The sequence below is a fragment of the Tiliqua scincoides genome, chromosome 1 (assembly GCF_035046505.1).
Source record: "Tiliqua scincoides isolate rTilSci1 chromosome 1, rTilSci1.hap2, whole genome shotgun sequence".
Lineage (NCBI taxonomy): Eukaryota > Metazoa > Chordata > Lepidosauria > Squamata > Scincidae > Tiliqua > Tiliqua scincoides.
In genome coordinates, this window is record NC_089821.1 from 140,039,305 (window position 1) to 140,318,205 (window position 278,901).

The following is a 278,901-nucleotide window of genomic DNA, read 5'->3' on the forward strand; positions in this document are numbered from 1 at the left end:
TCTTCCTATATTAAGCATGAAAATAAGACAGAAAAGAAATATGAAAGTAATAGGCACTGGTGGGGGGATTGTACAGTGTTTTATATAGGGATCCCCCATATCCATGGTTTTCGTATATGTAGGGTGGTGGTGGAACAGGACCCCCATGGATACTAAGGGAACCCCTGTGTATACAAGGGGCCCCCTGTATCTGCAGATCTCATATGTGTGGATTCACTTATTTGTGGATTGGGTCCACAGCCCCTCCCCCCCCAGACTCAGAGCGAGCTTGACAGTTAAAGAAATGCAACTTCTGGTTTCAAGGAGAAACTGGAAGTTGTAGTTTTTAAGCTGTCAGGCTCAGTCCCAGCAGAGGTCACAGATGGACATCTGCATGGCTCTGCTCCCCTTGGCTCCAGAGAGTGGGGGGGGGGCAAGCATTCACCCATATCTGCAGTTTCACATAACTACAGGGGGTTCCAGAATGGAACCCTCCTCAGATATGGGGGTACGCCTGTATAAGAATTAAAAATAGAAAAAATGTCTGTAGTGGTTATTTCTCAGAGACACCTGTGCTGACATGGAAGAAATGCTGGATTGCAATTTGAGTAATGTATTTCTCTGTTCTATGAATGATGAGTTCTGTTGACTGTGTTACCAGTCATTGTTAGCTCGACTGAAAAAAGTAGCAATACATATATAATACACAAGACCTTGGAATCTCCTTTTTGAGCCTGTGAATCAAATAGCCCAGTGTAACTTCCTGAAAATGACCTGCAGTGTGAGACTCCTTTTTTTAATGTCTTATAACCAGCACATGCACACAAACAAACAAACAAAAAATGTGGAGGATGAATATAGTTTCAGGGCTGCAATATAAAGAAAAACATATGCCCATTTCTAGCTAAATCCCTATTCAAAATTTTGAAAGGAAAGACCTCCAAGAAATCCATAAAGGGATTTTATTAAAAACTGAGATTTTAGGAAACTGCATTCCTGATCTTCTGTACGTTTCTAACATCACTTCCTGTATATTTTAAAAGCAAAATCCTCTTAGCATGCAAAGTAAATAGATTATGATATACTGAAGGATTAGGGATCACTGTCTGGTGTCAGATTAATCCCTCATATAGACCATCACTTGTACTGACAGAAATATGGCTGCAATTCAGCAAAATAGCTCCATGGCTAAGTAATGCATTTTGGCATCCTTAGGTTGAACAAGCAAAAGGTTCCCTTGATCTATTGTTGGACTGCATCTACCTCAGATGCTGCATTTATATATTCTATTTTAGGAGCCATATGCTACCATCAAATACTTATGAAAGAGTCCGTAGTAGCTATTTTGTTCTTATACACAGCTGTGTATGATGGAATAGTAGGTAGTTACTGATAGCTCTGTCTCTTAGCTCTTGCAATACAAATACGTATTTCCCTCCCCCGCACCGCGTGTTGAGAATCTTATGCATTTTACTACTTTTTGTCTGCTGAAGACATAAGCTGTTCAGAATGGATTTAATACGTTCATCTGACTATTACTGATAAGTCTTTATGCTTTATTTTCCTCCTTCTTGCACTAAACTCATCATACATAAAGCATGTGTTGTACATTTTTTTAGGGTTTAAAAAAATGGAAAGAAAAATCACCTGGCAATGTAGTAAAACAAACATCTTGAATGCAAATTAACAGACGACTCTTTAATAAAGACAAAATGTTGAAGATCATTTTCCATCTCTTTATTTGGCAAGAAAATTATTTGAAGTTTAGTTATATCCTGTGCAGCGCAATCCTAACTTGTGCTAGAACAGGTAGGCCAGGAGGCCCTGCTCTGTATCCAGAGCAAGATAGGTGCCCAAAGTGACTCAGCCAGAGGTAAGGGGAAACTCTTCCCCTGACCCCCGGGTAAGCCACTGCAGCCTCAATGGGTCTCCTTGAACTTGAACTCCAGAGGGGGCATAAGTCTGAGGAGAGCAGGGCGGCTTGTAGACGCTTCATGCCACTCGGGAACAGGGGTTGGGATCCGGCATAATTGCTTGTTCCCAGCCCCGCCTTCTGCACCCCGCCTGTCTGCTTAGGCACTGCTCTCTGCCTCCCTCCCCTGCCCCAGAACCCACTTTTTGATTCCCTTTCCACCTTTTTATTGCTTTGTTCCCTTAATAACCTCTTTTTTATTGATTATTTTATTGATTTATTTGTCTAGTCTTGATTTATTTATCTAGTGTTGAAGTTCAATAGGGTAAAACTTGGGTTCTCATGCTTATAAGATTGCTCATGTTTTGCTGCTGTTGGGCTTCAGTGAGGACCCCTTGAATTTGAGGAGCCCTTTCCTAATTTAGGAGATGGGCTTTCTGAAGGCATCTTCTTTCTGTTTGGGCTCCCTGCTGTGAGGACAGCAGGAAGATGACCTATTTCATCAGGAACTCCAAATTGCCCATTACAGAGAATGAAGTAAAGAGCAAGGAAGAAAGGGATGGGTATTGCTAACTGTTAGGTGCTGTGCAATTGCGTGCCTGCCATTGAGCGCCCTGGGGCAAATGCCCCAGGCACTGGCTGCTGGGACCCCGCAGAAGCCTCTCTGAGGCTCCTGATGGGGGTGGAAACTGTGCTTCTAGTTTGCCGGAAGCACAGTTTATAGCGACAGGGAACCTCACAGAGGTTGCCCCAGCGCAGGAGGAGGTCTTGCAAGGCTCCATGAGCCTCTGGTGAGTGTGTGGGGGGGTGGATTTCTGTGCAGGGGTGTGGCGATAGCCCACAGGGGTGCCATCACAGAGCTTTGCCCCAGGCGCGGGGCTGCGGACATCCGCGGCTGGCACTGTACCCAGTCTTTCCTCCACCATCTTTTCTGTCATAACATCATAAGGTTTCATTTTCAGGCCGTTTTCTGTTAGTGCCTGAAAAAGCACAATCATAATTCTAAAAGAGTTAAGACTTTTTGAGAAACTCTGTTCATTTTAAAGACAAAATGATAGTTATTCAAGTAAACTGATATGATAGATTAGAAAATTGAGAGCATTTTCTTAAAAAAACAAACTGAACTGACTGTTAAAGTCGGATCTTTTTTGAAGAATCCTGAGCGAAGACGCCATCTACTTGAATGTTAGTAGACGATCTGTTGCAGAGCCTTAAACAGAAATTCAGACCTGAAGTCATATGATGTAGGAGGCTGTAGAAAACTCTATGATGTATAGGTTTCTTTTACCTGATGCTCCTGCTGTTACAAACATATCTGTGGCTGTGTTAGGTGAGGAAAGCCAAAGGGGGATTCAGTATTCCCTTCTGACCTATTGCTTCAGGACTTGCCTATGCTGCAGGTAGTCACTCTGCTGACTCACAGCCCAATCCTGAGCTGAAAATGGTTGCTGCTGCATCCTGCTGCATCCTGCATCCTGTGCTCCAGACAGCCACCAGCAGCTTCTCGGGAGAAGGGGACTTTTGTGCCCTTCCCCCAGGTAAAGCGAGTAGTCCCGCAATGGGGCTACTTGATTCTACGGCGACCCAAAGATCACCGTAGAATCAAGAGCCTCCATGTCAGGTGGCCTGCCTGACAGGGAGGTTCTGGATCCAGTGGAGCAAAGCGCTGTTAGTCCTGCCCTGCTCTCTCCCCCCAGCAAGCATCCTCCCCACCCTCTTCCAGCCCTCCCTCCGCCTCCCCTTTTCCCAGAATGCCTCCCCCCGTGCTTCCACCTACCTCTCTGCTGCTTGGCAGTCTGTGTGACTGCTGAGTGGCAGAGCTCTGGTGTTCGTCTGGCACTAGCCCAGTGCCGGCCAGCGCTGGGCTAGCACCAGAGGAGCACTGGTGATAGGTTCCGCAAATGTGCCTTTCGGCATGTTTGCGGCAGTGCACGCCGACGGGGAGCCGGCACACAAAGCTTGGGATTGGACCCTCAGTCACTATGGCTGGCCTCACACCATGGTCTGGTCTAGGAGTTGGGACAAATTAGGTGATTTATAGAGAAGATCCTGAAGCTTGCAGTCCAATACTTTCCACACCACTAACTTCATAACTGTTTCATACACACTGATAGAACTGGGAAGAAAATGTCCTTGGTCATTAAAATAACATAGGTTTCTTTTGCCTTCCCTGTAGTAATACTGGGGATGATCTCTGTAGAGTGCTCTTTGTTTTACTTTATGTAGAGTTGTTTTTGATGATTTTTTTTTTGGGGGGGGGGGTAACTTATTGGGACTTAGGAAGGGATGGCCAACTTGCCATCTCAAGGGAGGCAACCTCCTTCACAGGCATTGGAGACTGGAACTGATTTCTCTAGTTCCACTGAACCTGTTCCTAGCCCTTCTGGTAGTGGAGAAGCAAAAACAATTGGAACATGTATACTTTCAGATAGTATAAAAATCACCCCCTCAGGAAATAATTGGAGGCAGCATTCTTAGGTTCATTCAGTGCTGTCTCATGCAATTCTCCACCCATCTTAGCCAGCATTTGGATTGGGTGGTTATCTGTAATATTTCTTAGGATTTCCTGCAATACAGTTGGGGCCACAATTTTATGTGGGCATGTCTCTTTCTCCTCACTGTTGCCATTGTGATCACAGAATCTCTAGCATCTTGTAAAATAATAGTAGTTTAATGGTTTGCTTTCATCTTACACCATTGCAAAGGCAATAAAAATAAAATACAAAATTATAAAATTGTGCTGAATAATGTAATTAAAACATAGCCAAGAGTCAGGCTTATTCATCAGCCTAAAAAGCACACAATTAACAGTATTTTATGGACTATTTAAAGTATGATTCAACCAGTGCTGTTGAGTAATTTCAGTTAATTTAAAACGGACTTGTGAGAGATGCTCCAGCCACATCCCAGTGTCATACATGGAGGATGCACAGAAAATTTGATGTTGTCTCTGTACAATTGCCTGTATGGAACAGATTTTTTGGTTAGCATGTCCTACTGTAGTGTATTCCTTTTGAATAAGTTGAGTGGGAGCTAGTGACCCTGGAGCACGGTCCCCACCTGATTTTTTGGAGGAGGGGCAGTGACATCAGCAGGTCCAGTGCTCCAATAGCCACCCATTACTGCTGCTCCTCTGTCCTGGCCAGTTCCTGCCTCTTCTTTCACACACTTCTGCCTTTGAAAAGGCAGGGGTTCGAACAGAAGAAATAAGTGCAGGAGGAACAGTGAAATCTCTCCTCTAGGTCACTCCAGTCTCTACTGCTACTTATTCACTTTCTTCTTCTGTTCCAGCCTGTCTTTTCAAAAAGCTGTAATGTGAAAGAGGAAGCAGGACCAAGATAAGCAGTAGCACCTGGTCCCCTGCTCTGCAAAAGCAAGGAAGAGAGAGCAGGTGCCCAATGGGAGCGAGAGACCATAGTGAAGAGAAATGGGTTAGGTTAGGGGAGCATCACAAAGTCTCACATTTCAAAATTTACCATTATACCACTGATACTAAATGGCTCTCTACATCGGGATGAATCTCTGGGCGTAGAGCAAATGGCTCATAGGACAGAGCTGACTGCATATGCAAATAGGATTCAGCCAAAATTGAGCATGGTTCACAGAATATGCACATAGAAAGAAATTAGGCTAGGACTGCAATTGTGTGCATGCTGACCTGTGGATACATCCCAGTGAACATGGTGGGACCAACTTCTAAATTAACATGCATAGGGTGTGTTGCTCACAGCTGAACTTTTTCTGCTGAATGATTTGATTATGATTTTAGAATAGATGGTCTCTTGCCCAAACTACATGTTACATTAAGCCCATGATTGGGATTAATATTCTTGATTTTTTTAAAACTTAAATGGCAGCTGGGGTGGGGTTTGGACTATGGGGGAGGAGACTTTAATCATTTGCCTTCACCACAGTCCTAATCTGGACTGGGACTCCCTTGCAGCTGTTTCCCCTGGTAAGGAAAGTTCCATGGGAAAAACTTCCATTTATCTCAACTCATATTTTGGGTAGAGCCTTAACTTTCTTTCAAATCTTACTCAGGTTCCCAGCTTAAACCAGACCAAAGTGCACCACTTTGATGGAGCCACTTCTGTGTATTTCCTGCAAAGAAAGAATGATATGGTTACAATACAGAAACCAAATATGTATTTAAAAAGATGTATTACTACAAAAAGATGTAGTATTACTACAAAAGATGTATTACAATATGTATTACTTTCTAAACAAATGTAACTAAACATGAATTTTTATAAGCTCTCATTCAAAGAGTTCACATTCTGCTTTTAATTAATGGCCACCTTTTGAATTCTTGAACTGATCAAAAATAAAATTATTGCAGGTTAAGTATCCCTTATGCTTGGGACCTGAAGTTTTTTGGATTTTTTATATTTTTGGATTTTGGAATATTTGCATACAAGTCTGGTCTGCCTCCATTTGCCTGAAGATTAACATCCACAAGGTCGCCAGTTCGAGGCCACCGGCACCGTGCGACCTTGAAGCAGCTGGCAAGCTGCAGCTGAGCTGTTCCATCTGCTCGGAGTGTGGGAGGATGGAGGCCAGAATGTTAAACCAGATCGGAGTGTAACACCTTGAATGTAGTGGTTCTTGAAAGAAAGAACCTTCTTTCAATTTGTAAAAATCCCTGCGTGGATTTAATAAGCCTGCCTATGTAAACCGCCTTGAATAAAGTCTTGAATAAAGACCAAGAAAGGCGGTATATAAATACTGTATATTATTATTATATTACACTGCTGTCCATTTTCTCCAACAGCTTGGCTTTCTGTGCTGTAGATAAACATAAACGCTACCTTTTTCTTATCAGTGTTACCCATAGGGGTATGTATCTGCAGGCCTTTTAAACATTTTCAGCAATATCTTTACACCCCTGCTAATTGGGTAAGAGGCACTTTTTCAAGTGGGTGCTCCTTTTTTTAGTAGGGGGAGGGTAACTGGCCCACCTCACCCCAGCAGTGTCTGTTCTAGTGGCTGTCTGCTGGTATTCATTTGCATCTTTTTAGATTGTGAGCCCTTTTGGGATAGGGAGCCATTTAGTTATTTGATTTTTCTCTGTAAACCGCTTTGTGAACTTTTAGTTGAAAAGCGGTATATAAATACTGTTAATAATAATTAATAATAATGCTTGTAGGTCCTGGCCCCATGTGGCGCATTCAGCCTGCACACATGCCATTTTATCATCATTTGTGGGAGTGCTTGTGCGGGAGAATCTGGGCATGTGTAGAACAGCTGAAAGGGGCTGGAAGGGTCTTTTTTTCCTCTTCGGGATGCTGAATAAGCTGTCTGGTATGCATCTGTGTATTGATTGGGACCTGTCACATGATTGTCAGGTATAAATTTTTCCACATATCAGCACTCAAAAAGTTTTGGATTAGATATGCTCAGCAAGTACAAGACAAACTTATAATGCCACAGTTTAGGTCCAGTGGGTATACATCTGCACTCTTAGCTGAAGTTTGAATAGATGTATAAATTGATAAGAATTCCAGCAAGTTAAGCCTTAAAAAAACAAATCCATTTCTGCATACATACAACTACATGTGGGGCTATTTCATAATACCTGTTAGCATGTCTACAAAATGTATGCTTTTGTTTTTTTTGCTGCAATGAGATACTACTTCCTTTTGGAACAACACATGAATGCTTCACTTTTTGTGATGTAAAGAAAACTAGGTGTGGAACTTGAAACAAAAGAAAACTTGCCTCACTGCAATATCCATTATATGTTCTAGTCATTTAAGTAAAAAAGGTATTAAAAAGTTGGCAGCAGAAGTGTGCAAGTTAAGGCTGCTTCAGGCTGATTTGTATGCTGCCAAGTTCAAGTGGGATTCATGAAGATTTTTTCCCCAAGTTTTCTCATGTCAGAGTAGATCAATCTTGAAAGAAGATGGGTTCATGAGAGCAGCAGCTCCATCTCATGGTATATTTATTCTAATAGAGAGAAACAATCCTGCATAAAACCTGCATTTCAACAACTAATATATTTGTAGAAAGGACATGGGTGTCCTTGCTCCACAAGAAAAAGTGTAGGGAAGTGTCAGTGTGGACTTCTTAAAGGAGTTAGCGGGCATTTGCCAGGCAACACACAGAGTTATTTTTGTTTGCACAACACTGAAAGTGTTTCCCCATGCTCCTCCATACAACAAAGCTCCTTTCTATTCTACACCCCCACATAATTATAAAACACAGAAACTAATTAACATGTTTTTGTGCATTTCAGAAATGGTACATACTAGAAAGCTCTTGGGTTGTCCTGAAAACAAAATGTTAGCCAGTATGATCTATATTTTGTGAACAACTGACGCTCCAAAATTCCTAATCCAAAGCTACCGCAACTGTCATTAGGCTCTCAATTGCTGGCTGGAGATTAAAAACTCATACAAATAAATTCTAACACTGTCTTTAGAGTGGAGACAGTATAGGCCATGTCTATTTTTTCTTTCCTCCCCGTTGCCGTCATTTTAAAAGTGATTGTCATTTCTTCTCAGAAGGGTTACACTGAATCTTCTCTCTTTATTGCTGGGTGTTGGTTTTATTTATTAACTGAGAGTGGTATTCAAAGGGGTAAAAGCAGAAGCAAGCTCATGCAAACGAACTTCCCATCCCCTTAATATAGTAGCTCATGGCACCCCCTGGAGAATCTACTCCTTGGGTTCCTACTCCTTGGAAGACCTGTGGGAACAGAATTTGTATGGATTGTGCAAGGGTAGGGAGATACTGGTAAAAATTCCCATCTGCATGAAGGGAAATACCTTCCATTTACTCAAGAGGCACTCTGAATACAATCCATAATGAATCATGTATAAACTTGGAAAGCAGGATTCGTTAGGAATCCTCCAAGCTCCAAGTACATAAAGGTTAGCATTCTTATTTCTGTGCCTTTGGGATGTGAACTACTGAGAGGACAAGAGGCTTTTAAAGATATTAAAAATAAAAGTCCCTATGTGCACGTACACAGGCATTTAAAGATGCATCTCTGTTGCTTGCACTTACTACATCTGCTGTAGGCAATGCCTGTATAATGCCAACAGCAAACATAAAGTGCACCGAATTGTTTTGCAGAAGTGGCCAGAAATGAGGGTGTTAAAGCACTGGGTCCCTAGGTACTGTTTTCTGATTGAGCTGAAAGGATTTCTTCTTCCAGTGTCCTTATTGGCTCATTACTATAAAAAAAGGTGTCACTGAAACCACTGAAGCAATTAGAATGTTAACTTGTGTGACACGCAAGTTCATATTAGTCAAGTAGGCTGGTTACAAATTCTTCGGTACAGAATCTGGCTGCACCCTAAGATAGCTATAGTTACTGTGGGAGCAAATGAAAAGATTCAGGGATGAGTGCAAGAAGGATTAAACTACTATTAAGAATATATTTATAACTATGTTAAAGCTCTTTACCTGTCCACCAAGAACTTCTTCAGAAGTTTCTAAAAATAAGATTACAAACATTTTTTTGAATTAACAATATGAGACAAAAATTCAATTAATTCTTCAGTGTCTTTATAAGTTGCACAAGTTAAATGTTCTTCATATATCACAACTAATTATTGCAGATATAAAGATATATACACATTGATCAATTTAGGATTTATTGTTGGGCAACTTTGCCATGGAAAGAGTGCCCTCTTCATGTAACATATCAGGTCAGTTTAGCTTCTTTATCTCACACCCCTGACAGTACCTGTGTAAGCCACCAAGAAATCATCCTCTTTATACTATGAAAAGGTAAAATGTAGATGGTAGCATCAGCAGACTTGAAACATGTTTCTTTGGACAATGCATTGCTAAATATCTTCTCTTGGGTATTGGCACAAGCACAATATGCTTTCTGCAGTTTCCCACTCAACTGATATTTCTGTGATAGTGGAAAAAGAAGCAGTAAAGGTACAGAATCTCCCCTTTTCTCCTGAAGCAAAGTCAGCCACTCTGTTTATCTTTTTCATACTTCATTCTTTCTGGGAAGTAACCATGTGCTGAGTGTACCCCATTGTTTACTACACAGTGTGTATGTTTGCTGTAGTTGAAGGCCTTGAAATAGTGATACTTAAACTTAAGGGCAAAAGTACAGATTGCATTAAATCTGTTAGGGAGAGATGTGCTTAAAACATCTAGATTGTGAGCCCTTTTGGGACAGGGAACCATTTGTTTGATTTTCTCTGTAAACCACTTTGTGAACTTTTTGTTGAAAAGCAGTATATAAATACTGTTAATAATAATAATAAATAAAATGACATCTCTCCACAGAAATTAGCTGTGAGACAGGACAATGCAATGATAGGATATTGACTTGGGGAGAGTGTTGGTTGATGGGTTAAATGCTTTCCTTGTGCCATTTTCTTGTCTAAAAACCCCCATGTAGTGCAGCTTTTCACAGGCACAATCACCACAGGCACTCGCCTATAAGTCGACCCTACAGATAAGCTAAGGGCAGGTTTTGAGCCAACAATCATGGAATTTTCTATCACCCTCGCATAAGTCGGGGTTAAACTTAGGGGGGTGTCTGAGTATAGTTTTGTCTGATTCTACTCAAGGCCAGATCCTGAAAAATAACCTACCACTAATTGTTACCTAAGAACTGTAGTCTCTAATTTATGCAACTGAGTGTGCAATTCAATTCACAGCAGACAGATGGAGTTGCATATATTTGCAACCCTTTTTACTGAGAAGTAGCCCCACTGCTTTCCATGGTTATTATTCTTAAGTAAGGGTGCATTGAATTGTAGCCTGCTTCAAATGGAAAGGAGGATTCCCATCCTGGTGTTTCAAAAAACAGACCTGCTTTGCAAGCATTTGCAAAGCAGAACCAGGCTGCAGCAGAAGGAAGGAGAATAAAAGCTTAACAAATTGCTTCTAAGGAGCTGCCTGCTGCTTGAGAAACTTGGTGCCTGCCTGCCGCTTGAGAAATGAAACTTTTCAGAGTTGAAAGGCTTTGCCTTCTGATTGACCCAGAGATAAGGAAAGTGATAATTTGAGCTTGATTACTTGGCAAGAATTTCATGTACTATAGGCGAGTATCTATGGTAGTTTGCCATTGGCACTGGTGCTTTCTATGAGGGCAGACAGTGCAGGGGTAGGATCCTGATCCTTAATGATGCTTAATGTACCATGTAGTTTGGCCCTAAAACTCTCTTAGCTATTTTGAAAAAAGCTATGATCTTCAGCATAGGAGGTGCTCCTTTTACACCTTGCTTTGGTGTATTGCCTTTCCTATAGCTAATTAAGAATGACAGTTGACTGCAGAGAAGATATTTAGCAGAACTTTGAAATGCAACACTAAAATCATTCCATATTGCATCAACAATGTTTTTGGATTCTTCTACAACCTGCATCAGCTCTGAACATTGCATTCTGGGAGCTTTGCCTGCTCTCCATTCTCACGTGTGGTATTTTTGTCCACTGTCCTAATCTCTGGTGTCTTCCTCATGGTATCTTGAATGGCACTACTTTCGCTAGTTCAGCTGCATCCCAATCTCCTGCTTCTTACAGCCTATTTTACTATTTTTCCCCTATACCTATTTCTCTTTAAACCCCATTTTACTGAAAATGTCATCTTTCTCAATTCTCCTCCTTCAGTTTTCTTTTCTGAAGTGCTGTCTGCAGGAGTCCCCTTTTGTAAAATAACATGTGCATATGTAATTTGTGGCATATTTTGTTACTCTCTTCCCCCTCCCAACATTTCCCTATACTACCCTCTTTTGTCTCCTTGTCTTTTGGATTGGTAAGTTTTAGGGTTGAATCTCTGTCTAGCAGAGCCTGTCTAGCCTTTCACTGCAGAATCAAGTGATAATTTATGAATTATGAAGAAGCCACCACAAATGAAACATCAGAGTAATCATGTAATCTCAAACACAATTTTCAGTTAAATTAGTTCATAAACTTGTTTTGCCAGATTCCAAGGCCAAGCTCTGCCCAGAGAATTATGCATACTTTGAGCTAATTAGCTCCCCTTCTTTCCCCAAAAATGACCCTAGTACTGCCTTGCAGTACTGCTGGACCCCACCACCAGGGTAGCTCGACAGTTTCACCTGCAGAGGTCCTCCTTCCTCCCTCTCCTGCCAGTAGCTCCTCCCACCACTATAGCAGCACTTTGGTCCTCAGCAGGCCTTGGGCATGGTAGCCAAACAAAAATCTCAGTGTCTCCAGCAGTTTCTGCTCCAGCAGTCTCCAAAGTCCATTCGTACATCAGCCCATTAATCCAGTCTCACACTTGTAAACATTTTGTAAATGTATTGTAAGATGACCTCCATCTATGTCAACCTATCCTTTGACGTAACATCTTTACTATCTTAATATCCAGTGTCTTGTGTAAATACGTTACTAGTCTTTTCAACCTTTTTCATCTCATGGCATAATGATAAAGTTCTAAAATTGTTAAGGCACTGCATTAGTTTTTTTTGACAAGGAACACTGTGCTGGGCAATTGACTGCGACACTGTGACAATTGACAAGGAACACCAGTGGGAGGCTCACATCCCAATGGCCCTACTAATAAATGACTCTTCTCCATACTCCCATGACACAGCTGCAGACCATTTGTCACACACAAATGTGCCACAGTAATGTGGTTGAAAATCACTATTCTGTAGGATTAAGTGGGCATGACTTTACAGAGTCAAGGGAATTGCATGAACATATAGTAAACTTAGATCTGGCCTGTACATACAGTAGAAGCATATTGAATTCATGGTTCTTCAATACCTTCATGGGAATGAGGAATGAAGGTACAAAGGAAAAGACATCACCTGTGGTAGTTCAATAGTAGAATTTAGGGTTTCTTTTGCTTCTTACAGTTTCCTCTAATTGCATGGGCCACGCTTTCTCACTGTTACAGACAGCTCTACATCCACAGATTTGGTACCTGTGGATTTGAATATCTGCAGGTTCCGAAACCCGCAAGGTAGACTAATTCTGATTTTCAGCTGAAGACCCCAGAAGGGCCTCCGGACCTGACTGGAGAACAGCTGGGTTGAGAGACTTCGGGAGGCCCAAATCCACGGATTCCAACATCCATGAATTTTGGTATCCATGGGGATTCCAGGAATGGATAACAAGGGCCACCCTGTACTCTGAATTCTACGAATTCTTAACTGATAAATTCTTTGTGAGCTCTTTCTGAGCTCAGACATCTCAGAGCTTCGGATATGGCAGCACACCAATTTTATTTATTTGAAGAATTTATATCCTGACTTTCCCATGCCAAAGCAAATGCCCAAGGCATTTCAAAATCTCCTTGTTGGACAGTAACCCTTACCTGTTTGATATGAAGGTGCGAGTTTGTCCATTTGTGGTATAGTGTAAAAGTCTTTTAAACATTCACTCTTTTCGTTGCTTGTCTCCCTGGAAAAAACAGATCTTAATGAATATAATATATAAAGGAAAGTTGCAGAATATACTGTAAATACAATGTTTGTATTACTCCTTGTTTTGCATTCCCTATAGTTCAAAAATCTTCATTATAACATCAGCATGTACACATAGAAGAATCTATGTACTAATAATGATTGCAAGAAGAATAACAAAAAAGTATGAACATTTCAGGGCTGTTTGGAGCCCTTTCAGTTCCTTCATCCTGTCTTGGTATGGAAATTTCTACTGATTTGCAGATTTACAGTGACACCATGTTCTATTTTCTAGAACTTTTACTGGATTATTAAATGTCTCTTTCATTTTGAGCAAGTAAATTATAAGCCAGTGTATTAATACACTGATTTAATTTCACACTAATTTGCTAGCTTGTATAGTGTTGTATAGTGCTAGCTTGTATAGTCAACCTTTGATACTGCAAACATCCCCTACGTACACAAGCTTCTTTCATTATTAATAAGTATGCCAATAAAGGTGGAACGAATATAAATGAATAAGTATACCAACCATTTTTTTAAGCTTGGACTTTCCTTTGGCCCTTTGAAGGCCATTATACTACTTGATTTTTATTTTTAAGTGCCAACAGAATAACAACCAGTGCTGTTTATTGTTATTAATGATGTCTGAAATAAACTGAGTGAAGATTATGCATGCAGTTGAAAATTATGGTAAACTTGCAGCTTTTTGGCTTTTCCCAAGCTATGCTAAAACTACAATAATGCAACTACCTCATCCCACTAAGCTTTAGTGGCTTAGGAAAAGAAACTAAGGAACTTCATTGGAGACCAGATTAGGCGAGTTTCAAAACTGAGATATCCTTTTGCTCTCCAGTTCCATTATCTTTTTCATAGTCTCTCGATCAGCTTTCCTACACATAGCTCTAGATTCCATGGTGACCTGTAAATTGCTTTTTTGGCTGCCAAATTGCTGTAACACTTCCATTTTTATGTTTAAGAGAGCTTAAAACGTCTGTTCTCTATGGACATTTCTTCAAAATTGGCCACTGCTTGAGAGGATTTAATATATATCCAAAAGGCTTAGAAGAAGATGTTGCTTCTAGTTTTTATTAAATTCAACAAAATAAGTAGCCCAGAAGGGGATAAAAGCAACTTAGCACTTTTATCTAATACATATAAATCTCCCTAAGAGCTCTGGGCACTAGAAGTACTCAAACTATTACATTTATTTCTATCTAAGATGAAGAAATAGGGGGGATACACATATGCCACAAGCTTCCTCTCAAGGCCAAGTTTAATGTCAATTAAAAGGCTACGAGATGAATAAATAAGGTCAGTCTGGGATAGGCCTGGTATGGATTCAAGTCAAAATAATTGTTCTGGTGTGTGTGTATGATTTTTTTAAAATCAGTGACAGTTTACAATATTTTCATCCTAGATATCACAAAATGTTCTATTGGAGCACTTTCAAGATGCTTTGTTTTAACCTCCCTTCAAAAAATGCTAAGAATTTCCCTCCATTACACACACAGTTTGATAAAAGCTGCTCATTCGGGGGCGGGGGGAGGTTATTAACTTTGTAGATAATATGGTGAGTAGTGCAAAGATCATGTCCCACAGATTAAATAAAAGGATTGCACCCAAAGAGGCACTTTTTCAAGTGGGTGCTCCTCTTTTTTTAGCAAGGGGAGAGTAACTGGCCCTCCTCACCCCAGCAGTGTCTTTTCTAGTGGCTGTCTACTGGTGTTCTTTTGCATCTTTTTAGACTGTGAGCCCTTTTGGGACAGAGACCCATTAGTTATTTGATTTTTTTCTGTAAACCGTTTTGTGAACTTTTTGTTGAAAAGTGGTATATAAATACTGCTGTTGTTAATAATAATAATAATAATAATAATAATAATAATAATAATAATAATAATAATAATAATAATAATAATAATAATAGATGAAACAGAACATGAAAAAATCAGTAAATATCAGGATTGAAAAATTGAAATCCGAAGAGTATGGTGCAAACCAGCAGTGGTTATCCAAGTGGTGATTGGCACATTAAATGCAGTCCCAAAAATGGTTGAATTACATTTAGAACATCTGAATATTGACAAAATTACTATCGGTCAAGTTCAAAAAGCTACCTTGCTTGGTTCAGCACATAATATTTGCAAATATATTACGATGTCCTAGGCCCCTGGGTGGGGCCCGACTAGTAATTAACACCAGGTCCAGCTAAAGAATTGGCAGCTGTGACATGAGAAATAATAATAATAAATATCTTGCCAAAGTTTCTCCTCTTCCTTTTTCCTTGGAATTATTGGCTGCAGGCAAGTCATATAGAGTAGCAACATGCAAATTTGCAGGTCAGTTATCATGTGATCCCAGGATAATTCTTGGCTTTTTGATGCTGTAGCTTTTAGATGCAATCCTGCTCTCATCTTTCAGAAAATGCTGCTATCTTTCAGTTACAACTCTATAGCTACAACTGAGATAAGTAAAGGTAGGATTTTTTAAAAATATTTTTTTAAAAAGGAAATTGATCCACTCCATTAACAACTAGAAGTGAACAAATGCTACCAGGCAAACCAGTTTGTTCAATCTTCTGTGAGTCAGAAACAGGTTGAGCAGAATGTTTTGACATGTATTATTTTTATAGCACACCTTCTCTGACACACCTTTAATATTATTTGCATGGTGGCATTGCTTCCTGGCTAAAGAGAAAAGAGGTAACTAGCAGTTCAAGAAAAAATGAATATGACAAACAATGTATTGTTCACTCTGTAACTATCAGAACTGTCATTCTAGTAATACAGTGAAGAAAAAGGATGCCTAAGTACTTCTCAAGTGCACTACAAACATGTAGAGCCTTGCTCTTGCAAGTAGAACACATCCACGGGAATAAAACTAATGAACTGTTTATGTAACTGTATATTATTACAAAAAATGGTCCAAAATGGGATTAACGATGCTGAGGGAAAAGTGTTTGGCAGAGTAGATATACCGTAAACATTGTAGGATTTGTTGTAAGGAAGGCTTGAAAAATGGTTTGAAGTCAAACACTTAAAATGGTGTCTGTCCAGTTTTGACAAAGGAAGGAGTCCTCACTCTAGTTGGACCCGCATATCAGTAAAGTGGAATATTGTCATGTCAGCAGGGAGAGGGATTGCTTTAAAAGTTTTGGTATGCTAATGTTTAAGAAGGCTGAAGCAAAGTCAAACTGAAAACTGATAATGGGAGCAGGGAGATTAAAATTGTGATTCAAATGACATTGAAAAGGTGAGAAATGAATCAGCTATCTACAGTAATGTTAATGGGATGGTTCTGGAGGAATAGCAAAGCAAGAGTACCAAATTTGAAACTGAAAAATGTGGCAAATTCATGACAAAACTGCAGAGCTTTTCTTTGAAGAAAGGAAACTGCTCTTGAATTGGACTGCTCTTGAATTGGAATGTAGCAAAGGGCCTTGGTATAGCGTTTCAGCATGTCACATGGAATGCAAAGTGCAACTTTTAATACTAATAAAAGATGATTAAGAAATTCTAGGCAATTTAATATTGTAGTTGACAGAGAGATGCTCATTAATGAGAGATAATCAGATAAAAATTCTTGATCAGTATGGATATAGAATAATAATAGACATTGTCCCTTAAGGGGAACCTCCTACTTAATGATTGTAATGTTCTTCACAAGAATTAAAAGCATTTCACAACACCACAGTAAAAGAGACAGGTATTTATCTTTACAGGTGTAGAAATGTAGATAAAGATTTTTATAGAGAGATTAGAGATTTGAGGAATCTCATGGATTACTAGTGGTTTATAAAACGTTTGGCTAAATATATTTAAGACCATGGTCACAGCTATTGGGCCAGATGTTGGCTCACCTGACTTTATCTTAAGGTAGGCTTTCTTTTTAGAAATCTCCATAGGACGAGCAAGGAAGGTGTATTAATGAAGTTTTTTCAATGTAGAGAGAAGCAGCAAGTAAACCTTGGCAAAGTGCATTGCAAATTGTTCCAGAGGAATTAGTACAATATGTTCAACTGCAATTTTTTTCCCCAGCGATTAGGTAGTTTCTCAGCATTATGGCTTAGCACAGGGCTCTCCAAACTTTTCAGTACAAGGCCCACATCATATATTTTACACATTTTGCAGGTCGAAAAAATCAGTTTTATAAATTTTTACCCCTGCTAATTGGGTAAGAGGCAGTTTTTAAAGTGGGTGTCCTCTTTTTAGCAGGGGGAGAGTAACTGGTCCTCCTCACCCCAGCAGTGTCTTTTCTAGTGGCTGTCTGCTGGTGTTCTTTTGCATCTTTTTAGACTGTGAGCCCTTTTGGGACAGGGAGCCATTTAGTTATTTGATTTTTCTCTGTAAACCGCTTTGTGAACTTTTGTTGTAAAGTTGTATATAAATACTGTTGTTAATAATAATAATAATAATAATAATAATAATAATAATAATAATAATAATAATAATAATAATAATGAATAAGTTTAACTTGGATCTTTTTTGTAATCAGCATGATATGATTCAGAACAAAAGAGAAATGTCACGATTACAAAGAAATAAATGCTGGGCTTAAACTGAGAAATGATATAGAATGAGTAAAAATGTCAAACATTAGCAAATGTTCTGACAGAAAAAACAAGTTGCTGTGTGCTGGACAAAATCTTGTGGCAGTCCAGATGTGGCCCATAGTTTGCAGACATAAGAACATAAGAACAGCCCTGCTGGATCAGGCCATAGGCCCATCTAGTCCAGCTTCCTGTATCTCACAGCGGCCCACCAAACAGTGGGCCAAACGGAACCACCCAACAGTGGTTCACAAACTTTTTAGAGCCACTAGAGCAGCGGTTTTCAATTGCTGTGACATGGCACATTGGTGTGCCGTGAGGCTGCCTCAGGTGTTCCACGGGGCCAAGGAGTCAGGCAGCAGCTGCGCATGCGGGAGAAGCGGCCACTTGGAGCATCGCGCGGCAGCAGGAGAAAAAGGAGCAGCCCATGAAGGGGCTTCGAAACTCCTGCTGTTGCTGGTGCCTACCCCGCACACTGAGTGGGCAGCCATCCAGCCAGCCAACCGGGCAGTCAGAGAAGCCTGGAAGAGCTCCCGGCAGGCGGGAGTGTGGAGGGAAGGGGAGCGAGGGAATGAGTAGCTCAAAAAGGATCCTTGAGAGCAGTGGCGTAGCTAGCGAGGGGCGGGAGGGTTCCGCCCCAGGTACCAGCCTTGGGGGGGTGACACCACAAATGAGCCAACATTGCTAACATCATGGAGGTTACGAATAACCCAATTGTGCTATATACTGTTGGATGTGGAATTTCCAGCAGAATGCAATGCAAAAATCCAGACTGAAATATCTCCTTTCCATCAAAGGATATGGCTGAAAAAAACCAGAAACAAAAAAATGCATGGAGCCCTATGGAAAATGAAACCAAGTCATATGCGCGTTTACTCATGAGCACACAAACGTGCCTTAGTGCATCGTAAAGGGCAGGCTGAGAGGAATCCAACGACACTAGAATGGTTCCAATCCAATGAAAGCAGCCCCAAAAAAACACCCGAGAAGAGGTCCCTCCCTCCAAGCAGACAAATGTATTGAGCCCTATGGAAAGCGAAAGTAAGCCACATTTCACACTTACTCACAAGTAAGCAAACATGCCTTGGCTGCTGGTCAACTCACCTACTTCAAAACATTGCTCCTCCTTTCCAGAAACCACATATACTTCCCTCTCCAAGCTTCTTGTGAATTTCTTTAATTGTCATGTAATGATCTAAATGTATTAGTTATATTAATTCAATTAATTGTAACATAATAATGTAATTAAAAACTGGTAGTGTGCCTTGACGACTTTAGTGCCTTGTCAGTGTGCTGTGAGCTGAAAAAAGTTGAAAATGGCTGCCTAATTTGCCCTGTCAGTTTCACAAGCTACCAAAAACTGGGACACAACCCACTAGTGGGTCCCAGACCCACAGCTTGAAAACTGCAGGCCTAGAAGAAGGAGAAAATTACTCTTTGTTCAAATTGAAATTTTTTTGCATGGAGTTTGTTTTTTAAAGTCACACTTGAGTTGCTAGGATTCGTGTTACTTCCACAATTCCAAATAATCACTAATAACAGTTTAAGACTGTCTTATTTGGCAGCTCAGAGAAAATCCAAAGACAACTTATCTTCATACCACTAAAACACAGATGAATACTACTGATGCTAAAAGTCTGTAGTATTCATGTGTGTTTCAGTGGTATGAAGAAGTTGTTTATGAGGGTTGGAAGCTCTCTGTATTCTCCAATTCAGCACAATTCAGTCTTGAGAAGGAGAAAGCATTTTATGCAGCTTCAGTGACTGCAAAGAGAGTCAGTTAAGATCAACAGCTTGTAGTGATACACTTGGGCGGGCTGGCCTGCTGCTGCAATCAATATGGCAAAGCAAGAAGCAAAGCTAAAACCAGGAGCAGGAAAGTCAACAAATAACTCTAAGGAATAATATGCCATACTCTAGTCTAGAGGTAGGAGTAAAACACCCTTAAACATATCTATTGGAGTCTAGGTTATTTTGTAAACTAGTTGGAGAAAACTTTTCAGTTTGGGCACCAGGACGCAGGTTGTGCCCATTGTCTTGTGTGCTCCCTAGGGCATGTGGGCCACTGAGATACAGGAAGCTGGACTAGATGGGCCTTTGGCCTGATCCAGCAGGGCTCTTCTTATGTCCTTATGTTAGTTCTTCTTCTCAAGGCCCTGGACAAATAGGGCGCAATCCTAACCCACTTTCCAGCACTGGCATAGCTATGCCATTGGGGCATGTGCTGCAGTTGGTGGGGATTGACATGGAGGCCTCCTCAAGGTAAGGCGATGTTTGTTCCCCTACCTTATCTTTGAGATGCATTGCCCTTATGTCAGTGCTGGAAAGTGGGTTAGGATTGCGCCCACAGAATATCAAACCTTGGAATGAAAAAAAACACCTCTTGAGTACCAATTTCAAGGACACTTATTTGGAGCTACATTTCACTGAAATCAATAGGGTTTGCTTCTAAGTACAGTAATGTGCTTAAGAAAGGAGCATCATGTTGCTTTGGAATTTGAAGCCAAACTTTTTGAGTTTAATTACAGATATCAATATTGATCTACATTTCTGATACTATACATTTCTGATATAGCATATATTCTGAGGCCATGGGGAGGGATGCAGAGGGCACACAGAGAAGCAAACAATCCCCTCTTTCTCTCAGCATGATAGCCCTTTGTGCACAGGATTTGAGTACACATGTGCCCCAGTATCTGCAGGGGCTTCAGTTCTGGACCACCCACAGATATGGGGGATTTGCTGATACCAGGGACACCTTATTAAAAGATAGGGTAAGTGAAGGGGAACGTTAAAAATAGCTCTGTTTACCTTAGTGAAGCACAACTGCTGCATTTTCAGGGCTGCAGGCAGCCTTCTGAACTGCCAGCAGTCTTTTCCTGGTCACTCCAAGGCTCCTCTTTCCCCCAGTGTCACCCCAGAATGAATCGCAACCAGGATATAATGCACCGTGATGCATTCTGGAGTGACATTGGGGGAAAGAGGAGCCTTGGAGTGATCAGGAAAAGACTGCTGGCAGTTCAGAAGGCTGCCTGCAGCCCTGAAAATGCAGCAGCTTTGCTGCGCTAAATAAATCTATTTTAAATGTTTCCCTTCACTTACCCTATCTTTTAAAAGGGCGTCCCCAGTATCTGCAGAACTGTGGACACCAAATCTGCAGTTATTGGGGCATGCCTATATTAGAGAGGATTTGGAGGTTATGGGATATCTGTAATTATAGCTTTCTCCCCCTTGTGTGAGAAGTGTCTTCTCTTTGCAGAAAGGAAGATAGGATACAGCTTGTGTTGTTTTTAATATTACCATTTGATATTAATTAGTTTTAATAACTAATATGGTAAACATATTACCATATTGAAACCATATTTAATATTACTATATTAAAACTCCACTAGATATGAAGTATGTTAGACAGGAGTAACAATTAAAATTGCTCATTTTTTACTTAGATGCTTCTATCTTGCAGCATTTTTCATCTTACCTGGTTGAGCTGTTGTATGGCATATGTGCAAAGCTGTGAGCACTTGTATGGAAGGGTGGGAGGCTGCTTTGATGCTTTTGTTCCTCTTGAGGTAGTATAGTCAGATCTGCAAAAGTTTCACTTAAAGCATCCCCTCTGTCTATATGTTCTTGAATCTCTATGAAAAAAAGAAAAAAAAATGAAAATGAAGAATAAAATCTTACTCCCATGAAGATTTATGTTTCATATTTATGATGAATATTTCTATACCACTATTCAACAAAAAAGTAGTTCATAATGAGGTTTACACAGCAAAATAAATCAATAAATGGTTCCCTGTCCCCAAAGGGCTCACAATCTTTTAAAAAAATGCAGGAGAAAAAGCAGCAACAACCACTGAAAATGATGCCATGATGGTTAGAAGAGGGACAGTTGCTCTCCCCTTGCTACATATAAGAGGACACCAATGTCGTCTTTCCCAAGTTAGAAGTATTTATTTATTACACTGGATTTGAGCCTCTCAGTGTGGCTTTCTATTACAGTTTTCCATTCACCCATAAGGATGCCTCAGCAGTCTTTATTACATATCAGTCTGAACAAGAACTAGTGTCTAGTGATACACTTGGAATCACTGTGTTTTTCTGGTTTTTTGGTTATAACTTTTGATAGAATACAGATTTTTCAACGCATTCTGCGTAAAATTACATATTGAATGACATATAACATGATAGTATCATTCAAAATTACCAAGAATTTAAAAATTGGGAGGCGGCCCCCCAGACCCCCATATGTATGCCACTGTTATAAGAAGACCCACAAAGCAGGAGAATGCTTAGTTCACTTTATTTATTAAACTCTCAGGGAGTTTGAAAACTGCTATAAGTCCTTGCGAGGGCGGGGAGAGAGGCAGCGGCTGGAGTGCGATCACTCTGCTTTCCCTTTCAAAGCTGCGGGGAGCCCTGCAGATGTTCGCACAGGGCTCCCCGCGCACCTGGGAGGCTGCAGGAGGCTTGGGTAAGTGTACCCAAACCCCTGCAGCCCCCTCCCTCTTCCTCCCTGCCTCCAGGCTGCCCCCGCCCCTTAAGGGGGCCGAGGCCAGGGCCCACAGGCTGGGGTGTCACGATGCCCCAGGCTAAAAAGCCCTACTTTATTGGATGACACCCAAGTGGAAGCATGAGTTTTTCTTTTTCACTCATTTGGACAATCATAATTTATACTTATATGAACATTTATATCCTTTTCTGCTTATGAACCAACATGACTGAAGCTGAAGTTAATCCTATTTATTTGATCCTATTTATTTTAATATGAAAATAGCATGTCTTAAAACTGAAACCAAGAGGAGTAAAACTCCATAAAGCCCAGTGCATATTTGCTGTTGCATGCCAAACTTTAAAACTACAGTAACATTAATGTATTTTCTTCTTTTCTCCTGTATAATTGTGTGTCAGGAGAATGACTATGAAGATGAAGGTAGTAATAGAAAAAATATCTTTATAGTATGTAATATTCAGAATTCCAAAAAGTGTAATTTACAATGTTTAATGCTGATCTTGTTTTTATTAAACTCTTAATCTATATGAACTATAAAGGAAAAATGCATACTGCTATGTGTAATATACTCTTAGAAATAATCAAATCCTGGACTTGCAGAGTATGGATTAGGGGAAAAATCCTGTTACAGATAAAGACTTTAAAAGGTTTTCCTCCAAATCATAAGACTGGTTACCTATTTTTCTTTAAATCCTGTTTTCTCCCTTCCTTGTTCTCTGGGCTCCATCTCCTCTATTCAGCCTAATCTGCACATAAACCAGGTTAACACCATGGGCAGTGAAAAGAAGGTAAAGCTACAATTGCTATGCTATATTGGCCTGTAATTCATTTGAACACAAGCCCCAGAAATGTCTTCTAGTAGTGTAGGAGGGCAAACACGCTTGTAAGTATATCTGATTGCTTGTTACCTAAAGGCTCACTTTCCAAGACTCTGAGCAGTCATTCCGATTTTCTAGTCATGTTTACCATTATGCATTTCCCTCTAAAAAGGGAACTAGTACTAGTTTTCCAACAAGTGGACCCCTTGATCTTTGTGTCTGTTGCTTTTAGAGATCCACATACAGTATTTAAAAACAAAGAAGCACGGAACATTTCAAAGTTGTCAGCACAAGGACTCTGTGCCTCAATCCACGTGCATGATAACTACACTTCTAGCCATGCAGTGGCCAGCCACTTCCTAATTTCACTGCTGCCTCACATTTCCCACTGGTAAGGGCAGTGGGGCTGCTGTTCAGTGATAATGGTCTCTTCTTATCCGTTACATTGCTTCTCCAGCCACCACTGGACAACTTTCTATTTTTCTCAACAGCTGAAGCTTTACAAATGAAAATTTCAAATTCAGATAGGTCTCTTACATTTCCATCTAAAAAGAATGCTCTCGCATCCTAAGCTTTTAACACCATTTCAGGAAATTTTAATTTCTTCTTTTTATCTAGAAATTTCTAATGCACCTCTTAAAAAAATCTTAGATTAAATTAATATCACTTTCTGAAGTCAGTTACTGATCCTATCAGTAGCACAAACTACAATTGTGAAGATACTGGAAGAGAAGTGAGAGTGAGAACAGGTATGTGGCTAGTTCATCATGAGTTTTAAATACTGTGTAAACTTTTCAAGAAAGCTTAGCAAGAATCTGACCCTGCTGTTAAACTTTATTGTGCCCTCAGCATGCATTTTTAATTATATAATGAATCCACTACATATTTTTTTAGTTAGTAGACCTTTAATGGCATAAATACATCTATAGCAAATTCTACAAACAATAACACCAAAAAGCATACAACACAAGCGATACGCATCAGGAAAAATCTATCCACAAAAAGTAAACTGCTCAACCAACCAGTACTATGACTCAAGAATCATGGAAATCCACTACATATTGTAAAACCCATATGTCTGCCCACATTTCCTCTAGGCCAGGAGTTCTGTTTGGAATGGACTGGAACTATTCACTACACATTCCCATATACTTGATTTTCAGTCTCAAAAAGGCACTGGTACAGATGGTTGTAAGAGATGACATCCTTTACAATTAGAACATGGGTGCCCAAACCCCGGCCTGGGGGCCACTTGCGGCCCTCAGGGACTCCCAAACTGACCCACAGGGAGTCCCCAGCCTCTGGCCTTCCGGAGACTTGCTGGAGCCTGCGCTGGACCAATGCAACTGTTCTCAGAATGAGGATGACTGTTCAGCCTCTCACATGAGCTGTGGGACGAGAGCTCATTGCTATTTGACATCTGTGATGCTGCAGCAGCAGCGAAGGAAACACCAGGCTTACTTTGTGCAAGACTTTCATAGGCCTTGAGCTATTGCAAGACCTTCATTCATTCATATAAGTTCCATCTCTAATATATTCATTGATGTAAATTTATTCAAATTTTATTTCTGGTCCCTGACACAGTGTCAGAGAGATGATGTGGCCCTCCTGCCAAAAAGTTTGGACACCCCTGAATTAGAAGGACAGACTAAGGATAATCCTAGCTGTACATGATAAATGTGATTGCTATGTGTGCAGTAGTATATCACTGGTGTTTTCTGCAATCTGAATCTAAAGTGTAAATAACATTCTTCTCTGCACATGCTTGTAGGGATGCAGAATTTGTAGATGTATGTACATAGTAAATATGTTGTCCATGCTTGCTATGTTTGCTGGATATCCACCTAGGATACACCTAGGAGACATTATACCAGGATGTCTTGCAGCAAACATTTTAACCACATAAACTGTAGAACTGCCTTAAGATAACGATGGAATTAAAGGTCTGACAACAAAATACCTCCAAATTGTTATCATACATTTTTATATGATGGCACACTGGAATAATGTCAACTTTTAATTACATACACCATAGAATAGGTCCATTCTTGCATCTGAGAATTGGCTCTGATCTGTGAAATCTAATCAGAATGTCCTAATTCTTAAAACTGTTCCGGAAATTAAAGTGGCTTGTAATTTTTCTTACCAGAGAGCTAAAAAAATTAATTGCAATCCAAAATTGCAGAAGTTATTTTAAGACAAGGAAAACTAGTATGCCATTTTATGATTAGAAATAAGCAATAACTATTGAGGACTGATGCACAGTACATGACATTTTCCCTATAATTTGCTGATCATCACTAGCCTGGCTGGAAGAACCAGCCACCTATTTCCATAAGAAGCTCGTCATGAATACTCACACAATTTGGCCTTTGGGGCATTTGGAGAAGACTTAAAGTGGAACTCCTTCCCTGTTTGGTTTAGCACTTAATGATGCCAATGTACCTACTTTGTGCTGGCACTGTGCCCACAAATCAGGAGAATTTCTATTCTCAAATCTCCATAGCAGTTTCTAGGATGAAACACATTTCAAAGGAATGCATTTACATGGAAGAATGAAAGTAGGCACTTAATGTTGTTTGCTGCATTGACAGCTCTACTTAACAGGAGCCATTAAAATATTTCGAAAGTAGCAGCTGCTCTTGTATTAACACTGTTCCTTTGGCATGAAAAATAAACTAGTTGATAAGTGGAAGATAAGCCAGTTTACTACTTTTTATGTGTGTTTGCACTCTGCGTGGTATGCACAGCCAATTCTGTACAATCTGATGTTTACACAGTAATCGTAATGTATGACCTCCTTAGGCAAAAGGGACAGAAAAAGCATTCAAAATGCTGAAGCAAGCATTTAATCAGAACTCTTCATGCTGATCTTTGAAAAATTCAATACCTTCAACAAATGTAACTCTTCCTCAAGATAAAATACAGTGTTAAGGTTTTTTTTGTGTGCACTTCAGAAGTTGCAGTTGTCACCCACTGAACTAGTAGGCCAAAAAGATTCCATTCACTGCTTAAAAACAATTAAAAACTGATTAAAAACAAGACACTGAGAAAAATGACGTAGGTAGAGAGATACGGCAAGATTAAAACTGGCAGAAAATAGGGCAATGGATTCACTGTCTCAAATCAGGAAGCTGTTATACAGTAGCCCTCTCCCCACCCACCCCCGTATCTGCAGGTCCTGTAGCTGTGGTTTCACTTATCTGCGGCTCTCCAATTCCCCTGTCTTGCTGATGACTCATCTCTCTTTGCAAATGCTTTGCAAAAGGAAGCTTTTTGCAAAAGGAGAGCAAGAATGCTAGGCTCGTAGTTGAACACTAGAAGAGGCAACAGTGGGAATACTAACAGGAAGAGGACTGCAGAAGAAGCAGACAGACAGTGAGAATGCTAGATTTCGGTTCCTGTTAGCATTCTCCCTGTTGCCTCCTCTACCATTCCTCTAGCAGAGTATTTCTCAAACTGTGGGTCAGGATCCACTAGGTGGGACGCGAGCCAATTTCAGGTGAATCCCCATTCAATATTTTATCTTTAAATATATTAGACTTGATGCTACCATGGTATGTGACTGCTTTTGGGGAAATGTTACAGATTGTACTTACAGATATGCTTTGAACAATGATAGTCAATGGAACGTACTCCTGGGTAAGTGTGGGTAGGATTGCAGCCTAGGATTGTTAAAAATGTTCCTGCTTGATGATGTCACTTCTGGTCAGGACATCACTTCCAGTGGGTCCTGACAGATTCTCATTCTAAAAAGTGAGTCACAGTGCTAAAAGTTTGAGAACCACTGCTCTAGCAGCTACACATCTAGCATTTTCACTATCTGCTTCCTTTTTCAAAAAACTTCCTTTTGCAAAGTGTTTGCAAACAAACTGCTGTTTGCTTCTGGTTAGCATTACGTTGAGAATGGCTATATAGTAGGTATTGTATCCTCCCAGACCCCGTGGATGCCGAAACCAGCAGCTAAACAAATCCACAGGTCTGGTCCATAGAACCTTTGCGCACGACCAGAGATGTTCTAGTTGCTGTCCAGAGGTGTTCTGAGGCCCACAGAAATGCTCAGGCCTCAGAAAGGCTTCTGGAGGTGCCAGATAGGCACTTCTCATTTTCAGTAAAACTTGGAAGTGCCTTCTGGCTCTTCCGGAGGCCTTTCTGAGGTCCGCAGAGTCCTCTTCCAGTTTCAGAAAAACTGGAAGTGCCTTTCTAGCATCTCTGGAAGCCTTTATGAGGCCTGCAGAGGCCACCTAGATGCAATTGGAGAACACCGCTGGTCGCATCTGGGAGCTCAGGTCCAGCCTTCATCATGGGTTCGGAACCTGTAGTTGGTTAAAACTGCAAGTCCTGAATCTGCATATATGGAGGCAGGACCTGTATTGGGTTTGCTATTTGTGGTGTTGGTTATGTGTAGTAGCAGCAAGAATGTATCTCCTGCAGATATGGGGGGCGCCTGTATTTTAAATGACGACTCCAACCTGGGATAGTGTAACATGCAATGCTAGCTATGTTGGGGAATAAGGAAGTTGGACCAGTGAGGAAAAATGTCAAAATGTAAATCCTTTTGTTGGGTTATAACAGGGGTGTACAAACTTTTTGGCAGGAGGGCCACATTCTCCCTCTGACACTGTGTCGGGGGCCGGGAAAAAAAGAATTTAATTTCAAATTTGAATAAATTTACATAAATGAATGTATTAGAGTTGGAACTTAAATGAATGAAGGTCTTGCAATAGCTCAAAGCCTATAAAAGGCCTTGCACAAAGCAAGCCCAGCCTTTTCTTTGCTGCCGCTGCTGCATCACAGATGAGAAACAGCAAGTAGTGGAGGGAGCCCTTGTCCCACAGCTCACACAAAAGATTGAACAGTTGGCTGTCATGCTGAGAACAGTTACATCAGACCAGCGCGGATTCTAGCAAGTCTCCAGATGGCCAGAGGCTCATTGGAGACTGGGGGCTCCCTGAGGGCCAGCTTGGGAGTCTTCAAGGGCTGCAAGTGGCCCCAGGGCTGGGGTTTGGGCACCCCTGGGTTATGAGAAAGATTTATTCGGGCAAGTAAGACTATCAACATGATCAATTTCGTGTTTTCAATTTTCACGATTGAAGGAGCATCATATTCTAGGGTTGGCAATATTATATTTATTTGCTTGGAAGAAAGTCTCATTGAACAAAGCAGAAACTTCATTCTACACTGTAAGTACTGATCCAGTCTAGGACAAAGCCCAGTGCTAGGAGTAATGCTGACCTCTTTATAAGATGAACTTCTAAGTTGAACAGTTAAAATTTAAGAAAAGTATCTCCTGTGGCTTTTGCTACTTTACTCAAGTTTGAAATAGATATATTTTTGGTTCCACCAATTTTGAGTAAACAGTGTAGGTGTCTTAACCATGACCCAATGGAATGGAAAGCAAAATCAATTGGGAATCAAGTCCAGGGAGGTGACTTGTAGCCTGATCCTAAGCATGTGGGCTTGGGTTGCATCCTTAAATTAATGAGATAGAATTTGTGATATGGGATGATGGGAAATGACTTCAGGATAAGCTGTCCTTTGGGGTTGTGTTCAGTATGTTGATTCAGGACTTTTAAGGATAAAGCAATATGTTCGTGATGTAACTTTCAATATTAATATATATAAGTGGTGTTTTTGATTTTTATTATTTTATTATTATTATTTTTGGAGTGGATGGATGGGAAATTACTGTTTTCACCTTTAGAGAAGAGTTTCTACTGAAGTGAACTGTTGGTTCACATTGTTGGCGACAAAAGGAGGCCAATGGGGAAACTGCAGTCCTGGAGATATAAGTTTGCATTACAAAACTGCATGTACTATTGGGTGCATAAACATAATGAGACATGCAGTTACACATCTTACAGGTTTTTAGATATGACGAAATTGCCACAGGCATTGGCTACAGTTTTTAACTTAACTCCATCCTAAGTTTCTGCAGGCTTAAATAAACTTGGTTAACCTGTAGAGGTCCTCAACAGACCATTACTTTGACATCAAGTATAGGATCCCCCAACATCACAATTACTTTGCCAAGTTTTTTTCTGGTACATCTGTGAGAAAGCAGAGGTAGTGTTGCTGAAATGAAGATATTTTGCATTGTAGCTCTTTTACTGTGAGACACAGCGGTAGATAAACTGCTGAGGGTGGGGAAGAGTTTTAGCTCTTTCCTGAAGCTGCTTTTTTCTGAACTAGCTGTGGGGTGTAATTGCATGTGTGTGCATGTAATATATAGCTTTCAGTCAAAAATATCATTTCCCTTCTTCCAGAGTTTTCTATATGATGGGCAACCCAATAGTAACTCAAACTGGAACAGGCAGGCTGGCTGGACTGTGCTGTATCCCTGCAACTCAGGACAAGGGGAATTAATTCCACTTACCCCAAGTAACACTGCAAGGGGCCCATTGGGGGTATTCGGAGCGAAGATGGGAGAACTCGAATGTTTGGTGATTAGGGAAAACTTTGATGTAGTGGGCATAACTGAAACCTGGTGGAATGCAGAAAATCAGTGGGATACTGCAAACCCGGGTTATAAACTCTATAGGAGGCACAGGGAGGGGCGTATTGGAGGTGGGGTGGCCATTTATGTTAAAGAAGGGGTAGAATCCAGCAAAGTAGAGATTGAAGGCGAGTTCGACCATCATAGAATTTCTGTGGGTTAAATTACCAGGCCTGAGGAGTGATGTAATACTGGGGGCGTACTATCGTCCTCCAGACCAGAAACTGGAAGGGGACTTTGAAATGACATTTGCGCCTTCATGGGAGGAAGCAGGCCGGTGCTCTCAGGAATGTCAGCTTGCGGAGGCCGGCAGAAGCCTCCGCACTGGCTTCCTCCCAGCTCCTTGCGTCGGCTCAGATGAGCTGAAGCGAGGGTGACAGGTAGGCATGGGGGAGGCAGGGAGGGAGGCGTTCCTGGGTGGAGGAAGGGAGGGTGATGGGCAGCCCCAAGGGCAGGCACGCGGGGAGCCGGAGGCGGGGCTGGGAACCGGCAGTTATGCCGGATCCCAACCCCTGTCTCCAGGGAGAACAGAGCGGCCTTAAGCCGCTCCACTCTCCTCTGACTTTTGCCACCTCAGGAGGTGGCGCAAGTTCAAGGAGACCCATTGGGGCCAGCAGCCCTTACCCAGGGGTAAGGGGAAGAGTTTCCCCTTGCCTCTGGCTAAGTCCCTGCTGGCCACAATCCTGCGCTGGACACAGCGCAAGCCTCATGGCTTGCCTGTTCCAGCGCAAGTTAGGATTGCACTCTAAAATTATTACTGGACTGGGGCACCATCCTTATAAGGAAAGGCTACAGCCTTTGGGCCTCTTCAGCCTAGAAAAGAGGCACCTGAGGGGGGACATGATTGAAACATATGAAATTATGCACAGGAAGGATAGATTTGGGTAGAGAGATGCTGTCTCACACAACACCAGAACCAGGGGTCATCCACTAAAATTGATTGTTAGGAGAGTTAGGACAGACAAAAGAAAATGTTTCTTTACTCAGCATATAGTTAAGCACAACTAATGTCTTATTGCTGGTTCCCAATTCCAAACCTTCTATGGCCCAGCAAACACCGCTACATGGTTCTGAAATGGCTAGCATTTGTTTTAATGTTCTTATGTGGCACCTGCATTAGCACTGGGGATGCTTGGCAAGTGGGTCAAAAATCAAATGACTGCATCATATTTGGCAAGCACTGAAGCTGAGTGTGGGCTGTTCTAAATTTGAGCAGGTCAATAGGACAGAGCAATACAGCTACTGTTTATGTATCTTGTACAGAACAATACAAATGCATATTTATTTATTCATGTTTTGCCATTATCTAGATGTCCCTATGGTAACCATTAATGACATACTATAAAGAAACTGTTAAGTAAAAATAGCAGATAAAACAATTGAGCTAGCAATGAAATGCTTAAGGGCCCAATCCTATCCAGTTTTCCGGTGCTGGTGCTGCTGTGCCAATGGGGCATGCACTGCATCCTGTGGCGGGGAGGCAGTCTTGGAGGCCTCCTCAAGGTATGGGAACATTTGTTCCCTTATCTCAGGGCTGCATTGAGGCTGCACCGGTGCTGGAAAGTTGGATAGGATTGGGCCCTAAGGCAGATATTATATGGATCTCTGATACCATTAAAAACCATTAAAGACATGAAAGAAGGTCAGAGTTTGCCTGGTGCCTAAAAGATAACAAGTTGTCAAGTTGAATGTGTTTGGGACAGGAATTCCATAATTTGGGTACCATCACCAAGAAAGTAACTCTCTGGTGGTGGTTACTCTCTGATGTAACCACCCACCTAAGCTCCAAGAATGGCAGCACCTGAAGAAGGGCCTCTGAAAAGTTCTTAACTGATGGGCAAATTCATGTGAGAGCCTAATTCTCAAAATTAACATCCAGTACCGAGGAATCATGGGATCATCCATAGCTCTCACTAACCCTAAGGTTCTATCTAAGTAAATAACATTTACTTATCTCATTTATCCGGCTCCAAATCTTGAGAGTTTCATTGTTTCCATTTCATGTAGAATTAACTGGGTAGGCTGAGAGTTGTTCTAGGCAAATTAGTAAGTCTAAGTCACAGTTCAACCTCTATTATAGCTAGCATTTTCCAAAGAGAGCTCACTACTGTTCCACTGTCAAATTAACATTTTAAGGTTTTGTATTGCAAGAATCGATAACCTGCTCCAAACATCAAATAACTTTTTATTCCATGGTGCTCTTTTTCTTAGAAAATAAAAGGGGGAAAACCCAAAGGGAATCTTAATGATAGTTGTGGTAAGTGCATGTAGCCTCTTGATGAGCACTATCACAACTAATTACATACGTCTAATTTAAGCCAGATGAAACAAAGACATTTAAGACTGACATATAGTTCTTTTAATTTGCAATCCACAGTCATGAGGGCTCTTCCCTTGTCTTAAAGTTCAATACTTTCGCATTTGAATTTTGAGTGAAAGTTTTAGCAGACAATACATGTCACTGACAGTTTAAGAAAAATCTTGATTTGTCTTGACCTCTTAAAATATATAAACTTGACAATTTTTTTCTCCAACAGAGTGACTTTTAACCCTAATGTTTTCAGGTTATAGTTCTTTCTGAAAACAAAATGAAAGGCTGAACTGTCAAGATATGCCTGGCCAAATTTTTAATGGCCCAGTGCACGCATTTAGCTGACAGGTGACTGAAATCTGACCCAGTTGCTCACTCTTCTTGTTACTTCAGAACTGATGTTAGCTTAAACATCTAACACCTACAGATGTTCACATTCTCCAACTTGTCAACAGCCCAGGCCTCATCAGATATGGTCTCAGGATGCGGTCAGATTAAAAGATACCTGAAGACCCCACAAGTGAATTCACTGGAACCATCTTGCCCACCTGTGCCCCTCAAGGCTTTTTTGTTCGATCTGTCTTTCACAAACTCATATTTGGAAGAGGAGCAAGGAAAATACCAAATTGGTGAAGCAATTATATTGAATGCACTGCAGCTAGGAAGTTAAGCAATGCACTGAATTTAATTTGATAATTCATGGTCCTGAGACTGAAACTTAACATTTAACCTTGCAGCAAATTAAACTGGCTTTCTGATCCAGTGAAAAATTCAGGCTATTGAAACTGGAGTGTGCAAAGCACATTTGCATGGAAATGTGCTGTTATCTCTTTAAAAAAAAGTAAAAATAATTACAACAATTTTTCTCTTTCCTTCAGTCCTCAGCAAAAAGATGAGAACCCTGTATTTATATTTAAATATAACTAATGCATGGAAATCATAAAGCATCAGGATTTCTGTCGGTAATATATAATAATTTGATTACATAGCATACAGTGCTGTGTAAAAAATGAGTTTCCCATATGTAGCTCTGGAGTAAGAAGCCCTCATTTAAATTTGAATCTATACAATACATTTTATATATCAAATTAAAAATAAGGGCTCATTATCCAAAATAATGCAACACAATACAACAATAACACCCCCTCCTATTCTTTTCATTGGTTTTCTGATGTATTATAGAATCTACCCAACCTTTCTCTTAGAATCTCATCTTTTAGTTTTAGTTTAGTCTTCAGGAAAAAAGAAGCTAAGACAAAGTAGGTTTATGAAATTATGCACATGTGAAAAAAATTGATAAGAGAAGATTTTTTTCCATCTCCCATAATGTTACAATCCAGAGTCATCTAATGAAGCAGACTGGCAGATTTTAAGCAGCGAAAGGAAGTAAATAGTGTCGGGCGAATTCGGGACCTGCAGATTTGACTCTCTGCGGGGTGGCCTGGGTCCTCCAGTGGCAGCTGGAGCTGACTAGAGGTGAATGGAGGGTGTTCTGAGACTCTCAGGAGAACTTAGAAGGTCACTTCCAGTTTTCCCTCAGAAGGCCTTATAAAGTCCTAAAATGTCACTTCTGGTTCCCCCCCTCCAACATGTAAGTGACCTAAGGCCTCCTGAAGGCCTCGGAAGACCTTCCGGAGGTGACTGGAGCACAGGTCTGGTCATCTCTGGAGGGTTAAAGGTGTCAAGACCCAAGAATTTGATTATCCGCAGGTTTCAGTATCCATGGGGGTTCTGTTCCTGGAACTCTTGCAGATGCTGAGGCACAACTGTATTCACACAGCACATAATTTATGGCATTTACTGTCACAAAATGTGGTCATGACCACTAGCCTAGATGGTTAGGAGGCCTACATAAATTCATGGAGGACAAATTTGTTGATGCCTACTAGTCATGATGGCTATTTGCGCCTTCCAGGTTCAGAAATCCTATGCCTCTTCATCAAGGAGTCAAATCAAACCAGATGCCAAAAAAAAGGTTTTTGTCCCCCCCTCCATTGAACTGGCACAGACCTGGAACTTAAAATCTCTTGGTTGCCTTGAATTTGAAAACAGAACTGAACACTTGAATGCAAAAGATGGTGTTCAATAACCAGTTCCTCAAGAGAGGGCTGCAAGAGTTCCTCTCTGCTCTAGCTATATTTAGAAAAACAATATTTCCCAGTGAACAATCTTCAACGAAGAGAAAGATGAGTAGAAGAGATTGGTAGCCAAAGACAAGGACTAGTAATCCTCCTAACACTGAAGTAGAGAATTGCAAGTTATTCACTCAATTAGAACCCTGGATTGTTGCTAAAATGCTCTTGCAATGGTGATCAACAAGTCTAATTTTTATCTTTAGACCTCACTAGATGGGACACTGAGGTTGCAATCCTATACACACCTGGGAGTACATTTCATTGAATTCAGTGCAATTTACTTCTGACTAGGCATGCATGAGTTTGGGCTATAAACATGTCATCGTTTTCTTAGGAACAATTTATTATAAAATAATTTACATCTTGTTGTGCCGTGTTCAATGTGTTGTCCCTGGTTGAGGCTAGGTTTTGATTTGAAATGAAAGATGGCTTTGCAGCCCAAGGTTATGAAGGAACCTGACTAAGACTAACAATGGTAATGTCAATATACATGTCAATAAACCATGCTTATTTGCCAACAAGGACAGGAAGTATGTTCCCCCATGACTGGCTCCTGATTCGCAAACCATGCTTTTACAGGAAATCAGGATTACACACTCATAAATTGGTGTAGTTTAAGAATTTGAAATGAACCATACACAATTTAGTGATCTTAAACAAAGGCGTATCCAATTCATGCACTACACTGATTGTATCTTCTATGCTTTTCTGGCTCTGTGTGTTGTTTTTTTTTAAAAACTAGGGCTTGCTATTCAATATTAGCTGGAAAATGCTACATTAGGGGAGACAACACAGATGCACTTTCTAAATGTATCTTAAGGCATTAGACATAAAAGAGTTTTGGGAATCACAACATGACTTATTTTAAACACCACTCTATAACCATGACTGACACTTTACCATTTACAAAGAGGGTGTGGCTATTAAAGTCACTGGAGCAGGTATAAGCAATGGCTTTCCTGATATGCACTTACAGCTCATCTCTTGTCTGTCCTTTGTTGCACAGACATGCCAAAAAAATAACATCACTTTTTATGGACAGTGAGCCCAAAGGCTATTAAATGCAGTATAGGACTACCTGTAAACCCTGAACCCCTAAGCTTCATTGGTCCCTAATGAAAATTGTATGCAAATCGAATAAAAAACTTTTTTTTGGCATAAACAATAAACCAGAGTGTTAATAAGAAGATAATTGTATGCAATTGATCTGGAAAAGAATTTTTGATAGCATGATTCCTTTTGTATATGTTTTCAGCAAGTGAGAAGTTCCATTCTTGAAAAAGGAGAATCAGTTCAAGACCTCAAATGTGAAATTCAATAACAGTTTGTACTATTTGTTGCTATTACCTAATGTTAAAATAGTTTTAGGCTCTGTGCTGAAAATTCCTGAATTCTCCCTATTTGTTCACCTATTTTGGATTGTTTGAAACTTCCTCCTTTAGAGGTTTGTCAGTATCCTGAGAAGGAGTTATCCAGGTGCAAAGTCATCACTAAATCCAGCGGCGTAGCTAAAGGGGTGCAGGGGGTAGCAGTTGCACCAGGCATCAAGCTTTAGGGGGGCAACAAGCTGAGCTTGACACTAGTGGCCAAAATTGTGAAAAATTGGTATGCATGAATAATACCATCATGTTATATATTATTGGAAAGGTAATTTAATGCAGAGTGCAATGAAACAAACTGCATTGGAATATCTGTATTCTAACAAAAGTTATGAGCAATTAAACAGAAAATGAAAACACAACTGCCTTATGGAACAGAAAGTGGATTTTCTTAACATAAAACAGACCTAAGAGACTGATTTTAAATGAGATGTTATATGATACAGCATGGAACCATTAAGATGTTCATATGAGTCAGCTCTTATTTCCATTACCTGCTAACAGTAACCCTGCTAACTGGATAAAGAGGCACTTTTTCCAGTGATGCTCCTCTTATATTTAGCAGAGTGAGAATAACTATCCCTCTTCAGCCCAGCCCAGCATCTCAAACCAATAAGGGGCACACTTTTAATTTACTTAGGCCACAATCCTAACCAATTTTCTAGCGCTGAGGTAAGGGCAATGCAACTCCGAGGTAAGGGAACAAACATTGCCTTATCTTGAGGAGGCCTCCATTACTGCCCCCTCAACTGCAGGATGCAGCACATGCCCCACTGCCAAAGCTATGCCAGTGCGGGAAAGTTGGTTAGGACTGCGCCCTTAATTAAATTTTATTTTGTGGGGGGGCTACAAAATCTTCTACCAGGTAGCAGGTAGATGCCTTAACTATGCCACTGACTAGGGGGGGGGGTGGCAGAGCAAGTGGGAGGTGAGCTTCTGGAGGGAGGAGGCAGGTTTTTCCCCAATTTTCACTTTTCTAAAAGCCCAGTTGTGATGTCACCTCCAGTTGTGACATCACTTCCAGGGCATCATTTTGAGCTTAGCACCGGGTTACATGATCATTAACTACACCACTGACTAAATGTAATCTTCCCATTGTTTGGTACCCAAAGAAACCTAATGCTGAATGAGTTCATTGGACCTTGGGGCCCATCTGATGTTCAGGAGCAAGAAATTCAAATTCTGTAGGTCAGTGGTTCTCACACATTTAGCACCGGGACCCGCTGGGACAGAATGAGAATCTCTCGGGACCCGCCAGAAGTGATGTCATGACCAGAAGTGACATCATCAAGCAGGAACATTTTTAACTATCCTAGGCTGCAATCTTACCCACACTTACCCAGGAGTTAGTTTCCTTTACTATCATTGTTAAAAGAATATACATAGTAGTTTGTTAAAAGTACAGGTCTATTACATTTCCCAAAATGCAGTCACATACCATGGTAGCATCAAGTCTAATATATTCAAAATAAAAAATTGAAATGGGGACCCACCTGAAATTGGCTCGCGACCCACCTAGTGGGTCACAGTTTGAGAAACACTGCTGTAGGTGACCCCAAATGACCAATCCCTCAGATAAAACTATGCCCACTGGCTATAAAACCAAGGAATGAACATCACCCCCTGTGTGCATCTGGAGCACTGGATGCTTAGCATAGGTTGTGCCCATTCTCATGGTTGCCTTGCTGGACTGAAAGCCTGGATCGCATGAGTATACTGAGATAGTAACTGTGTCTAGTTTATGGCGGAATCCTAACCCCTTATGTCAGTGCTTTCCAGCACTAACTTAAGGGCAATGCAGCTCTGAGGGAAGGGAAAAAACATTCCCTTACTTTGAGGAGGCCTCTGTGAGTGACACCCAACTGCAGGATAAAGCACATGTACCATTGGCACCGCTATGTCAGTGCTGGAAAGCACTGACATAAGGGGTTAGGATTGCGCCCTTAAGTTAGATCAGGATTGTTATCTTCAGCTTGCTTTGTAATCTTGCCACTAAACCTTCTTTCCCACCCCCACCTTTTGCATTGTCAAGAGATCTGTGGTTTGTGGTGGTGTGTGTTTATATCAACTGCACTTATCTCCCCTTTTGGCTTCAAAGCCTAGTAAATGCGTTTAATAAATGTTGATGTTTTTACTGTTCTACCTGCCTAGTATTTGCGCACAAGGAAGAAGAGGGTTGCCATGTCTCTTCAATTACTTAAGCTTCACTACATACAGATGACCTTCAGATTTTTAGGGGTTCTGTATCATTCTCAGAGAAAGGCTTTCTCAGGCAGTCTCTTCTCTGACTGGGCTCCCTAGCTTTGGATAGTGGCAGCAAGTAAAACTGGTAGTCCAGTTTTCCCACAGTTAACTGTGGGAAAGACACAGAGAGTAGCTGTGGACTAGGTGCTAACCACTAAGTCCTGTGCCCGTTCAATCTCCTGGTCTTCCCTTATGCATACTGCACAAATATAATAATTGCCATGACAGTGTTAAGGATTATCATAGATAAGAAATCGATTGTGAGTCAACAGTGTGTTGGTGTGTCACCAAAAATACACTGTCCCCATATCTTCTCCATAATCAGAGCTGGTATAAAACATAAACTAAAAATTTGTTTTTGGGCATGGAAATTCTAGAAGGATATGTCAGAGAGCTTCAGAAGAGAACTACAAACATGATACAGATATACCAGTGTTTCTCAAACTGTGGGTTGCAACCCACTAGGTGGGTTGTGAGCCAACTTCAGGTGGGTCCCCATTCATTTCAATATTTTATTTTGAATATATTAGACTTGATGCTACCATGGTATGTGACTGCATTTGGGGAAATGTTACAGACCTGTAACAAGCTACTATGTAGATTCTTTTAACAATGATAGTAAATGGGACTTACTCCTGGGTAAGTTTGGGTAGGATCGCAGCCTGGGATTATTAAAAATGTTCCTGCTTTATGATGTCACTTCTGGTCATGACATTACTTCCGGTGGATCCTGACACATTCTCATTCTAAAAAGTGGGTCCCAGTGCTAAATGTGTGAGAACCACTGAGATATAGGAAACAAATTATATGAGGAAAGAGAACTGGTTATGGTAAATAATAGAAAAAAGATGAAATGGGTAAATGCATTCAAATATTTGAAAGAATTACCAAAAAGGAAATGACTATTTTTAAAAATCTGATTCAGTGATACTAGGACAAAACCCAATGGAAACTTTACAAAGTGCAAAAATGCAAAACTGCACAGGATATAATTATCTTGATCTTCACATTCAGGTTCCCAAAATTGCCACTAAGTCCTCTAATTAAGTAATTTCACTGAATGTAAAGCCAAGGGTATCATAACCTCCCAAATAAAATACCTGAAGCTGGACTAGATGGACCGTTTGAGCCAGCAGGGTTCTTCTTTCGTTCTTATAATATCTAAAAATAATCAGCCTTTTGGAATGAAAACTTTATTAGCATGTTGCAAATGCTATAGATGTTGAAAGATGTGTAATTAATATGTGATTTTTGAAAGAAATGTTATGGGTATATAAGTTGTGTTGTATTCCTGAGATGGAAGGAATGGGTTTGTTATTTCACTGTAACTATTTTTATAGATGGATTCTGTATATTTAGTTTTTAAACAATGTAGTGGGATTTTTTTAAGAGATAAGATGCATGCACCGAGAACTTTCATTGCAGCAGTTTCAGATGGATTTTAAGAACACAAGTACTGTCTAAAAACCATTTTAGTGGTCTAGCACTAGGAGGTTTTTTTTGTTTTTGTTTTTTTAAAGCTGAGGTGCATGCATGTTTCTGATGGATTAGTACATGTCAACTTTATTGGAAAATATGTCAAAACTTGAGGGACTTCAGGTTGCAGTTCTGAGCCATGGAAATGTAAGGCTTCCTGTATGAGACAATATATTAACACTGCATTGTGTATAATTGCTTTAATATACTTTATCTTTGAAATCATTGTATGAAATAAGAAAAAAATCCCATGAAACCCTGGTAGTCTGATATATTCTGTAGATTAATAAATCTGAGACTTTAGGTAAAGCAAGCAAACAGTAAGGAATCAATATGAAATTGTAAAAGGCCTATTTTCATATTTTTCAACAAGTTGTCTCTCTTGCTGAACACCTGTTTTAGATAAGTGATGAAAGATTTACTAGAATTGTGCTGAGTGACATTTGTATCATTCTGATACAGAGTTTGCAAAACCACCAGCAAAACAGACTGGGAAGAAATTTCTACCCTTTATTCTTCCTGGAGCATTCCAATGTAAGACAGGACAAGCACAGCACATATTACTGTATTAAATACAGAATACTCTACCTTGATATTGTGTGACACGTGTGTTTTTATATGTTATTTTCATCCAAAGAGAAGTGTGTGGGCTCACAGCCTGCCTGGAAGTCAAGGCCTTTTATTCAGATACTTTGGCCTTTCACCCTAGATGTGTGGTTACTCAATGGTGAGAAAAATGCAAGCTTATACATGCTTGGGGGCATTTTACTCTTATTAATAGGGGGCACTTTGGTTTGAGTTGCAGCAGTTAATTGATTGACTCCAGTAAGATTAATAACATTTTGATTAACTGAAAAACTGTCCCTATCTATCAAGCATCAGACTTGTTAAAAATGTAAATTATAAGTACAAATGTAGATTAGAAATGTAAATTAATATAAATTATAAGTACAAATACTTATAAAAACAGTGGGTGCAGGCACTTCACAGAAAAGGCATTCCCCCTTTGTTAAACAGCAGAACATGACACTTCTAAAATAATGATAGAGGAGTTCTTATGAGATAAGTTATTGAGAACCATGTAATTAAAATAAACACACAAGTTGGGATGGGAAGGGCATCAATGACCTGTCTCTCACAGTTGGAGGAAAGATCCACCCTTCAACTGCATTACTTAGAAATGTAATATTAGCAATTAGTAATATCTCAGACTTAACTTCTGGGAATCTACATATACCCTGTTGTCAGTTTTGGTAGTCTTGACCTGCAACAGTTGTCACCGACTGCCATCTCCAAGGCTAAGGGAAAACCTCTTGTCCTTACATCTGTTCCACTTCATCATAGCTAAAAAGTCTACTTGGGGACCTTTAGGTCTGAGATGTCTTTGGGATAGGATTCTTGTTCAGCAGTTGATCAGCCATATGTTAAGAAGACCTACTTTGGTTTTTTCTTTCTTAAACTCATTAGAAGCTCTTGAACTTCAGAGGACAAAGTGAAAAAACAAAGGAAACTGTACTTTTGAGAGCCCGTGTGCTTCTCTAATTTCTTGTGCTAATAGAATGCTAGCCTGAAGTAGGCTTCTTACGCTGTGTTTTATATTGTTTGTTTTTATTTTGTTTTTGCTCAAATAGAGAATTTGAGGCACCCTTACTTCTGCCTGGATTTTGCAAGTCTAAAATTCTTCAAATATGCCTATCCTCTAAGGGTCAGCTCTTGATCTTCGTCTGGAATCAGTGAGGTGAATTTTTCTACTGAACTCACAGAACAAGTAGAAAATGCAAACTACCGGAGGTGCTCAGGGTGTATTTCTCTCTGTCCAAGCCCAAGCTCACATACCCTCTATTAGAGGGGATCTTGTCCAACTTACTGTCCATACCAAAAATCTTCTGGTACTAGGAACAAAGGCTTGGATGGAAAGATTCCTGTGTGCTAGTGGATCATTAGTTTTCAGTATTTTCAGTAGAGGACATTTTTACAAACACTTTAAAAGACTTCCAATTAAGCTGAATCTGTTTGATGAGCTGACGATTTTTTTTTTGTTTTAAAGAAATCCTAAGTACATCTAAATATAACTCTATAGATTAGACTCATCTTCCTCAGGCTTGTAAAAATTTACAGGTTTTATCAATGGCTTATGAATATTCTGTTTGAAACATTTGTTGTGGACAAAGAAGCCTCCCTTAACCATTAATATTCTGGAAGCATTATCTATTTAAAACTTCACCTATTTTCAAGCTAGAAAATAGCTCCTCTTGAAATTCCCCAGCTGACACATCACCTGTGTGATGTGTTACACCCTGTCACATCACATTACATCTCACAGAGTAAACAGCAGAAAGGTTATAAACTTAGTATGCATACCAACTGCTAACAAGCACACGTTTTTGCCAACTTCTATCTAAATGAATGCATTCAGGAATGACAATACAGAGGATCAGATAACATATGGCTGAAATCCTTCACTCGCTTATGAGCAAGTCCTTTCTTTGTAACTGAAACATGAAAATAACCCATATTTACCATACTACGTAGCTTTAATTCACAAGGTTATTTGCTGACTATAAAATATATTAGAGTTACTACAAACATTACTTCCACCAGGGGAATATTAGCTGCAGATGTTTGCCATGTTGTGGTTTCTTTGTTTTTTGTCTTTCTGACATTGGCATTGCCACAAATACCCAGGAAAATCACTCTGCAGGTAACCTCCTTAAAAGAAGACATGAAGAGGCTAAAGATTGCTTGAAGGGATGCACTTTCTTTGCTTATGAACTTGAGGCTACAATGGTAATGACATATCTATCTACAGAGATGATTCATGTTCCTAGCAGGGTTACTCTGTTGCTAGAGTCTGTTTCTAATCAGAATATTGCTTTTTTTGTATTTGTGCCTTGTTAGGACTTGTGCTGTTCAGCATCTGAATTTTTATTTAGGCAGGCACAAGGACAAGGTAACATGAATAAAGACACTGTGCACTGAATGCCAGTGGCTGCCACCATGGTATGGTCAGTCAAATTGTCTATCTTGCTGAATATTGCTAGCATAGTCACTGTGACTTAGTGTGACATGCTTCAGAGCTCTTGTGAAGCTCTGGTGCACAGGAAAGATAGGCACACAGAGGTGGAAAAAGACTGACAAGACAGCCTTGTCATATGAAACTAATACACAGTGCAAGACTCTGAACATCTCTGCATAGTAAAATCACATTCTGTTGTAGGAGATGTTATGATACAAGGGGAAAAGGAGGAAAAAGTATATAATGTTATAATTCCAAAAGAAAATTTCAAATTATAGGTACAGCCTCATAAGTGAAGCAAACCAGCTAGTCTTTGATGTACATATAATTATTAGGGGCTTAAGCGGCCTAGCAGTGGAATGTATAGATCAAAACTGATGACATGACATTGTGGAGGCAAGTAAAGTTGGTGGAATTTAGTATAGCCAGGTTCTGTAGTTAGAACCAATATATATCACAAAATGTTACCAAGTTTACTATAAGTGAAACAACTGCAGTTCACTAATTCAAGAACTATGAACCATGAAAATCATATTTTTTTATGATGGATTAAGAAAAAAACTTTTAACATTGAGTTTTTACTCAGTGGGAAATGGAATTCAATGAAAACATTGAGGTAAAAACTCAATGTTACTACACGTGTAAAAAGTGAAACATTAAGGGTGCAATCCTAACCCTTTCCAGCACCGACATGAGGGTAGTGAATCTCTGAGGTAAGGGAACAAACATTCCCTTACTTTGAGGAGGCCTCCATGAGTGACACCCAACTGCAAGATGCAGCACATGTCCCACTGGCACCGCTATGCCAGTGCTGGAAAGCACTGACATAAGGGGTTAGGATTGCACCCTAAATTACTTTATTTCAAGCTTTAATCATTATAGCTGGCGATTCTATAAATTAAATGGTTAACTGGAGTTTATAAGTGTTTTTTTTTCTCTCAAACTAGAAAAAAGGTGAAAATACTTTTTGTAAACAAATAGACCACTGAGTAAATCTGCCCTGTAGGGTATTTCACAACAGTGGAACTGCCACATCACCATTTTTAAAAATTAGGGTACCTTTGTTTTAGATGTAGCCAAAAAACCACCATCATTTAAAACTAAATTTCTTTATAAAAGGATGAGTCTCCACAGTTTGCCTTTGAACTATGCAGCATTTATTGGGCTGTCTTGTCACAACATGAATTCCTTTGGGGTGAAAGCAATTGATTTGAAGGTTAAAATTAATTCATCTTGCTGTGACCTGATGCAATTTGTTGGAAGCTGGCCTTGGGAAACTTTCTGACATTTATTACATAGGCTTTTCATCGGGTTTTCATTGTGCAGTAGTGTCTTCAGATCTGAGTTGTTCATTTCCATGAATTATGACACTTCTTATGGCCAGTTTCCATTTCCTGTGGTACCTATATTACCAATATCAATATGTTTAATCACGTGGTATCGTATGTATAAGCATAAAATATATAAAATTCTTCTCTTCAGGATGTCTCCTCCTTGGCAGATGACCTACTCTTGGTAGATGTCCTCCTCCTACTCTTCAGGATATCTCCTACTTGGCAGTCCTTTGAGAGCCTGATCCAATGCAACGTGCAGTAAGGCATGCCTGCGACTGTCTGCACCAGTCCGGTGCTAGAGCTGGCTCAGCATGAGCCTGGCGGAGGACGGGGGACCGCAGTCCGGAGTTCCAGGTGAGCACTATGTAGCGGAGTGGTAAGTCTTGGCGGGAAGGCATTCTGGGGTGGGGTGAAGGCGCAGTGGGGGAGGGAGTGGGGTGGGAGGGAGTGGGGATAGTGGCAGGCCCTGCCGCCATATCCCAGCTCCCCATCTGATCTAGGGTACTCGGCACGGGTCTCCTCAAATCTGCGCCCACTCATTAGCAAGGAGACTGATTGAGGCTGCCTGGGGATTACATGGGTAAGGGAGAATAAGCTCCCTTACCCTGAATAGCCCTGGTGCTGCTTCCCAGCCCCATGGGATACAGCGATAGCCATTTCAGTGCCACTACAGCCCTGGGCACTAGGAAGCATTGAATTGGGCTGTTAATCCCCTGCCCCCACATACAGTCAATACATGAGGGGATAAATGGGTGCATGAAGGCCTTCCCCACTGGCATGCTCATGGGCCATTTCCCTAGGCCTCCATGCATTTGACACTAGTCTCAGAAGGCAGCACTGAACATGGGGCAGATTTGTTCATGAGATGTGGAACTGGTTGCCAGTGCCCCATTTCCTACTTAGGGCACAATCCTAACCAATGTTCCAGAACTGAGGTAAGGGCAATGCAACTCCAAGGTAAGGGAACAAACATTGCCTTAACGTGAGGAGGCCTCTGTAACTGCCTCAACTGCAGGATGGAGCACATGTCCCATTGGCACAGCTATGCCAGACCTTGAAAGTTGGTTAAGATTGCGCCCTTAGTCTTTTTACTTCTTTTAATTTTTGATGCATGCAGGGAACATGTGTGCAACAAGTGTGCATGGGGCTAGGTGCCTCCTAGAAGGGAAAACACAGTCTAGTAATGCGATTCTAGTACTAGGACTGATGGCAAGGGCCTCAGATTCACAGGTCAAGAGGAAGGCCATACCTTTGATTATCAGGGCAATCACCCCTCCCCTACTGTATCAGAATGGCTTGGATGGAGCCTTGACTGCCCCAAAATTCTATGGCTGATTACACCTTGCTTGCACAGCAAATTTTACCTTATGAGAGAGGCCATCTCCTAGGAGCTTCCTGACTTGGAAAAAACATATTGTTTGCAAAACAAAAGAAGGATCCCCAACCTTAGCTTTCCTCACAATATATGTGGCTAAACAAAATAAAGGAGGCAGGCTAATGAATCAATGGACCTCCAGATTCACAAATTCCCTGCTATATTTCATTGTCTATCTTGTGTGCAGTCAAACTGACAACATGTTTAATGCTTGTAATCTTCATTTGTGGGAGTGCTGCACATGTTCATTGGCATCCTTCAGTCTTGGGAGACTATGGTATTGCGCTCTGAAAAGTGGTTCTGGAACAGCGTCTAGTGCGGCTGAAGAGGCCAATTCGGGAGTGACAATCCCTTCCACACTGGGAACAAATGTAGTCTGTCCCTGGTGTGTCTCCCTGGCTGTGGGCCTTCCTTCTTTGCCTCAGTCTGTTGGGCAAGTGCCCCTTCAAACCGTGAGAGGCCATGCTGCACAGCCTACCTCCAAGCGGGATGCTCAGAGGCCAAGGTTTCCCATCTGTTGAGGTGCATTCCTAAGGCCTTCAGATCCCTCTTGCAGATGTTCTTGTATTGCAGCTGTGGTCTACCTGTAGGACGCTTTCCCTGCACGAGTTCTCCATAGAGGAGATCCTTTGGGATCTGGCCATCATCCATTCTCACAACATGACCAAGCCAATGCAGGCATTTCTGTTTCAGCAGTGCATACATGCTAGGGATTCCAGCTCATTCCAGGACTGTGTTTTTTGGAACTTTGTCCTGCCAGGTGATGCCGAGGATGCATCGGAGGCAGCGCATGTGGAAAGCGTTCAATTTCCTCTCCTGTTGTGAGTGAAGAGTCCATGACTCGCTGCAGTACAGAAGTGTACTCAAGACGCAAGCTCTGTAGACTTGGATCTTGGTATGTTCCATCAGCTTCTTGTTGGACCATACTCTCTTTGTGAGTCTGGAAAACGTGGTAGCTGCTTTACCGATGTGTTTGCTTAGCTCGGTATCAAGATACACATGTGTGAATCTAATTTTATAACTGTTTCAGGAGAGGCCTGATAGCCTCAATCTCCACATCAGGTGGAGATCAGATTACAGACCTGTAACTGTAATCACCACAAGTGTCCAAACTCAGTTCTCCAACACTGGTTGAGGTAATCGTGGTACCTGTTATCTGGTAGGAGAGACTAGCTCCCCAACCACAAGGGGGTGAAGTGATTTCATGGCCCACTGAGAGGTTTGCCCCATCTGTAGCCTTTAGTTCTGCCTACAGAGAACCACTCTCCAGCCATGGCCTGTTGCTGTGATCCAAACCACAGGAAACTTTCTTCCTCCTGATCCCCCAACTTCTCTCCTTTCTCCTTCCTTCCCTACACCTGAAACCCCCAATTTCCTACTCCAGGTATCACTGAGAAACCCACATAATTTCCTATGTCTCTTCTCCCCCTCTGTGGCTGTGCTATTATGTGCCCCTTTCCCTTTTAAAGACTTCCTTTTTCCTGTCTACTTTCTCTGCTTTTCAGCCACACTAGACGCTTTTCAGCCACACTAGACGCTGTGCCAGAACCACCTTTCAGAGCGCGATACCATAGTCTTTCGAGACTGAAGGTTGCCAATACATGATCTCTGCTTTATAACAAAAGCTTACAATTATGACATAGCAGTGGGTGAATTGCTAAGAAACATTCAGTTGCTTTATATTGATTCCCCTTCCTATTAGTTATTCCCATAATAAAAGTTGGTTGCACTTTTCTCCTTTGTCTCTACTTCATTTCCCACTAACTACTGAGGTGTGCCACTGGCCTCTACACAGGATCCCAGAGCATGACATAATTTTCCCATGTGAGTATGCTATAGGTGTTTAAAAGTACACCCAGTAACATCCTTCACATGCTAGCTGTCTATGGGGGCACAGTGCTGCTGCTATTACCACCATTTTATTTCTGCAAATTGTTTGGTTGTCCTGATGTTTACTGCTGCTATGCTTTAATGTGTCTGCTTTTGCTTCTATTATGATTTTATTACTACTTTTTATTGCTGCCTTTTATTGCCCTCTCATATAAGGTCTTATATGTGCTGGTCGCTTTGCTTTTTATGTTACTGGTTTTTATATATTGTTTTAATGTAGTTTTTATTATATCTTTGTTAGCTGCCTTGGACACCCATAAGGGGGGAAAGATTGGATACAAATTTTTAAAAAAATGCTTAACAAGGGCTTTGGTCTTCTTAAATATATATTAATTGCTGGATCACACCAAGGCTTTTACTTGTATAATACACAGGCCTATTTCTAGGTGATCACAATAGGACATGAAAGCGTTGACCATCTGTTTGCTATCCTTGGTACCTGGAGAGCCAATGTAGTGTGGTGATCAGAATGCTGGACTAAGATAGACTTCACCCTCTACCCAGGGAGCATTTATACCACCAGAAGTTGGATAAGCTGTAACTGGAGAAATTCTGTCTTTGGAGGTTTTTATGTAGTCATCATACCTAATAGCCATGGATCAATTACTCTCCCAAAACTGTCACATGTATGTGTGCTTAAGGAATGTGTGCAAGTGGCCCGCGTTTTATGATAATTCCATAAGTTAGAACAAGTCTAATTCCATAATTCTGTGAGTAGTTTTCTCTACTGCCATTCATCTTAACTGAATGATCTTGCACTATAGTATTGTATGTGAGAGAAACTTTTCTTTCTGTCTCTAACTGATCTATTTATCCACCAGAATATTCCATCCTAGTTTCTAAATGTTAGGTTAAAGAAGGTTAAAGAAGCAGAACTGAGGGTGGGGTTAAAGACAGAAGGTTAAAGAAGTAAGACTGAGGGTGCGGCTACACAAATACAGACTGGCTCACAGCCCAATCCTGAGCTGCCCTGTGTACGAGGCTGCTGTGGCCCAAAATGGCTACTGTGGCATCCAACACATGCTGAACAGCTTGCAGTGGCTCCTCAGGGGAAGGGAAGTAGCCCTGCCATGGGGCTACTTGATTCTGCAGTGGTTCTTGAGCCGATGCAGAATCAAGGAGTCCTGTGTCGGGCCGCGCAGCCTGACATGGGGCTCAGGATCTGGTGGAGCTGTGCTCCACTGGTCCTGCCAATCTCCTGCTCCACTTCCTCCCCTGCCATGCCTCCTCCCTGCCCTTTCCCTGTCCTTCCCCTACTTCCCACCGCCTTGGAATGCGTCCTCCCTGCCTCCCCCTGTCCCCACTCACCTCTCCACTGCCCGTCAGTTCAGGCGAGCTGCCAGGCGGCAGAATGTGGGCCCAGCATGGGCTTGTGCTGGGCTAGCGCCAGCTGTGGGTTTGCAGTAAGGCTTGCAAATGTGCCTTATAGCATGTTTGCAATAGTGTGCGCTAGCAGTAAGCCAATGTGCATAGTGCTGGATCAGGCCCTCAGTTCTCAATACCTCTTGTTAACTTCTGAAGAACAAAGTAAATAGGATGAAGTGTGAGATGCAGATGAAAAGGGGCAAAATCTGCTTCTTATTCCAGATATTGGGACGGAGAGGGGCATGTTCAACTTCTATCCAGTAATGTCTCTGAGTGCTTTTCCTCTCTCTCATATAAGTGAGCAGATGCTATTATTTCTGAGAGAAAACAAGATGAAGCATTTGAGAACAAAGATTAGATGAGGGCAAAACTTGTCAATATCCAGACAATGTGTGGCAGCGTCTCTCATTCCCTTCCACTAGACAACTCCACTAGAAAACACCACTATTGGTATAAGGAGAGGAGATACAGTCAGCTCACGGTATCCACGAGGGATCTGTTCCCAGACCCTTGGGGAAACAGTTATCTGTAGACAATGGAATCTGCCAGAAGGGCCTTAAGGACCTCCTGGATGTGACTGGAAGCACCTTCCGGTCGCACCCAGCAGGTGATCTGAGGCCTGGGAAGGCCACAGGAAAGTGTCAGAAGGCCTTCTGGTGGCCTCCAAAAGGCAGTTCTGATTTTTGGTGAAAAACTCAAGCATATCACTTTTTTACTCAAGGATGTCACTAAAATCTTGATCTTGTAAATTAAGAATGTGACAACAAGTGATGGAGGAGGAAAGGGTGAGCGGAGGTGGGATGAGGAGAGGTAAATGTGGGAGAAGAGACAGCAGGGCAGGGAAATGGAATGTGCTTGTGAGTAAAAGGAGTCTGAACTGATCTGTGACCCAAAGTCCAATGAACCTGGTGCCAACCCTGGATAGAGGGTTTAAAATACCTCTCACACACAGTGCTACATAAAACTTTTTACTTATGGTAATAATCCATGACCATCTGCCTTGAATTTGAATGAGAATTGGGATGAATGAAGAACAGAGCATTATATTTTCCCAGAATTTGTTTTAAAGTGTTATTTTGATCACATAATACCACAGTATGTACTCACATGGGATTTCAAACATAAAAAGCCCTTTGAGACTCTTGGCTCTTAAAAAGCTTTTATCAAATTAATCTTAACAATGTTTGCTTGTGACTAGACAATAGGCAGGAGATAGCAGGAAAATCAGCAGAATCTTTTTCCACTTACAAATCTCAAATGAAACCACCAGTGCTTGATTTCCTGAAAGTAAGAGAAACTACAAGAGTTGCCTGAGCTCTTCACTTAATTTTCACTGGATAGAGAAACTTCAGTTTCTCATTTATTTAGATTCAATATATGTTACAAACTACATTCCCATATGTAGCTCATACTAAACATTTTGAAACAATTTTATTGATGTTTGTCCAATCATATGTCTCCAACTAAGGATGTACTAGGGCCCTTTCATGCTAGTTCTTTTTTTTGTGCAATTTGCTGGAATCAGAATTATGTAATATAGCACTTCATAACTATATAATTATACCACTTAGGGCGCAATCCAAAGTGCGCTGTATGCCAGCCCAAGTCCCTTGGGCCGGCATAGGAGGGTCGCAAACATGCCGTAAAGCATGTTTGTGCCTCTGACTGGGAGCCGCGTCGGCGCATTTATATCAGGTGGGTACAACGTTTCTTTTGGGCCCCTTTATAAAAGGGGAAGAATGAAACAGAGCAGGGGAGGGTACAACATGTTGGTCTCATCTGCATGGACTGGTAGTAGCTCTTCAGGGATTCAGACAGGGGTCTTTTCCAGCCCCATCTGGAGATGCTAAAGATTGAACATGGAACTTTCTACCTGCAAAGCAGAAGCTCTACTACTGAACTAAAGCTTCTTCTTTGTCGCTCTCTTTGTGGATCAGGACTGTCTTTGAGTTTTTCCATTGGTCAGGGATATTCTCAATCTGAAGGTAGGAGTTAAAGTGGAAGGCCAGCAGTTTATAGATGTTTTAGTCTCCTGTTCTTAGGAGGTCCACAGAGATTCTGTCAGGTCCCAGTGCTGTTCCCTTGTTCAGCGACTGAATAGCTTCCTCAACTTCACAGGTAAGGATGGACGGTGGCTTCTTGTCTGTTGGAGAGAGACACTTTGGGAAGGCATAGTGAATCATCCTGAACCGACTGGAGTCAACATTGGACAAATATCAGCCAGTGGAATAAGCCAGCTTCTGAAAGGGCTTCTGCTATATGGATCATATCCATACTATTACCCAGCTGATCGAGCGATGCCAAGAGTACAAGATGCCACTTGTACTGATGTTCATGAAGTACAAAAAGGCCTTCGACTTGGTAGAAGTTAACACTGTCCTCAACTCTCTCCTGCATATAGGAGTGGACCCATCAACGTTAACATCCTAGAACATGCAACACCAGGATGTCAACAACCATCCAACTTTTTGACATCAAGCTGTGCATTCCCATTGAAAAAGGAGTCCAACAAGGCAACACCATCTCCCCGAAACTCTTCACCTCAGCCCTTCAGCATGCCAGGAGCCAGCTTGATTGGGACCATAATGGCCTGCTGATTGATGGAAAGAAGCTCTCAAACCTACAGTTTGCAAAAGACATCGTGCGTATCAGCAGCAATACAACTGAGATGAAGAGATGACCAACCAGTAGTGCGACAACAGCAACATGTTTCTCTTTGGTACCACCCTGGATAAAGTTTACAGCTACATCTACTTGGGATGTAAACATGGCCAACGTCCTAACAATAGAGACTGGAAGACAAAGGAAAGCTGTGTGGGCCGCCATGGAAACAATCTGAGAAGTCACCAGCCAGATCCAGGACTCACAGCTGAGAGCCCACCTATTCGACTCCATAGTACTTCCAGCTTTTTGTTAAGCCACAGAAACATGGGCTGACAAGACCATAGCTATTGCCATGCAAACCACCCACCAGGCACTTGAAAGATGTCACCTCGGGACAAACCAGCGAAAGCAATGGCAACACAGTCTCAGAAGTCAAGACCTCTAGCAAGAATCCCCGCTCAAGTACATGACTTCCACAAAGCACAGATGGGCAGGACTTGTCATCCGCCGAACAGACGACCAATGGAGTACCAGAATCATACACTGGATCCAATACCATGTCAAAAGAACCCCCGGCGAACTGGCTACTCACTGGTCAGATACCTTTTCCAGGTCATTTAAACAACAGGGACTGCCGCACTGGACAACAGTCGCACTAGACCAAAAAACATGGAGCGAGTGTGGGCCACATTGGAAAGATTGCCAATGAAGATGGACTATCAAAGCAACAATGTCTTCCATAAAGGCTGAAGTCCCTATAGACTTCATCAAAAAATAGGATTGGGTAATAGAAGTTATATGCAAAGTAGCCCTTGGTAAATCCCATTGGTTCAATGAAACATACTTCCTGTCTCTCTTTGAAAACCTGGGCTCTTTTTAAGTAAAACAAAACATTCCGTGGTATGGAAGCCAGGATTTAGTTTCTTAAAAGTCTCACTGAAAAACGCAAACAATTCACACCTCTTCTTGTTTTGTAAAGTTTTTCACTTACTTTGGTGCTTCTATAATGGCATCATTCTTACTTTTGTGAAAGGCTGTTTCTGTGTGCTTACCTTCCCCTGTCATATAAAGGGCACCATCATTGTTCCCCCACCTTCAAAACAATTCTAATTAACCAATAACCTTGCGACAAGAATAACATGACAGTGATACAAAAACAGGTATTGATTAAAACAAACAAACAAGAAAACCCTACCATTTTTGAAAACAGCGTTAATTCTTACCAAATCCAGTGGTTATTGATTCTGTGTCAATGTCGTTAGCTTTTTTCTTTGCCACTTCAGCTAGTGCCAATTCACCCTTATCTAGTGCAAAGTAATGGATGTCCTTTAGAAATAAAGCAAAATAAAAGATTAATCTAAAATGAATCTCGGGCAAGTAACAAAGGAGAATTTGAAAGAAAAAAGGCTCTACTATTGGTTAGATCAGAAGCACAAATGGAATTGATGAGGCCATATTTATAATTTTCTCAGGGCTACTCTTCTTTGAGTTCATTATTCGATTTGTAATTTTATGTTGGTAATACTGAAAAGGGTTTGACCTATTAACTGAAATATAGTTTTCTCAAAATGGCAGTGAAACTAGCCCTATAACAAGACATTTTAGGTCTTGTTTTTTTGTGGAAGAGCAAACTCAAGCTTAGCAGAACTCTAATCAACAGGCAGCGGGATAATTGGGTTAGGCCAAATATGCCAGTGTTGTCCCCCAGCGTACCACTTCTCATGGCCTATCTTCCATACCAGTATTGGTGATGTAAACTCATAGCTCCGCCCCTCCCAGTCCCACTGTGCAGAAGCTCCCAGGAAAGGGGGATGGTAGGAAACTTTCATCTGCTTACTGGCCGGCAGCTCACCTGCTGATTGTCAGCAGCACTGTCAATGAGCAGGAGCCTGCCTTGAGACACAAGCTGATCCTCCAGCCAAAACTAGCTCAAGTGGTGGAGGAGGAGCTTCACAAGGAGAATCAGCTTCATGTACCACCTGACAGCAGCTCAGATACCATCATAGGTATGCATACCACTGGGTGAGAAATGCCGAAATATGCTGTTGAGCCCAGATGCCAGTGGTCAAACGCAGGATAGCATAGTATTGCCTACAACAATTCCTAGGATGCACCCCTCCTGATCCTCGCCACACTGCCTTCCTGCAATTTATTTTCTGATGCCACCTTTTTTCTAAGCTGCATCCTGATACTGAAAGTGAATTTGTTTAGGAGAAAAGCATTGGAGGAGTGGCTGTTGGGAGGGCTCCACACTTCTTGTGCTTCTTTTTCTCTTAAACTAAAACAATCTAAAGTTTAATAATGCATACACAATTGGTGCATATCTCTGTTTAAAATGATAGGCCTGCTATGTCTAGTTTGACGATAAGAACATCTCAATTTCCTTCAATCAGTGCAAAACATGAACAGGTTGAAATGACTTCAAGCCTCCTAGAGGAAGAGTATCCTTGTCGAAAGCAGCTTTATTTACCCTTTCTTATTGTACTGTAAAGGAATATGGGGCAGCTGCTCCTACTATTCATAAAGTAGAGAATAAAGTGGAGAAGATCAGCAGCAGTTCACTCCCCACTGAAGTGGTGGTGTGAATGGTACAGATTTTATTGCTCAAGTGAGCATGGTGTTTGAAAGGTAGCTACAAACATAACCCAAGAGTGGATGTTGCTAGGAGGCACATTGTGAGAATGTTTTTTGCTGGTGGGCTTGGTCCTTAATGAAGAGTCCATATGCCAGTAAACATCGAGGTGCTTTCCTCTCTGCCTTTATTTTCCATGATATTGTGTGTGATCTAAAAATGAATGAAACTGGAGAACAGAGAGAACTTCAACATTAGAAGATTTTACTAAATCAAATTATCTGAATTTTATTTTATTCCATGACTGTGTGCTTCAGTCTCTTAATAACAATAAGAACAGGAAATATTCCTTTGCTTCCAGTGGGTTATCTATGAAGCCTCAATCAGTGGATTTGTTCCAAGTGGCAGGTAGTCTGGTTAATCCACACTGTCTTCACTTGGCTGTTAATGCAAGTCCCTCCTGCTGTGAGAACATTTCTGATTTCTTTGCAGATAAAATCAATGGAAGCTTTGATTAAAATGTTGTGTCTAGGCAAGGAAAACAATGTCTAAAGGAAGAAATATTAGAGTCTCCTCTCCTTGAATGACAGTCAGTATCATTATGTTTGGTTGCAGTGTATGCTTCTGGACTGTCATCCTGCCTGGCTTGGAATTATTTTGGGTGTGAGACAGGATTTTAGCTTATGGTGCACAGAACAATTTTACTGCTTAGCATCTAACTGACCATTGGGGGGATTCTAATTATGTAAGTTGCATTGAGAATATGCTATTTCATTTTGTGCCTTTGCATCATTTCAAGATTTCATTTGTTCAAGTGGACATCTGTTCATGCACAGAGCTCATTTCAGTGTTAGCATAAAGAGGAATTTAAGAGAAACTCCAATGGAGCCAGACTTGTGGAGGGGCAGATGGGAGGGTCATGGGTCCACATGATAACCACTTGAAGGAACAGTGTTAGAGATAAGCAGTATGTCCTACTCCTTTGTGATTGCTGTGAAATTACATGAAGAACTGGAGGTGGGTGCAGACTGGTTATCAGGAGATGTTATGCCCAAATGAGGCATAAGAATTCTTCTCTGGTAGAATCTGTTTAGGTAGCTCTGATATGGTAAACTTATGCCCTTGCATCCGCTTCCTGCTTCCCACATGAACTTGGATGCCTGCATCCCTCTTGATATTCAGCTTGTTTAGGTAGCTCCAGTTCTGAAGACTTATGTTTATATCTCAGTGTCCTGGGCAAAAACTAATTTGTTTCTTTCCTTATGTTTCTGGAGTCTTGGTAATTTATTCTGATGTCAGTGGAGAAAAGTCTGAAAACACTGGACAGGAAAGTCTTAAAAGATATGGAGGGAAGGACATAAGCTCCTTAGTGCATGATTTAGACAAAGTGAATAGCTCCGTCTGAACCATGATAAGAATAACTTACAATAGGGGCAAAAAACATGACATGGGTGTTGGCAAAAGAGTAGGCAAGAGTCATGCCCATCAATACAAGGTGGTCAGGGTTTAGCCCCCAAGAAGAGATGCTCACTTATGTATACTAAAAGACAAAATAAGGCTAAAAACTGAGGCAAACATTTATTTGATTAAACGATGGAGAAAAGTCAAAGCAGAAGCATTCCTCATGAAGTGGCTTCAGTGATGGTTGAAAAGCAATGGAGAATTTGTGTGTGCTTAAGGCACACTACTGTGCAGGGGATCTCTGCACACGAGTGCAGGAGCAGAACACTCAACAAATCTCTGGGAGCTTCCAAGCTTAGTTGTGCACATGCACAGAATCCCACTATATGTGACTACAGACAGGCTATGTCGAAGAAATAAACATTTCCAAATCAAAGCTTCTGATTGCCTTGGACCAAGGTTAATACCCTGATTTGATATACTTTTATGCTTGTACCTGCATAATACCAATTAAAATAATAATTTAAAAGAAACTGAATCTTAGCCTAGTGTTCACTCTCTACAGGGAAACTATGTCTCAATTTTAAAACATCACCTTTGAAGGTATATTCTTTGCTCTAAATCAATTTAAGCTAAATGTTAGATGGTCCTTGATTTCCCATATTAATGTTTTTTTTTTCTGGGGAAAATTTCATTGCAGTGTCTGGTTTTTGGTGCAGATTCAAACAAAGTGGAAGGGAGAAATGAATAGGACTTATTTTATTCCAACAATTAACTCCTTGTGATTAACCACTAAGGGCGCAATCCTAACCCCTTATGTCAGTGCTTTCCAGCACTGACATAAGGGCGATGCAGCTCTGAGGGAAGGGAACAAACATTCCCTTACTTTGAGGAGGCCTCCGTGAGTAACACCCAACTGCAGGATGTAGCACATGTTCCATTGACACCGCTATGCAAGTGCTGGAAAACACTGACATAAGGGGTTGGGATTGCGCCCTAAGCCTGCTAGCCCAGACTGTTCTCTGTTGTACTATATCCCTCCCAGATTGTGGTAGGAGCAGCAGTCAACCATGCAGGGCATAGTACACAGATTCTATAACCCAATTCCATCCCTATCCTTTTTGTACAGTCTTGGCCTTGTGGTTTCCAAACTTCCTCTTCTTACAGGGCCCCTAGGCCAACTGTAATTTTTTCATGGCACCCCTAGCTGTATTTCTCCTTAAATACCCCTTTGAGTTTGCTGCAGCATCCCAGGGTACCATGACATACAGTTTGGGAAGTGCAGGCGCAGCCTACAAAATACTGTGTGGTAATTGCATACTTAGTAACACGGGGTTAAAGAAGAATGGTACTTTCATTGTCTAATAGGCTAGTGCAGAAATGTGAAAATGAAGGGATTGTTGTTATGCACTTAGGGAAGTCCAATGAATTACTACAGTTGGAGACAATTTTGCAAAGAGGAGTATTCTATCAAAACTGAGAACATAATATTTCTCTGAAGGACAATTTTTTTTTCTTTTTGGAAAATGCACTCATATGTCACTCTAAAATGGGTTTCTCTAAGTTTTCTCATTGTAGCTGCTAGAAATCTATAATAGCAACAGCCTGAACAATGTTTGGTAGTTTCAAAAGTTCCACTTTACTGCACAAACAAAATAAGTGTTCAAAGATGTATGGGTATTTCTGTGGTGCTTTTACTGCTAATTATATCAAATAATCCCAACCTAAGCATATGCAGTCATAATTGGAGTAAACTTGTAAAACTTGTTTTTATTCTTTTAGGAACCTACAATTCAGTAACTTTAGGATAAAAATAAAAGAAAGGCAGAGTAAACCCCTGCCCTCCCTGAGGAATTACAACATAAATGTCTTTAAACAGGAAAACACGGACACATATGTAGGATTGGTGGCATATAACAAACATTAGGGTGGCTAAATAAGGTACTGTACAGTGCCTCAGAATTACTGTAGCCTGAATAAGTCTAGTGCTTTTTTGAAATTAAAAACAGGTGTGGTTTTAGAAGAATGTATGTCTTGGGGGAAAGTAATAAGAATTTGCTATGAATATTGTACTTCCTCTGTCCACCGGCCTAATGTGATTGTCAGAAAGAAGCCCTGAGCAAGTTCTTAAAAGGGTAAAAGGTTTATACTGTCAGTTTAGTTAAGATAATAGCTGTGAACTAGCTAATCTTGGTTTGCTTATTTTTCACTGTACAGTAAGCAACTTAGTACATTTTCATGTTAGACTGTTGTTCTGTGTTTAACAGCTTAAACTGAAAACACTGATTTTTTTATAACAGATAGCGCAAACCTAATCTTGTCTTCAGCTGGCTCAGTGGCCAGCCAAGGCTGTTGCAAATGTGCTGCAAAGCACATTTGTGACACCTGGAGAGCAAGCAGTGCTGGTGAGGAGGCCTGCACTGCCCTGATGACGTTGCATCCAGAAGAAAATATCTCCTTACCCTGAAGAGGCCTTCACCATGTTCCCAATGAGCACTAGAAACAGCAGAAGCTGTGTGGTCCTGCTGTGACAGCACTAAGTAGGATTGGGTTGCCCTTGTATAACAATTTCAAAAGGTGAGATTTCCCCCCACCAAAGGGCTGTTCAATAAAATATTAAGAAAAGTGTACACTGCCAAATAAAACTTGCATTATGTTCATCATCTTTTTCTTCTCTGTTACATACATCAGCACTGTATAGGGTGGGTGACAATAACCAATGTTTTCACTCTGTGAGAATTAGCCTACCATAAGAGATTTGGAGCTGCTTACTGACAACTAGGTTCTTTCCATCTTCTGGCAATATTCAAAAGTCTGGCTTACTGACCATCTCTAGAAGATCCGAACAATGACTGTAGCGCGGGGGGGGGGGGAGGCATTTCTGCCTGTGAATACTGGAATATCAGCAAATATATTTCCATTTTGCAGGAATCGGTGACATGGAAATTAGTGAAATTTGTTAGCAATTTGACTCTCCCCCTCCCCTCCCAAGAAGTCTGTTGGGTGCAATCCATTACAGTTTTACCTAGAAGTAAGTCCTTTTGAACGCAAGGAACAATCCTATGCATATCTTCTCTGATGCAAGTCCCATTTATTTCAATGAAACTTACATCCAGATAAGTGTGCGTATTGGGTTGAACCTTAGAGACAGTCACAGACTTCATTGAATTCAAGGCATCTGATGCACTCCTATTTGTATATGATATTTCTGGGCAAAATTCCAAATACTGTTCAGAATTTTCTTGTTCTTTCCTGATCAGGCCATCACTAAAGATCTGACACTTTAATAAAAGTGTCTGTTTCTTGAGTCTCTCCTACCTTGTAACTGTACAGTGGATGCCCTTTTGAATTGTCAGCAGCTGAAAGCTTGAACACACTACAAAAGGATTTAAAGCTAACAACTCTAATATTGCTTGATCCTGGCTGTCATATGTAGGATTAGCCATTACCCAATAAATGTAGGTGGTATTCATCATGTTATGTCCTTTTCTAATGTATGTGAACTTTATAGGAACTGGTACAATTGTTTCATTTATATGTGATGAGGTGCCTTTCAGAAAAATATCACACAATTTTTATTATATTGGAGAACACTAGTTTTGGTCTTAAGAGATACTTTTAAGAAGATTGTTGTACAGTGCTGATTGCAACAGCTGTGGTGGTATAGTTGGTATATAAAGTTGGTATAAAGTGATATAGCTGGTATATATAAAGTTGGTATATAAAGTTTGCTTCTTATATGAAGTTGGTAGGGGAGAGAAGCATCATTTGGGGGTACTCTGTTCAAATGAGCCATAATCTTACTTTTGCACTTGTGCAAGAAGATGGATACCACTGTCTACTTTTTAAATTTTTACAGTGCTGATTGCAACAGCTGTGGTGGTATAGTTGGTATATAAAGTTGGTATAAAGTGATATAGCTGGTATATATAAAGTTGGTATATAAAGTTTGCTTCTTATATGAAGTTGGTAGGGGAGAGAAGCATCATTTGGGGGTACCCTGTTCAAATGAGCCATAATCTTACTTTTGCACTTGTGCAAGAAGATGGATACCACTGTCTACTTTTTAAATTTTTCTCATGATCTAGATTCAGTGGTTCTTAAACTTTGAAGCTTTACTCTTTCAGTAAGTTCCTGTGGGGGAGGGGCTAGGGCAGGTGTTTTGGGGGGCAAGGGGGGTGTTTTGCACTTACTTCAAGAAGGCAGGGCTGCAGCAGGCTTCCTGCAAAATGGAAGCGCTTTGCACCCGCTTTTAGTGAAAGTTCCAAGCCTTAGGGAGCGCTATGCAGGGCTTCCCGCACCTTCTGCAGCCTGCTGCAGCCCTGCTTTCCAAAAGTAAGTGCAAAGCACTCCCCTCACCTTCCCCCGCCCCTTAAAGGGACGGGAGAAGCGTTACACAAACTGGTGGGTCGCAACCCACCAGTTTGCGAACCACTGATCTAGATATTACTCCAGGAGCAGACAGAATAATAGGAACTATCTTCAAGCTGTCAACTTTTCATATTTTTTTATGTATTAGTGTGAGATTTGGCATTTGGATTTTTTTTCCAAAGTATTCTGATGAAGAGGTAAATAATATGCACCAATATCTACATTGCTACCAAGTTTCTTATTTTGTGTCTATAAATACAGTTGATTTGAGATAGTTGTTTTGTCAGCACAAATGAATGACAAAATTAGCTATACAGTACTATGGAGTTAGTATTCTGTAAACCGGTTAGGGCCCAATCCTATCCAATTTTTCAGCATCGGTACAGCTGCAATGCCGCTCCAAGGTAAGGCAACTAATGTTCCATTGTGAATGAAGTGTATGGGATTTTAAGGGGTTTTTGGAGTTATATGTAAATATCTGAAATATAGCAACGTGATGGGATACGGTATGACAATATAACTGAGGGAGAAGTATTCAGATGCCTATGGGTTGTAAAAGAACATGGGAAGGGAAGTAATGTCTTTTGAAGTTAGACTAGCTAGCTAGGCAGAATGGAATGGAGAAGGTGTTAAGAGTTAACTTTGAAGTAAAGCGTCTGAAGAACTCTAGAAGGCCAGAAGGCCTTGGGAACTAGCAGGATAGCAACACAGCAAGGAAGATAACACACAGGTGATGAGATCACACCCCAAGCAAAGAGTACATGCAAAGGTTCTGATTGGCCTAATGGTCAAAGCGGGCCTGGGAAGGTGATTGGTTCAACAGTACAAGCGGGCTGGGCATATCTAAGCAGATTTGGGGAATTATGATTGTTCCATAAATCTGTGCTGGGCTTTTGCTTTGGGTCCCCTAGGGGTTGGCCTATGCCAAGGGGAAACTCTGATGCTCTGGACAACAAGATGTAACCCGGCATGTGAGTAAGTAGTGTAGATCCAGCTAGCTTTCTTATTTTTGTAGCTATGAATGTACTGACATATGTATAGCTGCCCTTGAGGAGCCCACTGATATGGGTGGCAGCTACCTACTTACTAACCTCAGTTATAAATAAAACATATTTACTCAGATTTTGGAGTGTTGTGTGTTCAGGGGAGGTTTGGATGACTCAAAAGAACCCAAAAGGCTTGCATAGGCAAGCGTCCAAGGGGCTGGGGTGTCTCAGACCCTTCACACCCATACCTTAAGGAGGCCTCTGTGACTGCCTCCCCACCACAGGATGCAGTGCATGCCCCATTGGTATGGCTGCACCGGCACTGGAAAATTGGATAGGATCGGCCCAATGCATTTCAGGAGACTAGAACGGATGACTAGATTAAGGGAAGGCGAAAGTAGAAGATTCTATATGGCTGTATCACCTTTACAGCTGCTGGGCTGTGAAAGAGAGGTCTCCAGCTTGTAACCTGGCCGTTTTTCTTTAATTATTGTGAGGTTGAAAGCTCTTCCCCTCTTTAATTTTGTATTGACCTTCTTTTTCTCTTTCTACATAGTTATCATCTAATTACATTTCACAACAGCATATTCAAAAGAAAACATCTGTATTCACAGAAGCAGTACTAGCTAGTAAATAATTCCTTTTTTACCACTCCAGTTCTTTGGCCTCCCATGTATCCCCTCCAGCATTCAGCATCCCCTCCAGCATCCAAATGGCAAAACTCTTATTGATCTCATTTGGGCGGCATAACACCCAAGCTGTTTGAATTAGTCTCAAAGTAAACAGAATTCACTACAAATGTAATCAGATTTAACTATAAGTGCTCCTCCCCAGGGACTAGAAAAGAGAAACTGCTGTACTTTTGAAAAGCTAGTTGTCAGGCTTTCTTAGGGGAACAACTTAAACTGCTTTATATGTTTAGATATGCACCAGAGAAGCACGTAGGTGAATGAATGAACAAATGAACCAGTATACACCTTGGCCTTGTCAAAGTAAAAGAAATATTTCAACTCTAACCCTTACCTCTTATTGACCTATGATTAAGTAATTATCTGTTTGAGCCACCCAAGAAGTGCTGTCAACTAGAACATGATGTTTGACTTTGTGCAATTTCATATATCTAAGATCAATGAGAAATGTAACCATAATATAACAAATTATCTCTCTTTGTAATGCTCTCATCTGCCAGTTTGTTCTCCCTCCCCTTTTCTACTTTTTAAATGTAAGCTGGGGACAAGGGGAAAGAAGGAAAACAATAGTCAAGGTTCAAGCCACCACAGCAGACACAATAGAAGCTTGGGTGTTTTTTCTATTCCCCCCCTTTTTGACTCCCCTGACTTCCATTTCAACTTTCTTTCTACTAGTCCTCTCATTTTTGAGAAGTTCCCTCTTTCAAAGTCAAATGAGTCTGTGTTGGACTTCCTTGAAAACTTTCCAACTGGAACCAGCCAGCCCTATGGTCACTGTTCACTATTAGATCAACAACGCTTGCATGCCAAGCTAGGTCATGGGCACCCATAGACTTGAGTCTAGGGTTGCCTCTCCTCTGATCATTTCCAAAGCCAACTGCTACAGGGCACAGTAATTTGGTGTATCTAGAATTTTTTTTCTCTTTGTTGCAGCCAGAATGTGGATTTGCCTAGTCTGTGTGAGAATAAATGAAGTCACCCTTTGCTACAACATGTTCTCCTTTGGATGCCTTCCTGATTTGTTTCTCCAAGTCAAGACTGCTCTCAGCATTTTGATCAGTAATAATCAGTATCAAGTTACTATTTGGGTCTGATATTTCCACCTACAATGATTCTGTGGAAAAATCAGATCCCCCTAAGTTATCCAGTTTACTGGATTTTATACCCTCTCTGACATAGGGAGTTGTATTGGCAACCTTCAGTCTTGAAAGACTCTGGTATCGCGCTCTGAATGGTGGTTCTGGCACAGCATCTAGTGTGGCTGAAAAGGCCAATCCGGGAGTGACAATCCCTTCCACACCTGGAGCAAGTGCAGTCTGTCCCTGGTCTGTCTCCCTGGCTATGGGCCTTCCTTCTTTGCCTCTTTGCCTCAGACTGTTGGCAAAGTGTCTCTTCAAACTGGGAAAGGCCATGCTGCACAGCCTGCCTCCAAGTGGGCCGCTCAGAGGCTAGGGGTTCCCACTTGTTGAGGTCCATTCCTAAGGCCTTCAGATCCCTCTTGCAGATGTCCTTGTATCGCAGCTGTGGTCTACCTGTAGGGCGCTTTCCTTGCACGAGTTCTCCATAGAGGAGATCCTTTGGGATCTGGCCATCATCCATTCTCACGACATGACCGAGCCAACGCAGGCGTCTCTGTTTCAGAAGTGCATACATGCTAGGGATTCCAGCACGTTCCAGGACTGTGTTGTTAGGAACTTTGTCCTGCCAGGTGATGCCGAGAATGTGCCGGAGGCAGCGCATGTGGAAAGCGTTCAATTTCCTCTCCTGTTGTGAGCGGAGAGTCCATGACTCGCTGCAGTACAGAAGTGTACTCAGGACGCAAGCTCTGTAGACCTGGATCTTGGTATGTTCTGTCAGCTTCTTGTTGGACCAGACTCTCTTTGTGAGTCTGGAAAACGTGGTAGCTGCTTTACCGATGCGTTTGTTTAGCTCGGTATCGAGAGAAAGAGTGTCGGAGATCGTTGAGCCAAGGTACACAAAGTCATGGACAACCTCCAATGCGCAGAGATTGTAATGCAGGGAGGTGAGTCCACATCCTGAACCATGACCTGTGTTTTCTTTAGGCTGATCGTCAGTCCAAAGTCTTGGCAGGCCTTGCTAAAACGATTCATGAGCTGCTGGAGATCTTTGGCAGAGTGGGTAGTGACAGCTGCATCGTCGGCAAAGAGGAAGTCACGAAGACATTTCAGCTGGACTTTGGACTTTGCTCTCAGTCCGGAGAGGTTGAAGAGCTTTCCATCTGATCTGGTCCGGAGATAGATGCCTTCTGTTGCAGTTCCAAAGGCCTGCTTCAGCAGGACAGCGAAGAAAATCCCAAACAAGGTTGGTGCAAGAACACAGCCCTGCTTCACGCCGCTTCGGATGTCAAAGGGGTCTGATGTGGAGCCATCGACGACAACAGTGCCCTTCATGTCCTTGTGGAAGGATCTGATGATGCTGAGGAGCTTGGGTGGACATCCGATTTTGGGGAGAATCTTGAAGAGGCTGTCCCTGCTGACCAGGTCGAAAGCCTTCATGAGATCTATGAAGGCTATAAAGAGTGGCTGTCGTTGTTCCCTGCATTTCTCCTGCAGTTGTCTAAGGGAGAATACCATATCAGTGGTGGACCTGCTGGTTCAGAATCCGCACTGTGATTATGGATAAACGCTCTCTGCAAGTACCTGGAGCCTCTTTAGTGCAACTCGGGCAAACAACTTTCCTACAACGCTAAGATGCCATGGTAGTTGTTGCAGTCACCCCTGTCACCTTTGTTCTTGTACAGCGTGAACGATGTTTGCATCCCTCATGTCTTGAGGTACTTCACCTTCTCTCCAGCAGAGACAGAGGATTTCATGCAGCTCAGTAGCAATGATCTCTTTGCAGCACTTTAGGACTTTAGGACCACTTTAGGATGGTATAGGGAGTTATACCATCCTCAATATGTCCCTCTCTGTCCTTTAGATACGACGTGTTCCCTCTGTTACACCAGATTTCCTTTTGCCCACCAAGTCTATATCTATGTTCTGTTTTACAACCAAGCACTCCAGCTCCCCCATCTTGACTTGAAGATTTCTGGCATTAGGATATAAACACCTACACACTGTGTCCAGATTTTGTTGGTGTGTGTAAATGAAAGGGAAGGCCAGAAACAGAGCATAACTGGAAGCAACAAAATAGATAGTAAGAACAATTTATCAAGATGTCCAGCAACAGAGAAGAAAGTATTCCAATTTTGAAAAGGATGTTCTATACTGGTAAGTAGTAACTTACCAGTAAGTACTAGTAAGTAGCAACTAGTCAGTTCTTTTAAACAATAGCACTGGCCATATGATTTGAAGAATCAGTCCTAAATATCTTAAATTCCTAGTGCGATGAATGAGTTTATATGGCAATAGGGATGGTGAAAGATTAAATAAAAAAGTATAAAGGAAAGGGCAAGAAGGGTTAAATATAAATACAGTATATGTAGTGTTCTCATATGTATGACATTTACAATATATTCTTTTGAAACATGCTTAGTTAGTTAACTTTATCAGGAGTACACATATCTTTCTAATTAGATGGAATAAGCTAAGTGATTAGAGCTGTACATTAAAAAGCATTAAAAGGTTCAAGCAATTTCTTTTTGTATAATTAGAAAGGAATTTTCATAACCCATAAAAGAATGTAATTGTTCAATTTAACATATTTAAATATTAAGATCAAACTATCAGGGCAAGTGGCTTAATAGGATAAATGATATTTGCAGCTTGTGTCAAAGCTTAATTTAAACAGAATGTCTTCATTATGCAAAACAGTTGAGTAAATGTGACTTTCAAAGGTTTTCCCCTTATTGTTTTTTCTTCAAAAACAATGAAGTCTGCAGCAACATGCTGGGAGACTAGGCAAGCAGTACTGCCTTTGTCCACTGGCCTCACTGTCACGTTGTGCTGCAAGATCTTATAAGACAAGAGCTTCCCACAGAGCTTGCACATAGGGCTTCTTAAGAACTGGTTCATTTTATTCCTGCAACAGATTATATTTGAGGAAGGCGAAAGTGCTGAAATGTAAACCCTTCATTTTCATGTTTGATTTCTCAAGGTTCTGGAAAAGGATTCATCATTTGTCACCCACCACAGAAACCTAAAATGTAAAATGGGATGCAGAGTGGACACTGGCCTTATAAACTTATTAGAATGAAAGATAATTCCCATCTATGTCAAAACATAAAGAAAAAAAAACATTTCTCAAAAACAGACTACCTTGTGCCTCCTGCTGGTCTTCACATCACTAGAACATGGGGCCTTTTAACCCAGGGAAGCAGTGGAATTTTCTATGGTCTGTTTTAAATTCGCACAGATCCAGCCTCTCTGTATTTGAATGTAAAGGCCTCAAGAAACTATCATGATTGGAAGAGTTTTTTCACTTTTTCTGCCCTCTGATTTCTCCCAGTTTATCTGCAATCCAACTGCAACCTATCAGACACAAGGTGTGAGCTAGCAGCAAAGGAAGACGTTCTGTGGCACCTTAAACAGTAACAAATGTGTGTCAGCATAAGCTTTCATGGTCTACAGTCCATTCCACCACATGCAACAGTTCTTCAGATTGAAGAGGCAGATTTGTGTGCATATAGTATCATATACACACACAGAGGTATAGAGAAGAAACAAAACTGAAACCAGCAGCCCAATCCTATCTAAACTCTTGTGCAGTGACACCAGTGCAGCTTCCACTGCATCCCACAGGGGAGTTTTGGCTGCTGGAAGGGTCTCCTTGGGTTACGGGGACATTTGTCCACTAGCCCTGGGATAAGCCCCAGCAGCCACTATGGGGCAACTTTGACCTGTGCTAGTGATATAGCTCCATGCAGGCACAGGAAGGGGCTTGGGGTTCAGTGCTTGCTCATGCAGCTCCTGCCCCTTCCCAGGCTTGATCAGCACACCCCCGCCCCATCTCCTCTGTTCCACCCCCTCTCCTGTCTCATTCCACCCTCTGCACTGGGCTTACTTGCTCACCTGCTTTAGCAGGCCTCCCAAAGACTGTCGCAGTGTGCGGGAATGCTCTGACCTTCGCACTAGTGTGCTGGTTGCTTGAGTTGCTGCAAATCACTTTACTGTTGCTTTACAGCAGCCTGTGCCATGGGAACGCGTGTTCCACTGGTGCACTTTTTCAACAGGTTTGGGCCTCAGGAATGTGCGATTGTAGGACATGAATTTGGCTTAGTCTAGTGACAAGCTTAAGTATACAGAATAAGCACGGTGACAATTCATATTTGAAAAGATTGAGAAACCATTCTGAGACTGGCAAAAAATTACTTTAGAAAGCAGAATTGGTCTCATCAAGAGTGCAATAACTAGTTGAGCATGAAAAAATGTGTTTCACAGAAACACATTTCACTGCTCTATTTTCAACTGCAGTAACAAGCACAATCCTATCCAAAAAGAGGTCATATATCTAACCCTAGATCAGTTCATCCTGGAACAAACACTATCTCTTATCTCCCAAAGTTTTGATTTGTTTGCTATGACCAGCTCATCACTGATTCCATATACCCCACAACTTCTCTAGGATTTGATAGAAAACAGAGATAGAACTATGAACCATCAGCAGAATGATGACACAACCTGTCATGTTAACCAGCAGCCTCACATAGATGTTATACAGTATAGGAGACAAGCGATCCCTTGTGGTACCCCACAGGCTAAATATCTTGGAGTGTAGCAGCAGTCTTCCAGCAGCACCTTCAGGGACCTACGATCCAGGAATGCCTGGAATTACTGTAAAATGATCAATCCCCACATTCCCTATCCCAGCAAAGTGATCCAGAAGAACATAATGTTCAAGACCAGCAGTCTCCAAAGTGGAGAGCAGTGTGCCAACAAAGACTTCCCCAGTGTGGATAGCACTTACCATTCCACTGAGGAATGGTACCCAAAGTACCTCTGCATCTCTGTACTCTGCAAAGTACCTCTGTACACCCCCAGTCTTCACACTGGCCTGCTATGAACGCCTGGAAATCCAGATGCAAAACCTGCTGGGGTGTTGGAAGCCAGAAGCGGCTGGTCAGTATGTAGACTGGGGGTGCCTGGAGGTGCTTTACAGAGGCTCACCCGTGGAATGGTAATCCCTGTTCATGCCGGGGACGGCTTACGTAGACGCTGGATCCAACCCGCAGAGTCTGGCAAGCCCTGTTCAAGACAATCGACAGGATGATCCCTCCCTGCCAATCTTCCAGTGATGGTCCTTTACAAGGCAACTGTAAGCAGTCCCAAAACAGGCTGCAAACCACACTGAAAGGGATTCAAAGAAACAGCTTTGATCAAATATATACTGGCAGGATGTAAGCAAAGAATACCTTCTCCCTAAACACAGGTAATTCAGGGCACATACTGACATATGAACAGCCCCACTGGATCAAGCCATAGGCCCATTTAGTCCAGCTTCCTGTATCTCACAGCAGCCCACCAATAGACCCTACAGACTGAGGGCCCAATCCTATTCAACTTTCCAGTGCTGATGCAGCCTTAATGCCTGTAGTAAGGGAACGTTCCCTAACCTTGAGGGGGCCTCTGTGACTGCCCCCTACCACAAAATGCAGGCACACGCCTTATTGGCATGGCTGCATAAGTGCTGGAAAATTGGATACATTTGGCCCTCAGGGAACATTGGGCCCTCAGTCTGGCTTATCCAAGACCTTAGGGAACAATGGAAAGTGTAGTTCTGTGAAGAAGCCTTGGGCTCTTCTACAGATTTCTCAGCAGCCTCACTAAATTGTACTCTCCAGTCATGACAGTTATTTTGGTATGAAACTAAGATAAGGGCACAGTTCTATCCAACTTTCCAGCACCGATGCATCCCTGAATGAAGCCCTAAGAGAAAGGAACAAATGTTCCCTTACCTTACAGAGGTCTCTGTGAATGCTACCCCACCACTGGATGCAATGCACGCCCTGTGGCACAGTTCCATCAGTGCCGGGAAACTGGGCCCGAAGCTTGTTATGTAAGTCAAGTCCCAAATAAGATATGCACTGATATCAGCCCATCTGTTGGAGCAGAAGCAGTTTTTGAGAACTGGCAAGTGTCTGTGATGGAACAGATACAGTCAATCCTTGGTATCTGCATACTCCACTCTCACAGATTTGCTCATCTGTGGGAATAAGAGTGTGACTTACCTGGTGCCATTCGCTGCCTGTTCTTGGCTGTCCATGGCATCTGTGGCCATTCTGAAGCTATCTGTGGTGGCTGAGTGGTACAGGTGGCTGGGGTTACCTACTGTTTAGGGTGGGAGACTTGGCAGGTATAAGATCAGATTTCAAGTACTGCATTGATGCAGCTAAAGCATAGAACTAAAGTATAAGAGCTAGTTCACATCAACATGTTTATTACTTGCTGCTATCATGTGAAATTGTGAAAGGTATAATAAACAGTGCTCTTTCATTAACATGTTCTAGGCTCAAGCAATGAGAGAGAACTACCTTTCACAATGGCAGTCATAAGAGATAAGCTATTACCACCTCAGCTGATGCTATTAATTGTCCTTTAGATAAGCATTGCTCTGATCCCTTTTAAAAAATGTGACACACAATGCAATCTATGGTGGTTTCATCATCATCCTTTTAATAGTACTCACCATAAATAAGTCATGAGCACCTATATCAACAGCAAGCAGAAAGGCCTTTTCAAATCTTTGATGCCTGTCAGATATGAAGAAACAAAAAGGATCATTTGATGTCTGCAGCCTAAATTATATGTGACATGTAAACACATGCAACAATACCAGTTTGAGGAAGAGATGCTTGTTGTGGGAATAATGAAGAGCGGAGAAGTGGTAGTGGAAATAATTCCTGCTCACCATTTTCTCCCTCCAAATTGCCTCTCCCATGGTTTTGCTCCCAGCTGGATTTTAAAGGCAGGTTTTCCTGCATTTTAAATTCTATGGTGGGAAAAACTACTTGAGAAAGGGCCTGGGCAGGGAACAGGTTAATCCACCCACACACACACACACACCCCTCTTGGCTCTTCATCTGTCCCACTGGAAGTTACTTTTCATCATCAAAATTGGCAAAGTGCATTTGCATGTTATTTGTATACATACTGTAATCAAGTTGTCTGCAAAATACAAAGAATGTAGTTCTTCCATTTGTGACTCATTGTGCAATATTCTTTTAACTTTTATATATAATGAGTATTTCCTTAATCATAATGTGAGAGAAAATAGAGATAGGCAGTCCGATCCTATCCATGGCGGGTCTGCCAGGTGCAGTGGCATCAAACAGGCTGCTGCTGTATCCTGCAGCCCCACGGGGGCCACCAGAAGTCTTCTTGGGGGAAGGGGGCATTTGTCCTCTTAAGTAAGGGTGCAGGCCCACAATGGGGCTACTCGAGTCTGCGCTGGCTGTTTTGCTAGCTCAGACTGGAGGATAGGATGTGGTGGAGCAGGGCTCTGCCGATCCCACCCCCCCATCCCAGAACGCCTCCCCCCCCCCGAAACCCGCACTGCTGCCCAGTGGTGCAACTTATCCCCAGGAGTGTCTCCTCTTGGTGCTGAGGCTCAGCATCAGCAGCCCCTCCTCCCCAGGTGCCGCAGACATGACTTATAGCATGTTTGAGACACCCAGTGGCCATGATGAGCTCCACCATCGGAGCTATGGCACCTTAGAAGCAGTGTAACTTGGGCCCTAAGAAACAGTGCAACTTGGGCTGTTTTCCTTGACAGAAAAAGAAATGTTATCTCCATCCATCACACCATAACAATCTTCAGAATAGAGAAAATGAAAATAGAATAATGTAACAATAAAATATATAGGGGTCCTTGTTATCCAAGAGTAATGAGGACCCAAAAACTGATTTGGATAGCAATCTGCAGGTAGCAGGGACTTTTCCCATAAAAAGTAATGGGATAGAATCTGATTGGGACCAGAAGATTTGAAACAACCCATAAAGATATGTTTTGAACACTGTAGTCCCCTACTTAAGTAAAGGTTAAGTTCAGGAGGCCTGTACTTAAGTTGAAACATTATTTATTCATTTATGCTTAAACAAGATTGTGAACAACTTTTTGCACTGGTCAAAAAAAAGCATATAAATATTTTTATAAATAATCTATAAGATAATAATTCACTCCCTGGTGCATGTACACTGTGGTAACCCTGCTTTTTTCTGTTGTGTAATGTACTAGAGCAGCTTAGATGGAAGGGACTGCATTTGTATTATTTGGAGAGACACACAAGTCTACTGAAGAAGTATACAGATCTAGAAAGTAGTGCACTGGCTCTCCTTTGCCCACCATGTCTGAGTCTCCAAAACACAGTGTCTCTGTCCTTCTCATTAACCAGTGTCTCTCTCCATCTCCAAAACCAATGCTATTGCTCCTGTGCGCTGGAGCAGATTGAGTGCACCTGTGTGACATGACACAAATTGCGATGCCAGATGTCCTTATGCTGGGGACTATCTGTAAATGACTTTTCTGAAGGACTTCCAGGGGGCACTCTTACAAGTGATTCACATCAGGGATTACCTAGGTCTAGGTCAGGGCAGGGGAGGGCAAGAAGGAGGGAGCAGAGTTGTTTAACTTGATTACTATGCCCTACCACTCAGAGTTTGGCAAGGGAGAGGAAGGGGTTAATTCACCCAAGCCCTCCCATAGATGAAGTTTCCCTGGGCTAAGCAGCTTCTCTTCTTTCCAGCAAGTGCTGGTTGGAGCCTTCAGTCTCTTGCCTGCCAATACAGTCCAGGCTCTCATCCAAGGATCCTCATAAGCACAGGGAATTTTTAAACGATTTGTTCCGCAATAAATGAGATTTGTAACTACGGGGAATCGATTAACAGAGACATGGATGGCAAGAAACCCCTGAATGTCTGTTTTAAAATGGGAAATAGCTAACAAAGCCTTTTGAGTGGGATCTATGCCACTTGTGACAAAATGTTCAAAAAATAATACATGTTTTGATGAGCAGAACAACCTTACATGGCTCTGAAATCAGTAGTTTATTTCAGTTTCACAATGATTTCAGTTTTCCCATTAATTAAAATTCTTACTTTTGTAGTCTATTACAACATTTCAAATTAATCTTAATTTGTCCAACACCACTGTGTGACCAACTCAGGATCAGTAATAAACATCTTTACTGTAGATTAAAAAAGAGGCAATTCAATAAGTAGCTACTGAGGTAAAATTTTGAGGTTACTATCACACAGTGTCAAAACCAGATTGTGATGGAGTGGATCTCCCATTGTATTCACGGGTCACCCCAATGCCACTTTAGTCACTACCACTTACTCTGGTTCTGAAGCTTCCAGGATTGGCCTGGCCATGAGGGCCCCCTGAGAGTGAGGCTGACACCTGATACCACTCCAGAACTACAGACCTTATTTGCTTCAGTATGTTTTAATTATTCAGGAACTCTGAAAACAAACCCTTAATGTGATGTGCAAAAGAAAATCTTCTAAATTCGTGGTGATAAGTTTTGAAATAAAATTTTGTAGAGGGAAGAGATATGGATCAAGATTCAAAGAACTATGAAACTAGTTTAGTGAGCCCAAACACACACATCACAGCAAACTGCTTTTGAAACTGAGGGGAGTTTCAAAAGTTGATTTTGGCATGAAGTGAGAGGTTCAATGGTAAAAAGAATTCCACTGGGTTAGCCAGGTCTCCTATGTTAAACTAAGCAGCTCCTTACGGCCACACAATTATTTTTAGCACACTCTATTAATTGTCAATATCTTTACCTATATTTTTTTTAGTTGATGTTGTAATGCCTAACATTTGTTTTCTTTCAGATGGTTGTTATGCTGGAACAAGTCTGACTGCCCTATATGGTACAATTTACTACTTGTTTCAGAATACTTCATGTAATCTAGATCTATGTGTCTCTTGAAATAAGAAAATTTGACTGTAAAATATGAAGTTCAGCTACTTCTTTTAGTAGACAAAATATGACCTTCAAGATTAGAACTATCAAGCCTTGATTAGGTAGGTGTTGAGGGCAAACAGTAAAGGAAAATCTAAAATCACATTGGCATCATATTACCATGCAAGGCAATGGCAAACATTTGGCATGTCAGGTTTTTGGCATCCCAGGTTTGAGATTGTTATTAGCCAGGATATGGCAGGAGGTCCTGATATCTGGGCCTGGTGTGAAGCAATCAGCACAGCAGCACTGCTGATGCAATCAGCTGCACCTGTTGCAGGTGGGAATCACATGACTCTGGGAAGATGTGTGCAGAGTCATGTAGGCTATGGTGGAGTGGTGCAATGCACCACTGGACAACCAATCAGAGTGGGTCACAAGACTGTCTTGTGACTATGAGGTCGCCCTACTCTGATTGGCTGGCCCTGGTATATATGGGGCAAGCACAGACACCAAGGTGTGGGTTGTTGTGGTGGAGTTTCTGCATACCATGCTGCTGGTTTGTGTACTGATTTTGGACTGCCTTCTTGTGACTGTGACCTGCTGTATTCCTGAATTCTGGAACGTTTGACTGACTACTCTTCTGCCTGCTCCTTTTACCAATACATGCTTCTGCGACAAACAAGCCTGTGTCTGCTTCTTTGGCTCTGTTTGGGATTGCCTGCTTCTTGTGCTATCTCCCTACGCTCCCGTGCCATTCTGCTATTGGGAAAGCAAGGGCTATCCTCCCCTGCTGACCTGACATAGCACATCTATAAATTTAACAGCATTTCATTATCAACATGATGACTATTTAAAGGTAGGGAGTATGTCACATTTCCGTAGGAACTTGTTCTGCAAATGGGACAGAAACTGAGCACAACCTTGGGAAGCTTTCGCTTATGATCCCAGCCACTTCACCAATACTGACTAGAGTGGGATTAGTTATCAGGCATAGGGCCAAGGTAGATGAACAAAAATGTCGACTCCAGATTTTGAAAAACTTTTCAATAAACAAATTTTTATAAGGGAACAATAGTTTTCAAGCAGTAACCAAGAAACCACAGAACGTCAGCATGTATGGGGCAGGAAATAAACAGAAATAAATGCATCCAGGTAACTCTATCTTTAGTTTCCACTGTAGCCAGGTTTCAAACTAAAACAATGTCCACACATAATTCAGCTTCTTGCAAACGTACAGCAGCCTTCTACAACAACTCTTTGTTCTGAATCTCCTTTTCCAAGCAGCTATTGTGCTCTAGCTCAGTTCAATGTACAAAAGAAAATGGTAACCCATTCTCTCCAGATTTTTATCCAATCAGATGACCAAAATGTCATTTTTCCAAACTAGTGCTTTGGGGCTGCATCTGAACCCACACTTTCCAGGGACTATGTACCCCTGAACACAAGCTCCCCCACATTGGAAAATTGCAAATAGCAATGAGATTTGAAACAACAGAGAGAGCAACGCTACATAAACCATGTTTTCTGAGTCAACAAAACATTATTGTGAATAATGCTCACCTGTTTGGCACAATCAAAAGCCCCTCTTGTATAGGGGTCTCATGTTCTCTCCTACAAAAAAAATTGCTTTGGGCATACCAGTAGGGTCAGTTCCCAAGCATAAACAAAAACCTACCCCTCTTTAATTATATGTAGCTCAAAAACGTCCAGGGGAGAAACCACTTGTGGCTTTTTTTTTTACTTTAAGTAGATCTTGTGAAATCCATTCAGTATCAGGAGGCCATTTTTCCTCACTAATAAATATTGTGTCTGTAATTTAAAAGAGGCTCATTCATGGGTATGAAGTGCTTCAGAAGGTTCTACAACTTTTGGGAAGAGGCAGTAAAGCTAAGGGAGGAAAGGGGAACTGAAAAACCTCATGAGCATATGGAATACCACATATGGTCCTGTACCACAATGATGTACATAACAGACCACCTAACTTTTGGGACATGCTGGTAAAACAGGATAAATGACCAAATAAAAACAGAGAAAGAGAGAGTGGAAGTTCGTGCATGTGAGAAAGTGAGCATCTGTAGAGGTTGGTAGGATCCTAATTATATGAACCTGATGGAAAAATCATACTGATACTAGAAAATGTTTTCAGTAACTAGCTACAACCAACAAACCATCTTAGACATGCTCATTGCCCATGTAAGCATATTCCTGGTGCTAGGCTGATAAAAAGAGGACTGCTACATGTTTTTTCTCATCTTCAGTAAGATGGTACAATGTTTAGAAAATCATCTGTAACAGAAGGGCTGTGCCACAATTTAATTTATAAACCTTTCCTTATAAATGAAGAAGTCTTAGAACGTGCCTCATCAAGAAGTCCAGTGAAGGATGATGTGTGATATGCAAATGAGAATTTAAGAGACAATGGAAGTAATGAATATTGGAAACAATTTGCATGTAATCAAATGCAGCTGAAATGAAGTTTTAATTTGTTCAGTATTCTGAAATGCATATGTAAATTTCTTTAAGTATTTGGAATATCGTTCGAGCATTTACTTAACATCAAGCAATTGTATTTAAGCATATGAACGGATGATGAAAATACGTTAAATCAGCTACAGCGACCAAACATTTACTTCAGGGTTTATGTGATCACTTTTAATTCAGTTATTTCATTTAATATTTCAATTTAATAGTTTACTCTTTCATTCATTTTCTAGGCATTTTGCCCATTTCTTAAGCACAATATTATTAATTATTCATACGAAACAATTTCCTCATAAATTCTCCTATCAGCAGTTTTTGGAACAGAAACAATAGACACGGTTTTACAAAATGAATAACAATGCTCCCTTATCTACACAGTGTAATATTTTACTTTTTAAACCAAAGAAAACTAAAATGAGAAGAATGGTTTAAAACTAAAAGGACTTATTGATTACAATGGAGGATCAATTCCATGTAGAAGAAATGTAAGAGGGCAAGAAGTTGATGAAAATGGGCTGCTTGAATTATCTTTAGGTATAGAAAAAGAGGCCTATAGCAGATTTAAAAAGGAGGATCAGCAGTAACCAATGCTTCCATTTACTTGGTACATGGAAAATCTTCATTTTTTAAAGTCATTTCTGCCCAATATTGTATATACTCAAAAGGGACCAAATGTGTACAGCTGTGGGCCAGGCAAAAATGGGTTAAAGTGGTAAATTATGCAATAATTTATTGCACAGTCAGTACTTTTTAGCCGCTAGGGTTAAGTTCCTGGAGAACTTAGTGGATACCAAATTAATGATATCCTGAATCATTTAATGGGATACTGAATCACTGAGCCTATGAGGAAACTGGGGTTAGGTACCTGGGGACCCTCTTCACCATACACTCTATGAACCTGAATCTTAACTTGAAATCTACGGGGTGAGTGATAGCGAGGGCTCATCAACTTCTCCAATGTCTGATGCTACCTCCTCAGTGTCATCTGCCATCTGGCTATCCCTTGACTCACCCAACAACGAGACTTCAGAGTTCAGCAGTGGGGTGTGGGTTACTTCACCTGTCCTCCTCCTCCACCTGTCTCTTGGCTCCTTCCCTGGGCTTGCCACAGCCCCAAAAGCCTTTAGATAGCCTTCCAGGGACTCTACCATCTCTGCCCTGCCTCATCGGCAGGATACTGAAGGTTCATCTGGAGTCCCCTGAGATGGTGCCCAAAATGGTGGGGCAAGTCTGGAAGCAGACACAAATGTGTCTGACAATTCTTCACAGGCCAGTACCAATGCCTATTTGATGCAGAAAATTGACTTAAACCAGACAACTTTCTAAAAAAAACAAGGAGTATAATTGGCCAGACACAACTACTGCAACCCCCTCTCCTGTTGGCCATACACTATATAGGGGTCTCTCTTCCTCTCCACCCTGTAAGGCATTGACGCTGCCTTTTGCGCATGAGAAGGTCACTGCCTCTTCTCCTCCTTCTTCCACAACCCCTCTCACCCTTGCCTGCCTACTCATAGCTCTGCTGAGCTCCCCGTCCCAAGTGCACCTACACAGTATTAATGGATAATGAAAACGGATTCGCAGATAATGGGAGGTAGGTGGTAATTCTGCTCCTCGTGGATAAGCAAATTTGCAGATAGCAAGAACTGACCGTATATATCAATACAAATAGAAAAAACATGGGCAGCCCAATCCAGTGCCGCTCAGTGCCGGTGCTGCAGCACCACCACTGATGCTGGATGCTATAAAAGTGCTGTAAGACATTCCAAAACTGAAGGTGACCCCAATGCACTTGCGAAGAGACTACTACCAGTAGGTGCGGGACCTCAGCACTGGAAGGACATATTGCTGGAGTGCCGGGCAGTAAATTTCCCTGCCATTTGGTGGGAAGGCTTTCAGGTCAGGGGAAGGGTGGGGAGGGCGTGGAATGGGGAAAAAGGAGGGCGGGCTGGTGGGTGGATCAGGCCCAGGAGGGGGTGAGGACGGCGGCAGAGGCTGCTTCCTGAGCTGTGGAACCTGTCACGGGCCTCCTTGGTTCTGCGCCAGCTCAAGGGCAGATCTGAGTAAATTCACTGGGGCCAGCCGTGCTTGACACAGGGGAAGGGAAGCAGTGCTAAGTTCCCTTGCACCAAGTTTCCTTGTTCCAAAGAGACCTTCAGCATCTTCCCTGGCCCAGAACATACAGCGGCTGCCATTTCAGTGCTGCTGTACTGATGGGTGCCGGGGAGGGATCCAACAAACTAATGTAACCAAGATGTGATTGTGGTATGAATGACCAAGGCTAAGTCTAGGAATAGTGAAGCTGACACACTTGTCTAAGGGACAATGCCAAAACCACAAGCACCCTCAAGCTGTGAATTGGATCCTTCAAGAGGAGTGCTATCTCATCCAGAGGTGGTTGAATCTCTACCTCAAACACCAGTAGATCTATTAACCAAATACTGCTGGAGGGAGAAGGGGGAAGAAAAAAGCTGCTGCAGCTTCAAATCTTTTTCCCTACTCACTCACAGTGCCTACAAAGCAGCAAGGGGGCAGGGAGAAGCAATTTGAAGCCTGCCTGCCACCCCTGGGTGCCTAAATTCCTCGCGACTGGGGCATTTGCACCCTCTGCCTCACTGGGTACACCACTATACCCAGGGTTCATTATCTGCAGTTCTCAAAAAAAAAACAAGAACTGCCCAGGATTCAACATGGGAGAAAGAACATACAGGAGCAATTGTATGAACAACTTGGACCATGTCTCTGTTCCAGACATCAACAGGGCCACTAGACATGAAAATAGGAATATCTGCAAAGCCATCAGGCATGCGAGAAGTTGCTTTATACCGAGTCAGACCATTGGGACATCTAGCTCAGCACCATCTACACTGACTAGCAGTAGCTCTTCAGAGTTTCCTAGAGTTGCCTGGCATTCAACATGGGACCTTCTGTATGCAAAGCATGTGCTTTGCCACTGAGTTACACTTCCCCCAATCCCTGGCCCATCAGTTATCCTCCCTAATTAATAATCCTCCAAAGGCAGGCCATTCTTATAGCTCCCTTTCCCACAATCCTGCAAAGGTTAAGAGCAGCAATAAGCCTAAACTTTACCAGGTAGTTAGCTATCTGTCTCTGTAGGAATGACTCAAGACCTTCAATGTGACATGCAAATACTGCCCCCTTGCATTATGAGGTGTCCTCTGCCCCTCCCATTCTCTAATGTTCAGTTCAGCCATCACCTACCTTCCACAGTTTCTCTTCATTTTTGTCCTTCTATGCATTTTCCAATTCAGAGAATGCAAGGAGGAGAAGGAGCAGTGGAGGCAAGTAGACAGAGATAAGTGTCCTCCAACAAAATGTGGCCAGAGGTGGCAGTTTCAGCTGGCTCATGAATGGGCCCAGCCCTGTGACCATGACAAAGGGATGCTCTCATATTCCATTCCCAGATCACATTTTTCTTTTGTCTTTTCCTTACATCTCTATAAATAAGAGGGCTAGAAATGTCTTCTTTTTCTTTAATGAAAGATGAACATTTAGAGAAGGGACTTGGAATATCCCTGTGGAGGAAGGTCCTTAGCAGGACCCCCTTTGCAGGCTATAGCCCTGGATACACATAGGGCTTTAGGCATTAAAACTGGTTTCTTGTACACATTCTAATTCTATTTCCATTTCTTACCTGGTCAGATCATATGAAACGTTGACTTACCATATAAATTAAGGGGTGTTTTTTTCTGGATAACATCTTTTGTATTTATCTTCTCTATTGCTACATATGAACAGCTTGCTGAATGCCAGAGCAGCATAATATGACCTTCTGTAGCGTCCATTTGGTGTATGCTAGCCCTAAGGGTTCTGACAATCCAGCACTGACATAAGGGCAATGCAGCTCTGAGGTAAGGGAACAAACATTCCCTTACTCTGAGGAGGCCTCTGTGAGTGACACCCAACTGCAGGATGCAACACACGTCCATTGGCACCGCTATGCCAGTGCTGGAAAGCACTGGCACAAGGGGTTAGGATTGCGCCCTAAGTCACATAAAACTGAAATGTGACTTTCCTTTCCTCACTTTCCTTTTATATTGCTGGAAAGGATGAGAGGTACTTTTCATTTTCACAGGAATGTCATGTAACTTGGCTCTTTTAATGTGTGCAAGGCTCTCTGAGACTTTTAATGAAAGAAACTGAAGAGGTACATAGCATTACAATTTTAATTGAATAATTCGAATAGCAAAGCTGTAACTGCTTTTCAAGTGTTCCCCGTACATTCTTTTTATTAGAATCTTCTTTCCCTTTGAATTTCCCACACTCTGAATTTCCTTATCATTTTCATTTCCTTCTAAGAGAAAATATTTTGTTGCCATAGCAATATCGTCCTACCTTGCAATTTTGCTATAATGGCTTTCCTTCAGGTTTGTACCAACACCCCCCCCCCACTACACACAACCCCTCCCTACCTTAGTTTCCCCAACCTCTTACTGTTTAGGAACTTCTCAACAGCCTACCTTTATCTCCTTATACAGGCACACTCCAGCATACTCTTCCAAACTACTCCGGGCTGAAAACAGATGTTAATTAAAAATGCTGATAAGAGTTGATGACACCTGTTGTTTCACACTTATTCTGCTCAACCCTGTCTGCTAAATCCCAGCTTTTATTACATTAATTCTCTTCAGCTTTTCTTCTGTTCCAGCTTTAGCCCTCTCACTCTGGTGATCATGTAAACTTAACAGTATGTCTTGAAAGCTACATTTTATTGAGCAAACATATCAGCATGTCTACACACCAAAAGAAAGCACTATAGCAGAGGCAACTATGGTTAAGGATGAGTTGTTGCTTCTGCTATAAATCCCTATTGTGTAGATACGATATCGCAGCAATTTAAAAACTGCAGTAGATGCACATTTAATAGCTGAAGTTAGGAGATTAATGTACATTCCTTCTGAATGTGGGCCTAGTTTTTTCCTTAGACCTGGGGAGAATATTCATTTCTAGTGCTTGTGCTCCTAAAGTCTTTTGTACAACCAAGGGTCAAGTGGGAGCAGAACTCTGGAGCAGAGGAGAGCAGACTCCTACACCAGGAATGATATTATCAGCAGAAGTGCTCACATACTACCTTTGAAACATTTTTCAAAGGACCTTACCTGAGGAGCAGCAGGCTCAGCATGAAGTAAATGGAGAAATTTGTCTAGGGGCACACATTAATGTCGAGGCCATCATCTGTCCCAAATGTTGTTTAGGATACAGTATGTAGCTCATATCACATTAAGCTTACAATTCTAGGCAAATTACTTGGGAGTAAATGAACATACTGGAATGTATTTACAGGTAAACATGTATAGGCTAGCACTCTAATATACTTTTTATATTTATTTGGGTCATGCTTTATTTCAGTTTTAATATACATTTGTTTTAAAACAACTGCAACCATCTCTAAAGCTGGGGGTGACATGAGCTAAATCCTTAAATGATAAATAATTTTAAAATAGAACTGAACGGAAGAAGACGACACCAATGAAGGTATCTAAAGCTGAAAGTTTTTTTTAATTATAGTCATGATTGGGTGTGCTATGGGGGCATTGCATGATGAGCTCCTGCATTTTAAAGTTTACGCTGCACCACTGGGTATAACTTTGTTGGGTCAAAGGTTTCACTTGCCTGCAATGAATATATGCATACAGGTAACAGTCTAGGTAAAATAAGAGTCTTGTGGCACCTTAAAGACTGTTACAGCGCAATCCTATCTTGCGCGAGAACAGGCAGGCCAGGAGACCTGTGCTGTATCCAGTGCAAGATTGGGACCAGAAGTGACTCAGCCGGAGGCAAGGGGAAACTCTTCCCCTTACCCTCGAGTTAAGCCACCATGGCCCCAATAGGTCTCCTCGGACTTGCACCACCTCAGGAGATGGCACAAGTCTGGAGCGACTTGTGGCTCCGTGCTGCTCAGGGAACAGGGTTGGGATCCAGCATAACAGCCAGGTCCTAGCCCCGCCTCTTGCTCCCCACCTGCCCGCCCACCCCCGGGATCGCCCTCCTCCCACCCTGGAAAACCTCCCTCCTCCCTGTGAGCTCGGCCGACACAACCCTCCACAGTCGGTGTGGAGGCTGAATGCAGCCTCTGTGGGCCGGCGCATGTCCCTGCACTGGCCCAGGCAACTCCTGAGGAGGCACAAACTTGCATTACAGCCCCTTTTCTGACCCTCCTGGGCCAACACAGACCTAGGGCACAGTTAGGATTGTGCCCTTAGTCTTACTGCAGCATAAGCTTTCATCAGGTCTAGTTAATTATTCTCATCTCACATTTCCAATCCTGCAATCTCTCAACTGGTTTTTCATACATAAATTGGAATCGGGCAATACACAGGTTACAGGCGATACATAGGTTACAATTTTGAGGTTTTTTCCTGTTTTGCTCCACAAAACCAAGAATTAAGCAATGTGTAATTTGGTCCAAGGCTCAGCTTTGGAATCTAATTTCTATGCCAGAGCACAGTCCTGGACCACAAATAACAGAATGTATCTCTGAACATGTGCAAATTGCCTTTCCCTTAACACTTAGCAGTCACATCCCGCTGTCATACTTCTGGCTCAGCCTGGAAGGAAAGAGCAAACAAGCCAGCAAGTAAAGAGAGCAACCAAGATATGTTGCTTTTTCCCTTCTTCACCAGGCAGACTATACATGCACTGTTCATACAGAGCAGCAAAGGCTCTTTTATATAAGCTGGGAACTGGATGCAGAAATGATAGGTGACTACTCCTTCGTCTTCAAATCCTATGCAACACAACTACTTTTCCTTTGAGGACACAAACATTTCTATCAGTGATGTGCCTCAATATTTTCTTATTTGGGAATTACATGGTTTTGTTTGTTTTTCATTTCTTGATATTTTGCCTAATTGTGCTTACATGTGATCTGCATGAGAGAATTAAACCTCACAGCTACTGGTGGGACATCAAAGAACTTGTGTGAAATTAAAATCTGCAGTGGAACTAGATTAAATACAAAAAGTCATTAGCACTATTGCCAAAAGAAAAACGATCTAACATTTCACTGGGTGCAACATTTAACCTTTTTGACTGAAAAATTAAAATCTGGTTAAGTCATGGCAACCCCATTGCTTATTTTGAAAAGCAGGTCAATAATCATAGTCTGGGCAGGCTTTTCATGAGGTGCTTGGATCATAGTGACTGAAATTCATCTTTGTGGGTACAGCATGAATATCTTTTGATCAGCTTCAAGGCCAGGAACCAAACTAACCTGATATATATTTAGCAGAGGATGCTTGTTAACAGCTTTCAAAATGGTGCTGCTAAATCTTTTTCCTGAAAGTTAAATTCTGTGCTAACACCTGAGACAACTCATGTAACAGGTTTAAGGCATAATTTAGGTAAGTATTGCTATGTGCACAGTAACACAATCAGAAACAAATGATATCATTATTTTATATTTATGTATTTAAAATATTTTACCCTGTCTCCCATGCCGCCACTCCCTCCCCAAACAATGTTCAGGACACTTTCCTAAAACTTAATTCATACAATCATATTTTTTCACATAGTGGTAACAAATACCATTCTACAGGGTGATTGCTTGAATGAAGATGCTGAAGAAAGCACAGAAGTCTTGTCTAAGATGGAGCCGTCCCTCACTATTGGTAGAAGTCCTAGAAAATCCAGGATAACAGGTAGTGTACAGCTGACACTTCTTTTTATTCACTGAAGTTTTAGTTCATTTCTTAAATATTCTGGAAATGGCCAGGCTGGCCAGCTTTAAGTTGAATACCTATTATGCTTACGTCTGACTGGGTCTACAACATGTTCCTTTTTGGAGGGATATGCACAGAATAGTACAGTACAAGGCACATAATTAGAAAACCATTTCGTCTGTTTTAATAGAACCACTTGCTTTTAAGATCTAAGTTGTCATTAACTAGTTATACTGCATTGCATAAAGCACCGCAGACACTCGACCATAAGTCGATCCCACAGATAAGTTGAGAGCAGGTTTTGAGCCAATAATCATGGAATTTTCTATGACCCTCAGATAAGTCAGGGGTTAAACTTGGGGGGGGGGGTCTGACTATAGTTTTGTCTGATTTTACTCGAGGCCAGATCCTGAAAAATAACCCACCACTAATTGTTACCTAAGAACTGTAGTCTCTAATTTATTAAAAACATAGTAAAAGATCATAAGATACATTTTTATTCTTTTTAAATTCTGGTCTTCATGACTTTTTTGTAAGCACTATCAGAGCAAGTACACTGTAAACAACATACCAGTAAAACAGTGGTTCCCAACCTGGTATTCATGTACTCCCAGGGACACTCAACAGGACCTTTAGGGGTACCTGAAAAAGAATGGAATAATGGCACAAAAAGGCAAGCCGTGCTCCAGAATGCCTTGCAAGACAGGAATGCCTTGCAAGGACCAGCAAGGCAGGAAGGGAGGTAGCTAGTTGGCTGTGAAAGCTAGTTCTTGGTCATCAATTCATCTGTGAACCAGTGATTGAAAACAGCACAGTAAAAAAGATGAAACATAATATGGAAAGTGATCAATCACCCAGAATTTCTCAGCACACTTCTGGTGCAAAACAGTGCAAAGGCAGAGTCTTCTGTTCTTCAAACAGATGAAGAGAAAAAACACTGTGATAAATACATGAAGTCTGGGCTTTCATACAGAGGAGATGAAGCCTTGTATTATTAATTACAAACATTTTGCTAATATGAGGGGTACAATTTATGGAAATGGGCTGCCAAGGGATATGCAAGTGAAAAAGGTTGGGAACCACTGTAGGAGAACCATGAATCAAATCCACCTTTAAGGTGTCTGGTGTGTTAAGGCAGAAGCTCTACGTACAACATACAATGCATAACACATAACTGGGAGTGTGCAATTCAATTCACAGCAGAGAGATGGAGCTGCATATATTTGCAACCCTTTTTACTGAGAAGTAGCCCCACTGCTTTCCATGGTTATTATTCTTAAGTAAGGGTGCATTGAATTGTAGCCTGCTTCAAATGGATAGGAGGATTCCCATCCTAGTGTTTCAAAAAACAGGCCTGCTTTGCAAGCATTTGCAAAGCAGAACCAGGCTGCAGCAGAAGGAAGGAGAATAAAAGGTTAACAAATTGCTTCAAAGGAGCTGCCTGCTGCTTGAGAAACTTGGTGCCTGCCTGCTTGCCCAGGACTGTCTGTCTTAAGAAACCAAACTTTTCAGAGTTGAAAGGCTTTGCCTTCTGATTGACCCAGAGATAAGGAAAGTGATAATTTGAGCTTGATTACTTGGCAAGAATTTCACGTACTATAGGCGAGTATCTATGGTAGTTTGCCATTGGGACTGGTGCTCAACTGGTTTTACTCAGAAGTAGAAGTACATTGAACTGTAGCCTGCTTCAAATGGAAAGGAGGATTCCCATCCTGGTGTTTCAAAAAACAGAACCAGGCTGCAACAGAAGGAAGGAGAATAAAAGGTTAACAAATTGCTTCTAAGGAGCTGCCTGCTGCTTGAGAAACTTGGCACCTGCCTGTCTTGAGAAACCAAACTTTTCAGAGTTGAAAGGCTTTGCCCTCTGATTGACCCAGAGATAAGGCGAAGTGATAATTTGAGCTTGATTACTTGGCAAGAATTTCACGTACTATAGGCGAGTATCTACGGTAAATATAATAGAAATAATTATGCTTTTAAGAAACATACATTGACAAAAATCAGAGCTCCTATTATAAGGCTTCCATAGTTGGAACTCTGAAACTCCTGGTTCAATTTTGAAACCATGGTCTTTCTTGCTTGTGGAATACTAGTCCATGATGGGGGGGAAAGTGTGCAGGCAGGCACTTTTTGAATAAATTGTAAAATATGGATATATATATTTTTGGTGGTAGGAAATATGAAAAGTACAATTTACAGTTCAGTCATATGCATGTCTACTCAGGAGTAAGCAGGTCTCATTGAGTTTAATGTAACATTCATGAGTAAGTGTGTATAGCAGTGGTATTCAAACTGGGGCGCTGCCTGAGGACTCTGGCCTCTGTCCCCATAAAGGGCAAGGACAAAGGCAGCAAAGTGATCCCCAGGATCGAGTCACTCAGGGGGCTGCAGGGACTGGGGTGTACTCACCAGTCCCTGCAGCAGCCTTCCTGGGGTGCGGGGAACCCTGTGCAAGCGTCTGCAGGGCTCCCCAACCTTCTAAACGTGAAAGTGGAAGGATCACGCTCTACCTCTGCAAAACCGGAAGTGGAGTGCAATCGCTCCACTTTTACTTTTGGAAGCCTGGGGAGCCCTGCAGACACTCATGCAGGGCTCCCCATACCCCAGGGACACTGCTACAGGGACTAGGAGTGCATCTCAGTTCCTGCAGCCCTCCTTAGCCTTCCCCCCACCCCCGCTGCCTCCCCTGCAAGGACTTACTGCAGTTTTCAAACTGCCTGAGAGCTTGAAAACCGCAGGTGTATAGGATTTAGGAATACTTCCGTAAAGATAAATCATTAATCAGTTGGTAATTTTTAATGAGTGAAAAATTGTTCCCTTCAGATTTCTGTATTCAAATATAGAAAATATTTGACCCAAGGACTCTCAAGTGTTTCTTGGCATCACAAAAGCACTATAAACCTTGAGCATTTGCTTCAGCATAGGAAAGATGAGATATAAATCTTTTAAATAAATAAATAACTATATTAATATTACAGCTTAGATTACCCATAAACCTACCTAAGGGGGTAAGGGAAAGAATAAAATATGTCCTTTTTTCCTCCCAGAAGGTATATAATGGCATATATTGCTAATTTGTATTTTTAGCATTTATTAAATTCAGGCTCCCCACTCTGTAGTTTTGATTGTTAATCCAAATAATGTACCCATGACAATCATTTTTTTTATCAAACTGAAAAAGAAAGAGACTCACTTTAAATGCGTTGGCAACAGAACATCTAAAATCAGCAATTTATATATAATGCATGTTTTGAAAAGCAAGGACTAGCTAAACAATTACAATAAGAACATATTTTTCCAGGGTGGTCATTTAGGAAAATGTATTAACCCCATTAAAACATAAAGTGATTAAAATATGCAATTAATGTTAAATCAATGAAAGTTGAAGCAGTTATTCACCTGAGCAGATGATGGAAGAATCTTCTTGCATATCTGCTGATTGGGTCCCTATATTCCAAAACAGTTGTCTCAGAGAGAGGCCTGGTTGGTGCATAGAAGGTTCCGAGGCTTGCCTGAAGCTGTGCTGTGAAGTCCAAACACAGCAAATGTGAGACAAGTGCAGTTGCGTCGTTTACAAGAAATTGCTCTTGTTTGCAGTCAGTCAGGTTGTTCAAACACAGATGTAATGTGAACTTATTGTTGGGAAGATGAACTAAGAAAGAGACAGATGGTACAAAAAACAAACCTACTAAGCAGTAGTTTGCGGCAGGGCTGATTCCAAGTACCAAAACAGTACACAGGGCTTTTCCCTGTGGGAAAAAGGTGTGAAAAATTCCATAGTGGGGACAAAGCCAGAGATCCTTATTACACACACAGGGCTGTCTTTCTAATCACAGCCTATCACTAGAGATAAAGTGCTCCAAAGATATAGACCAGCATTTCTCACAGTGTGTTCCTAGGAACCCTGGAGCTCCCTGAGACCACTTCAGGGGCTCCATGAGAACACCATTAGCGGCTACCATCTCCTTCGCACTGTACCACTCTGAGCACCATTTTGGGACTCCCCAGCACTCTATACATGCACCAGCAGAGCTGCTCAAGACTCCCTTTAGGAGTATAAAGGGCTCCGGAGACCAAAACATTTGAGAACTGCTGATATGTGTTTAGGTTAAATAAAGTCACTCTGTAAATCTGAAAACTTACAGACTGTAAATCTGTACTCTGAAACATCTGCATGTGCAATGGCATCTTAGTGTACTTCTGTACTAGTCATTCTCTTCCATATTGATACTACTTATTCATTCATTTATTCTTGAACATCCAGACATTTCACCCTGCTTGCTTTTTTCCTATGATGTCTCCCTTCCTGCTAACCCATTGCTGTTTCATTTTTAAGGTAGGTGCATAGTAACTTTCAGAATTTTTATCCCAATGTTAGCACAGAACTTTCATTTGTTAATGATTGTCCTGGTGTAGGGAAGTGGTGGGTGACAGTATACAATTCTGTCTTACTGTTTTAATCATTCCGTAGTCCCTTTTTTCTGCAATGAAAGGAACAGTGAATGACAGTGCAATCCTATACATGTCTATACATGTCTATTGAGAATTTTACTGAGTTCAGTGGGACAGTGTGCTTATTAGCAACATTCCTGCTAATTTTCTCTTTGCTGTGTGGGGCCCTACAGCGGTTGTGTGGCTATTGGCACCTAGAATGCTGCTGCTATACCAAGTACCGGTGGAGACTTAGAGGAGAAGAGGGCTTCATTAGACAAATACAGAGCAAACAGACAAATGAGAGAAAGTGGGGTGGAACAGCTCTGGGATGCACAGACTTGCTTTAGAAGTAAATACACCAGAAAGTCCTCTTCCACTCTTTGAAACAAGAGCAATGGTGGTGGCAGGCAATACGAGAACCAGGACGGTGTAGTGATTTGGAAGCTGAATTTAGACCTGGAAGATCCAGGCTCAAATCCCCACTCAGCCATAATGTTTCCAGGGTCACCTTCTGCTAGTCACTATCTCTGAGTTTCACCTTTCTCACAGGGTTGCTGTGATGACAAAAAGAGGGGAGGAACCATGTATCTGAGCTCCTCAGAGGAAGGGTGGTACAAAAACGTGAAGAATGAATGAATGAATGAGGTGGATGGGTGAAATATCATCAGCTGTCACTGCTACTACTTCAGATTGCCCCCTGCCCATAGGATATAGTGCATGCTCCATTGGCCTGGCTGCTCTGGTGGAGGGGATTTGGTTATGATTGGGCTGTAAGACTGATCATCGTTAAGATCAGAAACCCCTTTGGGAAAAAAAGGAAAAGGGGTAGTGACTAATGAAAAGTCTACCAAGGTTCTAGAAGTTAACAGGTGTTCTCTAGTTACAGGATTTAAACAATAAGTCTCCCTTAAGCCCCGTTTTCTGTAGTTGACAACACCATGCCAACTGTAGCCTGGCTAATCCATTTCTCCTAGAAAACCACCCTTTTACCTATACACTTTTTATTACATAGTACTAATATACTTTTCCCTTTTCAGAAGAATGTCTTCTCTTCCTTTAACTGCAGATACAATTTGATTTGAGATACAGACTCTGCTTTCAAGGCAGATGGGCAAACTAAATTTTAGTTCATCAAAGTTTCCTGAATGCTTGAAAGGAGGGAACATGTGTGACCTGTAGACAAAAATCTCTCCAATCTGCTGCTATTAGCATCTGTTTGAACTAGCCATTTCAGTACTTAGCGATAATTATACTTTAGTTCTAAGTAGAGCTAAATTTTATAAGATTTGATAGCACTGAAGGCTCTAATAGTCCAGTGCTATAAGCACAGGCAACCTGCTAATAAATTAGGTTTGCAATATCTTAAATCTAGATGGTATGATAAGCTGAACTTTCAAGGTGTTTTCTTTCAAAAGCATCAATCAATTTTGATTAAAATTTTATACAGTAGGTTATAGCAAAAACACGTTGTACTTTCTTGCTGTTTTCCTTATAGCATGTTTTGAACTTCAGAAATGCTTCGGCCTACATGGAATAAGAGTAAGTACTACTAGAGTTACAGATTCATTAGATAGCCCAGCTTGATGTTGACGGCAGAAATAAAGATCTCAAAGATAACCGTCACATCCTTACAAATGAAAGGGCTCTCTGGGCTCTTCTGATAAAAAGAAAACAAATTACCATGACAGATTTGTTAGGCTTTTATAGGATAAATCCTGGATGGCATGAAACATTTGTCTGTTGTAAAGCAGCATTAGCCAGGTTGCATGTAGAGAGAAATACACAAGACATCAACTGTATTTATAATATACATATTTCCACTTTCCTACTGGGTATTTTCATAACTTTTCGAGTAAGAGATTTTGACCTTGTCTATCAGTGTTCTTGAGGTTATGGTAATCAGCCATGCCTCTTCACACTGTAGTGTGTGGATTGCCTGCCTCAGCCTAATGGCCTGAGGGCAGGTTTGGGCAGCAAGCAATTTTTCTAAGATCTGCTGTTCACCATATCCTCTACCAGACTTCCTTCTTCCTGCAAAAGAGGAACTTGGTGCCCAGCTGTACTTCCATGCTGAGACATGGCATGAAGCTTTCCTGCTTAATTTTTTTCCTATCTAAATCCTGGGAATAGCTCAGTTCTAACACACACGACTATTCATTGGAGAGCCATCCCACTAGGATCCAGCAGAGATGAGCCTGAGCCTTGAATTGATCTATTAATGTAAGGAGGTTTCAGAAGTCACTGTAAGCAACAGTGGAGATACAAGTAAGAATGGTGAAATGGTCTTGAGGGCATACAGCAGGGGACATATAAAGTTTGAGAAAGTTGTATTTCTTTTACTTTTTAGAACAGGGGCGTCAAGGCCTGTGGGGTGGATATGGCTCCTGGAAGCAATTTATCTGGCCCCCCATTATAATTGGGCTCTCCCAGTGGTGATAATTGGGATCTCTCATATCTTGAAATTATGAACAACATTTGCACATTTTTTCTTCTGTCATTTGCAGCTAGTGAGTGAGAACAAAGTGCTTATTTCTGGCCATCAGCTGCTTAATGATGTAACTTTCTGCATAATGATGTCATTTTGGCCTTCAGCAGGCACTATGAATGCTATTTAGCCTGCTATATGAAATGAGTTTGACACCCCTACTTTAAAAGTTCTCTCATCAAAAAGCGTCACTCTAAATGAATTGCTTAATTCACTAACAAGAAAATAAATGCTGCATACGTGCACATCAAAATCACCACTACTAAATAGAACAAACACTTATTGTCAGTTAGTGTTCAACTGAAGCAACAAGAGTGCATAGATTTATTTTTTAAAAACCCTGTTTGTATACACTGTGAGGGACAAGACAAGAAGAAGACCCTCACAAGCCAAGTAATTAGCAGGGATATAAACCCATCAACCACTCTAATTGCCTGACTGGCTTCTGTTTACTGCCAACGGCTCTCTCAACCCAAGGAGCTTGCAGACCATACAACAGGTCAATTTGCAATTGCCCTCAATAGCCTTGACATCCCAGCCAGAGTCCTCACTCGGCTTGAAACAGGGAGCTAGGCACTCTTAATGAGTGTCAGGATAGCGCAAGACCAAGTCACTGAAACCAGTCTACCACCAACTCCTCCCTTACGTGATTCCAGTAATCCACACAGCTGTAAATGGAAATAACTTATTACAGGATAGTAATAACATTAGACAGGCACTTTACTTAGGCATAGATTTAGGAATTTAAGGAGAGCATACAATACAAAATTAAAATAATAAAAACTAACACTATCACTCGCCAAAAGTCTCACATCAATAATTCTTAGTCCATCAGCCAGCCCTGCAGCAGTCAGGGTCGTCCATCTTGGAACAGAGTGGTCAAAGCTCCGGCCCCACAGGCCAGAGAAGAACTAAGACAAAGAATGTTCCTAACAGGTGACTCTTATAACAGACTTGAGCTCAACAGCCAAATAGAAATCAGAACCAGTTGAATTTTCTAGAGGTGGGTGTGCAGTCAAGCCACTCACTCATGGAGGGTCACCCCTCCCAACCTGAAACCTACAGCTGGAACAGATTTGTAATCAGGGTGTCCTTGGCCAATCAGCCACTCTGGGAACTGCTATCTCCAGAGATGAGGGCCAGCCACTCCCACATCTCTCCAAGAAGCTAGCTCCTTTGGAATGCTCTAATGAGTAACTTTCTCACAGCTGCACCTGGCTAACATGGCTTCAGGCAGTTAACATGGCTTCAGGCAAAAGCTTGTACTTTGCTTTTACCCACTTAGCCTTTTCTGTGACAACCACCACTTGAGTGTAGCACAAATATAAGCAGAGTAGGTCTCCACTTTATGATGGGCTCACACTGCAATCAAATCACTTTATCATGGACTTTATCACTTTATCATGGACTTTATCAAATCACTTTATCTCTGTGGTAAAAAAAAAGTTTCACTATAAAACAACCTATTCACTTTACCACAGGTTCACAATTGCCACCAACAGGACCTTGGATGGTAAATAAGCCAATCAGGTATATGAATGCAAGCATTTGGTAGTTGCTCAGAGCACAATCCTAAGTGCTCACTCGGCCAGTGCAGAGGCTGGTACATCAAGCAAGAGTGTCACCAACGTGCCATAAAGCATGTTTGCTGCATCCGGAGAGTAGGTTGCGCAGCCCCGCCTATGCTGCATTCAAAGCCCCTGTCTACTGGCATAGACAGGTAATGTGCCAAGTGGCGCAGGGATGTGAGGGTGGCAGGGAGGGGGAGTTTCTGGGCAGGGGAAGGCAGAATGGGACTGAATGGGACCAGGAAGGGACGGGACTGGTGGAGACCTCTTCTGCCATATCCTAATCCCCTTCCCAGGCCAGGCAGCCCTACATGGGATTGCTCAGATGTCCGCCAGCTAAATAGCTGGCAGATATCTGAGTAGCCCAATGTGGCTGGCTGGGGCATTAATAAGGGTAAGGGGAAAAATATCCCCTTACTCCGAGGAGACCTCTAGCTGGCTCCCAGTTAGTGCTGGATACAGCGCAGGCCATGTGTTCTGTCTGTGCCAGTTAGGATTGGACTGTCAGCCAATGAGAATGTTTGTAACTTTGAGGCCATATAACTGCAGCACTCACAGCCCCTCTTCTACAAGCAGCAAATATGAACCCTAGTTCTCTCGCTCTCTTTTTTTTACACAAGCAGGTTTTTAAAGTCAAGCTGTAGAGCTCCCAGACCAACATGTAAATGAAGAAGAGTGTGGTGAAGTAACAAATCCCTCCCAACCAACTAAACTGAACAAAAACAGCTCTGTGCTGAATCACATCGTATCCCGGACGCCATCTTCGGAGACAGCTGAGGACCCCCCCCCCACGGCCTAGATAAAACATGAAAGCGAACAAAGCCTTTAACTGTGAGTAACCAGTTCATTAAAAGGCTATAAAAAGAATTGCAATCAAGAGGTTGGAAGGAGGGAAAGACAACCTTAAGATTGTTTACATTGGCTTGCAGCCACCCAGAAGGGAAAAAGAGCGAATGTGGATTTAAAAAGCCCCTGCTAGAGCAGTTTTTTTTTCTTCTTATTTGTAACAAGGATGATTGGAAGAAAAGAGATAAAGGATCACCCTGTTGGAATGGTATGCATGGAAAAGAAATTAACAATTAATCTTTAAAGTATGGAACAATTTTCACTTTCGTTTTTGCAGCAAAAGGCTTGACTCAGGCCTGAACAATTAAAGGTATACTAACTTAATTTGACAGTGTTATTAACTTGAATTGGATTACTGACCCATCCCTTTTGGATATAAAAACGTAAAGACTATCTTTGGCAAGAAGGGATGCAAGATAATAAGAATTGGATGACTCTTTAACTGTGGGAATTGGCTTGATTTGATACTGATAAGAATATCAAAAAATTTAAAGGATGTTAGCGAAAGCCAGACCTCATTAATGGAGATGTTGCGAGATTTCAGAAATGAACTGAAGCAAGAGGTTAGAAATCTATCTGAACAAATAAGCCAAATAATCTCCCCTGACAAACAGACAAACAAAGAAAAGTATGGAGGGGATGGAAAAAAGAATGGATCAAATTTCAGATGAAACTAAAGAATTGGAGATTTTTGTAATGAGACAGGAGATGGAAAAAGCAGCATTTATAATTAGAACTCAGAATTTTCAGGAAGACAAAAGAAGGAACTCTCAGAGAAAGAGAGCACGTCCTTTCAAGAAGAATAAGAATTTTTGGATTAAATTCAAAAAGAATAAAATGGAGAAAATGGAAGAAGAGGGATCAAGAAATATAAGGGAGTTAAGAGGAAGAAGGAGTGGAAGGAGCAGTGGGAGGAGCAAGAAGGAATATATCAACAAGACAGAGAACAAAGAAAATACTAAGACAGGAAGGGAAAATGGCTGAATAACAAGTGGAAATTTTTTTGTAGATATTAATGGATTGAATTCTCCTCAGAAGTGAGGAGTATTCCATTAATTATGTCAAATCAAGTAGATGTAAATGAAAACAAAGTTGGAACACAAATATTAAGATAATTAAAGTGGTATTAAGATAATTAAAGTGGTATCTTCTAAAGAGAATTTATATAAATTGTTTTATAGATGATATTTAATGCCAGAGGAAGTAGCAAAAATGTACCACGGATCATCAAATAATTGTTAGATATGCAAAGAGAATGAGGGAATTCTTTATTATATGTGATGGTTATGTGGAAAGTAAAGAAATATTGGAAAATGATATATATTGTTGCAAGAGATATTGAATTGCATAGTACCATTCAAACCGGAAATATTCCTTTTAAATGTGATAACAGACATTGAAGACCAATATAAGAAACATTTTATTGTACTTATCAGTATAGCAGCAAGAATATTCTATGTGCAAAATTCCAAGCCTTTTTATGATTGGATAAATAATTTTAGTTAAACAATAGTGATTGCTTAGTTAAATCATTAATTAGTATAATGACAAATAGGATAATTTTTGTATCAATGACTTTTTTCAGTCATTGTTTATTTCTTTTTTTGATTAAGACATGTTGTAATTTATGGCCAATATCCTCATGTATAACCTATGTAGTCGCAGCCCTAAGTTTAACCCATTTTCCTTACCTGTATCTGTAATAAATAAATAAACTTTGCACACAAAAAAGGAAAGTGAAACTGAGCCACATGTGCATGTTTACCCATGAGTAGGCAAATGTGCCTCAGTCCACTTTGAAGGGCAGGTCAAGAGGAATGCAACACAACCAGAATGGTCCTAATCCAATAAACGCTGGCCCCAAAAAACACTGAGAAGGAAGTCCCCACTCCAAGGTAACAAGGAAAATGTATTGAGTCCTATGGAAAGTGAAACTGAGCACACATGTGCATTTACTCATGAGTAGGCAAGTGTGCCTTAGCTCCAATGAAGGCCAAGTGAAGAGGAACACAAGGCAACCAGAACTGTCCCAATCCAATGAACATGGCACTCCAGAATACTGCCCCCCCCCCAAACCACAAGGTGAAACTTTTTTTTTAAAGTCTCATAAAGTTGGCTGGGTCCTGACTGGGTCATTTTAAGCAATGAATCCTGGTGCTAAAAAGTTTGGGAACTGCTGTGCTACTGCGTTCACATTATTATATTTTCACTATTCTCCAGAATGGTTCACCGTTTCATGGTTCTCTGGAATGGATTACCATCGTAAATTGGGGGTCCACTGTACTTTCTTGCACACAAAATCTTTTCAGTTTAAAGGAAGCTGTTCAAATGTCAATTACTGCCTTCCTGATTCAACTATTAATTTAAAAACTGTACTTTTTAATGTAATATAGTCAAACTAACCTTCTCTTGCAGGTGTCAGTTTTTGTCTGAGAAGGTGGTTTACTATAGCACTTAGGCTTCCATAGCACTCATGACCCATTGTGTTCCAGTTCATACCACTCAGGATATTAATTGCCTCATACATCTCATCCTGATGAATGTACTCCTGGATGATTTCCACAAGCCCCAGTTGACCTCTTGGGATGACACCTGTTTCAGGAAACACCATCACAACATTATAAAATATACAACCATTACAGAATCTATTGGAACTAAGTAAAACATTAATACTTCTTTGTCATATGAAGGAATTTCTAAAAACAACTAGCAATCCTAGAATTAATCTGTAAGGCACTTCTCACTAGGCACATTTATGCCCCAAACCTATTGGCTGCTGTAGGTCCTGGTCTGGCAGTGCAAAAGCCATGCTGCTGTTGCACGCTTCAGGGCTACCAGCACAAACAGCAGGAGGCCTTGTGGCTCCCGGATGCCTCGCCAAAGCAAGTAAAGTGGCAACTGGGGCAGTTTAGGGGAGGACTGTTGGCAGAACAGGGCAAAATTATTTGCCAATTTGCTAAAATGATTACTGGACTGGGGCCCCTCCCTTATGAGGAAAGGCTACAGTGTTTGGGGTTCTTCAGTCTAAAAAAAAGGTGCCTGGGGGGACAGGACATGATTGAGAAAATTATGCAGCGGATGGATAGAGTGGATAGAGGGATGTTCTTTTTCCTCTCATACAACATTAGAACCAGGGGATATCCATTAAATTAAATGTCAGGAGAGTTAGGACAAAAGAAAATATTTCTGTACCCATCATGTAATTAGTTAATGGAATTCCTTGCCACAGGATATGGTGATGATGTCTAACCTAGATGCCTTTTGGATGCCCAAAAGGGGATTGGACAAATTTCTGGAAGAAAAGTTCATGATGGATATGTGCAACCTCCTGGTTTTAGAAATAGGCTACCTTGGATTGCCAGGTACAAGGGAGTGCACCAGGATGTAGACATCTTGTTGTCTTGTGTGCTCTCTGAGGCACCTGGTGGGCCACTGTGAAATGCAGGAAGTTGAACTAGGTGAGCCTTTAGCCGGATGCAGAAGGGCTCTTCTTACGTTCTTATGTAGGGAACAGGCCAAGCAGGGGTGGTTCAAGGGAGAGAGGGGGTGGATCTCACAAGCAGCCCCCTTTTCATTGCCTTACACTCCCTAAGGCTCCTTGGACTTACACCAGCTAAACAGCTGGTGTAGGTCTGAGGAGACCAAATGGCAACCAACTGGCCTATAGGGAGTTAAGTAAAAACTATTTTTACTTACCTCTCCAGGTTCACCTTACTACCACCACAGCATATAGCATGAGCTCCATCAGTTGCACTACATGCTGTGGGCTGGCGGGAAACAGAATTGGGATGTCTGCCTGAACAAAATTTACAGACCATGGAGAATCCTTGGGAACACTGTGGGATGCAAATTCAGAGGGGAGAATCCCTGAAAACTGTGCAAAGCCACTTCTGCAAGCTCTGCTCCTCTCACAGGAGCTGCCTCTGCATAGTTTTCAAGGATTTTGCCCTTCCACAGCAGCCCCCTGTACCACATCCCCCACCATTCCCAAGGGTTCCCTACTGCAATGGGAGACGGATGGACAAGGATCTGCCCAATCCCAAGAGGCACTCCAGAATGATTTCACAGTCAATTGCACAGCCAAAGTTAATTGATGTAAACTGGAAACCATTTGTCAAATATGGCAGCAATCAATGATTACACTATCTCACACTATCCATTCTTATACAAGTAATTTCAGTATTTATGATATAAAGAGAAATATGCTGCACAGTTATATACACAGTTATAATAGTCTTCAATTTAGTACAAGGTGTGCATGTAGATGAAGCTACAACCTTAACCTTAATCATAACATTCTTATGTGTGCAAATATTTCTGATGGGGGACTATGCATCAACTGATGCATCTGATGGGGACAACTGCATCAAAGCTTAGGACACAAAACATACCACTTATGAACAACATCATGTATATGAAGGTGGCACTGAAAGGCAGACTTAAATAAGGTAGTAGTTCAGTTCAGTTCAGAACTGAACTGAACTGAACTGAGGTAGTAATTTTGACCAGAATAAATCCTTGTCAAATTCATATTGGTTTTAGCTACAGATACTATTAAACCATGTGTAAAAGGCCAAGAGAAAGAAAAATCAACAGATATCCAAGATATATTATATTCCGACTTTTCTAACGAACATAGAATGGCTAGGGCAACAACCTCTCAAACACAGAACAAATCTGATGAAAAAATACACAACCAATCTCAAAACATGATAACTTTCAACAGAGGTCAACATCTTCCCATTTGGGTCCTTGACTTCTCTTGGGTGGTGCGTTTCCAAGTGACCTAGTTCGGTAAGAGAGGTGACAGCCAACTCATTGCCTAATTGATTTAGGAACAGTGCCCAGGGAGACAGTCCAATTAAGTTTACAAGCTGGCAATTAGCAAAAAGGCCTCTAAATCCCTGTACTGAGAGCCTGCTTGTTTCAGTAAGAACATAAATGTGCTAGAGATAGGAAAGAAAAAGCAGTGCATTCTGGAAAGCTGTTGTGAATAGAAGCCACATGGGAGAACTGAAGAAAAGCAAGGTAGACGCAACAGAGTCCCTTCTGTTTGACAGGTGACTGGGTAATTTAGAAGCATTAAAACAGACATCATGCAAAAATACAGCAAAGAACTGCTTTCCATGTAGATGACTACAACAGTTAATACACACTACTGGACAAGAGGAATTCATTTATATCACAGTAATGACTATCTCCTTGCTTTTTCTCATTTTAGAGAAAGAAGTTCTTTCCCAAAGAATATGAATGTGCAAACTATAATTGGCAAGCTATAGTTTTTTGGTAAACTATGCTGCTGATTTGCAAATGACATATGTCTAATTCGTAGTTACAATACAAACTAATTTTGGGATAGCCTTCTGAAAAATCCAAATTGCAGAAAGGATTTCATTTGTTCAATCTATAGAAGGATTCCTAACTCAGATAATAGAGTAAGCAGATTTAGTTCAACACAATGAATATTGTTTTTAGCTTTTTATGTCTGTTTCTTTTACTTTTTCAATTCATTGGGTTTGCTAAATAAGTCTGCTTCATAAAAAGCAGATATCCTTTTTCTGTTGATTCAATACTAGACAGCATTAGTTATAGAAAAGAACTGTCTCTGCCATGACAAATGCATCAACGTACCAACTTTAAGATGAAGCACTCCAATAGGTCCTTTGTCAAACCTAAATAACAGAAGATCATGAATATTCACATCATCCATGCTTTGAGAGAGAATTTGAGGAGCAGCCCACTGGATCTGAATGAGGCTGTTGGATACATCAAAATGTTCACTAAATTGCAGAGTTGGTTTAGGTGAGAAGTCTTCAGCTAAAAGCTGCATTTTAATTGGAGATAGTGCCATGTCAAACAGCTGCAGCTCCCCTTGTGAACTACCAAGCACGACAATAGCTTCATTGGGATGGCAACACATTAAGGCAGGCAATAGTTCTGCCTGTGCTAACAGAGTTACTTGACGGTAGGTTTCATATAGAACAACTGAAGAATCTTCACATCCCAGAACAAGTTTATCTTCTGAAATGTTTCTGCAGCAGCTAATGGCCTTTGATTTTAGAGGTATTTTGGTGACTGCCACACACTGAAGTTTATTCCTAACACATTCATAGATGCAAATATCAGCCATGGGCTTCTGGTCTGCACTGAAGGAATGTTCTACAGTATGAACCTGATAAGGGTGACTAGTGCTAAAGCAGGCATCAAGCGGATCGCCGTTTGTACGGACATAGTTCAGAACCTGAAAAACAATCCAAAGGACATGTAAATCACATAGTTCATTCTGAAAGGATTGAAATAACTACAGCTAATACATTCTGCAAATAAAATTCTGCTTATTCACATTATAATCCACCCTTTTCATAAGGGAGATAACATTCCTGAAAGTAATCGAATCCACTTGCCCACCTTTCCAGCATTAGGTTTTTATTAACCTGCATAATAAACTTAACTGTGGAAGGTACTTGCGCACAAGCCTTAAGCTAATGAAAATACTGACAACTCAGAACGTAATAACTACCCATTCAAGAACCATTTCAGTTCAATAATTTCTGTACAGTTCACATTTTATCTGTTTTCTTTTTGGAGATATTCAACTAAGTACACCAAATAACTACTATGTAAACAATATTATTATGTATTCATCTAGAGCAGTGGTTCCCAACATTTTTTCACTTTTGTACCCCTTGGCAGCCCATTTCCATAAATTGTACCCCTTATATTTGCCCCACAAGGCATTCTAATGCTGTCCTGCAAGGCATTCTAATACAGACCTGCCTTTTTCTGCCATTATTCAATTCTTTTTCAAGTACCCCTGAAGGTCCTGGCAAGTACCCCTGAGGGTACACGTACCCCAGGTTGGGAACCACTGATCTAGAGGACTAAAAATTTGGATATCCTGAGAAAACAGGTCTTCATTTGCTGTGTTAGGTGAGACACAGGTTTCAGTTTGTGTCGGGGGCTACTGCGTCAAAGAAATAAAAATGGGGCAAGTGTCATTTGCAATTACAGAGATTTGCTTTCAGTTCTGATCTGATGTGAGACTTCATATTATTTTTCAAGAAAAAAAATGGTTGCCTCCATTTTTGTTTCATTGTCTCAGCAGAACTATGGAAATTAAACTCCGCCTCATATCTTACAGGAGCTAATCTTATTAATGGTTGCTCATTCCATCTTAAGACTGTTATAGATTGCAGGTCTTGAGGCTTTTCTATCATATCCAACTGTTGTGCCCCCCCTTTTTTCTCCTGTTTTGGTTAATGTTTGGCCTGAAAAAGAGTTCTAGACAACTGCAAAGCTTGATCTCTACTCTGATATTTTAGTTGGTCCGAATTAAACTATTACTTTGTCTTAGCTTTTGGATTTTTCCCTCTGATGGATCAACATAGGTCTTAATGGGCCAACAATTTTGTTAGAAAACATAACTATGTAAATAATTGCATCATCTTGGTTAATACAGAGATAAATCATGTTCAAATCAAAATTATAATGATCCGAAGACAGCCCAAAAGAGAAAGAACTAACACACACTGGGATTCCCTACCCATGTAAGTAGAGTTCGTTGATTCAGAACAAATTACTACAGGAGAATATAAGAGAACCTATGAAACATAGGTTCAGTGACCCATAAGGTTAAGTACAGGAACAAGATTAGACTGAAACAGTTATGGGAAAGTTATTACAACTTGAAATGTACAAGGGGCATCAAGTAGTATAGCAAAACTTGGGTAGGGAAAGATAATCATGTTACTGAAGACAGTCATGGTCTCTGACTATTTGTCAAAGAACACTACCACAAATTGGTCCCAAGAAAGAAAAGCTATTGGAGACATACTGGCAGTAGATAAATAAGTAATAGATCAGTCAGAGCATTCCTCTAGGAGAGAACTAAAAATAAAATAAAATCAATCATAAAAAGGAGATGCAGCTGTTTGTATCTGTTTGGTGAATTATAGAAGAGAAAAACTGTGAGCAAAATATTGCTTCTCAGTTATATCTGATAAGTTCAAGATAGTGTAATAAGGGAACAAGAATGCAGAATGGTGGCATTCACTCTTTAAAAACAGGAGTAAAAGACAAAATACTTTTTCCTACATCATATTGAGATGAGATGGTAATGAGTAAAAGGGATTAAGCCTCTAGTCTACTTTGGTAGACAGCAGGTTTATCCATTTCAGAATAGGATTGCCAGATAAAAATTTCAGAAATGAAGAACACCACAGAACTATGAAGTTCTGAGCACATATGAGCCTATGGAACTGCTGTATTTTAAAACCAAAGTCAAAAACCATAATGCAGAGATCTTTAAATGGGGTAGAACCCTATAAATACTTTTTTAATACAATCATTTTAATACACGCTTTCCTACTAAAAAAAAAAGGCACCCAAAATAGCAAACAAATTTCAAAAGCAAAACTAGCTAACATCAGTTGCTCTATGAAACTAGATGTTATGAATTACGAATACTACTGGTACTTTACAGATGAAAGCAGAGTTTTCTTTTCTTAATTTATTGTTCCCATTTTACACTGAGATGTCTGTTTTGGATTCATTGAAAAATTATTGCTTAAATGAGTCAACATTAGGAGGGAGAGAGTTTCTGAATGCCAGTTTTACCAAGACATCAAGGGATAAAACAAAGTGAGAAGTGTTGTTTATTAATATCCTCCCTATTGATTTCCACTCAGTACAAGAGCAATATACGAGAGTCTAACACATGCTGAATTGTCTGAACTGGAAACTGTATATGGCCTGCACTCCAATTCTATGTTATTGTTTAGTTGGCACAAAGCAGTAAGGGGATGGCAGAGGAAGTTGCATTGCAGATGGGGACCTAGATTTTAAGTCGGGACTGCATCAATTATTGCTAAATACATGCAATGCAAAACCAGTATTAACAGTGGTGAGTAAACCTAAAATAGCAAGTAATGTAACTGGAATATATTCTAATTAAATAACAGTGTTACACATTTCCATTTTAGTAGTCTGGACTAGCCAATCAAGCAGAAAAAAGAACATCATCGAATAACCTAAATCCAGTCAAAGTGGAGGTGAAAAAGGAACCATTTGAGGTTTAACTAATCTAAGTAATTAGAGCATTTACTAGTTTGTACACTTCTTGTATCCTTATGCTTGGAAAGCACAATAATAAGCTTCACTCTTATTTGAATGGGAGAATTGCTCTTCACTGCACACTTTAAAGCAGATAAATAATTGCAGCATTTTGCATAACAGTACAAAGGATAAAGCCCACATACTGAAGAAAATAAGAGTTTTAAACAGTAGATTTTAAGCAGAAAATTGGCTTACCACGAAGATAAAAGGGGAAATAAAGGGAACATAAAAATAAGCCCTCTGTGACAGAATTGCCTTTCTTTAAGATGCAAAAAACTGTTTGATTTACTTTATGGATGTTAGAAAACTGCTAGTTTAATTTCACACCATGAAACTCCAGACACAAACAAACAAACTAATTAGAAATGCCGAGTGGGAATTTCAGTGCATGGTGGGGAGGCTATCCCACTATATTAACACTTGAAAGACAAAATGTATAATTGTTTTTTTCTTCATTTGTTAAACATTAAAGACTTTACCTGCAAGTTTCTTGCTTGTGCACTGTATTCTCATTTCTATGGAAATTCTTATTCATTGACATTGTCAATATAGGAGGACCCCCATATCTGCAGATCCAGTATCCGTGGATTCACTTATCTGCAGATCGAGTCTGCAGCCCTCCTGTGCATGCATCTCCCGGAAGCAAGGGGAGTTCTGCTCTTCTCACCACCGGAGGGTCCTCTGAGCCTAGCAGAGGACATGGACGTCCATCCACAACCCCTGCTGGGCTCAGACTGAGCCAGACAGTGAAAAAAAAAATGCTATTTCCTGTTTCTCTGTGAAACTGGAAGTGGCTTCCCTGGGCCTTCCAATAAGGCATTAAAAACATCACTTTTGGTTTCATGAAGAAACTGGAAGTAGCTTTTTTTTCCACTGTCAGGCTCAGAGGACCCTCCTGAGATGAGGGGAGCAGAGCTACCCTCACCTCTGGATGGTGGGAGGTGTTCCCTGGTATCTGCAGTTACAGTTAACCAAGGGAGATTCTGGAATGGAACCCCAGCTGATACTGGGGCACACCTGTACAGTACACTTTATTTGAAATGTATTATTGTAATTTTGTTCTCTGTTTAGTCAATGCAAACACCACCACCCACACCCTCTGGAGTCAAGGGGAGCTCTGCTCCTCTCGCCTCCAGAGGGTCTTGAGCCTAGCAGAGGCTGCAGACATCCATCTGCGGTCCCTGCCTGGCTCAGACTAAGCCTTCCAGGCAAAAAAAAAAAAAAAACAACTTCAGGTTTACTCAGGAAACCAGAAGTGTTGTTTTTAATGCCTTATAAGGTGTTAGGAGGCCTGGAGAAGCCACTGAGGTCCACTCGCCTCCAAAGGTTCCTCTGAGCCCATGAGAGGCCGTGGTTTTCTTTGGAAACCAGAAGTATATGTTCTAAATGCCTTATAAGGCATTACATGGTCTGTGGAAGCCACTGAGACATTCGCCAGGCCTCCTAATGCCTAATAAGGTATTAAAAACTTTTTTTTTTGCTTGTAAGGCTCAGTCTTAGCCCTGCAGAGGTCACAGATGTCCATCCGTCCGCAGTCTCTGCTGAGCTCAGAGGACCCTCTTCAGCCTAGGGGAACAGATCTTCGGCAGGAGGAGGGGCGCATGGAAGTTCTGAGGACCCAATCTGTGGATAAGTGAATTCATGGATACAGGATCCACAGATACGAGGGCCCCTGTAAAAGAATAAGAACAATAAGTTCAAGACAACAACACTAGAACTAGTAGCGCACCAACATTTTTCCAGTAATAAAATAGCTAAAAAATTTAAGATGTCTCAAAAGTCTGGCAAATAAAAAGATCTTCACTTGGTTGTGGAGTTTACTCAGCAGACTTTGGTGAGGGACTGTGACATTCAGACATATAATATCCATTTGTTCGCCTGCATCCACATTCCTCTCAGAAAATTATATTTTTCTGAGAAACAAATAGGTACGGACACAGGCAAAATCAAACCATGCACACTTCACTAGTCATTTTCACCTGTAACTTTAAATGTGTGGAGAGTGATGGAGAGGAATCACATACCCTGTCCCCATGTCTGTATTTAGCCGAAGATCTGGAGAGTATATGTTTGGGGTTTTCTTGAACAACTGGGAGCCCTGACTCAGTATAAGGTAGGTTCATATGTTCAACATGCACAGTAAAAATGAAATATAATATTTTAAGACTGCTGCCCCACAAACTACACAGTTAACAAACAGGTTGTTAAATATTAACAGGATCCAGTTTAGACCATTACCTCCAAGTTGCCATGTTCACATCCCAAGAGCAGTAAGTTGGCTCTCTCTCTTTCACTAGAAACAGGAGACCAAGGCCACACTTCATCGTTTGCTATCGACCACCAGCAAATAATCATATCCTGTACATTATTTATTGCCAAATGATGCTTCATCATTCTGTTCCCCAGTCCTGGCAAGTCAACATAAGTTATCTGAGAGAGAAAAGAAGGAAAGACACATTTGAAAATAGCAAAGCTTTAAAATCAATTGTAAACAGCTGCCATCTTGACATACAAAAAGAATGTGCAGGAGGCCTACACACATATCACTGCAATTATTTCATTGGTGGCATTGTTCATATTCTGGTACATTCAATGTTGCCTCATTTTCCAGATTAGAGCATCAGTAGAAAATGTCTCTAGTGCCAGTACAGTGCTGTAAGCAGTGTGGTCTAACACCACACAACAATTACTAACAAATATTTTTGTGGATATTTGGAATCCTTTCCTAGACTTATACATACAGGGCGCAATCCAAAGTGTGCCTTATGCCGACCCAAGTCCCTTGGGCCGGCATAGGAGGATCGCAAGCGTGCCATAAAGCATGTTTGCGCCTCCATCGCTGGGAGCCGCATCGGCAGGCAGAAGCCTCCATGGTGGCTCCTGTGCTGCCGCTTGTGTTGGTGCTCAAGCAGCAAAGGTAGGTGTGGGGCGCGTGGGGTGTTTCTGGGCGGGGGAAGGGCAGCCCCGGGGGGGCAGGCGCACGGAGCTGGGACCTGGCGGTTATGCCAGATCCCAACCCCCGTCCCTGGGGAGAGCGGAACGGCTTTGTGCCGCTCCGCTCTCCTCGGACTTGCGCCACCTCCAGAGGTGGCTCAGGTCTGAGGAAACCCATTGGGACGCGCAGCCCTTACCCACAGGTAAGGGAAAGAGCTTCCCCTTGCCTGTGGCTGAGCCGCTGCACCCAACGAACCTGCGTTGGATGCAGCACGAGCCTCCCAGCTTGCCTGCTCAAGCGCAGGTTTGGATTGTGCCCACAGTGTGTGATGTATGTAATAGTATAGATTGCTTAAATATCTTTATAATTTATTTCCTTTCTGTCTTTCTGAAATTATATATATATATAATATATATTTATTTTCATTATATATTATAATATATAATTTATTTTATTATATATATAATATATATATATATTTTCTCTTTGCAGCTGTTTTGTATCTGTGCTTTGTATTGTGTCTTCAATGTATTTTTTCTCCACTGATATAAAGCAAAAGGTCTAAGTCAGAACAGTTCTGACAGAACTTGACCCAGACAATTCAGGTGAATATATTGAGACAGAGCTGCATCATAGCCTTAGTTCCACATCTATGAAACAGAATAGTGATGGTTCATTTCTCAGTATAATTGTAAGGATGGATAAAGGGGAGAAGTACTGTTGCCCAGCGCAAGCCTGAGAATTAGACATGATTTAACACAAAAAAACAAAGAAAACCTACTCTATTGGCTTTAGGAGAATGAAATAGTGTACAGGAAAAGCAGGTTATGCCAATTGCCTTCTTAAAAAGTGGAATGACTAAAACAAGTGCAACAGCACTAAGTACAGACAAGCCTTGACTTTCATCCACTTGACTTTCATCACTTTGCTCTTTCAACCACTCTGAATTATAAACACATTTCAAAATTTGTATACATGCTTTCCTCTTTTATCCAATTTCATCCAACCTTCCATGATGCTTGTTAATGTTCTTACGTCTTTTTTTTGTAACTTCCGTTCGTTTAGGTTTTGCAAGCATTTGTATGTGTTATTTACATTTTTCACTGGCCAAAATAAATTTGCAAGCTAAATAAGGCTATGCTTTGACATTCATCCATTTCTGACTTTCATCCATGCTCTGGTACCTAAGCAGATGAAAGTGCAAAGTATCCCTGTATCCCACATAACACTTTGCTGCCATAATTTACACTCATTCAGAACAAACAGTATTTCATGTATATCCATTTGAAAACACCATGTTCAAATTATGGCAGTTTGGACTATTAGTTTGATCTTGGAGTTGCATTGTGGTTGAAAACAAGATAATTAACAAAACATCACTCACCCTAGGTGGAGATGGGAACTTTTTGTATAATAATATTAGAATGCTTGGTATCACGATCTTATGAAACTTTTTCTCAATGAAATTGCTGAAAGCCTGTAGATATAAAAAGCGTACAGGCCACCTTCTCTATTTAGTAGCATAAAGTACCTCAGAATCTCCACTAATGTTGACTAAGGTATACTGGCTCAATGGCACCATTCCAGAGAACAACTCAATTTCATCTAGTAAAGCTTGGCATGACTGAACGATGTGGAATACACTTTGACAAAGGAACATGTACAGACTCTATGGCATAAACCTGCAATTCTCAAATGCTCAGGGAATTTTGAGGACTGCAGTAAGTGCCTGCAGGGGAGTGGGGAAGGCAACAGGTTAGGGTCACCAGTTCCTGCAGCAGCCTCTTGGGGTTGCAGGGAGCCCTGCACGAGCCTCCGCAGGGCTCCCCAACCTTCAAAAAGTGAGTGACTGTGCCCCGCCTCCGCAAAACTGGAAGTGGAGCGTGATAACTCCGCTTTCACTTTTTGAAGGCTGGGGAGCCCTGCGGAAGGTCGTGCAGGGCTGCCTGCACCCCTAGGAGGCTGCAGCAGGGACTGGTAAGTAAATGCCAGTCCCTGCAGCCCCCTTAGCGACATGATCCTGGGGATCACGTCGCTGCCTCCCCCCGTCCTTGCCCCTTAATGGGAAAGAATCCAGGGCCCTTAGGTGGGGGCGTCACAACGCCCTAGTTTGAGAAGCCTTGGCACAAACAATCCTGGCTACGGTGACAACTCAGTTATCTGAAGTGACAGAATCCCAACCCTCTATAGAAGATGCTTGCTGAGTCTAACAGAATCAGTGCTGGTGTTATTAACAGCTGCAAGTGAAGTATGTATATTGATATTGATGTTGTGGACACCGGTAAAGGATAGTGGTGGAAGCCCAAACCTGTACAGCCGTCCCCCCCTACTGCAGCTGCACCAAAATGGCATTCCATCCAGCGGGGATGGGGGGTGGTTGGATCAGGAAGCCTTGGAAGGGAAAGAGGAATTTAAATTCCCTTACCTCTCCATAAGCCTCCCACTCAACAATGGGTCTCCTTGGACCTGCACAAGTGAAATTGCTGGCACAAATCCAAGAACAGAAAGGGGGCAGGGAGGCTGCTGCCAGAGGGTTAGGATCCAGGGTGCACCATTGTCACTGGATCAGTTCCCTCTCACAGCATCCCTTCCCCCTGTTCTACGCAATCCCCACTCCAGATTGGGCTGTGTCCTTTACTTCTCCATCTACTCTAGTTCTTTACCTTTTGTTTTCTGCTTCACACTTCCCTTTGTACCCCATATTTCCTTCCAATTTCTCTCCCAATCCTTTATGTTCCCCATCTGCTCAGTGTCTCTACTTCTGCCTTCCATAAATATAAATGTATTTCATCCCAGCTAGCCTAGTCCTCTGGTTCATCCCTCCCCCATCCTGTTTGTTTTATTTCTCCCCTCTCCTTCCAGGTTTCCTTCCTTCCTTATTCCCATGTCTTCTAAATGAATTGGAAGTCTTATGTCTGAAAGTGAAGTTAAATGGTGGAAGGCACTTGAGTGAGCAGGCAGAACTGGGAAAGGAATTTTAGCAGTTCAGCTGCCACTGACAGTACCATTTATGATTTCCATTTCTATCACTATCATTATTATTTCAAAAGACACTAGGGCTGTTCACACTTTATCATGTACTCAGGTATGGAATGATGACACCCATTGTGTCATCCATGTGTACCCATAGTACACATTGCGATATAAATGTACCTGCACTGAATGGTATGGGCACCCCATTATGGGTATGTACAGGTAGGCGTCGCTTAACAACAGGAATATGTTATCTGAACCTCTTCTTTAAGCAATTTTCATTGTTATGTGAAATCCTTACCTTTGTGCTAGTGGTGTTGGTATTGTCATTAGGGGCCCCAGAGGCCTCTTCCATGCCTCCATGGACATCAAAAAGGCCTTGCAGAAGCACCTAGAAGCTACTTCTGGTTTTCGGAAGCAAACTGGAATTCGCTTCTGGAGGCTCCCCATGGAGGCCTGGCACGACCCAGAAGAGGCATCTGAGGCCTCTTAATGATATTAAGATATGATATCTACTGTACGGTAAACTAAGGAGTTTACCATTTACCGTAAAGTTTACCGTTTACCATACAGTAAACTAAGGAGACACCATCATATATGGGCAGGAGGTCTGGTCTAGAGGGTTGAGTCTCCATTTGCCTGAAGATAACATCTGAAGGTCGCCAGTTCAAGGCCACCGGCACCTTGCGACATTGAAGCAGCTGACAAGCTGAGCCGAGTTATTCCATCTGCTCTGAGCATGGGAGGATGGAGGCCAGATCAGAACAAAACATCTGAATTGTTGTAGCTCTTGAAAGATAGAGCCTTCTTCCAATTGTAAAAATCCCCACGGGGATTTAAATTAGCCTGCCAATGTAAACTGCCTTGAATAAAGTCTGAGGAGAAATCTGAGGACCTAGAAAGGCGGTATATAAATACCTGTATTATTATTATTATTATTATTATATATGTGGTCCATCATTGGTTGAAATGTCACTAAGTGACACACACCTATATAAATAAATGTGTGAATACAGGTGTGCCCCAGCATCCACCAGGAGTTCTGCTCCAGAACCCCCGCGGATACCTGAATCTGTGGATACCAGGGATACTGTGGATCCTGGACACGCAGACCCTGTGAGTCTCAGAATGACCGTTTAAGCCAAAAAAGTCACTTCCTGTTTTTTTCGTAAAATTGGAAGTGATGTTTTTCGGCCTAAATGGCCATCATGAGCTTCGCAGAGGCCACAGGTGGACATGCGTGTCCTCTGCAGGGCTCAGAAGACCCTATGGAGGCAAGGGGATCACAGTTTCAGAGGGTATGGGGGTCCCCACATCCACAGTTAAGTGAAACTGCAGATACAAGTTCCACAGATACCGGATAAGGCCCTGTAATTGTATCCAGGTACAGGCTAACAGTTATTATAAGTGGATACCCAGATCTGCCTGGGTACAGTTTAATGTGTGACTCGACAAAGAATGTTTTTCAAAATCAACTTTTGGGGGTTTGAAAAAAAATAGAAACTATTTATCATAACTGTATGCTGCATGAATACTGATATAAAGGACAAGTTAAACTGATTTAATATTATATACTTGAACTGCTGTGGATACAAGTGCTCCTAATTACTACGGAATCCAGTTAAATGTTGATTTCAAAGGGAAAGATTTAAACATGTGCTTAATTTTTCCACTGAAATCAATGGAATTAAGTGTGTGCAATTTTGAATGGGCTGATCCCAATATTTCTACTGAAATAATTTGGAGCATGTCTGGGAATTAGCCTTATGTTTATGATATGTTTTTCATATGGGTTTTCCTCCTCCCATTTAAACACAGGCATCTTTACTTTCAGTTTTATATGGGGACAGCAAAGCTACGAGTTAAGGAGGAAATTGCTGCTGTGACTCCAATCAATACCAAAATGTATAGTCATGCTTGCTTGACAGCATCGACCTACATGCAAGGATCTAAGACGATTCGTATTAAGTTCTGCAGTACTGACCAAAGGGCTAAGGCTACTCTTTTCAGACACAGCATCAAACATTAAAAGGTCATTTACAACATTTGAATGGAATGTATATATTTTTTTCCTGGATTAAGTATGCCAACAGCTGTAAGGGAGGATATACATTTCTTGGAATAACATGGATGAGCTACAGCATCATGCGTAAAGTTGATGTGGCTCTTGAGAATTGTGTGCCTCTATTCCTCCAGAAGGATTTGTAGAATTTATTATTCAAACTATGTTATTTTGGAACATGGTTATTTGAAAACATGAGCAGTACACCATCTGGGTGACACATGCCAAGGAAATATAGATTGCACCACATTTCTGCTTAAGGAATTAATGGAAGGTTGATAGCTAGGGGGGTGGAAAAAACCTATCTTGCTATTGCTGGTCAGCAATAATCGAACCACTTTCTGGGGATTAAGCGCATGGCTAAGCCTACTGGACCAGACACTAGCAAAGGGCAGGGGGTCTTCTTATCAGAGAAATGCTTCTGGAGCCAGTCTCACTACATGACAGATTGCTTTCATATTCCTGTCTGCAAGGCAACAAAGGATGGCAGTAATGCGATAATGCCAGAGTGCAATGGGTGTTAAGAACCCGTTGCATTTATGTATTGTATTTAGTAAATAATCAGGCTCATCCAAATTGTGATCTCACCACTCAACCAAGGCCATTCAAATCAAGGTTAATGCTTTAATAATCCTTTGCTGTTTTTTATGGCCAAAAAGAACCCCTTTCTATTTGCATGGTCATAATATTATTGACCTCTTCATCCCCTGAATACACATCAAAAGGAACTGAAATCAAAGTAATTACCACTGTTGTTCTCTCATAGTAAACATTAACTCCTTGTACTCTCTCTTCTCACTGTTCAGTAAATTGAAATGGATTAAAAAGCTATAGAAATGAAAAACTTGTAAAAGATCGATGGTTTCAGAAGATCTATACAGGAGTTTTAAATGTCCGAGATACTAAGAATTAAGAATAATAAAAAAGTATGATATAAATATCAAGTCTTGTAAAATAACTATAATACCTTGTTAAAAATATGAAAAATCACATGATAACATATCCAAAAGTGTATTATGAAGTACACAGACAAATGCACTTCTAGATAGTTAGCCGCTTATAATGTGCATTTAACTGTGCATCAGTTTTCATAATTTTCAAAATTTCAGTTACCTCTCTAATCCTAACTTTGGCCAGAATCCAGCTCCTTTGTGCTGACGGCAAGTCTTATTCACTCTGTGATCTTGAATCAGGCAAAGTAAGGTGTGGCTACTGAATGAGGTAAAAGGACAGAGAGGGAAATAGGCAAGCTCATCTTATTCCCACCCCTCACCCCATTTCCTCTCTCTTGCTGGTGGTGCCTAATAGGGCACCTCTTCCCTGAATAAATCCAGTCACTCAGACCCACAGATGCCACAACTGCTGCTTTTGGTGCAAGTAGTTTACAAAGAAGAAATTAAGTCAGATGTGATCAGCTAAGAGCAAGGAGGAGGAGGAATAAGTCTCACTAGCATATACCCTCTTTTCCCCCTGCTTACTGATTTTCTGCCCTTCACGTGTAGAGGTGCTGAACAGCTGAAGAAAATTTCAGAATAATTAAGAACAAAACCCCACTAGGTCTCTTTAAACCCTTTTTCCAGCTGTTTAATCCATAAGCCACCTTAAATAAAGACTGGTACAATAGTTTATTATAATTCAGTGTCACTGTAGTGATGAAAAACTTGTAGGCAATTGCTCAGTGCATATCAATTCCGCTTTACGGGGTGTGATTTTAAAAATGTTCATTTAATACTCCCTCTGAAAGTTTTCAATATGTGTGTCTCAATCTTAGGAATGCAAATGTCAATATAACTTATATTACATCCTTCCCCTTTAAATGAAGCTAAGAATCAATCATTAAAACACTATACATTATAAATATCAAAGTAAAAAAAAAATAACAGAAAAATCATTACCCAAACCAAGTTCAACAGAAGGAGAAATCAGACTGGAGGAAACAGAGTGGAATAGGAAGGTCTTCAGACACTACTGGAGCTTCTGTAGAGAAGAGGCTAATCACAAGTTAGGGGAAGAGGATTCCACATCTGTGGTACCACCACAGAGAAGGCTGTCCACCACATGATGGCCAATCAAACTTTAAAGGATGGTAGTACTCAGATGTCCTCTCCAGTTGATCTTAAGGAATGGGACAGCTCATATAAGGGAAGGTAATCTCTCAGATATTGTATCCCTAACAGTACAATCCTATCATGCTGGAACAGGCAAGCCAGGAGGTTTGCACTATATCCAGTGCAGGATAGGTTCCCAAAGTAGCACAGCCAGAGGTAAGCCACCCTGGCCCCAATGGGTCTCCTCAGACTTGAGCCACCTCCTGAGGCAGCACAAGTCTGAGAATAGCACTTGAAGCTACTTGTAGGGTCCCTGCTCTGGAAGGGCCTGGAGTAGGCTTGTTCTACCCCCAGGGAGGCCTCAGATAGGCTAAAGGGGGAGGGGGTTCCAGCCCCCTAGTCCTCTTCCCTAGCAGAGCTACTAAACCTAGCCTAGGAGCAGGCACTGTTTACCTCACAGCTCCCTGCTTCATACTGACTGCCTCTCATCCCTGGCCTCCCTGTTTTATGGAGCAAGCCCACCCCCTTTGGCCCCTCCCCTTCCTCCAGGTGGGGCAGAAAAGGCCTTTCCTGGTTCTGGCTTGTTTCCTGCAATGTTCCTTGTTTGCCCTGCCAGCCTCCTCTGGCTGGTTGGGGTGAGCCAACCTGCTTTGCCTCCTTCAAGGGCAGGGAAGCCTCCTCACCCTGGGCATGGGGTGCCTGCTCCAGGGTAAGTTGGGGGGGGTCAGGGTATCTGGGAGGGGCCCCGACACCACTCCACGCTCTTTGGGAATGGGGGTTGGGATCTGGCATAACTGCTGGCTCCCAACCCCGCCTCCCACTCCCCACTCACCCACCTCCAGGACCGCCCATTGCCTATCCTCCCCCTGCCCCAGAACACCTCCCTCCCACCTCCTCCCCACCCACCAGAGTCTTAGCCGATGCAAGGCTCACAGCCTCCGTAGGCATGGAGGCTTAAGTCAGCCTCTGCAGGCCGGCGCACCTCTGTACACCAGCCTAGCCAACTCACAAGGGACTTCTGCCAGCCCAAAGACCAGTCAGGATTGCGCTGCATGTAGTGTAGGGTTTTAAGCTGGTTAAAACTCTATCATACCTTGAATTGTACTCAGCAATGGAGCAGCAGCTGGTGCTGTTACACACACTCTCTTTCCCAAATGCGTGTTTGACTTGTGGTTTCAGAGTTGGGCAGGCCTCCCTGATCTGTGAAAAGGGTGAGTTCTGCTGGATCCCAAGGGAAAAGGGCAAAAGACCCCTGGAAGGTTGACTAAATCTGGCTGCTTGAAACCTGACAATAGAATAATCAGCAAGCACTGTAGTCCTGCTTGAATATTAAATTAAATTACAATTGCCCAACTGGGTAATTCTTTTCAGACTCTGGGCCAAGAAGTCTCCCAACCTAGACCTGAGGTAACACACCCTGCCACAGGTATTGTTCAGCAGGATGGGCCATCAAGGTTGTGTGTGTGTGTGTGTGTCCACCTGGAAAAAATAATCAGGAAGCTCAAAATGCATAGCTAAAGAAGCTCCCCAAACTCTTTTGCCCTGCCAAAAATTCCTCTGTGAAACATTCTATAACTTCCCTACTCTGGAAGCAGATTGTGAGGCTGTCACTTCAGAAACTAGCTGTGGTGTCTATACTGCGCTTGGAAGCTTCTTTTGTCAGAAATAAGCCTCCTCCATCCTTGGTCTTTTTTCTCCTCTGGAACTTGGAAACTTTGCAGCCTTGTCTTGCTACTCAGGAAGGACCGCACCCAAACCATAACCAGCAGACTGGGATAGGTGATTTTCCCTTCCCTCTTGAACTTCATAGCAGTTTCTCTCTCTTCCCCCCATCCCCCAAAAGATTCAATCACCTTTCCAACTAATCCCTGCTGTCCAAATACAGCTATTTGCAAGTATCTTTCTCCTCTGAAATTAAAAGTGCCCTTTACTTGTTATATTTCTTTCATAAACTATCTTTTTTGAAAAGCTCTGTCTTGTGGTTACTATTAGCCTAATTTTGAGGCACTTTGAGATTGTTTGCACCACTATTCACTGTCATCCATCTCAAAACTTTGTCACACTGCTAGATTTGACTTCTTACTTGCTAATTCTCCCAATTTCAGTTATTTGTGTGTATGCGCATGACACATCTAAGGTACATGTGTAAATTGAAGGAGCCGTGTTGGCAGCAGTGCTGTTGGAAAAACAGCAGCCTGACAGAGTCAAATCACCTGGTCCATCACCAATATGTGCCGTGCTGTTGTATTTCATACTACTCTAAGTGTGGTTACTGGATGGTCTTCAAGGGCAGCACCACACAGAGCACTGCATTAATTCAATCTTGATGTCACCAACATGGCACACCATGTGGATCACAGTGGTCAAATCTGACTGGCTCAAGCATGCATGCTGTTGACACACTAGCCTAAGCTAAACAAGGCCCTCTTGGCCACTGCTGGTGATCCAGGAACAGCACAAGATCAAAAAGGACTCCCAAACTGTGAGACTGCTCTTTCAGAGCAGGTACTACTCCACCCAGAACCAGTTGACAATAAAAAAATTCAATTACAGGTCTCCTGATCAACAGTACCTCTGTTGATTTAACTACAGAATTGACTTAAACACCATCCACAAAATAAAAAAAATTGCTATACAGTACAAGTAAAGCAGATAAAGCTCAGCATGTAAGGGAGCAATCAGGGAGACAGAGGGAGAGAAAGGCTGGAAAGATAAGGAAAAACGGAATGTTACTGATCCTAGGTTCTGGCTGGCCTGCTGGTCCTTGGATGGCAACTAGAATGGATGTGACTCAATGCAGCATCAGTAGGTAACACTCCACAAGCTAACAGCAAGACAGGATAACAAAGAAGCTGGGGAATGAAGGACATGAGGCTCTAATGCTCAAAGTTCTTATAGAGTTCTCTCCCATAATATGTTATGGGGTCCTTTGTGGGGTGAATTAATCAAAGGATCATTCTTTGCCAGTTAAGGACCCTTGCTGAGTGCTTCCTTTGTCTTTCACAACAAATTGAGGATGTGGTGACTGGTTTAGAAGTCCATTGGCTCATAAATAAGGCTTTTGATTTAGTCATGAGGTTGGTCAAGGCAACAGGAATCAAGGATCCTTTTAAGTTATTTCTGCCCAGTGCTACATATACACAACAGGAATCAAATGTGTACACCTGTGGGCTGGGTAGAAATGGATTTTAAACATGTTTTTTTTTCCCAAAATCAGGAAACTCCTAGTTGATAACTGGTCACAAAGTACAATTTTCCAGTTCTAACAGGATTTGGAACTGGTAAATTCCACTTAAATGTTGGAGCTATCAGGACTATGTTTGAATTTGGACCAGCTGTGTCCATTTACATTTGAAGAAGGTGGAACATAGTTAGATCATTTGTGGAAGGAGTGATTACCCAGTTCATTAATAGTACGGCCTTCCTGGCCTGTAGATCTGAAGCCCCTTGCCATCCTTCCATGCAACAGTCACATTACTGATCTGGCCTATGCTTTCCTGGTAGGCACCCAGCACCAAGTGCACATTTTGCCAAACCAGCTCATGTCCAAATGCATGTGATTCTGTTATTTGAAATGATGGATCCTTGAATGCTCAAGGATCTTGATCCCAAATGGTCTCTCTTGTTTCGAATCTGTTGACGAAGAAGATCAGTTTGGATACCTTGGGTAGAGACACACAAAAAAAAAATCTTGTGCACATCTGAGTATACAATTTCTCTCAAAGGTTGTATGAATTGGATTGAGTTGAATCCAATTGAACTGGACCTTTTCAGTTGATCCAGGAAACAAGGTTAAGTATATTGCTTTTGCTCATGAAAAATGTGATCAACAGTTTTCAAAACACGTTGAACAAATTAAATGCATTAATCAATCTAGGAATTATTTTTGATTTCATAATACAATGCAAGGTTCCTGTGGATTCAGGTCAGAGATACAGTTGAATAATTGTTTATATTTTCAAAGGGAGAGGGTCCACTGCTGCTTTGGCCTGTATCCCTTGGCACAATCTGTGGTTTTTTGCACTAAACACAATCTAATCTGATCAATCAACAAAGTTTCCTAGACTACAGTTTAAAAACAGAAATATATTGTAAACTGGGATTCCATCAGGCCCTCTACTAGCAGCAACATTTTATCTTCTCCTTTTTTAATGTCAGTATTCCTAAACTAAAAAAATCTATCACTCTGCTTTGTGATTTTTAGTTGGTACTAATAAAAACATTGTACTACTGACCAGGGATGTAAAGGAGTCACAGCACCAAGTCGCGAGTCGAGTCCCAAGTCTCTGCCCCCTCTTGTCTCAACTTGCTCATGAGTCATATCGGGCTGCCGTTGCAACTTGTCCAGAGCCTTTTTAAGAGTTATTTTGACTTAAATCTAAGTCTTTTTGAAAAGCAAGTCAAGCTGTGAGTCAGGCATGACTCCGCAGAAAAAAACGGAGGTGTTGGTGGTTGGGTGGTTTTGTCAGAGTCCTCATTTAACACTGATGTTCCTATCCCATCTGCCATCAGCAATTTGTTGAAGTCCTTTACTTCAAATGGGCCAGGAGTTTGGAAACGCCCCCCTTCTTTGCCTGCCTCCTTAGCCCCCTCCTGGGCCCATCCAGGTATTTTCTTATCGCAAGAACCATGTTCCCCATCCATTGGGCTTCTCCTTCTCACCTCCCTCATCCAGAGAAAAAAAAAATCATTCAGCCAATCAAATATCCATTTCTTCTGACATGGACAAGAGTGTCTGCTCCCCCCATGTCCTGGCTGCTCCGCCTTCTTCTGGTTCCTCCACCTAGCCTTGTAATTTCTCCCTCCTCCCCTCCACCCCCAGCCCCCATCTCTTGGAGCCAACCTACCCTCCTACCACCAAGTCTGGTAGCTTGTGCTGGAGTCCAGCTTCCAAACTGCCAATGTGGTCTTTTGGGGTGATGCAGAAGCGGCAAAAAAAGTAACTAGCAAGCACGCACACACACAAAGCCAAGTCGTGGGCCCAAGATGATGAGTCTTCGTGACTTGTGATTACATAAGTCATGACTCTTTTCTGGTCAGAGCCCTGAGTCGTGTGTCAGTGCCCATGTCAGAGACGCATATGACAAGTTCCCACGAGCCTCTGAAAAAGCATGTTTTTGAGATTCAGGGTGGGTCAAGTGAATCATGAGTGCCCACTCTGCTACTAACCTTTCTTCTGATTTTTTTGCTCTCTAATGACCAGCAAAGTCACCTGTTGTTTTCCATAAAAGATCATACTAACCATGTTACTGGAGTCATATGTAACGTACACAGGGGTTCAGAAATATGGTTAGTGAAAACCACACATGAATCACAAGCTTTGAAAATAAATTATTACAGGAAGTGTCATCCCAATGCAGCTTTGCAGTTAGGTTAGATGTGTACAGATCATGATCACACTATCAAAATCCCAAGCTTAACAAATACTCAGCAAGGCACAAGTGTGCATCATTTTGAAGTAAACAACGTAACAGCTCAGTTCCTTGTGAACAGTGAACTGTCTCAAATCCATGTTACAGAGGTTGGATCAATCTTGCAAACACAAGTCATTGCTGAAAAGAGGCCTTGAACTGAAACAGCCTGGAAAATATATTAGATGTCCATCCTAGCAGAGACTATTCTCACCAAACAAGTTATATAACATAATATGGCAAAAAAAAGAGTACAGAACAGCCCAAGAAAAGCCAGTCTTATGGAGAAAAAGTCCATTAAACAAACAAAAATTTAAAAGTGCCATGAGGGGAAAAAAACCCACTAAACCACTCATATACTATTTGGCAACATATTTTCCTATTGTTCTACATCTTAGTACACTAGGAGAAAAACAGAAAACTGTGCATCTCATAGTTCACACAAGCTTATACTGAAATAAACTGATTAGACTTTGATTCTGTAAGACTCTCTGCTGTTTTTGCTGAAACTGATGAACATAGCTATCAAACTCATTTTTGTGGTGGACTCTGTCTTTATTGATCTTCAGTGTCTTTAGTGATCAGTACCTTTATTGATTGTCAGTTTGTTTTTTGAACAGAAATGAATGAAATGAAAATGCTTACTTATTTGTTATGAAGACCCTCTCAGTGTCATATTTTGTACATACTCATACTTTGTACATTCTTGTACTTTCCAGAAAGAAAATTCTCTAACTGAGCATAAAAGATAACTACAAAACGAATTACCATATCCTAAATGTAGTGAAGCAATTGTAGAAAAATTGTATCTTAAATGTTTGTTTCTTCTCACACTTGGCCAACAGTCTGAGGCTAAGAGGCAAAGAACGAAGGCCCATAGCCAGGGAGATAGACCAGGGACAGACTGCACTTGCTCCCAGTGTGGAAGGGATTATCACTCCCGAATCGGCCTTTTCAGCCACACTAGACGCTGTGCCAGAACCACCTTTCAGAGTGCGATACCATAGTCTTTCGAGACTGAAGGTTGCCAACTACTCTCACACAATTTACTATGAGGCAAATAAACCAAAATTAAGTCAAAGTCAAGTGACTAACTTTTTGCAAATACCAGCAGAATTCCTTTTGTAATTAGGCTCTGTTTTCTAACACTCAGCCCAGAATTGTCTAAAATCAGCTTTGTGTCTAACTTTTAAAATAATCCTTAAACATTTCTATAAAAGTTTCTAGCTGCTATTGCTGTGAAACCCGGGAAGGAAGTTAGGATTATAAGGGCACTGCTGCTGCCAAACACATGCCCTCTTGGGCCTAATCTGCCCTCCTCACCACCCCATCTCCTCCCCATTCCACTCACCACCTGCTTTCTCCCTGCCTCATTCCACTCCCTGAGCAGCCTTACTTGAATCGGCAGGCTATCAGAGCAGATACCCAGTCACTCACCACTTCTGGCAGCGACCAGGCGGTGCTCACTGGCACAATTGCATTTGTGACTGCTGTAAATGTCCTACTGCTTTATCTATATAGTTTTTGTCTTTGGCAACCATTTAATGATTTCTGTAGTAGTGGCAGTGATGGCGCTCTCATGATCATGCAGAGCCATAAAAAAGGCTTTTAAAAACTAATCAGGGGTCAAACTGGCCCTCCACAGGGTGTGGGGAGCCCATGGACCCCTCTGCAGGCCTCCCCATGCCTCAAAACTGCTGATGAATGCAATCATGACCCACCTCCGGTTTTCGTCCCAAAACTGGAAGTGGGTTGTGATTGGGTTTGGCAGCAGTTCTGTGGTGCAGGGAGGCCTGCAGAGGGGTCCATGGGTTCTCTGCTCCCTGCAAAGGGCTGGCATGACCCTTGGTGAGTTTTTAAAAAAGCCCTTTTTTGGGCTGCACAGCACAATCACTGAAGTATCGCCCCCCTCCCCCCAAATACTTATGAGGTCCCAAACTCTCCCAGAGACTCTATTGGTGTGACTGCACAGAGATCATGAAGAACAAAATATTTTTTGGCAAAAACAGTTTGTTTCAAGAGTTTTTGTTAAAAAGCCATTTCAGTGGTTATAACAATTTGTTCAAAACACAATCTCAAAATGTTGACAAGTTGTGAAGTAAATTATACTAAATGGTGGCTTATATTTAAGGTACCTGCAAATGTAATTGATGGCCATACCTTAACATCCAAGGATGAGAGTTTTTCAAACTTTTTGTTTACATCAGGAGAATTTGCTTTCTTTGTGAACTGAATAAAACAGAGTTTGTTTTGCTCCCAAAATGACAAGATCATGAAACTCTCTGTGAGAACAGCTGAAAAAAACAAATAAAAATTGTCAATATTGTAATACCTGTCACTAATAACAAAAACAGATTACTGAACCCTCCCTGGTGGAAGAAAAGCAAATTTTCAAGGTTATGCCTTAAAAATATTACATTGGGGCTTCTGTAATCTCCTACAAGACATCAGTGTTTCATCTGGTCAAGGTCTTATTGGAAATGAGAAATAAAGCTTAGGGAGTACTCAGATTAAGTAAAGCTGAATAAATTGTCATATGTCAAATTCATACTCTAATACGATATATAGCTTTCTTCACTAATATTCCTATTCATATTGTCTTCAGTTCTTTTAGATTCTGAAGTGTAACCTCCTTCTTCAATTGCTTTCATTGGCTGAATGAAAATAATATTTTCAGCTGCAGTGAAGCATAAAAAGCAGTACCAGGGAGACTGCAGATGCTACCATAGTTGTCAGGTTCCTTGTGGCTGTTGAGCTTTGGGAGAGACAGATTGAGGATTTTTACATATGACACGTACTCCTTTGTCCTTGAACGAGAGCATATCAGAAGTGAATTAAACCAGTGAAAGAGAAGAGACTCTTGAAAAAATTGTCAATATACAGAAAGTGCTATCACAGATAAAACATAAATGCATTAATATTAGGAAGTGGAACTATTAAAGGGTATGGTATCCTTCAGTGCTTTTTTTGTAAAAGAAAAGGTGCAGGAACTCACAACTTGTTAATATTTATTTATTTATTTATTTATTTATTTTTAAACCATTTTTTATTGGAGAAATAAAATATTTTTTATGTGCTTCCCCCCTAAAGATGAGTAGACATGCATAGGATTGGGCTATCAATCTCCACACCCCCTTCCCCCTAGCTACTTCTTCTACACATGGGGAAAAATACTGTACAGGTGCACTTGTAGTGTGTAGTATGTAGTGTGGCACTATTTCGAGGAGAGGAAGCAGTGAATGGATTCCAAAAACTGGCTTACATGAGTTCCATGTAGTAAAATTACTCTAAGCAACTGTGGGAGTAAGAACAAAAAAGGAATTCTTAAACGAGAGGGGTCCTTAGGTGCACATAGCAACAGCTATGTTTGCAAACAAGCGAGTAAATATGGTTTAATTCAGGTATCAGAATACTCTGTGTCTTTGGGAAGGCGCTTGGCATGCAATTGTATGTTCTCTGCTGCCCTGAGCAGAGCGCAGGGGGAGGGGAGGCGGGCTGGGCTCGGGCGAGAGCTTGGGGATGGGGGCAGGAGCGGGTCGTTGTGCAATCAGGCAGGGGCCAGGCGCCAGCCCACCCAGCACCCACCCAGCGAATGCCTGTTTTGCTCCCCCCCGGAATGCCTCCGAAGGGGAGGGGCCCCTGCAAAAAGGTGCCAGAACTCCGTCCCCCCGCGTTCCATTAGAAAAAAAGCCCTGGTATCCTTGTTAACCACGTTCCTGAGCAATGCCCTGGGACTCACATGGCATTCTCCACAAACTCCTTAAAGGTACATTTGGTGCTACCAATACTATCAGTGCTAAGGATTCAAGGTTGGTCAGTACTAAGGATTCAAGGTGGGCACCCTGATGGGCTAGGTCCCTTAGTTTCCGATCTAGCGAACTCCTAATGCCACTTGTATTCCTGAGGGTTCTGCTATTAATTTTAATAGTACATGCATGTGTACAGAATCATACAGAATCCATTAATTTCACTGTTACCCCTTTGCAGATATGATTTTTCAAGCAGATACGATTTTCTAAAAGGTATGTGGGCTGCATGACAAAAGGTTTTGCATTATGATCGTAGGAAGCAAAGGTAAAATAACAATTCCATATTGAGTAAAGAGTCTAGTTAGAATTTTGAATCTCAAATGGTCCATAGAACATAAGAAGAGTCTTGCAAACCAGGGGACTGTCTAGTGCAGAATCAAGCTTCTAGTGACAGCCAGATGCTTCCAGGAGGCCCACAGGAGAGCATTAAGGTAATGCTGCTTGTCATCCAGAAAACTCTGTTCAGGAGCATACTGCCTTTAAGCATGGAGGCTCCATTAGTTATCCTGGTTAACTGACTATCAGGCCTTTGACTTTCAGAGTTTTGTTGAATCTCCTTTTAAAAGTCACGTGCATTTGGTTTCATACCCTCAATGGATGAGAAGTGTGGAAAGGAGCATTGCTCATTACTAGTTCTCATGCTTCACATGTAGAAGATTCCGGATTCAACCCAGATACCTTTGTTTATCCGGATTCAACCCAGATAACCTTTGTAAGGCCCGAGATCATGGAGAACTATATCCAGGCACAACGGAAAGTACTGGGCAGAATACAGTTCAAACGAAAAAGCCTGACTGCACAGTAATCAAAGCCATTTGCGCTATCATTATTAGTGAGCTCCTGGAAATAGGAAGTATAGGGATTTTCTGTTCTTTATGATTGCATTAATGTTTGTTTCCTAGCAATTTTCCTGGTACAGAACAAGCACTTGAATGGGGGGGAAAACAATTACATGTACTAAACTTCAATACCTTTGGGGAAATTATACAAGGAACTGAGATTTAAAAAATAAATGTAAGAGTTGATAAGACCAGAAACTTGGATCTTAAATATTTTTTCCTAAAGTGGCTTTGCTCCTGAGGGTGGTAACTATAGCATTATATGCAATTACTTGTTGTGTTTGCAAGTCCCCAGCGGTAATAGATGGTCTACCTGTTGACATACTATTCTTCCTGTTCCACTATAAATGTCGGCAACTGAATTGCACATGGGTATAATTACCATCACTGATAGAGTCGGAGATGAGCTTCCCCACCAGGGTTCTGTCAATCACCACTCGCTCCAGCTGTGGCCCAGAAAGGCTTAGGGATACCAGAACACCTGAATGAAAGAGGAGCTGAATCCAAATATCCAGGAAACAAAAAAGCATAATGTATCAATTGAGGATGGTATGTTCCATAATACATTGACTATCTGTATTTTTATACATTTCCCATACTAAAGCTTAGCTGACAAAATCTATTAGATGCACTGCAAGACCCTTATTAATGAAAAACAACAGCCAGAGACAAGGAAAAGGCAAGAACATACTGAGAGTTTTGAATACACCTGCTATAACTATACATAAAATGCTTCACTATAGGATGTAATTCCCCATAATTTGCATGGAAAATAGTAACTGCAGATGTTGCCATCCATAGTTGAAATCTTTTTCCATGCTGCTACCCTGTGAAAATGTGGATAAGCAAAACAGACTCCACAGATTCAAACCAGTGAGGTGGAGCTACTTGATAATAATCTTTGTTTATGTGCTCTACACAATCTGTTAAAGCATCCAGACACTCAGAGGACCGAGCATGTAATGAAAAACATACTCCACAGGCAAAGGTATTTTTAAAAATACCAAATCAAGACTGGCTAAGTGAGCAGAGAGCAAGATAATATATTCACAGAATCGGACTTGCATATGGTAATTCGTATAATTGCACACTTAACTTGAGTAATTCCTGTACCACATGGTATATGTTCTTATTCTTGTTAATATTGCAACAGTGCCACTAGGCAGTATTTTAAATGCAATTACCTTGGCTCTGGTCTGTATGTTGCCCTGCTGTGTATAAGCAGTAGGATTTTAACAAGCAATAGTGTCTATCTATTACAGACATATTGATTTTGTGCTCTGCCATCTAAACAGTTGGGCAAAGGCTGCCACCTTGCTCCACACTGCAGACTTACCTTTCAGGGACTTAGGATCCAATCCCATCCTTTCTCTTCCACACCTGTACAGCCACACTGCAGGACTGTGTGCTGCAACCTTTAGGGGTGGCAGTCCCAGTGGTACCTTGTTCCCTTACCCAGGCAGTGGCAGACCTACCCACCTTGGTCCCGGGGCAAAGGTCCAAGATGCCACCCCTACCTTTCTAGTGCGCAATAGAGCCTCACGCAACCCTTACACCAACTGAGGTTCTAAAGCTTTTCTGCAGTCTTAAACTACACTACCGGAAAACTGGAAATGCAATTTCCAACTGCGTCGGGAGCTTCAATGAGGCTTCCTGTGCTGTCCTAGAGGTGTGCGGACTTAGCGCCTGGGGCATTTGACCCATTTGCCCAGTGCTAGGTCTGCTACTATACCCAGGAGTAAGCCTCAGAATAGGTGTAGTCAGACCTGCACCAGTGACTTAGCTGGCATAAGTGTACACAGGAAGGAGGATTGAAGCCTGAAAGTGGGATATCAGCAGCGCTACTGCTACTGATACCACCCTATTCCAGCCATCGTTTGACCTCCGTTCTTCCCCATCTATTCCCCATTCCTTCCCTCCCTACTACCTTCCCGCACTTCAGCAGATCCCCTAAAGATTAAAGATCCCCTAGTGGGCTGCTGCTTGCTGCTCGCAACAGCAGCAGCCCAGCTGCTCCAAATGGCATGTCACATTTTGCAACAGCCGACTAGGTCCTTTACACTGCTGGAATACTAGTTCCAGTGGCATGAGGCCCATATAGGATTATGCTGTGAGGCTGCAATCCTATACACACTAAGCTGGGAGAAAGACTCATAGAAATAACAGGCCTTATTTCTGAGTAGACATTCATAGGATTGCTCTGCAGACTATGAACTTGACTTATACTCGTTTTTTTCTAAGTATTTTATGGAGAGAGATTAGCACATTATGAAAATCATAACTTGCCAGGACTTGGTGATATGTACATCCACTGAATGTACTGTACTGTATTCAGTCATATTAAGTCATAATATAAAATATTAAGTAGCAGAATGCTAAAGCACTGAAAACTTTATTTTAACTAAATGGTGGCATGAGGTACATTCAGGGCCAATCCAAATGGGTCCATGATGGCCCAACGCACCGGGTGGAGGAGTGATGATTGCCGCCTGAAGCTCCAGGTGAGTGCCGGGCTGCAGACTGGTAAGTCGGAGCAGGGGGAGGTGTTCCGGGATGGGGGGAGGGCATGGCAGGGAGAGGGATGAGGCAGGAGGGGGACAGAGATGGTGGCAGGCTCTCCTAGCCCCCCTCCTGGCCCAGGTGACCAGACATAGGTCTCCTCAAACCTGCGCCCGCTCAATAGCAGCACAGATCCAAGAAGACCCATCAGGGCTGCCTGGGATTACATGACGTAAGGGAAAATTAGCTCATTTCTGCCCCACTGCATCTCTGGGCCCTGGGAAATGATTGTACAGCCAGTCTACCAACGAGGTGTAGTGACAGACTAGTGGCAGCAGATTAGTGGAGTAGATTAGTGGAGACAGATTACCTTAGGCAGCAGATTAGTGGAGGCAGCAAGAAGCAGAATTGTATCAGCAATCCTTGCCTCTAATCTATCCATGCTCATTTTGAAGGCACAAACATCCACAAATATTACTATAAGCATGAAGGGCTTTTTCTGTGTAATGGGGTACCTGGAAAAAGCAACACCCCCTTCACCTTTACCCCTTACCTTCACATTTATGCTAAAAACAATGTGTAAAATTTCTGGCTTCAGCTATCATACTGCAATTTGTTTTCCATCTATTCTCCTTCCTGAGTGTGGTGGATGAATTGACTTTTGAATTCAAATGGAAAGTTATGTCATAAATACACATGCCAAGATTCATTGTCACATCTCAATTCTTAAGATGGTCATACATTGTATTGTGCATCTTTCACAGACCCCCCTGAAAATCATTGTGGGGGTTGAGCTTGAATTTAAACATGAAATGTATGATGTACCAAAAGATTTTGAATTTTTCCTCACCACTTTGAAAACACGTATGGGGGCTGGGTAGGTGTTCAAACTTCAAAGATTAAATATTGACCAGAATGTACATGTCAATACCTTAAACTCCATGGACATACCTTTTTGTGGTATGTTTTACAACTTTTCTAGTCCTCTTGAAAATGTGTGAAGAGGTTGTGACAACTTATCTCAAATGAGAGTAAAGTGAGTATGTAATCACAAAAGGTGTGTGTTGTTGCAGTGTGACAATGTTTATACTGAAATCAGCTTTGATTGTTCTATTCTGTGAGTTCTTGGGACAGTGAAACACTGGGCCTAGGCACTGTGTTTAGTAATATCACACTTCCCTCAGAAGTATGCAGGAGGCCAGCATTGGAACAAAATAAAAACCACAGTTTACTGGCTTCCTGAAAGAGGGGGTATATGGCTTATTTGGTTTCTGTAATCTGAACATAGCAATTCAGTACTGCAGTTTTTCACTGGGCACAAATTACAATCTAACTCTTGATGTGAGTTAGAGAGCTATCACTCCAAATTCATTAGTTCAGAGTGTTTAGTTTCACTTGGTTACAGAGCACTATCTCACTGAAATGACAAGTGTTAGTTAAGCATTATAACCATCTCAGAACTTCAAATGCAACTGTCTAATTGGTCACTCTAAAACCCTGTACATTCCATCCCAGGGTGGAAGGTGATTGGTGTAAACATTCCAGACAGGTGGGATTTTGCCTTGTCTGTCATAGAGGGCCAAAATAGATTTTGAACTTTAAAGTCAGAATGGTGCCCTGAAGGTATACACCAAATTTCACTGTGATATCTCAGTCCTCAATAGAGTTATCAACTTACAAATGAATCGCCAGACAGGAAAGTAAAATCAAAGGTCTTGTTTAGGTCGGTCAATTAAAATAAAGGATCAGAAGCACCTTCTGATGTTGTGCTAAGGGCCAGCTATTGAAGAAAGTAAAAACACCTATTGTACAGGTTAACATCTCCAAGCACTAGTCTGGATTAGGGTCACAATGGGTATATTTGATGAAGAAATACTGCAGTCTATTTCTAGTCCTTAGGAATCAAAAATACTCCTGGTACAGGAATGGTCGAGCCTCATGGGTGAAGAGGAAAGTTTCAGAAACAAGACAGGAAAAAGTATACCTTTTTATTTTTGCAACCACCTGAGACCTCTCCCTGCAGTGCCAAAGTGTCATATTTTGGGACTGGTTATCAATCCTAAACCTGAGCATTTTATCATTAAATAGTAAGAGGGTGTTAGTTCTGGGGAAAGTATCATCTTCTCCCCCTTTCCATTGTCATGACTCATTCATGAGCAATACAGAGAAAAGAGTTCTTCAGTCTCAAAGTCCACATCTTCCTAGCTCTAGTACACTTACAAAAAACTGTCTGAGCAACCAACTCCCTCTCTCCCTATCCTCTACTTCAGGGTGTCGAACATAAGGCCCGGGGCTCAGATGCAGCCCATGGAAGCTTTTTATCCCGCCCTCAGGCTCTCAGCTGCTGAGCAGTGCTGAGGTGTTACTGCTACAAGTACAGCCCATGTGAATATTGGGCTCTCCCATATCTTGAAATATAATCAAGATTTGTGTATTTTCTCTTCTGTCATTTGCAGCGAATGAGTTCCTAAGTGAGAAAAAGTGCTTTTAGTTTTGGTTATGACTTGTTTAATGACATCATTTCCTGCCTAATGACATCACTTCCGGCCCTCAGCAGGCACCATGAATGCTGTTTGGCCCTTGGTATGAAACGAGTTTGACACCCCTGCTCTACTTCCTTTATTTAAAAACAAAGCAAGCGACAACTTGGCTCAAGTGTCTAGCCACGCCTGAAACCTGAAGGTCCTGAAATTTATACAATCGTTTTTATGGCTTTAAAAAATGTCTTTATTTAAATTGACAAACTTGTATGCTTCTGTGTACCTAAGATATCCCCCAATGATGTGGAAACTACAACCTTACTTTTGAGTAGCCCCATTTTGCTTCCAATCTCACATAGCACACCACCACCTGAATTTGGGGTGTGTGTAGCAAATGAGGACTTCCCCAGTTTGAATCTCATCACTGCCATGAATTATCATGAGGTGGCCTTAGGCAAGCCACTCCTTCTTGGCCTCAGTCGTTTCATCTCTATTATAAGAATAATAATGCTTACTCATCTGACAGGGTTCTTGTAAGAACAACATCAAGGTAGTACATGTGAAGCTCTCTGCATGCTCAGAAAGTGCTTTATACATGCTACAACCAGTAACATGGGACTAGTTCTGACTACCACACAGGGCTTCTGTGAGCAAAAGTAAGATAAGAATGATGAAGCCATCTAATAGTAGAAGTGCTATATAAATTAGCGTTACAAACGTACAATCATATTATTGGAACTACAGTGAAGAACAGAGATTGTTCTTCAACTGGTTCACTAGTTCAAAATAACAACTTTCCAAACTTAAATGTTTATATCTTTGCAAATGCAGATCAAGGGCTTCTGTTTACAAAACATAAACACTACAATCAGTGCCAGAAAAACCACCTCTTTCAGTAAAGCTAGCAAATGCATCTTTGGATAATCATCTGGAAGCTTTCTAAAGCCCCACCAGTCATGGCAGATGTCCTTTAAGGGTTTGCCCTCATAAAAACGTTAGACACAGTCACACTCTTCCAGTTTTTACTGCAACCTTTCAAAACATCAATTTATCCTTATGTTGCAGCTGGATTAGATAAAATCACAATTTATTCCCAAACTGATAATGTGATCTTACAGCTCAGCAATGTTTGACTAAGGGTGCAATCCTAACCCCTTATGTCAGTGCTTTCCAGCACTGAGATAAGGGCAATGCAGCTCTGAGGGAAGGGAACAAACACTCCCTTATTTTGAGGAGGCCTCCATGAGTGACACCCAACTGCAGGATGCAGCACGGGTCCCAGCTATGCCAGTGCTAGAAAATACTGCCATAAGGGGTTAGGATTGCGCCCTAGTGCTTATAATTGTCCCAAAAATATAAATGAAAAGGTTTCTGAATAACAAAAATCACTAGCAGTTTTGAGAAGCCTACTTTGTGGACCATGTGAAAATATGAAATATATCTAAAAATTACTATCCATGATACTCTATTGTGGCATACTTAAGAAAGCAACATATCCAGAAAAAGGGAAGCTCCTCCCTGACAGAGCAGAAAGGTATTAAGTGAAAGTGGTTCTGAGGCTGCCAGGTGAGGTGTTGCTCTTGATACTGACACTTCCACACAGCCAACCTCCTGGGAATCTTCTCCCTACCCTCCATGGTGTGTACACAGTACACTGCAAGCCATTTTCTCCCTCCCTGATGCTGCCCTTCCTCTTTGCTCTTGACAGGTTGTCTCTTCCTCTCTACAAATCTTTCTTCCCTTCCTCTGCAGTCTCCTCTGCTTGTCCTCCCACTGACTTTTCAAGAAGGAGGCTGGGAAGGAATCTGGAGAAGTTGAACGATGTTTGGTAGAGGTGTTTGTTTCCAGTGACTAAGATAGGTTTACGTCCTAAGTCTTACTGAACACAATGGGCTTACTTCTGAGTAAGGTAAATAAACAGTTTTCGAACACCTCTAGTGATTGGTTCTGAGAGCAAGTTGCTGTTTCAAAGTTTTCAAAAGACAGTGTGCAGGGAACAAATGAACTCTCTCTTCCCTGCACATCCTGGTTTTGACTGGGATTGGCCTGCTGCATTTCAGAAAAAGGAGGTGCTTCCAGTGGAAAGGGCAACTTCATGGCACATATTTGCTCACTCATGTAGTTTAGCCCTAACAACAGATGGCTTTCAAGATAACTTTGTTACTCTTGCACTCTCTCTACTCACTACCACAGTGTTCCCCAAACTGTGGGTCACGACCTGATTATAGGTGGGTCGTGAAACTGACAAGCTGATAGCTAACAAGGAAGATGCATTGAGTCCTATGGAAGGTGAAACTGAGCTACTTGTGTGTATTTACTCACAAGTAGGCAATCGTGCTTCAGTCTACTGAACATAAGCCCAGCTGGATCAGGCCATAGGCCCATCTAGTCCAGCTTCCTGTATCTCACAGCGGCCCACCAAATGCCGCAGGGAGCACACCAGATAACAAGAGACCTGCATCCTGGTGCCCTCCCTTGCATCTGGCATTCTGACATAGCCCACTTCTAAAATCAGGAGATTGCACATTCACAGGCAGGCAGAGAGGAAAGCAACTACACTAGAATGGTCCCAAACCGATTAACACAGGCCCCAAAAACACACTTGAGAAGGAAGTTGTCATCCCCTTCAAGCTGACAAAGAAAATGCATTGAGCCCTGTGGAAAATGAAACTGGGTTGGACCTGCACTTTTACTTGTGAGTAGGCAACTGTGCCTTAGCTCCTATTAAAAGCCAAGTCAAGAGGAATGCAAGGCCACTAGAATGGTCCTGATCTAACAAACATGGAGCTCAACAAACGCTCTAGAAGGCGTCTTCCCACCATAGTAAAAAGGATAAAAACAGAGACTTGAGCAGCTGGTAAGGTGAAACTTTTGTTCGGTTGCTTGTTTTTAGCCTCATAAAGCTAGGTGGGTCCCAATAAAGATTTTTAAAAGTGGGTCCTGATGCTACAGTTTAGGAACCACTGTGCTACCATAATAAGCTTACTATGGTAGCTCACTAGTTTAATAGGGTGTTTTTTACAGGATCAGTAAAGATCATTTAAGGCAGTGGCTCCAAATGTGAGCCAAGGCTCCTCGGGAAGCCGTGGAAACCAGCCAGGGGAGCCATGGAATCTTTGCGAAAAACCCACCATCCTATACCTACCACCTACCTACCACCCTTAGGATTGTAGCCCTAATGGCCGATGGCACAGCAGGTGAAGGGAACCACCAGTTGAAAAAGTTTGAAAACCACTGAAAGGGTAACTGTGAGCATGGAAGATCCACCCTGACTCAGGGGTAATCTTAAGTTAGCAGACGTGTGCAGGTCAAGTGGATAAAGCCTGGGGAACAGCTGCATTTTTGAGTGACAGTGCCATCATTTTAAAAAAATATACATATATTTCTGTTCTTAGAACAAGCTCACATTTTTCTTAAATGGAAGTAGATGTCACAAATTAAGAAGGCATTTCTCTTTCAATCAGGTTCACAAGGTTTTCATTTACTCCCTTCATTCCACACTGCCTTTGTGCAATCATCTGTTGCCTTTCCCTTTTTTTTGTTTGGTTACTACTTCATCATAGTGAGTGGGGATGTTAAGATCCTAAGGGCACAAGCCTAATCCCTTATGTCAATGTTTTCCAGCACTGGCATAGCGGTGCCAATGGGACATGTGCTGTATCCTGCAGTTGAGTGTCACTCACTGAGGCCTCCTCAAAGTAAGGAAATGTTTGTTCCCTCACCTCAGAGCTGCATTGCCCTTATGTCAGTGCTGGAAAGCGCTGACATAAGGGGCTAGGATTGTGCCCTAAAATGCAATCCACTGAGTGCTTCTTCTGCACAAATCCCTCACTTAAGTGAAATGAAGGGGGATTCTTCATGGGAATGCTTGTTAGTACAAGTACTGCAGCTTTAAGATAAAATACAAAGGTGCAGCATAAGCACTAATTGCTAGCCATGCATATGGCTCAAATACTGTATACCAGTGTTTCTCAAACTGTGGATCAGGACCCACAAGGTCAGGTGGGTCCCCATTCATTTCAATATTTTATTTTTAATATATTAGACTTGATGCTACCATGGTATGTGACTGCATTGGAGGAAATGCTATGGACCTATACTTTTAACAAGTTACTATGTAGATTCTTTTAACAATGTTAGTAAATGGGACTTACTCCTGGTTAAGTGTGGGTAAGATTGCAGCCTCACAGCCCAATCCTATCCACACTTTCCTGGGAGTAAGCCCCATTGACTCTAATAGGACTTACTTCTGAGTAGACATGCATAGGATTGGGCTGTCGGATAGTTAAACATTTTCCTGCTTGATGATGTCACTTCTGGTCATGACATCACTTCCAGTGGGTCCTAACAGATTCTCATTCTAAAAAGTGGGTCCTGGTGCTAAATGTGTGAGAACCACTGCTGTATACAATCTGATTGTAGTACATCTTGATTGTAGTATTATCATTATTACTGCTGAATGTTGCTACATAGATTTCAAAACCAGATCACTTGCACATACTTGTTATATAACTCAGCATGTAGTTTGTACCTTTTGTAGCTTATCTGATAATCAAGTTCTAAATGTGCAAACACAAGCAAATCTCTCTTGATTCTTTTTTTTTTTTTTTGCTGTTTTTAGAACATGTTTTTATTGTTTATAATGCTTTTTGATGATTTCAATATAGCTTTTTTCTTTTTTTGGCAAACAACCCTAAGTCATTTGGAACAAGGGCAATATAAAAGGTTTTTAAAATATATAAATGTCTACAGGATGTAAGCAAATTACAGCATGAATGCCACATATTGCAACATTCTGATCACGTAACAAACAGATGCTCTGTTCTGGCATTTGTAAAATACGTATATAAAAAGTATCAGATGTTGAATTCTGCATAGCTATGTGAGAATCAAAATAAAAAAGCCACTGTAAGGTTTTCTTCTGTTCTTTCCCCCTTCAGCCAAGATTAAGACCACATAATTGTCAAATTACCCAAGAAAATATTTATTAAGTTAATCACACTACATATTTATTTCTCAGTAAACTCCAGCTGGTGCTCAAGGGTAGTGGGATCTTTGAGATGCCTCCAAAGACATTTCTACACTGAACTACTTTTAAAGTTTGAGTGAAAATTGGGAATAAGACAGTGACACTTGAGACTTGGAAGAAAAAAAACAAGAGGGATGAAGGAAAGAGAAGATTTTATCTAATATGCTAATATACAACCCACAAGCGATTGCGCAGATATCTGCCCTCCACCACCCCAGCAGCATAGCATCTACATGTGCAAACCCTTGGCTAGGGTCCAGAATATATAATGCAACATATACTGACAATACTGTGAGCAGTTGCAGTAATGTCTGGGCAGGACCTACAAAGCCTGATGCACCCAGGTGTGGGATAATAAGGAAGAACGAGATGACTCCGCAGTGGGATTCTTGACATTGCTTTGTCTAGCAGCCATGTCAGTTGTTGGGCCATGCAGTATCCTAGAACCCAGTTATGTCTGAAATTTGCCTGGACTTAGTTGACAATGTGGGGAGGAGGTAACAGACTGTTTCCAGCCTACCCAAACAACATAAATTCTATCAAAAGGAAAAGCATACAAAAGAAGTGAAAAATAGTACAAATGAACAAGCTAAGCTAAATGTGTGAGCATCCTTTTGTCGTCATTTGAATCCTTTAAAAAAGATAAGTCAAAAAGATATGCTTGGTGAGGTGTTCTTCATGTGTGTTTTTTTTCTAATATGCAAGACTAAATCTCAAACAACGGACCTTAGCAAAATGTTGTACAAGAGCCATTTTTAAACATCAGAAGCGATTTTCTCCATCAGAGGGGGGAGCATTCCATACAGAATGGGTATGTCCTCATGCCATCAGGAGGTAGGGCCAGTAGAGTCACATGATCTCCTCCATGCAAGGGGCATCTTGCTTCCCAGATCAGCCCTGCCTCTCTGGGAGAACAGTCGCCACCTCCCCAGCTCAGTGTTTTTCTTCAGGATCTCCTCACCCCCTCTCCCTACCTTGTTACAGTTAGCTATGACCTGGGCCCTTCAAGGGACAGGAGGAGGGTTCTAACAGGCTCCCGCAGGATAATTGCATCAGTGGTTTGAGAGTCATCCACACCTTTGCGTGGTGAGGCCAGTTGGTCCCTTACCATAGTTCCCAAGTCTGCCCAACCGATGGCAGACACAAATGCAGCCCAGAGAAATTGTGCTAGTGCTTGCCTTACCAATCCTCGGCTTACTGTGACTCAGGAGTGTCAAGAGTCTGTCTGAACCTCCTGTGCAGCAGCAGCAGTCAGAGAGGGGGAGCTGGCAGGCCTCCTGGTCCACCATGGCATTACTGTGTGTTTGGGATTGGATCTGGCAGAGCTCATAGCTGCCATGTAGCTGCAACGGACACAGAGACTGCCTAACAGCTACAGCCTCTCTCACCACTGGAGCAATCAGCAGCGCAAATGGTTGTGGATGCAATTTTGGTCCTTTTCAATGGCTGTGTCTTGCAGGCTTACCAAAGCTTAGGAGGCAGAGCATATTGGGATACAAGGTATGTTGTCCAGGTGGGTCGGATAAGGCTGCCAAAGGTGATTTATTGCCTCAGAGGGCAGCTGATTCTTAAACAGATGTAGCACCCCTTGGCTCCAGGCACAAAGCCATGTCTTAAAATGGATAAAGTAACTGTCAGAGGAAGTGGTATCATCTAGGTCAGCATTTCTCAACCTGTGGGTCAGGACCCATTTGTTGGATCCTGACCCAATTTCTGGTGAGTCCCCCAGAGCCTCCAATGAAAACACAGGTGATGGAAAGATCAGATAACTAATTCCTTCGGGTCCTAAAAAGACTCTACTTTTTGTGTATGATTTAGGGGGTAATCCAAACCCAATTTCCAGCACTGACATAAGGGCAATGCAGTAAGAACATAAGAAGAGCCCTGCTGGATCAGGCCAAAGGCCCATCTAGTCCAGTTTCCTGTATCTCACAGTGGCCCACCAAATGCCCCAGGGAGCACACTAGACAACAGACACAACCTGTGTCCCGGTGTCCTCCCCTGCATCTGACAATCAGAGGCAGCCTGCCTCTCAAAGAATTCCCTTACTTTGAGGAGCCCTCTGTGAGTGCCAACCAATAGCAGGATACATGTCCCATTGGCACCACTATGCCAGTGCTGGAAAGTAGGTTAGGATCTGGGCCTTAGGAGCGTTGAAGCATTAAATATTATAAACAATATCATGCAATGTTAATATTAACAATAAAAGCAATTCTGATTTGAGATTTTACAGCTATGGTATTCAGGTTAGAAAGCAAGATTCAGTATTATCCAAGGGAAGCATAAATTTGAGTTACAGAAAGCTACAATTACCAGATAATTCAATCTGATTTTAAGTCATTTCTGCCCAACATTGCATATAATGCAAAATGTGTACACCTATGGACCAGACAAAAATGGGTTAAAGGAGCTTGCACCATTGCTGCTAGTTGAAGATTAAGCTATTAGTAATATTTTCCAAAATTCAACACTCTTGGTTAAGCAGTTGTAAGCTCAATGACATGTCTGTTCAACATCAAGGGAGAAGGGCTAGAAATAGTTTTTAATGAGTTAAAATACATTAAACATATTTCAAGAAAGAAGCTGTTGATTAGAATGCTGGATCACACACTCTAAGATGCCAACCTGTTTCCACTTCCTATGCTGCTAACAAGAATGTGAGCAGATGTTTTCTTTATACATTACATGGATATTTATGTAGATAGAGAATACACACACACGCCACAACAGCCTCTGATCATCTGACATCTAATCCAACTAGATGGAGATTTTACAATTCCTGTTACTATTCTGTACATTTTCAAGAAAGTTAAGATCTTTTCAGGTAAGCGCCTTAGGTATAAAATATTAAAGTATATTTTCTATGCTTTATTAACTGAATATCATAAGTATGCATAGGCCCTGGCTAAAGTTATTGAACATCTTGAATGCTTCACTTTAAATTGGGGCACAAGAAACCCTATATGCTTCATGATTGCCTGTTTTGTGACCATCATCTTGACCCTTGCCCAGCATGGTTAATTCAATCTGCTAGGACTGGTCTGACCACTTGGGTGTAACACATTGTAAATTCATTCTTGCAGGAGCGAGTGATGCCTAGCATCCTGAAAATCACAATTGTGCGCCACCTCCTGAAAAAACCTCCTTTGGATTCCACCAATCTAAACAATTACCGACCAGTATACCAGTACCCAACCTTCCTTTCTTGGGTAAGGTGATTGAATGGCTGGTGGCATCTCAGCTCCAGGGGTCCTAGATGAGATGGATTATCTGAATCCCTTCCAATATGGTTTCAGGCCAGGCTTTGGGACAGAGACAGAAATGTTTGCCCTATTAGATTATCTTCACCGAGGACTAGACAGGGGGAGCGCATCCCTGTTGGTTCTCTCGGACCTCTCAGTGGCTTTCCATACCATTAACCATGGTATCCTTCTGGGTCGTCTGGCCAAGCCGGGGATTAGGGGCACGGCTTTGCAGTAGTTCTGCTCCTTCTTGACTGAGCAGTCCCAGTTGGTGATGATGGGATCTCCTTTTCAGTACCTTGGCCTTTACAATATGGGGTGCCACAGGGTTCTATTCTGTCCGCCATGCTTTTTAATATCTACATGAAACTGCTAGGGGTTTGGAGTGGAGTGTTACCACTATGCTGATGACACCCAACTCTATCTCTCCTTACCATCTCATTCCAGGGAGGCTGTGGGAGCGATGTCTAGAGGTGACTGGGGTCTGGATGAGGGCCAATAGGTTAAGATTGAGTCCAGAAAGACAGAGGTCCTTTCGGTCAGGAAATCCTGGATGCAGGTACTGAGTCATCTGCCTGTACTGAATGGGGTTACACTCCCCCTGTAGGAGCAGGTGTGCAGTTTGGGTGTGTTCCTGGACTCACAGCTTTCCCTGGAGAGCCAGGTGACAGCAGTGGCCACGGGTGTATTTGCTCAGCTCTGGCTGGTTCATCAGCTGCAGCCATACATGAATCAATCGAACTTCACCACAGTGGTCCATGCCCTATTGTCTTCAAGGTTGGATTACTGTAATATGCTCTATGTGGGGCTGTCCTTGCAGATGGTTTGGAAGCTGCAACTAGTGCAGAATTAGGTGGCCAGGGTGGTTACTGGAGCCGGGGAGTTTGATTCTGTCGAATCCCTGCTTCGGCTGCCCATTCGTTTCCGTGTCCAATTCAAGGTGCTGTTTTTGACCTTTAAAGCCCTTAGCAGTTTGAAGCCAGGCTATCTGAAGGACCACCTTCTCCCATATATTCCAGCCCGCCCTCTTAGTTCATCTGAGGGGGCTTTCCTGCAAGTGCTGCCTTTCTTCCAAGTTAGGGGGATGGCAGCATGGAGGTCTACCCCATCACTCATGGCATTTTGGCGAGAGCTTAAAACATTTTTGTTTTGTTTTGCTTTTGGGATTTCTGCCTTCTGTGCCTCTATAGTAATTCCTTCAGCATTTTTGCCCTCCTACAACTGGTGTCCCCCCATTGTATTTCCTTTTCCTATTGTATTGTATTCTATTGCATTGCATTTTCTATTTTTTTACTCTATTGTATATTGTATTTTTCTTTTTTAATCTATAAATTGTAAGCCGCCTTGGGCATCTGCTTTCAGCAGAGGAAAGGTGGGGTAGAAATCTTTTAAATAAATAAATAAATAAAATATTTGAGTATAGCCATTTTTTTACCAATAGCTAGACCTTAAAAGATTTTGTTTTTAAACAAATACAAGCATTTAAAAATTCTCTCACAGAGCACATCAACTGTGTTTTTCTACCAGTTAACTACATTAATCACTTAACAATTGTCCAAACTTGTTGACTGAACATTGCAAGAGCATGTCAAAACATTTTACCTGACAGACATATTTACTCTTCCATTTGCTCAGCACACATTGACTGTTTTGCATCAGTTCCTGGAGGACAACAGAAAATAGACAGTGGGTATAGTTGGCTGTACACATTTCACGTGGTTAAAGCGCTTCTAATTTGAAAGAGAGAGAGAGAAAGAGAGATTGTCTGACATTCTAAACAAAGATGAAACTGTTTTGGACAGCCCACAGGACAAAAGCACATTTATCACCAGGAGAGATGATCTTTTATGAAAATCAAAGTTGTTGAAAGAGAACTGAAAACCTGGATTAATTGTAACTATGCTTGAAACTTTCTGAAAGGTACCTCTAATTCCTTGACTGTGTCTCGCAGCTTTTCCGGACGTTTATTCTTAAGTACCCAAGGATAATCTCGAGCTAGCAAATGAAGGGGAAAAAAAACAGGTATAAGACGACACACTATAACAAAGAAACAGGTATAAAGACTACTAACAGGTACAAGAATACACATACATACAACACACTCACTAAATAATCGAGTTTTAGAAAAACGGAATAAAAATTATTTTAATAATAATAAATAATTGAACATTGGATTTTATTTCATATTTTATTCATAATTTTGAGTCAAAACACAAAGAGATTAATAACACCAAAATCCCCACATAATGATGAACATTTCACAATATCTTTGTAATCCAAAATAGCTCCCCTTTCCATTCTTATGTGCTATACACAAGCATTCAATTAAACCCCTCTGATACTAGTGGTATTTCACTCCTTATCTATCTCTAAGAAAGGGTACAATCCTAACCCCTTATGGTCAGTGCTTTCCAGCACTGACATAATGCAGCTCTGAGGTAACGGAACAAACATTCCCTTACTCTGAGGAGGCCTCCGTGAGTGATACCCAACTGCAGGATGCAGCACATGTCCCACTGGTACCGCTATGCCAGTGCTGGAAAGCACTGACATAAGGGGTTAGGATTGCACCCAAAGTTAATTATCAACTCTATACCAGTTTTATTGAACTTGTTTCAAATAATACAACAAAATTCAGTTAGAATAATTTCATACCAAATGTCCTCTATCATATTGCTGAATGAATTGAGTATTTTCCCCAAAGTATCATATAATTGGAGATATATCCAAAATATATGGATGAAATCAGCCTACCCAGATTGGCACATTTGGTAAACACATGTGTGCATACATCATAAATTCTACTGAAATATCATTCAACTACATTGAAGTTTTTTTCTTTTCTTTATCAGTAGATGTTAATCTAGATTAGGGGTTCTCAAAGTCCTACTTGGAGTTTAAGAACCTTGAAAATCTTTGCATGAGCTGGTTGAGGACGCTTTGTAATTGCCATGATTGTGCTGCTGCTGAAAAGGTAAGGGATTTTCTAACTTATCTGGGGATTGCTATGGTTCTCCAGAGGGTCTGGGGAGCCTGTGACCCCCTCTGCAGCACTCCCTATACCTCCAAAGTCTTGTAAAGAGGGGAAAAAACCACTTCCTGTTTTCATCACAAAATCAGAAGAGGTTCCATCCTTTTTTACAGGACTTTGGAGCCTCAAGGAGGGTTGCAGGGGGGTCACAGGCTTCCCACACCCCCTGGCAAGCCATAGCAACTCCCAGGTAAATTAGAAACAACCTTTCCTTCTCAGCAGCAGCACTGTAGTGGTGATGGTGTTGCTGCTGATTTCTTGGCCACTCCTCTTATGGGAAAAAAGGACTTTTTCTGGTTCCCCTGGTGGGTTACGAGCCACCCATTTGGGAACCATTAAAAGTAGGAGTCTCCAAGTTTTTCTGTACAAGGGCCACATCATATATTTTACACATGTTAAGGAGTTTTAAAAAATCAGTTTTATATAAAATAAATAAATAAATTTTAAATGAAAGAATAAGCTGTACTTAGATCTTGTTTTAAATCAGCAGGATATGATTTTACAAATACCAACCTTTCCACCCACCCCACCTTCTGGGGTGATCTTCCGCAGAAGCATCTCCCCAATGCAAAGCTCTGTGGTTACCCAGAAGTCAGCAGGTTGCTGCAGGCTGGAACATTAAGGTTTCCCCACCACCATGTAGTGGACCAGGTAAAATCTCCCAGTGGGTGGGATTTGGCCCCTGGGCTGGAGTTTAGAAAGCCCTGTTCTAGAGAACACATTAGCCCAGTGGTTCCCAAGCTTATGTTATCACGACATCCTTCTTTTGTGGTGGCCTCTTCTTCCCAGATTTCTCAGGTGCTGCCATCTTGGATTGCACGAGATCTCGTGCAATTCAAGATGGCAGTGCCTGCTTGTCATGGATATGTACAGTTCAGGCCTAGTAGCATTGCAAGGCCTGAACCAAGCTAAAACAGTAACACAGAAGTGGCTTGCGTTTCCTAGCTGCTAGGATTTACAACTCAATGGAAGGTGATTATGTAGCACCTAGGCAGCCAGAAAGACGCCCATCACGGATGGAATGCAGCTGCAGATCTCCAGGGGGGAGGGAAGAGCTGAGGGGGCGAGTTTCCAGCCCCACTTCTGGAGGACAGGGTCTGTTGGTCTTTGTTCCTTGTCTCTGGGTGAGAGAGGTGGTGGGTGCACATCCTGCCCCACCAGGACCATGTGGCCTCTTAGGTAACTGAGGATCTACAAAAGAAGCTGACCCAGGTGAGAGGCAGAGATTAATAGAGTTAGCCAGTTAGCTTTGTTGTTTTATGCTGATATGTTTCCTAGAAGTTTTTATGCCTCTAGCATTTGCTGCCTTTTTGTAACTTTTTGTAACCCTATGTACTTAATAAAGTAGAAAATCTTTTTACCATGTTGGTTCATTGTCTGTTGGGGACAAAGGTTCAGAATCCTGCCTAGCCGTTCAGCAAGCTACCAAAAATCCTCATTGTGGACTAGAAACTTGAGAACTGAGACTTTAAGTAAAGAAAGTGCTCAGTGCCTACAAGGGATATAGTTAAGCCTAGAGGGTCTCGGGTTCCCTGTACTGAGGCACTGGCTCCTACAGGGTGGTAGCAGTACTACCGAACAGGGATCTTTGAGGGCTCTAGGGTTCAGAACCAACAACTCTGAGCACCCCAAAACCCTGGGAGTGAGACCCAAGTGTACGACACCGCTACAGCTGGGGAAAAAGAGGATGCTGGGCAGTGGCGTAGCTAGCGAGGGTAGGGGTGGTCCCCCCCCGGGTATCAGCCTTGGGCGGGGTGATACCACAAATGCCCCAACATCGCGAATATCGCGGAGGTTCAGAATACCCCATCATGCTATATACCTTTGGATGTGGAATTTCCAGTGGAACGCAATGCAAAAATCTGGACTGAAATATCTCCTTTCCATCAGAAGTTATGGCCAAAAAAGCAGAAACAAAAAATGCATGGAATCCTATGGAAAATGAAACCTAGACATATCGCAAGATTACTTGTGAGTAGGCAAACCTGCCATAGTTCGTCGGAAAGGGCAGGCTGAGAGGAATCCAAAGACACCAGAATGGTCCTGATTCAATTAATGCAGCCCCCCCAAAAACACCCAAGAAGGAATTCCCTCCCTCCAAGCAGATGAATGTATTAAGCCCTATGGAAAGCAAAAGTAAGCCACAGGGTCGCATTTACTCTTGAGTAAGCAAACGTGCCTTGGCTCCTGGTCAAGTCAGGCAAAGGGGAATGCAAGGCTAGCTGCATGGTACCAATCTGATGAAAGTGGAGCTCAACAAATGCTCCAGAAGGTAGCACCCCCAAAGAATAAAACAGAGGCTTCAGCTGGTAAGGTCCATTTTATTTGTTTTTAGACTTGTAAGGCCAGGTGGATCCAGATAGTGCTATGCTTGAAATATAAGAATTTACACTGAACTGGCCAGTGGGGAGGGCTGAAAATCTCACTGATTTTTTTTTTTGGGGGGGGGGGGTGTTCTTGTAGGCATGCTACATAGAAAATTCACTTGCTGGAACAGGGCTGGCTTCCCCTTATTTAATTATTTGTTTTTCTTTAATTTAATTATTTATAATTATTTATTTTATTGTGCTTGATGATGTCACTTCCAGCCATGGCATCACTTCCAGTGGGTCCTGGACATATTGTCATTCTAAAAAGTGAGTCCCAGTGAGAACCACTGCCTTAACTCAAAACAGGTTAATTAGACATTGGGGGGGGGGCCTGACACCCTAGTGACCAAAATTCTGGAAATCATGGCTTTTAGGAATAATACCATCATGTTATATACCATTTGATGCAGAATTTTATCCATTGCTTGTGGGAAAATATTCACTGCATTTATTTTCTGGCCTTTATTATTATTCATTTCAAATCCTGAGCTGCTTAGAGGAAGGGTGGTATAAAAATGTGAATAATTGAATAATTAATTAATTAATTAATTAATAATTAAAAAATCAATTATGTCATTTGGGGTAACAAAAATTTATGGGCCCCGGGTGTCAAATGACCTAGCTATGCCACTGATGCTGGGGACATGCTGTGATGCCCCTGTGTGTTTGTCCTGGCGCCTAAAGGCACCGTGGTGCAGCATTTGGGAACTATTGCATTGGCCCATATGCAACTTCATTCATCATTTGATATAGTATGGATTTTATTCTACCTAAAGCTAAGCAAAGTCAGCATTGCTACATTATAAATATAAATACATTATAAATATAAATACAGGCTAAAAGCAGCCGAGGGATATAACTCATAGAAGAGGAAAAACATAATCATAAATGTCTGGTGAAACAAAGTGTCATCAGATGACCAAAGACCAGCATTGAGAGGACCAGGTAAACCATCTAGGGCAGAATGCTCCATAACTTGGGTACTAGAGCTGAAACGGTCCTGTCATGCATTTCTGCTAACTTGACTCTTGATGGCAGGGGAACAGAGCAGGGCCTCTGATGATGACTGAAATGTGACAGCAGATTCATGTGAGGAAGTGCCTTTCAAATAACCTGATCCCAAACTATGATTTTAAAGGTAATGAACAGTACCTTGAATTATGTTTGGAAACAAACTAATAATCAAGTAATTGGAATGAAATAGAAGTTCCATATGCCCAAGCCTGGGCCTTCACAAGGACTCCAGCTGCCACAATCTGTACCAGTTTCCTCACATTTTTCAAAGGCAGCCTCATAAGAACATTACAGTAGTCCAACCTGAACGTGATGCACTGCCCAATTCCATCTCTCAACGTATTATAGCATGCAGCCTTACCAATGGAGCACATAGTGCTTGCTATGGTGGTGGTGGTGGTGGGAAATCAAACAACCTGCAGAAAGTAAGTACAAATATCCCTGGTGGGATACAGGATCACCTATGGATCCCATTTTGCTGGCGCAAGTCTGAAGAAAGCCAGTGGATGGTGTGGGCAGAAAAATGGGGGATAAGATCTGGTATGCACAACTGCTGCCGGATCCACTCCCTCCTTTCCCCAACATTTACCCCTGGTTCCTCACCCAAAAAGCCCCGTTACCCCCCTCCCTGCACATGGCCTGCCCCGAGTGCCAACTTACTGGCACTTGTGGAGCCTCCTGGAGCTGCTGCTGCTGCAGCACTTGCCGTGTCTCTTGCCATTTGCAGCAGTGGCCTGGCTTTTGTGCCACTGTGAAGTACTTTGTGCTGCCAGACTGCTATGACTAGGGCCTAACAGAACAAGTCTATACACATTTACTCAGAAGTAAGTCCCACTGTGTTCAGTGGGGCTCACTCTCAGATAAGTGTGTATGACATTGCAGCCTTAGTTTTGCATGTGATTATTTAATTTACTTCACTATGTAAACCAATTTGCAAACTTTTTTGTTGAAAAGTGATATATAAAATATTAATAATAATAAAATAATAATAGTGGTGTAACACTTCCCCCAGGTGGGGGTGCAGTTGGCACACCAGCCAAAGCTATACAGACATGCTTCCCAGCTACAGTCATTATGAGCTTCCTAGCTCAATCATTTTGTATGATTGAGACATACAAAATTATGCAGGGGATGGACAGAGTGGATAGAGAGATGCTCTTTACACTCTCACATAACACCAGAACCAGGGGACATCCACTAAAATTGAGTGTTGGGAGAGTTAGAACAGACAAGAGAAAAAATTTCTTTACTCAGCGTGTGGTTGGTCTGTGGAACTCCTTGCCACAGGATGTGGTGACGGCATCTGGCCTGGACGCCTTTAAAAGGGGATTGGACAAGTTTCTGGAAGAAAAATCCATTATGGGTTACAAGCTATGATGTGTATGTGCAACCTCCTGATTTTAGAAATGGGCTATGTCAGAAGGCCAGATGCAAGGGAGGGCACCAGGATGAGTTCTCTTGTTATCTGGTGTGCTCCCTGGGGCATTTGGTGGGCCGCTGTGAGAAACAGGAAGCTGGACCAGATGGGCCTATGGCCTGATCCAGTGGGGCTGTTCTTATGTTCATATGTGGTGCTGATGGGAGCTTTTCTACCAAAGCAAACTGTAGTCTGGGGAATCCTCAATCAATATTGGGGCTACAGCAAAGGATTAACATACTTTCCCATTTTCTGTACTCCTGATATGGATTGAGAGACCATGACTCCTAATTAGTAGAGAAAACTTAAGTGTGTCAGTTCTAATAATGTGCTTAACATAATATTGTGCTGTATGGCTGACATAACTGAGAATCATTCTAGTTTAAGATTATACAAGTTATAGGGAAAGTGAAAGTAGCCCTTACATTCTGCCAGTTGTTGCTTCTCATATAAATAGCCAATGTCCATTTGTGATTCTAGAAGAGAGAAAAGGGGGGGGGGGTAGAAGAAAGCTTAATAGTCAAATCAGAGTTCTAAATAATCAAAGTGCTAAATATAGTTTGGAGAAATAGAGTTCTGGGGCGGGGGAAGCTAGTTACAAAGTCTTTCACTCTTGGACGGATGTCTTTAAATTTTAGTGAAAGAAAGGCTTAAGCTATCCCAACAGGTGGGCCAATATTATAGAAGTTTCAGTCTAATCAGATAGTGAAGTGACCTGCAACTGAATCCTAACCAGAAGCTGAGTCAGTCTATCATCAGAATTCTGGAGGCAGCATATTAACCACCAAGTAAACGGTATGGGATGCCGACACAAACCACTATTTTTCCCTGGACCAAAACAGGAAGGAATTCTAGCTGAAAAGACCTTTTGGCCCATCATGAATCTTCTAGGATTAACAGGATTAATCAGATAAAGAAAATTGATCATTCACTCTGAAATGCCTATTTCAAACATCAGGTAAGGAGTATCCAGAAGGCCAGCACCAGAGCACTCCCATGAAGGTACAATGCCCTCTGCTGGAACTCCAATGAATAAAAAAGAATTTACTGGAATGCCAAATATCAATTTAAAATATGATGTTACTTTTAGACCATTTTTAAGAACCTATTTTTTACAGAAGGAAGTTAAGATTGTTGATGTAAAATACTGTTTTGTCAACTGCTGAAAAACAATTTCAACCAATGATTTGACTATAATCAACTGCAGAGAAATTCAGGTTGCACAATATGATTCATAAAACATTATAATGCTTTGTTAATACAGAAGTATAAAAATATTTTTTATTCAGTTCTGAAAGCTTAAAAACTCTATTAACAGTTCAAAAGTAGATATATTCTTATTTTAACCATTACCTTACCTGGTTCTTTCTTGTCATAGTAATGATAGATCCCAATGTCTTGGTCTATACATTATTAAGGAAACATGAATTATGATTCTGGCACATGAAAGAAAGCAAACATCTGGATATACAGAAGGTATTTTATGGATGAAGTTGAGAACCAATGCATACAGTCACGCAGATATTTGAAAGTTCTCTTTATGTTTGAGGCGTTCCATGTGCTAATAAAAAGCTAAAAATCTATAATTTGACACACCGACAAGGGTCTTTTCCTCAATTGCTTGACATAAAAAACTGGGTGGGAGATTTGGATGAATTCAGTAAAATACTGTGGCCACTGAAAGTGCAATCTATTACAAACAACAATAAGGCAGTGCAGTGTACAGCTAAGGATACCCACTGCAGAAAAGCAGTGACAAGGGATGTGGCATAGGTCTTCTTGGTGTATATAATGTCCACCCATGTGCCTTTTTAAAATTCTGTGTTTCTTTAATTGAAAGGCTAGTAGCCTCATTTTACAGCTTTGCCTAGTGGGGACAATCAGTGGATGGTAAGTAAAAATGAACCTTTTACCGAATTTCTGAAACAGGGTACTAAACTGAATACTGATGCAATGTGGTAAATGTTCAAATTTCAAATCTGAAAATGTGATAATGCCTGTTTTACCTTCCACATGTAAGGTGCTCTTCAAAGACCACAAGTGCATCTCAGAGAGAAAGACAGACATCTGACTCCGTCTACAGCTAATTCTAGAAGACATATAACAAAGAAAAATTCATTTTTGGTTAAACTGAAAAAAGAATCAAAAAGAACTTTGCTGTAATTGTACATCAAAGTGAATATTACATGAACTGTTTAATATGCCCCAATCCTGTATTGGCAACCTTCAGTCTCGAAAGACTATGGTATCGCGTTCTGAAAGGTGGTTCTGGCACAGCGTCTAGTGTGGCTGAAAAGGCCAATCCGGGAGTGACAATCCCTTCCACACCTGGAGCAAGTGCAGTCTGTCCCTGGTCTGTCTCCCTGGCTATGGGCGTTCCTTCTTTGCCTCTTAGCCTCAGACTGTTGGCAAAGTGTCTCTTCAAACTGGGAAAGGCCATGCTGCACAGCCTGCCTCCAAGCGGGCCGCTCAGAGGCCAGGGTTTCCCACTTGTTGAGGTCCATCCCTAAGGCCTTCAGATCCCTCTTGCAGATGTCCTTGTATCGCAGCTGTGGTCTACCTGTAGGGCGCTTTCCTTGCATGAGTTCTCCATAGAGGAGATCCTTTGGGATCCGGCCATCATCCATTCTCACAACATGACCGAGCCAACGCAGGCGTCTCTGTTTCAGCAGTGAATACATGCTAGGGATTCCAGCACGTTCCAGGACTGTGTTGTTTGGAACTTTGTCCTGCCAGGTGATGCTGAGGATGCGTCGGAGGCAGCGCATGTGGAAAGCATTCAGTTTCCTCTCCTGTTGTGAGCGAAGAGTCCATGACTCGCTGCAGTACAGAAATGTACTCAGGACGCAAGCTCTGTAGACCTGGATCTTGGTATGCCCCAACAGCTGTATTAATATTACAGGTATATATTTGTATGGTGCCCGAAGAGGCCACAAAACAGGGCAGAACCTCAGGGAAAGGGTATGGGGCCTTAGCACTTTGCGCTGCCACAGGTTCAATCTCAGTTGGTGTGAACTGTGGGATGAGGGCTCCCTCCACTTCTTGTTGTTTCATGTCTGTGATGCAGCAGTGGCAGCAAAGGAAAGGCTGGCTTTGCTTTGTGCAAAGCCTTTTATAGGCCATGAGTTATTGCAAGACCAGTCATTCAAATAAGTTTCATCTTTAATGTATTCATTTATGTAATGACCTGGTTAGAGATGTAAACGTTACTGAGCCATTGGGGAACAGTGATCATGCTGCGATCCGTTTTGACGTGCACGTTGGGGGAAGAATACCAGGCAAATCTCTAACAAAAACCCTTGACTTCCGACGGGCGGACTTCCCTCAAATGAGGAGGCTGGTTAGAAGGAGGTTGAAAGGGAGGGTAAAAAGAGTCCAATCTCTCCAGAGTGCATGGAGGCTGCTTAAAACAACAGTAATAGAGGCCCAGCAGAGGTGTATACCGCAAAGAAAGAAGGGTTCCACTAAATCCAGCAGGGTGCCCGCATGGCTAACCAGCCAAGTTAGAGAGGCTGTGAAGGGCAAGGAAGCTTCCTTCCGTAAATGGAAGTCTTGCCCTAATGAGGAGAATAAAAAGGAACATAAACTGTGGCAAAAGAAACGTAAGAAGGTGATACGGGAGGCCAAGCGAGACTATGAGGAACGCATGGCCAGCAACATTAAGGGGAATAATAAAAGCTTCTTCAAATATGTTAGAAGCAGGAAACCCGCCAGAGAAGCGGTTGGCCCTCTGGATGGTGAGGGAGGGAAAGGGGAGATAAAAGGAGACTTAGAGATGGCAGAGAAATTAAATGAGTTCTTTGCATCTGTCTTCATGGCAGAAGACCTGGGGCAGATACCACTGCCCGAACGGCCCCTCCTGACCGAGGAGTTAAGTCAGATAGAGGTTAAAAGAGAAGATGTTTCAGACCTCATTGATAAATTAAAGATCAATAAGTCACCGGGCCCTGATGGCATCCACCCAAGGGTTATTAAGGAATTGAAGAATGAAGTTGCAGATCTCTTGACTAAGGTAGGCAACTTGTCCCTCAAAACGGCCATGGTGCTAAAAGATTGGAGGATAGCAAATGTCACGCCTATTTTTGAAAAGGGAAAGAGGGGGGACCCGGGAAACTATAAGCCAGTCAGCCTAACATCCATACCGGGTAAGATGGTGGAATGCCTCATCAAAGATAGGATCTCAAAACACATAGACGAACAGGCCTTGCTGAGGGAGAGTCAGCATGGCTTCTGTAAGGGTAAGTCTTGCCTCACAAACCTTATAGAATTCTTTGAAAAGGTCAACAGGCATGTGGATGCGGGAGAACCCGTGGACATTATATATCTGGACTTTCAGAAGGCGTTTGACACTGTCCCTCACCAAAGGCTACTGAAAAAACTCCACAGTCAGGGAATTAGAGGACAGGTCCTCTCGTGGACTGAGAACTGGTTGGAGGCCAGGAAGCAGAGAGTGGGTGTCAATGGGCAATTTTCACAATGGAGAGGAGTGAAAAGCGGTGTGCCCCAAGGATCTGTCCTGGGACCGGTGCTTTTCAACCTCTTCATAAATGACCTGGAGACAGGGTTGAGCCGTGAAGTGGCTAAGTTCGCAGACAACACCAAACTTTTCCGAGTGGTAAAGACCAGAAGTGATTGTGAGGAGCTCCAGAAGGATCTCTCCAGACTGGCAGAATGGGCAGCAAAATGGCAGATGCGCTTCAATGTCAGTAAGTGTAAAGTCATGCACATTGGGGCAAAAAATCAAAACTTTAGATATAGGCTGATGGGTTCTGAGCTGTCTGTGACAGATCAGGAGAGAGATCTTGGGGTGGTGGTGGACAGGTCGATGAAAGTGTCGACCCAATGTGCGGCGGCAGTGAAGAAGGCCAATTCTATGCTTGGGATCATTAGGAAGGGTATTGAGAACAAAACGGCTAGTATTATAATGCCATTGTACAAATCTATGGTAAGGCCACACCTGGAGTATTGTGTCCAGTTCTGGTCGCCGCATCTCAAAAAAGACATAGTGGAAATGGAAAAGGTGCAAAAGAGAGCGACTAAGATGATTATGGGGCTGGGGCACCTTCCTTATGAGGAAAGGCTACGGCGTTTGGGCCTCTTCAGCCTAGAAAAGAGACGCTTGAGGGGGGACATGATTGAGACATACAAAATTATGCAGGGAATGGACAGAGTGGATAGGGAGATGCTCTTTACACTCTCACATAATACCAGAACCAGGGGACATCCACTAAAATTGAGTGTTGGGCGGGTTAGGACAGACAAAAGAAAATATTTCTTTACTCAGCGTGTGGTCGGTCTGTGGAACTCCTTGCCACAGGATGTGGTGCTGGCGTCTAGCCTAGACGCCTTTAAAAGGGGATTGGACAAGTTTCTGGAGGAAAAATCCATTATGGGGTACAAGCCATGATGTGTATGCGCAACCTCCTGATTTTAGAAATGGGTTATGTCAGAATGCCAGATGCAGGGGAGGGCACCAGGATGAGGTCTCTTGTTATCTGGTGTGCTCCCTGGGGCATTTGGTGGGCCGCTGTGAGATACAGGAAGCTGGACTAGATGGGCCTATGGCCTGATCCAGTGGGGCTGTTCTTATGTTCTTATGTAAATTTATTCAAATTTGAAATGTAAATTAACTCTTTTTTCCCCAACACAGTGTCAGAGAGATGATGTGGCCCTCCTGCCAAAAAGTTTGGACACCCCTGATCTAGAATAATGTAGTGGCTCTAGATCACTGGTTCTCAACCTGTAGTCCATGGACCACAGGTGGTCTGCAAGACCCTGAGAAGTGGTCTGCGAATTTCAGGGGGAAAAAATCACCTTTGATCACTTCCAGTGTCTCACCGAGAAAGTAATCTCCCACAGACCACCAATGAGGGTAGAGATTGGACTGCCCACAGCCATAACTACTGAAGTGTCAGCTGTGGGCGGTCCATTCTCTGTCCTCTCTGATAGCCTGCGGGGGAGCGCTTGGGGGACAGACCACTAGAGTGGGCAGAGACCAGACCCCCCACAGCCACATGTGGTCCACGACAGTTCCAATTTTTACTCCAGGGGTCCACAGGTTCCTAAAGATCGAGAACCACTGCTCTAGATTTTAATAGTGTACTTTTTAGCTGCTGCATGTTCCATGGCAGCCAACAGGGTTGATTACTGCAACATGCTATATATGCAGCTGCCCTTGAAGACAGTCTGGAAACTGCAATTAGTGGCATTCCATGTGGTCACTGGAGAGCAGTGGTTAAATTCCAACAAGCAGCTGTTCCTACTATATTTGCTGCTGCTTCATTTCCAGACATAATTCAGGGTGCTAGTTCTGACCTTCAAAGCTCTTTGGGTTATCTGATGGACTGTCTTCTTCCATATACATCAACTCATCCCTGACATCATCCAAGGGCGCTCTCCTATGTGTGCTGCCCCTGACTATAGCAGAGGGGGCGAGGATGGTGGAAACTAGAGGCAGAGTTTGTGGCAACACTGCAGTTACAAAATGCTCTTCCTCTTGAACTGAGATCTGTGCCTTCCCTGGGGTTTTTCCAACATATTTTAAAAACTTTTTTCTCTCATATGACTTTTACTTTACAGTATGATGTGGTGTCTGTATGTGTGTATGCACATATAAGTGTACACATGGTGTATTTGGGGGGGTTGCTGCTAATTTTTGCTACTGTTATCTGCATTTATTGTATTATGGCAGTTTTTATTTCTGTTATACTGGGTGATGTGTGCATTTTTTAAAATGCCACTTTACCACTGATTACACTTAATCCACTGATTTTATTTGTATTTTATCCCAGGGCCTTGTTTTATTTGTGCTGCTGCTTCTTGCTTTTATTGCATTATTTTATTTTTATTCTGTATTTTATTGTTTTTAATCATAATTTTGTTATCTTGTAAGCCACCTAAGATGCCCTATTACAGGGGAAAGGTGGTAGAAATAGTCAGATAAATAATAAACAAGCCACATAGAGCAGCCAGCACACCTAGTCTGAAAACTATAAAAGGGATGTGTGCTTAATTTGCTCAATGTACCGAATCATTTCTAGTGACACTTCTAAAGAAGTAAACATTTTCTTTATATCAATGCTGTTCAAATATTTAATGTTTCTCAGAAGTTCATCTTGCTGACTTCTGCTGCCAGCCTTTTACAACTTGTAACTGAAAAATCATCTCAAATTGCAAGTTCTCTTCTACTGTTTTATTACAATTATGCAATTAATCCTTTTATTGTATAATAAAAAAAGAAACTGAAAGTAATTATTCACGCAAGAACATCCCTTCGTTCTAAAGAACTACATGATTACATTTTTATAACTGAAAATGGTAATTTGTCAAAATGTCTAAAAAAAAATCAGGCAAATCTCTTTTCTAGAGGAGTAATTTAAAAAAATCCTGAAGCTTGGCTTATATACAATAAACAATTTCCACTCTGTTGCTGGGGGGAAAAAATCAGACAATTCTGATTCAAGTAGTCTGATTAAAACTTTATGTTCCCTCAAGACTTCATTGAAATCTAGCACTTCTCTTAAGGACTCAAAAACATGCATCTTTCAGTACTCAAAATCTTTGATCTTATTCACTTTGTCACACTTATTCACAAATGTAAGTACTATATTTCTATTTTTATTATGGCATTGCATGAAGCTGCAAACTAGGTTATCAGCTTAGAATACCATAAATGCCTGTGCAGTCTTTGAGAAGACCCTACATCAAGTCTGTGTCTTCAATTTAAAACTCCGAAGTTGCTTGCTTATGACAAAACTTCAAGACTTTTAAAAACACTGTTTTGGACTGGAGGTTATTATTGGAGGTTGGTAATACTTCACTGTTTTATTGATTTGTTAATAAAGTTTGTGGGAAAAGTCACAGGAGGGGGGCAGAGAGGGAGAAGCAGATAGAAGCTGGAACTAAACAGAGGCTGAGGTACAGAGACGAAGCTAGAAACCAATTATTTGCATCTTGGCATTACAAAAAAATAGCTAAAAATATGATTGATCAAAGTTTTAGAATGCTACCACCTCTCCCTTGTTTAGCTACCATTGCTTATTTGCATGTTGTTTCAGGACCTCCCTCCATCCCTATATAAATTACAACAGTTATAGCACTTGTAGTGAATCATCAGCACTACCGCAACTGCATTTTGAAAGCCATTGAACCAGGAGTCTTCAACTATGGCTCGGGGACCAAATCCAGTCCTCCACAAGATTTTACCCAGACCACAGCAACTTGTTTTCTTTATCAGAGCATTTGCTAACGTTTGACATTTTTATTCATTATACAGGTGTGCGCACCTTAACAACCATTCGCTTAGTGATGAACCGCATATAAGATGGTGGTCAATGCACAATAAAGTTGCTCTTAATGAGGCAGGTGCATCTCCCATAGCCTGCAGTAGAGTGCCTGTTTACATACCAGAGAGGCTCTTAATGCAAAGAAGAGGTAATCTATCTCTGGTAGCCTGTGCAACCAGTTAGTGTCTGGCAGGGAGTGTCTGTTTACACAACAAAGGCAATAGATTGGACTGAATGTTCACTTAATGACCTAATCATATAACAGGGATAGAAGAACATATCCCCATTGTTAAGTGGCGCACACCTGTATAAGATTTCTCAATTTAAGCCTGGCATTGTTTATGTGTAATTGTCACATTTCTCTTTTGTTTGGAATTGTATCATGCTAATTACAAAAAAGATCCAAGTAAATTATTCATTCATTTAAATTTAATTCATTCATTTACAAAACTGATTTTTTTCGGCCCACGAAAATGTGAAAAATATACGATGTGGCCCTCGTACTGAAATGTTTGGAGACCCCTGGACTAAACTATGGTGGAATACGATACATTTGGAATGCATTACATTTTGTGGAAATAGGAACAGCCCCATATATAAGTGAGCATTACGGGCATTATGCCACATCTTGTCTTAAACTCATACATACACAACTGTGAATATAGCATACTAGCTGTCCTTGGCTCGGTTTGTATGCTGTTTTTTTATGTATGCAAAATTTATAGTTTAAATTACAACCTGGCGACAGTCATCGGCGATCAAATTCCATCAATGTCAATGTTATTCAGGGCCCAATCCTATCGGGCCAGCGCGAGCCCCCTGCTGGTGCTGAGTGTTGCAAATGTGCTGCAAAGCTGAGTGCCAGGCAGCCTACATTGATCCCGTACCAGCCAGAGCTCGTCCCTTCCTCCAGGTGGTGGAGAGGTGACAGGGTGGGAGGGACAGGGAGAAGAAGAGGTGGGGGAGGGAGTGGGGTGGGGTGGGACCAGCGGAGCTCTGCTCCACCATATCCAGAACCCTGCATCAGACCTCCCAGCCTGACATGGGGCTGCTTTACTCTGTGCCAACTTAGTCAGTGCAGACGTGAGTAGCCCCATTGCAGGGCTTCCTCCTTTACCCTGAAGAAAGGGGACAAATGTTCCCTTCCCCAAGGATCAACCAGTGGCTGTCCAGCAGTCACTGGATGCAGCGGCAGCCATTTCGGCGCTGCTGCTCCTCTGGGCGCTGGACAGCTCAGAATTCAGTTGTTAAATGCTTAACAATGGATAATATTGCCACTGAGTTTAACAGGATTACTCAACATCAACCATCACAGGACTATGACCAGTACCTTTATATGGAAGGGATGTAGCTTTGTGGTAGAGCACATGCTTTGCAAGTATAAGCTCTCAAGTTCAAACCTTGCCATCTCCAGGTAGGGCAAAGAAGCCCTTGTCTGTGTTGACAATACTGTCTGTGCTTGTCTGTGTTGTCTGTGTTGACAATACTGACCTAGCTGGATCCATGGTTTGATTCAATATAAGGCAGCTTCCTATAATACATCAAAGCAAAGGAACCACTTGCAAGAGTCACTCTGAGAATATTTTTATTATATTTGTTTAAGAAACTTTTCCCCTTAAGCTTTTTTCTGACATAATTGTTCAAAACGCTTTCTAATTATTTTTCCTGAAACAGATACACACATCTTTGAATAAGTTGTTGTAGAATGAGAGTATAAACAAGAAAAAAAAGGAAAATTATTCTTTTTCCTGCATAAGTTTCCTACACTTTTTCTCAAATAGTAGTAGGCATAAATATCTGCTTTTGCTTTAACACTTACTGGAATGTTCAACAACTAAACCAATCTCTTCTTTATTGACAGTACACCACAAACAGAATTCTCTGTGTGTTAGAATTAAGTCAAAGCTATAGCCAATTAGATATCAGCTGTAAGCCAGGCAACCCCATACAGATATTTTTAATACAGAGCACTTAGTCTTTTCTTCATGATCAATTTCTTCTTTACCAGGGAACGCTGCTCTTTGAAGCATAGACGATGGCTGACGTTACATTTCAGACTCAGAGATAAAATCTGGATCCAACCAGATATAATACTATCAGGAGATAGGTAATGAAGACTCAAAAGGCAAAGAGTTCCTTCACATTTAATTGCACAATTCACACACAAAACATTTTTTTCTAATTTTCAGGAAACAGAAGTGTCATAAAATAAGAGCATGCAGCATATAAAAATTGCTAGTTGAATTCATTAAGGCTCCAATTCTATCCTTTCCTTCTGCTGCCAATGAAGCTGCACTGCATTCTGTAGGGGGGGGTGGACCCTTGGAGGTCTTCTCCAGGTAAGGGAACACTTGTTTTCTTTACTTGGTGGTAAGCCTCCAATGCCGGAATGGGTCTACCCCAGCAATTTTGCACCACATACACACTTTAAAAAATATATATTCAACTGTAGCAGGCCAAGGGAAAGAAGGTACCTTTTTGGGGAGAGCATAATGTCTCAGAGTGTTACCTTTCTCTCTAGTTAGGGGTTGCACTGGTACTCTCTGAGAAATGACTGTTCTGCCCCATATAGCAATGCTACAGTCCTGAAAAACAAAAGGGCTCCAGATGAGCATTTGACCAGAAGTAGCAATAGCTGAAGTACCTGGAATTCCTCAAGAGAGAAGACACTCACTACTATTAGCTATTGCAAAAGGAAAGGATGGTTAGGCATCACAGTCTATAGCAAACACTTTTAACAATATGGAAGGGTTCCCCTCTGTGTCTGTGTGTGTAGAGAATAGGATTTCCTCCACTCCCATTGCCAACTTAGGGCCCAATCCTATCCAATTTTCCAGCACCAGCGCAGCCACAATGCAGCCCCAAAGTAAGGGAACAAATGTTCCCATACCTTAAGGAGACCTTTGTGTCTGCTACCCCACCACAAGATGCAGTGCATGCCCCACTGGCACAGCTGCACCGGCACTGGAAAACTGGATAGAATTGGGCCCTTACTTGGGATGCATTGTCTTAGCGTCCCCTGTTGGGGTAGTGGAGTGGATATTCCACTTGGGGGTCTGTGTGGGGAGTCCTTCTGGGACAGAACACCTGCAATAGGAACTCTGAGAAGACAAACATTAAACAAAGTATCTTGCCAACAGAGGGCAGTAAGCCCATAAAGTATCCTGTGAGAGCAGTAGGCTGTTTGTGCACAGTGCTCTCTTTGGGTGCAAAGTGCCCTTTCCTCACAATTTCCATCACCAAAGTTCCCAGTTGTGCGTTCTAAATGGCAAGGACATCCAGCCCAAGAGATATGGTTCCCTGCCATATGCCAGCAGTTCCAAAATTTACTAAGGTCATGGCGCCCTTCTTTCATGGCAGCTTCTTCTCCTGGCTCTCCCAAGCACTGCCATCTTGGATGGTGCGAGATCCACTATCCACTGGGAGACCCGAGAAGAAGAGGCCACCAGGGACATCCTGTGGTGCCCCTCTTGAGTTTGCCTCAGTGCAGTTTGGGAACCACTGCCATATGCCCTTCACTGACTTCTGGTATCCCTGGGAGGGGCTTTGGTACTGCAATTGGTGTGATGTGATTGGCTGCAGAGCATAACTGGCATCCTATGCCCTGCTTAGGAGAGTCACTGGTGTAGAGAAAAATATGGGAGTTGGAATTTTCTAGTTCCCCCCCCCATTGTTTTCTATGGTTTTTCATTTGTTCATTCCTACACCAGCTCCATTGTTGGTGTAGCAATGTCTCTGTAGTTGCACCAGCGATGAAGGTATACTGATATAACGTTGTGCTAGCAGCGTTCCAGCAGTTGCACTGCCAGCACAACTCTTCTCGCATCAGAATCTGATATGTCATATCCTACAGCACTCTGAACAGCATTCCTGGAGGTTTGGGACAGGGTTATTAGTTCCATCAAAAGAGAAAAAGAGGCCAAACATGCACCAATTACAAAAGTGAAAGCAACAAGGTTTAGTGACTGAGAGGATTTGTTGGGAGAAAGAAAGAATAGAATCAAAGATATTATCTTCTGGGGTATGGCAGAAACAGCATAATTGACAAGAAAGTGAGAGATGCAAGAAGTTGGGGGGAGGGAAGTCATAAAAATTCAGTTTTAAGAAATGAGAAACCACCCAAGGCAAAAGAGTACAGAGTGCATCAGAAATTATATTTAATGAAGGAGGTGTGAGATCAGGAAAAGTACAATAGAGTTGAAGGTTATCAGCACAAGGATCTCAGGTACCAAAAAAATATGTAATACAGTCAAGGAAAGAGTATACAAGGCAAGAAGGAGATACACAGCAGAACCTAGTTGAATGACAACAGACACTGAGAAAAAGAAAGAACTATTTACAGAAATGAAGGAGTGCCAAGAAAGATGCAGCTGAAACTAGACAAGAACAGAACAACAGAAACCAGAACACAGTGAATACAGGGAAGGGGGGGGGTCAGATTGTATCAACAGCAAAGGAAGCATTAACAGAAGGATAACAGGGGGGAAAGACTATAAGGTACAGAGAAGATAATTTGAGATATAGATTAGAGCAGTTTCTGTTGAATGAGCAGATCTAAAAACTAGAGTGATAGGGATCACTGTGAGAATTATCAGATTAAAAAATTAAGGGCTTGAAAAACATTGACACATTCAAGAGCTTTCAAAGGAAAGGAAGCAGGGAGACAGAAGAGAAAGTGAGTAAAGGGAAGTGTTTTTAAATGTTTTCAATATTAGAGGGAAATAGTCAGGCATGACTGGAAGGAATTTTTGCAGTAACAAATTGAACCTCATGGTTTATTTTATGTAACTATGATTTCTCTGTATGCGAAACAGGATCTTCAACTAACCATAGTTTATTTTGAGAGTGATGAAATCATAATTAAACTATTAATTTTGCTCTAACATGGTTCTGTGAGCTACCCAAATTGAGAATCCTAGCTTGTTTCAGTGGCTCCATTCACACAGAACCAGCATCTAAAGAGATTGTAGAGATTAGCAGCAAAAACAGGGACATTCTAGGTTGAAAGCAGCTCCTGCTGATGCAGCAATTCTCAACTGTCTGTATTCTGCCATACCACTTCACATGGTCCATCTGCTGGAAGTACTACTGGAAGTAACTGGAGATGAAGTTATTTGCTTCTGGATTGGGAGGCACACAACATGACAAACACCAGTAAGAGGCTCAGGGAGGGTGGGAGGGCTTTCCTGAGTGTGTGTGAGCTCTGCCCACCAAGCTGAGCCTCTACTGCTGCTTGTCATGTTGCATTCTGGTCTCTCTGCCAGGTGACAGATGGGATGTTCCATCTGTGGAAATGGAAATCTGGGATGTTCCATGAGTATCACTGGACACCACCTCGAGTACCACTAATGGTACGAGTACTACTGGTTGAGAAACACTATGTTGTGCTCTTGCTGTACACTGCCCATCTTTGTTGTCTGCCCAGAAATAGTTACACATCTCCCATACGCACTGAAATGCATAGGCAGGCAGCTTTGCTACTTAGCTGTCTCACTCACCAATAAACAAACACATGCAAAGGAATCAAAGGTCTCTCATCCTTAGTCTTATTCTTTCAAACCAGCAAAAGATTCAGAAATAATAAGAGGGTGCTTTATAAATAAATTTGTTTAAAGAACTTAATAAAGTTTTCATTATAATATTTTTAACATATTCACTGTGGAGAATGAACAAGAAATTGTTAACTTTTCTTGGAAGGGTGAGGGGAATAGACTGATCACTTGGCTACACTGAGAGCAGATGAAAATGTAGTTAGAAGATAATTATGGACTTTTGACCTCTTTTTCCTCCCTCCAATGGCAAAGTGTAGCTGCCATGGAGACACTTTGCCAGCAGGTGGGAAGAAATGAGGCACTTGGGATTTTATCTGGTTACTTCATGGAAGGAGAGGTAGGAGAAGAGGAAGCAGAGCCAAAACAAACTGGGATGAGATGTAACAATTCAGGATTTGGCAATTGCCTGTGGTGCCAATCCTGGCATGCTAAACAAATCATGGTTTAAATAAGCCATTGTTTCACCTGTTAGAACAGGCTCACATGACATTAGAACAGGCTCAAAAATAAGAAAAAAAACAAATAAGAAAAAGGATCCCCTGTGGATGTTGGAATCTGCAGATTTGAGCCCCTTAAAACTTCTGAATGTGACTGTAGCTATACTCCAGTCATGTTCAGAAGTTGTTGAGGTTCACAGAGGCCGTGCATGTGTGCTGCAGCCTTTGTGGGCCTCAGAATACCCATTTTGGGGGAAATAATGCTACTTCCAGTTTCTCAGGAAACCAAAGTGCCATTTATATGCCTTTAAAAGGCATTCTGAGGGCTGGGGAAGCCACTAAGGGAAAGTGTATGGCCTCTGAACACCTTCCTATATAGTATAGCCTCATTAATGAATTGTTCAAGCAGCTTCCTCATGAGGAAGCCATGATGTAGGCTTTCTCATGAGGAAGCTGCTTGAACAATTCACGAAAGAGGCTATGCCATGTCTCCAAAACTAGATGTGATAGGGCAAAATGGATGCCATTTTTGGAATATACCCAGGAATTGGTGTAACATTTAAGGAAGCAAAATGTGTGTTGGCCTATGTAATGGGGGCTGTCCGTATAGGATCTTAATGACAGAGGACATTAGGAGCAACAAAAAGGAATAGAACTGCTATGACAAATTTGTTTTATTTACTGCCCTATTTATTATTTATTTAGGAATGATACCAGAAAGTGAAAATATATTCAAGTTCTTTATTGTTAAACTTTATTGTTCTTTACTGTTATTGAATACTTAAGCCAGATCAACCACATGGTGGTAAGAACAGAGCTGTGTCAACGTTTTAAATGCTTTCCAACATCAGCCTCATAAATGTGTCTTTTAAAAATAACATAATGATGGGTTTTCAACCCAATATACTCTGTATTGATTTGAAAGTCACACTGAAACATATTGTAAGGAAAAGGCCTAACTATGGCTTGTATAATAAAAACTGAAAAGAAATACATTATCTGATAACCTAAGAATAGTAGTATGAAAATCACACACTGTAAACTTATTTCCATTTGCTGAGAAGTTGTTTCATGCTTCACTGAATTAATTCTTCACATTTTTAAAAAGTCTAGAAATAAGTCCTATCTTTTGCAATTACGAGTGGTTGTATTATAGCTACAGAATTTTCAATTTTAAGACATTTACGTGTGTAACAGCACCAAAATTATTTCATGCACTTAGTCTTTTCTTCTCTATTTCTGCTGGAATCTTGTTCATGCTTCCCTGGAAGTAAGCCCATTAAACACAGTGGAACCTACTTCTGAGTAGACACATCAAATTTTACAAAATACATCATATATACGATTTCAATTTTCACTAATTAATTCATTTCCATTATGGTTTAACCCAGGTCCATAGGCCTTAATGTAAAATGCCAAATATAAGTACTGCAGGAAAATTGTAGGAAGTCACTGTGGTCTGGTTCAAGAGATCTAGTATATGTACAGAATCCTACATTTCAGAAACATATTTCAGAATCACATATTTACCAAAAAAAATCAGTGAAATGTCATATTATTTATTATATACTTAAATTTTGAATACTCGTTTCTTTTGAACTGTCTGAGGGCCCAATCCTATCCAATTTTCCAGCACCAATGCAGGCACAATGCAGCTCCAATGTAAGAGAACAAACACTCCCTTACTTTGAGTAGGCCTCCATGACTGCCCCCCCCCCACTGCAGGATGCAGTGCACGCCCCATTAGCATGGCTGCACTGGGGCTAGAAAATTGGATAGGACTGGTCCTTGAGTTAGTTGTACACTTTAAAAAAATGTACGTATGTGTGTGATCAGCACAATCCTGTAACACAGAGGTTACCAAACCCTCAGGGAGATTTTGGAAATGGTAAGTCTTTGCATGGGTGTAGGGTGGGGTGGGCAACCACACCATTGGGTCAATCACGCTGCTGCTGGGGAAGGAAGGGTTTTGTGTAACTTACTGGGGGGGTGCTATGTTTCTCCGAAGGGTCTGGGAAGGCTGCGACCCCCTTCTGCAGCACTCAAGGCAGTTTCAAAGTCCTGTTAAAAGGGGGAAAAACCACTTCTGATTTTTGCAATGAAAACAGAAAGTGGTTTTTTTTTTCTTTTAACAAGACTTTGAAGCTGCCAAGGGGGGGACAGAGGGGGTTGCAGGCTCCCCAGACCCTCCAGAGAGCCATAGCAACCCCCAGGTAAGTTAAACAAAACCTTTCCCTCTCTGGCAGTAGCGTGATCATTGCTGCCATCACTAAGGCCCCACCTTTTAAGGGGGCAGCTACATAGCTTCCCTGGTTGGGGCCTGGCAATGCCCCAGTTTGGGAACCACTGCTGCAACACCTGCCCAAACAACATTTCTCTTTTGTGCAAGTCCCTAAATAAGTGGTCATACAAATGTAGCCTTGCCAAAGTGATGCAAATCATATGAAGATATCTTGCAGCACAATCCTATGCATATTTACTCAGAAGTATGTCCCACTGCATTTAATGGCCAACTATGTTAAAGGAGGGGTAGAATTCAGCAAAGCAGAGATTGAAGGCAGGTCCGACTTCACTACAGAATCTCTGCGGTTTAAATTACCAGGCTTGAGGAGTGATGTAATTTAGTAGGGGCATGCTATTGGCTTCCGAACCAAAAACCTGAAGGGGACCATGAAATGAGAAAACTGATCAGGGAGGCGTCGAGCAGCAACAGGGTTGTAATCACGGGGAACTTCAATTATCCTCATATCAGCTGAGTCAATTCATGCTCTGGTCTTGAAAGAGAGACCAGATTTCTTGAATTGCTAAATGACTGTGCCTTAAACTGTGTCATGGACCCCACCAGAGGACAGGTGACTCTGTATTTAATATTGTGTGGCACTCAGGATCTGGTTAGAGATGTGAATATTAGTGAAAAAGTCCAGGAGGGTGCACGCATGGCTAATGAGCAAAGTTAGAGAGGCTGTGAAGGGCAAGGAAGCTTACCCGAATGAGGAGAATATAAGGATCACAAACTCTGGCAAAAGAAATGTAAGAGAGTGATTCGGGAGGCCAAGAAAGTCTTTGAGGAACGCATGGCCAGCAAATTTAAGGGGAATAACAAGCTTCTTCAAATATGCTAGAAGCTGGAAATCTGTCAGAGAAGCGACCGGCCCTCTGGACAGTGAGAGAAGGAAAGGGGAGATAAAAGAGGAGATGGCAGAGAAATTAAATGAGTTCTTTGTATTTGTCTTCACTGCAGAAGACCTCAGGCAGATACTGCCCAAACAGCCCCTCCTGGGAAGGAATTAAGTCACAAAGAGAGGACATTTCATTCCTAATTGACAAATTAAAGTCGCTGGGCCCAGATGGCATCCACCCAAGTGTCATTAAAGAACTGAAGAATGAAGTTGCTGATCTCTTAACTAAAATATGCAACTTATCCCTTGGATAATCCCTTGGTGCCAGATGTTTGGAGGATGGTAAATGTCACACTAATCTTTAAAAATGTAAGGAGTGGGGACCCAGGAAACTACAGGCCAGTCAGCCTAACATCTGTTCCAGGTAAGATGGTGGAATGCCTCATCAAAAATAAAATCTTAAAACACATACACAAACAAGCCGAGGAAGAACCAACATGGCTTCTGTAAGGGTAAGTCGTGCCTCATGAACCTTTTAGAATTCTTTGAAAAGGTCATGTGGATGCGGGAGAACCCATGGATATTATATATCTGGATTTTCAGAAGGCATTTGACACGGTCCCTCACCAAAGGCTGCTGAGAAAACCCCACAGTCAGGGAATAAGAGGTCAGGCCCTCTCACGGATTCGGAACTGGTTGAGGACCAGGAAACAGAGAGTGGGTGTCAATGGGCAATGGAGAGAGATGAAAAGCAGTGTGCCCCAAGGATCTGTCCTGGGTACTTTTTAACCTGTTCCTAAATGAGCTGGAGACAGGGTTAAGCAGCAAAGTGCCCAAGTTTGCGGATGACAACAAACTTTTCCAGTTGCAAAGACCAGAAGGGATTGTGAAGAGTTCCAGAAGGATCTCTCCAAACTGGGAAAACTGGCAGCAAAATGGCAGATGTGTTTCAATGTAAGTAAATGTCAAGTAATGCACATTGGGGCAAAAAACCAAACCTTCACATATAGGCTAAGCTGTCTGTGACAGATCAGGAGAGAGACCTTGGGGTGCTGGCGGAGAAGCTTGATGAAAGTGTCGACCCAATATGCGGCAGCAATGAAGAAGAGTAATTCTATGCTTAAGATAATTAGAAAAGATATTGATAATAAAACAGCTAATATTATGCCATTGTACAAATTGATTCTAAGGCCACATCTGGAGTACTGTGTCCTGGTCACCACCTCTCAAAAAGGATATAACGGAAATGGAAAAGATGTAGACCATAATGATTACTGGGCTGGGGCACCTCCTTTACAAGGAAAGGCTATAGCATTTGGGGCTCTTCAGTCTAGAAAAAAGATGCCTGAGGTGGGACATGATTGAGACATACAAAATTATGCATGGGATGGATAAAGTGGATAGGGGGATGTTATTTTGCCTCTCGCACAACACCAGAACCAGGGAACATCCACTAAAACTGAGTGTTGGGAGAGTTAGGACAGACAAAAGAAAATATTTCTTTATCCAGTATGTAATTAGTCTGTGAAATTCCTTACCACAGGATGTGGTGATGGCATCTGGCCTGGATGCCTTTAAAAGGGGGAAGAGTCCATCACAGGTTACAAGCCGTGATAGCTATGTGCAACTTCCTGATTTTAGAAGTAGGCTGTCTCTGAATGCCAGATGCACCGGGATGCATATCTCTTGTTGTCGTGTGTGCTCCCTGAGATGTCAAGTGGGCCACTGTGAGATACAGGAAGCTGGACTATATGGGCCTTTGGCCTGATCCAGTAGGGCTCTTCTTATGTTCTTATTTAATGGAGATACTCTCAGGTATGTGCGTATACAATTGTAGTCTTAGTATAAAAGAAATAGCACTGAGCCATACTATTTTAAAAAGGGTTAGATGCGAGTGCTAGATCTAAAGCATCTTTTCTTTAAATTTCCACTGTACAAGAACTCTTACAGTAGCCTGGTGGAGACATAATGCTGGCTCCCTGAAAGCTACAGTCTGGAAATCAGGAATCACCCTCAGGAATCTTCTCTACCCCCCCCCCCACACTTCTTCTCTTTGAAGTGACCTGTTGCCCCTTCCCAAAATTAAACAGGTTTTCATGTTTCAAGTGCACCGATGCAAACCAGAGTCCATAAGAAGCACAGTTTGTTAATGAATGTCAATCCATGGTTACAATCTCTGGTTTAAAAGGTCTTTGTTTGCCTCAACTATGCTTTGCCCTAGTGCACATGTAAGATTTCTGATGTAAGCTAGCCAAGATTTGAGAGTAAGAAACCTACCTTATCAATGTTGCATTCTCACTGTCTCCCCTTTGTGGAACAATTCTCTCCTTTCTTGCCAGTGTTAATGGAAGATTGCCTTACCGTGAATTCCCCTTCTCAGTGGAACAATTGCAAGGCCAGTGCTTGGAGTTGGGGAAGTGCCTCTTCTCAGGCAGGGCAGGGCAGGTGACAAGTTTTTCCTAGGGGAGGGGCTTCTGACTCCCCAGATGGCAAAAGCCTCAACAACCCCTCCCCATATTCCTTGTGAAGCCCTTTCATTGTTCATGATGTTGCTTACACCATTCCAAGAACTCCTTATGCTGCCAAAAATGCACCTGTCAAACTGGAGAACATTTCTAGGGCCCAAGGGGCAGTAAGTCCTGGCCTCAACAACTGTAAAAAACTAATTCTCCATAAACCTTTTAACTGAGAGCCATATATATGTGATTTTACTCAAGAATGCTCCATGCCCTCCTTCCTTATCCCCCTACTTCTATATACCTTGTTCTTTTCCTATATTTTCCTTTTTTTAAAAAAATTGTGCATGTGCGCACACGCTTCAGGAAGTTCATGGTAGGAACACTGACCCTGCCAGGCCCACTGAAAAGGGGAATTCATGGTAAGTCAAATCTCCTTTTCTGGAGTGATTCTCTCCTTTCATGCTAGTGTTAACCATGGCTTCATAAGAAAAGACCAGTTGGATCAGACTAAAGGCTCATGTATTCCAGGTTCCTGTTTCTCTCAGAAGCAGCTGGTTGGTTATGGTGTAAAACAGAATGCTAGACTTGATACGGACTTGGTCTGATTCAGCAGGGCTTCTATGTTCCTGAAATGAAACTGGGAAGAAAGTGAGAAAACACTCCAGAAAGGAGAGAATGGTGGGGAGTGGCACGCACATTGACCACTCTCAAACCATGAATTGCTTGTATCAGAAAAGAAATGGAGAGACGGGGAGAAATTTACTCTGGATAAAGTAGAAGAAGAAGTGCACATTCACAAGGCTGGCTCCTAACTTGCAAATCCTAATATTCATGAAACAGTGTTTATCTGTACCAGGGTGGGCAACTTTCTGGATTCTTGACCTTTAACAATTGTGTGGGAGAGAGAATTTCAGCAGGTGCAGCTTGTCATTTCCCTCTTCTATACAATTGTTAAAGGTCCAGGAACCCTAAAGTTGAAAGTTTGCCCACCGCTGATCCACACTGGAACAGCACTGTGAATGTACTTCATCAATTTAAGTTACTTGTGTGTACAAAGTCAAAATTTGCAAGTTACATAAAAACAAATACATGCAAATGAAAAATAAAATATGAATTTACACTTCATCTTGGGCACACACACATATATAAATATTAAAATGTAACTTAGCAAAAATTGCTCAAAATGGTAAAATGTTACTGCAAGATAAAAAGCTTTTTAACTGTTTCTCACTATTTTGTTTGATATAAAGCTAGATTTTTCATGCTACAGCTAAGCAGCAAGGATTCTCAGAATAACTAATAAATATTAAATTAAATGGGCGCTTTGGGTCCAAGTTGGAATGATCTAGTTACAGTCTCAACCACATTCTGGACAACCCTCACAATTACAACTGTCACAATAGTTGGAGCACTATCATTGTTCTAGTGATAAAATATTGCATTTTGAGTGCTGAAAAATGCCCTTTAAAAAATGTATACCCTGACCATCTCCTACTGAACCCAGGGTGGCTTATAAAATTTGTAATTAAAAACAGAATACAAAAAACAATTGATAGTAGCAGGAAAACATACAAAACAAAATATTTACATTTAATTGAGGAAAGACAACTAGAACACTTGCATCCCTTCACCATAGTAACAATTGCTCATTTATTCTGCTAAATCAATACTTTAAAAACATTGCCTCACTACCTGTTGTGATTTAGAAGGACTGACTGATATCACCAGCTGCTGAGAGGAAAAAAACTGTGAATAACTCTTTCCCAAACTACTAACAGTATTAGCCAACTGCACTAATCATTGTCAAAACATCCCTACAAGACAGTGAAACCTAATTGAAGTTAAAACGTGTGCATATGTATGTTTTACAAGATATAACAAGCAATTTGTGACAGTATAAAAATCAGTCCAAATTTCATTTATCTGTCAGAGAGTAGCTTTGGATGCTTGACAAACATCCTAACTTGTGCTCCCTATTTTCATGCTGCTACGTGACATCCCAATCATGGTCATCATACTTGATGTTCACAGCCCATCCTGATGTGCATAGCTGTGAAAGAAGGAACTGGGACTCACTCAAGTTTCCTGCTTTCCTAAACATTGACATTTGGAAATTACTCAGTTCACTATTCAACAAGGACATTTTTCCTAGTTTGTTCATACTGTCATTTACACCATTTTGAAAGCCATCACTTAACTTTCTTAAGAAGTAATAGGATTATGTAGAGATACACAGGATAAACTTAAGTTAATACTCTTTGTTAAGATGACATATTTACATTATGTATCAGTTCCACCTCTGACATCATTAATGAAACCTAGCACTCAGTATTCAAATAGCAATGGAAGCAAGTTTATGATCTGTAAAAAACGAGTTTACAGAAAAATATGCAAAAAGTTATGCCTAAATAGGATGCAGAAGATACAAATACAACTTCCCATTCTTATGCCCACAAGATTTATTTGTTTATACATCACCTTTCCCATGCCGAAGCAAATGCCCAAGGCAGCTTACAAAGCTTTATAATCAAGTACAAAGTATAACAAGTAAAAACATTAAAACAAGGCATTAAAATATTAATTTTAACATTACATAGTGAAAAGCTAAGATCAAAACAGAGTGAAATTGAACGGAAAAAGAAAAAAGAACTCATTGAGCCAATGGGGAACAGATAAGTACAGGGAGGCAGTCAAGTCACCATGGCTTGATTCAAGATGAATCAAGTCAAGATGAAAAGTTCATATACACATTTTGCTAAAGACTAACACGACTTGTTTAACAAGACTATAACAAGACTATAATTGATAATAGATACATGACTGGTTCAAAGTAAAGCTATCCAGTGGCACATGATACAGAATAATTACAAAAAATATTATATGCCAATTCTTCTGAACAATAGTTTTAATTATTATACTTAGTTTTCAATATTTCAAAGTTATGATTTCAGACATTTTCAGTCAAATGATTTGCTACTTTAGGGAGGAAAATTCTCTCTGGGGTGTCACTCTGGAAAGATGCAGGAGCTGCCAGCTCCTAGGAGAATCCTTCCTGGATGTGATCACTGAAATTCTGAACCCACTGCCCTAACTAGGTTGGAAGAAGGAAGGAAGAAAACAAATGGATAGATGAGCACTCAACTCATGGTGACTTGACATGAGTCACCCAACAATTTTGGATGTGTTGACTCGAGTTATAGATGTCATTGACCCTGACTCAACTTGTGACTGGGACCATTGACTCTAAAAACGGGTTGGGATTCAAAATGACTTGAGCCCCTACTCCCTATCTTGTGTGTTCTTGCTTACTTTTTTTTTTTTTGGCCACTTCCACATCGGGGCAAAATACCTCGTGGGTTATCCAGAAGCTGGCATTCAGAAGGGCAGCAGCAGCAGGGCAGGAAGGTTCCAGGAGGCGGGGGCTTAAGTGTTTGTTTGGCTGCACGAGATTCATTTCTTGAAATGACTTGTGAATCGACTCAAAAGATTCAAAATTTTCACAATTTGAGTTACGGCAGCTGCACATTATGACTCGCGAATTGAGGGGTTGTTGACTTGGGATTTGACTTGCGACTTGGGTTCATGGACTTGAGCACATCCCTGATGCTCAGCAGGAACCAAGCAAAGCCCTTGCTTCTTGCTAGCTAGTCATCCCTGGTCTGAGGATCAGAAAGGAGCCCCTACTCTTGGAGTTCTGTATGTGACCTGCCTGGCTACCAAGAGGAGGAACTTCCCAGCACTCAAGCCTAGCCCATCACAGAACCACAGTAGGATGAGTTGCAGTCAAATGTTGGCACAGTAGTATCTAGAGTACATACTAAGCTTTCTGTAGTCATTTTTATAATCATATTACTATAAACTTCTTGCCGATCAAAACGTTTTTATATAAGTGTTACAGCCACTTAAACTCGTTTAGTCCCACTGAAGTCAAGTACCCCAGCTTAAGCAGCTTACAGTTGTAATACATTTTGCTGATGTATAGAAATGGCAGGCTTGCTTAGAATACCTTATTTCAAGCTTCATTCACTATATCAGGAAATAATGACAATGCACACATACTAGAATTTACTTTTATAAGTAATACAAACAATAAAACCCTGTTCTGCCTCTGAATTCCTTCAAACAGGATTACAAGGAGGAAAATAGTTTCAGATATGGCCACCTCCAATGACAGACAGAAAAGAACCACCAATGCTTATACTATAATTCAAGATTTCAGTGCTTTATGTATTGGTTTATTGTGTATCTTTGTACAGATAGGCAAGACAAAGAGTCTTTGAAGAAACATGTGCACTTGTTCAACTTTTTCAATAATCAAATTTAAATAGTTAAGTACCAAAAATAAAGAAGAATTTTTATAAGTAAATGTTGTATCACCAATCAGTTTCCTATTTTCAATTATTGTAATTTAATGCATTCATGAAATCTGTTTTTCCTAGTGGGTCAAGTTAAACTTTTGCCTGAATCTGAAAATACTGAATTCAATTTAAGACAGTAACCTTTTGGCCATTCTTATCATACATAAATACTTGGTCCTGCTCCACATCAACTAAGCACACACACACACACACATCATTTGGTGAGGATTTATATGAATTTCCTAAAAGTCAATATAGAAGCAAGTCCTGCAACAGATAACAAACCAAAATTTGTTCAATGGAAGAGCACAGAACTGCAGTCCCATGCAAATTAACTTGGAAGTCAGTTTTGATTTAAAACCAATTAATGCTAAAAAGCATATTTATGAGGTGTTTTTCTGTGTGATTTATTAACGAAATAGAAACATATAACACCGCTTTCTGCGCATCTCTTGTTTGTAAAAAAACAAACACCCCCCCTCCCCCCAAAAAATCTGCAAAAAATAAACTGGGGAATCTGCAAAAACAGAAAACAAAAAAAAAAACGGGCTGATTGAGGGGTGCATGGTTAATGACTGGCTGCATCTGCTGACACTATACCACTTATCTAGTATACTTTTAAAGTTATTATAATTTATAAAAATGCACCCTTGGAATAAAAACACTAACACTACTTTCTGCAATTTTCCTTGGAAAAAAAACAAAATCTGCGAAAAAGTAAAAATGTTTAAGATCCCCTCTATTTAGGAGTTAAAGAACAACTATATATGGAATGGGAGAAAGAGGTGCTTTTTGCATAATCCATAAATAATAATAGTACTAGTAAAAGTAACAATCCATAAACAAGATTATCATAGGGAGGGGAGGTACATATGATGAAGTGTGACATGTGCTAGGCTGACTGTCTCCCTTATAACACTGGATATAGAGGTGTCCAGCTACATCATTCCGACTTTGGCTTCCCCCCCCCCCGTTTCCCTTTTATACCTGTCCCTTCATTTCAACTATCAAGGAAAGGATGCTCAGAATTTCATCTTTTGTTTGTTCTGGTCTACAAATTGGTATTATAGTTCATTGTAGCCCAGTACAGCAGTTCATTGTTCTATCACAAAAATCTTGAGCAGACAGCTGAGGTTTCACATAACAAATTACCTGTAACCTTACTACCCCAAGCATCAATTAGCACATTTATTACATTATACCTTCACTCTGTTTGTATGGCTAATTATGCCCATTTCCATCATTAGATGTCTTGATGGATTTATAGTGGTCACTCTTAGGAAGTCTGGCTTTCTGCCACTTTGTAATACCAGACCTATTTAACAAGAAACTCAACATTTTAAAGTCTATAAAGAAGAATTGAATTAGAATACTTATTATCCAATTAACACTTTTCCAATTAAACAGGAGTCAGGAATAGCTTCCTAAGCTATCGTGTTCTTCCTGTTGTCTGCATATTTCTTGTAACATTTTAATTTTCAGCTCAAGAGGGAGTCATAACCCTTATCAGTTGTCTGTGTATTCAAAAACCTTATAGTGTTTAATATAAGGTATTATGTACAATTTAGTATAAATAAGTTACAGTACAAAAAATTAATTCATCTACTACATTAATTTGTCACAGCACATTGAGTATTATCAGCTCTTCTGAATTACATTACAGTGGAGATGCTATTTGGGTTGAAGCCCCATTTTACTGGGCAACATAAGAAGTCATGCTTGCATGAAAAATCCTTCATGCTTTGCATTAAAGTCAAACCTAGAAAGCTGAAAAGCAATCCGTGTGTGCTTGCATTAGAGAGTCCAGGAACACACACAAAAAATGTCTTAGGTCAGATTATTATCTAGTCCCTACAGCATCACCACTTTAAAAACTTACAGTGAAGAAAGATAATCATGTATGAAACTGTACATTTCCTTTTTAAGAACTGCATATTTCCATACAATATTCAGCAGTTTGTTATGGGTGTGCGAGCTTTCAATCAGGGTAATGACATCGCATAAGATGGATCATTCTACAGAGAGACAAAGAGATCAATTGTTAAGCAGTCACTTCCATGAGGCTCAGTGGTGGTATGTCCTAGTAAAGAATTCTGGAATTCTTGACTCCAAGAATCAAGTCTCATTCAAGAATCAAGGTTGAGTCTCATTCATGAGGGCTCTGTTTCTAGAACTCACCAGGATGGCAAAAATCGCATTAAAGCGAAACTTTTAAAAAAACAATATCCCCTTGCTGGGCTATATCAAAACAGCCTTGCTGACCTTTGTGATGTAAGACAGAATCATTAAGCAGACAATCCATCAATCAGTCTCTCTCCAGGCGCTTAGAAAGGCTTCACTCAGAACCAGCGACCACTCCCTCCCAGAGCAAAGAGATTATCTTTCTTTCACATACTAGGGGGAAGGGAGGGTTCTAAATGCCTGGAGAGAGAATGATTGATAGATTGTCAGCCAGCTGTCCTCTCTCCCATTAATAAGGCTATTGTTAAACAACTGTTTTCCTTTAATTTAAGGGGCCCTTCTCATTTCACTGAGATAGAAAAATCCATAATTTTTCCATGAGTGAAAAATCCATGGATAATTAGGTTATACCTGTAATTGCTTGCATGACTGTCTCTCTGCAACAGTAAGAAAAGCAGTTTTTTTAAACTGTGAAACTATGAATATGGGAGTAGTATAAATATATTAATGAAGGTGCAAAAATAAATATTTACCAGTAAAACTGCAGAAATATATAAAACTTACAAGGAAAGGCAGATGTCTACGTTCCTTTCTAAAGTTAGAAACATGGCAGGCAATTATGCAAAATGCCTTTGCAACTTCTAGCTCTTTTATATCCATAAAACAGTCTGGGTTGCTTTAAAAAAAATTACACTTCTGCAATAATGTTTAATTTTTACCTGTTACATAACTGTGTCCACTGTTGTTGATGAGAGTCACAGGAAAATGAGAAAATCTACCCTTTTGGAGTTTTGCCACATAGCATTATTCCACAATGTAGAAATAAGTACAGGAGAGCTAAGAGCTAAGTTGGAGCCGGCTCCTCCATGCAGAAGCACCCTCTAATGGCTGCAGACTGGCCAAGATACTGGAGCAATCCACAAAGCATTCTGCTCATGAAGAAGCTATGCAAGGGAGAAATATGTGAGCATAGGCTCACATTAGGTACAGCATATGGATTCACTTCTGGAATGCTCAACATAAAAGAAAAAGAAAATATTTACAAAACAAAGGAGTTATTTATATCCTGTGCCCCCAAGAGAAAGAGAAATCCAGAGGAATTTCAGCTTCTTATGCAACTATTGTAGGCACAAGAACTCTTGCTCTAACTAATGCATGTGAGGACTTATTTAAGATGATCTAACCTACACACAGCCAGTTCTGGTTACACTTAATTGCCTCCCGCCCTCTTTTCCCCTCCATGCACAGAATCTCTCCCAGCCAGCACCATCATGAGGATCCAAGAAAAAGTTTTGCAGTTGCAGAGAATCCATGTAAAACAAAATAAATTTGCTCTGCTCACTGCAACTGCAGTAAAGGAGAAGAAATCATATCTCCTTAGATAATCTTTTCACAGTCCCAGTACTTATGGCAGTGGGGCCAGGGGAGAGAAAATCGAATCATGAAGAGACACCATTCCCAAGAGGGAAAGAAAAAAAACAAGTTAAGGAAATGCTTTGTTTTCTCTTAAGTGTTCAAAATAAATAGGCAAACCCCCCCACACTAGTTCCAGAAGTAATCCTCTTTTTCAGCCCCACAAAAGCCATTAAAACCAAACCATGTCCCCTACCCACCACATGGAAGACTGAGAAGTGCCTTTTTCAACTACAGTGACAGCAAATGTTTGTGGGCGTCTTGTGTAAACTTTCTACCTGTGCTGAGACTCCTCTGACCCCAAGAAGGAAGCAGTCAAAGGACAGCCTGGCCAGTTTCAATCTTTGCAGTAGTCTACTTGTCAGCTATAGGAAATGAAGTAACACATTCGTTCACACACAAATACTATGACTGAGCTAGCTGGGACTTTAAATTCCTGGTTTTGCTCCTATCTGTTAAGGCAACTTGGCAACATCCTGTAAAAAAAACAAACACTCAGACCAGAATGCTTTTCCAGCTGATGGGTAATACTAATCAATGCCCCCTCCCCAAGTATGGTGCTTCAAGCAACAATTTGGTTGCTTGGTGGTTGAGTCAGCCTGGGGCACACATTTACGTCTCACTGGCTTCACTAGGATTTCAAGATAATGTTCAGCAGCTTTGATTAATGCAAATCTAATACTACCAACAAAGTATAAGCTATGTTTTTCAGGAGAAGGGATTGCATTCAGTGGATCCACCTTCACAGAAGACTACCTTGTAGTTTCAGAGTTGACTGCCAAAGATCAGCTTCCAGATTTAAAAAAGATCCACGTCTAAAATCTGGCCATTTTATTTAAACCAGCTCTGGGTTAGATGGAAGGTATCCACACCGCAATGTCTCTTTCTAGAAAGCTGTTGTAATGGGACCTGAAATAAGCCATTAATCTGTTTGACAGACTAAAAAGATTAATCTAAGTAAAACACAATGATACATAAGGAACATGCACAGCTTCATCTCTGTGGAAGTGATATTAAGGCTAAAGGGTTCTCATAAGCATTAGCATGAAAAAAAACTATTTACACAGCACAGTAGAAGCCCAATCACTTTCATGCACTACCTAAGTGAAATACAGCACAATCCTAGGCAGGTCTACTCAGAAATAAGATATGCATCTACCATGCAGATGCATATTTTTGGACACAACCATGCCAAGTTATAAGAGAACCAATGGAAAAGCAGGAGTTTCTGGGAAACTGATTCCCACATCCTGACCTACTGGTGTGTACTTCACCAAAGATGCTGTGAATCATGCTCCATTCCATTTTGCAATAATCACATGGAAGCAACTTTGCATAATAAGTGTTACTGGATTTACAATCCTGGCTTCCCCCCAATTACTTTTCTACTGAAAGATAAGCTGCACAGTAATAACATGATTCCCCCCCTCACTTGTTACCTCTTTTTCAAGATTGCAAAACACACTACTGACATGTGTTGCTCTGCTTATTTGTGATGAGTCATATTACTTGAAATATGCTAGTGCAATTAAATGAAGGCGGGCTCTGCACAGCATGTACTATATCACATGCAAGAGATAAGCTGTCTTATATAGGATATTGCTTTTCAGGAGTGAAAGTTTGATCCTTAAAAGCAGCAGTTCTCAAACTCTCAGTGAGTTTGAGCCCCACTGTAAGTTGTTGTGGGGGTGGGGGGAAGCAGTGACGTGATCAACAGAATTGCAGATCAGCAGAAGCATGCAAACACTCAAAATAATGATCATGACTACTTCTGGTTTTGTGACCAAAATCCAGAAGTGGGTTGCATAGTTATTTTGAGTGTCTGCATGCTTCAAAGGGCCCTGTGGAGGCTGGAGCAGGGCTCTTGCAACCCCGGGAGCCTGCTCCAGCCTCTGGTAAGTCTAAGCAAGCCCCAGCACCCCTTGACAGCAACGCAATTCTGACAATTGTGTTGCTGCATTCCCCCTTCCCTGCCCCTTAAGTGTGCAGAGGCCAGCGCTCTCTGGCTGGGGAGCTGCAACGCCCCAGAACCACTGCTTAAAAAGCTTCACTGGCACAAGCTCCATTTAAGTGAATGTTCTTTGAACTAGCACATTACCTTGAGCATCAGAACCATTACAGAGTAGCTCAGAAACCAATGTCTGCTCTACAGGGGTTTTGAAGTCACCTAAAACTTTACTTATGACACCTTGTGAATAAAGTAATAAAAAAAGACATCTGAATAACAATTTAACAAACTTTTGAATAATGAAATACATAGCGTCTTTGAAATTGCATGACATTTGTTCTCCACCTAACAGCAAATTACACCAAGAGCCCAATCCTATCTTGCAGGAGGCCTGCACTATATCAAGTGCAAGAAAGGTGCCCAAGGTTGTTCAGCCGGAGATAAAGGGAAACTCTTCCCCTTACCCCCACATAAGCCACTGCAGCCCCAACGGGTCACCTAGGACATACACCTCCTCCAGAGGTGGCGTAAGTCCAAGGAGAGCAGAGCAGAGCGGCTGCTGCTCAGGAATGAAGGTTGGGATCTGGCATAATTGGGATCCCAACTGGGCTGGATCCCAACTGGGGAGATGGAGGCTGACCCCACTTCCCACTCCCTGCCCACCCCCAGAACCACCCTCTGCCTACCCTCCCCCCGCCCCAGAACGCCTCCCTTCTTCCCGCCTCCTCCCCACCCTCCTCAGAGCCTTGCATCGACCGAGGTCAGCAGACGTAAGGTTCCTCCATGAAGTTGACATGGAGGCTGGATTCAGCCTCCACAGGCCAGCACGTGTCCCTGCGCTAGCCCAGTCGACTCCCAAGGACACAAAAATATGCCTTACGGCATGTTACAACCCTCCTGGACTGGCACAAGGGACTTGCGCTAGCCCATGGGCACCTTAGGATTGTGCCCTAAGTCCCCTACATATGTACTGATTCTATTCCCAAGGTCTGTGTGGCAGACAGAACATAAGTAGGTGAAAACAGTCAGGTCTTGTTGGCCTAGCGCTTTTACCCCTGCATGAAAGCACCATAAATAATGCAATACCCAGTTCTAAACTTCCTCAGCACTGGCACTGAGCTCCAGCACTGGCACTGGGTGTCACAAATGTGCCATAAGGCACATCTGTGGCATTCGGAGAGAAAGGGCTGCTGGTGCTGGGCCAGCGCCAATTGGCACCAAGACTCAGCGCTGCATGGAGGGCTGGCTGGCACTCAAGCAGCATCGGCCAGTGGTGAGAAGTTTTGGGGCAGGAGGTGGGGAGCTGCAGCAACGCTAGAAAGTTGGATAGGATTAGGCCCTCCATCAGATTAATTCCCTCCCTTCCACTTCCCCCAATTCTTCTGTTGCTTTTTTACAACAGTCAATATCCTGGGACTCCTGGGGGGCATGGAATATGCTCAGTCTGTATTAGGTTTTTGTTTGTTTTCTTTTACTTTAACTTTACAAACGTATGTACTTCCATATACTTAGACAGTCACATACACCCCAATAGTGTGCAGCAACCACTAACTTATTTTGGTATTGGCTCCATTTTGTTTGCAATCTGATAGACACTTCACCATCTGAATTTGCTATTAGTATATATGACAGAATATGTAAATGAGTAATATAAAATTTATGGTTTGCAATACATTATGACTAAGCACATCTTTTAAAAAACAGACTTATATTGGTCTCATGAAGCTTTTTAATGATTAAAATTGCATTCCACATACACATTGAAGGGAAAAAAAACACCAACCACTTATTAGTGATCTCAGACTTTACTCTGGCAAGGTGCCCACTAACTCAAGAACCCAAGATGTGCAAGATAATATCACAGACTCTCAGTAATATGGCTTCTCCCTTCCCTTTTTAACTTTGATATCAGTGTTACAAACACCAATTATAGTTTGTTACTAAATAAAACTATGAATATACCCTTTAATTATGCAAATATCTTGGGATTACATGAAGAATGCACAATTTTAGAAGATGGGGGAAGCCACATTGACTATTCTGTGTGCAGGGGGAAGTTGTAGTTCACGATTTCACCCAATCAACAGCCAGTTTCAAATCTAGACAATATAGTATTACACATAATTGCTTTAATCCTTAGGCATTTTAAGGCGTATTTGAAGTAATACAAGGGAAGTCTGTTTTACTACAGTCACAACGAATCTGAAATTACGTGCAGTCACAACGAATCTGAAATTACGTGCTCCTTGTCTTGAGAGTTACTTGAATGACGCCCCCCCCCCAATCAAGAAGGAAAATTATTGACACAACCTTTATATGACTTAAAATCAGCCACCTCCAAGATGTACTTGATTTATGTAAAAGATTATCCTTATCATCCTGTGGGTATTCTATGGAGCTTTGCAAACAAACAGCCAGTTTTAAGAATTTCACACAACTTTCAAAAGAAACATTCCTACTTCAAAACGTACGAAAGATTGACTATAAGTTACCAAAATGTAGCTTTACCCAATAGCGCCACCTAGTGCTGAAACACAATATTTCATACCCTTGGTTGGATGACCTATTGTCCCTTCACCCTTCCTTATTAGATATGCATAGATTTTTAATCAGCAGCTATTTTTTTGTCCATATAACTTTCCTTAGCCCAAAATAGTTTCTTCCAGATGTTTTCAGGCCTAATTTGCAATTGTCAGGTGCATACATTATTTTTCTTCACTTCTACATAACTGCAAATACCTGATGCAATGCAAGAACTGTATTGAGAAGAATACAAATACGACCCTCTTAAGAAAGTGTTGTGCATGTCCTGTTTGGAACAACACTACAGTCTTTCCCCACCTTACAAGGGTAATTTTTTCCTAAAAACCCCTTGTAGGATGAATTATCAAAAGCTGAAAATGTAATTAACATTCCTTTCAATGGGAAAATGTGTACGCATTCCCAAGACCTGAAACTGATACCAATTGATGCAAAACAATACCAATTCCATTAAAATAGACAAAATTACTTCAATAGTTAACATGATTATAACACAACCTAACATGGCATTTTCCCTTCATTAATTACTCTAAAGTTTACCTGCTCCTCATTAAGCTTCCTCATAGCTTTTGCACACCATACACTTAATACTACACTCACATTCCATACATATGATACTCAATGTTTATATAATTCAAACTGTAATGCACAAGATTATCACTTCTAGAAACTAGCAAACCACAAGTCCTTTGAGAGGAGAACTTAATGCAACAAGTGTACAACTGAGAAGACCGCATGGTAGCTCTTGATTTGTGGCGCTCAGTTATTTGTAAGGCACACGAAATCCAAATCAGTTCTTGTAAATGTAAGAAATGCCTCCTAAGTCAAAGCAGGGGTATTACATGAAATTTCTCACAGTCAAAAGTTCCTATAACCCAAATGGGGATGTCTCAGGATATGACTGTATATGAAGACATAAGGAAATCTTTTATAAAATTCCAGACAACTCATATGTATTGATGAGTTTTTATGAGGTCTTGAGGTCTTGCGTCATGTAAAAAATGAACAATTTACTTATTTTATTGACATCCTTTGTTCTTCCACAGGACTCAAATACAAGCTGGTACCTATGCTCCCCCCCCCCCCCAGGACACTTCCATGACAAAGAGCATAAATTCTAACTGGCACAATTCTCTGCACTTTTCTTTTCCTGAAATGCTGGCAGGTTCCTAGGAATTAAAAGGAAGTGAGTCTTCTGGCTTCAAGCATTGAGCTACACTCTTTCTAGTCCCGGTTTAGCTGCATTGCTGTTCCTCCCAACCACTCTATAAGTTGATGGGCTGGAGATGCATTCAATCCCTCCTTTCAAAATACGAACTGGGAGGGAGAGAGAAAAGGATTCCACAGCTGTTTGGGGAGGCACAGAAGAGTTGAGCAACATCTGTGAGTAGAGAAAGTGGAAGAAAAATACGGAGAGGGAGGAGAGCTGCTGGATTTCACATAGCACCCCTGACATAGCGCCAAAGTGACATGCCGGAAGGGTCAGGTTGGCTGCCATGAATCACTGTGTGGATCAACAGTTTCATATTTATTTATTGGGGATCATGGCACAAAAAAGATTGAAGACCACTGTGATACAGCAAGTCACATTTTGAATTGCAGAACGTGACAACTTTGACAAATAAACATGAAGCCTTGATTTCTCATCCTATGCTCTCAGGTCAAATTTGAGACCTCTGGCCAAGAGTCTACTGTCCAATACAAAATCAAAAGACTATTGAAAAACAAGGAGAGGTGAAAAAAAAATGAACCCAAAGAGGGTGCTTGAGTGAACAAAGCAACAAAATATATATTGTCAAAGTACAGTCAGTTCTCTCAGTGTAGCTACGATACGGCCAATAGGGGAGGGGGTTGTGGTAATTGTATCCAGTCAGTTATATGCCTCAATTTTTTGAAAGTTGTCTGGATTAGGTCAATTTTCCACTTAAAACGGGCACTTATATTGGCCCGTGGAGAATTGTTGTCCATCTGTGTCCACTTCCAGATTTGCCCCACCATCTTGGGTACCACCTCGGGACTCCAGCAGAACCTTCACAACCATAGTGATGATGAAAAGTCTCTGGAAGGCTACCTGAGGACTACTCTGGGCTGGGGCAAGCAAGAGTCTGGCCAAGAAAATAAAGCAACCTTCTACCCAACCCACTGCTGAACTCTGAGGACTTCTTGTTGGGAGAGCAACATTCAGTGAGTCTAGAAATAGCCAGCACAGAGGAGGAAGTATCAGAGGTTGGAGATATTGATGAGCCCTCACCATCATCCAGCCCCAAAGACTTCAAGGTAAGAATCAGGTTCATAAAGATTCATTGAGTGTATGGTGAAGAGGATTCCCTGGAATTTAACCCCATTTTCCCCACATGCAGAATGATTCAGTATTCACTAATTCAGTATCCATTAGGTTTTCTAGGAACCTAACTCTAGTGGATAAGGGGAACTGACAGTATGCTCCACAAGAATGTTACTGGACAGAAGAGAGATTTTTGTTAAGCAGAAGAGGCTGCAAAGTTGGCCCCTTGCCAATGAAGTTTATTTTATGTAACAGTTTTTCATAATGTCATAATAATTATAAAAAGCTATTTGTCAACATTTTTGAACAGTTCATCCAAATATTGAAATTACAGCATAAAATATATGCTATAAAATATTTACAGTTGGCATCCTTCAGTCTCGGAAGACTATGGTGTCATGCTCTGAATGGTGGTTCTGGAACAGTGTCCTCTCCAGTGCGTGAAGCCTGGATAAAGTAGGTATGGAGGATAGACTGTTACCCATGCAGCAAATCCCCCCTCTCCACGTCGCTGAAATGGTCCAATGGAAAGGCAGAGGCCAATACGGTTGGTTCCAGCGGCGTCGCAGGAGTTGCCAGAACGTGACTGTGTTCAGCCATGAACTGCCTCAGGGACGCCGACTCTGGATTTTGCCTCGAGGTTGACTCCTGAAGCCTTTTCCATAACTGGATGTAGCCACAAGGCAGTGGAGGTTTGGGATCAGAGTTTTCCTTCTCTCAGATGAGCTGCCTTCCCAGGCTGACGAGTCCCATCTACCCGGTGGCTATAAAATATATGCTATTATATATGCTATAAAATCTTCATAGAATTCTAGATTAAAATGCAATAATATGTAGGTGAGTTTCATATTTGTTATATCTGTGGAGGCCTTGATGAAGCTTAGGGAATTATACATGCTGCTACTAATTGTTTGAAGAGGATATCATTCAGTTTAAGAATATTTTAAAAGTATGAAACTGTTCAAAACCACCTGTTCTAATGGTATATAAAGCTTCATTTTTTATTACAAAAAATATTAGTTCAGAATGACGTTAGAACTTTTCACCCATAAAGAAACGAAACTAAATTTGAAACTTAAATGAACTACTTATATCTAGTAGAGTAGACAAAACAGGCATAAAGGACCACTGTTGGAAGAGAAATTATATTCTGACCAACAATCAGGAACATTTCCACCATAACCCCAAATCCTGCCTTAGTATCAGTATGAAATTAATTATCTTTTTTTTTTTTTATGTCTGCCCTTTTAAGAATGGAGTACAATATTTTTACATGCTATTGGCTTTTTTGTGTCCAAAAGTCAATTTTTACATTATTGTATTTTGTTTTCTGGAAATGGCAAAAATAAAAAATTCACAAAGTAGATGCTTATGAGTAACATCACTTTTCCCCCTGAAACCCAGATATCTCAGAACTGTGAAAATTAGGTTTCCATTAACATTGAGATTCTTTGTGGATATCACTGGCAGTTATATTTGCAGCTTTGAAGTTTCCTCTAGGTCTGTCATTTAGTTAGGCTGCTGATGGGTGCCTGGGGTGCTTTGTCCTCTGGGATGCTATTTGGCTTTAATTCATCTCTGATTATAAGCAATTTATGCATTTTTATCTGTTTTATAAAAACATCAAAGGGAGCAGAGATACCTACTCTGCAATCCCCATTACAGACAAAGGAGGTGGCTATGTCATCTTATTTACCTTACTTTAAAATCTCTAAGCTCACCTTTACAGCCCTTATGTCTTACTTACAAAAGAAACATTCTGTTATGTGAATGGCAGTGGTTCAGGCTTTATAAATATATGCAAAATAGACACAAATTAATTTTATACATAGTTTTACTTTTAAATTCTTTATAATTACTTAGAATAATTAAATCTTAACTTCTCTAAAATAGAAATTTTACCTAAATGTCTCTTTGACATCTCCTACTCGTAATGCTGTTAAAGTATTATAGCCACTAATCACTACACAGTCAAACTTTTCTATTAGAAATTAGGAACACAGAAGATGAACACACTTTGTCCAGAAATTATTGGGCAACTGTTAGTCTGAGTAAGCATACATTAGCCCCATTATTTAATCACCCAGCTTGTCAGGCTACTTCAAATACCCATATTTATTCATTTTTAAAAATGAAAATACTTGGGCAGTGGTTCCCAAACTTCTCTGCAAAGGAGTTGGGAACCACGTAAGTAGTTCTGAGGGAGGGGATTAGGCAGCAATGCAATTCCCAGAATTGCGCCACTGCTGGGAATGGAAGGGTTGTTTGACACCCCCGCTAGTCCTGACCTCCGACGGGTGCAGGGAGCCCTACAGATGTCTCTGCAGGGTTTCCCAATGCTTCAAAAAGGTAAAAATAGTGATCTGAAACCATTTCCAGTTTTTTATCGCAGAACTGGAAGTGGTTTCCAATTGTTATTTTTACCTTTTCGGAGCCTTGGGGAGCCCTGCAGAGGCATCCGCAGTGCTCCCCACACCCCCAGGAGGCCGGTGCTGACAAGGGTAAGTATCAAACACCCCCTTCCATCCTTGCCAGTGGAGTGATCCTGGGGATTGCATTGCTGCCTTTCCCCCTTCCCACCCCTTAAAGGAACAGACACAGTGGTTTCAGGGTAGTGGGTCACAACCCACCAGTTTGGGAACCACTAAGTAACTAAGGTAGTTCCCCACCTCTGTGTGATTTCCCATGATGCATACCTTGTTGTTTAGGGTAAGTTTTCTAGGCCGCCCCATAGTCTTCATCTTTTTCCAAAACTGTATCATTGCAATTGTCTGCTGAGGCAAACAAAGGACCAGTACTTTCAGAGACAACCATAAAGACTTAATGCCTAAATATCTCCACAACATCAGCAAATTTGGCAGCTGTAGAAACAGCTCAAGAATATTAATGCCATCTACTTGAGCAGCGGTCCAAGATATCATAATGCAAATGATCGGAAAACCACAAGAGAACCTGAATAATCATGATATCCATGACATCGATTTCTGAGATGGTGCCTTAGAATAATTTTTTAAAAAAGGTGAAAACACCAGATATCATAAAGTGAATGTAACACCTGCATTGGCTCCCAGCTTCATACTTTCATAAATTCACTCCTGTTGATTAGTGCAGCAGCTCTTAAGACATAGCAATGACCTTAAGAAACCAAACCTATCCTTCCCTCCCTCACTACTGCAGCTGCACCAAAAAGGCATGTACTGTATCAAGTGGGGGGGGGGGGCGTGGATCAGGAGGCTTCAGAGGGGAAAGGGGAATTATTTCCCCTTATTAATTATTATTATTATTATCAACAACAGTATTTATATACTGCTTTTCAACTAAAAGTTCACAAAGCGGTTTACAGAGAAAAATCAAATAACTAAATGGCTCCCTGTCCCAAAAGGGCTCACAATCTAAAAAGATGCAAATGATTGTTACCCTCCATAAGCCACCTGCTCCACAATGGGTCGTCAAACATAAGCCAGCTCTTTATCTGGTGCAAGTCTGAGAAGAAAGGGGCAGAGAGGTTTGAAAAAGAGGGATAGGATCCACCCCTCCCCGCTACCCTTCTTCTCCTAGGAGTATACTTTGAGACACACCACTCTAAACAACACTAACCAACAAAGACCCATTTAAATATTTTTCACATTTAAAAAGCAGTTTGTGGTTGGGGTGCTACATGGCAGCCTTCTTCAGGAAATCTGGAGAAATGTGACATTTTGGAACGTCTCCCTTCTCTTTCGTTTACAGTGGCACTTGGCATCTTTATTTATAGTTTTTAAAATAGACCTAGTTGGCAAGAAGTATTTTCAAGAAGGTAATTGACAAAAAGCGTGACCCCCGTTCCCAGCAATTTGATTTCCCAAGTTAAATTTACACCCTAAGCTTTGAGTATATGCAAATAAGAATCTGTTTAAGTTTAAAAAATTACCAAATTCCATCTTACCCAAGAAAAGAATGAATTTATATATAAATTTCTAAATTCTTAATACGACAGAGAACCTGAGGCTTTCATTCCCATTCACAATTCAGAAAATATGCTCTCCTGGAAATTCCAAGGCATATAAGAAATTGAAGGCCATCAGGACAGAACTACCACAGGCACAAAATATGCTATTAGCAGTTTCCTTTACATTTGAAATGGCAAGGAAATTGATGAGGTGCTTTGGGTGTGTGAAGGAATGAACATTCCAGTCCAAGTAGAAAAACTACACAAAGAATTTTTATGCCTCTTAAGGACATTACAATTACAGCAAGAAGTAGGCAAGCAATCAGTTCATTCAAGCAAGGAAGATACTGCCAAAAGCCTTCTTTCACTACCAATACCCATGTCTAAAAAAGACTTAGAGGACATCGATTACACAGGCCTACAAAACTGAGGGTCAGAAAAGTTTTTCCCAAGCTTTATGGTGGTTTGATATGAATTTGGCGTGCTGATTCCAAAAATGGCATCCATTTTGCCCTATCGCGTCTAGTTTTGGAGATATAGTATCGCCTCATTAATGAATGGTTCAAGCAGCTTCCTCATGAGGAAGCCATGGTGTAGGCTTCCAAAGTCAGTCCGAAGTTGTGGATGGTGAAGTAGGATGTGGCAGCTTGGCCTGAGCCCAAGCCCACTGCGCAATGAAAGCCCCCGCAGCACGCCTCCAGCCATGCCCTCTACTGCAGTTGCTTTGCTAGCGAGTATGACACCATTGATCTCTAGCTGGGCCGGGGCTGTGGGCAGGGCCAGGCACTGCCGACCTCACTGTGGAGGTCTCCAACGGTGGAGACGCTGACACTGCTGGAGGTCTCCTAGTCCTTCTGGGGTAAGCCACTCCCCTCCAGCCCACTCCAGCCCACACCTACAACTAGGTGCTCTCCCTCTGCAAGGCCTCTGGCAAGGGGCCCTCCAAGGGCCTGCCTGCCACCCAGCTGGAGGACTCAACTGATGACGCCCGCCAGACCTTCAAGCGGCTGCCTGGGGGGCACCCTCAGTGTCCTTCATGGCCTTGACACCCATCCTGCACAGTGGGGGCTTCTTCCCTCTGGCTGCCGAGAAGGAGAAGGCAATGCATTTGCCGAGGCCTGGCTTCTGCAAGACTTGCCACGGAGACAGGGCCTGCCTGGCTCCCTCAAAAGGCGCCCCTGGCAGGAAGAGTTTGGTGGTAGGGGACCAGGCAGCCGCTGAAGCCCCTCCATGTTCAGGGACCTAAGGCACCCATGGGAGTCCCCACACTGTTGGCGCCCAGCTTGCGAGTGTGGCAAGGCCAGAGAGTGCATGAGGGGCAGCTGCAAAGAGCCAAGCTGAGGGCCAGATGAAAGGAAGAACAGCCTGTCAAAACTACTCTGCAACAAGAAGTTGTCATCCTCCGTCCATCCAACCATTTTCCAGACGATCCAGGGGACCTGGATTGCTGAATGGTCTGGCACCCCCAGTATGAGTAGAGAAAATATGTATTCAAGAACAAAAATCCCAAAAATCCAATCACCACCCTAAACAAAAATTAGGGCTTAACAACACTTTAATAAATAGAGCAGAGTTACTCTCAGAAACACAATATCTGAAAAAGGAATTGAAGAACATTCTTCTTCTTCTGAAGAAAAAAGTGTTCAACAAGTTCTGCAACGCAATGGGTATACCAGAAATGATTACAACAATGTTATGAGACAATGCAGACGACATAAAAATGCTGACACCTGCATATAAAGGCAATGTTATACTTCCTTATATAGGAGGCACAACAGACAATATTAGTAATATTCTCCATAAAGCAAATTTCAGAACAATCTTCACACCAACTATCAAGGTCCAGCAACTTCTTAGAAATCCTAAGGACAGGAGACAACAGTTAGATATACCTGGAATGTATAGGATACCCTGTGAGTGTAATCATGTCTACATAGGCACCACAAAATGTTCTATAAAAACCAGACTTGCAGAACATGAGAGGCACTGCTGTTTAATGCACCTGGATCAATCAGCAACAGCACAACATACTATAGAAATGGGTTACCAAATACATTTCAAAGTAACACAGGTTCCTTCCAGAAAATCTTCCAGTATTAAATTTTATTTCCCAAGACTTTACCGAGAAGCAATCAAAATAGTTAAACATCCCTGAAATATCAACAGGAAAGAAGAGGCTCTACATATTAGCCGTACCTGGCTTCTAGTCCTAAAAAGAACACACATTAAAGAGCTTTATAAGGAAGATGTTTCCAGCAGAGATGGGATACTGTGATTAGACTGAGTTTGCTTTAAGAATGCAGCAGTAAATGGTTTTTTAACTGCTGTTTCTGGCTTGCTCTCTAGCAGTGTGTTCTGTCTAGTCGTGTTTCCCTGACGATATTCTGAAAAAGTAACAGAATGAAACATTGGACTTTTTTAACAACATGGATTCTAATTCTTTGACACAACCAAGGTCTTCTCACCCAAATAAAGATATATTAAATTGTTGGATTATTGCTGGCCATGAAAACCTACAAACATACAAAAATCCCAGTGCTTGCAGCTGGAGGCAACAAGGCAAGCCAAAAGAGTCCCTTGGAGAGGTGGTTGGTCAAGGGTGCCCCAGCACCCCAGAAGCAGTTGACTTCTAAGCAGTCCTGTCCAGGCAAAAACCACACTGAGAAGTCAACATGTGGAGTTCTGCTGGATAGTGGGCAGATTCCCAGAGCTGCTCTGCTGAGTAGACGACCCACTGCACCTTGCTCATAGTGTCAGCAACTTGCTAAAGAGGATCAAAGACTGAAGAATTGTTGGAGAACTGTGAACGGATGATAGCTGTGCTGCAGCAAAAGAAACTGCATCATGAGAACAAATGAAATGTGCAGCCGTAAGGTCACATAGACCACTTTTAACGAGAGATTCTTTAGCTTCTGTTGCCCTTCCAATCGTCGTCCTTTTCCCCCCGCTACATGTGGTCAGATGAAGAGTTCTGTGTGGATGAGTCTAAATGACGAATGACCAGAGTTCCTATTCATTCATTTATATTAAATGTAAAAGCATTTTAAATGCAGTAGATAGGGATATCTCAGGTGCAATCAAGTTAAAGTTTTTATTGCACAGTCTCAAAGATGGAACAGCATCTGGAAGGGAAACACATAAGTAGGGTTTCCAAAAGCCACCCCCACTGGGCTATTATACCACTGCAAGTTATCCATCAGACAGCCAAACAACAGATACCAGAAAGGTCTGGCTGCACCTGTTGGTGCTCTGGATGTCATGGAGTCTGAAAAGCCACAGATGCCTGTCTGGACCAAGGAGGTCAGCAACCTCACCAAGCAGCTGGACTCACAGTGGTCACTGTAGCAGTTAGACTGTAGGTTTCTCTTGGGATTTGCATGGTGTCCACCATGTGGACAGCCTGTGAACAGACAACTGCATTAGTAGCGTATGATCTCTGGAACAAGATGGATACTCAGTGTTTGGGAGTGAGAGTGATGCTTACCTTGAGGCTGCATTGCGGCTGCACCGGTGCTGGAAAATTGGATAGGATTGGGCCCAAGGCTTTAAATACTTGGCTAATACACAAGCAGTTTTCTACATACAGGTTGAGACTAGTTATCCACGGATTTTTGATCCACAGACTTGGCTCAACACGGGTCCTCTGGACCCCCATTGAGCTGCATTCGGCCCAACCTGTCACATTTTGAGCTCAACAGACACCCAAATCTGCATGATTTGATATCACACAAAAGTCAGTATCCATGAGGGGTCCACGGATAACGAGAGTCCAGCTGAACTTTTTTTTTAAGACAGGTTGAACATTTAATGCCAAATTTCTCCAAATCTTTTTTTATTTACATACCAATAGGAACATTTACCAGCAATCATGAGATGGATCTTTCATTCTATATATGATTTTCTCAGGTGATACACTAATGAGACTCCTGAAGGCTTTCATACCAATTGCCATGTGAAACAGGTTTTATGCTATATCAGCTTTGACTATGTAAAAAAGAAAAAAGTTATCAGTATTTGGTATACAGACTACAAAGGAAAACAAAAACAGTAAAACAAGATTTTGGCCCCAGACATCCTACACATCTGAGTTTTTAACAACATATTTCCATCACCTTTATTTAGGAGAACATGCCAGCTCGACAATGCTTGATTCGACCCCTACACTTCATTCAACCTTCATCTACCAGCTTTGGAGGACATCTATACACCTCGCTGTCTGCAGAAGTCACATAGTATTCTGAGAGACCCCTTCCATCCAGCTCATAAGTTCTTTGAACTGTTGCCTTCGGGTAGACGATACAGAACTATCAGAGCACGCACCACAAGATTCCTGAACAGTTTTTATCCCACAGCCATAATTAAGTTGAATAAGTTGTTACCATTCTCCTGGGCGTTATGGTCTGTTATACTGTTTTTATATTATGATGCATGTTGTATAGAATGTGTGGGTGAGTGTGTAGAGTGCAATTGTTGGAATTGTAGTATATATTTATGCTTGTATCTCTAAAGTGCATAAATTTCGTTGTGCTGTAGCACAATGACAATAAAGTTACTACTACTACTACTACTACACCACCAGCCAGCCAGCACAGGTAAGTGTGTGCCAGGTTGCACGGGGGCAACTCTTTTAATCCTTCACTTCACCAATAAAGTACTCAGTCGTCACACTGTTAGTGAGAATATCTTTCACAAGAAGTTAAGGTGCTCAAGAAAATCTCTCTATCTAAACCCGCTTGTCCTACTATATAAATAGCTTCAACAGTATGCATTAATAAATACTACTGTAGATACCCAAAAGTCTAAAATATACGCCTCTTCCTATTCTCGCTCTACTTTGATAGAGAAAAAAGTGCTCTCTCCCATCCAGTTTGAAACCTGATGACCTCAAAACAAAAATAAAGAGATACAAGTTGCAATCGTACACAGCCTTTCCTCGGAGTAATATTGAGCACAACAGTAGTCACTTCTAAGAAAACCTTTATAGGATTGCAGTCAGTCTTTCCTCCCAACAACACTTCTGGCACAGAGATAATGCCTATACTGAGAGACTCAACATCAAAAATCACTGGAGTGGCAAAAGACTATCAATTAATTTTCAGTAAATCAGTGGTTCTCACACGTTTAGCACTGGGACCCACTTTTAGAATGAGAATCTCAAAATCCACTGGAAGTGATGTCATGACCAGAAGTGACATCATCAAGTAGGAAATTTTTTTTAACAATCCTAAGCTGCAATCCTACCCACACTTACCCAGGAGTAAGTCCCATTTTACTATCATTGTTAAAAGCCTATACAGTGTAGCTTGTTAAAAGAACAGGTCCATAACATTTCCCCAAATGCGGTCACAGACCATGGTAGTATCAAGTCTCATATTAAAAATAAAATGTTGAAATGAATGGGGATCCTCCTGAAATTGGCTGGCGACCCACCAAGTGGGACCCAACCCACAGTCTGAGAAACACTGCAGTAAATGTTAAAGAAAGAGAATAATGGCAAAATGTGAAAGCTATTTGCAGAAAGCTGCAAGGATCTGCCATGCACACTCAAGAGGTTAAAAACCGTTATCCTCTCATATGGCATTTCTTTGATCTCAGCAGGAGAAAAAAAGAAGGAAAGTAATAGAGCTAAAGATAAAAACTGAAGGTGAAATTCTAGTTCCATTAGGTCAGTAGGAGGTTAACTATTGACCAAAATTGGAAAAGGATTGAATTAGGAGAGAAAAAAGTAGTAAGTGCACCAAAAATGTCTTGATATAAAACATACTTTTCAAAGTTGCAGAAGACACTTTTCAGTTCAGACAAGATAAGAACCAGTAAACAACGTTAGCAATTAAGAAGTGCAGGTGAGTACAAGTGTATGTTTCTACTTCCTAATGGAGCATATTAAAATGTAACACCTGTATGAAAGGCAAATGTTTCCTTCCAATTTCAGTGATTTAAAGCCCGATCCTAAACTGCCCTACCGCCAACACTGCAGCCCCAGCACCAGCAGTCCGTGTCTCAAATGTGCCATGAGGCATGCCTACGGCACCCAGAGAGGAAGCAGCGCCAGCAGGGAACTCTGAACTATCCCATTGATGCTGCAGTTTGACCCCAGCCACTCGCCAGAGAGGAGGTGAGTGCCAAGCAGCGCAGAAGAGCCAGGAGGGTGGAGGGAGGGCATGGGGGAGGCGTTTTTGGGGGAGGGTGTAGAGAGGGAGAAACGGGGTGAGAGACCAGCCCAGGAAGGGTGTGGGATCGTTGGAGACCTCCTCTGCCGAATCTTATTCCCTATGTTGGACTTGGAAGCCCAGCAGGAGATTCTCAAGGAGATTCTGAGAAGCAATTTAGCTTGCGCAGACTCGAGGAGCCCCACTGAGAAGGCTGGGGCTTTACTTGGGATACGGGAACAAGTGCCCTCTTTCCTGTGAGGAGACCTCCAGCCTGCTTTTATTCAGAACAGGATACAGCAGTGGGCATTTAGCACCATTGCTCCTATGCTGCATACGATTGGGCCCTTATGATGCTTGTGAAGTAACATTAACAGTCTTTAAAATATTTATGCACTGCAGTGTCTAACTTATCTCATCTGACTGGGTAATAAGGCATTTAAAATACAGTATAGTACTAAAATTGCTAACACACAAACACCAATCAGGATAGTCTCTTGTCAACAAAAACCACAATCCTAAAAGATTCCCAGGCAATCTTCAACATAGGTTCCATAGTTGTGGGGTAGCCACTGCATCTTGTTCTCCAGACTTGACTCAGGGATGAATAGTGTTAAATAAGCATGCCTGAGTGACTGAGAACATACTTTGAATATTGGAAAACTCAGGTTCAATGTGTGGCATCTCTAGTTAGAGAATTTCCAGGATCAGCTTCTTTCAAAAACCTCTGAAAAACTTCCTCCTAAATCTTTGGAAAGCTATGCTAGATAGAGGATGATTTTAGTGTAGCATAGTGTAGGTCTTTGCAAATGTAAGAGTATATAAGGGTAGGCAGTCACATGTGGACTCTAAGTACAGTACTTTATTTGCTAAATAGAATAGAGCTAACACATTGCATTTTGCTTTCAAAACAGGACAGCCAGCACAATGTTAAAGTATAATTGTGATATGTACCCAGTGAATAACCACCATAAAAATGTCATCATCAGTTAAAGCAGGGGTGTCAAATACAAGGCTCGAGCAACAGATGCAACCCACGGAAGCTCTTTATCCCGCCCTTGGTTTCTCCCACCACTACCACTACCACCTGCTCTCAGCTGCTGAGCTGTGCTGAGGTGTTATTGCTGAAAGGGCAGCCTTTAGGCTCTCTCATATCTTGAAAATATTATCAAGATTTGCATATTTTCACTTTTGCCATTTGCAGCTAATGAGTTCCAAAGTGAGAAAAAAGTACTTCTAGTCATAATCTGTTTAATGATATCACATCTGACCCTCAGTAGGTATCATGAATGCTATTCAGCCCACGGTATGAGACAAGTTCAACACTCGAATTAAAGTTTCTCAAAAACCTTCATGGGAAACCCCTCAGAGAATGTTTTGCAGAACTATTGCCACTACCCAAAGCCATTACCAAAATTCAGTGATTGTTGCAAACTGTGAATCTGATAAAAGCAGCCAGAGACTTTTAATAAAGTGCACTCAGTGAAAAACACATTTAGTTGTCACTAGAATCTAGAATTTCATACACATCACAATATCTATGTTAAAAGATGCAAAAGATATAATATAATATAATTACAGTTCCAGCTACTAACATGTACGGAAGAAATGTAAGCCTAAGAACATAAGAAGAGCCCAGCTGGATCAGGCCAAAGGCCTATCTAGTCCAGCTTCCTGTATCTCACAGTGGCCCACCAAATGCCTCAGAGAGCACACAAGACAACATGATATGCATCCTGGTGCCCACATGGTGAAGCACATGGTGAAGCACATGGCCCAAGGCAGCTACAAATCTCCATAAAAAAATAAATGTACAATATACAAAACAATAACCAAAATAATCAATAAAAACAACTTAAAGCAAATAAAAACAATTGGGGATCAGTTATCCAGACCAGAGCAAGTCAGCAAAACAAAACACCACACATAAAGGCACACAGGGCAGATGCCAATCCCTTACTGCAAACACCAACTCATTACTGCAAACAGTTCCCTAAACACTTTATGCAAAACATGTTTACTATTCTATTACCTGCAATTTCTATTGCACTGATATGGTTTTAATTTGCCATCATCATATATTATTGCTATTACAATAATATTAGAACACATAAGAACTTGTATTTATATAGTACTACACTCCTACATCATGGCTTTGAACAAACCTGTGTGCAAGCAACAGGGTACTATTGCAGCCTTACACCTCAGTCCTGAGCAGACTGACTCAGAAGTTATATCATCAATTTTAGTAGGACACTTCCTGACAAATTTGCTCTAGATTGTATAATTAACTGGATAGCATAACTAACGCTTCAGAAAAGTAAACCTGCCACCAGAGTACAAATCTGATTCTGCAGAACTTACACATGTAGTATTCCTGGTGATTTTGGCAAAATATACTCTTGACAAGAAACAGCAGAAATGCTTTTTTAAAGTAAGTACTACTTTTTGTTCTATTTATCAACATCAAATATATCATAGCCAAAGTTCTGAAGACCTGGCTATGTGAAAAAAGAAACGCCAGATATTTATATTATCTACCCAACAATGTAGCATTAATTTACCTTGAAAAGTCTGAAAACAAGCAGTTCTCTGTAAGAATGAATGTTATATTCACTAGTACCTTAGGGATGTAACTTTATCCAAAGTTTTTTTGCACTACTGATGTAATGAACCTGTAATTAGCATATTAAAAATGCATGAACAGATCATTTGTCCTAGGTTCTACAAAGGCAAAAATTTCTAACAGAAATACATTACAGAAATTTTTATAAATTTATGTCTTTTATACAAATTGGTATAAGAAACAATCCTAAGCATTGTAAAAATAAAATGGTATCTAGCTCAAGAGTGCAAACCTTATAATAAAAACAACCAAAATTAAAGAGAGCAAAACTGTGCAATCGTATAAGTTCCGAAGATGCAACACACCAGTTGCTGTATACCAGTGCAATAAGCCAGGGGTGGGAAGACTTTCAACTTTAAGGATCCTAGACCTTTAACAATTGTGAAAGAGAGAGGATTTCAGCAGGTACAACTTGTCACCTATACAATTGTCTAGGTACAGCTCTCATAGGCTGTGCATTTTTATTCTACTAATAAGACCTTCCAGGGAGGCTTTACTTTGCATGCCACCACTAAATGAAGTTAGATTGTCATGTGCACAGAACAGATTCTTTCTTCTGGGAGCTACCCAGTGGAAATCCCTACCATGAGTGACACAGGAGGTCTCTTCTCTCTCAACCTTCAAGAGAGCACTGAAAGCCCATTTGTTTCATCAGGTATTCTGCCTCAATAAGAAGAATCATTGTTGCTTGCTGTAATTGCAATTATTTTTCTTATTATTTGGAACTATGATTACAATTGTTTCAACTACACTTTGTTAGCTATCTTGGGATCAACTGATATGAAAAGCAGTATATATATGCAAATAATAAATACATAAATATTAAATATAACTTGAAAAACACTGGCAAAAACTCATTAGAGAACTTGGTCTTGTCAAACAAAAAAACTGAGCAGCAATACTGAAATCCTAGAAAAAAGATCTACCCACCAAGGGCTGCTTATTCAGGCAATGAGAAGTCATACCAGGGATATGACTGTCACAAGCATAACAAAGCAAAAACTTTATTGTTTTGCACAATATTGCACAATAACTTTTCAAAATATAAAGGCCAGTCTTATAGAACCATCACAGACTGCAATATACAGGTCATATGTCTATGACCTTTGGTCAATCTGCTTCAAGCATTACCTAGAAAAAGTTAAAAGTTACCAACAGCAGTACAGCCAGCATAACTGTAAACTTGTAAGGGTGAGGTTATGAATGTGCATGTTGGAACCTTGCATGTCTTGGATTATAAAATCTGCCATTAGAGAAGTGGGCAAGAAGGCTAATAAATGCCTTCCTGTTAGAGGATATTATTCCATCCTGCCTTAAGATGACAGTAGTGTGGCCTCTGCTAAACAAAACAAAACCACACACACCCCCAAAAAATCACATTGTATTTAATAATTTCCAACCAGGCTCCAATCTTCCTTTTTGGGGCAAAGTGCTCAAGTATGTAGTAGTAGTACTGGATAGTGGTGATCCAGCTTCAAGAATTCCTGAATGAAACTGATTATCTTGACCCATTGTAATCTGGCTTCAGAATAGAAACTCCCCCAAAATGGAAATTTCCCCTAAGAAATTATCTACACCAGGAATTTAGACAGTGGGAGTGTGTTCCTGCTGGACCTTTCAGCAGCCTTTGATACCAACATTAAACATAGTACCCTTCTGAAACACCTTACTTGAACAGGGTTTAGAGGGCTACCTTTTGTGTCTTTGCTTCTTCCTGCCAAAGTAGATGCCATGATGGTGGAGGACTCCTGGTATACCACCTTGGCCAAGATCAGTCTTATCCCTCATGTTTTTTAACATCTACAATCTACATGAAACCACTGCGGGGAGGTCACCCAAGGGTTAGAGTTAGGTGCCACCAATAGACTGGTAATACCTGGCTCTACCTCTCATTTTTCTTCAATTGAGGAAGCAGTGGATGTTCAGAGTAATGATTTAGATGAGGGCAAACAAGTTAAAATTGAATCTGGACAAGACAGAGATACTGTTGGTCAGGGGAAATGCTGACCTTTTGATGGAGCACAGATCTGTTTTGTTACGGGATGAACGCTCCTTGAAAAAGCAGAGCTGTAGCTCAGGTGTGTTGCTGTGGCTAGATTATTGTAATGCAGTGAGGGACTGCCAATGAAGATGTCTTGTGAACTTTGAACAGTCAGTTGGCTGCTAGCTTGCTACCTGGAGCCTAGGGGTCATGACCACATCACATTCCTGCTATATCATCAGTATTGGCAGCCAGTTCATTGCCAGGTACAATCCAAGGTGCTAGTTATTACCACTATAAATTCTTCATTGCTTGAAACACAGGTACTTGAAGAGCTGCCTCTTGTCATATGAGGGCCCAATCCTATCCAATTTTCCAGCGCAGGTGCTGCTGTGACAATGGGGTATGCACTGCTTCCTGTGTTGAGGGTGCAGTCACAGAGGCCTCCTCCCTTACCTTGGAGCTGCATTGTGGCTGCACCGGTGCTGGAAAGTTGGATAGGATTGGGCCCTGAGTTTCCTATCCACTGAGATAATCTGAGAAGGCTCTCCTGGGTATGCCATCATTTATGAGAGTGTGATTGGCAGGGATGCAAGCAAGGGTCTTCACTGTGGGTGAAGCACTGTGGGGGTGCTCACCTTGTGGAATCTCCTGCAGTAGGATGTTCATACAACCACCACATAGTTGTTGTCATGGAAGTGGAAGACATTTTTATTTCATCAGGCATTTAGTTAATGTAAATTTCTCTTGTAATTTGCTTACATCATTTCCCCTGATTAATAAATAAACTGCTGTATACAACTGTTGTAGGTTCCTGTTATTTATTAAGTGCCTAAAAAACAAGGTGCTGTACATGTAAAAAAAATTAGCACTGACAATTCCCTATCTAAAAACTTACAATCTAAACAGTCACACAAGGAAAAGGGGGTTAAGTAAAGACAGTTGAGGAAGAGAGGCACTAAGCTAGAATGACATCAAATTAGAGATGGTCTGGGAGGGGAAAAAATGACTTGAGGCACTTCTTAAAGAATGGGAGGGCCTGAATCACAGGAATGTCTGGAGGCAGCAAATTTCATCAATAAGGTACTGCCAAAGAAAAAGGGTGAAGGCACAGACAGCTGGTGTAACCCTTGGTCTAGCTAAAGACTGGAGTTCAAAGAATGTAGGGCTCTGGGAAAACTACAGTTAAAGAAGATAAAATGGAGCCATAGGGTATAAATATTATAAAATAGTCAAATTTTAAGTTGGACATGGTAGGGGAAAGGAAACCAAGGTAAAGAAAAATGGAAATGAGAAACACGGTCATATTTATGGAAAAGAAAAGGTGACATGAGTGATGAGATGAGTGTGATTTTAGATGGAATGATGAGGAAGATAGCAAAAGGGGCATTATAAAATAACAGCAAAAATAAGAGTTAACAAGAGCTTTAGCAGTCTCTTCAGAAAGAACACATTATAGAAATATTGATAAGTTGACGTCAAAGTGATTCAGAAAGGGCCTGAGAATCAACAGTGAAAAAGACAAGGTCATCCATAACAACCAAATTTCTAGGATGTAAATTAAGGAAAGATAGCACCCCATCATTTTCTGGTTTAAAAAACTAGAGAGAATGAAAGAAGCAGGAAGAAGAAACATAAGAAACTTTCAGACTTAGATAAATTTAACTTAAGGAAATTAGAAGTCACTCAAGAACAGCCAGGGCTGGCCTTAGAGCAATTTACTCGATTCCCCCAAACTGGGCCTGGACCCGAAGGGGGCTGTGTTATGCTGGCAGGTAGTTGGTTATCAATCATTGAATAGCAGGTAGTGAGGGGCCAAGCCGGCAATACTGCTTGGTTTATCACACTAGCAGAAAATGGGAGAGGAAGTCCAAAAATCACTGAGCATTTGGGACTGTACCCTTGTCAATGACGTAGAGCAGTGGCGCTCAAAGTCATGACCACTGCGCATTGGGATTGCCTTTCCCAGCAAGACCAGCACTCACAGTTCCAGAGCGCCACAGCTCTTCTTGTCCCCAGATTGGGATGACATGACACTCAGACCAGTTGCATCTATCGTCCAATGCCCCAGCAGGCACTGTGCCTGGATTTCTGCAAGACACGACTGGCCAGAGCATTGTGTCATCCGAATCTGGGGACAAGAAGAGCTGTGGCCCTCCGGAACTGTGAATGCTAGTCACAGAAAGAAAGGATTCTGTGAATCTGGCCCTCGGGCCGAAGGTCAACCAGCCCTGCCCTACAGCAGCCATTTTCAACCACTGTGACATGGCACATTGGTGTGCCGTGAGTGGTCCACAGGTGTGCCACAGGAATTTGTGGGAAGGTCAATTATTAATAGGACCAATGGGGGATGTGAGCCCCCCACTGGCAGCATGGTGTATCTTGTAAATTGTCAAAAACCTGATGGTGTGTTTCAGGTAACCTGAAAACAGGTGTAAAGAGTTCCTCCTCTGCTAACTACAAGAAATGACAAGCAGAAACAAAGTTTATCTGAACTTTGTGAAATAAATTTTGACAATTTCAAGGAAGCACAGGGTTGTCAATATTTTAGCTTTCATAAAGCCCTGCCTTTAAAGCTGCTTGCCAGACTGGAAAAGGTACAGCTTCACTCATCTCCTATGCTGGGTATATATGAACCTGCTTTATCAATGTTGTACACTCTAGTGAGGCAAAGGAGCCATGTCAGGACAAAATGGTGGCAACCACAGAGTGAGCAAGTAGTTTTCCACTGATCTGCTACACAGTGACATAGCTAAGGGGGGACAGAGGGTCAATTGCCCAGGGTCCATGTGTGGGGGGAGACGGTGGCAACCAAGATGGCAGTGGCCAGCATGCACCCTTTTTCCCAAGAGGATACTAGAAAAGGAGGAGGAGTTGGTAGTGATAGTTACATGGGGGGCTGGTGCTGGAGAGGGCAGCGGAGCAAGGGGTGGTAAGTGGCCAGAGACTATGTTCACTGCCACCTCGCCAAAGGCAAAAGAAAAAACAGCATTCCCCCCCCTTTGGAGCAGTGGTGGCAACGAACACAATCTCTGGGTGCTCGCTACCCCTTGCTCCTCAGCTTTAGGGGAGCCAACAGAGTGAGGGGACAGTGATCAACTGGGGAAGACGGGTGGATTATTTTTCACAATTTTTGAAAAACAAGGCACACCCAGAGCTCACACCAATTCCAGAGCTCAGCCTCAGGTTCCAGGACGCCGAGCTACACCACTGCAGCTGCTGCAGTCCTAGACCGCAATCCTATGCACGCTCTCCTGGAAGTAAGTTCAACTAAAGACAATGGGACTTGCTTTTGAATAGACATGCATATGATTTCTTTGTTGTAGTCTGCATGGCATTTGTAGAAGGGAACATCAATGCATCTGCACATGTTGTTTGGCTATTGGCTCCTATGAAAAGGGGAAAGGACCCCAAAATAATGAGGAACAAGAGGTAAAAACTGTAAGAGTACCTGTTACTAGGGAATTCATTTGGGGTTGCTTGGCAGTGATTAAGAAAGGCAGCTGTCCCGTCCCCCCCCCCCACGTATTCTTATATTCCATATGGACCATACCTTTCCATCTCACAGCAATATCCACATTCAGAGATTCAACTGTTCAGAGATTGAGAGAACTTATTCCCATTAACTTTACCATTTTATTTTAAAAAAAATTTATTTATTTAAAAAGTGTGTAGCTCACCTCTGACAACTTAACCCAAAAAAGTTTACAAAAATTTGTTTTATGGTGCTACACTTCTAGTACATCTCAGAAACACTGTTATGTCCTCTTGAGTTAAAAAAAAATTAATCAAGAATACAGTTTCTTTTTAACTTGGAGTGATTGCTAAAGAGGGATGGAAGATGTTAAAGGATCATAGTTTAAGAAACAGATTTCCTTGCTTACCAATGTGAGTTGCTATATATACGTTCTGGCTACAACGAATTGAGTTTCCTAGTGGATGTTTGTGACTGGATTCCTGAAGCAAAGCACCTGCACATGACTTGAGAATGGTTGTTCTTGTTTTAAGATATGGCCACAGTCCTGTCTTATATTAGATGGCACTAAAAAGCTTCATGTGTGGTTGCCTTGGAGAAATGTTTAGAAGGAGCGCCTCTGAGAGGAATATTCTCAGGGGGTACAAAGTTTCTTTAGGACCCCTTTGTAAAGGGGGAGGGGTGCAACACAGCAGAGGAGGATGGTGATAGGTGAGCAGAATGGGGGGAGGGAGGGGCAAAACAGGGTGGGGGAGGGTGGAAATAGCTGGAAAGTTCTTTGGAGCCCAGGTCTACCCACCTGCATGGCATCGGCAGCTAGATACAGTAACAAGGAAAACCAAACACACTCCTAAATCTCTCTCTAAAATCTCTTAAATAGAGAAAATCATGCAGAAAATTAGCATCATCATATTTAGGCTCACACTAGAATGGAAAGTGTCTTGTGTGTACCAAAACTTGCTTCTGCAGCAGCTGTAGTCTTGCAGCTGTGTCCCTGAGCTCCCATACACTCGTTCATGGTAAGCAGAGCCACAAGCCAAAGAGCTACTGTAGCAGGCCAGTTCCTCCCAGATTTGACACTCTGTTAAGGAGTGTCATGTATGCATTCCTTGGCCCAGCATGTATGGCTTGCCAGTAGCTGCAGCTGCACACTCGTGGTAGTATCCCCAGCATCTCATGCAGACAACAAGTCTGAGCAGATAGGAAAACGTAAGATCCCAGGAAACTTCTGGGCCCCCCTTTTGACTCTGGGTTCGAGTACAAATTACCCCTTTACCCCCCTCTCCTAGGCCTTGTTCAGAAGCATCAAGTAGTACAAAACCATTTAGAAAATTCTATAGCATTAACAACACAGGAGAGGACACCAAAGTTTAGACATACTACATTAAAATGCAATATTCAAACAAATTTTTCCCTGCAGTATGCTAAGTTTGGGAGGATAGAATGAAAAGTGGAACCTCATTTTAGACTGTGTAAAAAGAAATATTAGACTGTACTGTAGTTTTGTGTGGTTCTTATAAGGTGCAAGTGCTTAAGATGATGTGAGAGTGTTTTGCTTCAGGCACCGGAAACTCAATGCTACTTTAATATTCTCTGTTTCGTATTGTTGGAATGGAATTTCAAATATTTCCTGCAATTGAGTTAATGATTCTTGAATAGTGCTGAGCAGGACAAACATCTTGAAGTAGATATCTAAAAGTTGGCACAGTAGCTGTCTCTTGTTGTTTCTACTTTAGCAGAATTAATGTCTACTTCAGAACAATGAATTCAAACCACAGATTTGCAGATTCAAACACACAGCTGATCTGCTGCATGTGTCTAGCCTTCTTAATAGTTAAGAGGTCAGCCACCCCACATCTACTTATTGACAAATGAAAAAAAAAACACATTTTATAACATTTCTGTGCAAGCTTGAACAGAAGCAATTCATGGTGGCTGGCTTTAACATATTTGCTGAAATTATCACTACCACCATGTTATAGCTAAAAGCTATGAAAAGGAACAGGACTCCATAGCTAGCTTATGGTTTATACATCGCTCATAATCAAGAATGTTGACTAAATAAGAGAATAGCATGGCAAAAAATCTCTTCCTTAACTGGTTTTACAGTCCCATGCACAATTGCCTGCAATAGGTCCTACTGTGGAACCTCTGAATAAACGTACTGTATTTGGATTTCCACTACACACCAGAAATAACTACATATGCAACATTTTAACAGTAGCCATTGTCACGTATGTTACTTTTACATCTCTTATACAATACTATTTAGGAATGAAATCTGAAAATGGAACATTTCATTCTCTCATAAGCATTATTTTTATGAAGGAAGTCAAGAAATCTCCATTGAGATGACCATATAGCTATCATGCTAAGGTGCTAGTAAGTGAATTTTCATACAAAGTTAGCCTGCTGACAATCTCTTTTGCCTGTCTCCTTCCTTATCCTGGCCTCTCTCCATGCACCCTTCACTACCTAATGGGCTTCCCAGTTTAGTCTTGCCTCTATCACTGCCAAGCCTTTCACAGCTGATGAAAATTCACTATGCAAATCCCAAGCAATTATGCAAGGCAAAATTGTTTGACATTCACAAATGCATGAAATTATCCACAATTATTTCATTTCTCAAAACACAGTAGGTAGGCAGTTTGAAAAGGAATTTGACACTAAAGTAGAATAACTCATCTACAAAGCTGAGGAGAAAAAAAGCACAAATTCTAATCAGAAACAAAAGTAAAGCAAGGTCTATGAACACAGGAAGCCAACAACCAAAGCTTTAAATACTGAAGCCAGCCCATAAATCATTAAAAAAGAAAAATTAAAACTCCAACTCTTAAAAATTTGATTTACAGAATGATTTACAGATTTATATCCTTCATGTAAGTATTGTGCAAATATTTAAAGTGTAAGGTTATACTCTTTCACCTAAGCAATAAATTTAAATTACTTCATACCCTTAGGCACTATTCAAAGAGAATACTGACTTTTCCAAGGGAACTCAATGGGTAGTTTCTGTTCATGCATCTGAAGCACTGCATACTTCAGCAGGGTCAGGAAGGGACTTTCTTTCTTCCCTAGCAGCCTGATCTTATGTGCATTTACTTGGAAGAAAGTACTAAATTCACAACATGAAAGTTTGGCTGCCACCAGATACTAGTAGATTCAGGTATACACCTTTCCAGTTAAGGATACTGTTCTCTCTGTTTTGGCTCCAAACAGCTGTTTGGGCATGCCCCAGTGGAATCTCTCATGCCTATATCATAAATTGCTTTTCAAAGTCTAATAAACATTTAAAAAGCAGTTTGTGATATGGCTTGGAACCTGCTATTCAGAAGGAAACTGAGATGTTCCACTGGACATGTCCAAATACTCAGATGTGACAGCAGCCCTTTGGATCCAAGTCACTTTGTTTATAGCATTTTTAATTTGTGTTTCTGAAGTCCAAATGCCATTCTTCTGTCATGCCTCAGACTAAAAAATACAATTAAAACTAAAAACAAACTACAATAAAACTTGAAAAAAGAGACACATGACAGATTAAAAACTCCAGCATACAATAATTCAAAAAGTCCTGGCCAAATGAAACATCTTCACCTGGTGCTGAAAATAATGTAAGGCTGGCACCTGGTGGACTTTCTCAGATAGACTGCCACAATAGAAAAGGCTCTATATCCAGTTACCATCTGCCTCATCTTGGAAGGTAGGGGTACTTGGAGTAGGGTCTATGATGATAATGGGCTTAAGAACCAGGTTTATGTAGGCCAAGGTGAAGCAGAAGTCTTCAAATCAGATATGGACCACAGCCTGAACCGAAATGGATTATGGCAGTGCTACTATTATCATTTTGTTTCTCAGCCAGGACAAGGGGTTCTAGACAAGGTTAAATCCAACTGGAGACTTTGGATAGGGGGAGGGTGCTATGGCCAATCTTCAGCAAGCCACCACTCATGCTCTTTCCTGCCCCAACACTCCTACTCTCTGCCTTGCTTCATCTATCTCTTCCTTTCAAAACTGCTGTTGCCATGCTGCTCTCTCTCCCTCTTTTTGACTTGCCCACCCTTATCACTTGCTGGGCTCTTGAAGGGGGTCTCATATTTCAGGTTGGGGTTTGAAGTAGATCCCACTTCTTAAAAGGTTGAAGACAATGGTTTTAAAGTACCTCATCTCAAGCCGTTTAGGGCTTTAAAGATTAAAACCAGCTTTTTAGAATGCGCTTAGAAACAGACCACACGTCAGTGTAGCTGTCTCAGAACTGGAATATGTTCCATCCACAGTTAATAAACATGCTACAATAACTGCACTAACTGTAGTTTCTCAACAGACTTCCCCATGTCCCATAGATACTTGCCTATAAGGTGAGAAATATCTACCAATAAATCAAGCATAGAGTGACACTTCATCTTATCTGCAAGTCACTCAGGGGTCAGGAGTGTTCAGGCATGTCTCCACAGCCAAGAGAAGCTTGGAGGAGCTTTAAAAGTGCCTGTGGATGGTCTTGTGAGGCATCTAAGGAACATCTGAGTGATTGCAGACAACTTACAAACAGGCAGCTTTATTTACATTTGTAGAGTCTTCTGAGCACCATACTTAACTCCAAGCCCAGGAGAGCCTCTTAAAACAACAGCGAACAGTATAAAAAGTTGTCTGGCAGTAATTGAAGCAGGGTGTTGTCCTGTGGTAAGCTGTCTCTGTTGCTTTATATTGGATATGGGACATCCGCTAAAATTAAGTTAGAATGCACAAAAGAAAATATTTTTTTACCCAGTGTGTACATAATTAGTCCAGATGCCTTTAAAAGTGGGTTGGACAGATTTCTGGAGGAAAACTCCATCACAGGTTACAATCAGTGATGGGTTTGTATGATCAAGTAGAAATTTTTTTGTCATCCAAATTGGCCATGGATGGCAGTTTTTTTTTTCCTCACCTACCCCAGACTGTCGAGGGAGGGAAGGTACGTTCAGTAGGTTTCATGCATTACAGATTGGTCACTGTGGTGTTTTTGTTGGGGTGCATGAGGGTAAACAGAATGCCAGATGCAGGGGAGTGGCAGCAAGATACAAGTATCAACCCCACATGTCATGCCTAGACTGACTTCTCAACCAACATAAGGTGCCACCTGTCAGGAAAGTACCCACTGGGTCTGAGGTTTTCTCCTTGGGGTGAAAAAGCGAGACTCTCTCACAACCATCAGCAATCTCTCTCTCACTCCCAACAGCCAAGCCTCTGGAGGTTCTAGATCAGCCATTATCAACCACTGTGCCAGGGCACGCTGGTGTGCCACAAGTGGACCTCAGGTGTGCCACAGGAATTGGGGGGAAGTCATTTATTAGTAGGGCCAACGGGGGGTGTGAGCTCCCCACAAACAGCATGTTGTCTCGTCCGTTGTCAAAAATCTGAGGGTGTACGGCTCTGTTTTGCTCCCCCTGACAGGCATGGCTCCGAAGGGAAGGGCCGCTTGCCCGCCTCACTGAGGCTCCCTGCCTGCCTCAGCGCTCCGCCCCCCTCCAGCTACACCACTGACACCCTGCCTCCTGGCTGGAACTTCCCTGCTGCTCGCCCGGCCTGAACAATGGCCCCACGAGGCCTTTCGTGCCGCAGAAAGGTCAGCAAGCACAGCCAGGCACAAGCAGGTTCCAGTGGGCATGCATGGGGGATGGCTCCCCTTGCACACTGCAGTAAGGCTCCCTGCACAACACAGTGCTTTGCCCCCTCTCTAGCTACGCCACTGCATTCAGCAGGCTGCAAGAGGGCAGGAAAGGATTAAAGGGAGGTCCTGGAGTCCTATCAGCAGAGCTGCCACTGACAAGGCACGCGGAGCATCACGAGCCTGGCGGCGCTAGGACCTCACGAGAAACGCGTCCCTGCTCCCCTGGCTGACCACCCCTTCCCACGAGCTCACCATTCGAAAGAGGCGGGGTAGCGTCGACTAACAGACCCGGGCAGCCGTTTTCTACCAGGCGCGCTCTTTCCCTTCGTCACCTAGCAACCAGCGAGCGGCGGTTGGGTCGTGGCGAGGGGGAAGCGTGATTGGTCCGCCCCTCAAAGATCCATATGCGCATGCGCAAAGCCCAAAAAGCTAACAACGGCGCTGTGGACTAGAACTTTCGACGGGTGACTTTCACGGCTAGCCGTGCAGGACTTCATCATAAAGGTTCCGAAGGATAGAGCGGCCCCACACCGTGCCCTAATAGCCGGGGAGGGAATTCGATTTTTGACCGAAGTTCGAGCTGTGTCTCAGTCTGGTCGTTTACTCTCTCCACATTCCCCAATACATAGACGTAAGTCAAAATAGACTCACAATTCGCGCCCGCTCTTGAGCCACATCCGCTTGCGCGTGCGCAGCGAGCTCTATTTCGGCCATAAAACAACCGGCTGAGGGTTCTATCTCCGCATGCGTCAAGACAAGCGCATTGACACCCCCCCCGCTTCGGTTGTTTCTCCTCCCTCATCCTTAGCATAATGAAACGCGCACGCGCGAAAGCCGAGTCCGGGGGGCTCGCGGCCCTGTCCATCAATGCTGTGGGCGTGGCCTTGTTCGGTGCGTGCCGGGAGTTGTAGTTTCCATGAATCCGACGTCGTGTGTCTCTCTGAAAGCGACGAACTACAGCTCCCAGGAGGCAGAGCGAGAGGAGGCGGGTTCCCCTACCCCCTTTTGACTACCTTCGGAGCACCGCTGTCTCTGCTGTAGCGGTGACTGCGCTTAGAGGTGACCTCCGGGGCTGGATCGCTGCTCGTCCCTGCTGTGCTCGCCATGGTCAGTGGGAACATGTGCTGCTGGCTCTTCTCTACGGGGTCGGGGTGACCTGCTCCCCCCTCGTTCCCAGAGCGTTTTTGCGGGCTGCTGCAGAGGGGTCTGCAGAGCTCCTGGGCCACGGACTCGGGAGCGGGGCCCGTATGAGAAGGGGGGAATAATTCCTAGTGCAGTGGTTCCTAGCCTGTGGTACTTACCCCCCAGGGGCGCTTGCCAGGGGTTCTTACTCCCCTAGGAGTACCTTTACGGGTACTTGAGAAACAATTGAATAGTGGTGGAAAAATCAGGTCTGTATCAGGGACGTGCTGTGGGTGGGGAGGCAGGAAAGCGCAGCCACTGTATGAAGAACCCACAAACCCACACACTCTGTGAAGTGCACTCCCTTCCTCACTCTGCATGTGGGTTGTGTGTGCGTGGGTGCCTCACATGACAGTGGTGTTTTTGGAAGGACTCCAGTGGGGAGGCTCTGCCTTACCTGCCTCCCCACCCACCATGTCCCTGGTGTGTATTAGAATGCCTTGCAGGGCTAATACGAGGGGTACAATTTATGGAAATGGGCTGCCAAGGGGTATGCATGTGAGAAAATGTGTGGAACCACTGGCCCTAGTGTATGTGTCTTAAAACTAGTAGGAGCTCTGGATTGTTTTATTTTTCACATTTTTATACCACCCTTCCTCCAAAGAGCTCAGGGCGGTGTACACAGCTACTCCCCTCCTGTTGTCCTCACAACAACCCTGTGAGGTAGGTGAGGCTGAGAGAAAGTGACTGGCCCAAGATCACCCAGGAAGCTTTGTGGCTGAGGGGGGATTCAAACCTGAATCTTCCGGGTCTAAGTCCACCTCCTAAACCACTACACCATCCTGATTTATCCTCCTGCCTTTCCTGGAGACAGGTTGGGGGCTGAAAGAACAAAGTGACTCACAGCCAGAATGTGAAAGGAAGTGGAGACCTGGTTTTGTCAGTGAGATTCGTCCCTGTGGCTAGTTTGCGAGGGGCCGTATAAGCAAGTCTGTGGAAACAGTGGGGGTTAAGATTTTCTGCATCTGCAGGAGTCTTCTCAGGGGCTTCTGAGGGCCAAAACACTTTGTCTGCTTTTGATAGTGGTTAAGGCGAACCACAGTTGCCCTCCTTTGAGAGGGAGAAAAGGTTCAGAATTCCTTGAGCAGAAACTTGTTCCCAGCTTATAAGGACTTTGAAGGGGATTTGCATTCAAGATCCCTTCAAGATCAGGCAGTGGCATGGGGTTCTGAGCCAGGCTAGAGTTGAGGAGCAAGAGGAGGTATCTTTTGAGTGATAGAAGGCTTTTTGTTACTCCTTCTTATTGCAGGTGGCAGAATAACATTGCAAAAAATTGAAATTTTTGTTGGGTGAGGATACTTGTTTTTACCTTATGTGTCTATAATAGTAGGGGAGGGAGAGGAGGCAGGCCTATGCAGCACCTCCCCCCCCTTTCTTTTGTTGTGCAGGATGATTTTCCTAAAAATTAGACTAGTGTGTCACTTTTTTCTCCTTCTCCTTCATTGCCTGTGCAAGTTGAAGGGAGAAATAGGAAGTCTGCAGTGGCACTTACAGGTGATGATTAGCCACTAGGACATTTGGATGTGGCACTTGAAGAGACAGCTGCAGAAGGAACTGCTAGGCCTAGAGGACAATGTCCCTTTTATCCTTTTGAACTTTGCAATTGCTGCAGTGTGTGATTCTTGGTACTGCTGGAGTGTCTCATGTGACTTTCAAGGTGCTCTTCCAGTAGCCTTGATTCAGATTCTCAAATTCTATTTGTGACTATAGTCCAGAGTTTTGAAAATCTTCAGTGAAAGATGCATCTTGATCAGGGATTGACAAATATATGAGGTTATAAATCATTAGCAAATGTCTTTCTAATTAAAAGTACTGTCTGTGGCCATATAGATACATCTTCTTTGGAAGGAGCAGAGAAGAATGCCCAATAAGACATGCCTTTGTCTCATGTTCTGTATAAGTTTCTAATGGCTAACAGGCAAGGTTTATCTGCAGTGTTGTGTGTTAAGCATTCTTTCAAAATATAGGTGGGTTTATAAGGCTGAAATATAAGATGCTGGAAAAAAGGTATTACCTTTTATACTATTTCTGGATTATATGCCCCATGCTCTGACATCCTCTGTATTATGTGGTGTGCTGGAGATTATGGGGAAACAGCTGGCATGAAACACTGCTGTTTTCATTAGAATGTTGATAATGATGCCATTGCTTTTCCTCTCTGATAATCCTAGCAAAGTGATATTTTCCCGCATACCAGCTTGAGTTGCAAACTAATGGTTAAAGCTAATGGTTTCTATGTTCCGTGTGACAGATCAGGAGAGAGATCTTAGGATCATGGCAGACAGTGTTGATGAAAGTGGCCATCCAGTGTGCCGCTGTTGTGAAGAAGGCCAATGACATGCTCGGGATAAGAATCTTCTTAAGAATGTGCTCTTCTTAAGAATCTGCTCTTCTTAAGAATCTGATCCTCTGGGTTTCTGTACTAATGCAGTTGCTGAAAGATTATTCATAAGAGTTCTCGCATTGTAAGGATTTGCTTTTCCAGCTAGACTTTGGAAAACTGCCAATTTACCCCCTCCACACCTAACTGGGTCCCGTTAGGGAGAAGGGCGGGATAAAAATAAAGTTTTATTATTATTATTATTATTATTAACTTCAGATTGTGTCATCTAATGAAGCTATGTGAGATTGAATTGTGAGATTTCATACTCTCAATTTTTAAGTAAGCTTCAAGTGCATATGGCTGCAGAAGAAGAAAAGTGAAAAAGCATTGGTAGCAGATTCTTTGGATGCTGGTTGTGATAGTCAGAAGCAGGGGCATGACACAAATGAGACCTAGGATAGTGTAGTGGTTCAGGAATTGGGCTTAGACCTGGAAGTTCTAGGTTTAAATCCCTGCTCAGCCACAAAGCTTCCTGGGTGACTTTGGGTCAGTCACTCTCTCGCGCATCCTCACCTACCCCACAAGTTTGTTGTGAGGGCATAAGGAGGGAAGGAACTATGTACACCACCCTGAGATCCTTGGAGGAAGGTCAGTTTAATGGTGTGAATTAAATAATAAATGATGTGATGTGTCAGGTGGTGGGTTGTGGGGAACAGTGAGCAGACTTAGAATGCATTTAATTCCAAGTCTGCTGCCACCTCCCTCCAGACAAAGCCCCTCCAATCTGTGCAACAGTCATTGCTCCATCCTGCTGCACCAAGGACATTCTGCATTATTTGTTTTGTTTAAGGGACTATAGGAGGAAAGAGTGAGGGAAGTGGATTCTGCCAGTGCATGCATGCACACACAGACACACACACACACACACACACATCCCAAAAACCCACACAACCAGCTTCCCTACCTCCTTGCTAGTGGAAGTGGTGAATTTGTGCACCTCAGGTGTGATTTGCCTTGGGCTGGGCCTGGTCAGGAGTTAGGAGTACTTAGCACAGTTACCACTGTTATCTCTGGCCTCTCCTCAAAGTAACTATCTTAAAGCTCTTCTCTGCCCAACACAACTGCAAATTTCGCAAGAAAGAAATAAACTCCAAGATGTTTCAAAATGCAGAAATCAATATTTTCTTGTATCTGAGCTAAAATACTGTACTTGTATAGTACACTTCTATATGTTTCAGTGATTAAAGTAGATCCTGTGAGAATGTACAGTACATCACTGTTTATATATTGGCACATACTTGGCCAGTTCGTAGTTTCTACAAGAAACTTTCTACAAGACTTGTACACTTCTTGTCTTTCTACAAGACTTGTAACCACTTCAGCATCAGGATAAGATTTGGCTCAAGCAAAATTGGACAAAACAGGTGAAGTTCAGAAAACAATAGCATCCTTCAGTCGCTAGCTGCCATCAAACAGCTGTGATACAACAGTGTTGGTTGTGTGTCTAGATATGAACTGTGAACCACTTTTTGTTCATAGTGAAAATGTAGATCTAATCAGTCTTGCTGTTAAGGAGAACAAAGCGTACACTTTGGCATGGTATATTCCTGGGGGCTGAATTCTTTATTCACAGTAATCAAGCTAGTGCATGCTATACCAACTGCAATCTCCAAAATAGTTTAAAAGGCCATCCTGTGCTTTTCATTATATTTAATATATCTATCATAGCTTGATAAAAAAAAGAAATGTGTACTATAAAGCTAGCAGTCTGTTTCTATGAGATGTGGAGTTTCTTCTTTCTGCCCACAAATTTCCTTCCACTATTTATTTATTAAACTTGTATCCTGCTTTTATCCCATTGACTCAGAGCAGCTTACAGCATTTTGTTTTTTCATGTGAATTGCTTCCAAGCCGGGCATAGTCTAAGAAAGTAATGGTTTGGGGTAATAAAAGTGTCTCAATGAATTCAAAATGATGCAAACATAAAATCTGTTTTAAAAAAGAAAAGGTTCAGTTACAGGAGAGATGGTGTGTGTGCAGGTTCTGTCCATAAGGCAAGAAGACGTTGGGTCACAAAAACCAGGAAAGCTTGTTTTCATCCTCTGGTGTTACCACCAGTTCAACTGGGAAAACCAAATCCAGTTACTTTCATTTTGCACCCACATTCACCAGTATTGAATACAGTATATCCCAACAAAAGCCAAGTCTCAAATGCAAAAAAGCATAAGATTCATCTTCTCCCTGAATCACTAGTATGCTATCAGAATTAAGTGCAATTTTACCCAATAGTCTTTGCAGGAAAGGCTCATGGCAGTACTGTACTAAGCACACTTAGCATTTATGGGTACTGGAATAATGAACTGTATGTTTATAATCCATATCTCTAATTTCCTGCAGATTCTCTGCAAAGTATAATAGGGAAACATAAAGGAAGATACCCCTGTTTTCCCTCTGACTTTTGCCTAGCATTTTCTTGTTCTGTATGCTCTTCTTGGTTCTGTGTTGTACACTGTGTCTTGGTAATCGGCATACCAAACATTCCTGTTTCAGATTATGTCACTGTAAATGGAAACTGTTGTATATCTGTCCTTTGGAATTTGTGTGATTAGAGGTCACCTCTGTGCTGTTGGACTGTGAAAGCCTTGTGCTGCAGTCCAGTGAAGGAAGCAGATGACTGATTTAAAAATTACAGTTACTTGTAGGAGCACTCCCTTAAATAGACCCCACAGTATATTTTAAAGTGCAGCTCATAACCATTCAGACAAAATGAATTTGGGAAGACCTGTCTACTTGATTCATCACTTTGATTCCCCCATGCTTGATTTATCACCCATTATACTTTAGGAAGTTTTATATTTACTGTGTTTGTTTCTTATGCAAAGAAGAGAGTAAAGCTCTTTGTAGTGTTATTAACTGTGTAATGGTTAGCAAGATAATATAGTATCTTGATGTTCTTATAATGGCAGACAAAAATGCAGTGTGCATAAAACAAATGACAAAAACGTTTCAGATCATGCGTAAACATTGAAGCTGGCTTTGCCATTAGTCCAGAAATGCCACCTTTTTGGTGTTTCATGGGTAATTGTTCTAATACTGGAATTCTGGAGATAAATCTGTTAGCCTGCCCAGTGCACATTCTTTTCTGCTTTTATCATGCTTGTCTTTTTTGTTTTAGCCCTATAATTATGATCCTCTAAAGCTTTTTCCCTTAGAGGTGTACTATTTCACAGGCATTACTTCAAGTACAGTGAACATCTATATAATTCTTTGGTATGCATTTATATGGCATGGGTACTGAACACAGAATTAATGCTAGCAGTACTGAACAGTACTCAGACAAAAGTGCCAACTAGAAGAAGTGAAGAAAATGAGGCTGCTAGAGACCTTGCCTGACTTGGCAGCACCACCTGTGTCCAGGCATCAAGCCTAATCAGGTCTCTGAAAGGTTATGTACGCTATAGCCCGATTCCTGTCCTTGCAAGTCATAGTTCCCACTGAGGTGATTAATCTGTGTCTAGGCTGTACCATTCCAAGATGCAGGTGGGGGCTCGTGTGATTGAATGCTCCTGCCTACAACACATTCCTGTATTTAGCTTGCTAGCTATTGGAGGAAAGTCTAGGCCAGTGTTCTAGCCAAGCCGCTTCCCTGGCATACTGTTTGCTTGCTCTCTCTTGTATGAAGAAACACTTAGAACGCAATCCGTCAGGTAGGGCTCTACCTGCAGTCTGTTGCTCTACAGTCCATAATATTAGCAATAACAGCCCTCTGTAAACCTTTCCATCCACTCAGAATTATTAATTCTTGGGCATTTCCATTGGGATAGGAAAGGCAGAAGAAAAGTCTATAAATAAAGGAAAGACCTTTAAATAAATAGGTAAAATCCATCACATGTGAGACACACAATCTTATAACGACTTTTACAAAGTGTAGATTTTATTCATAGTGAATCATAATGTATATAGGGAATTATATTTCTCCAGTTTAGATCAGGGATGCCCAAACCCCGGCCCTAAGAACGTAAGAACAGCCCCACTGGATCAGGCCATAGGCCCATCTAGTCCAGCTTCCTGTATCTCACAGCGGCCCACCAAATGCCCCAAGGAGCACACCAGATAACAAGAGACCTCATCCTGGTGCCCTCCCTTGCATCTGGCATTCTGACATAACCCATTTCTAAAATCAGGAGGTTGCGCATACACATCATGGCTTGTACCCCGTAATGGATTTTTCTTCCAGAAACTTGTCCAATCGCCTTTTAAAGGCGTCCAGGCCAGTCGCCATCACCACATCCTGTGGCAAAGAGTTCCACAGACCAACTACACACTGAGTAAAGAAATATTTTCTTTTGTCTGTCCTAACTCTCCCAACACTCAATTTTAGTGGATGTGCCCTGGTTCTGGTGTTATGTGAGAGTGTAAAGAGCATCTCCCTATCCACTCTGTCCATCCCCTGCATAATTTTGTATGTCTCAATCATGTTCCCCCTCAGGCGTCTTTTTTCGAGGCTGAAGAGCCCCAAACGCCATAGTCTTTCCTCATAAGGAAGGTGCCCCAGCCCCGTAATCATCTTAGTCGCTCTCTTCTGCACCTATTCCATTTCCACTATGTCTTTTCTGGGATGCGGCAACCAGAACTGGACACAATACTCCAGGTGTGGCCTTACCATAGATTTGTACAACGGCATTATAATGTTAGCCATTTTGTTCTCAATACTTTTCCTAATGATCCCAAGCATAGAATTGGCCTTCTTCACTGCCGCCGCACATTGGGTCGACACTTTCATCGACCTGTCCACCACCACCCCAAGATCTCTCTCCTGATCTGTCACAGACAGCTCAGAACCCATCAGCCTATATCTAAAGTTTTGATTTTTTGCCCCAATGTGCATGACTTTACACTTACTGACATTGAAGCGCATCTGCCATTTTGTTGCCCATTCTGCCAGTCTGGAGAGATCCTTCTGGAACTCCTCACAATCACTTCTGGTCTTCACCACTCGGAAAAGTTTGGTGTCGTCCGCAAACTGCAACCTCACTGCTCAACCCTGTCTCCAGGTCATTTATGAAGAGGTTGAAAAGCACCGGTCCCAGGACAGATCCTTGGGGCACACCGCTTTTCACTCCTCTCCATTGTGAAAATTGCCCATTGACACCCACTCTCTGCTTCCTGGCCTCCAGCCAGTTCTCAATCCACGAGAACTGAATTCTCCTCTAATTCCCTGACTGTGGAGTTTTTTCAGTAGCCTTTGGTGAGGGACTGTGTCGAACGCCTTCTGAAAGTCCAGATATATAATGTCCACGGGTTCTCCCACATCCACATGCCTGTTGACCTTTTCAAAGAATTCTATTAGGTTCGTGAGGCAAGACTTACCCTTACAGAAGCCATGCTGATTCTCCCTCAGCAAGGCCTGTTCATCTATGTGTTTTGATGAACACATAGCCCTCGAGGCCTCTCAATGTGGCCCTCAGGGAGCCCCCAGTCTCCAATGAGCCTCTGGCCCTCCGGAGATTTGTTGGAGCCTGCACTGGCCCAACGCAGCTGCTCTCAGGTGAAATCGACTGTTTGTCCTCTCGCGTGAGCTGTGGGATGAGGGCTCCCTCCACTGCTTGCTATCTGTGATGCAGTAGCAGCAGCAAAGGAAAGGCCAGCCTTGCTTTGTGCAAGGCCTTTTATAGGTCTTGAGCTATTGCAAGACCTTCATTCATATAAGTTAATCTTTCATTTATGTATATTTATGTAAATGTATTCAAATTTTAAATGTAAATTAATTCTTTTTTTCTTATATTTTTTAAAAATAAATTAATTATTCCCGACACGGTGTCAGAGAGATGATGTGACCCTCCTGCCAAAAACTTTGGACACTCCTGGTTTAGATGAATACTGTTTGATGGTGGATATCCAGCTACTTACAGTTGCTATTGAAAGAAAATTGTGAAGAAAGTTGTAGCTAATATCTTCAAACATCTGTTAACCAGTATTATATAACTTGCAAAGCTTGCGAAGGCTGGCCGAGATTCCTTGGCTATGTGAAAGTATTGGATCGAGAATAATGTAATCAGCAGGTTTAAAAAAAAAAACTTGTAAAGAGGTCTTTTTAATTCTCTTTTTAGTCTAGCTGCTGTAGCTTGAGTGTGTTTAATCTTGATTTGAATCAGCAAAGTAGCTGTAAAGGAGGGCCTGCATCATTTTGTATTGATTTAATCAAATAAAATGCTTTCAGGTATCTTTATTTAAATGAGTGGAACTAACAACCTTTTTTATTAAAGAAAACAATCCTCAGATCATGTTAAAAGTAGTATATAAATATTCTTAATAATAATATTCCTTTTTTAACAAAGTTTTCAAAGTGGTTTATAGACTACAATAAATTGTTCCGTGTCCCGAAAGGGCTCACAATCTTTAAAAAAAGACACTGTCTTCTGTTTGAAATACCTGTAGTCTGTTCCAGTCATTTCTGGATATCAGGATTATTAAGAATATTTATTCGCTATACTGCTTTTTAACAGGAGTAGTTCACAAAGCAGTACATAGTAAAATAAATCAATAAATGATTACCTGTTCCCAAAGGCTCACAATCTTTAAAAAAAAATACAGAGGTGACACCAGCTCAAACCAAAGGACAAGATGCCATGCTGGGGTGATTTTTAAAAGTATACTTATTACCTTGTTTTTTCCAGGACTGTGGAGTTGGTACACAAAACCGCCAATTCCACTCAAAACTGCTTCCAACCCCACAATTCTGACTCTTGATTCCACAACCCTAAGCAAGCCTGTGGAGCCAGAGTCTGAAGCAATTTTGAGTGAGGTCGGAGGTTTTGTGCAGGGACTCAACAGCCCTGGCTTTGTTAATATCACATATGTAAATGCAATATTAGGTTATCTCTCAACACAGAGATCTCCAAATTTTTCAGTATGAGGGCCACATTGTATATTTTACACGTAGTGGGCTGTAAAAAAAAATAAGTTTTATAAATGAATGAAATTTAAATGAACGAGTAAGATTTACTTGGAGTTTTTTTGTAGTCAGCATGATATGATTGAGAACAAAAGAAAAATGTGACAATTACAAAGGAACAATGTTGTGCTGAAACTGAGAAATGATATATAATGAGTAAAAATGTTAAACATTAGCAAATACTCTGACCAAAAAACCAAGTTGTTGTGTGCTGGATAAAAGCTTGTGGTGGGCTGGATGTGGCCCCCAGGCCACAGTTTGCAGACCCCTGAACTATCATATCTGCTTCCAAAATACTGTAGTTCCTGAAGTCTCTTTTAAGGTATAGAATATGTTGTGTCTAGTATAGAGTTTTGATGTCTAGGGAATCAGTATATACTAAATAAAGCACGCTGTACTTTTAAAATCATAAGTGGAATGGTAAAGTTCAAAGTTGGTTAGCAAATAACTGAATTATAATGACTTACTGGCTACCTTGTTGAGTCCCTGCTGGAAGTCAGTCGAATTTGTCTAGTTAACTGGGAACTGGATCTTAATAATGACCTTCCTGCCAAATTCAATACACTAATCTGTCTAAATATTCATTCAACAGTAACAGCTTTCTAAATGTTTTAACAGTGCTGTTTATTGAAATCTGCAAATATTTTTTGTTTCCTTTGCAGGCTGAACCAATCAAAGTACTAGTGACTGGGGCAGCTGGACAGATTGCATATTCCCTGCTCTACAGCATCGCTAAGGGTGATGTCTTTGGCAAAGATCAGGTAATGGGTTAAAGGAATTATAGCATAAACAGTAACTAGGAGCTTAAAGGTTGGCTCTGCCAAGGTATTATGCCTCAAAATAAAAAAATTAAGACACCTCCAAATCTTGGAGGATAACTTGGATTTCTTAGAAAGGCTAACTTGTAGAAGGAGAAATGAGTTTGCATAATGGAGAAATGAGAAGTTATGTCACTCTACAGTCTGCAGCATACATTTCTGGTATAGAACCTAAAGTACAGTATTAGATTAGTCTCATATATATTAGTACATCATGAGTGTGTTCTACCATTTAAGAAGGAATCTCATCTGTCTGATCCTGCCAAGTAGTTGCTGAACTAAGTCCTTTACACCAGTGGTTTTCAAGCTTTTAGCACCAGGAACCACTTTTTAGAATGAGGTAGAAAGCTTTTAGAATCTGTCAGGACCCATTGGAAGTGGTGTCATCAAGCAGGAAGAATTTTAACAATCCTAGGCTGCAATCCTACCCACACTTACCCTTGAGTAAGCCCCATTGACTATCATTGTTATACACATATACATAGTAGCCTGTTCAAAGAACAGATCTGTAACATTTCCCCAAACGCAGTCATATTCCCTGGTACAATCAGATGTAAGATATTAAAAATAAAATATTAAAATGAATGGGGACCCACCTGAAATTGGTTTGTGACCCAGCTAGTGGGCCAGGTCTCGACCCACAGTTTGAGAAACAGTGCTTTACACAATTTTATTGTCTTGCAGCCGCTTATTCTCGTTTTGTTGGATATCACTCCCATGATGACAGCGTTGGATGGTGTACTTATGGAATTGCAAGACTGTGCTCTTCCGCTTTTAAGAGGTGACAAAATTATCTTATGATTTTGAGAAGTGCTGTGTTTGCAAAGATTCACATTTGAATCATGTAGTCTACTGGGCCAGCAAAGAGACACATTAATGCCAGTTTTGCAGCATGGTAGGCAGGTATACTGGGACCAATACTGAGAAACATTTTGTAAACTTGAAGAGATATCATGTTGCACAAGCCACTACATACCAGCTTTTAAAATAAGAGCTGAGGCAATCTGTGGAACTTCAGCCTGTAGTGCGGAAGAGAAGTAGAAGGCATGGCTGCATTGGAGGGAATTAGCTGAGCAGTTTATGTACACATTTTGCTGTGTGAACAAATAGTGTCAGCAAAAGGGTTAATGCAGGGGTTCTCAAACTCCTCAGGAATAAAACTCCTGAATTCTTGCGGTGGGGGAGGGGGGAATGCAGCAACACGATCTCCAGGATCATGCAGCTGTTGGGGTGACCAGAGGCTTTCCTTTACTTACAAGAAGCTGCAGCAGCCTGCCAGGGGTTTGGGGAGCCCTGCAGAAGCCTCCATGGGGCTCCCCAAGATATGAAGAACATAAAAATAATTATTATGATCTACTTCCAGTTTGCAGTCACAAAACCGCAACTGGGTCGCAACTGTTGTTTTTACATTCTTCATGCCTTGGGGAGTCCTGCAGAGGCTTCTTCAGGGATCCCCCCACCCCCGGCAGGCTGCTGCAGCTTCTTGTAAGTAAAGGAAAGCCCCTGGTGTCCCCCCAACAGCAGCGTGATTCCCCCTGCCCCTTAAAGGGGCTAGAGGTCCACAGGCTGGGGCATCATGATGCCCCAGTTTGAGAACCTCTGGGTTAATGAGTAAAAGCATGACTTATGTGGATTCAGTGAATTTGGTTTTACTGTAGTGCAGTTAATTTTGGTGGTGAAGATTTCTGTTCTTGGTTGAGTTAAACTAATCAACTGACTGCTAAATTATTATTTCATTATTCTTGAAAGAAGTTGGGAGAAAAGAAGGTCCAATCCAGTATCTCCAGGAATGCAAGTGGAAAGAAACTGACAGAAGCAAACTTCCTGAACCCTCTACAACATAACCGCTCCTTCCATAACTTGAATATTGACTTTTAGGGGTTGGGGTACACACTGGATCAGGAGGATATGGTGCATAGAAGGGACGAAAGATAAAAATCTCTCCATAGCTGTTAGGATCCAACCCACTATGTTTTGTGTTCTGTTGTGTAAACATATTTTTAAAAAGCTCAGATAATGGAAGCTATGATGTGGCGGTTCTCATAACCTGACATTTGATAGGTGCAACTGCCTGTCTAGAGGGGGAAAAAAATTGACACATGAATATAAATTATACTATTTACATTTTAAGAACATACCATCAGGCTTTTTGATATACACAGATTTTGACCATCGCTGTGTTCAAATAGGATTAGTTCCTCAGTATTTTTTTTACCTATTTGAATGTTGCTGTTTGTCTTTCAAACACAACTGTTTACTTCTTCTTCTCCATCTGTTCTTAAGAGATCATTGCAACTGACAAAGAAGATGTTGCATTTGCAAACATTGATGTAGCCATTCTGGTTGGCTCTATGCCAAGGAAAGAAGGCATGGAACGAAAAGATCTGCTGAAGGCAAATGTGAAAATTTTTAAGTCCCAGGGAGCAGCATTGGACAAGTATGCAAAGAAGTCTGTTAAGGTAAATCCAGCTGGTGTGGCTCAGTAACAACATAATGGGCTGTGATGCAGAGATTGCCAGTTCAACTCTCCTCTTGGCCACAAACATACTAAGCAACCTTATACAAGCCTCTCAGCTGCCCAACCCCCTGTCCACTACCTTCTCCAGCAATATGAGGACAATAACAGTGCTCTGTTTTACATGATTATTGTAAGAATTACTGTGATAATGTATCTGAAGCACTCTGAACACTGAAAGTGCTATATAAGGGCAAGGTATTGCTACTGAAACAAATTTGACATCTCTTTAAGTGGCCTTTCAAATTTGGAGCACCTTGACTCTTAGAAGGCCATTTTTTAAATACATATTTATTTTCTAGAATATTGAACACTAGTTGTATAATAACAAATATTAATATTAACTAGTTTAGGAAATCGACTTCGTTTCAGTTCAAGGTGAAGATGTGTGATGTGCCATACAGCATATTATTTGGTTTCATCCAGTTTTTAGTCTTTTCTCAAAGATCTGAAAAAAGGGTGAAGAACTGATCAAGATCTATTTACTTCTGGGCCTAAACTATTGATGACTATTTCTGTGGTTCTTATTGTAATTGCTGACTGAAAAGCAAGAGTCTACAGTACTTCTTTGGCTCTGCTATGCCGCAGCCATATGGTATGAAAAACAAAATATTTGTAGACAGCTTTTCATTCAACCCAGTTAAATTTTTCAGTTGACACTTCAATATTTCAAAAAGGTAGCACTATTGAAGTTTTGGTAACTTGCCTTTTAACCTATTTAACCCATATACTTCCAAAGTCATGTTTGTGCAACACTGCCACATTTTCAGGAGGCCTCTAGAATAAGGTAAATGCCTGCCGAAAAAATTCATGGGGTTTCCATATACCTCAAACAGCAACTTTGCTTTATCACATCTAACTTAAGCTAGATACAGTGTTTTTTTAGTAATGTCCATGATGCTAACCTATAGATCCTTATGTAAACCATACTCAAAAATTGGCCTCATGCAAGAAAACTCCCCCAAAAAACATTTTTTTTTACTGAGCACACAGGTCTAGCTTTTCCACATCCTGCAAAGAAGGGGTGCCTCTTTGATTCCTGAGTACCCTGTGAACGTTGGCTCACCCTGTGGTTAGCTGGCCACCTATTCCTTCAGTAACACCAGTTTGACCCTGTGCACAGCTTGAGGGGGGAAAAAAACCTCATATTTCACATTGAGTTGCCTCATCTGCTTTGCAACCTCAGAACAGAAGCAGCAAAGAATCTATCATCACCATGTCACTTGCTGGAAAGATACATAGTCAGTAAGACAAACCTTGAGATAATCCCTCTGCTGTGAGAAACCTGTACATTGCTAGAAACACGCTTTCAATAAAAAATGACTCGGGCTAGATTCCTGTGCACACTTACATGGGAGAAAGTACCAGTCAACTCAAGAACACCAAAAGATTGTGAGACCTTTTCGGACAGGGAGCCATTAGTTATTTGATTTTTCTCTGTAAACCACTTTGTGAACCTTTAGTTGAAAAGCGGTATATAAATAGTTAATAATAATAATACCAGTTAAATTGGTATCTGGCTCTAGTTGGTTCATCACTCAACAGGTTTATGGTAAATACTATACTTTTTATGCCTCAGGTTATTGTGGTGGGCAATCCAGCAAATACCAACTGCCTGACGGCTTCAAAGTCTGCTCCGTCCATACCCAAAGAGAACTTCAGCTGCCTAACTCGCCTGGACCACAACAGAGCTAAATCCCAGGTAGACATTTTGTGTTTCAGAAGTCACTCTGCCTTCTCTAATGTATACTGATTTCTTGAAAGCGGAGAATACTGATTAAAAATTCAATATGAATACTTGAAATTGCCAAGCTACTGATGGCATTCTTCTCCTTCTGATTTCAACCAGATTGCTCTGAGAGTTGGTGTGACTGCCAATGATGTAAAAAATTGCATCATCTGGGGGAATCACTCCTCTACTCAGTATCCAGATGTTAATCATGCCAAGGTGAAGGTGCAAGGAAAAGAAGTTGGTGTGTACGAAGCTGTGAAAGATGACAACTGGCTGAAGGGTGACTTCATTTCAGTGAGTTGTGGTTTTGAATATAGTTCGTGGTGGGGGTGGTGATTGTAAGGACATTGTAACTCCATATTGAGAACAGTTAATGTTCCAGAGTGAGAGGTTTCAGTGACACCTTTTTGTGAAGAAGAGTGTGTTTGTGCCAGCACACTGTAGAATTTTAATATGTAATTTAAGCAAAGGAATGCTTCATCCAATCAGATGGCAGAAAATCTATTTGTTTGCCAGATAAATAATTTGATTGTATAAAAACTTCTTTACTCAAATAATCATTAGTGAAATACTAATGCTTAAATGACGCTGATTGTGTACAGGGCACTTTGTGGTATCCTGTAGAACACTCAAAATGGGTGCAGTTACATAACCAGTTAGAACCAAATTACTTTTATTTGAGGTGTTGTGTAAAACGGGAAAGATCTGTAGCTGGGAGGCCTGATGAGGCCAGGAGTAGAATAGTAGGGCTCCCACCCCTGGCATTCCAGAAGGACTGTGGCAATGAAAATAGCAATACAAGCTTTGCTATTGCCATCTTGGCCTTTTCTCTGCCAAATAGTTCTTCTAGAAAAATGTTGTATAGAACTTTTAAAAAAATCATTGTTTTATAAGCACTTCTGCACACTCTATGTTACCTTGTTATGAGATGAATTATCTTGTGGCAGTTGGGAAGCTGGGTTTCAGGGTTTTGACCAGCCAGGGTTTTGATTCTGGTATTTCTTACTCCTCCTTCCCCCTTATGCAGCGTACCCTTTGAAAAGATTCCTGGTGGTAATTTCTGTTTGAATGGAGCAGGGAACATAGAACCTTCAACATCTTCTGTTTTCACTTACCTGACTTATCTTATAATATGTAACATGGGATTTCCAGAATGATCTCATGGCATAATCTCCAGGTGCCTGGGAGCAGACCAGATAACTGAGATGACCAACAGTGTATGGCTTGCAGTATTTCGTGGAACACCATGGCACTTTCATGGAGCTCCACAAACTGTATATATTACAATTTTCCTTAAAACCGTCCAAGCTACACTGATAGAATTTTGCCTACAACTGGAAGGGTGACATTGATGTAGAAACAAAGAGTACACTCAAAGGTGTACTGCCTGAGCCCAGTACATCAGAGTGAGTTATTTGGCTTAATTGCTACCCATGATTAAGAGTCACTAGCTCAGTAAAATTTTCCGTGCCCCTTTGAGGTTTCTTCACTTGTTTTCACAACTAGGTGGCATAACTACTCTATTTTGCTGGACTTCCTAAATGCATTCAGTTATTACATGAGTCGGTAAAAATGACGAATAGTGCAGTAATTTCCATCTGTCAATACTACAGACTGTTCAGCAGCGGGGTGCAGCTGTTATCAAGGCCAGGAAGCTATCAAGTGCAATGTCAGCAGCCAAAGCTATCTGTGATCATGTGAGGGACATCTGGTTTGGCACTCCAGCAGTAAGTATTGCCATGTCTCATGAAAATGTTGGCCTTGTTATAGCTGTTCAGTGTTCACTTAAAATACATTGGGAATGGAGCTGATCACCAACTAATAATTTTATGGCTTCTGCTCTTTGTTTATGGTCTTGTGGGCAAAAGAGCAGGATACAAAAATGATAAACTGATGTGTACAGAAAAAACTAATGATTTACATCCCATTCCTATCCAGATTTCCAGCCCCAGTGCAATGCAGCCCTGGGGTAAGGGAACAAATGTTCCCAAACCTTAAGGAGGCCTCTGTGACTGCATCCCCAACACAGGAAGCAGTGCATACCCCATAGGCACAGCACCACGGGCACTGGAAAATTGGATAGGATTGGGCCCTTAATCTGTTAATGCACTGAAACTTAGCAAGATGCTAAACCTTCCTTCTGAAATATATTTTTACACATTATGATGTGAATTACTTAACTGGGGCTAGAAACGCACTAATTACTTTTATTCTGTTTAAAGGATGAATTTGTTTCCATGGGAGTCATTTCTGATGGAAATTCATATGGCATTCCTGAGGATCTGATCTATTCATTTCCTGTTGTAATAAAGGTACACAAGGAATTTATGCAGTTTCTGAAACATTCCTTTAGATGATGCTATGTAAAGTTTATCTTTCCTGACTGCAGTACTGATAAATATGAATATGGTTTGCTTTGAAACTTTCAGTGTTTTTCTCTGAGCTTAGACAGAATTTGTTACTTCAGGGTTTTATAACAAAACATCAGTGCCTGGTTGTCTGCTTTGAGTAAGCTAAACTCTTAAGGACTGCAGCACTATTCTGGGTGCAGCACTACTCTGAGCTGTATTCCAGAGAGAATGTAGTTACCGAAGAAGTGCTGAACAACATCGAGTGCCTGCCTGTGTTGGAGGAGCTTGACAGTGAACCAACCCTAGAAGAACTTCACGTGGCCCTGGACTCCCTTGCCTCTGACAGGGCACCTGGTAAGGACAGCATCCCTGCTGAGGTCCTAAAGTGCTGCAAAGAGATCATTGTCACTGAGCTGCATGAAATCCTCTGTCTCTGCTAGAGAGAAGGTGGAGTACCACAGGACATGAGGGATGTAAACATTGTCACGCTGTACAAGAACAAAGGCGACAGGGGTGACTACAATAACTACCGCAGCATCTCTCCTTAGCGTTGTAGGAAAGCTCTTTTGCCCGAGTTGCACTAAAGAGGCTCCAGGTACTTGCAGAGAGCATCTATCCAGAATTGCAGTGCAGATTCCTAGCCAACAGGTCCACCACTGATATGGTATTGTCCCTTATTGAGAGCTGCAGGAGAAATGCAGAGAACGACAGCCACTGTTTATAGCCTTCATAAATCTCACGAAGGCTTTCGACCTAGTCAACAGGGACGGCCTCTTCAAGATTCTGCCCAAGATCGGATGTCCACCCAGGCTACTCAGCATCATCAGGTCTTTCCACAAGGACATGAAGGGCACTGTAGTCTCTGATGGCTCCACATCAGACCCCTTTGACATCCAAAGTGGAGTGAAGCAGGGCTGTGTTCTTGCGCCAACCTTGTTTGGGATTTTCTTCGCTGTCCTGCTGAAGCAGGCCTTTGGAACTGCAACAGAAGGCATCTATCTCTGGTCCAGATCAGATGGAAAGCTCTTCAACCTCTCCATTCTGAGAGCAAAGTCCAAAGTCCAGCTAAAATGTCCACGTGACTTCCTCTTTGCTGACGATGCAGCAGTCACCACCCACTCTGCCAAAGATATTCAGCAGCTCATGGATCATTTTAGCAAGGCCTGCCAAGACTTTGGACTGACGATCAGCCTGAAGAAAACACAGGTCATGGTTCAGGATGTGGACTCACCTCCCTGCTTTACAATCCCTGTGCATGAACTGGAGGTTGTCCATGACTTTGTGTACTTTGGCTCAATGATATCCGACACTCTCTCTCGATAAACAAACACATGGTAAAGCAGCTAAACAAACACATGGGTAAAGCAGCTACCACATTTTCCAGACTCACAAAGAGAGTCTGGTCCAACAAGAAGCTGACGGAACATACCAAGATCCAGGTCTACAGAGCTTGCGTCTTGAATACACTTCTGTACTGCAGCGAGTCATGGACTCTTTGCTCACAACAGGAGAGGAAACTGAACACTTTCCACATGCTTTGCCTCCAACGTATCCTCGGCATCACCTGGCAGGACAAAGTTCCAAACAACACAGTCTTGGAACGAGCTGGAATCCCTAGCATGTATGCACTGCTGAAACAGACACCTGTGTTGACTTGGTCGTGTTGTGAGAATGGGTGATGGCCGGTTCCCAAAGGATCTCCTCTATGGAGAACTCATGCAGGGAAAGGGTCCTACAGGTAGACCACAGCTGCGATACAAGGACATCTGCAAGAGGGATCTTAGGAGTGGACCTCAACAGGTGGGAAACCCTGGCCTCTGAGCATCGCGCTTGGAGGCAGGCTGTGCAGCATGTTCTCTCCCAGTTTGAAGAGACACTTGCCTAACAGACTGAGGCAAAGAGGCAAAGAAGGAAGGCCTATAGCCAGGGAGACAGACCAGGGACAGACTACATTTGCTCCCAGTGTGGAAGGGATTGTCACTCCCGAATTGGCCTCTTCAGCCACACCAGACGCTGTTCCAGAAGCACTTTTCAGAGCGCGATACCTTAGTATCCCAAGACTGAAGGATGCCAATGAATGAAGGACTGCAGAATGAAACAAAGCAGGCTAAAAGATGATAGTAAAGTATGCTGCAAAATAAAAATTCTGTAGAAACAATGGATTATATCCTATGCTTGATTTGTGTGAATAGAAAGGCACTTCTGTGCCTTCATTCAAATTCTAGTTCCATAAAGTCTGTGGTATTGACATGTGTTGCCTGTTTAAATAAAATTTCAAAATGTTAGTGTGAAGAGACTAGCTTAAGGCCTAGTCATTACACTGTATTTATATTCAGTAATATTGCAGAGTTTATCATCTATTAAAGTTAAAGTATGATATAACTTTAATCTGGTTTTGTCACTGTATTCTGCACAGGGTAAAACATGGAAGCTTGTTGAAGGCCTTCCTATAAATGATTTTTCCCGTGAGAAGATGGATTTGACTGCTAAAGAACTGAGAGAAGAAAAGGAGATGGCTGTGGAGTTTCTGACCTCTGCATGACTAGATAATCATCAGGATGTCAGAGGCTGTTTAAATATTGAGGAGTCTAAAAGTCGTCTCTGAATCCAACATCACATGCTATACTGTGTCAGTCCATTATTCTCTTGTGACAGTCCAATTTATTGTATGCTTTGTGGTACATCTGTGCCTATATTGAGTGCCCTTAGTAATGAGATAATTGCACAACAGATTTCAATAGTAGTTTGCAGACTGACCAAATCTTCTTGATCTGTTTCTACTTTGCTTCTTCCACATCTTAGCACACATGACTTCTTTGCCTCTGTGACAGAAAGGTTTGCAATCTATCAGCTTGTGTTACGCCAAAACCCATTCTGCAATCATGGGTATAATGAATGTAATATGTATTGATCATCACTGACTCGAAAGAAATCTCATTAGAAATTACATTAAATGTTGAGTAAACTCTCCTGTATCTGTAGTTTTTGTGTCATTGTTCTGTGAACTTTTCTTTTAAGTACACAGAATGCAATCTTCACCAGAAAACTGTTTTGTGAAATCAAAAATAAAGCAATGCTGGATGCATGGTGGTTTGAAAGATCATAACTAGGGAAAGGAAATTGAATACCTGATAGGTTATGCATTTACCTGAATGTAATTGTGATAGTATTAACACTAATGATTTAGGGCATCTGTAAAGTAGACATTAATATCTCAAAGGATGGAACAGATGCATTCTGAGTAGTCAGCAGCCTCTTGTTACATTCCCAACCTCTTCCTGTAATGAAACAAAAGAGATGGGGGATGTTTTGCCATTTATTTTCTTGTCTGGGAAATGTCTAAGGGGAAGCAGTCAGAATACAGGCTGTTCAAGGGGAGTAGGGGTAGTGGTTTGACATGCATGCACTCTTTGCTTTTCCTTTTTGGGGGGCCAGCAGCCAAATGAATTGGGGAATCGTAATTCTGTCTGCTGCCACCATCCCAGGCTAAAGTGATCAGGCACAGGGGAGCTGGGGGGGACCACTCCTCCTAGGAGAGCACAGAACCCCAGAAGTTCTTATTAAAAATAAAATCTCAGTAGTATCCATGAGTGATCAGCTGTGAGAAGTCACCGAAATACTTGGGAACAAGCAAGCAAGGAGTAAGAAGGGGGGGAGATAAAGCACCACAAGGATAGAAAATGTCTAAACTTGGCTGGATGTGCAAAGAAATTGCTTGACTAAATTGGATACAGACTAATAATGCCCAGCAGAGGGAGCTGGGAAGCTACTCAAGAGCATAGCGCACAAAACCCTGAACAAGTGGCAAAAGTTGTGGCCTGGCTTGCAGTGATCACAGCAAATAAAAATTCCCTATGAGATGTGTGAAACTTACTCAAAACTAAGCTCAATAAGTTCAGTAAGACTTGGGCTGCTATCCTATCTTATTGGAAACTAACACTTCTACCTATGAGTGCAATCGTGAGATTGCACTGAGCCTGCACCCCCCCCCCCCGCGAGCGGCAGTGATGATGTTTGCCATAGCTCAGCCCTCTGCCTGGCAGCCCTGCATGGTTGCTTGGATTTGTGCCAGGAAAGAGGTAGGTGGGGTGGGGGTGGGGAATCTCCTTACCCTGAGGTGACCTCTGGTCTGCGCCTAACCTGTGTGGAATACAGTGGAGGCCATGTGGCCTAGCTCTTCTGGCACAGGTTAGGATTGGGCTGTAAATGTGTCAAGCTAGAAATATATTCTCTGTTGCTAGTTTATCCCAGGAATCCTGGTCCTTACACTTGAGTAAGAGGCTGCACCTTCAGCAAATCAACACTAACTTTCACAACAGACTTAGCAGAAAAAGCACCCATAAATATCCAGCATGTTTCCACAATGTTCAGTCAAATTCTTCTAGGTAACTTAAATGTAGGCTGCCAGGACAACAGGACCATTCCCCTGGGGTGGTCTTCGGCAGCTATTAACACTTAGCTTTAAGAACAGGAAAACAAATCAGTTCTGTCCATTATTACAAATTGTTCATATACTTTAATAAGGTATATTCACAACTGTTTACATAGCAAAATAAATGAAAAGATGGTTTTCCTTTCCCAAAGGGTCTCACACTCTATAAGGATTTAGGGCCCAATCCTATCCAACTTTCCAATGCAACCAAAGTGCAGCCCCTTATCATGAAAGAGGCCTCCATGACTGTCCTCCCCAACACAGGGTATAATGCATATCCCATTAGCACGGCTGCATCAGTGCTTGAAAATTGGATAGGTTTGAGCCCTTAGTTTATTAACCAGTTACCTTTTAATTGTTTGGTTAATTTTTGAAATATTGAAGGCAATGTAAGAACAATTCATTAAACAAAAGCAAATGTTTAGGCTGCAGTACTAAAGGCATTACTAGGAAGTAGGACCATTGAACTCTGTGGGATTTACTTCTAAGTAAGCATGCTTAAAATTACACTGCTACTGTGGTAAGGAAAACAAAATTATTATCCATTACAGCAACTCATCTGAAACAAAGTAGCCTCAAAATAAACAAGTGTGTCCTTACTTTTTAGCCTCACTGATAAAATGAGACCCCAGTAACTAATCAAATAAAGCTATGGTATTCAACAAAAGTATTCTGTTGGAAAGGTGGATTAAATCTTGCAGCTCTAAAATATACTGTAACATTTTTAGTATCCTGAGTGGGATTTCTGATCTAGCAGACACTTAAATCCATAGTGAGAAAAAATGCCAAGTACATGTTTTGCTTGCATTGTATCAACTCATATAACTACACTGACTGTATTCCTCAAGTGGACTCACAGCAATTAGCCTGGTTTTCAATTGTGTGTGTTGGCAACCTTCAGTCTCGAAAGACTATGGTATAGGATATAATCCATTATATCCACTAGGATATAATCCATTGTTTCTACAGAATTTTTATTGTGCAGCATACTTTACTATCATCTTTTACCCTGCTTTGTTTCATTCGTGCCTTCATTCATTGGCATCCTTCAGTGTTGCGATACTAAGGTATCACGCTCTGAAAAGTGCTTCTGGAACAGCGTCTGGTGTGGCTGAAGAGGCCAATTCGGGAGTGACAAACCCTTCCACACTGGGAGCAAATGTAGTCTGTCCCTGGTCTGTCTCCCTGGCTATGGGCCTTCCTTCTTTGCCTCAGACTATTGGCCAAGTGTCTCTTCAAACTGGGAAAGGCCATGCTGCACAGCCTGCCTCCAAGCGGGTAGGTAGAGCTGAAATGATAGGATTCTGGTACCATTTTACAGATAAAAGTCTGACCGTTGTTGACACTTTAGAAGGGAAGAAAATAATTTGGTGGAGCAGGCCTTCTAAAAAGCTTACAGCTCCAAAATCTACCCAATTTATTCTCCACCTTTCTCAAGCAGCTGTCAGACTTTTGTCCATGTAAAATGGTTTCACTTCTATTAGGTTTTTTGAAGTTTGTGAATTCTCTGTTGAACCTGCAGATGGAGCTAGACTAGAAAGCTGAGAAAAGGCAGCTGGGAGAACTACTATGGGAGGTGCAGCCTTGACATTCAAAGGACAACATGTTGCACTTCCTTTTTATCACAGTAATGTCTTTCCAAATATCATCCAGGTCAGGCTAAGAAACCAGAATACTAGGAATTGTTTCTCACATTAGTGTGTTTGAAATTTTCGGTCTTCAAGAGATCTTTCCCACTTTCTCATGTCAAAGAATCAATTCATAATGCTAAGAATTTGGCAGCAACTTTGAGAGCACAGATTCAGTTTTCACAGGGCACAGGCCAGGACTGTGCTATCATGGCTGTCTTGTGTGAACAAGAGAGAAACCTGGAACGCAGCACTCTCCAGTAGCCACACATCAGAAGAAAAAATTGGTTGCTGTAGAAAAGCTGAAATTCAGAGAAGCCTAGTTCTCTCATAAACAATGGAAGGGGTCATAAACCTGTATCCAGACGATATCACATCAGAGTGCAGGTAGGATTTCTGTTACCAGCAGTGCTTTTTAAAAGCATGTGTAATATGTGCCTATGAAAATAGGAAATAATCATAGGTAGGGACCATGTATTGAAGCTAATGGCACACCGATGTAATTCAGTGGTGAAAAGATGACTAGGGTGAAGTTAGCAGTACACTGGAACTTTGATAGAAACACTTAGGAAGCCAGAAAGGGGATTTGAACTGAGATTTTCTAAATTAAATAAATGTTTATTGAGTTTAAAAACTGGTCAATTAAAAACAAGTACTCGTTTTTAATTGACTATGGCTTTTAAATTTAATAAACATTTTAAATCATGGATTTTGGTCAGGAAAGCCTTAGCAAATTCTCTAACTATCACTCTTAAGCTACTTGGGGGGGGGGGAATTAATGCTGACACTCACATGGATAGGAGCCCTAAGAAGAGCTGGTTTGCAGTAAAGAAAATAAGGAAGATGAGAGAAACTCCTTAAAGAAAGGAAAAAAGATAGGGCAGAAAGTGGGACAACGTGAGGGAAGAAGGGATGTAGTTAGTTGAGGAGGGCTCCCAGCAGAACCTGGGGTAAAGAATGGAAGATTTAAGGGTGCAGGAAGAAGAAAAACGGGAGGGGGGGGATAGTCAAAAGCATTAGTGAAAAGAAAGGAAGAGGGACAGATGGTTCAGTGCCATGGCAGAATGCTGTGGCTGGAAATGGTGCTTTGGAGCCTGAACCAAGACAATGGGGATGAGCCTAAGAAGAGGCAGTAAAAATATTTTAATCCATTATCTTCCACAAGGATTGGAACTTAAGGTTGCAAAACTCACAGGGTTTTCATTAACCATGAGTTTTTAGTCCTTGGAGGAGGCAAAGTAGTGCCCTAGACCAGTGGTGGGATTCAAATAAATTAACAATAGGTTCTATGTCCTAATGAGCAATGAGCAACTCAGCTTCAATTGTTTGCCGCAAAGGAAGTTGAAAGACTACGGCTGCACTCCTATACTGTACAGTACACACTTTCCTGGGAGTAAGTCCCATTGAACATAATGGGACTTACTTCTGAGTAGACAGTCATAGGATTGCACTGTAACTTTAACCCAATGTCTAAATCCAAATTGCAAGGCTGCAATTCTGTCCTCTATAGTCATACTTACAGGCCTCTGGCCACTAGTTTCCAAGGAGGATAAACATGCGGCTGAAATGCACACTTCAAATGGACATTTTTTCTTGAATTCTCAAGGCAGTTGTATAATGAAATCAGGAAGGCACCAAGAAGAGGAGGTGGGAACTGCCAGGGCTCCAGGTTACCAACCTCTGGAGACACCACAGCAGCATAGCACCTTCACATCTGCACAAACCAACTTGCTGCACTGGGCTTTGAGCTGGGCCACCTTCCTTCTCAGTGGGAACTTGGTGATTTTTACCAGAGCAGTCAATCCTCTCAAGGATCTGGTTCACTTTTAGTGGTGAACATCTGGTCAGCAAAAGTGCACTGAGCACATAGTCTGACACCTCATCATCAGCCAAAAGCAACAACAGCATAGTAACATCTTTATATCTCCCCTTCTTTTTTGTTCTATTACAGCATTCCTCAGCATCTGCCTCTCACCCGCTGTACCATTTTGCATGGCCCACCTCTGGGAAGTACAACTGGAAGTAACTGGAATGACTTTATCACCAGTTATTTCCATACTAAGAGGCCAGACGTGATGCAACAAACCACGGTAAGATAGAGACTCAGGCTACAATCCTATCCACTCCCACAAGTTTGAGGGCTGTTACTGACCAGGGAGTGCAAAGCAGGGGCCTGCATTGGGTGGGGAGGCAGGTGAGGCAGAACCTCCCCACCACAGTCCTTTGAAAGTGTTGCAGCTGTGTAGGTGCCCAAGCACCCACAACCCAGCCTAAACATGAAAATTAACTGCACATGTAACAAGCCTTGCAGGTTTTGAGGTTCACCCTGATCACAAGTTCTTCCCAGTGCTTCTCCAGTTCTTCTTCATTAGGTGATAAGACCTAAACCCAATTTGCAAACTTGTTCAAAAAATCTTCAATTTCTAGGGGGGGGGGGGATAACCTAAAGGAACTTTTCTGCTAGAGAAGGAACAATGCTAACTGTACCATCCTCAGCACACTTACCTGGGAATAGCAGCCCAATCCTATGCAAGCCTACACAGGAGTAAATCACATTAGATAGTCAATTGGGCTTGCTTCCCAGGTGTGAGTAGGATTGCAGCCTAAGGGCTATCCAACTTTCCAGAGCCAGTGCAGCCACATTGCAGTCCCGAGGTAAGGGAACAAACATTCCCTTGTCACAAGGAGACCTCCAGGACTTGGTGCTGGAAAGTTACAGTTAAGAGGACTTAGGACCCAATCCTATCCAATTTTCCAGTGCCAGTGCAGCTGTACCAATAGGGCATGCACTGCATCCTGTGGTGGGGGGCAGGGAACATTTGTTCCCTTACCTCAGGGCTGCATTGTGACTGCACAGGTGCTAGAAGAAAGCATCACTGAGCACAATAGGACTTACTTTTGAGTAGACATGCATAGGATTGTGCCCCAAAGGCTGCAATCCTACTTCCACTTTCCTGGGAATAAGCCACATTGGCTATAATGAGATTTACTTCTGAGTAGATATGCATAGGATTCTGCTCAAAGGCTGCAATCCTATCCACACTTTCCTGGGAGTAAGACCAATTGAACACAACAGGACTTACTTCTGAGAAGACCTGCATAGGATTGTACCCTTAATGAAGTAATGTTTTGTGCCACATTCCTGCCTTTTTTTAACCTGAGGAATTTCAGCTGTGGGAGCATCGCCTCTATGTGTCTGATAGTGTATTATACAATCATTGTGTAACAACAAGTTGTATTGCAGTGAAAAGATCCCAGGCACAAAACTGCATTCCCAAACCCCAAGGATGAAAACCAACCCCATGGTGCAGTCCTGTGCTTGTGGGAAGTAAGGGCACAATCCCCATGCCCGTCTACTCAGAAGTAAGTCCCATTATAGTCAACAGAGCTTACTGCAGCATGAGAGCCCAAGCCTATGCGTGTCTACTCATTATAGCCAAAGGGGCTTACTCACAGGAAAGTGTGGCTAGGACTGCAGCCTTTGAGCACAATCCTATGCATGTTTACTCAGGAGTAAGTCATTATAGCCAAAGGGGCTTTGGGCGGCAGCTGCTCTGGTGCCCCCGACCCATGGGAGAGCTGAGTCCAAGGAGCCTCCAGGCGCAGGAGCAGTCTACTTGCCAGTTAGCCAGCTCGGCCGGGGAGGCGCGGCGTGGGGCGGGCAGCTGGGCTGTTTCTCTCGCCCTGGTCAGCAGGCTGCATCTGCAGGCACGCCCTTTTCGCAGGAGCTGTGAAAGCGAGCTCGCAAGGGCTGGTGAGTTGCAGCTGCGTCGCGGGAGACTCCAGTTGGCCGCATCCTGCTTGCCCCAGCAGCCTCGGCACCCGCTGGGAGCGACCCCCTTTCCCCCCAGGACGGATTGGCCCCGCACGGCTGCTGCCCCCAGGAGGGTTAGCCCTGACATTTCAAGGCGTGAACTCCCTGGCCAGCAAACGGTTCTTAGAACCAACAGCTGGATTAGATAGGGGTTCTATAGAATAGGTGAGAACCTGCTGAATCCCACCACTGCCCTAGACTGTCTCTCAGCGAAGCTCTCTTTCACCCCATCTTATCCTCTGTTTTTGGCTTCATGAGCATCCATCTCCTCCCCCTCACTTTTGGCAAGTGGGAGAGAAAGACACACAAGTGGATGTTGCTTGAATTTTGACTGAAATTCAACCCTTGACTGAGGGAACTGGTGTATCAACTGCTCCGGTCAGCAGCAAGGGTGTACCATCCTAGGAATCTTTTGTGGAGTGCAGTATGGCTTTGCAGGCCATACTTGTGAGGGAGATTTTAGGGGTTTACCTGGTTTATAATCTTCCTATGTTATCTCTATCACTTGCCAAAAATGATCTTAATGTGGAACAGTTCTGCTACATATTGGGGAAGCACAAGGACATGGGCTATTGCAGAGACCTGGAGGCCCTCACGAGCAAAGCTGAGGAACTGCAGACTGTTGAAAGTGGGCAATACCCATTCCACACACTCCGGAACAAGTATGTCCTTCAACATCCTTGACAAGTTCCTTTGTGTGGCTCATGAGTAGCTCGGGGGTGGTGCAGAAGAGGAGGCAGGCTGCTGCACCAAAGGACACAGGGGAAGAAGCAGGCAGCAAGGAAGAAATTGCCTTGACCATGGTTCCCATCAACCCAGAGGAGTCTTCCTCCCCACTGACAGGACCTTCTGAATTAGATGAGTCTTCCCAAGTCATGGGTGATGAAGACAGCCTGTTGCTTGTTTGAACTGCCACAACAGCAATCTTCAGAACCAGGTAATTGTTCCCTATCCCCTGTGGAAAATACTTTGGAAAGTGAGGGAACAGCCAGTTAGTGGAACAGGGAACACTGTGTGTGTGTGTGTGTATGTGTGTGTGTGTGTGTGTGTGATGTTTTCTGTGCCTTTGGCACTGAGCATAGTAAGGATGAAAGAGTAACTGCACTAGTTAAAATCATGCTCTCCTTTGCAGAAATTTAACAGCAGAGACCTCATATGACTGGGGCAGAGAGGATGCAACATCTTAGGAACAGGCAGAAACTGTAGCAACTCCTGGGAGCTGTTGCAGGTAAACTGTGAAATCAGCATAAAGGTCATAGTGACCCTCCAAGACATAGATGTTGCAGCACGGGATGCATGCATAGACAGAGCAGCAGCTAGCCAGGTGTGAGCCTTGGTCAATATGACCACCAGGCTTGAAGCCTTGGTGGAGCAAAGGTCCCAGGATAAAGATGGTTGTTGGGGTTCCTGAGGGCACTCAGTTCATGAGTATCGTCATGGAGAGGCAGACTGCTGTGCTGGAGGCTTACCTGTCCAGGAACCTTCAGAAGTGGGGGGGGGGAAGCACTAGGAGATCACATCATTGAGGGGCCAGGTGATGCCCCTTCTATGAACATATTTGCCATCATTTATTTTGCGTGCATTTATATATAACAGTTGTTGCATTGGAATGCAGTAAATGCACTGTTTAAGATCTATTTCAGAATGTTTATTAGCTGGTAGCATTGCAGTAAACTGTTTTAAAAATCAACCCTTGCTTGATCCAAAAAACTCATCTCTTTATTTGAGCCCCTGATTAATCCAGCCTCTCACTGCAGCAGTAGCTGCAGAAATTGTTTCTGATCTTTTTGGTAGAAATCATGCCGATCCAGCAGTACCACCCACCCTGCCTGTCAACCCACACACTCCCTTTCCTGGTTACTTTCAGGTAGGTCAAATCACAGAATATGGAAAAAGAACTTTCTCATTAAACTTGGAATGGTCAATTGTGTGATATGCCTATGGCTGATGAATCTGTTAGACAGCCTTGCCAAACGGACGCCAGAAATAGTAGCTATTTTCCACCCACTGACCCAGCAATTATGGGAAGACCATAATACATCTGGGTGTTGTTAATTATTTTCGCAACAAGATATTTTAAGATATTTTATTTATGTAAATGTTTGGATGAGAGCATTTTCCTTGGAAACATTTATTTTTAATAAATCTCAGACACGTAATATGCACCCCCCACACACACACTTTTCCTCCCTTATTTCATATTACCTCTGGAAAAATAGCCTTGTTGCTGAACCAGGAAGTTCATCCAGGAACCAGGAAGTTTACAGTCCTCAGAAGGGCAAGTCCTCTGGAAAATTCCTATCCCTTTTGGCAAGCAAGTGCTGCTGGGATACATACAGACACAGGGAGTCTGCAAAAGTATGGTCAGCAGTGCTGGAGAAAAGGCTAGTGTGCAGTGATAGAACACGAAGAGGAAATTGTGGAGTTGGAAAAGTTAAGAAAAAACACAATGTGTAGTGATGGAAAATATTTGCAGTGCAATTCTATACTTTTAAAACTTGGTTCTGAGGCATAGTATATGTGGCAAGCCCTCGGGCACTGGCAAAATGTTGTTCCAACTACACCTCATTGTGACTTCACCCAGGCAGAATTTCACTCTGATGTTTGTGCAACTCCAGCCAATGTAAGCTCCAAAATGGTGTGGAGACATGGGAAGGACAGGGAGGAGCTACCATATCCTAAACCTCTTCCAGATGAAAAAAAAAGTGTCCCTGATGCCAGTATAGTATTGCACTAATGACTGAGCTGTTGTAAGTCTAAATGGGCAGTCCTATACTTGATGGCAACAAATGCCCAGTATGTCAGCATAAAGTCTAAACAATGTCTAACAATCCTAAACCAGTTCAACACAAAGGGGGAGGGGAAAAGAATTACCCAAACACTCCATAGAGATGCAATCCACCAGCAGCCATGGAGACACCAATAATATATACCAAGTCAGGGAGACGCACTCCAACAATAGCCCCACATGAGCCAGATGTGTAAGGAATCAATTAGCAATTGTGACAAAGAGACCATGGTTGCTCCCAAAGAAAAACACGCTGGTGTTCACTGCCAATCATTGTCACCCAGCTGCTGTGCTAAAGCATAGAAAGGCAGGGTCATGCTAGCAGACAAGGTTGCCCATGTCAAAAAGCCAAAAAAAAAGTTCTCTGAATAATGTCAACCTGCCTAGGGACATGTTGGATGACAGCAAGGCTTAACCAAGGAATCAGAGGAGGTGGCTGCAAAGGTGGCTGCTCTGATGGCAGCTGCTGCAAAGATGGCAGCTGGTGCAGAAGTGGCCATCTTTTTGGTCAGTTTTGGGTGGACTTTTTTTGCCAGCAACAGCACAATGTTTGGCGTACCTGGCATCCATCAAGACACAGCATACACTCACCACTAATCACTAATACAAGAGAAAGAAACAGGCAACAGTTTATAGTATCAATACATTTGATATTGAATGGGGGGTATGTTAGTGGCTGAAGGAGCGATACAGCATTCATACATTGAGATATGGAAACCCTGTACCCCACGCTCTTTACACTCTCACATAACACCAGAACCAGGGGACATCCACTAAAATTGAGTGTTGGGAGGGTTAGGACAGACAAAAGAAAATACAGTGGTGCCTCGCATAACGAAATTAATCTGTTCCGCGAGTCCTTTCGTTATGCGAGTTTTTCATTTTGCGAAGCGTGTTTTCCCATAGGAATGCATTGAAATTTAATTAATGCGTTCCTATGGGCAAGAAAAGTCAGAACAAAGTCAAATTTGGTTTACAAAGTGTTTATTAAGTGCTCTTTAAAGGCATACATACTGTACAGAGGATTTCAAAAACGGGGGGGGGGATGCTGAGTGGGGAGCTTGAAGGCTGTAATCCTGTGCACACTTTCCTGGGAGTAAGCACAATGGGACTTACTTCTGAGGAGACACGCACAGGATTGTGCTCTAAGCTGGGGAGGACACAGCAGCTGCACTCAATTGCTTGCTTTTGCCGTGATCATGGGGGGAAACGTGAAGGAAATGGGGCAGTGAGAGGGTGAATGAGCGATGGGGGGATGCTGAGTGGGGAGTTTGAAGGCTGTAATCCTGTGCACACTTTCCTGGGAGCAAGCTGACATGAAGATCCTCCCCTTACTAGGGTGGATGGGATCATAAAGGGACATGAAGATCTGCCCCTTACTAGGGTGGATGGGATCATAAAGGGACATGAAGATCCGCCCCTTACTAGGGTGAACGGGATCATAAAGGGACATGAAGATCCCCCCCCTTAAGACAAACCAGGCAATAAAAAAAAATTCGTTATGCGAAGCATAAGTCATAAAAATTTGTTATGCGAGTTACCAAACTTCGCACACCGCTTTCGTTCTGCGGGTTTTTCGCTGCACGGGGCATTCGTTATGCGAGGTACCACTGTATTTCTTTACTTAGCATGTGGTCGGTCTGTGGAACTCCTTGCTGCAGGATGTGGTGACGGCATCTGGCCTGGATGCCTTTAAAAGGGGATTGGACAAGTTTCTGGAGGAAAAATCCATTATGGGTTACAAGCCATGATGTGTATGTGCAACCTCCTGATTTTAGAATTGGGCTATGTCAGAATGCCAGTGCAAGGGAGGGCACCAGGATGCAGGTCTCTTGTTATCTGGTATGCTCCCTGGGGCATTTGGTGGGCCCCAGGGAGATACAGGAAGCTGGACTAGATGGGCCTTTGGCCTGATCCAGCGGGGCTGTTCTTATGTTCTTGCCCATCTCTTGAGATAGCCAGTGTGACATGTTAGCAACAATGGGCTTGAAAGTGGAGTTTCAAACCCTGCCCAGTCACAACAGTCACTGTTTGGCAACAAGATTGCTGTGATGAAATAAAACAATCACAAACATTCTCCTAAATAAAGGAAAATCTGGATAAAAAAATAATTTTGCACTCCCACTCCTCTCATTTAGGCTAGTTACGCAAGTCAGGAGCAGTCCTTTCTATCTTTGTCAACAATTTGTCAACAGATTCCATATGGACAGGTTATGTCATGAAAAAGTAGGACTGTACAGTGGAAAACAACAAGCTTTTTACATAGATGCTTTAGCAGGCCTATACAATCTGCTCTGAGTTGCTGGTTTTGTGCAAATGATGCTCTAAAAATATCTAGAGGGTCATACGCTTCATTGCTTATATGGGTTGAGTTTCTGATGATGTAAGAGCAGGCAAAGCCAAATTTGAGAGTAAAGCAGCTAGGCTTCTTGAAGAGGCTGCTTACATAATACACAATTCCAGATTACGCGCGCTCATCATCACAAAGCGTTAATACAGTATGTTACTCTGCATCCCTATTCAGGGGACTCTGAATCCTAGTCTATATTACAAAAGGTGAGCTCTCAAAGGTCCTGTTTCAAACTTCTTGAATCTTCCCTCCTTCTAACTCTACTTTTTTCCCTGGGGCTCTTCAGCCACACACAAATAATCTGTTACACTGGTAAAAGTGTGTAGACAACCTCATTCATAGTGTGTAGCCTCCTGCTGTACTCTGTAGATGACAAAAGAGCAACAATGGTTCAGGGAATCTTTCCAAAGTACAGAGAACAGCTGGTACAATATAAACACCTTTGTTGCAATAAGGCAGGGAGGAAGGCCATGCAAAATCCCTCTTTCATCTGCCTTCATGGGAACTGTGTAGGGCTGGCCTTATGGTGAGGTGAACTGAAGTGTCCACTTGGAGTGGCATCATGATTGAGGTGGCACCTTGCCATCATGCTTTCCAGGGACAATCAGCAGTTCCTTGATGGCAACTTTCTGTCATTGTGCTGCACTGCCCCACCCCCACTGCCCACAGAGTCTGCTTGCACACGTGTGCTCCACTGGCAGCTCTGCAGATGTACAGCAAGCCAAGAATGTAGCAGCAATGCAGAGGAGTGTCTGCTTGCCACCTCCTGGCTGAAAGGCAGTGTGTTGCTGTGTTTCACCTGGGAGGGTCTGACTCTCAGTGCTATTCTTGGCTGCTCCCTGTCTCAATCCTTTCCTCCTAGGCAGCCACAACTAGCACCTTCCAGAGTTCTCTTCCTTGCATGACTTAACAATGAGGTTACATTCTCTGAACCCTGTCATTAAGCAATGTTGTCAATATGGGAAAAATGCACAAAAATTACCTTTGCATTGGTGGTGTCATTAGGAGGCCCCTAAGGCATTTTCTGGGTCATGCTGGGCCTACACAGGTCTCAGAATGGCCTGCAGAAACTACCTCTGGTTTTCAGAAGTAGTTTTCCAAAAACTAGCCTCCTAATGATATCACCACCAACACAAAGGTACATCTTTATGCATTTTAAGCTACTGTACATTCAATAAGTTAAATTACTGTACAGTAAACCTACAATGGACCATCATATATGTGGTCACATCATATATGTGGTCTGTCTTTGGTCAGAAAGTTATTTGTTTTAAGTAAGCAGTCATTCCTAAAGAACTATAAACAAGCTTACACTTCCTGCCCTCACCATTCCACTTCATTGACTTGGCTACCCAATGTTAAGGCTTCAATCTCCATCCCATGCATTTTCTATTCCACTGTTACTAAGGGGTAAGTACTAGTGAAGATGACAGGACTTACCTGTGTTAGAGTTGATGCAACTCCGTCTGCTGTCCAGAGGGGGGCAGGATGCTGTCCAGAAGGGGTCAAGCTATGGCCCAGTGACTCTGACCTTTCTACCTGTTCTCTCTGTGATCCTTGTGGGATGTGGCCCTAACACTTTATCCTTCCCTTCTCCTCTGAGCACTTCCTCTTGTTCTCTGACCACCAACCTGTTAAGATGCGCACACCAGGGCTCTGATGCCCAGGCCATCTTGAGCACAAGGCATGCAGGGCGAGGCAGCTCCAGGGCCTTGCTATCTCGAAGTAATAGCTGAACCTTTGATCCTAATCAGATGCTGTAAATATACACTCAATGGAACTGAAAGTAAATAACTTCTTTTTTGCAACTTTAACAAGCCATTGCCTCTGTCTTTTTTTTCATTGATTGGCAGTCAGCTGGGTGAGGGAGGTCCCATGGGGTGATACCCAAAAGGGGGGTCTGCTGCTTAAGCTACTCTGCTTCCCCCCCAAAGAGGAAACTATTTTTAATTTCCTCCAACAGTAAGTCCTGTCATCTTCACTAGTACTTACCCCTTAGTAACAGTGTTTAAGATTTCAGCTTTTAGGAATGTGACACTTGAGATATGTGTCCCAATTATGTGCATGATCACCCAGTAGTAAATCTCACTGAGAATGGGAATGTCATTGTGTCTTTATTCCCAGGTAGTAAAATGTCTTGACTAATCCCACAGCTATGCCTTGCCTATTTTTTGGAACAAGGAGTGGCTGCAGTGCAAAATGTTGCTTGACTCTCGCTTGTCAACATCATCCCTGAAACTTTGTCTCCTGCTCAGGGGGCTCAGTCTGCAGCTTCAGAACCTGGATCTTCTAAGCACTTTCTTTACTACAGCACTTTGGGTAAGTCCCCCACCTCCCTGACTGCAGCAGGTTGGACTCTGCATGTGGAAGGAGTCTCACAGAAGGGGCATTTTACTCTTCACACGAGTTAAAATGTGAAACAAAATCCAAAGATTTCTTCCAGTTACACAAGAGGTTAAGTTCTTGTGGAACATGACAAGTGCTTAAAGAACCAACCTATTATAGCACGGAGCAAACATTTGTGTATACTCATCCCGCATGCAGAACAGGTCCCAGATGGTGGTACCTTGGCTGACAGGTCCCAGATGTTGGTACTGGGGGACTCCAGCACCTTGGCCTATAGAGTGTGGGGTGCCGCAGGGTTCTATTCTGTCCCCCATGTTATTTAACATCTATATGAAGCCGCTGGGAGAAGTCATCCGGGGATTTGGAGTTGGGTGCCATCAGTATGCTGATGACACTCAACTCTATCTCTCCTTCCCACCAGACTCCAGGGTGGCTGTATCTGTCCTAGAGTGCTGCCTGGAGACAGCTGGGATCTGGATGAGGGTGAACAAGCTGAAATTAAATCCAGACAAGACAGAGGTCCTCCTGGTGCAGAAATCCACGATGCGGGTGCTGGACTGTCGCCCTGCTTTGAATGGGGTTGCACTCCCCCTGAAAGAGCAGGTTCACAGCTTGGGGGTTATCCTGGACTCACAGCTGCTCCTGGATGCCCAGGTGTCGGCTGTGGCCAGGAGCACCTTTGCCCAGCTTCGGTTGGTGCGCCAGCTGCGGCCATACCTGCCTCAGTCGGAGCTGGCCACAGTGGTCCATGCCATAGTGACATCAAGGTTAGACTATTGCAACGTGCTCTATGTGGGGCTGCCCTTGAAGATGGTCCAGAAGCTGCAGCTAGTGCAGAATGCAGCGGCCCATGTGGTTGCTGGAGGTCGGCGGTTTGACTCTGTCACACCACTGCTCCGGCAGCTGCACTGGCTGCCCATTTGTTTCCGGGCCCAATTCAAGGTGCTGGTTTTGACCTTTAAAGCCCTAAACGGCTTGGGACCAGTGTATTTGAGAGACAGCCTTCTCCCGTATAATCCGGCCTGTCCTCTTCGTCATCAGAGAGGGCCCTGTTGGTTGTGCCACCATTAAGAGAGGTGAGGGGGATGGTGGCCAGAAATAGGGCCTTCTCGGTGGTGGCACCTGTATTGTGGAATTCCCTCCCCTTTGAGTTGAGAACAGTTCCTTTGCTGTTAACCTTCTGACGAGGCCTGAAGATGCTTTTATTCCAGCAAACCTTTGATGCCTGATGGCGGCTTTTAATTGTTTTTTACTGCTGATTTTATTGCTGCTGGTTGCTTTTTATCTATTTTGTTGCTGTTTTTATGTATTTTAATGTATTTTATTATTTTTAAATGTTGTTATCCGCCTTGGGTGCCGTTCAGGAAGAAAGGCAGATTACAAATCAAATCAATATATCAATAGGAGACGGGCTGCTCCCTGCAGGCCAGATTGGGAGTCCCTGAGGGCCACAAGTGGCCCCCTGGCTGGGGTTTGGGCACCCCTGCCCTAGAGCCACTCTTGTTTGCTTTAGCTTTCCTGTCTCACCTTATTTTCTGATGGTGCCTCATCCTTACCACGTTGTGTCCCTCAGCTTCCAGTGCTATCTTGCAGGTACTTTTTGTTCTAACTCTGGCAGCTGTGCTTGTTTGAGTTTCTTCTTGACAGAGGGATCTACCACAGCTTTATCAGGAGGTAGTTTTACAAAATACATCCCTTTGTCATAAGGATTGCTTAGTTGCTCTGATTCACCAAGCTGGATCTCTGAAAACACATCCATTAGTCCTTGTGCATGAACCACAGCAAATGTCACTTCCAGAACATGAGTCCACAAATGCTTAATTTTCCATGATGACTCAAAGCCAGCCATACTAGGAAGGAGGCTACAGAGCTTCACATAAAACAGTGGTTCATAGGCAAGTGTTTTCCACAGCAAGGCTCTTGTAAATTCCTTGGAAATGAAAACATCAGACATTTAATTTTAGCAAAAATAGGCTTCATACTTCCCTTCAGCTTGACATAGCTTAGTCAGGGCATAGCTTAGAAGCAGGAAGTCCTATGACCAGCTTCTTTCTAATTATTGCTAATTTAGAATGATTAAACCTTAGATAAACATTGGAAATTAGACATCCAGTTGCCGTAAAGTCAAAGATATAATGCCAAGCAACGCTCTGTCTAAAATGTAAGATTTCTGACATGTTCGCATCTGCAAACATTTTTTTTTATTCTAATAGTCACTTCTTCCTTTCCAATGTTTGCCTTAATCTATATTTCAAGGCAAGCCAAAAAGCATGTTTTGTGAGAAGTCTCCTTCTCACAATGTCACTGCAGTGCACTGGTAACTCCTGAGTTCAGGAGGAGGCCACCCCTAAGCCAGTGGGTGTGCCCCCAGCATGTGCTCTCTAGGAGACTTGAAGCTGGGTGTGCAACACTGTGCAACGCTGCCTTCTGTCCTGCACTGTGTTGCTCCTTACATTACCCCAAGCCACTCAAGTTGTCCCCGAGCAGCTCCTGTATCTGTCTCTGCATCACCTTCCCCAAGCCAAGTGCAACTGTGCCTGCATGGAAGCTAACACTTGGCAATATTTTGATGCCAGACCATCTAGCGTGCTGGACAACTGGATGCTGGATATTGGAGTTTTACTGTATATTTTTCAAACTTACAAAGAATTGTACATCCTTTATTTTCCAACTCCACAATCTCAGATCTTTAAAAACAGGCAGTAAATGTTAGCATTGTATTTGGACAAAAACAAGCTAAAGTTACAAAAAAGACCTGGAGGTGGATCCACTGAGCTCCATTTTACATCATTTTACAGAGTATGTGAACAATACAAATGGAACCAATCGTATATATTTCATATATATTCTCATTTATTCATATCTATTTTCATTAATATTTATTCAATCTATTTTCTGGGACTGGTTTCTATGCCAGTGACCTTTACAATTAGGTTGTTTGTAGTTTCAAACAGTAACTCTATTATTCCTAGGCACATGATGTACAAATTATTGCTTTTCATTCATACACAAGGTTCTAAAACAAATATTTAAAAACTGCATGAGCTAGACATGCTCCTCTGTCAAAACTTTCCATGGTTGAGTAGCCAGGATGTAAGTGACCCTGAACATTTCATGATGAAGCATCAGACACTGCAGATTAGACTATTATTAGACTAGATTAGATTAGACTAGATGATCTGCAGATCATCAGACTGATCATAATAACTCAGAATGATATAATAGTGTTTGCTATCATAACAACTCATAAAGTGTTTATGATCATAATAACTCAATAACTATGATCATAATTTGATTATAACAACTCAGAATGATATAATAGTGTTTTCCAGGTATACTGATTCTGGGCCAATTCAAATGGTCCCAAAGTCAAATTTGTCTCCAGCTTTTGCAGTCAGGGACTTCACTAGAGGGTGCAGGGGTTGGCCCACACTGGGCATCACCTGCAGGGAGGGTGACACCAAAACACCAAAAGCTCCTTCAGCATGGGCTGCAATGGGAGCGCAGTCATTGCCAGCTGCTGCTTGTGGGTCATGAACATCTCTCCCTGCCCAGAGCTTTTTGCCACCCCTGACCAGCAGTTGGCAACAATGTAACAATTTTTCTACCATACACTTGTTGCTTGGCAGCTGAATGAACTCTAATGAAAACTAACTCTAATGAAAAGCATTTTTCTGAGTTGACATCAGGTGATATGAAAATTCTCTCTCTGGAGTTGGATCTGTGATGGCCTATTTACACAGGCCTATTGTGTAATCCCTATTGCGGTGATGAGCCCATCCCTAAATGCCAAGTAGTTCTTGCTGCTGCTTGAGAACAGTGTTCATCTGTTTTGTAGCCAAGAAAAAAACAAACTGAATGGGTCTCATTTGGTTAGTTGCTCCATTTGATACAAAACAAATGCATAATGCAAAACATAACACCCTAAGAGTCTTTAAATGGTTATTAAACTGAATCCTGCTAACCAAGTGAAAGTTTAAAGTGGTGCTCCTCTTATATTTAGCAGGGAGAGAGTACCTACCTCTATTCACCTCAGCACAGCCTTTTTTTAAGTGACTGTTTGCTAGAGTTTCTTCAGCATCTTTTTGTACTGTAAACCTTTTTGATAGGGAAACCATTTATTTAGCTATGTAAACTACTATATGAACTTCTTTGTTTAAAAAAAATGGTATATAAATAGTCTTGCTGTGCTAGTCTCTGCAGATCTACTCAGAAGCAAAGTCTGGGTCTCATTCCCAATGGGCACCCCAATCCTGAGCTGCCTTTTGCACCTGGACTGCTGCGGTACCAAAATGGCTGCCACGGCATCCTGTGCGCAACAGGGCATGCACTGGAGGCTCCTCAGGGGAAGGGGACTTTTGTCCTCTTCCTCCAGGTAAGGCAAGTAGCCCCTCAATGGGGCTACTCAATTCTGCGGCAACCCTTGGGCTGCCATAGAATCAAGAGCCTCTGTGTTGGCCCACAGCCTGACACAACGGCTCTGAATGCGGAGGAGCAGTGCTCCTCCGGTCCTGCCTACCTCCCGCCCCGCTCCCTCCCCTGGCACACCTCATCTCTGTCCCCTCCCCACCCTCCCCCTGCCCACCCCGGAATGCCTCCTCTCTGACTCCTCCCACACCCCCACCTATCTCTCCACTGCCTGGCGGTTTGGGCAGCTACAGAGCTGTGGAGCAATGGCCATCCACCGGCACTAGCCCAGGGCCGACTGGCCCTGAGCTAGCACTGGCGCTGAACAGGTGCCGAGGGTGACAGATGTGCCTTACAGCACATTTGCAACACTCAGCGCTGGCGGAGGACTGGCGGGAAGAGCTCATGATTGGGCTCTAAGTGCATACAGGACTGAAGCCTTAATACCAGTACTTAATACCATGTTTTCTTCTCTGCTCCAATGCATATTTAGAAAAGCATTTTCATTAAGTTATTGTCTTAAATACTTTTTTCTTCTGCATAATTCTGATTGTTGAATTTCAGTTTTGAACACTCCTGCCATCTTTATGTCCTCCCAACATTCTGAATAGCTGTTTTGCACTGTGCTCAATGAGTTATAACATGGTTTAATTAGCTTTTTCTTCTATTCTCCCCATGTTAGCTCACTGGAGTGCTTTCACAATCATTCGTTAATGCTGAATCACCATTGCACTTTGTCAGGAAAGCTGTAGGCTGACCAAAGTGTTTGTGCCTAGTGGCTATGCTCAGTGCACTCCTCCCTCTACAACTAAGGGAACTAGTAGATATCCACTGCCACCATACCAGACTGGGGAAACCTGGCAGAGAGGGGCTGTCTGAGAAAGACCCCTCCTCCCAAGAGAGCATAGAAACTAGTGGTTCTCTTTAAAACCAGATCACCAAATGGAAGATGTGCAATTCTAGAGATGGGACAACCCACTCAATTACCAGTGAACATAGACTAGGCAGGCAAGAAGTCATAATTTAATTAATATATTTATAACCGCAAATAAATCAACAAAAAGACAAGGGTGGAGAGAAGTACAACAAGCAGACTGGTAAAAATGCCTCGAGTTGGCTGGATGATTGCAAAGAGATAGCTTGAGAAAATTGGTAAGTAAGTAGTAGTAGTAGTAGTAGTAGTAAATAATTATGCTCAGCAGGGAGAGCTAGTTAGTTAGTTAAGAGAAAAAAACAAACACACCATGCATTACAGTGCCAGAAGACATTGGAGTTTACCATGTGAGGGTCCAGAGAGGGGCTGCTAGCACTGCACTCTGATCCAGAGCAGTAGCACCTAGTGTTTAGAACTCACTCCCTTCCCATTTCCCTCTCTTCCATTCCCCTCTCTGTTTCCACATGCAGCTTACCGGGGGGGGGGGGGGAAAGCCCTGGTAGTTTGAATCCAGTGCCACCAACCCAGGCAATTGGGCTAGCCAGAAGGGCTCCCTGAGCAGAATCCCCCACTCAGAATAATACTGAACCTCACAGGTCTCTATCAAAATCACTCTTGGAAAAGCACCTGCAGAGCGAGGAGACATGCCAGTCCACTGATTTTCCCAGAACTAGTCAACCCAGGGTATGTAAAAGGCTTATTAAAAGTCAAAGACAAGAAATAGGAGATAAAAACCAAATGAACAAGAACAAAAGTAAGAAGCACTGACCTTGGCAAAAAGGGAGGGGGGTTGAATTAACCAGTAAACCTGCACATGCCTGATCTCGTCTGATCTCAGAAGCTAAGCAGGGTCAGGCCTGGTTAGTACTTGGATGGGAGACCACCTGGGAATACCAGGTGCTGTAGGCTTATACCATAGTCTTTCGAGACTGAAGGTTGCCAACCAACCTACCAACCAGTGAAAATAATACAGATGACCAGCAGATGGCAAAGAGGTACTGTGGAATCTCACACCTGCATTGTAACTCTAAGCTAGTTTCCTCTGAATTTTTGCTTATACAGCAGAGAAGGCAGACTATAATCAACATAAAATCTTACAGTTGCTGGCTAATACTGATTCCTATCTTTGTACCTGCTTGAACCACCAGTCTCCCTTGCATTCCCCAAGATGCTGGAGGCTCTCCCTGTCCAAAGCTCTCTGCCAGAGCCTGTGATAGCTGGAGGAGGAGAAAAGAGAAGGGGAACTTTCACTGCTTGGGTGTTTACCATTCAGTTGGAAGGACATCATCCTGCTCTCAGATCGGAGGAATGCCAGCCATCTGACCACTCTGGTCAGTCCCCTTTAAACTGGTTGAACCAGTTTTACTGGTCTTAGCGGCTTCCTAATTACATTTCCTCTCCACTCAAGTTGCCTAGCAGCTTTTGTAACTTGCCAGCTCTGAAATACAACCCCTACTACTATATCTACTTACAACGTTCCAGAAGTGCTGGGATTCTGCACTTAGGGTGTACCTTCTATGAATTGGCAGCTGGTTCCAATGGCAGACCTGGCAAAACACACTTCTTCAGCTCCACATATCACCTAGGCTGGATGGCATAATGGGGATACCTGACTGGAGAATTTAAGACCACCTGGGTACCCTCTGACCTGGGTCGGTGGGGGATCCACAATACACAGCTGGATGCCAGTCTCAGCAGGAGCTTGACTAGAAGTTATCATGTTCAGCTGATCGAAGACATTAAGACAAGGAATGCCCATTGTGCACATGTGGCTGTTTGGAGAATGGTACATTAAAAAAAGACTATCAGAGGAGCATCCCACAATAAAGACCTCTACATCTGAGATACCAGGCTCCTTCTGGGAGGTAACAACATCTCAACAACCTCTTGGGAGCTAGAAAAGTCCAAAAGTAAGGAAAAATTGGGCAGAAAACAGGGTATTCATCACGTAACTTTTAATTGCTCTTTGAAAGGTGGAACAAATATTGCCCTTTTACAACTGTGTGTATGTTGAGTAGACAGCAGATTCTTACTAAAGGTGTGTGTGCAATGCAGTTCTTCACATTTCATCAGTACCAACATTTTACTGCACTGATGCCCCTCCCCACTACCCATGCTACATCATGTTGTGCTTGTGGTAATAACACTCTGAGGCAAAGAGAAAGAGAAGCAATTTTAGCCCTTCTATTGGAAAAGGGCTAAGTATCCTCTTTCCAGACACTGCTGGAATAAATTTACATTTCAGGTGAAGCAAAAAAGTTAGGAGACTTCTGCCACATCACATCTAGCTTGCTGTTTGCACTTTTCAATGAATGTTTGCCTTGCTGCTGGCAAAAACGACAAGGAGTATGTCTTGGCACTGAACAACTTCTTGCAAAAAAAAAATGATTTGTTTCTCCTCCTTGGATGACTCACTTCTTCTTTCGTAAGAGGACTCTGGTGCTTTGAATAGGTTATTCAATTATTGAATGCACGATGTTACCTCATGTGGACCTGCTGATTTAGTAGGGTTAGGCTGCCAATGTACTGAAGGTATCAAAGTCCTTTTGCCCAAGAAAAAGATCAATCATCCAAACAGCTGAAACAAAAGTAAATATTAACATTCACTGCAATGCGTTTACCTGTCTTTAAGCAAGGCTTCAGCTGATCACCTCATTTCTCTGGCTATGGAGAAATTGTGATACTAATGTGGAAGTAAATGCTAGCTGTCTCACAGATTTAAGTAGGTACTTGTGGCTCAGTACAGGATCGTGGACAAGCCTGGTGAGATATAATGCAGATGAGTTCAAATATTGACACAAAGGGTGCATGAAGCTAGGGTTTGTTTTAGGATTTATAGAACCCAAGGGAGGACAACCAACCTAACAGAACAGCTTAAATGCGTGAGACTGTTACCCATTCACAAACTGGCTGGAAGATTGGAGGCAGAGCAGTAAATCAGGCTGTGCAAGACCCTCCACCAACCAGTCTGCTGCAGGGTGAGGAACCAGGAGTATGCAAACAGGGGCTGAAGAAACAGGAGGGTGGGAGTGCTGTGGTATGTATGCCTGACATCAGTTGCTGATCTATAGGTAGCTTTGAGGACAAGCAACCAAACATGCAGTTATTCCATGGCAATGCTCATTTCTACATGAGCTTCTGCATGTTTGGTTTGGGCCTAAGATGAGAATGTGGCAATACCAAGTCCCGAATTAGCAGGGGCACCCTGGGATCAGGGCCCTTTGTCCAAACTGATTTATTTTAACTTTGACAGCAAGCATGTCACAATGTTTGTGCCATGTCTTTTAGGTCCAGATTGGGCTTCAGCATAAACTGCAATCACCTTTGGAAAATTTCATACTACAGTACTTGTAGTTTACCTTTGGAGAAGAGGCAGGGAGGGAGGGAGGAATCAAAGGAAAAATTGCTTTTAACCAAGTTTCATGGTGTTCTGGAATTAACCCTCGGCCAAGGACATATATATATAGTGCCCCAATGAAAATACTGGAATTCTGTGACAGTCTAGTTTCTCTTCCTGTACAGCCCCCTGATCTGGCCTCAGCATGACCAAGCAAACATGTGCAGAAGTGTCCACAAGGTAACCACAACCAGGCAAACCAAAATGGCCATAAAAGTCTTGCACTAACAGTTTGAAAATCACTACTTTACTCAATGGAATTGGAGCAGCATGTATGTTCAGAAAAGGGGAGGGGAGAGGAACATGATGTGGTGGGCAGTCGCATTTGCTGAAGACTTGGCTTCCCCCATGGAGAAAAGGATAATGGTGCCATGGATGGAAAAAAAAAAAAACTAGCAACCCCAAGCACCAGCACTGAGTCAGGTGGAAAGTATAAATGGGAACATGATTCAAGGTTGCCATCAGTACATTATGTGATACGTGCTAGGAGACAGCAGACAAGCACATGGGGCCTATTGGTTCTTTCTCCTTAAGCCAAAATCTTTTAGGCTGCATTACCTGTGAGACAAAAGTGCTTATAAACACACTACTGTATGTACAGGGAGAAGTGGATATTAAGCTAAGTGCCGCATAGTAAAGTATTGGGAAAACTATTTGACTTGGACCAGGAGGAGCCAGCTTCCAATCTCTGCTCAGCCATGGAGCTCAATGGGTGACTTAGGGCAGTCACTATGGATACATGAAACTTCCTTATACTGGATCAGACTATCCTGATCACTGGATATTGGTCTTCTTTTTTATATGGAGATGGCACTTTCTTCACTGAAAGTATGCCTACTACTCCATGAGCTAGGTATCCTTCCCCCCTCCAATGTACCTCCCCAATTTGTGAGAATAAAATGAGGTGGTGAGACAGTAGATAGCACCCTGAACTCCTTGGAGAAGGGTGGGATAAAAATGTAAATAAATAAGCATAGAATCAGTCACCCTGAAGGCTCTGAGTGAATAGCAACACTTCTTTTCATTTAAATTTCCAACTTTGTGAGGCAAGCATATTCATTTCTGAGATAGGCTTTGGTTCCAATCCTATCCACACCTATTACTACATACTGGATCTCAAGCATCAAAGACTAGTACATGACAGCAGACTAGGTTGGAGTGATAAAACGAACCCCAAGCACCCCAAATTCCACATTTAAGGACCTGGTTCCAGTTGTAAACAGTTTTCTGGGAAAAGATGGTGGAATACCATCATCTGAGTAGTGGTGTTTACCATTGCGAGAGCAATGTGGAGGGGACGCCTCCACATTGCTCTCAACACTCAGAATGAGGGAGGGCAGCTTTTCTCTTATTTATTTGGCTGTGTAAACGGCTTTGTGAACATTTTTGGTTAAAAGTTGTATATAAATAATCTTAATACTGGAACACTTTCAGGTCTAAATTATTGTTCTCAAGTATTTCTAACACATCCTGGTTTTGTTTTATTTTTCATCAATTTTATTTATTAAGGACCTGTTCCGGTCCATTCCAATTTTGGCTTTTACACTGTCCCAGAGGAAAGTGCCAAACATAAAAGCACAAACGTATTCTGTCATGAGTACTCTTTTGCCATTCACTCACATGTTTCTCTTTCCATCTCTAAGCAGTCTCTGAAGGTTCATTTATTCCACTCTTTGTAGAATCAGCTGCTGAAAACAGAAGCCAATCTTGTTGGAAGTAAAGTACACATAAATCCAGCTATCAGGTTAACAAAAGAACGTTTGGCTTAACTCTTGAGCTGCCAATATTCCTATCTCATAGTTTTCATAAAAATGTTTTAAAAAATCTTTGTTTTGTTTTGAAATATAGGCCATAGGAGTATTATAATTGGTGAAAAATATCACCCCCTGTGTTGCTTATCCTTATTCCCCCCTGTAAAGTTTTTTTTCAAAGTGTATGTTTATTGCTTTAGTAGCTCTTTAAATCCTAGCTGCTATCAGATGATTGACAGGCATGCTCTTCTGAGGCCATCCAGGGAATGAAGATCATCTGAGATCACATGGTGAAGTCAGAGTTTTAAGATTCCAACCTTAAGCTCCAGGAGCTTGAGTCATATTCTGAGCTGGAGTTAACCCAGGTCTCATCAGCTTTCACCTTCAAAGAGAAACACAAACCAGGCGTCTTGATGAAGAGAATGCCAGGCTTAGAAAATGCTCCACCAGCAATTTTGAGAGTTATTGATAGACATGCACAAAACTCTATTGTTAGAAAGGAAGTCAAAACAATGAATGAAAATGACCAAAACAAAGGGTCATTTTTTTTTTGTTTTACAAAAAAAACATTGAGCCAACTGGAGGAAAAAAAAGAAAGAAAGTTCAGAGTGAAAAAAATCTCATTTCTACTATCAGCAAAAATGTGATGTACAAATCAGGAAGTAAAGCCTCTATTGGTGCTCAGACAGAAGTGTCAAAAACCATTCTGTCCATGTTTTAAGATGTGTAACCCACTTTGACACTTTTTTAGAAAGAGCAAAGTATATGTAGGACAACAAAGCACACTGGAGAATTTTTTTCATATTGTGTTAGTGCTTTGCCTTTCCAAAATGTTTCAGGAAACTGTTCAATTGCAGTTGGACAGTCATATGCCTGCAGTTAGACATCTATTGTAGCATTTCATATTTGGAAGGCCAAACTGGCATCCCTCTGGGGTAAGAAGGAAGAATTTTACATTTGGGATGACACTTTTTACATGGCTGTGATTCCATGTTTGGAGAGCTGTGATAGATGGTTCAAAAAACACTTTGAACCTCAGCACCTCCTGCCATACACAGCATCTTCAGAGCAGCATAAAAGTAGAGATAGAAGTACCACCTCCTCTGAAAAAGTGAATCTATGCCACTTGTTTGTTCAAGTGGACATTACTGAAATATGGCCCACTGTCCAGGCAAAACAATACAAAAATGTATGCATGTGTTTGTTTTCTAAGTGCTTAAGAACATAATAACATAAGAACATAAGAACAGCCCCACTGGATCAGGCCATAGGCCCATCTAGTCCAGCTTCCTGTATCTCACAGCGGCCCACCAAATGCCCCAGGGAGCACACTAGACAGCAAGAGACCTCATCCTGGTGCCCTCCCTTGCATCTGGCATTCTGACATAGCCCATTTCTAAAATCAGGAGGTTGCGCATACACATCATGGCTTGTACCCCATAATGGATTTTTCCTCCAGAAACTTGTCCAATCCCCTTTTAAAGGCGTCTAGGCTAGACGCCAGCACCACATCCTGTGGCAAGGAGTTCCACAGACCGACCACGCGCTGAGTAAAGAAATATTTTCTTTTGTCTGTCCTAACCCGCCCAACACTCAATTTTAGTGGATGTCCCCTGGTTCTGGTATTATGTGAGAGTGTAAAGAGCATCTCCCTATCCACTCTGTCCATTCCCTGCATAATTTTGTATGTCTCAATCATGTCCCCCCTCAAGCGTCTCTTTTCTAGGCTGAAGAGGCCCAAACGCCGTAGCCTTTCCTCATAAGGAAGGCGCCCCAGTCCCGTAATCATCTTAGTCGCTCTCTTTTGCACCTTTTCCATTTCCACTATGTCTTTTTTGAGATGCGGCGACCAGAACTGGACACAATACTCCAGGTGTGGCCTTACCATCAATTTGTACAACGGCATTATAATACTAGCCGTTTTGTTCTCAATACCCTTCCTAATGATCCCAAGCATAGAATTGGCCTTCTTCACTGCCGCCACACATTGGGTCGACACTTTCATTGACCTGTCCACCACCACCCCAAGATCTCTCTCCTGATCTGTCACAGACAGCTCAGAACCCATCAGCCTATATCTAAAGTTTTGATTTTTTGCCCCAATGTGCATGACTTTACACTTACTGACACTGAAGCGCATCTGCCATTTTGCTGCCCATTCTGCCAGTCTGGAGAGATCCTTCTGGAGCTCCTCACAATCACTTCTGGTCTTTACCACTCGGAAAAGTTTGGTGTCGTCTGCAAACTTAGCCACTTCACTGCTCAACCCTGTCTCCAGGTCATTTATGAAGAGGTTCTCTACGCATGCTTAAGGCAATAGTAACAATAAAATGTCTTCTCGGAAAACCATATTCTGATGAATACTACTAAGTCTGGCTATATTAATAGCTGCATAAGTACAGTTAAAAACAAAAATGAAAAATGTGTTCTCCCCACTTCTCAATTTATCTCCAGACTGTATTGTTAAATCTATTGACTTATTTCCAATGATCTCAGCACAAGCTTATGCACATCTACTCAGAAGTAAATCCCATTCTTGTCAATGGAGCATACTCCCAGGTGAGTGTGGATAGGATTGCAGCCTGTATCACTGTTTTTTGTATTAAGTGTTTTTGCTCTGTTTCAATCACTCTGAGGATTTTGGACACCTTCACACCACTCCTTTCATTTTTTTTACATTTGACTTTTTTTGACATACGACAATTTTTAAGTGACAAAAGTGATGACATTTTTAACGTGACAAAAACAAAGTTATCCTTTGTATTTTCTTGACACCTGCAAGACTATTTGAACTGCACTCTAATGCATTTGGTGCCTGTTGTAATGAGGAAAATTGAAGGTCAAAGGAAAAAAGAAAGAATGGCAGTATTCTTTCAGCATTAACCAGTGTCTTCGCAAGTAATAAAATGCATGAAGGAAAACAATTGGTACAGTATTTCTGGAAGCAGAGCCAAGAAGAACCATTAGAACTTAAAAAGTGAAATTGCACTCTGAAAGTTAATGAAAAATCTAGTGCAGGGGGTGCCCAAACCCCGGCCCTGGGGCCACTTGCGGCCCTCAAGGCCTCTCAAAGTGGCCCTCAGGGAGCCCCCAGTCTCCAATGAGCCTCTGGCCTTCTGGAGATTTGTTGGAGTCTGCACTGGCCCTACGCAACTGCTCTCAGCATGAGGGTGACTGTTTGTCCTCTCGCGTGAGCTGTGGGATGAGGGCTCCCTCCACTGCTTGTTGTTTCACGTCTGTGATGCACTAGCAGCAGCAAAGGAAAGGCCAGCCTTGCTTTGTGCAAAGCCTTTTATAGGCCTTGAGCTATTGCAAGAACTTTCATTCATTCAAATAAGTTCAACTTTAATATATTCATTTATGTAAACTTATGTAAATTTCTTCAAATTTTAAGTGTAAATTAATTATCTTTTCCCCTGGCCCCTGACACAGTGTCAGAGAGGTGATGAGGCCCTCCTGCCAAAAACTTTGGACACCCCTGATCTAGTGTGTTAAACATAATGGGTACAATCCAGCTAAAAATAAGCAGATGCTCAAACTTTCCTATTAACATGAATGGGACTTCAAAGAACTTAACTTTGGCTGAACATGCCCAGTGTGGCTAACATATTCTCCAAAAGTACATGCTTGTATAAATGACTAGGGCTTTATTCATGGAAAGATGTCAAGTCTAGTTGCCAGTCTTCTCTGATCCAAATAAAAGTTGACAGTCAAAAGGCAGCTATCTTGAAATACTCCTGTGACATCTCTTTATTGAAGAGTCTGATGGAAACAGCTTCTTCCATCTTCTGAAGTGGTTTGAACATGTCACGTAAAGACAGGAATCTTAGTACATGCTGTACAGTTGAAGGATGAAACATTTAACCTGGTAGAGTCTTGTGAGCAGCATGGGTTGCTCTTACAAAAATACTTCAGAAGTCACATTGGAATGGGAATATTATATTTAGCATATTCTTAAATGGTATAAATTGACATTTAGATGTTTTCTCTTTCCATATGGATTTTGATGCTGTTGCTGTTAACTTTGGTCTCTGATTTCCTCTAGAGAAAGAAGCCAAGATTTGCTTTATATACATAAAAAAAAAACATGAGAAATTATTTGCATATTTGTACATAGTCATAAACATGTATTCATCTAGGGCTACCAATTTGGGGGGGGGGAAGAACTCCTGTGTCTTTTAAAGTCCACCTCACAAACAGAACCTTTACAAATGAGCTTTTTCTGACATTAAGAAAATATCTTCTGTTACACTTCTGTAAATCTGAGCTCTAGGCATAGGAACCTTACAGAGAAAGAAAAGTTCCCAGTTCCATGCATAATCTATACAAAATTTTCCTTTCTTAATAATTCATTGTCTGCTTTCATTCATTGTATGCCTTTGGGGGGGGGGAGATTGGGTGCCTGGGGTTGTTGATACAACTCGTATGGCATCCTAATTTGGACATTCAGGGTAAGGTTCTAACTACATTGCTAGAATTAGATCTCATACCTGCACACTCCAGCCAAACCTTCTGACGTTACAAAAATGCACAACTTCTAGCTGCTACTTTACCAGCATGAATATATGAAAAACAGATGAGGAAATATCATATTAGATTACCCTTGTGTACAACTTCAGAGTGGAGATTCATAATATAATTTAATAATAAAAGCAATCAAACCACACTGCAGACAACAGCCCAATCCAATTCCCCCACCCTTGGACCTGTACCAGCGAAATTGCTGGCATAAGTCCAAGGAGAGAAAGGGGCAGAGAGGCTGCTGCTTGAGGGGATTCAGCATGTGGCATTACCACATATATAATATTCAACCTCTCCCACAATCTCTCTGCCCCCTGTTTTACCCCACTTCCCTTTCTTGCCTTCTCTCCACCTCTCTCCCTGTTCTGCCTTCCCCCATCCCTCCTACTCCTCTGCTGTTTTACCTGCTCTGACAGGTGGCCAGTGATCCCCTGACATGTGCAGGAAAGCTCCAGCCTTCCTACCTGCACTTGGGCAATGTGCTACTCTGCATTCTGCTGGAGAACCCTTTACAGCCGTTTTGCAGCAGTATCCACCAACAGAACGTGTTCTGCTGGCAGCTTGCCCAATAGGATTGGGTTGTAAGTGAATGACAAAGCAGAGATACCCTTAAAAAAAAATCAAGTTAGATGCTTTGACTTTTCTCTTCCTTAGTGACACATAGTTGAGATTTTACATGAATGCTGAAAGCCAAGATGATGGAATGCCGAGGATAATAGAATTCTCAGCATACAAGAAAATTAAACACACGCATGCTATGCTATGGGTTGGAGCACTGTAACACTGCAATCCTACCATATGTTCAGTGGGACTTACTCACCTGTAAATACTGTATATGCAGTATAGGATTGCAGCCTTAGGTCTTAAATCTATACAGCTAGAAATTATTTCTTTTTTCTAAGCTTTTTGATTTGATAGTTTCTCTAAAGGAAATATTTCCATGTCAGAATATTTCAGAATTGAAATATTTTCTAATAGGCTGTTGGAGCTCTTTTGTTGTGATTGCTGATTTGTGGATTCTAAATCATACATAAAGGTCTGTTCATGTTTTTCCAACATACAGGTTGTGCCTCGTTATCCACTGGGGGTCTGTTTTGGAATCAGTGGAAAAATGACCCACTTCCAGGTTTCTTGCTCCTCCATTGCAACCCTAGAATGCATTGGTATAGATGCTGTACCACATTCAGCCACTAGATGGGGTGAATAATGGAATCTAATGGAATGACATAATTATCAGCGCAAAGGCAGGAAATGGGATTTGGTGTTTTTTTTACCCCCCTTGTTACAAGGCATTTAAAGGTGGACCCTTATTACTAGTGAGTCAAATCGGTGGATATCAAATCAATGGATACCGAGGTCCCACCTGTACTGCATGTGGCATCCAGGGTGCTTGCATTAAAAGAGCATATATTACATTGCTGGGCTTGTGGGAGACAGAGACCAGTTCATTTTTAACCAGTTGTCCTACTTTTGAAGGTGACCGTTTCTCTGTGGAAATGAAGATGATATAACAAATGGATCCAAGTTTGGTGATGGGTGGTTTTGTTTCAGCTCTCACTAGTAATCAAAGCATTGATTTGAGTTAGGAGGCAGGTGGTAAGGAGATGGCTTGCAGGTGGCTTTAGTAAGGTGTGGTGGTCTGGCTACTAAGGACTAGATCTTCTTAATAGCATGGTAATAAGTCAGGAGATGTGGTTGAAGTCAGCCACAAAAGAGATACAACGATGTTTTGTATGTTTCTGTTTGTACACACACACAAACACTTCAACACCCATTGCTAGCATAACACTAATGAAAATATACTTCTAAAAGAAAATGCGTTGTGCCAGACTGTTACCAAAAAGGGCTGTTTTGTATAGGGGAATAATTACACTGCCCTTATTGGAAACTTCAGGACCATAGGCTGGATAACAAGACGGCGTAATGCAGAGAAATTCCCTTTTAGCTTAAGGAGGAGACTGAAAGAAAGATAACTTTTAATAAAAGATTATGTTTTTATTACAAAAACACAGGCAAACATAATGCACAAGAAAAATGGTAAGTATATGTTTGTTGGTTCCTAGTACTTGCATCTAGTGTACCTAGCTTTATGGTGGTTGCATGTGCTGTGTATTTGGTGCATCCCAGAAGGAATCAGAAAAGGATAGGTTGTAGGGAAGGATTTTAGGGGTCCCTGGTCTGCCAAACCCAGTTGCTAACTAAAGATGGGGAGAGAAGGGGAGAAAAAAGGGGGGGGAAGAAGGGAAAGAGTTTCAGGCATCAGATAGTTACCTGTCCTGCAGAGCAGTTGGGGGGGTGTCCTGTGATGGAGACCCTCTGCCTTGGAGGGCGAGTCAGAGAGAGAGAGCATGTGGCATCCAGCCCTCTCTTAAAAAGGATTTTTGCTGACCTGGAGCTGACCTGGATGACCTGGGTGTGACCTAGAGCTGACCTGGATGTGCTTGCTTACTACACACAGTGGGGTACTTGGAATATGTAAAACATTGAAAGGATTTTCAGCAAAATTCAGTATGGTCAAATGACTATCTTCCTACCTGGGAGAACTTACAAAATACGAGTACGTAAGTACCCCAGGAAAGCAGTTCAAATCTGCATAGAGTACTTAAGCAGTGATTGAGTTAAAACAATACAATGAGTAGGAGACACTTAAACAATGATTTACTAAGACTTAGAGAGGTGGAATTTTGTACCCATGAGCTTGTGGCTTGACCTGATTGTGACCTGTGTGTTGAGGTTTAATGCGTTTGCATAAACAGTGACTGGATTAGGAGACAACTTTGCATAAACAGTGATTGGGTTAAACAATACAATGCCATGAGTTTGTAGCTTGACCAGAGTTTATGGAAACATGTGCTGGGAGAAGTTGCCTGCATGATGTTTTTGTAACATAACCAGATATAGAGAGAAAATTACAACTAAAAGGAAAAAGGGGATTTTCATGTAACAAGACAGCCCAATCCTAATTAACTCTCTGTGCGGCGATGCAGTGGTGCCAACATTTGTTTGCTTCCCCCAGGGTAAGCCCCAGCAACTGCTGTGGGTCAGCTCATACCTGTGCCAGCACAATAGCTGGTGCATGTCCAAGTTGATCCATGCAGGAGGATTGAGCCTGGGAAGGAAGTCAGGATTTACTGAACAGCACTGCCGTCAAACTTGTTCCCTTTCCAGGTTCAATCAACCCACCCCATCACCTTCCTGTTCTGCCCTCCCCATCCCATTCAGCCCTCCCACCACACCTCCTGCCTCTCCTGTTGTCCTACCTGTTCCGGCAGAGGTCCAGAGATCCCTTGACAGGTGCAGGAAGGCTCTAGCCTTCCCAATGGCACTCGGAACAGCACACCATAAGCACACTGCCAAAACATGCTTTACAGTTGCTTTTCAGCAGCTAGCACTGACAGAAATGCCACCACGAATTGCCCATTGTATTGGGCTGTGTGTCACTTTTCTCTTGTAGTGAAGTAAATCCCCTGCTAACTAGGCAAAAGGCAGTTTGCTGGTGCTCTGCATCTTTTTAGATTGTGAGCCCTGTTGAGACAGGGAGCCATTTAGTAATTTGATTTCGTCTGTAAACAGTTTTGTGAACTTTTTTGTTGAAAAGTGGTATATAAATACTGTTAATGATAATGATAATAGTTCAATTCATTTCACTTATGCAAACTCAAATTAAGGGAGAAAAGAATCGAGACAGACAGGCTTCTCCTCTGTGTCTGCAGTAGTGGCTGATGAAAAGTGTACTTTGTTCATGAGTTTTATCAATGCATGTATTGTACCAGACTTCCCTCATTTCCTGAGAGGTCTCTCAATCTTTTCCTGTGCATCTTGACTTTTCAACAGTATCCACTATGCTGGTTGGAGCCTTCAGCTTGGCCTCAGTGAGAAATGACATGCTTTTCCGTACTGTAGAAGCAACACAGAATTTTAAAAGTGGCAATGAGAGAAAGAGAAGAGAGAGAATGTCAGTGAATGTACTTGTGTTATCTTTTCATCACTGAATGTGCTTAAAGTATTATGGACTGTAACTTAATAGGATCCTTGAAATACAATCCCTGAGAAGTACACTGATACTTTCAAACAGCCAGACCTGAAGACACTAGGGCAGTCATCATAAGAGCTAATGAAATAAAGCAAGCACGTGCAACACTGGGCTGATGTGTTTTTGCTTCCTTTTGTTAAATAACCCTCTCCTGTCCAACCTCACTTGTCTCCCTGAAGATGTGATTGGCGTAGTTATATCACCCACCAACAAACAGTTGTATAGTTCTTCTCTGGGAAATGTCTCTCAGCTGTGTACAAGAATGTCCTCATCCTGCAAGGGTTATATAATTGAAACATGCATCGGGACATCTATTGCCATTGGTGAACATGAATGGGAAAACAAAAATGGTTTCACCTGATTTCCTAACAGTTTTTTAAATTTTTGAAACCAAAAATAAAATAAAAAAATTCCACCCATAATCTCTGACTCTGTCTTTGTACTTTGAACAAACAGTTCAAAGTACAATTTGAATGACTGGACAAGGAAGGGGAGGGAGAGGGAGGTGGAGACATTAAGCAATGGATTAAAAAAGAAAAAAGAAGCTAAATTAGGTTGAGCAATGAAAGACAAACTGTTGCAAGGACTTCTTATCAAGTAATAAAATAATTCTACTGCATTTTCCTGAGGAGATGAATGACTTGCCCTGTAATCATATTTTTACTTTTGTAAAAAAAAAAAATTTAAGATTCTGGATTTAAAGATTCTGAATTCTTATTGGCTAAACTTGTTATAATAGACAATAGGCCAATTCTAGGCATGCTTTGGAAGATGTATCTAAATGCAAGAGGTCAACAAAAGTGCATGTTTCTACATTAATGCAGTTTTACACACACACACACACACCAAAAATGCTATCTTTCCATGTACTGAAAAGATAAAATGAAATTCATGAAAATATGAAATTCCTACTTCTCTGGGCTTCGGCTGGACAACTTGTGGTCTCCCAACATTGGGTGGTCATCTGTGCAGGTGCAACGTTGCTATAACATAGTCACAATCCTCTGGACTCGTGAGAGCAAACTACATAGCAAGATGATAATGCAAAACGAAAAGCAGGTTTCTTGGATGTGCAGAAAAGAGCCCTCCATATGTGCAGCTGTGTGTGAGGTTCAATTCAGATAGGACAACTAATGAACACACATATTTTGGAAAGCAGAGTCTGCTACCTGCCATTCATGCATTCCACATGCAGTCAAAGCGTCTGAAATGAACTAAGGTAGCCACACCAATGAACACTTCCTCTCTATAGCAGTTCCACTGCCACCTGCCAATCACAGCACTGAGTGCTCCTGGTACATGGAGGAGGTTTATCTGCATTGGGGGGTTAATTGCTGTCAGGGCCCCCTTTCTACAAAGTGCATACTTACCTGGAGCCTGAGCTATGGCTTCTGCCTATTAAGGGAGAGTGGATTGTTTAGCCAGTACACAAATATCCCATACTGCAAGGTGGAAAGACCATGAGACTGGAGATATCTGCAGAAGCCAGCATATCTTTGGACTTCACTGGTGCCAGGAGACTGAGAGCCAAATCCTATCCGACTTTCCAGCCCTAGTGTAGCCATGCCAGTGGGATATGCACTGCATCCTGTGATGGGAGGCTAGTTATGAAGGACCTCCACAAGGTAAGGGAATGTTTGTCCCCTTGCCTTGGGGCTGCATTGCCACTGCACCAGCACTGGAAAGTTGGATAGGATTGGGCCCTGAGATATTTTTCTTGTCCAGCAGCATGGGTCAAGGACAGGATTGCATCTATAATAATAATTCTACTGATGTGAGAGAACAGAAGAAATCAACTGATGTTGCACAGTTGTAACATTTAAACAGAGTAAATATTTTCATCCTTACAGAGATTTTATGCGCAGACAGCTCTCTCCACATTTCCAAATACATACAATAGTTTCCAAATACTTTTAACAAAGGGTCATGGATGGATTACTACACAGCAAAATTATAATTATTCTGCAAAGTGAAATCTTAGATAAAACCTTCGCTGTAGTGCAACTGAGAGCCTGCATGCATACTCACACTGAGACATGCACTGGCTTCCTTCTAGATAAGAACTTAGCAAATCTCTCCCATCATGTGACATAAAGGCACTAAATGCATTCCCAGTTGGGGGATACGTAATTCTGTTCACCTCCTATGCAATTTCAGAAGCAGAACATATATTTCTTTAAGCACTCATATTCAGACCAATGGCCAGTTTATTGCAATACTAACAGTAGTTTGATTGTATTTTTTCTAGCAAAGTTCTTTTCCAAGTGCCCAAAATCCTCTGTTTGGAGGCACCAGAAATTAGACATGGGATCCTATGTATTCAGACTAGATGGTCAAGGCTGGCCCAACAAGTGGACCTGGTGGGACCATTTGTACAGGGTGGCACATTAGTGGGACAACATTTGGGTGAGTGGCAGACTCACCTTGCAGGTTGCTGCTAGCCCCATTCAAGAATAACAAAAGGAGCATTCCCTACTTCTTTTTTCTGGTCCCCCAACCTTTTGAAAATGAAATGCAAAAGGTAGACTGGAGAAAAACAGAGCAGCAGCATCCTGCCATGGTGGTGGCTAGAGTAACAGCTGTTGCTAAAGAAACTGCCGCCACCACCAGAGCGGCCAGCGTGGCTGAGGATCCAACTTTCCTAGGCTCACTGCTACCTGAGAAGTCAGACGTCATTGTTAGTTCCTCTTGCTGCAAAGAGCGGAAGCAGAGGGCGAGTAGCTGACATCCAGGGCTCCCACTGATGGTCTTGTCTTCTGAAATCAGCTGCTCTGGTAGCCTCATTGCCATGGTGATGGAAGCATTTCGGAGAGGGACTCTTTTCAGGCAAGAACCTTGTGAGAGGACACGCTCCTCAGTGACAAGGCATTTATGGCCTGGTCCGAATCTATGTATGGTCAACAAATGAACAATGGAGCTATCTGATATCAGCGTTGAGGTCTGGGCTAATCAGACCCAGATGACTGGGAGTAAAGTATTTGCATTTGTTTTTGCATGACTATGTGACTGCAAGCAGAGAACAGAAAAGTGTTTGACAGATGGCCCAAATACAGGGAACATCATAACGTGGTTCAGAACAGGGTACGTAATTTCCTTGTTTCCCCACTGCAAACACACAGGAATGGTAAATTTATTTATGGAACAATGTCATTAAATATTGATCTGATGAATGCTAGATAAATGGTTGAAACTAGAGATGGTGGTGAATTCTTCCATGCTCAGTCTCAGAGAAGACCTTTTGAAGCTTGTAAAATCTCACTTCAATGGAAAAGAATGTTTGTCAAGAATTGCCAGTTTCCCTTTTGTCTGTTGGTGCCCTGCCAGCTTATGTCACAAAACACTGCTCCCATCAACCCCCACAAAACATACTCCCCCTACTCTTTACTTACCTGTTTGGCAACAGCAGCAGCGGTGACATGCAGGAAAAAGGTAAGAGGGAGTTTTTTCCCCCCTTCTCCCACATCTGCCTTTGAGTAGCATGTCAGGAGGAGAGGCATGTTGGTTGTTGGCGCTTGTAGCTTTCCCAAAGGTTACTGCCATTACAATCACCAGGCTACAATCACCAGGGGACATCCACTAAAATTGAGTGTTGGGCGGGTTAGGACAGACAAAAGAAAATATTTCTTTACTCAGCATGTGGTCGGTCTGTGGAACTCCTTGCCACGGGATGTGGTGCTGGCGTCTAGCCTAGACGCCTTTAAAAGGGGATTGGACAAGTTTCTGGAGGAAAAATCCATTACAGGGTACAAGCCATGATGTGTATGCGCAACCTCCTGATTTTAGAAGTGGGCTATGTCACAATGCCAGATGCAAGGGAGGGCACCAGGATGAGGTCTCTTGTTATCTGGTGTGCTCCCTGGGGCATTTGGTGGACCGCTGTGAGATACAGGAAGCTGGACTAGATGGGCCTATGGCCTGATCCAGTGGGGCTGTTCTTATGTTCTTATGTTCTTTCCTTCTTAGTGCCCTGCTCTGCTGCATGTGGGAATAATTGGGGAGGGGAAGGAAAACTGCCCCCTCCTCTCCTCTCCCTGTGCATCACCACCAGAATGTCAAGTAAATGTGGGGGGGGGGAGTATATTTGGGGGAGAGGGGATCATTTTTCAAGGATTGGCTCATAAAATATCATAAGAATTACATCAAAAAATTTAAAGGATGTTAGCAAAAGCCAGACCTCATTAATGGAGATGTTGCGAGAATTCAGAAATGAATTGAAGCAAGAGGTTGGAAAACTATCTGAACAAATGAGGCAAATAAACTCCTCCCTGACAAAGAGACAAACAAAGAAAAGTATGGAAGGGATAGAAAAAAGAATGGACCAAAGGTCAGATCAAACTAAAGAATTGGAGATTTTTGTAATGAGACAGGAGACGGAAAAAGCAGCATTTATTATTAGAACTCAGAATTTTCAGGAAGAAAAAAGAGAGAACTCTCAGAGAAAGAGAGCGTGTCCTTTCAAGAAGAAGAAGAATCTTTGGATTAAATTCAAAAAGAATAAAATGGAGAAAATGGAAGAAGAAAAGAGAGGGATCAAGAAATATAAGGGAGTTAAGAGGAAGAAGAAGGAGTGGAAGGAGCAGTGGGAGGAGCAAGAAGGAAAATATCAACAAGACAGAGAACAAAAAAACACTAAGACAGGAAGTGAAAATGACTGAATAACAAGCGGAATTTTTTTGTAGATATTAATGGATTGAATTCTCCTCAGAAGTGAGGAGTATTCCATTAATTATGTCAAATCAAAGCAGATGTAAATGAAAACAAAGTTGGAACACAAATATTAAGAAAATTAAAGTGGTATTTTATATAAATTGTTTTATAGATGAAAATTTAATTCCAGAGGAAGTAGCAAGAATGTACCCTGGGTCATCGAACAACTGTTAGATATGCAAAGAGATTAAGGGAATTCTTTATTATATGTGGTGGATATGTGGAAAGCAAAGAAATATCGGAAAGTGGCATATTGTTACAAGAGAATTGTGTAGTACCATTCAAACTGGAAATATTCCTCTTAAATGCGATATTAGAAATTGAAGATCAATATAAGAAACATTTTATTGTACATATCAGCATAGCAGCAAGAATATTGTATGTGCAAAATTTGAAGCCTTTTTATGATTGGATAAATAATTTTAAACAATATTGATTGTTTAGTTAAATAATTAATTAGTATAATGACAAATATGATAATTTTTGTATCAATGACTATTTTTCTTTTCAGTCATTGTTTATTTCTTTTTTGGATTAAGACATGTTGTACTCTATGGCCAATACCCTCATGTGTAACCTATGTAGTCCAAGCCCTAAATTTAACCCATTTTCCTTACCTGTATCTGTAATAAATAAATAAACGTTGCACACAAAAAAGAGAGAGCAGGAGCAGCCTTGATTGATTTTTCCCTGGAACCAAAGCAAGTACAGGGGGCATTGACCTTCATATGACCATTTTGGAACATGGTATCAGAAGATGTGAGGCAGAGTGTGCAGTGGATGTTAGAAGTGACTGTGAGAATGGAACTCTGTGTACTCCCCTTTGAAGGGCAAATATGGAATAACTTGATAGGGGAGGACAGAAGATTCCAAATGAATACCATGTATCTCTTCACTTTATCTACCCCTGCAGTTTATAGAACAATATTTCTTCTCATCAAAGTGCATCTGTTGAGGCTGTCCTGTCCCACTAGGAAAAAAAATCCCTGTCATCTGTCCCCATCCAAAACAATTCTCCTTGTTTCTCCTAAGCAGGTTCGTTACTAACACTGAAAAGTTAACACTGCTTAGCAACAGCAGATGGTTTGCACAATTCCAGTTACCTACTTATTTATATTTAGAGATTCATCCGTTCAGTTCACAACAGAACAATAGCAGAAATGGCCCAAATTAAGCAATTCACTTTGTCTTGTTTGAGTCTTTGAATGTATTTATCATCAATGAGTGACTAGCACTGCATTATCTCTGATTATAAATGGCAAATTAGGGGTTATTGATATGAAGCTGCTGAGGTGTTCATGCATCCATCCATGGTATTTTGCTAGAATCCTAATAATTCCAACTGAATAAAATGTTACTAACAAATCAGCTGATTCTATGTGCCCAATATCTGCTAACCAAGTCTAATGCCAAATTTGGCAACATCACTAACAAGATGATTACTCCAAATTATTTTACACACTATACTTCAATATAGACAAATGTGTATTTAATTAAGAGGAGCTCTTACATTTAGTTAGCGTATAGTCTGTGAAGCAGACATAATAAAGATATTCTGCTGTCCCATGCTAAGGATACCTTAATAACCCTAGATAGTGTACTTTTTATGTTGATCAGAAAAGGATTTTGAGGGCATAATCCCAACGCCTTATGTCCATGCTTTCCAGCATTGGCATAGTGGTGCCAATGGGACATGTGCTGCATCCTGCAGTTGGGTGTCACTCATGGAGGCCTCCTCAAACTAAGGGAATGCTTGTTCCCTTCCCTCAGAGCTGCATTGTCCTTATGTCAGTGCTGGAAAGTACTGACATAAGGGGTTAGGATTGCGCCCTAATTTGATCAGAAAAATCCACGTGTTAACTTCTTCCAGAAAATGCTAACTCTGTAAATATGGACACCACTCTGAACATGCGAATATGAATTAAATCAGCATATGAAAGTGGGGCTTTGGACTTGCAGAAGACTGTTCATAAAATGTTTGCTAAGTCTGCAGTGTGAGCAATTAGAAGATGCTTGCTCATCCTTTCTGTGTTTTCAAGGCATATTTGCTGGCCTTTTAAGTGTCAAAACATTTAAGTGACTGTTGGTTTTGAATATGCTTTCCTGGAGAGTGATAACAATTTTGAGACATTGATACCAGAAGCAATCCAAAAACATTGAACAAATATCTGAGTGTCTGAAAGATCAATCATTGCCTTTATGTTGAGTTCTAAAATCAGATTGCAAATGTTACACAGGAGAGAGCCTTTCAAAGTTGCAGTTAAAAGTCTGGTGGGCCTTATCCATTAGACTAGAGAAACTATGCCATTGTTAGTGACACATTTGAATTAAGGAATTCATTTTAATATGTACAGTAATTTTGGCATGGACAAGTATGGCGCACTGTGGCATCCTGCTACAGCAAGAGACACCAGGAAATGGCATCTGTGCACAGAAATGTGCTTCATTTATGGCTTGATCTCAAAATGGATACTTGGTAGATGAGACTAACACTACCACTCTCCCCAAATCCTAGCTTGCCATGAATTAGGTCAGATACAGATCACCAGTACTGGCTTGGAAGTCACTGTTTCCATACGACTCTGTAATATTTTAAGGGGATAGACTTGTAGCAGCAGTACTGAGGCACAGTGACCCTTGAACCTAGACTGTAAAGTCACTGGATAGCCCAGTATAAGCAAAGAAAGAATCATTTTAAAAGTCTGACTAAAGCATGGAAAAACACAGAATCGAAGAAGCTGTTTGGCTTCATTTAAAGGCAAAATTGTATTCTCACAGAGCTATTTAGGCATAAACACCTTGGAATGCAAATAGATAAGATTGCTAGGTAACGAGTAGATAGGCCCCAACTTGGCAGAAGTAGGACAGTCTACCTGTGTTCATTTATAGTTTTAAATTGTTATTCTTCCATGCTTTCAAAGGAAAAGACACATATAGGTAAAATAGTCTTTACCCTAAAGTGTAATCAACATATATGGGGACATATATGGGGACACAGTAGTCATTAGAAGTAAGTCTTAAGCAACCTTTGCTGCTTGATGTTAGAAAAGTCTGAAGAACAGACAAAAGCTTTAACATTGCAGGAAGTCTTCACAGGTGTTTCTATGTTGACATTAGCATAGGAGAAGGCAAGAAGAAGACAGAAAGGTATGAACTTAGGGGAAATCTTCTCTGCTCATTAACCGCTCTGCTATCAGTTGGCAATGTTTCTTGGCAAATGAACAAAGCATCTAGCTAGCTAACCACAGACACCTGCAAGAGATGAACTTTAGAAGACAGCACACATTTTAATTAGATAAGCAAGCATCCTTGAACAAGTCAAAGTGAGACAAGGCTACTCCCTCTTTGAAAGTAATGAGAGGGCAAGAAGATGCAAGGGACAGAGTGGAAAGCATCAGGAAACTTCTGCTTTTGGAGACTCTTTGTTTGAATTGCAACTGAAATAGAGGCAGGCCATAGGGGACTAAAAGTTACTTGAAAAGTTTGAGAGCAGAGAAGCTGGCTGAAGCCTTAGTTCAGAGAGATTACACTTTAGCAGGTGCTAGGCAACCACTGAAGAGGAATGAGGTCACTTCTTAGCAAGTGCCTGCCAATATTCCTGCCAATATCTTTCATGCTTTTTAGGGCAAAAGACATATCCCTTAATACCAATGTACTCAAGGTAACTGGTCACAATAGTTATATAGAATTAAGACATAGAAGTCAAAATGTTTGATTTTAGTGAAACTGTTAAAGGAAGTTTAAAGATCTTTGCTTTGCAGAGGTTTGCAGAGGGCCGCACAGTGTTTTACTAAACCCAGAAGAAGAAATGCAGAAGAGATAAGATAGGTGGCTCAAGCAAGGCCATCCTAATTAGGATGAGTCTGAAGGGGATGTATGCCAAGAAATGGGTCTGAAGTTCTGCCAAAGGTGAGGTCTTCACACCTGTCTTTGAGCATTGTGTCATCTCTTTAATGAGGGTAGTCTAAACCTTGTCAAAACAATTTTTAATTGATGGATGTGAAAAAGGGTCAACAATGGGTCAACACTGAATAGATGATGTTATAGCACACTCTACTGGTTTTTGAAAACTTTGTAATTCAATATGTTTAATTGTTTAATTTTACCTTTTATGAAACAAGCCTATCAGGTGTCTCTAAAGTTATCTATAGCCTATTAAGAGTTAGCCCCATCTATGATGTCCAACTTCAGCCAATGGGAAGTTCAGATTTTCAAACAAAGGACCCAGAATGGTATAAAGGGTCCAGTTAACATTGGGAAATTGCTCTCATGCTTTGAGATATTAGTCTCATGAGATGTCCGTTGCTTGCAACGAAATAAAGCCTGCAAATGATCACCCTTGAGTACTGAGTCTTGCTTTCTTGAACCTTGCAACAATACCAATGATATCGCTTCATATGTCCATGTCCCTCAATCTGGGGGCTGGTGATACTGGTCTGGGAAGCAAGAATACTGCTATCTCCATCTATATCATTTCCAGGGCTGGCTCAAGACCACCCAAAGCCTGAGGGAGCATACCAAATGCTGCCCTCTCTTACCTGATGATGTGCCAACCTCAGCTCCTTCCACTCTCCAATGTTCTAGCTCAGCATTCTCTCTCCATATTTCCTCTTCTCTCTGTCCCCCTCTTCCTTTTCTGATCCAGCGAGCAAAAAGAGAAGGAGAGACAGTGGAGGCAGTGATGAGCACCACCAACACCAATCTGCTGCCTGAGACAATCACTTCAGTTGGCCTCATGGATGGGCCAGCCCTGATCATCTGCTTCCTTCAAACATTGTGTTCTGTGTGCTGTAAGACCAGTCACACTGCAATGACTCCCATTTTGCTGCTGGCAACAACATACCAATTTGCATTTTCACTTCTCCAAGGACGACAGCAAATTTCAGAGCGATTTTGACAGAAGCAGTTTCCTTCTGCGGATATATGTGGTGCTTTTGCAATATCTGCCTAGTAAAATACAAGTTGAGCAGGGAGAAACACGCAAACAGGCAGTGCGTGTCCTCAAAGGAGCATCGGTTCCTTAAAAGCAACATACTACACCCAATCTGTTTCTTGGCAACTACCTGCCAAAGCTTAAGCCTTCCTTTGTGCCTTTGCTAGCTAGGATAAAATTGCCATTTTTTTTTCTCCAATCCCAACCTACGTAGATGGGGTGTGTCACACAGTGCAGCAGCCAGCAGTCATCAGCTGTCCAAAGTAAACACTTTCAGTTAGCAAACTATGCAAAAGCTTTGGAAGAAGGTCATTTTGTATAACCAAAGAGCATGCTTGCAGCCATGTTCCATCCCAAGAACCGACCTAGCACTTCTTCACCATCCAGTGATGGTTTTATGTCAGCATAGTTAAAACAATCTGCATTATAAGTGCATGGAGTAAGTTCAGGTTTTATCACAATTCATCTTTTGATTTGTTTGTGATATTGCACGGTAGTGTTGTGGTAGTACCAGGACTCTTGGATCCTATCTCACTCAGCTGCTGTAGCATACTATTTTTCCTTCGCTACGCAAAATACTTACAGACTTCAGTGTACTTATAGCAACCCACCCATTAGTATTCTTATTTTACAAAACACCACAGAGTAGTGGAGCACTTGAAAGACTAACCGATTTATTTCAGCATAAGTTTTTATGGACTTTGGTCAATGTCATCAGATACATGAGTGAAGTCCACAAAAGTTAATCTATAAATAAATTAGTTACAGCACAATCCTAATCATATCTACTCAGGTCCACTGAATTCAACAGGACTTACTTCCATGAAAGTATTCACAGGATTGCTGCCTTAGGGCCCAATCCTAGTCGCCATGTGCACTGGCACAGCATGTATTACACCAATGCTATGGCACAGCAGTTGCCAGTGCCAACCTGGAGGCCCACACTGGCCCATGTGTGCCAGCAGAAGGAGAAGCGTGCAATGGACATGGTAAGTTCTGCATCGTGCAGCATAGCTGTGGTATGGAATGGAGCGGGTTTTCTGCAGCAAGCAACCAGTGAATACAACAAACAGTGATAAACAGTGATAAACAGTAATAAATGAAGTTGCTGGAAGTCCTTTTTATTGCATCAAACTTCTGATTTAACACACACTTAGGTACAGGGCTGGTTTTAAGCCACTTAGACAAGTAGCTTCCGATTGGGCCCTACACACAAGGGGGCCCCATTGGGTAAAAATAAAAATAAAATAAAATTAATATTTACTCTTTCATTTTACAGTCACTTTAACAAGTGGTTTGTAACTATTTTCTTTTCAAAGGTAATCTACACATTCTGGTTGTTTATCTGCAGGCTCACAAATAAGCAATTTTATATTAAAATGTTCTTAGGGGCCAATCCTAACCAACTTTCTAGCACTGGCATAGCTGTGCCAATGGGGCATGTGCTACATCCTGCAGTTGAGGGGCAGTCACGGAGGCCTCCTCAAGGTAAGGCAATGTTTGTTCCCTTACCTCGGAGTTGCATTGCTCTTATGTCCGTGCTGGAAATTTGGTTAGCACATGCACTTTTTAAGCACCCCTTTTAATTGTTTTCCATTCTACCACAGAAATCTAAAGTCTATAATAAATTTTATTTATATCTCTAAGGCTGCAATCCTAACCACACTTTCCTGAGAGTAAGCCCCATTGAACAAAATAGGACTTATTTCTGAGCAGACCTAGTTAGGCTTGTGCCCTAAGATTCTACAGAGCTTTGCTATGAACTTGGGGCTCTGCAAAAGTGTTTCCAATTGGGCCGTGGAGCTCTTAAGGCTGGCCCTGCTTAGGTAAGCCAAGTCTCTGGAGATTAATGAACAGAGAAATCTCTGACCAAGTGCAAATAATTCAGCTTGGCACTAGGGAAAATAAGGAGGCCGAAAATGGCATAAATAAGTTTGTCTTGGCAGTATTGGTCAGTAAGCAGTCTCCAGGAAATGGCTTCATGTTTATTTGAAATGAACCCTGTCTATGGACTAATGAAGTCCATATTGTCAGTACACACAGAACAAAATCCTTCCTTCAGGGAGTTATTCTGTGGAATGAAATCTGAGTGTATAATATATTTCACAACTGGGTTAAGTCATGGAAATCATTGTCTGTTGGTGTATCTGTAGGCTCCAAGTTTTTCAGGTTATGCCAGCTGAATCAAAACTAAAGTTGAGTGAAAGCATGTTTGAAAAATTAGTCGTGAGCTTCTAGATGAAACTGACAGTGAGTTAACATCTCTATAGCATTCTGGAGTGCCGATGAAAACCAAAATATCAATGCATCTTTTTTCCAAAGTTCAGATTATTAACACTGAAATAAGCAAGAGATAAAATTGCTTGGAATAGGAAGGTAAAAAAGGAAGTACTCTGTTTATGGGAAGAAAGCAAGAAAGAATTGTTACCAGAAGCACAGAACATCAGATGTTGGGCTGATCCATCCATAAGGCCAATTGAAGCAGTCACCTCAGGCAGCAGATTGATGGGGGTGCACCCATCTCTGTCCGTCTACTTGCCTTCACTGCTCCTCCTTATCTTTTCACTGCCTGGATAGGGGGGCTGAGAGAACAAGGAAATGTAAAGGGGAGCTGAGTACTGAACAGAGGGTGGCACATCTTCAGGTAAAGGGGAGCATGCCAAATGCTGCCTCAGGTGGCAAGAGGTCTTGGGCCAGCCCTGATCACATGTCGTTTACATTTAATAACAGACAATAAATGTGCATATACCTATGGATAGTCTCTATTAAATGGAACTGTAGCACTGCTAAAGAGCAATCCTATTCTTGAATTATGACCACAGGAGGCAGGATATGATTGTTATTCATTCTCTCTGCACCGGTAAAACATAATGCTAAGCATGTGGAAAAAGCATTACATCAGCATAGAGATGCTCCCATAATGGCAAAACCCCACTGCACATGGAGGAAAGTTTCCAATTGCTCAGAAGTGGGAAGTACTACTGCCCGTTTCTGGAAGCATGCTTATGAATTGTGTATGGAGAAGTAATGCGCTGGGTAAAAGGAGGATCAATTTTATATTAAAATGTGCTTAGATCCATTTGGTCCATTAACTCACATGCACTTTTTAAGCGCACATTTTCATTGCTTTCCATTCTACCATAGAGATATAAAGTTTATAATAAATTTTATTTACATCTCTAAGATCACTCCGAATTGAGCCCACTCCCATCTGTATAGCCTGGCTCTTAATTTACATTGCTGACTTGGTTTCAGTTTCTTGGTCACTTGAGAGTGCAAATCTAGAGTGAGATAGAACCAGGTTTTGTTTCTTTCTCATTTCCAGAAAGTACTCTTGTGTTTATCTGACTATAGTAAAATACATACTATAGTAAAATATATACACCAGTTTTCTTTTTGTTGGATTTTCACTAAGAAAGTAGTTCTTTCTTAGCAATCTCAACCATAATTGCTGAACTCATATGTAGAGGTGTTTGAAAATGGTGTTATTTATTTTACTCAGAAGTAAGCCCATTGTGTTCAGTAAGACTTACGTTGTAATTCTATCCTACTCACCAGAAATAAACACCTCTACTCACATGCCATCCTGCAGAATTACATTACAGTGTAATCCTATGCATGTTTACTCAAAAGTAAGTCCCATTAAGTTCAATGGGCCTTACAACCAGGAACGTGTATTTAGGATTACAGCCTTAGTGAACTTAATTCTAATTTCTTTTGCTCAAAATATACAGTCAAACTGAATGTCTTAGTTCCATCCTCATTAAGATTTAGAGATCTGGTTTATGAAGCTGTAATCAAATGTCAAAATAGTATCCTTGCACCAAGTGACTAGAGGATTGTATGACCATTGTCATATTTTTGGAACAAGCCTTGGCTCGCTGATTGAGAAACAAAATAAACCAACATCTTCACTTACTGGCAATTTTAAACCACAGCAGCACTTCATATATGTAATATCTGCTTTACTATTATTTTTTAAGTCTTCTGAATACCAACAGTACCTTTATCCCATTTTCAATGTCTATATTTTCGAATATGTTCAAAGGCAATCGTTTAAAACAGCATATACAAAAGCCATGGACACAAATCAAAGCAAACGAGAAACATTGTGAAATGAGTGCAAAGGACTCTATACTGAGCTATTGTCTTATACTGAGAAACTCAGAAAGGGTATACTATAGTATACAGGCCAAAGGCCCATCTAGTCCAACTTCCTGTATCTCTCCCAAATACAAGCCCACCCGATGACTTGGGAGCACATAATTCCATTGCTAAGTCCTGCCCCTGAAAAGCTGATCCTAAACATGTCAAAACCAAATCCTTACCTTTGTTATTTCCTGATAAGTTATATTATTAACTGTACAACCATCAGTTGTCCAGTGTTAGTACAATACTTACTTTTTATACTGGAGCTAGTTTCTTTGCCTGTCATTACAAGAATAATTTTCACTTTTAAAGTTTGTTTGTTTAGTTATATATGGATAATGTTTTACCCTGGTCTTGACTAGGCATCAAAGAATCAGAAACAAGGGAATTAGAAACATCATAGGGCTAGGATTCCCCTAAACTGCAGCTGTCACATGTCCCCATAAACTGACTCCTGAAAATGGTGTAAATGCAACTGGGGCCAAACAAAGTGGGCGGGAGCCATAAAGGAGCATAAATTAAAATGAACCACAGATCTAAGCAGGGATGTGCTGGAACCACAGCGCTGCGACTTGACTCTGCCTCCTTGACTTGAGTCATAACAGCGGCCATCATGACTCATCCAGTGCCATTTTTTTAGATATTGACTCGAGTCTGAGTCTTTTTGAAAAGTGAATCAAGATCCAGAAGCAGCAAAATAGCAAGCAAACAAGCACACAAAACAGTTATAAGCACACACAAAAGCGATTCTAAAATGAACCACAGATCTAAGCAGGGATGTGCTGGAACCATAGCGCTGCGACTTGACTCTGCCTCCTTGACTTGAGTCATAACAGCAGCCATCATGACTCATCCAATGCCATTTTTTTAGATATTGACTCGAGTCTGAATCTTTTTGAAAAGCGAATCAAGATCCAGAAGCAGCAAAATAGCAAGCAAACAAGCACACAAAACAGAGTTATAAGCACACACAAAAGCGATTCTTGACTTGTGTCTATTTGAGTCTTTTCATTTTTAGGGTAAAGCCGCCAAGTCCCAAGTCAGTGCCCAAGTTTCTGACACATGTGCCCAAGTTTCACCACTCAAGTTCATCCGAGTCTTGCCCATACCTGGATCTAAGAGATCAGGGCAGTAATTCAAAGACCGAATCAAATAAGCAGATATTGTAAAAAATATCCATCCAGCAGAGCAAAACAGAACCACAACCATATTTTTTAAACCCCGAGAAACACATTTGATTGGTTGGTAAAACCATAAACAAGGCCAACACATTTCTTAGTGTTAACAAAGTTGTCCATTGATTAACTGCTAGGATAAGCCACCCTCTGAGTGTGTTCAGCAGTTGGTTATTTCCAGGCTGCAACTACTGGATATTTGAGGTTTGGTAATGCACAAAAAGCATGTTCATCTTTGTTCAGAGACTCTGCTTATTTCGATCCTTTTAATCAGATTATAGGCTCTAATTAACTGAGCTAATGAGTCCCTAAGGAAGACAAACCTTGAGGAAATCAGGGACAACTCTTTTCAGTTGCTCTCTTGTCATTTAAAGCCTATATATTGTGCTTTTTCCCCCTTTGGAATAAGAGGGGATTGTTAACCCCCTGATATGATTGATATGTAGTTAAGAAATGTAGTTTTTTTGCTTCCTGCAGCCTGTTTTCAGGTTGTAAAGAATATCATTCTGGGCTTTAGAATCGAGGATCCTCCTCTAATCTGATCAGAAGCTTCTCTAAAGTAGCTTTAAGGGATTGGGTTGCTTGGGCGGTGTGTCCACATCTATGCACACAAACTGTCCTTTGTATTTCTTGCCAGACAGCAGAAATTGAAATAGTCAATTCTAGTTTCAAAAAGGGGAAAAATGGATACAAATTATTATCTGAAGCTGATTCCTACATTGGATTTGCCAACAGAGTTGTCTTAAAGGAGAAAAACTATGCAATACAATTAAAACAAGAACAAAGGCTCTGAAGAGAAATGGATTTCAAAATTATCAGAAGATTCCTATTCCAGTTCACACTGGAAGAAAATGCTTATATTTTTCCAGATGATTTAAAAATCCTCACTTTTTCACTACTTCTACTTATCATTCTGCCTTGGGAAGAGGGGAAACTTTTCAAGAAAGTCTGTGTGTATTGAAAATTATGATAGATTTTAAATCCGTAATTTTTGTTCAGAGTTAGCAATGTCTATTTTACTGATAAAAATGAATCATCATCATAAGAAGCTTTTTATTACTGCTTTCAGGATTTTCATCCCATTCTAGCTTGTTCTAGTATTGCATATGGGCCAACTGATAGGTTGTTAGACACCCACTTAAGAATTTGTTCTGCGGTTTCCAGTTCAGTAATGGGCTGCCACTAGAGGCAACAACCTTGAGCAACTCACTTGCCATTTTCTATTTCAGCGTACAATTCCCTCCCTTTCCTTCCTTAGTTTTTCCAAAGGTAACTCAAAAGCACCTAATGGCCAAGCCATAATTAAACAGGATGCAAAACATATAGGAGTATTTTCATACACAAACCTAATTCATTGCCTTCAAGCCACCAATGCTATTTATGTAAGATTCTGATTGTTATAGTAGGTAAAGAGTATTCACAATGCAAATGTACTGGTCGCGGTGAGACTCAAGTTCCAAGTCCCAGTCCCCTTTGGCTTGACCAGGCCCCCTTGAAGGGTGACCTCTGGGACTTGGCAGAGCCTTTCTGGGACTCTGTTTAACTCGGGTCAGTCTTTTTGATAAATATGTCAGGTGTGGCTCTGCAGAAAAGAAAAAAACAGAGCTGCTACCAATGTGTGTGTCGGTGTGTAATTTCTCATTTAATACTCATAAGAACATAAGAACAGCCCCACTGGATCAGGCCATAGGCCCATCTAGTCCAGCTTCCTGTATCTCACAGCGGCCCACCAAATGCCCCAGGGAGCACACCAGATAACAAGAGAACTCATCCTGGTGCCCTCCCTTGCATCTAGCATTCTGACATAACCCATTTCTAAAATCAGGAGGTTGCGCATACACATCATGGCTTGTACCCTGTAATGGATTTTTCCTCCAGAAACTTGTCCAATCCCCTTTTAAAGGCATCCAGGCCAGACACCATCACCACATCCTGTTGCAAGGAGTTCCACAGACCAATCACACACTGAGTAAAGAAATACTTTCTTTTGTCTGTCCTAACTCTCCCAACACTCAATTTTAGTGGATGTTCCCTGGTTCTGGTGTTATGTGAGAGTGTAAAGAGCATCTCTCTATCCACTTTATTCTTCCTGTGCATATTTTTGAATGTCTCAATCATGTTCCCCCTCAGGCACCTCTTTTCTAGGCTGAAGAGGCCCAAACGCCATAGCCTTTCCTCATTAGGAAGGTACCCCAGCCCAGTAATCATCTTAGTTGCTCTATTTTGCAGCTTTTCCATCTCCACAATGTCCTTTTTGAGATGTGGCAACCAGAACTGGACGCAATACTCCAGCTGTGGCCTTACCATCCAGCTGTGGCCTTTGTACAATGGCATTATATTAGCCACTTTGTTCTCATTACCTTTTCTAATGATCCCAAGCATAGAATTGGCCTTCTTTACTGCTACCGCACATTGGGTCGACACTTTCATCAACCTGTCCACCAACACCCCAAGATCTCTCTCCTGATCTGTCACAGACAGCTCAGAACCCATCAGCCTATATGTGAAGTTTTGATTTTTTGCCTCAATGTGCATGACTTTACACTTACTTACATTGAAACGCATCTGCCATTTTGCTGCCCATTCTGCCAGTTTGGAGAGATCCTTCTGGAGCTCTTCACAATCACTTCTGGTCTTCACCACTTGGAAAAGTTTGGTGTCGGCTGCAAACTTAGCCACCTCACTGCTCAACCCTGTCGCCAGGTCATTTATGAAGAGGTTGAAAAGCACCGGTCCCAGGACAGATCCTTGGGGCACACCGCTTTTCACCTCTCTCCCCTGATGTCTCCATCCCATCTGTAAACAGAAGCTCTGCTGTTCTTTGACTGAGTGCAGCAGTGCAGAAAGTGTCGATCTGTTCCTTATGAACCTCACCCCGTTCATTTGCCTGTGCTTGTTCCCAAGAAAAACTCCCGAGTCCCCAGTCACTTCCAGTTTCAAAATACATGTGTTTTGAGTTCAGGAAGTCCAGGAAATGCATGTTTGGTGACTTGAGTTCGAGTCTTATGAGTCACCCATCCCTGCAAATAAACAATTTGGCCAATGAAAGTTTTCTATTTCTATATTACATCTGTTGCAGCAAGATCTCCTTTAAAAGCCTTGTCTGACAAGAAGCCCTTAAAAGAGTCAAATAGCCTTCCCATATATGAAAAATTGTACCACTGTACCTGAAAATACAGAAATGAAGACTGAATACTGGGAATACTGGGAATTCCCAGCACTGGGAATAGAAATACTGTATCTGTATTTAGGATCTGTTTTTATGGATACTTTCAGGCCCATTGAGCAGATGGTAGAATGTCTAGAAAGTAAAATGCTCTTACTTAAGTCAGCTGGTGTAAAAGGAACTGGATTGTAGAACAGAGCACAGAATATCAGAAGTTTGATTTATTTAGGATACCTTAACTTTTCTTTTGCCTCCCAACTTGCATATTCAAATATGCAACCTTGATCAGTACTCAGGCCTACCTTTAATTATTCATTGTTATGCTTTTAACTAAGGGTAATGGATTTTGGATTGTTCAGGCAATCTTAATATAAGTGGTTACCTGCTTGCTTCTGAGTGCTCCTTTCAGTCTCCATGGAAAACATTCTCAGAAACTCCTCAGGACATACCTTAGGAATGTAAAATAAAATTCAAACACCAAAGTAGGGAACTGTACTTGTAGAAGACAAGTGTCATGCAGTTAAATTGATTTTCTTAATGCAAGTAGCACACAATGTCTTTGGCAAGTTCATAGTGCTCTGTTTAGCTCTGCAGTGCTCAAATTTCCTCCTGCTCTCTTGAGGCCTCCCTGCTCAAGGGTAAGGGTGTGTGCGCGCGTGCGTGTCTTTTTTTGACCTAACTAGGAGTACCCCTTTCACCTCCATCCAGCTTTAACACATTCAGTTAAGTGGTTCTATGCTTTTGTTGATAGTGCCTGTAGCCAACTGGATGGCTTCCTAATTTGAAATCCATCGGATTCCTGGAATTCTTTCTGTAGGGTGTTAAAGCATGTCTGGGGTTCATATGACCTTTGTAGAGAATACTGTCCACCAAAATGTTTTTGTTTTCTTTTACCCTTTTCTAATGTGTTTATGCCAACACATGTCAGCCTCTTTGAGAGAGCAGCATATATCAAAGCAGTTGTCTACATAAATCACTGTGGTTCCAGATAGCGGCTCAAGTGGTCCTGGATAAAAATGTTTGCAGAACAAGTCGCCTCAGCATATATTGAGCCTCAGACTAAATAGGTATTAAACAAAAATTGTTCTATGTAAACCCACTGAAAATATCTGCTCTGTCTTCTACCACAAAAGGTACAAAAAAATTGATAAAATGAAGCAGTCCCATGGATATATTAAAAGTAGATGCATTTCAGAGGTAATTGCATGTGGGATGTTATTTCTCTACCTCCTGTACCCTCTTATCTTCATAAGGACACATGTTGCAGTAGATTTTAGTACAGAACTGCAGCAAAAGAAGGGACCAAAAAAAAAATGTCAGATTGAGAGAGAGTCAGACAACTCTCGCATTGTTATACAGGGGAAGTTCTCTGCTGTAAGAATGTGAAGCTTGGTCCAGGATATTTGATATCCACACCATATACTAGCAATAGATTGATTGAAAACACAGCATGAGAAGCTGAACAATCCTGACTTATGTGCTTTCTTGAAAGTCAAGGATTGAATGTAATTAGCATTTGTGCCTGTATTTGTCATAAAAATGATGTATTCTTTATTCCCTGAATTAATAAACATACTACAAACCACTTGAGATCACTCCTGGAAGGCAAAACAGATGTGCACACAGATGATCTAGCTTTATGTGAGACATGACGTGTACATATAATTGCCAAGTACACATCATAATATTATACTCCTCGCTTCAAAGCCTCCCTGAATGGAATTTCTTCTTTCACCAGCCAGGATTCAAAATGTGATGCTGTCCAGTAAAACAAACACAAGAACAGACAAATTGTTTTTCATATCTCTACACATTGACCTGCTGTGACATTTTCTCAGGGAGAAAATTAGGGAATGTTCATAGGGTTTTAGGATCAGTACAGTACATATGAGCAGGTGCTCCAGTCTGGTCCCCTGATAATTACAGGCCTTGAAGATGTAGGGAGTGCTATGAGCTTTGGCCCAGCTAAATGCTCTAAACTGCATCTTGTGATGCCACTGTAGGTTTTACAAGGAGGTTATTCTTGTGGAGAAAAAATTTGCTCCTCAGGATTCCTAGAACTTTTGCTCCAGGCAAATTGGAGCTGTTCAATCCTCAACTCTGCTCAGGACAACTACAACTTGCCAGGAGTATTCCAGACCAGCACTGGTTCCCGAATCTCTTGCAGCTACTAACTAGAAAACATTCTGCCTCTTTTGGATAGGATTAAACTTCCTCCACAGGATGAGGCTTATAGCTTGGGGTACACCTGCACCTCTGCATTGCTGCTGGATGTGCACCCATGGATCCTTTCTCATCAACTTAGGTTGGTAAAACAGCTCGAAACAGATGCTTCCCACAGGCAAAGATTTGTGATGAATCATTCCCACTCTGATAGTATGTGGTAACATATTTGTATGTATTAAAATAATTTTTAAAAATTAATCATCCACACTCTGGTTAACCTGTCACACAACTATTGCAATCAGCTCTGTGTGGGGTTCAGAAAATACTATGAAGGTGGCTTTGAAAATGGCTTAGAAGTTTTCAGTTAGTGTACAAAGCTTCAACCTGCCTCTTGACAGGAACAGGCCATAGGGAGTGTAATACTCCGCTCCTGACTTCCAATTAGTTTTCAGGCCTAGTTCAAAATGATGGTCTGCACTGCAGGCTGCATAAAGTCTGCAGGCTGCTTTCATTAGAATAGCAATTTTCAGCCTTTTTCATCTCATGGCACACTGACACAGTGCTAAAATTGTCAAGATTTTTGACAATTGACAAGGCACACGATTCTGCTTGGTAGGGGGCTCACATCCCTCAATGGCTCTACTGTTGACCCAAACGCCCAAAGTACGCCTGCAGACAATTCATAGCACACCAATGTACCATGGCACACTGGTTGAAAACAGATGCCCTAGAGTGCCCCCTCCCATAAGTACCTCCAAATCACTTATGGATGTGGGCTGTAAAGAGATTGTTGGGGTGGCCTTCCATTGGGTGGCTCTTTTGCTGTAAAAATCAGATCTCCCCCCACGAAATCTGATTTTTACAGCAAAAGAGCAACCCAATGGAAGGCCACCCCAAGTCACTCGGACAGACACAGGATCTAAACCAGGGGTGCCCAAACCCCGGCCCTGGGGCCACTTGCGGCCCTCAAGGCCTCTCTATGCGGCCCTCAGGGAGCCCCTAGTCTCCAATGAGCCTCTGGCCCTCCGGAGATTTGTTGGAGCCCACACTGGTCCAACGCAACTGCTCTCAACGTGAGGGCAACTGTTTGGCCTCTCGCGTGAGCTGTGGGATGAGGGCTCCCTCCACTGCTTGTTGTTTCACGTCTGTGATGCAGCAGCAGCAGCAAAGGAAAGGCCAGCCTTGCTTTGTGCAAGGCCCTTTATAGGCCTTGATCTATTACAAGACCTTCATTCATTCATATAAGTTCATCTTTAATATATTCATTTATGTAAATTTATTTAAATTTGAAATGTAAATTAATTCGGCCCCCGACACGGTGTCAGAGAGATGATGTGGCCCTCCTGCCAAAAACTTTGGACACCCCTGATCTAAACCAACATGCCTGGTGCCATATTGTTAGTTTAGCCTTAATTTTAATTGAAAAAAATGGAACACTATCAAATCTCAGCAAGAGATTGGGTTAGAATTATTTAAGAAACTGACCACTGTGCTGCTAAGTCAATTTGAGTGGAAGCAGAAATATGTACTTCTTTTAAAGGACATCATCAAGAAGAGAGACAGCAGTTCAGTACCCTGCCTATACTATCATTGCCAAAACAAAAAATATTTCCTTTTGAGTCAGCAATTCAAGTTGCTGTTCCACAAAAAGGTTTCTGCAATGTAGCAATGCCCAAGCACATCATAAAGACACAATGGAGTGGCTTGTAGGATTCATAAATAAGATATTCCACCTACTAGAGCAAACCTGCCTCAGGCACAAGACAAGTCATTCTGGGCTAGTGCCTACTGCCAAATATAAAGGCTTTCAGAAGTCTTCACTCCTTGGGGAAGAAGTTATATTCTGATAATTCCTGCTAAGTACTGGTCAGGGCTGTGTGTTGCATTCAGGTACAGTGAATTAACTGTTCACTGGCTCCTTAAAGACATTGCAAATTCCAGACATCATCTTCCATCTTTTTCCTTTGGCCTAGGAGAGACTATGTTGGAGATCAACATTAGGATCCCCGAGTTGTGTATAGAACCCAGTTAATAAATGTGTTGTTATCAACTCTTGTGTAGTTCCAGAACTGGGGGCCAAATTACATGTTATGTTAAGTATTCCATCAGAGCTGAAAAAACAACCCTCTTTTTTTAGCCCATCTCTGCGCAGCCCACAGGTATACACATTTGATCCCTGTTGCGTTTATCCAACTTTGGGTACAAATGGCTTAAAAAGGAGTCACAGGGGGGTTGACAAACTGGGACTTTGGTGTAGAATGAAAAGCCTTTAACCCTTTGCTTCCATCGTGGTCCTGATCTACATCCCCCCTGCAACTGGGGAGAGGAGAAAGTTGTCAATTGTCCCTCTCTAAATTCGTTGTTACAGTTATTGTGTTTACTCGTCACATTTTTTCCTATTGTACAATCAAAGCCTCTTCAAAACTGGTTCTAGAACAAGACTGTCAGTCTCTCCTTTTTGCTACTGTAGAAAGTCCCACTTTTGTGAATACAGCTGCCATCATAGCAGCTGCAAATACAGTTTGCTCCATAGTTGTTCCTCCAGTGAGGAAGATGCTTCTCTAGCTGCCTCTGCCTCTTGATCTCTTCTCACTGTTCAATCTGTACCTTGTTTGAAGGGGTGGTCCACCAAACTGCCATACCATGCATTGCTGTCCAAACACTGCAAGCAGAACTGCTTCACAGTCAACATGCACAGTGTTGTAAATGTTCCTTGACCCCTTGCTGGGACCATGCAGTGAGGTGAGACCAGCAGTAGCTAAGGTCTCACAGGGTGAATAAAAACAAAATGGTCAACTGCTTGCTAAGCCAGCAAGGAACTACAATATAACATTTCCTCCAATAAAAATTGCTTGTTTAACCTGTTGATAACATTGCTATTGTTAGTATATAAAACACAATAAGTAATCATGAGGATGCAATTCACAACACACTTTCCTGGGAGTAAATCGAATCAAATGTAATAGGTCTGCCCCCTGAACAGACACCCACTGGACTGCATTGTGAAATTGTCTGCAACTGAGGGCACAACCCTAACCAGATCTACTCAGAACTAAATCCTATTTTGTTCAATAGGGCTTACTCTCAGGAAAGTGTGGTTAGGATTGCAGCCATAATCTGGCCCACAAGCTCCCCAAGTTATGGATATCCAAGTTACAGACAGCTGTGTTGCTCCAGTCACACAGGCACAGCCTGTCTGTTATGGTTCAGATCTCTGGAAAAGAACCAGTACATATGTTGGGGACAGGGTGCAACCCCTTATGTCAGTGCTTTCCAACACTGACTTAAAGGCAATGCAGCTCTGAGGTAAGGGAACAAACATTCCCTTACTTTGAGGCCTCCGTGAGTGACACCCAACTGTAGGAGGCAGCACACATCCTATTGGCACCACTATGCCAGTGCTGGAAAGTACTGACATAAGGAGTTTAGGATTTTGCCCTTAGCGTATATACTCTAGAGCAGTGTTTCTCAAACTGTGGGTTGGGACCCACTAGGTGGCTCACGAGCCAATTTCAGGTGGGTCCCCATTCATTTCAATATTTTATTTTTAATATATTAGACTTAATGCTACCATACTGTATCTGGGAAAAAGTTACCGTTCTGTCCTTTTAACAGGCTACTATGTACATTCTTTTAACAATGATAGTCAATGGGACTTACTCCTGGGTGGGTAGGATTGCAGCCTAGGATTGTTAAAAATTTTCCTGCTTGATGATGTCACTTATTATTAACAGTATTTATATACAGCTTTTCAACTAAAAGTTCACAAAGCGGTTTACAGAGAAAAATCAAATAACTAAATGGCTCCCTGTCCCAAAAGGGCTCACAATCTAAGATCTGATCATGACATCACTTCCAGTGGGTTCTGACAGATTCTCAATCTAAAAAAGTGGGTCCCAGTGCCAAACACCTGAGAACCTCTGCTCTAGAGTCTTTATGAGACTATTCCCAATTGAAATCAGAAATGACACACCTGTGTTTTGATAAAGAATATTTATATACAGTACCATTTTCCCCACAAAAAGTTCACACAGGGATTTACATAGCAAAATAAATGGTTATCTACCCACAAAGGGCTCACAGTTTACAAAGAAAAATACACGAGATACTAGCAACAGCCTCTAGAAAAGATGCCATGCTGGGTTGAAGAGGGACAATTGCTCTTCACCAGTGATTTTCAACCTTTTTCATCTCACAGCACACTGACAAGGCGCTCAAATTGTCAAGGCACACCAGCAGGTTTTTGGCAATTGACGGCACACCATTCTGCCAGTGGGGGGCTGACATTCCCCATTGGCTCCACTAATATATGACCTTCCCCCAAATTCCCAAGGCACACCTACGGACCATTTGTGGCACACCAATGTGCCATGGCACACAGGTTGAAAATGGCTTCTCTTCACCTTCTAAGAGAACATCACTTTAAAGGGAGTCTCTTTGCTCAGTTAGCAGGGGAGTAACTAACATAAGAACAAAACAGCCCTGCTGGATCAGGCCAAAGGCGCATTTAGTTCAACTTCTGTATCTCACAGTGAGCACACAAGACAACAAGAGACTTGCATTCTGGTGCTCTCTCTTGCAGCTGGCATTCTAAGTTGCCT

At 41.8% G+C, this 278,901-nt stretch overlaps 2 protein-coding genes and 1 long non-coding RNA gene across 3 annotated transcripts; 2 read left to right on the top strand and 1 right to left on the bottom strand.

Moving 5' to 3' along the window:
• Positions 1–5,767: 5,767 nt before the first annotated feature.
• Positions 5,768–143,415, bottom strand: WDPCP (WD repeat containing planar cell polarity effector). Its single transcript, XM_066638046.1, has 17 exons — positions 143,351–143,415; positions 142,703–142,747; positions 141,770–141,820; positions 135,438–135,508; positions 135,116–135,175; positions 120,646–120,760; positions 117,776–117,909; positions 102,425–102,616; positions 96,704–97,313; positions 93,476–93,664; positions 85,139–85,262; positions 68,351–68,414; positions 51,968–52,070; positions 21,270–21,426; positions 13,155–13,240; positions 9,302–9,330; positions 5,768–5,992 (listed from the first exon to the last, which is right to left on the bottom strand). The coding sequence occupies exons 1-17, from the start codon at positions 143,409–143,411 to the stop codon at positions 5,942–5,944; spliced, it is 2,142 nt and encodes a 713-aa protein (XP_066494143.1). The 5' UTR covers positions 143,412–143,415; the 3' UTR covers positions 5,768–5,941.
• A 57,311-nt stretch (positions 143,416–200,726) lies between these two features.
• MDH1 (malate dehydrogenase 1) lies at positions 200,727–220,578 on the top strand. Its single transcript, XM_066638812.1, has 9 exons — positions 200,727–200,834; positions 210,850–210,948; positions 211,690–211,786; positions 213,289–213,464; positions 215,100–215,222; positions 215,370–215,546; positions 216,866–216,979; positions 217,475–217,564; positions 220,020–220,578. The coding sequence occupies exons 1-9, from the start codon at positions 200,832–200,834 to the stop codon at positions 220,143–220,145; spliced, it is 1,005 nt and encodes a 334-aa protein (XP_066494909.1). The 5' UTR covers positions 200,727–200,831; the 3' UTR covers positions 220,146–220,578.
• Positions 220,579–227,935: 7,357 nt separating this feature from the next.
• On the top strand, positions 227,936–229,328 carry LOC136662199 (uncharacterized). Its single transcript, XR_010794974.1, has 3 exons — positions 227,936–228,414; positions 228,610–228,705; positions 229,235–229,328. It is a non-coding gene; the product is annotated as an uncharacterized lncRNA (long non-coding RNA).
• Positions 229,329–278,901: the final 49,573 nt, after the last annotated feature.

What these genes read in the sequence shown, in the direction of transcription:
- MDH1 (XM_066638812.1), top strand. An exon ending in ATGCAAAGAAGTCTGTTAAG is followed by an intron (nt 213,465 to 215,099) that starts GTAAATCCAGCT and finishes TTTATGCCTCAG; the next exon opens with GTTATTGTGGTGGGCAATCC. An exon ending in TGAAGGGTGACTTCATTTCA is followed by an intron (nt 215,547 to 216,865) that starts GTGAGTTGTGGT and finishes TCAATACTACAG; the next exon opens with ACTGTTCAGCAGCGGGGTGC.
- WDPCP (XM_066638046.1), bottom strand. Translation starts at nt 143,411, where the DNA reads ATGTCTGTCTTTCTCTCTGAGATGCACTTGTGGTCTTTGAAGAGCACC. An exon ending in GAGCACCTTACATGTGGAAG is followed by an intron (nt 142,748 to 143,350) that starts GTAAAACAGGCA and finishes AATAATGTATAG; the next exon opens with ACCAAGACATTGGGATCTAT. An exon ending in CGCACCTTCATATCAAACAG is followed by an intron (nt 9,331 to 13,154) that starts GTAAGGGTTACT and finishes TCTTATTTTTAG; the next exon opens with AAACTTCTGAAGAAGTTCTT.